Source organism: Gymnogyps californianus, chromosome 10, assembly GCF_018139145.2.
Source record: "Gymnogyps californianus isolate 813 chromosome 10, ASM1813914v2, whole genome shotgun sequence".
Lineage (NCBI taxonomy): Eukaryota > Metazoa > Chordata > Aves > Accipitriformes > Cathartidae > Gymnogyps > Gymnogyps californianus.
Genome location: NC_059480.1, coordinates 12,194,755 through 12,454,203, shown reverse-complemented (window position 1 = coordinate 12,454,203; position 259,449 = coordinate 12,194,755). Strand labels below are relative to the sequence as shown.

The 259,449-nt window shown below is 37.6% G+C and overlaps 6 protein-coding genes across 9 annotated transcripts; 4 read left to right on the top strand and 2 right to left on the bottom strand.

Annotated features, from left to right (window-relative positions):
• Window positions 1-29,164: 29,164 nt before the first annotated feature.
• On the top strand, window positions 29,165-56,472 carry PCOLCE2 (procollagen C-endopeptidase enhancer 2). The gene is made up of 9 exons (XM_050902556.1): window positions 29,165-29,253; window positions 30,310-30,418; window positions 37,992-38,247; window positions 39,957-40,081; window positions 43,184-43,320; window positions 48,129-48,283; window positions 51,998-52,081; window positions 54,158-54,325; window positions 55,915-56,472. Exons 1-9 carry the CDS (start codon window positions 29,165-29,167, stop codon window positions 56,043-56,045), a joined length of 1,254 nt encoding a protein of 417 aa, XP_050758513.1. The 3' UTR covers window positions 56,046-56,472.
• Window positions 56,473-59,442: 2,970 nt separating this feature from the next.
• TRPC1 (transient receptor potential cation channel subfamily C member 1) lies at window positions 59,443-83,478 on the bottom strand. 2 transcript variants are annotated; one of them, XM_050902559.1, is made up of 13 exons: window positions 83,297-83,478; window positions 81,313-81,467; window positions 79,984-80,085; window positions 78,914-79,116; window positions 77,351-77,482; window positions 75,849-76,044; window positions 73,822-74,158; window positions 69,841-69,980; window positions 67,593-67,736; window positions 63,322-63,497; window positions 62,961-63,162; window positions 62,211-62,405; window positions 59,443-61,365 (listed from the first exon to the last, which is right to left on the bottom strand). In XM_050902559.1, the coding sequence occupies exons 1-13, from the start codon at window positions 83,430-83,432 to the stop codon at window positions 61,138-61,140; spliced, it is 2,346 nt and encodes a 781-aa protein (XP_050758516.1). In that variant the 5' UTR covers window positions 83,433-83,478; the 3' UTR covers window positions 59,443-61,137. The 2 variants fall into 2 exon arrangements, with proteins under 2 accessions (XP_050758516.1, XP_050758517.1); XM_050902560.1 differs by lacking the exon at window positions 79,984-80,085.
• Window positions 83,479-85,912: 2,434 nt separating this feature from the next.
• On the bottom strand, window positions 85,913-111,081 carry PLS1 (plastin 1). Of its 2 annotated transcripts, none has more exons than XM_050902386.1 (15): window positions 111,012-111,081; window positions 107,414-107,577; window positions 106,011-106,140; window positions 104,157-104,289; window positions 103,172-103,253; window positions 101,662-101,827; window positions 101,424-101,566; window positions 99,827-99,922; window positions 98,079-98,274; window positions 92,923-93,001; window positions 91,647-91,761; window positions 90,766-90,899; window positions 89,718-89,841; window positions 86,882-87,006; window positions 85,913-86,391 (listed from the first exon to the last, which is right to left on the bottom strand). In XM_050902386.1, exons 1-15 carry the CDS (start codon window positions 111,079-111,081, stop codon window positions 86,256-86,258), a joined length of 1,893 nt encoding a protein of 630 aa, XP_050758343.1. In that variant the 3' UTR covers window positions 85,913-86,255. The 2 variants fall into 2 exon arrangements, with proteins under 2 accessions (XP_050758343.1, XP_050758344.1); XM_050902387.1 differs by having other exon boundaries at window positions 107,495-107,577.
• A 25,100-nt stretch (window positions 111,082-136,181) lies between these two features.
• ATR (ATR serine/threonine kinase) lies at window positions 136,182-178,771 on the top strand. The gene is made up of 46 exons (XM_050902561.1): window positions 136,182-136,240; window positions 137,166-137,257; window positions 138,622-138,765; window positions 139,348-140,237; window positions 141,261-141,418; window positions 143,135-143,361; window positions 144,196-144,348; window positions 144,497-144,695; window positions 145,302-145,561; window positions 145,969-146,159; window positions 146,269-146,369; window positions 146,695-146,866; window positions 147,549-147,716; window positions 148,607-148,801; window positions 149,145-149,330; window positions 149,802-149,894; window positions 151,339-151,469; window positions 151,665-151,808; window positions 153,044-153,137; window positions 153,903-154,028; window positions 155,536-155,742; window positions 155,960-156,073; window positions 157,011-157,126; window positions 158,037-158,157; window positions 159,061-159,198; window positions 160,331-160,538; window positions 161,003-161,181; window positions 162,078-162,242; window positions 163,450-163,541; window positions 164,145-164,236; window positions 164,641-164,818; window positions 166,071-166,247; window positions 166,643-166,802; window positions 167,351-167,530; window positions 168,929-169,071; window positions 169,493-169,590; window positions 170,717-170,949; window positions 171,733-171,867; window positions 172,463-172,663; window positions 172,980-173,123; window positions 173,885-174,035; window positions 174,896-175,052; window positions 175,184-175,337; window positions 176,265-176,416; window positions 176,669-176,774; window positions 178,183-178,771. Exons 1-46 carry the CDS (start codon window positions 136,182-136,184, stop codon window positions 178,354-178,356), a joined length of 7,758 nt encoding a protein of 2,585 aa, XP_050758518.1. The 3' UTR covers window positions 178,357-178,771.
• A 1,372-nt stretch (window positions 178,772-180,143) lies between these two features.
• XRN1 (5'-3' exoribonuclease 1) lies at window positions 180,144-217,080 on the top strand. 2 transcript variants are annotated; one of them, XM_050902264.1, is made up of 43 exons: window positions 180,144-180,218; window positions 183,229-183,461; window positions 184,808-184,905; window positions 185,271-185,380; window positions 185,466-185,576; window positions 185,817-185,899; window positions 188,094-188,181; window positions 188,297-188,465; window positions 188,681-188,748; window positions 189,774-189,908; window positions 191,214-191,277; window positions 192,052-192,157; window positions 192,514-192,603; window positions 192,760-192,916; window positions 193,265-193,384; window positions 194,411-194,580; window positions 195,412-195,532; window positions 195,632-195,730; window positions 197,447-197,550; window positions 198,057-198,188; window positions 198,920-199,082; window positions 199,537-199,650; window positions 200,128-200,226; window positions 200,390-200,505; window positions 201,381-201,527; window positions 201,895-201,984; window positions 203,011-203,146; window positions 203,884-203,940; window positions 204,635-204,767; window positions 205,893-205,962; window positions 207,139-207,364; window positions 208,049-208,150; window positions 208,862-208,957; window positions 209,192-209,306; window positions 209,825-209,889; window positions 210,291-210,401; window positions 210,777-210,902; window positions 211,223-211,379; window positions 211,707-211,885; window positions 212,094-212,207; window positions 212,289-212,412; window positions 213,425-213,573; window positions 213,775-217,080. In XM_050902264.1, exons 1-43 carry the CDS (start codon window positions 180,144-180,146, stop codon window positions 214,063-214,065), a joined length of 5,313 nt encoding a protein of 1,770 aa, XP_050758221.1. In that variant the 3' UTR covers window positions 214,066-217,080. The 2 variants fall into 2 exon arrangements, with proteins under 2 accessions (XP_050758221.1, XP_050758222.1); XM_050902265.1 differs by lacking the exons at window positions 208,049-208,150; window positions 210,291-210,401 and having other exon boundaries at window positions 189,774-189,914.
• A 6,779-nt stretch (window positions 217,081-223,859) lies between these two features.
• Window positions 223,860-250,145, top strand: GK5 (glycerol kinase 5). Its single transcript, XM_050902501.1, has 16 exons — window positions 223,860-223,991; window positions 225,220-225,313; window positions 228,417-228,492; window positions 228,915-229,008; window positions 229,989-230,120; window positions 231,689-231,764; window positions 232,441-232,502; window positions 232,591-232,664; window positions 232,998-233,058; window positions 234,211-234,337; window positions 238,111-238,215; window positions 240,122-240,207; window positions 243,131-243,234; window positions 244,599-244,658; window positions 247,533-247,666; window positions 249,000-250,145. The coding sequence occupies exons 1-16, from the start codon at window positions 223,860-223,862 to the stop codon at window positions 249,134-249,136; spliced, it is 1,554 nt and encodes a 517-aa protein (XP_050758458.1). The 3' UTR covers window positions 249,137-250,145.
• The last annotated feature ends 9,304 nt before the right edge of the window (window positions 250,146-259,449 follow it).

Sequence of the window (259,449 nt, the reverse complement as noted above, 5' to 3'; positions counted from 1 at the left end):
TGCCACTTACTAATTTCATAACAATTAGGTTTAAACTAGCTCTGTATATACATATATATTTATATATCTAGCTATATATTTATTAGCTACATATATATGTGTATATATATACACCTGAAGACACTTGTGCAATGATTACTCATAGACTTCTAATCAACTCCTGTGTGAAATTTCCTAGCAGATTATGCACTGACATTTATCTTCCTCTGTGATACTGTAACAGGCCTTTGCAGCCACATACTGGATTTTAAATGCAAACAAATCGATAGCTATCTATAGTTTCTAAGGTCTTAGAGCCTTTTCAGCCAGGGAACAATAGATTTAACAGAGAGAGGAAAAACAGCTGTGAATTATTACAGAATTACCAGTTGATGGAGAGACTCTAATTAGACAGGCAGTGAGTGGTTGGTGTAGCCACTCGGATACTAAAATAAAACAGAGGGACATGTAAAATAACTGAACCAGAAAGGGGTCAAACTAGTTTGGAGTAGGGGCAGGGGGAGAAGAAGGGCACTGCATAATGGCATGGCTCTTCCCCCAGCACGTCAGGAACATCTGTTGTCTTAAGGGTGTTGCTAAGGGGCCCCTTTATCTTCCCTGGTAATTCACCCCCAAATCAGCCCTTTGGAGTCAAAGTCAGATGCCAGACTTTCTATAAGCCCCTGCCAAGCTCGGTGGGAGTTCTGTGGATGTAAAGAGAGTAACTGATGCATGAGATCTCATTCTGGATCTTTTAAAGAATTACATGGAACTGGTCTCGTCTGCTCTTTAATTAGAGCACTCTGTCAGATTTACCATCCTACAATTAGTTGCACAATAAGGTGCTGCTGAATCTGAGTTCAGGACCTAAAACCTGGCTCTACAAGTACTGGATACTGGCACTTTCTCATCATTCCCCACCTCTTCCTATTTTGATTAGTTGTGGCTGCAGCTGGCTGTTTTGAAGTCCTCTTTCAGAAGCTTTGGGGGAGTTCAAAGACAAGGATTATGAGATATTTTCCAGAGCAGTATCTTTTCACGGCAACCCAGGTATCACCCTTCTCACACGACAAACAGCTAACTATAGATTGAACTTACTTTCTATATAAAGAGACATTTTTGTAAACTACGTGCAGATTTTAAACAGATGCATTTTGATTTTGTCTGACAGAACAAGTAACAAGTATGCAATAATATTACACAAGGGGGTTACAACTTGAAGTTCAGGTGAGAAACTACTTGTACACCCCATTTTCAAAGAGAAGCGTGGTACTTCCTTAGGAAACGCTGGTGTCATACTGCACAATAGTGTAATGGCTCTTTAACTCAGCCTCTTTGCCCCTATTGTGGAAACACATTTCTGCTTGGGTCTTTCCCATTTTCATGGACATGGCATCCAAACCCCAAGAAAGTGTTTTCAGTTCAATCCCATAGTCTTCTGTAAGACAAAGCCCCCTTTGTTTATAACAGGAATATAGGAAGGACTATAGCTAGGGCTTATGAGGTCAAATCCTTAATATGGGTCAGATCATCACAGAAACCAATAATTGATATGTCCTGTACTAATGTCAGCTTTGTGAAAATTTCCCTATGAAAGTGCATAAGCTAAAAGAAAATTACACCCCCTTCATTGTATCTTTTATCTCAACCCATTTTAACTATAATGGTTTGGATCTTTTTAGATTCTCAGTGAATGATGAGAATGGCCTAACAAAAATACGTATTCTTTGCCAGCCACAATTCTGCTAGTATATAATTTGTGGTAGGATCACATGTGGTCTCTTAAAGAGATTGGCTAGAATTTTCTGAAACAGCAGTTCCCAAACTGTGGCCTCTTGAGTTATCACTGATGGGCCATAAAAACCAGCATGGCCCTGCGTGGCTGTCTGTGTTCTGTTTTCATTTGCCAACTTGCATTAAAAGAAAATGAAAACTACATGAAGTATTTTTAATTTTACATATTTTCATTAACTTTTGTCATAAATATGGCATTGCTTTATTCAGCTGCCAATAAAGCAGAAAATGATCTGCATCACTGGGAGAGGAGGCCGGTTCACAACACTGTTACGCTTTGAAATGTGCTTTATATTGTGAAAAAAACCTGAAAACTCACAATAGAAAGCAAATGGATCAAGACCTGTAACAATGTCATCCTATGAATTTCCACAACTGCAAAAAGAGGCCAAAATCTTTGAGATGTGCTGTGTTCAAGTTAAAATAATAGAGGCATAGAAGTTAGAGCCCAATGACTCATCCAAGTTTCAAATCTAATTATGTAGAAAGGGTTTGCCTGGGAGATGCCACTAGCATGTCCAACCAGCAATTAAAAACTAAGAAAGAAATCAAAAAGGCCAGGGACAGCAAATCTCAGCACTAGAAGACAGCTCAGAAACAAGCAGCAGTAAAAGCCAAATGTAAAAAAAGGCTTTTAAAGCATACTGTATAATGAATTATATTTGTGCTTGTCAGTCACAATGTAGAGGACATCTCAAGAGGCAATGTCAAAAAAGGCTGTTGCTAACTTGTAAAAATACATTTGATATTTGCAGTGAGGCCACACAGGGTCGTCTATATATATCTCAACGACAGATAACAGTATAAAGGTTGGATTGCAACCAACTGCAATTTTACTGGAATCTTACTGCTGTTAGAAGAGTTGCCTGTGAGACCCAGTCACACTGCAGATTTGGTACCTGGCTCTGATATTAAGAATACCGCTTCATTTAAAAGTTTCTGTTGGCAAAACATTGAGGCACGTGTATGGGCCTGAGCACGTTGTGGAATTATTTGTAAATGCTGGTTGCAAGTACTGCTCTCTGAGCCACTGTAAGCAGGCTGTATGAATCAGGAGTGAATGGGTACAGGGAGATGTGATCAGATTTTAAGAGTTCTAATTAATGTATGTTTGTTCGTTTGTCTGTTTGTTTAAAATATGGCTACAAATTAAAAAGTTACAATAAGTCTGGAGAATATCTAGGGAAATGCTACCTGAGCGTCTGTGTTTATTCAGTTGAGGACATGTATGTAGATGATTGCTACATTTGCCATGTCCGATAGCCAGTCTCCGTAAATACGGACAGAACAAAACTGAGTTAAAGAGGTTAAAAGTGGAACAAGATATCTATAATTATAGTGCTTGAATTTGCTCATGTAGAAGTGAATGTCAGCATTTGTGTGGCTTGTAAGGGAGCGGGATCTCTTTCTGGTGTGAAAGCACACATGGCTGAACATCCATAAGCATGTCCAGAGCTTCGACAGGAGGTCTAACCTGCAGTCTAGATGCATAAGGACATCCTAGAAAACAAACTTTTTTGCTTAAGTACCTGTCATAATGTTTTTATTGCCTGGGTACCTGCCATAAGGTCTACACTGTGGACTCCACAGCTCATCTTTAAAACAAAAAAAGCTTTTCAGGCCTTTTGTGGTAGAATCCATGTGGGGATGGGGGATGAGGTGAGGACTAGAGCACAAGGGGATGGCCTGAAAATGCGTACGTGTCTTTCCATCTTTGGCCAACACCAACCTTCAGACTGACATACCTGTGCCAATGTGAACTGACTGTTGACGGGCTCAGTTCCCAGAGTGTTGGTGGCACGGGCAACCCCCCTTGCAATCAGCATGTGCCTAGAACTGCAGTCTACACATTGGCATATATTCCATAAGCCTAGCGTCTGGGCACTTTCGAGTAACATGTAAGCTTCAAGCTCATCTTCGTGTAATATTGATATACCTGGTCTGTAGTAATTATCCCGTATTCTGTGGCGATACACTATTTCTTCTTCTGCAGTGTATTCATTTGAATGTCACTATCCAGGACATCTGTGCAGCTCTGAGCTGCTTTGTTAGCAAGACTGGAGTCTGCAGTCTGGAAACAAAGGGAAGGGTTTCATCTGCATGCTGCACTTGTAGAAATTTAGCAGTTAAAAGTAGAAACACATTGTTTTTTGCTAAAGTGATAGTTTTGCTTAGTTGTCCAAGTGTTGTGCTTATTATTTATTTGCTGAATCCAGCTACTATGTTGGGTTTTTGTCAACAGTGCACCTGCAGAAAATGACAGTATGAAAGTTTTACTTCATGTTTAAGTAAACTCTCTGAGGCAGCACATTCATAAAGTATTATTGCACTTAACTCAGTTGATTATCATCCACATGCCTTACAGAAGCAAATCATACCTGTAGTAATTGCTCAGATTATACTGTTTTTCATTGCCTATGAGAGTAAAAATGACCAAGTGGCCGGCAACAAGCCGAGTAGTCAGGCACTCCTGGGTTCTTGTCCCTGCTTTGCCACTACCTGTTCTGTAATCTAGGGCAAGTTGTTTAAACTGTGTTCATTGTGAATGAATTTAATTCATGTAAAACACTGGAATTGTTCCAGGGTTGAATTTGACCCTCTGTGTCTCAGTTTCCACATCTGTAAGATGGGGAGAATATACCTTACCTACCTCGCAGGGTTGCTCTGAAGACTAGCTAATGTTTGTAAAGCACTTAAAAATGCAAAGACCCTCCTAGGTGCTAAGAAGAAATATTACTGAACTCCGGCAGAGAGAATGTTACATTTTTCCATAGCTCCTCATCTCGCAGGGAGAGGAACATGAACGTTTCTAGATCGTGAACTCTTGGGACAAACCCTCATCATTGCCATACTCCTAGGAGGTTCACAACCTGTGTCCTTTGGAGCTGATGGCAAAATTTCCACTGGCTTTAGGCGGGGTGCAATCAAGACCTAAGCAGTAGTAAACAGGCTGACTAAATGCTTAAGGATCAGAAGCAAAGAGAAAACACACATGAGTTAAGTACTCTTCAGAAATTCTCACTGGTGACTTGTACTGAGGGGCATTGTAATGCTGACATGAGGCCTCATTGTTCATTTAGCCATGGATTGTATTGCAGTTACCGTGAAACAATGGAGCAAGATTTCCCATCGGTGTCTGTAAGACTATGATTATGTCTCAATTGCCATTGGGAATTTCAACCTACTTCAAGCTACTTCTTATCAGAGTAAAAAGACCTTAAATAAATGAAGCTTTAAAATAAACATGTGTAATCATTTGGGAACATAAAATTATATTGATCAGACAAACAACTTTCTCTTCTCCCCTTCTGTTCCCCAAAACCAACAACATGGAGCCAATCCTATTCCTGAGCAAAAACTGAACTTGGATCTTCTTATCACATATGTGTACTCTTCCTTTGCTGTGGAGCCCTGACTAATCATCCTGCTAACCCACTCTGCCCTTCTCCTGGAAGGACTGATATAAACAGCACCACTGAGTACAGGACAATGTTTTTAAGAGCTTTTCTAACTGGCAGCAGTAGTGGAGACAAAAAAAAAAAAAAAAGGTGACAAAGACATCAAAGGGTTTGAGTGGTTCATTAAGTCAAAGCCTCTACCATTAGAAATTCACCCTATCCGAGTATATTCCTAGATTCTGTTAGACACCTGTAAGTCAGGGCTACACAACCAACACCCAAGTTACAGCTGAGACTTTACCCTCTTCTCCTCAGATGACATGCAAGATGCTGAGGAAGTGTCACACGCGCTGAAAGACACAGACCTCCATTCAAGACATTTAGTGTCTTGGAGCTGGATGTGGAATAAAGTTAAATTATTTTCACAACTTGCTTAGACAGATGCTGCTTCATTCCACTGAATTCAGTAATAAATTAATGACCAAGACAAAGGAAGCAGGCTTTTGCTCAAAGTTCCCTGTAAGGAAACACCACCAGCAGACTTCTGCTTTCAGGGCAATTGCTTCCTGGGCCATACTCAGAACATGGAGGATTCTGAAGTAGGGCTTCGCTATTTCATGTGAACGCCTTAGGATTTGTGGTTGTAGCTGGGGGTTAATAGTATGGAGAAACAGTTTATAGCAAGTCAATTCTGTCTGCTAGAGATTCAAGCATGCTTTAGTAAGAGGTATCACATTTAAGGGTCTGTGCATGCAATGAACAAAAAGTGTGAATTTTGTTTGGTTCTGTTGGGAGGGTTTGAAAATTTACTCTTTGTACACTTTTGGATGTTGACTACTGTGTATGTAATGACTATGCATTTTTAGCAAAAAAAGGTGTGAGCTATAAATAAAGTTGATTCTGAGTACATTTTTGCAGAAATGCATTTATAAAGTTTTTTCATTTCTTAATATAAATTACTGTGACACCTGCAGGATCAGAAATGTGTTGAATGTAGTTATCTTCAAACACAGATGATGTTAGCATAATTACAGGAACTTCCAGTTCTTGTATAGTGGTGTTGGTATTTCTGAAAACACTATACCACAGCAAAAGTATTGTTGTCATTTTATTGCCTTTTATGTTTTAAAGCAATAAAATAGCATCATTGCCTTTTTAGTTCTCCAATATCTATGCTAACTAAGTAATGGTAGGCATCCCTGTTGTATTAAAATTCATTAATATTTACAAGGAGATCAGTGTTCTGCCTACAGTGTTCACTGAAAAATCATGAAATTGGTAGCAACAGTTATGTCAAGAATCACAGCAAAATATTGACTGCAAAATGAAGAGGTCTATTTGACATCAAATAAAGTCTCCCATTTGGCAGGCTAGGAATGTTCCAAGTGGCAGAATATTGTTTTCAGTCCAAGTCAGGCACCAAAAAGCACTCAATGAACTGCAATTACATAAAGTATCTGCTTTAAGCCTTCTGTGTCAAAATTCAGCAGGACACGATGTATTCCAACATAATTGCAGGCACCCCCGATACTGTTATAAGGCTGAACACAATAGAAATTGTAGGATCTTCTAGTTGAGATTTGCAGAATTCCTTCAAAAGTTCTAAAATTCTTGAGAGCTCTTATTTGCAGAGTTTGTGCATCCTACTTGAAATATGGTAATGACTTCAAGTATTTGATGAGCCCAGCAAAAACATCCATTGCCACCTCAAAAACAGATGCTTCAAAAGACTACATCCTACAAATAAACAAATGCTTCAAAGGACTGCATCCTACTGTTAACATTTAAGACCTTTCATAATGTTATCAGTAGGCTCTGGATCTGACTGCTGGACATGAACATGCTAGAGGAAAACCTCACAAAACTGATGGAGCCAGTGAGGATGGCAAAATACTGAGCAGAATGGAAAGCAACAAAAGTCACTGCTAGGACAGGTAATTTATTGAGGTCAGTACCTCAGCCTTCAGCTGAGATGGCTCCATAGTTGTTCTGAAAACCAACTGGAAATCTGAAGGCAATCTACATTTTGTTACCATGACACCAGTTCTCTGACAAACGGCCCTAAAAGTCAGGACTGTATTTGTGGAGGAACAAAGGGACAGCTGATACACAGCTTTAACCTTCAGATTTTATTCTCTCGTCGTAGGATAATGTATGGTTAATAGAATCTGTGAGTGGAGATGAAACTCATTAAAAAATTAAAAAGCTGGTAAAAATGAAAAGCAAATCAGTATTAACACTAAGGCTAAATCTTGGTTTCAGTAATGAGAGCCTCTGGGGCAGATGCACTCTTCTGCATCAGAAAGCCCTCTGTTACCAGGCAGATTTCTTATCGAGTGGCAGTACACATCTGTTAGTGGGGAGCTGGAAAAAATTCTCCTGCCAGGGAGCGCAGCCTTTGGGTATATGATATATGCTTTACAGGAGAGTGACAACAACAATGTCACACAATCTTTTTGGAGAGTAAACAATCTTATAGAGTTCTGTAATTTGAGTCTCTCCTGCCCCCAAGATCTAATCCTTTTGTGTCCCTTCTGCCTGACGAACTATGAAAATAGAGTTTTCCTCAATTTTTGGTGTTAAGCATACTTCTTTTCTATTATCCTCTGTTTGCTAGGAAACATCTATTCTCTATCACTCTCCTCTGTTGTCCTGAGGAATGGGGCAATGCTACTTGTACAAGAAGAAAAACCTTAATTTTTCCCTCTTTATGTGCTGGGCTCTCTGCATCCGCAGTCCTGGGGCTATGGAATTCAATCACTGGCACACAGTAGTGTCCCAAAATCTCAGCTTTTCTTTTTAGCAGCACTTGGAAAGACAACTATGAAATGTCAATGGGGTGGATAACAAGCAGCAATATCTGAATCACCCAGAAATAATATAAATAATGAGTGAAAAGTAAACAGGTCCCTGGGACAGCTTCTTTGATACCTTTGTACACACAGGCATTCTCTCTCTTATTATCCCAAATTTAGCGAAGCTCATGAGCACATGCTCAACTTTAATATGAATATATGCTTACCTTTGTTCATTCACAAGGGTGAACTTTTCCTCGTGTTTAAGTGTGCTATAGAAGCAGAGCCCTAATGAGCAGACAGTGCCAGGGAAATGCTGCCAGCAAGAGTCTGGCACAGCAAATTCTGCCATTCAGCCTGAAGGCAGTGTCCTACCCTCCGACACCCAAGACTCACATTCCCTCCTCTGCCTTAGTCCTTTAAAGCATTCTCTTTTCAGACCATTGTCTGAAAGATTTTAATACGAAACAAAGAGCAAAACACATATGTAAAAGCTAGAAATGCACCAACTTAGTAATGAAATAAAACTGCAAATTTTCCAACTGTAGCAACTACAATAACAAAACATTGTGTCTTGTAGTCTGGTAGAAAACCATAGCTTGGAGTAAACCAGTTTGGAACAGTAATCAGACTCACTGAGCACTATAAAATACATTCGCTAGCCAACCTGGTTAAAAAGAATGTTTATTTCTGTGTTATATAGACTCCAAGATTAAACACAGAAGCCAAATGCTCTGTGCAGAATACCTTTGTCCCCAGCAACAGAGCATGTTCCTTCAATCTATAAGTATTCCACTCCAACAGAAGCATGCCATATCCTTTATTTTAAAGTTCAGATGTAGTTTGGACAATAAAAAATAAATTGACTTAACTGATTTCAGTGAAACACAGGGAATTGAGGGTACACAAGAGTGGAAAACGTGCTCAAATGCAATATTCAGGTTGTATAATTAAGATCACATAAAGTCACAGCTAACTCAGCACTCAGCAGCTGTAACACCTCAGAGGGAGTATACAGCCAGTGTGTGTTAGGATCTGCTTCTACCGAGATGATCAGTAATCCAAAGGATATAGTGAATTGATAGAATGAATGGAAAATAATACATACCTCCATTACAGTTAAGCTGTGATGAGTATATTTCCTGTATTCAGACATAAGGCTGAATTATTTACATGGTAAATGTGTTCAGACAGCAACATTTATAAAAAAGTTGGTAGTGCCCTACATACTTTGGTTGAGGTCTCCAGCTGTTACCAACAAGACATTTTAGAAGTCTTCCTTATTAAAGGAAAAAAAGGGAAAAATTAATCTCATAGAGTTGAAAAGATTTGTTGATTTTGACTTTGCTGGCAGACTTGTTACACAGATTTGCACAAAGCAAATGAACTGGTGGACTTACAAATATTACCAAGTGAAGTAATCACTGCTTTCTCTTCTGAAAGTCACAGTGACTTTCTCCAAGCAGAGTTACTGAAGACCCACAGTGAATCTGGCTGTCTCACCTTTACAGCAGTTGTGGCTTGGAGTGCAAGCCCTCGGTGCTAAGTACTCGATGCTCACCTAGCAGTATCAAATGCAGTTTATTGATGCTTTTAAATAACCCCAAGGAATGTTATTCATTAGCCAAATATGCACATATAGCTAACAAATATTTATGATTTTCAGGCTCTGGAAGTGTCATGATTTCTAGCTTCAGTGTCAGGGCAGAACTGCCAGATATGTCCCAGACATGAGTGACTTCCAGCTTATTACTCAACATTAAGGACTCTCTGTTTTAAAAGCCATTTCAAGTCACCCAATATCGCATGAATGAAACAATCTGCAACAAACAGGCTGGTAAATGAAGTCTCTGAGGTGAAAACTTCCCATGTGTACTATAATAGATTAGTGGTAGTGAGGGTCCTTTCACGAGTGATTCATGCGCTAAATTCACAAACAAGCACCAGACTCAATTCTCTTCCCTTTGTATTTTGCCTGGAAGGCACAAACAGGCTGGAGAATAATTCTGGCTGGTAAAAAGCCCTCTGACCCTACCTATTCCCTAATCACATAGCTCCAGTACTGGCACAGAGGATGCAGCAGGAATGCAGAGTGGCACAGCACGTCTCCTCTACGCTGCACTAGTCCCTATGTGGCACATAGCCCCCAGTGATCCCACCAGGGTTGCCCCCCCCCACATGAGTCAAAGCAGCCTGAGAACCAGGTAATTACAGCCCTGCCTGCCTGCTGTGCCAAGTGAACCTCAGAATAAAGAGATTCAGGCCTGCTGTTCAGAAGAAAGTTTTGCAACATTAGTCTGTGCCCAGCAGACCTGTGGAGGACACTGAGGTCAACCAGCAGGAGTTTCCTAGACAAGGTTTGGTCTTACTCAGTTTCAAGAAAACAAACCTCAATTTTCAAACTCAGCCATCGGTGCTCTGAAATCTCAGAGTTTGATTGAATTCTCATATTTCACCAGCCTGAAATGAAAAAAAAAGACAAAATAAATTATTCACATATATTGAAAAATGTCAGCTAATTCAGATTTTTTTGTTTTATCTGCCCCAGTCACTGAACAGACCTGAACAGTAGCATAGTAGTGTGTGTGAAGATCAAATGAAGTGTAGTGTAGCACAGCGTCTATTTTAAAACAAACTGGCTGCAGTGATTTTTGGAAGCTGGCCGGCACGGTGGCGGGTGTGGTGGGTCTGGTGGGCTGGCCTGGCAGTGAGGCCAGAGGCTCGGCAGCAGAGCCGCCAGGAGGAGCGCGCAGACCGCTCCCGGGGTGCAGGGATGTCCCTCCAGCAAGGCGGGTGGGAAGCTGTATGGCTCCAGCAAGGACATTTTTTCCATGGTAGCTAGCCGCTGTATTTCTCATTTGCAGCTCAGAGAGGGGCGCAGAGCAGTACTCACCAGGCGCCTCCACCCACCACCCTGTTTTCCCTGGATGCTGCACAGCCAGTGAAAGTGCTGCCCTTTGTGGCTCCCCTCCACCGGGCACCTCTACTGCCCGCAGGGCTTACTTGGAAGGGATGCCGCATCCATACAACGCTTTAAGGGAGAAGCTGGCACAGAGCGCCTGACGGTCTGGCAAAAATAATGCCTTAGAGGCAGCTGCTTGCTGATATAATCCCATATGAAAAGAAAAACTGTTTTGGAGGGGATGACGCTGCCCTCTTAGGCATTCCTGGAACTTAAACCGAGAGTGAGTCAGTCAGAGCGAGAGTATGCATCTTGCCATGTTGACTTTTTATTTAAACGTATTGACTAAAATAAGTTCATTTGTTCTGTTTCCTTTACCACATACATACCACAGCAGATAAAGATTAACATACCTATTAGACTTATATATCAGTTTAAGACTAATGTGTGCTAAACAAGCAAAGAAACAAAACAGGCAATAGGTCAAAAAAACTTCTGAAAGTATCCTCTTGTGCAGGATTTCATCCTCCAGTACCTGGAAGACTGCAATGTCGAGCATTTGAAAGTCATCAGTTCGGAAATAGCTCCATCCTGGCACAGAACTTTCTGCGAGGATTTCTCAGGACAAATTCAGGGCAAGTGAGCAGGACTGGCCCTGGTAAAGCCCAAGTTAGCCATGATGCACACATCTGGCTGGCGTGACGCCACGTCTACCCTGCCACGCTCAACCTGTCGCCTACTGGATGTGAACAGCTTTTTTATTCTGTCACTCAGTTTTCAGACTGGTCCATGTTAGTACAGCCTACCTACCATATTCCCAGCTAATGTCAAACAACGCACATATATTTCATGCTACAGTTTTCAACACCTGAAGCTTTAAAAAGTACTTTCTGAAACATTGCATTCCTCTTTTTGTCTCTGACATTGAAATGTCAATTAAAATATTATAACAGTGCTATGATTCAATCCGTGCTTGCTAGTTAACTAGCCTTTTCCCCTTCCTTCAACTGCAGAGTATATATATTGTCCCCTGCTCATAGTTTCCCACTTGAGCAGGAGCTGTTGGACTAGCTATGCTGTTTGTAAAGCAGAGCTGACACTCACCCCTCCAGCTCAGTGACAAACACAGATACTAGCTCTTGGCTTGCCATGATCTTCAGGCTCTCCTGGGGAGCTCCGACTGATTTTGACCAGCGACACTTCACTCCCAGCCAGCAGCCAAAGATCACACGGCACCTCTGAGACAGCCGTGCTTTCCTGTCCACTATTCGTCCTTCAAATAAGCCTGTTCTGCACACAGGCACAAGCCAGAGCTGCCCTGAGGCTGTCAGATGATCTGCACAGTCCTTGTTGAAGCTGGGATATGAGTGAGCCTGGTCCACTCCTTTCTCATTTAACACCAACATATGGGAAAGTGTTTTACAGTACAAGCTCCTGTGCGAGCTGCTCAATGACCCCTGCAGCTTGTGCTGGCACAAGCTGTGCAAGTCAGCAGCCTCACTGCATGGATGCAGATCTAGCATCTCATCAAAGTGTTTCCGAATTTCTTTACTATGCTATTTTCTTCCTTTCAAAAATGTTTTCCCCAGCTGTTTATTTCTTCACACTTCCTAACCCAGCTTCACTAGGTCATTACCTTCTCTTTACAAATCTGAAGCCCGAAACCATATTTCTTTAGTTCTGACTCCTTCAGGGCAATCTGAGCTCTGACAACTGCCTCAAATGTGGGTGGAAGTCCTCCAAGAAAAATCAAGGTGGAGCAGATAGCAAGACTGTTCGTGCTGTATATATGGCACTTCTCCCTGTGTCAGTGCCATACCGATGCCCTGCCTGAGTCTTGTTAACATTGTGTAGCTACGCGTACTGCTGTCATGCAGATAGGACATACAATTGACTTCCTAACTACCTGTGGCCTTTTGATAGTCTTCTCTTCCTGTCTTATACCATCAGTTGTATTAGCACTAACGAAGAGTAAATAACTCTACATCCCACCTGAGGGATGGTCAAAATGTGGCAACATGCAGTCATGCCTGTACATTCAGCTGAATCCAATAATAACATAATAATCAATTTATTCTGACATACCATTGAAAACTGAATGTACTTATTTCCTCACACAGTCTGTCTATAGGTAAAGCTTTTCTGGATGTTTCAGAGACATTATATAAACTAAGTCTACATACAATCTATCTACATACAAAATATCCTTGAGAGTGAAATTCTAGATTCTGAAGAATCTGCTTTGGTCATAGCAAGATTTATTGTCTTTTCTCATCAGATTTTGTTCTTAGGATATCAGTCATCATTTCTTTGTCAACAGATTTTGCGAATCTCAACATGACTGATAGACTTGCAAGTCTGATCAATGAGAATCTGGAGGCCTGACTTATTTTCCGATAACAACCGTAGGGATTTACTCTCGACTAAGAGTGTGAGAAATGTTCTGCAGTACAAGCCCCATCTTTTATGCTCAATGTCAAACGTAACAGGCTTCTAATAATAGAACCACCACAATCTGTCCAGCTATTCCAGCCCTGGATCTGCCACAGGAAGCATCTCATTAGATTATAGCTAATGCAGTAAACAGTGACTTAATGCAGTAAACAGTGACTCTTTCTAGTGACATGGTAAGAACAGAAAGGTTTCACATGTTGGGGAGTTTTCTCATCTACAACACTCTTCTAGAGGATTTAGCAGGGTGAGTTTCAGTGAAATATTTACAATTCCTCTTACACAAATTACCACAGCATGCACTGAACTCTGGGGTTTTCATAAGGCCCTTTATAAGTAGGGAGGACAACCATCTACAGGATATGCTGATACTAAGTCTCAAATTTCAGACCTCATTTATAATTGTGCATTCAAAGATTTTTATTTTATGATGGGAACATAATGGAAGAAATAGGAATGTAATGGGGAAATATATCTTTCCCCACATTATCCCTTACCTCAAAGAATTTTCCTGAAAATTCCCACAGTCTCTTAAATTACTTTCATGTGAATATCAAGTCTCAGAAGTATCAGTTGCTTTGGGACTAGCTGTTAAAAAAATAAAATAAAATAGTTTTAAGCTGTTGCACAGCTTTGACTACTGCAGGTAATATTCCAGACTAATTCTCTGGTCCAGCTGGCATTACAGTGCAATGTTCTCACAATGCTCATTTGAATAGTTATCATAAGCCTACATAGACCACAGATTTATGGGAGGAAAAAAAATTGATGCAGAGGTGCCAGGCTTCATGGCTCTCCGAGCTATATGCAAAACCTTCATCCCCCCATATTCTGCAGCTGCACAGCCACAGCTCTCAAAGGATCCCAGCCTCATGCTTTCTGCTGTGCAGCTCGACCATCCCAGCCTTATATCCTCTGCCACCAGGAGAGCAAGCTGAGGCAATGAGACAGGTTAAGCCCAGCATCCCGCAGCCACAGCCCACAGTCAGGAGCAGAGCTGAACAGAGTTAGGAGGTCATGACTGAACACCCAGATCAGAAACTCAAAGACAAGCAGCTACAAACCAAACCTGCAGAACTGCAGAGAGTTTTACATCCGCACCACCTGCACATCAGAGGCCTGGGCCAGGAGAGGAATTTGTTTCCTATGAGCACTTGGCCAGTGACAGCCAGTCTGAAGGATGCCTTAACCTCAGCTAGGCAGTGGCTCACTACACTCACTTCCCAAGGCCAGGTGCCCCCATCTCCTTAGCCCAAAGTCTGTTTCCTGGTCTGGGCTGGGTTTTGTGGAAGGTGCTATGGTGTACACAACAGAGCAGTGAGAGGAACAGAGAAATGCTGCTTCCTCCAAAAATACATGCATCTGCTACACTTGCTCACTGTGTTTCTGCACATATTGTAATGTTTGCAATTAGCTCTTTCCACATTTCAAATTGCAAAAGTAAAATACACTATATTCAGAATATATGTATACAGTTGTGCCTCCATTTCTTCTCTGTAACACTGGGTAAATTGTGCGCCCCTACCTCAAGGAATTTAGTAAGGCAATGGAGAGGCATTGGAGCATTTTCGAAAGACACCAGTTAGAGTTGTGTGCCAGTTTCACACTGAATTTCAATAGGAATGTGGTGCTGGAAGAATGTGTTAGCATCTAGTTTTATGACCACTGCAATTGCCTCAGTCTCTCTGGCAGAATTTGTGATTTCTTCCTAGAGAAAAGAGCCTGAGATGCTAACTTTCCCCACACAGGAAAGATGCCAGCAGATTCAGTAATCCTGCATTTCCTTGCTATGGCTTTAGAAGTATTAACATTTTTTAATTTGTTGTAATAATCTAAGTTTTGTTCATCTTTAGCCCAGAATCTGGATAGACATATTGCTATACTCTCCAAGCTGTTTTTCCTAGTCGATATATTTTCACAACACATTTTCTTTTGTCTAAATCTTAATACAGATTCTGCACCAATGTTTATTTGCTCACCTGTTATATCAGCTACATATACCAGGTTCAATGCAGTTCTTGCCACTCAGTCGTTCTCTTTCCATCTGCCAGAGCCTATGTAACATTTAATTCCTTAACTTTTGAGTATTCATCACAACATCACTTGGTGGATTCTTACATCTTGCTGACAGCTGCTTGTTCTTTCATAGTTTTTACATAGGACATATAGATGTGGAAATCTGTTCTGTCCCTTCCATCTCCGAGTTTCAAGACAGAGACTCCTCTGCTTTTACAGCAGCTTTCCTTCAAAATTTTCTTTGAAAATCTTTTAGCTGAAAACATATTTTTCAAGGTTAAAGGTCATGTATTGTTCTGCAGTCAAGAATTTCTTTCCAGATATCAGACAATGCCATGCTTTAATTATACAGTCCCCTGGAAGACCTTCCATGCTCTATGAAGTTTTTTTTGTTTTACGAAAGTCATTTTATTGGCAAAACATATGACTAACAAAAGGGATATGACTCTATGGTTACTGTAATATGAATTATTACACTGTTTACAGCTGAGCTTTAAAAACAATTTTCAGACAGCTCTGGCTTTGGTGACTAAAGCTTTAAACCTCTTAGGTTTCTTTACTCCCTTCTTAAAGCCAGAGGTGGTGAATTTCTAATTCCTGATGCCAATTTTTGTCAGGCTAGGCATAGGGGTCTGTAGGACAGAAATATAAGGTGAAAATCATTGCTTGGAAGCGCTGAGAAAAGCTCCTATTTCAAGTTCCTTGTTTTGATGTCTTAAGTAAGTAACTTCAATCAGACTTGAATAGCTCACTGCAGTAACAGTGGCTCTCTTTGCCCAGGGTAAATCTACCACGCAGCCAAATGTCACCCACGACAGGCCTCCAAAAGTTTTTGGCAATGATCCCCGTGTGCAATCGGGAGAGGGTGAACAGAGTGGGACCAGAGATGGTGTTTGTGTTATACCCTCCACTGCCTGCGTCCGATGTCCAACTGCGCAAAATCAGCACATGGAGCCTGACAGCCCAACTGGAAGCTAGCAGAGATTTGGGGGAGATTAAAGGCAGGGTGATGAACAAGGTGCCAGCACCAAGGTCCCTGGGCTTTGGGCTGGGGCGCTCAGAGGTGACTGTCCCCCCAGCTCTGGACAAAACACCCCTCTTTGCTGTGAGTGATGAGGAGCTCTTGGCACACTTCCCGTCCTGGCTTGCTACTGCTTCTCTAAAACCTCTGCATGGGAAGTTGCCTGAGGCCAAACAGAGAAGCGATGTCTGTGTCCCCTTCACCTACCTGCTAGTAGCTGTGGCACCACTTCCATAAAAGCCAGGCTGATGGATCTGATGCCTGACTTTAGCAGAGATTCACTGCTAGAAAACCCAGGCCTTCTCAACACTGTAGTCATAGGAGTTTCACACCTAGAGCAGTTATTCAGGACCAGGTTTCCCACATGCAGTGGCGGAAGAGGTGCCACAGGGACCTACCTTCTTAAAGTGCAAATCTTATCAGTATAACAACTTCCTACTAAGTGTTGCTTGGCCTATTCATCTTTTGGTCCAGATTTCATCATTTTCCTACTTTTTTATCCCATCATATATCTAATTCTGTTGTATGGTAGCCATCAGGAGAATTTTGGCTTAGGGGCCACATTATACACAAGTCAGTCATCAGTAAGACACCATCTTTGTGTCAGTAACAGTTAAGTGTCTACACGCAAAATGTCTTTCTAAGGTTCAGACTTCAGCAAAATGTACATATTGAAAAAAAATCACAGCAATGCACTGGAACTATCTATGCTTTTTGTGAGTTCTCTAATGCTAACTCATATGAACTCTAAGAAAATGTTAGAAAAGTATGTCACATATTGTCTAATTCACAAATTGAGATAAAGTGAGAGCAGTTCTCCTCAGCCTGCACGTAGCTTAAAGCTTGCTCCTTCTGTCTCAGCCCTGAATAAGAATTTGTTGCCTGAAACATTGTCTGTCTTTTTAGTGGGTCCAATGAAAACTCATCTGTGCCTAAGAACCTTGCCTTGCTTGATGTCTTCGGCAATCACACTACAAAAACATTACTGCCGGAGCTCCATACAGCCGTGACTATTCAACTGGCAGGCAGGTCTCAAGAGTTCTTTATTCCTGTCAGACACAAACCATTACAGAGCAGCATTCTCCAAGAGACAGATCTGCTTGTAGGACATATAAATACTGTTTTTCCTTCCATTGATGTCAGTAGGAGCAAGGATAGAGGTATGATGTTATGAGATGCTAAGATCTTAAAATATGCTCTGAATTATTTCTATTTTAAGAGCTGTTTTGCTTTGGAGGATGAAAGGTCTGTTCACTTAATATGAGGAACAAGGCCTGTCTCAGAGATGTGGAAGAACATCTATTCATCGAAAAGCTTAGCTATTTCAGGAATAATCTGTAAATTATTTTAAGAGTTTGTTTAAACTGTTGTTAACTAAATACCTGGCAGATTGCATTATTGTTTCTTTAGCCTTCTTCATTCCTGCAAGGAAATTTTTTGGGAGACAGGACTTGTCACTTCTCCTGTTGACACTGTTCTACTTTGTATAAATAGTTACACATTCACTGGGACTGGGACTAACACCCCCACCCTCCCCAGGAGGGTTACTGAACCACCAAACTAGAGCATTGTTTTTTCTCTCACCAGCTGGCTCCATCAATATTTAAATACATTTTACAAAGCGGGACTGTTCCAGTCAAAGGGGCTGGTGGTCAGGTCACTGCTGTGAGGCAAAAACCTAATTTGAATTAGGAGAGGAGAGGAGAGGGGAGGGGAGGGGAGGGGAGGGGAGGGGAGGGGAGGGGAGGGAGTTCCTCTCAAACACAGGTAGGAATTAAACTTAGATTTTGTGAGGTGTGCACTGACTTCTTCAGGAACACTAATACAATCTTCCCTTTCTCTGTGGCATTTACACATCAATTTATGTCATTATTTTGACAAGCACTTACATAAAAATACATTTTTAGCATTAAATGGAATAGTTTGTACCAAATTAAACTGGGTTTGGGGACTTAATTTCATTTAGAAACACAAAAAAATCATATTCAGCTCCTGGGTACTGAGATTTTCTTTCCTGTCCAAGTATTCAGTTAATTATTAGCCCAAACTATCTTAGAAAGTCTCTCCAAATAATATTTTCTTTACCAGTATGGGGTCCACAAATTCTATGCCTTCTATCTTAGTCTAATCAGAGTTCGCGCAGGTAATCTTTGCTTTCTGCTTTAAAAACTGTGAATTGTACCTGTTGTCATAGAGTGAAGGGCTTCTGTGAAAGACAGGGTAACTTGGGAATCCACAGCGTGGAAAAACTTCATTTCCCTCAACTGGAAAACATTCAGTTCATCTACTGAAGAAATATGCAAAAGCAAGGTTACTCTGATGCCCTCTTGCTGTTTTAGGTAGTGATCATAATATCTACTTCCAACTATTCCCATGGATACTGACGGGTTTATAGGAATTACTTTTAACAGTAACTCTTTCTTGCAACAATTCAGTAAGCTGTTATCTAACGGACAGCCAACCTAACATCGGACACATAGTTAAGGTCTGTTTGGTTTGACAGTTCTGTATTTCTCTTTTCTGGACTTAAAAGCTGGATATGAAAAGTCCAAAACAGAGACTGTTTGATCTCAGAATCAAATGTTTGAGTTTGTTGGTAGTTTTCGTTTGGTTTGGTGTTTGTTTTTTTTTTTTTTTTTTCAAAATTTAACAATTAATTATTAACAAACAATATAGGTTTTCTATTTTCAGTTGTGTTTTGTACACCTGTGCTTCTAATAAGTGTTGAGCTTGCATTCACATTTTGATGGTGTTTAGACCGACTTCATCCCTTCTAGGGATATGCATGACTTTAATATGGCCCATGGTTTACCAAATAGATTAATATTTTGAGGGTAATTCAAACAGCAAACTAAACCAAACCAGATAAACTGGGATTAGGAGTGGAATGGACTGCTAAACTATCCAAATTTGAATGGCAGATTTAACCTCTGATTCTCATATTAATACAAAGTATCTGAAGAATTCTGAAATGGAGTCAAATTGTCAAAATAAACTTTGAACACAATAAGGATGCAGTATGATCAAAAGTCCTGTTCAAAAAACTTTATGTTTGGATCAGACCTCTTATCATTTTTTTATAGCTGTAACCTTTTGGGTATAAGTCTTGCATTAGAGCTTGGCTGAGAATGTATGCTGGAGTCTTCTTCTACATTACAGAAAATGTAGAAGTGATACTACAGCTATAAATTCATAAATTAACAATCCAGGGCAGGTCAGAGACATAGTAGTGCTTTGGAAGATACACTGAGCTTAGGATCCACTTAGTTTAATTAGATATATTTGAATTTCACTTACATTTAAAGCAGATAATTGACTAACGGTACTTAAGAAGAGACTCCAGAGTTAATAATACCAGAAAATTATTACGGAATCTATAGAAGCACACTTTCACCTGGGTAAAAGCTGTAAACATGAGAGGGTGATAACCAAGAGACAGGCCAGCAAACTTTTTAGGCGTATTTAGGGTGGTGTCAAGGCAGAGAGAAGTGTCAGCAGAGTTTAAGAGCCTAAGAACCAAGAGCTTTGAAAACTTAGCTGGAAAGCTGAATACAGAGATGTTGTGCTGGATAGACAGTATAATAATCATGATCTATTGGTTGCACTTATAACTCAGGCTCCATATAAAACTGTTCCTCTCATTCCCTTTCAAGAATCTATATACCTAGCATTACATATCTGCACCTGTACCTATTTACAGTAAAGAATTCCTTATTTTTTGACATTGTGCAGAATAATTATTGTCAGTGCACTGCAGTACATCTGGAAATACGAGGGAATGCTGGCTCAGCATACCTCAGGCAAAGTACTGCACCTCTTAAAGAATGATAGCATACATAAAACAGGAGCACAAGAGCCTGATTAGTCTTTCATACACACTGAAAGCCAGGCATAATTTTTTTGAAGTGGAAGGAGTTACTGCAGTACAGCTCTCCAACTGTAGAACAGGTAACAATAGAAATTTAAATAAATACTTACCAATCCTTGCAAATTCTCTGATTCTCTATTCAAACATGCTATACATCCACCAGAAAACATTATGTGGTAGAGGCAGGCATTCTTGGTTCCTTTTCTGCAAGGATTAAAAAGAAACTTGACTGTAATCTCAAGAATGGGCCCAAACACCAAGCTTAGAATCTGGAATAACTTTTCTCCTCTCAAAGTACCCTTTCAACAAGTGAGTTGAAGCATTTAAACATAAAGACTCTTTCAAAACAGTTGCCTGTTCTCAACTGTCCACCTCCAAACTGAAGTTAAGTATAGTTTAGGAGCACTGAAATTAAATGACAATATTACTGACTCAGTCTGGCCTTTATTTTGTTTGGTGGATATGGGAAATTTCCTCAGAGACTGTTAAAACCAAAATAGTCTGAGGCTCTTGAAAAGATTAAAACAAGTAACTCCTGGAACACAAAAAGGATAAACTGCTGCTTGATTCTGGCCTTGCCCTTTTGATTCCTAAAGTATTAAATGACTGTTGCTGAGTTAGAACTGCATATGAGTTTCATGCAACTGTTTCCATATAACACTAAAAACACTGAAGCATTTTTATACCAAGTATATATCTAATTTCAGCCTATTATGCTGTTTCTCCAATGCTTTTCCAATGTTATGTTACTTTTGTGATACATTTTGTAAACAAAACTGCTACTTTCTGGAAGTCTCTGGACTTGGCTCCTCAAATTTCCATATAGGTTCCATCCATTTTTTATAACTTTTGGCCTTAATACTTCAGCATTTTAATGACCTATAGTATTTTGCCCATAGCAAGAAGCACTTATCTGGTGTTCAGACGTGTTGCTTTACAATACCATGCCGAGACTGATACTGACAATGACATTTCTTTACATATTAAGTAATGATGATTCTGTGAAAATCATTACCCAGCAACATAATAGATCCCAGATGTGTTTAAAAAACATAATATTAGGCTAAACTCCAAATTCTGGCCTGGAACGCATGTGTGCATCTCCCAGGGCAGTAATTCAGCGTTTAGAAAATGCAAGTGTACCATTGTAATGCACATGGCAGATAGCTGAGTTCCAGCCACCAGTGAAATAATCTGGCCCCAATTTTGCATTCCATGACCCCTGTACTCTGATGGGAAGGACGCCATAGGGACTGACTGTAATTCCCCCAGTCAGAACTGCCCAGCCCGGTACAATTTATTGTTGCACAGGAGCGGTCCTAATTTACATCAGTGGTGCAACACCCTCCTTCTTGCCAAGGACTCTACGCTCCAAAGACTGAATAAGGACAACGGGGGGCATAGCATAAACAACAAGAGGAATCCAGTAAGTCTTTTTGTATCATCAATATGATGTTGTACCTGGCAGAGAATGGCTGTATCAAGATGTTCCCTCCCAAATGCTTCAGCTCTCTCGACTTGATCTAATCTGCCTGTCGAAGAACGGGTATTTTCCCTGTTCTGGATTTTCATCTTTGAGGAAGGAAGTCCTTTAGATGTAGCCTTCCCCATTTTATCATTCAGATGTAGCTGTGGAGCTGCTCAGTTAAGTTAGGGCCTCCTATTCAAGTCAAGAAAACAAGTGCAGGAATGATTATGTCTGATGGTAATTTCCTTGTATTCTCCCATCTCTTGTTGCACAGGCTATCATATCATTTGCACATTTTGTAAAGAGTTCATTCCTCATTGTCCCCTTCCCATACAGTTTATGGTATTTGGAAGCAGATAGTGAATTTTCTTATCAGTAAAAGTAGGAAAACAGTATTTTAGTTGGCTGAACTAAAATTGCTCACAGCACTTTTCTTCCCAAGAACAGTGTTTTGCAGTAAATAAATTAGATCAAACTGTTCTCCTTTTTATGTATAGCCTTATAAATAAGAGTAGTAGAGGGAAATTCAGGAAAAGCAATGAGAGCATCGGTGTGAAATAGTTTCTCACGAGGCTTAGTTCTGATTTCCAATCTGTGTTGCCAGTAACAGTAAACTAATAATATGTGAAACTGCACCATGAGACTGAGGTCCCAGGTATCACCTGTGCAACAGCAGTATGACAGCATAACACATTTGATGCTCTTTAAAAATATCTCTATTTTTCAACTACAGCATTCAGAAGACAGAAAAAAAAGAAACTGAAGCTGGATGCCTTAATACAAACCTACTTATTTATAGAGGATGTAAAACTTTCTCTTCCTTAAACACAAGAGAATTAAAGCACACACAAAATAATAGGCAGCTTCTTTGCTCATGGTTCCAGTTTTCTTTTTGACAGCATTCTTCCCAAAAGCACACTCTAAGCCTGAAAGAGACTTCTCTGGAGCACCCTTGATGCCTTTCCCCACTTTTCTTTCTCTGCTTCTGCACGTACAGTACCTGACAAAGTCTCTCACTGCACAGTCATAACTTCTGAGTGGATTCACATGTGCTTTTACCTTACGCCTCCAGTGTCATTTGCAGTCAACTTGAAGGGAAGATGGCTGTGATCATCACCAGTTTGTTAGCATCACCCAGCGTGTCACATAACACAGCAATGACTCCACACTCTCACTCACTTTCTTCATTCAGATCAGAGCTGAGCTTAAAAGTCTCTGGTGGTGGTGGTGGTGCTTTTGGAGGGGAGAGGATGCTATTGCACTATAGATTGTTCAAAATGTCAGCTCTTTTCATTTCTCAATCTAGAAACCAGACTCTGCTCTAAGTCTCCAGAAATTTATTCATATACAGACATGAGCTAGTCTTGTCTTTATATGAGGACAATGTATCCAAGGATAATTTTTTTCTAATATATCCCTCATAAAAGTAATTCTATTTTGTATCCAGCAACAGAAAGTCTATTTTTTCCATTTTAGTGACATAATTTTCTAACTCCTCTCATATTTCCTTCCCCGAGCACAAGCATAATTAATGGTCTCATGTTTCTTTCCCGCATCTGCCAAAGCAAAGGGAACCTGCTTTGGAATTTTCTTTCATAATATTATCTACTTGAATACTTGCTGATTTAGATTACATCGAGCCTGGGATAATGACTGACTGCGTAGCTGATCTGTCTTTGCTTTTATAGCTCTGTAGATAAGAACACATTTACTGACACTTGATGATGCCCTGCCCCATGCCAGGGCTTGGAAGCCGTCCTGCAGAGACTGAAGTGCTTTGCTCCTCTCTGCCTGCTGCTGCAAGATGCAGCTGTGGGACTGCCTGAGTCACAGGTACCTGCGTGCAATTCAGGGGTTCTGCCTTTTTAATTTTATGGCCTTCTACCCTGTGGTTTATGTTCCTGTTCCTTTTATGTACTGAATATTTACCTTGGACTGATGTGTTTAAAATGCACTATTAGGGAGATAGCTCTTGTTTAAAAATATTCTTTTATAATCCATTTGTCTGATCAGTACTTCAGCAATTTCTCCACCTGCTGTGTGATACGGTCATTGTAAGTGCGTGCTCTTGGTTAATGGACCCTGGGATGCTTCACTGGAAATGCTGAAACAGTCCTTTAGGAGGCTTGTACTACGACGGAGTATCTGTTCACAACATTATGAATGTTTCAAGCATCCTGCTTGATAGTAGACATTCTGGTTAATAATTATTAGATCTCTTTGGTTACAGGAATATTTGCAATTTAGCAGTAGTTGTCCAATTTATCGTTTTTATATTATGATGAAAAACAATTCAACTAATGATAAGTCAGCACCATTCTCCTTAATATTTTCTTACGCTGGCAAATAAGCAATTGACTTCGAACAATAGGGGGTAAAGCATTTTAAAAAAGAATAATTGGATACCAGCTTGTATTCCTATAAAGAGAAGTGGCAAGTAGAAACTGATGTCAGAATTGCCCAAACTGACAAATGGAAGGAGCAGAAGGTAATTCAGAAAAGCCATACTGAAAAACTGCACCACTTTTATGATTAGTGCATCACATCTGGTCTCTCTGCTAAATGATAATATGAATTATGAAGTTTTGCAACTGTATTAAGTACGTTATTACTTGAGGTAAAGCCAGCAAAGAGACAAAAAAATAGTTAATTAAGGAATGTAAGCTCAGTTCCTAAGAAGTTCCTAAATTCCTAAGAAGGTGTGGGAATACTGTCAATACTGCATTTGCACTTGGTATCTCAGTATCAAAAGAAAGCAAGGGAGGGGGAGGTCTATGACTCATCACAGCCATTTTTTATATAAAGCCAGAAACCACATTGTCATTTGATAAATGAACTGAGTGAAGCTTGACATACAAAAAGAGAGAAGAGTGGGAATTCCAGCCTGGGGAAGGGTGGAGGCTCTGCAAGTTTTCCAGTGACAACTCTTGTGTGTTTTTTTATTTCTATAAAGTAGTGGATTCAATTAAAGGCGTAACATGGACAAATCCTTGGCTTACAGACCAAAGCAAATTTGAGAATCCTAGGAACTAGGTGGGTACATCAGTTTGTAAGAGTCATTTCAGGTGCTAGGATTATCAAGAAAATAGGGATACGTCCTCTCTATTGCCTGTTGTCCAGTGCTATTCTGAAAAGGGACAACTTGCAATTCCAGGAAATACCAAAGTTTTTTTGGAAGTGAAAATATCAAGGTTTTGGCACTTAAGACTGCATTGAGAGAGTTGGGGTTGTTTAGTCTGGAGAAGAGATGGCTCTGGGGGGACCATATTGCGGCCTTTCAATACTTAAAGGGGACTTACAAGAAAGATGAGGACAGACGTTTTAATAGGGCCTGTAGCGACAGGACAAAGGGTAACGGTTTTAAACTAAGAGAGTGTAGATTCAGACTAGATATAAGGAAGAAATTTTTTACAATGAGGGTGGTGACACACTGGGACAGGTTGCCCAGAGAGGTCGTAGATGCCCTATCTCTGGAAACATTCAAGGTCAGGTTGGACAGGGCTCTGAGAAACCTGATCTAGCTGAAGATGTCCCTGCTCATTGCCGGGGGGGTGGACAAGATGACCTTTAAAGGTCCCTTCCAACCCAAACCATTCTGTGATTCTATGATTCAAATGAAATAAAGAGCTGTTGTTGATAGCATTTACATAAATTTAAATTCAAATAATTTCACAGTGTCAGCCAAACAGGACCTGTGCAGAAACACTAAGAGCGCACTAAGAGGTCTTACATCTTTTTGTCATGGTACAAGGGATTTTGTACAGATGACTGTCCCCAGAGGAAAACAAGATTTGGCGAGAAGCCTGAAAGCTGGAGCATAAAGATTAAGAAACTAAGCGTTTAGGGAGGGGGTTCGTTTTCAGTGAGATCAGCGGGCCATTCTGGCGGCTGCAGAGCAACATCATTATTAAATTTGCCACAGGAAAGATGACAGGGATGCATGGAGGGACATGTGGAAGAGCAGGACCACCTCCACTCAATTTGCACCATCATTTACACAGTCTTTTCAAAGAACTTCTCAGTGACAGACTGTCGCACAGGGTTACATTTCAGCTAGAGGTTTCCCCTTTCCACTTCAGCAGTTGTCTCATTTTCAGGCAGACAAGGTCACACTTGCCAGACATTCATTAGGAAATTTGTCTCGTTAGCTTTGTGTACAAAATATCCTTCTTCAATGACCGATAGGGAGAAGCACCAGTATCACTAGCGTGGTCCAGGCGAGCTAGCAGCAGCCAATGGGAGAAGAGGGGTCACTCAGGCTGGGCATTTCTGCTAGACCGCTACAGGAGGCAATGTCACCCTAGGACAGCAGGCATTGTTCATAATTACTATGGCACTAGCTCTGTAGTTTAAATGTTGAATAGTTTATCACTAAAGATTCATCACTCCAAGCCTGTAGATGCCACACCTCAGGGACACATGTAACACAAAATAGTTTTTGTTCTACCTTCAAAAAGAAACTACATTAGAAAAGAAAGTTACTTGTGTTGCAAAGTCAACTGTCAAAAGTCAGACATTTTTTGTGCACATTAATACAGACTCTCTGCTTATGCAACTCCATACTATTTTTGTCACATAACTTATGCATCATTTATGCAAAGAATACATACACAAGGCAGCATAATTGAGATTGCATGAGAGACTGTAAATCTGCCATCTTTTGGTTTTGAGCTTAAAACCTTTATAGCTTAATTTATATCCATTTCCTACATACAATCCCTAACTGTGCATTTCACAGTTTTATCCTGCAAAGACAGGAACTCTAACAGATGCTGGTCGAGCAGCTTTCTGACTTCAAGAATGAAGTATCATCAATTTATGAAAGGGTTTATTTGATTTGGTTCCCTGCAACAGTAGTGGACTGGGCTTGGTGAAGAAGAAAGGTCACTCCCATTTCTGTGTTCCTAACAGACATTAATTTAGCTTAAGATTAATGTCAATGCTAACACCTTTATTTACGGGTAAGTACTTACTGGCCTTTTACTCTTCTGTTCCTTCTGCAACCATTGATGGAAACCAGCCAGACGTCTCTGGTTTAGTTAATGGGTGAATTCTCTCTAGCAACATCATTTACATTTGGTAAATATAGTGTAATTCAGATTGAGTGCCTTGTTTGTAGTCTGTAATTTAGGGTGTGCTCCTGGATAGCCAATGCCAGGGAGTGATGCTGCTGTTGTTCCCGATACAGCAAAGGTGCAGGAGCCTGGTTGCATGTGCTGTGTATGGGCACGTGGGGCTTTCCCAGCAGCCTGTTCTCTGCCTCGATTTGCTCATCAAGCCTGAGTTGTCCTTTTTCTGCACAGATCTGTAGATATTCTTGGGTGGTAATGCAGAACCTGTTATCACATTAACTGTTCAGAAGTTTAAAATTACCTTTGGAAGAGGTTAAAAGTCTGCAGCAACCACATGTAAAAGAGTCCTTGAACATGTAATCCATGGGAACTAACAGCCTTTGTTGGTGGTTTTGCACGGAGGCCAGCTCTTCAGTGGGTATAAGGCCTGAAATACTTTCTTGTTTTTAAATAGTGGGTCTTCTCTAGACTTCAAAAATGTTGACAATCAGAGAGGAGCAGCAGGGAACGCACGTGTCTGTGGTGTGAGGATTACACAGCTTTCTGTCGTATACATTGACTTCCATATCTAGCAATTTTTATTAACATTACATTATCTTCATGACCAAAACCAGTATGCCTAGTGGTAGTGGTTAAACTTTTGGGTGCCAACCAGCATCCTATTGGTCATTGAGTAAGTAAATGTCTCCTTTTTAGCTTTCTTATTTCCCATTTCTGTCACTTCAAATCAGTTGAAAACACAGCTGCAAATATTATCTCTGCTCTGACCACATTATGATCTTCTCTGTTTCCACAGCCCCCTTTTTGTGGACTGGGCTCCCTGCCCCAGCCCCTCACCAAGCCTTGCCTAGATGTGTCCTGCTCCTTCCTCCAGCCCCACTGGGGGATGTGGGGCTGCCCCTCCTCAGGGCTGCAGGCCAGGCACTTCCACCTGGCTGCCGACACGCGTGCACTCATACAAAACCTGGGCCTTTGCAAAAAACCTGTGCACACCTCAGCCTTTGCTCTCTGTTGTCTTCCATTGCCTCTGTGCACACAGGAACGCTGTTGGCACTTCTTACTTACCAGCCGTCTTGCAGGCTGCCTCCAAAGCTCTGGGACGTCCCAATAGCAGCTGCACCTCTCCCACACAAATCCTCTTGGAAATTTAGCGAGTACGGATCCAGGTTATTCTACTGCTTTCTTCATCCAGCACTGTGGAAAGGAGAGTACAGGTATTACATCTGCTAAACTGCAGCATCCACTTTCTGTTTACTCCTCAGAGCATCCTCTCTAATCCACAGCACTTCTTTAAAGCCTTGGGAGTGGGACTGCCCTTCTTTGTATTTTGTACGAATATGAATGTTAAGTGCTTAATAAATAAGCTAAAAATAAGAGAATAGGTTTATATTCTGCCTTGCGTGCAGCAGAATTTCTGTTTAGTTCCTCCAGTCTTTGCTTCAGTTGGCTGTGCTTCTTCTGCAAGAGGTGTATATGGGAAGAAGCACTTAAAGCAAGAAGAGAGGCAGGCACTTCTTAAAACAATCCTTAAAAGATAAATTATCATTTATTGACATGATAATCTGTATGTCATCATCCAACAGCACTAACAATGTGATTTCTGTAAACATTCTTTAAAATGTCAAGTTTTCTTGTGTTCAATAAGAATACTGACTTAATTTTTCATTTCTTTTCTCAGTCAAACAACTTTGGCCCAAATCCCACAAACACACAAGTATTGAGTTCATTACTGTGAGCTCTGCCACAGCCCTTTAAAGAGTATCTTTCACAGCCAGCGTGAAAAGGCTACTAAAATGGGTCAAGATTACCAACCGGTAAACAAAACGAAGCATTTTAAGTTTACTTTAGAATTTAAATAAAGAAGAAATTTTAAAGTAGCATTACTATTTTTCAAGTATTGGCGAAGCTGTACACGATTGCGCAAATTGTGACACTGAGTTCATTCATGATCAGGACAAACACCCCCACTGTGCCACCTGAGGACAGGGAGCAGGGCGTTGCAGGGGGCTGCGGGGTTTGGGGCGATCCCGGTAACGGGGGGTCGCCGCGGCTCCGTCGCTGCGCGCTCCTTCAGCCCCTGTGTGCGCAAAGTACGCGGCGCCGGGGGTGCCCCCCCGGGGCCGAGGCTGCAGCACCGCCGCCCACCTCCCCCGGGAGATACCGGGGCGGGGCTGGGCACACCCGGGGCAGGGTCCCCAGGGGAAAGGGGAAGCCGGCAGCGCCGCGCCCCACGGAGGGCGGGCGGGCGGCCCTGCCCAGCACTGCCCTGCCCCGGGGGCGGAGGGCCGCGGAAGCCTTTGCCTCCTCCCCCGGCCCCGGCGCACACGGGAGGAGCAGGCGGCAGCCGGAGGAGCGGCTCCGCGGCCCCAGCCCTGCCCCAGCCGCCGCCGCCGCCCGGAGATGCCGCCCGCCGCCCCGCGGCCGCCGCTGCCGCTGCTGCTGCCGCTCCTGCTGCTGGCGGCGGCGCGCCCCGCGGCCCCGCCGCACAGGTACCGCGCCTCCCTCCGCGCCCGCGCAGCGCACGGCTGCGTGTCCGTCCTCCCCGCCCCCCCCCCCCCCCCCCCGCAGGAGCGGTGCCCGCCGCGCGTCCGTGGGATGCGCGGACACCTCCACTGCCCCCGGGCAGCACCCGCGCGTGTTTTATTGCCCATTACTGCATCAAGGGAGGGCACGGACAGGGGCCTTTTCCACGGAAACAGGCCGCTGCGAGAGCAGCCCCATATGACATAATATGTAACATACTATCACGTAACCTTGTAATATGATATGATATAACGTAATATAATATAATGTAATATAATATCCCAATATCTGAAGCTCAGCAGGGCGTTCGCTCACCCTCGTGTCCTCAGCAGTGACGCTGTGGTTCTGCGCAGGGGGTTTTCCGGGCTCCTCGCGTGTCCCCCCGGCACGGCCCAGGGCAGCTGGAGCAGGGAGCGGACACCTCACCTGTTTAGCCCTGAACGTCCTCACAGCAGCAGAATCAGGACGTACGATTCATCACCAGACTAGAGCAGCAGGACTTGCGCGCATGGTGGATTGTGTTCCTGTGGTATAGAAAACTTCCAAAGTGACTTACTTGATTAAAATATCTACATTCAAAGCATTTCAGGGTGGAATAGAAAGGAATAAAAGTTATTTTTATTACTGTGCTGTTTTTAACTACTATTATATATGCTATAAAAAGTCATTACTAATGACTTTTTAATAATTATTTTTTCATTATAATAGCAATTTGCAATGATGTATCACACCACCACACCTTCCATCTTATGAAATAAAAAAGGAGGGAAGGATAACAGTCTGAGTAAACCCAGAATTAAGGCCCAAGTAGTTAATTTTCTCCACACCTAAGTTTGTGTGTTAAATTGCACATTCCATGTCAATAGTGAAATTAGGTAAGTAATGAAACATATGTTTAAAGTTAGCAATGTTTTTAAATATTTAAGCTGTGTTTTTAAGACAGTCTGTGCCTCTTTACTATTATACAAAGAATAAATGAAATACATTTAAAAATTAAGCACTATTTTTCCTATTATTCTCAGGCCTACATTTACATGTGGAGGAGTTGTATCTGGAGAGTCAGGGTTTATTGGGAGTGAAGGATTTCCTGGAGTCTACCCTCCAAACAGCAAATGTACTTGGAAAATCACAGTAAGAATTTTTAATATCACAAAATCAGTGCTGAAGACAATGAAGAGCTATTTGTTGTTAATGCCAGTGTTTTATATGGGATAACATATGTGCACTAATGAACTCGGTAACTCAGAGCAGCTCAATGATCTGGAGCTTTTTAGGGCTGCTGTAATGTGATAATAGTGGCTGAAATAGAACTGACCTTGTCTAATGTCAGAAGCAAATTTTCATTGACTTCCATAGATACACCTCTAATTGTTTTAAATTAACCCACTTGAAAGCAAACATCTACCCTTCCAGTCACTGCAGAAAGCAATAGTTAGTTAGATCAAGTAGATTAAAGTAAAGCTTTGAGGTGTAGATAATGAAAAGCAAAATTCGTGGGCAAGACGGCATAGAAAAAGTTTCAAACAAAACCAAAAACTTCAGACCGGTTTGCTTGTAGTGTGCTAGTAACAGTGTTCTGCCAGCCAGGACATCTGGAGTATGTCATACAGCAAGCTGACAAAGCAATAGCAAAGTGTTGTTACATTTATAAATGACCATGCGAAAGCATGTGGTACAATTGATATTTTGATGCTGAAATGAGACTGTAGGGCAGAGACATCATATTCGTGGACAGCAAATTCCATTAAACAACTAGGACTAAACACTCCAGTGCTGGATGTTTATCCACAGACTCAGAGAAAGGGATTTGAATGAATGATTACTTTTCCTCACGTTTGTACAAATTAAGCCCTCCAAAATTGCCCACCAAATTTCCTCTCCGTCTTTTAGGCACAGCTCACTAAGAACTCCTGTGACATTCAAGTCTAGAATACGGGCTTTACAGAAAAAAAGAAGTATAAGGAAGCATAAAAAAAATTAGTCTGTGTGTTGATGGGATCACTAAAGACAACTTCAGTTCAAAGACTGCATTACAGGCTAGGTGTTGGCAGCAGAATAGGATGTCACAGGATAATTGTCTCCTGCTACTATAGAGATGTTGACGCAAAGCAGGAGACATCGATCTGTTTACAGTGTTTGACTAAAACGGCTCTCGTACCAAACGAGTGATGTAATTTTAATCATTTGATCTGAAGGATACCAGTGAAGCTGCAACAGTTGCTTTCTGCACCTTTATGTTGCATTATTATTAGGGCCAAGTTAGAGGTTACCTTTAGTCTGTGACTGACTTTATCCAGAAGAGTATGATGTGAAATACAGTGTATGCTCATAAATAAACTTGCTTCCTGCTGTCAAGGGGCTGAGCTTACAGCAATTAGTGTGGCCCACCTTACAATCTGAAGAGCAGATGCAAATTGCATTTGGAATCATACACACACGCCTTAAATAAAAGAGAAAAAAAATCCAAAGTTAGTTTACCAATATAACTCAGTATTAGATCTTCAAAAGTTCAAAATTGAATCTGGAGGGAAATAAATTTTCATTATAACAGCATAAAGTTTTTACCATTAAAAAATCTGAATTACAAATGGAGGCAGCACTGAAGAAGCATTTACTGAAGCATCCCATGGATCTGCCCTTCATCATATATTGGGGGTAGAGGGAGAAGAGAACAATTGATTGTATTTAAAAAGTCCATACAGAGTGGTTTCATTGCACACTTAATGTGGCTGTTGCCAACAAGATGTGAGCGTCCAGGTTAGCCTGGACATTGTGAGAAGCGTTACCACAAAGCTGTAGCAGAGCTGTGTCTGCACGCGGGCTTTATTGACCATGGGAGGAACTCGATGGCTTCTGGCATTTCATGATCATCCTGACTCCCACTTTTCTGCGGTGCTGCCATTTACTCCTGCTCTTCGACTGCTGCATACCTATTCTCTGTAGTTCGCCCAAAGCCAGAGAAGGGCTGCACAACTGTAGTAGTCCAAGCTTTCTTGTGCCTCCACCTCATTTAACCCCTATTAGACAACATTGTTCACTAAGCCAAGTTGATTTTTTTTCCCCCATCAACTGTGTAGAAAGCCCTGTCTTTTGGATGCGCAGGAAGGATGTAGGGAAGGCAAGGACTACAAAACTTGCAAGACTAAGCCTGCACCCTCTTTAAAAAGAGGATGATTTACCAAACTGAGGGAAAGTGGTACACTCAAGAGTCTGGTTAGCCTGAATTTAAACAACAAAATCCTTTCACCAGATACTGCTGAGGCTCAGAATAGCTTGCAATAGCACCCAAATAAGAAAGCCAGTTACACTGCCAGGGAGAAATATGCTGTAGTTACTGCTAGGCTTCCGCATTTAGCATCTGATCTTAGAAGGTGACTAAGACTTTTTGCCCGTCCGTTTTAGCCAAGGGCTGTGAACACCTTCCTGAAAACACTGCCTAATGCAGGATCTGACAAGTCTGCAAGACTGGAAGAGACATTGATTCACTTTGTGTCTGGGTCACCAGAAGCATGAAGCTGTTGTTTTCTCAACTACAGGATCTCATAATCTATAGAAGAAATCCACAGAGAGGCAGAGTGACAGCTAATTCATTCTTTAGAAGAAAATAGGTTTAGAAAACGTTATGGGTAATACAGATAAAGCAATGTATCATTCAGGTATCAGCTGAAATCTTTCCAACTGGTTTGCTAAAGCTAGAAGAGTCTCTCTAACTCAATTATGGTTCTGTTATTTCAAGAGACTGGGACTTTTTCAGCTGGCTAAAGAAAACAGCTTCTCTACTCTAAGAGCTCTAAGAAGTGTTCAGCGCATGCTTGTGGTTATCTTACAACCTTGGCAGACTACCCAGCAGCTTTTAGCTGGCTTTGCTAAGAAGTCATTTGTACAGCTATTTCCTTTCCTATAGTAACGTATATAGCTTTACCTAAAATATGTCATATACATTTACTTTTAATACTCTGTAATCCTTCTTGGCCATCACCTCACATAAATGTGTCACATAGTCCAAGAATCTGGACTGCCGTCCTGTGTTTTTCTGGCAGACTATGTAGTTTCCATAAAACTTTAACAACTTTATGTGCAACAATAATACTGAAGACTGTCAGAGTTATGTAAGGTTATATTTTTATAGGTTCAGGAGCTGTGTTCCAGCAGGTTTGCTGACAATAAGCAAGGTTTGAAAAATTTACTTATCAGAGGAGTTGGGAATCTGCCCTGGGGGACTGAAATATTTTAAATCATTTTCTCTACGTTTTAAGCATTCATTTTCCCATATCATTGTGAAACTGCCCTTCCAGTAGAGAACAGATCTTTACGCATGGTTGTATTGCCAGAAAAGAAATAGCTGAACAGAATCTAGTGCCTTTGTCAGGGAGAGCAAGCTAATATGAATTTTTAAAATAATCGTTCCTTTGTGTAGATTATTTTCGAGACAAATAATCTAAACCAAGTAATTTTGAAAAAGTATGACAGTTTGGGAATCCTCCCCAGAAACTGAGAGAGGCACAATGATGAAGCAGTCTTTGTGTTCAGTCAGAACAACAGAAAAACAGCTTAACGACTTTAAGTGTAAGTGAACTTTGATTAACCTTATATGAAATACCTGCAATGAATCATAACCAAAAAAAAAATCTAGGAACCTTATTTTGTGGCGGGTTGTATATATAAAATAATCATGCCCTTTTGAAGAGGTTAATAATGTACATGGATGATTTTAGTGAATTATGCTCTAGAAAAACTCCCCCTAAAAATTCAGGGAGTGCTATTTTCCTTTAGCCTTCAATAGGAGTAAGGCATCCTTCACATGAGTTTAGTGTCATAATGTCTGATCCTAAAGAAGTTCATAGAGTTAAAATAAGAAGGGAAGCAGAGGGCAAGTATGGGTCAGCCACCCTCAGTGTGGCAAGGAGAGGCAGAAGCTAAAGTGCCTCTGTCGTTGAAAGATACCAGCTGGATGGATAAAACAGAAAAATAAGGCACACCCTGCAGGGGAAGCATCACATATTCTTCCTTTGACTCCTCCGTCTTTTTTTTTTTTTTTTTTCTTCTCCTTAAGAGCTGCAATTCCTTCCAATTCTTCCTCTGAGGTATCCCATCATCTTACTGCATCAGGCTCAGACGTGGCTCAAAGTAAACAATACTGAGTCATGCTGGCCTCTGCTTTCTCCCCTGTGTTTCTCATGGAGCAATATTTTACATGTCCTAGGATAAACATTGGCAGATTTTAGCACATCAGTTTTCAACATTTAAAAAAGGGAAATGGTAGAAATGAAAGAAAAGTATTGTTTTGCAAAGATGCCTGTATTTAGGGTGGGATTCCTTGGGAGTAGCTGCAAACTGGAGCGGCTGCTGCCAGAATGTGGAACCACCATCCTCTGTGCTCTTGAATGTCATCTGGTCAGACCACAAACTTTTAATTGATTTAACATGCTGGAACAAATTTGTTATTTTTGTGAATAATGACAAATATTATTTTAATAAGCAATGACATTATTTTATAAAGTAATGGCAGTAAGTAGTGACTGTGATTAAAGGCCCCAGTTCACACATTTCTGTAAACGATTTATCTCCCCAAATTCAGCTAAATGTGAGCAAGGATTATTCTGACAACTAAAATCTGGAGTAGGCTCCTTGTTAAACATTCATGACGACGTGGCTGAGTTTTTCCTACACATTTTCTTAAAAACTGTCATGAAACAAAACTTAGAAACTCAGTACATCTATGGGGAACAGTCTTGACCAAGATCGAGTAGACTGAACTAACAGAAGCTAGAGAGATTAAAAACTATAATGGAATATCATTAGATAATGTAGTGTAGTATAACATAGTCAGTGGTGCAGAGAGGAGAAGGAAGCATACAACACTGCACAGAATTACTTATACCATGAAACAGAAAACCCAAGACTTGAGTGGATGGTTGGCTGGCAGTTCGGAGTTTGGCTGCTTTGCCAGTGTCCTCTCCCTCTTGAGCGCGGGTCAGTCCCACGTCCTGGTTCCCTGCGCCCCACTTGGGGCAGCATGAGAGCGCAGAATACCTGGGGGTAGGACTGAGTGCCTTGAGGCTGGTGTGAGCAGAGCAGCACTGGTTCAATGTGCTCGTGGAACAAAGCTGTCAGTGAGCACCCATCAGCGTTACTGAGGGATAACCACTTGGCTAAATCTGAACGCATTTCTACAAGGACAGCCAAAAGACCTTTTCTTACCCCAGAATCAGCCACCTCTCACATTTCAACTTCCTTCTTCAAACTCTGGGAAGGAGTAGGTGTCTTCAAAGAAGCAATTCAAGCTGAGAAAGTAGGGAAAAATCTCATAAGCACTGACAAAACTATTTTATATGATAGAGCAACTTCTGCTCAACTTTCAGAAACAGTGGAAGGAAAAAGGGAAACTTCTTAAAGATAGGTAAGTTGTAGCAAAGCTGCAAGACACTGTAGCGGAAAATGTTGGACAATCTTAACTGTAGGCTCAATCTGTTTTAAAACATGATAACCTTTAAAGGTCACCTCATTTGGATCCTGTTGTACCAGTTATACAAACTTACGAATAATGAGTGTTCCACCCCAAAAGAGCATATGTTATTTTACATACATACTTCTGGAAAAAAGGCTGCTTTAATTTAACTGCCTAAATCTGATTTTATTTGACTAACTTTACAGCCAGCATTTTTTAACTGATTTGTCCAGTCACATAGAGTTTGTAGTATAACCATAAATAACATTCAGGTCTTCTGACAGGAATACCAAATTCCTTTGAGCTCTTTTTCAGTTAAAATGACCATGTCTTAATGCTTCTTAGTGATTCAGACCAGAAGACAAGTGAATGCAATAATAAGAGATTTAGTTATGAGAGCAGTGATTCAAGAAGTCTGCTTTCACAGAATATCTTACAATATGACCATGTGTCTATATTGGCCTTATGCTGACTAAATATACATGTGGGTTATTTTCTGATACCAGCTACAGGGCTTGCTCACTTCAGTAGCATGAGTTTTAAACCTAACATCTGGCTTAAAAGTTTTCCAAAATATAGTCATTGTGCTTTGGAATTTCTGGGTAAGATTAGATGAGTTTTGTGGTTTTGATGTAGTAGTAGTAGTAGCGATGTACGTCAGCACAGGGGAACTGAATGCATTTTTGAGAGAACTTTGAACTTAAAGGAAAATACGCTGAAACCAGTAACAGGAACTGCAGTGGGGCTGGTCAGCCAGTGTGTATGCGGGCCCTGGGCAGTTGAAAACAGCTTATGCAAAAGTCTGTCCTGCTGCAGGATCAGTATCAGCACTGGACATAAAGTAGTCGCATGAATGAGTAACCTTAACGTATCTACAGTGCATTTTTCAGTACATCTAGAGCTGCAGCCTGTATTAGTATCTTCTGTAGGTTAAGCGGTCACTTCCATCCATAGCACTTCCATCTATACCTGACAAGGCATTTTTAACTGTTGAAACTCACAAAATGAAAACACTGTTTGACAATTTCATATAGGAGCAGTTTAGTTGTAGTTTATCTCAAACTGGTGTTTTAAAATGAGTCACTGTTAAGGAAGGAAAAAAATCATGAACTCTTAAGTAAAGTGGCTTAAATATGAACTTACTGCAGATATATTAAGTGTGTGTTATATATTTAAGGCAGAAAATAATAGCAGTGTCTCAGTAAAATAGAACAGCTGCAATTATTTTAATAGGTAACCATTCTAACGTGCTATGAATTGAATGCAGATAATTACACTCTGCCTGTCTAGGGCCCCTCTATACTTTAAAATACTGTTTCCCTTCTTCCTGTCCTGTTACGTAGGATTGAGTGCTTTGTTAGAATAGTTTTCACTTCTCGGTATGCTGCTTATTCTCTTAAAAGCTTGCAACTCTATCCCAGGAAATGTTCTCCTCCTTGTAAACTATTATGCTCTCTTAATTTACTTCCTTCTCAGTACTCTTGCCTCTTTCGCAATGTCCACAGATGCACACATGTAAGATTTGCCCTGTCTTATGTTTCCTCAGATGTTTCAGAAAACAAAACTCTTTTCTGTATTGAGGACACCCACTAATGGTTCTTTTGAACTCTCCGTTTATAGTTTTACATATTCTTTCCAAATATAATTCTTTCACTGCAGCCTTCAAGCTAAATGTGCCCACTCCAATAACTAAATATTAGGGTTGTGCAGCATTAGCCATAAAGTTTCCAATTTTATTTATAAATCTAAGTCATGTGTCAGTAAATAAAAAAATCATTCGAACTATAAAACTTTATGACAGAAATCAGCAAGATAAGAGAGGCCATTTCATTTGCTCAAAATTGTAAATTGCTTGTTTCATATTTTTAAAAAAAAACCATATTAATCTCATCCTCCTCACCTTACTTGGTGACAGGGAGCTGCATGGCTGACTACATACTTTCAGCAGAAAATGAGAAACATGCCAAGCTGAACTGGGTGGTGATGGTATATAATCAACTATATGAGCCTGGCTAGACGGTACTGTGGATCAGGAAGAAGATAACGGCAACAGAGATGGCCAGAGCTTTGTTTTTATGATTGGTCCAATATGATTTTAAAAACCACTCTGCCTGGAGTATAGTTGACAAAAAACTTACCTGTTGAGAAGTGAGGGATATGAAAATACTCATGCAAATAGTGGGATCAGATAGATATGTGGTGTCAGTCACAATTCAAGATACATTTCTCCTCCCCTCCCTCTCTCTCTCTCTGCAGGTCCCAGAAGGAAAAGTGGTGGTTCTTTCTTTTAGATATTTAGACCTGGAAAGCGACAACTTGTGCCGATATGATTTTGTGGATATATACAATGGCCATGCCAATGGACAACGCATCGGCAGGTTCTGTGGTACTGTGAAACCAGGTGCCCTTGTATCCAACAGCAATAAAATGTTGGTGCAGATGACTTCAGATGCTAATACTGCTGGAAGTGGATTCATTGCAAAGTTTTCTGCAGCAGAACCACATGAAAGAGGTAATTAACAATTACATATGTGCTGAAGACAAATGTAACTGTACAACTCCATGGAGAGCCACGTTAATTCTTAAAAAGATGTGATGCCAGAGATATTAGGGATTGTGCTGTTCAACATATTCATTAATTATCTTGCTTAGCAAATAGCAAAGTATAACCGTTTAGCCATCGTAGCTAATCAAAGTAGTAAAAGAGGACGGCTAACTATTGTAAGAGGTGTGGAAGAACTGCACCTAGTAGCAATATGGTAATGGCTAGTCAATAAAATGGCAGATGAAATTCAATATAGATAAATGTTGCAAATAAGGGGAAAACACCCTAACTTTATGTACAGTACAACAGGCTCTGAATTGACTATTACTGCTTAGGAATGAGATCTTAGGTTTAAAATAGATAATTTATGAAAACAATAGTTCAGCATCAATCCAGTGCTCAGTAGGTATCAAAAAAGAAACAGAAACTTAACAATTTTTTGAAAAGGGAATAAAGACCAAACAACAACAACAACAAATTATGCCACTATAAATCCATAATGCATCTACATCTTGAATACTGTGTGCCATTCTGATGTTCCCATCTCAGAACAGGATGTAATAACTACCAGAAGCAATCAGAGACAACAACTATGACAGAATTAAGGAACATCTACACAAAGACCAGCTGCACAACATGGACCTCTTCATGCTGGAAAAGAGAAGGTCAAGGGGAGTGTAGGAGAGGGCTCTAAAGTCATGACCGGTACAGAGAAAGTGAACAGGGACCACAGTCACTGTCTCTTCTAATACAAAAACCAGATGAGCAAGTGGCTGCAAAGGAAAGGAGAGGGTGATTTTTCTCAGTGAGCTGTTAAGTGGTGGAGTGCTGTGCCAGGGGACATTGTGGATTGTCCATTTCTACACTGGTTTAAAAACAATTAGAAAAACATATGAAAGAAAAATTTGTTAGGTATTATTAAACATAAAGGCATTGCCTTGTGCTTGGGAAGACCATGAACTGCGAGAGGCTGGGAGGTTACAGGGAGGTGGTATTGCCCTGCCGAGTGACTCTTTTTCAAGGCTTTTGCTATTAGCATGATACCAGACTAGACAGGTTGTTGGGCAGACGCAGTGCAGGTGATGAGTAATTTATTAGCCCTTCCAGTTGTATCCCTGCATTGATAACTTCTTGAAAGATATATTAAATGACTGCGACGTGATAGAGTTAATATAATAAAGAGGGTTCATAATCATATTATAAATAAGGATTACATACCTGATGTAGCTTTGTAATTTGGGACTGGGAGGAGGAGATATGGAGGATAAAACCCCTCTCCGTCGTGGGCTCTTCACAGGCTGCAGTTTCTTCAGGAATGCCCGTCAGCCCTGGCACAGCTCCCTGACGTGCTGCGGGGATGGCTGCTCCAGCACCTGCGGCTCCTCCTCCTCCGACCCTGGTGTTTGCAGGAATGCTTCTCACTCGTTTTTTTTACCCGTCCCTTCGTCTACGTCTGGCATTTTCTGCCCTTTATTAAATATGTTTTCCCAGAGGTGCCACCAGCTGAGCTGAAGGGCTCAGCCATGTCCTGTGGTGGGCACATGGCAGAGGCGGCCGGAACCAGCCAGGACCGGCCGTCTCTCCCTCACCGAGGCCGCTGCAGTAAAACAAGTGCATTATGTGGGTTACCTGCATCCCTGTTGCACTCTGGTCAGCATGGTGCGCTGTACTTGCAGGGGATCAGTACTGTGGGGGACGACTGGAGAAGCCGTCGGGGTCCTTCCAAACGCCCAACTGGCCGGAGCGAGACTACCCAGCAGGAGTCACCTGCTCCTGGCACATTGTCGCCCCAAAGAACCAGGTAAGGCGCTGCCATCGCCCCGCTGGCGCGGCCCAGCTTCCATTACCTGCAAGGACTAATACCTCATCAACAGCCTGCTCACACAACATGCTGCCCCCATTGCACTGAAACAATAAAAATGTTACCTGGCTGAAAAGTAAAGTTGGGTATGTGCAAGGAGTGCAGGCGCACCTACGCTCCAGCGATACCTGCCTTCCTCTCATGTATTACCTGGCTCACTCCAGTAACTCCTGTGCTTTCTCAACATTGCATGTCCTCTTCTGTGCATTGATACATTCCCCTGGATTAAACTTTTTAAAGCACCTGTGACTGGTGAGGCTTTTAAAACAGATTTTTTTGAAGATGATTTTGTTAATTAACGAAACATCATGCAAATTAAGTTAGGGCAGGTGATCATCTCAGGACCATATATGATGACGACCAGTGCTAGGTTTAAGTCTAGCAACATCTGTAGCATTTTTGGTGTTGCTGCAGTTTGTTATTGAGGTACCCAGGCAGAGCTGATTGAATTTATTAAAAGCAGAAATTATTTTATTCTGCTTACAGTACAGGGAATATATTCGGATGTGGCCTGCACAGGGATTTTCAATGTACATTTCATAAAGTTTGTTTTATTTCATATTTTGAAGGCTCCATCTCATAACATGCTTGCTTAATTAGCCAGATGCCATCAGAGCATATGTTACCACTTCATTAAGACCTTAAGAGATGTGACAGCAGACCCAGAGGGCTCATTTGCCACCATTTGCCACACGTGGCAAACACAAGTGCGTTCCCTATGCTGTAGGGCTAATCTCAATCCTAGCTTCACATCTTCTGGTTGTTGCTGAGCCATCTGCTCTGTACCTTGGCAGGAAGTCTACAATGATTGAATGTTTTGGTCGCCAAGCATGTTTGGTAGGTTGCTTTTCTTAACCATGTCCAGCTTTTTAAATTCCTCTACGTGTAAAGACGACTTTCCTCTTAATCTTCTGCTTATGACTGTAATCCTCCAAACAAAAAAAGCTGCCCCAGATAAATATATTCTTCAGATCTTTCATATTTTTCCATTTACCAAGATATTTCCTCCCTTGAACTGAAGCAGTATGTCAGCTTAGTCTTTCCTGTACTCCTCTTTAATCCACATTCCTTGCTTGCTAGATACAGGTCATTTAACAATCCTATAGATAGGCAGTGATTTTTAAAACCTTATCTGTAAACTGCAGATTACGTTGGTTCTTTCCAAATATCTCTAGATAAGCCTAAAAACTTTTCCTAAGCTTGTAGAGAAGATTTAAGAAAGTATACAAGCATAAAAATAAGGGCATTATATCCTGTGCCTTTTGAAGATCCTGTGCCATAAATCTACAAGTTTCCAAATATATATTTTTCATACATTGCAATAGTGGCTGTTTGCATGCAAATGAGGCAGAATTTTGACAGTGACAAAAGCCATTTTTGAGAAAGCAGTGAATAAGCATCTCTCTTCAAGTGCATACAAAAAGCAGTTCACTCTTCCATTTGCCAAAGTTTAGGTGCCGTTGTCTCTACTTCCCTTTCACAAGCATGTGAGCAATAAAACAAGGCACTCTTTTGCTTCTAATACAAACCAATAATTACTTCATTTATTACAGAAGATGAAACAGCTTCTTGTGATGGTGAAGAGCTTCTATTTATCACGAAATACTTCTTTATTAGTGCAAAGGGCACTTATGAACAATAGTAAAGTAGATATTATAGCCTGCTGTTTTGCCTGCTATGGAAAAATCTGGCATTTCTGCTCCCAGTTGCATTACTTCTTTCTATACCATCTTTTTTGATCACAAGCGTATTAGTCAGATAGGTACTTCCATTTGAAGTGCATTTTCTCATCATGACAACAAGGTTTTTGAAACACGCCTGTTACTTATCTATCTCTGAAACCAAGTCCCCCTAGGTTACTCATACTTTATGGGAAACAAAATGATGCCTTACACATCTGAATAGTGCAAAAGCATATCCAGGCAAAACTAAGACATCAGGTGATAACAGGCTATCATTACTATGAATGTAGAACAAGATCATTTTTACTATGTCAGTAAATCAAATAAAGTGTATGCAATGTACAAATGACTCCATTTCCTTTGTACAGTTTTAAAAGATTTAGTATCATCTTTGTTTGAGACAGACCTTTAAAGAGAAATCCTGCGTATCTACAATCAACACAATTCAGTGTTGTCATTCAAGCCTCATTTGCTATTTATGGGAAGGTGATTTAAATACTGTTGTGCTTCATATAAAGAAGCAACCTAAATGCATATATTACCTGTTTCAATCATGCAGTTATGCTGTGTTTTCCTTCCTTGCTACACGCAACTGACAGAATCACACTGCAGGACTTCATTTCAGAGTAGTAAATTACATTTCTGTTTTCTTGTCCATTGTTTTTCTTTCTTAAGTAGAAAAGTCCATAAATACAACTCATATTGGAGATAATAGCATCAGTACTGGAAATACTAGAGTTACAGTAGTTCTCACTTATGACTTGTAAAACACCAACGTTTATGGAAATTGTGTATGGAAACACAGTTCCTTTAACTTCTTACTTTCTCTTGGGTTTAGTCTTACTATTTACTAATTTTCTTTCTATCAATATTCTTGTTTCTGACCTTTTTATTTCTGCATCAAGTAAACACAGCACTGGCAGCCACAGTGATTCAAACCCTGCTCTTAATGAAGTCAGTGAAATGGCTCTTACCAACTTTGCCCTTGCTTTTTCTTTAGCGTATCTTGAATGATACAATGACACTAAAAGGCCCTTTTCTGTGGTTAAAAGCAACGTTAACACCTAACACCTACTATCCTGTTTTCATTCACTCATAAAAATAACTTCATCAGAAGTTACTTGCATATATTTGAGAACAAAATGTTTTATAGAATATTAGAATCATATGTTGAACTATTTGTTGGAGAGAAGTCACGTGGATTAAAATACTTTACTCCACAATTAAGTGGATTAAGGACTTTTCCTTTATGGAAAGAAAAATCAATTAGTACCTCATCTGAAGAGGTCACTTACTATAAGAAGCACTAATAAATTCTGCATATCAGAACCTTAATGAGTTATTAACACTTTCCCTGCAGCTAATAGAGTTAAAGTTCGAGAAGTTTGATGTGGAGAGAGACAACTACTGCAGATATGACTATGTCGCAGTGTTTAATGGTGGGGAAATCAATGATGCTAAAAGAATTGGGAAGTACTGCGGAGACAGTCCACCAGCGTAAGTAACTTTCTTGAATTATGAACTTCACTACCACTATGTGTTATTTTGCTAACAGTTTTGTACCAGGCTTCTGAAAGATTTCTATTCTTTTTTAAATTAAATATGACAGTTTCTACCTCCAATTGGACTTCTAGGAGTTGCTTAGTATCTTGTCTCTCCCTAGGTTTTCCCTCTTCTCTCTCCCTCCATGACTAGCCCTGGCTCCAACCCATGTTCTGTCCTGTCTCTCAGGCCTTATTAGAGCGCTGTCTAATAACACCAATGCTAATGCTATTGATATTGGTATAATACCAATATTAATGGTAGCTGAACACTAACATCACTTAATATGTATGTTTTGATTATAGATACTTAAGTACAAGGACCCAGCTGAACTCTCTAGCCCCTTGGCTTGTTACTCACTTTATCTGCCTCATTTCCTCCTCAGCCACTTCTCTTCTGCTGGTTCCCTGGCTGCTCCTTGCATCGCTGCTCACCATCTCTTCCATCTGTGCCAAGGCACGTTCTCTCATGGCACAGACTGCTTTCCTGAACATGCTGGGTAGCACAGCAGGCTTTCACCAGCTTTGCTATCAAATTGCTGCCCCCAAACCCCCTCAACACCCTCCCCGCAACCCACAACTCACCTATCCCACAAAAAACCCATCCCCCCAAACCTTCCACCCCCCAAAACCACCCCCAACGCAGCCAACAGCACTGTATAATCAGGTCTAGCAATAGTGGATCATAATTATTCCCAAAAAAAGTGTAAAGTTTTTTGGGTGAGGCTAGTAATTTTTAGCTCTCCTTTCCCATTTTTCCTCTTCCATCAATCTTCTTAAAGCTGAGTAGCTTTAGAAGATGAAGAGGACGCATTTTGTTTCAAAAAATACAAGCTATGGAAAAAAACCCAAAAAACCCACGGAGGTGTGTGACTAGACTTACGTCTCCGAAGTGGCAGCTAGTTTGATTTCTAAGAGCAACTAACTGTGGTACAGGGGGAGGAGGTGCATGCCTCAGTCTTTCTAAGCATAACTTGCTAGACTGAGATGTACTGTGAGGTTTTTTCGTGGGTTTTTTTGGTTGGGTTTTTTAAGGTTATGTAGTACACCCTCAGGAGACAAGAGAGGAGGCATGCATTCTCTAGAACTCTTTTTAAAGAGTCTTTTTAAAGATTTTTCTTCTCCATGCAGCAGCTATGCAATAGCATAACAGTGCTAGAAATAGAGTAAGCTTAGGCCTACGGAAATTAGAAATTTGGCAGGAATTTAAATAAGGGTAGAGCTACACCTGAAATATATTAACTTCTGTTTCCTTCAGCCACCTTAGGCTTTTGGTCTTGAGTTACTTTTTTCTTTCTTTCATTTTTTTCAATTTGAACCTTTCTATGTAAAGACATTTCTTTTCAGGCTTACGTTCATTTCTTTTCATGCCTCCTTCTTGTATTGAAGTTAAAAAAGCTGCTCTATAAAAAGATACTGATAAAGAACAATCTCACCCATAAGACTCTCTGTTAAGTGTGAGGTAATTCAGGCCACTAAAATGATGCAAGCGGCTAAATTCTAGCTGTAGTTACATAATCACTTCCTTGTTTTCAGGACAAACTTCACTAGCAAAAGTAAACTATCTTTCTATATTGCCTCCAACCCAAAGGCTGTGAGATGGAGGGAGATTCTGCAAGGCAGAGTTAGTATTGAGTCCTCAAGGCAAGGAGGTGGGTTAGAAATCTTGGACATTTGCTTCCACCTCTTTCCCAAATGACATTCAGAATTTTCCCATTTTTGCCGTACGTATTCATAGCAAAGTGACTTCATACTTTATAGCTTAGAGCTTTACCCGGAAACTAAGATGAATTGTTGCCTTGCAGTGCTGTGGCACTTGGAGTGACTGCAGATGGACTGAATGGGTCTCCAAATGGGTGATATGTTTCTTTGACCTGTGTGCTGTAAGCATCTGTATGTATTAGATAACAAATCACCATCATCTGAAGCAAAAACACCCTCCCAAAAGGAATTCTATTGCAAACACTCCTCTTTCTCTAGACAGCATTAAAAAAGCAACCAGCAGATGACAGATGTTACATTGCTTAATACTTTATCACCAGGTAGACAGGTATTCCATTGATGAGCATAGCATGAGAACCTCCTTGTGACTTCGCAGATTCATCCCTTACAACTCAACTGTTACTGCAGAACAGTAAGGTATTTACCATCAAGCTACTGTAAAAAAACCCAAAAACTAACAGAATCTTGTATTAGAAACAGTTAACTAGTGATGTTGTGTACAAATACCTTCAGTTCCTGCCATAGGTGTTTTGTTGTGCACAAGCTGGATCCACAGCACTGGAGCAAATGGACTTGCTTCCTAGTTGAACAGAGTTTAAGCCAGAAGCATGATTAGAGTCTAGTTTGACTCACTCTATATGTAAGTTGTGACATTTCAGACCTTTTCCAACTGAGATAAGAACTGAACTCCACAAGATCTTGTCCTTCCCTTCGTTCTCAGAAGGCAGCAGTGACCAACACCCCTTACAGATGAGGCTGGTGGTGTCCAGTCCCTGGGACTTAGCTGCCTCTTTCCAGCTAAAACCTAGCCCAGCTGTGCAAGTACGTTTTGCACTGTCAGGATCTGGTCTTGGCTGACAGGGCAGTACAAAAGGAAGAAGTGCCAGTTAGCCCCTGAGAGGCAACCAGGAGTAGCTTCCTAAACCACCTCTCAACTGTGGCTCGGCATCTATCCCCACAGCATGTCAAAGCTGTAAATTGGTCTGCCAGACCCTAGTGGGCTTCAAAATACAGACATTTTAGTATGGATTTTGTGCAACAGGCAAATAAGGGCAGAATACTGGGCTCAGACCCAGGCCACATAGCTTAGAGATGAGATTTCCTGTTACAGAATGTTAGAAGTGTCCTGAAAGCCCATTTTAGGATAGCACTGCTTCCTAACCAGAGATCCAATATAGACCTTGAACACAGTCACTTTCCCTTGCAGAGTTGTATATAGGCAGCTTCTATATCCAGGAAAGGGGGAAAATATGGCCCTTGGGGATTTTCCACTAGCTCTGCAGAATTCTCATCATAATTTATCAGCTGGGTTCAGAAAAAACAGTAAGGACAAGACCACTGTTGTAAAAGAACCAGAAATCATGGTGTGTAAACTGAATTGTGAAGCAAGCCTTCTATAAAGAGTATTAGTTGCGTGTCTGAGACAGTAATTATGCAAGGTGGAACTCATTAACCAGCAGATACAGATAATGTAATGTGGCATTCTGTAACAGAAACAGTATACATCAGAAGTATGAGTAAAGTGGATACCTTGGACTCACCTGGTGGTTGCAGAGATGAATTCAGATCCAACTGCAGACCAGCCAGCATACAGTGTAACCATGTACCTGATTCCTAAGTACAATTACTATGATACATAAATGAATGGTATAGATAATAATCACAATTTATTAGGAGAAGTAATTACTCAAATAAACACCTGCCTCTCAGACAAAAAGCCTTTTTTAAAAAGACAGGATACACAGGTCAGATTTTTCAGGTTTGGTGTTGTAGTCCTGGTGTTCAGGAAGCAGAACAAAGCTCTCAGGCAGCTGATAATCAGTGCCCTCCTACGTCCACAGCCTGTGTCAATACTGCAGCAATAAAAGCGTAATCTAGGCAACTACCGCGGCATCTGTAAATCCACAGAATTCCAGATAACCAGGCACTTACTTTTGGTTATGTCAGATTCAGCCATCGGAGTAAAGTGATTTCTGAAACACCTGCCAAAAAACTGGGAGATCATCACAAGTTTTTACTTCAAAGGCCTGATTAAGTGTTTTGAAGAACTCCTGCTCATGAACTCTGTCAGACTTGCTGGAAAGAAACAACACAGTCATTTTAATAAAACTACATCTTAAAACCACTTTCTATTTTCGTCTCTCCTCACCAAGATTCTTTTGCCCCTATATTTATTTTTCTTCCTCTTTCCAAAAACTGTGTTTTTGCTTGAAAAATTTGTGTTACTAATTATTAATGAATATTAAGACAAGGTCTGTGGAAAGCTCAAAAGAATGAGAGAAGTGCTGCTTTGGCTAGACTTGCATTCCATACAATTTTCTCTAACACTACTCTTGAATGAAGTCTCATCGCACTACATCCACATCCAGAGGCAGTTAGTGTCACAGAAGGTACTATGCAGTTTATGAACTGAAAACAAATACACTGAACAGTGCTTGTTCATGACATTTCAAACCCTAAGAAAATAACTCCATTAGCTCTTCAAGGCCTTGGTAATGAATATCCCATCATTGACAAAAACTAAGCCCACAGAAATAATAACCCAAAACATTTTATTTTTAGTGTTTTTGTCAAAGAATTACAGAATCCAACATTGAATTCATTTTCTTAAGGCCTTCCAAATGCGTAATATGTTTTTCATTAAACAAATCTAAAAAACCCCATTTACTTAACTCTGCTACATACTGAGGATTTCTTCAATATATTTTCCCACAGTGTTCATCTAGCCCCTTCCATTGCATGGAAGCGAAGTCTGCAATGAAGTCACACAGAAGAATTTAAAGACACTCATACTGACATAATCTTCAGGAATCAGAGGTTTAGATGATTCATCAGAATGAGTTTCACACTCAAAACACCAGTGTCTGACATACCAGCAAAGAAACATGTATTTCAGTATTAGTCTGGGGGCAGATACTGCATTCAGACCAATAATTAAAGTGAAGCTTTCTCTTCTTTTTTTTGTAAGAAGAATGCTATTAATGCTTTTTGGCTTTGACATTCAAAACAATAGAAATATTTTATTTTGTTTTTCTATTTCAGGCCTATTCTGTCTGAGAGAAATGAGTTGCTTATTCAGTTTTTGTCGGATTTAAGCTTAACAGCTGATGGTTTTATTGGCCATTATAAATTTAGACCAAAAAAGTTACCCACAACTACAGTTCCACCTACTACCACAACAGTCCCTGCTACCTCAAGTAAGTTTTACTGCCTTTATTTTATTTCTTAGAAAAATAAATTATTCCAGGACAAGGAGAGGGTTATGGAAAAATGTAATAGAAAGTATATTAAAAGCTACAGTTTTATGGTTTGTTAGTATTTCAAATGTTGTGGGAATGAATTAAAATTAATATACTCAAGGGAGAATCTACTTAACATTATTAAAAGGAAATCTATCCAGGCGAGAGTTCAGTGTAACAGTAACTCACTCCAGCTGAGAGAATTTTCCTGTCTCTTCTCAATTTTTGACAGTTAACTAGCAAATTCTATAGAAGAATGGATGAGCAAAATTATTTCGTATAAGAAGTTCTAAATATTTCAGGAAATAGTTTTATTTAAAAGAACTCTTTCTTCTATACAAGTTCATATGTAAAAATCTGACCATATTTTTCTTCATATAGTTATTAAAATCAAGCAAAATTGGTATGGAAGCCACCTGAGCCCTCTTCAGATTCTGTTGACATCCTGTCAATATGACACTCTCCTAGAATTATTTTTATTTAAAAAAATTCAGGGATTGGAACTTATAAAGAAATGTGTCACACTAAAAATAAGTTTCCTTTTATATTTAAGACTAGACAGCATATATGAAAGATCAGAGGAGGATTTCTCTGAAGGTATTGCCAAAACTACCTCATTACTGAGATACTGAAGAGATAAATTCTTACAATTTCTAGAACCTGAATGTGAGGGGTTTAAGATACAGTTATAGCAGAAAACCAAATTATTTATGATGTTTTTGCAACACATAACCTGATTTGTACTTAAAACGCATCAAAAGTCAGGACAGCAATGGCCTGTCAGCAGGAAACCAAGAAGCTGTGGTGCTTAAATACTGATAATGAAAGGTATTTAAAACAGATAAAAATAAACATTATAAAAATGAAATCATAATGACCTGTAAATCATTCTGATGTGACTCCTACTCTAATAATAAATAATTCAGCTTTTCTTCACTATAAAGCACTTCTTAACGAAGTTGTTAGTTCAAACACTTGGTCTCGACTAATCCAGGCTGTCACATATCTCATGCTACATTTGTGTTCAGTGTTTTGCCATTGAGTTTTGCTCTGTGAGCTGTCTGTGTGTGCACATGCAAAAGAGGTGTACTTTACTAATTAATTCCAAATCAATTTTTATGACAACATCAGTGTTAGAAAACAAAAACAATGCAAAATCACCTGAGAGAGGACAACAGAGAGAAGGTGTTCAAAAGGACTTGTCAGGCAGACAGAAATAAGAGGTCCTTTCAATGTCTGATCAGTTATGCATGGTGTAGGCATTTCTGATCTTAAAAACAAACCAAAGCACACCAAACCTCTACAGTTTAGTTAAATTTCTGATCACTCATTTGCATTCAGAAGTGTCCAGTTCAAATAGACTTAGCTTATTATCTTGCAAATCAGACCTGTTCAAACTTGCACAGAACTCCAGGCATTAATAAAATATTTGACTTTAGCAGGCACTTTCAAGAATTACCTCAGTCTCTATGTTACATAAAAATATTAGTACTTGAAGAAATAAATAAATGCTATATAATACATTAATAAAAGTAATGAAGATTAATCCAATACATATGGTTAAGTAATTGATTTTCTTATTTCATTGGATCAAGTCATGCATTTGTCTGTTAATATGGCTCATGTAAAATGGTAGGCAACTAAACTTTTAATTCAGTTCTTCTCCAATTCATATTTTGCTAAAATACCTTAATCGTCTGTACAAACAATAGGCAGCCTCTACTGACAAATCATGGCAAAGTTAGTCACCAACCAAAATTTACTAAACTCAAAAGTAAAACTTGAAGCGCTAGCACAAAAAAAAAAAAAAACCCTGAGAGGACCAAACAAGAATATTTTGTAACGCATAATCCCAGTTTGAAATTTAGAAAAATCAGAGCACCTCAAAAAATTTTTGGCAGCTACCATACTGGCATGCACCTGTGACTCATTTACGTGCTATATTTCTTATCTTCCTACTACAGACACTGAATTGAAAGACTCAAGGAACATTAAATTCTTCGTTTTTGTTGTGCTGCATGTAGCATTGAGATAGGAGGTACTTGCCTGACCTAGGAACTGACAGTGTGAGACAGGAACACTAATTAAATGGCACGGCACCCTGCAAGCGCTAACTGTAATTTGAAACAATAATTTGAAAAATTATCATTTAGTTTAAAGTTCTAGGAGTTGAATATAGTGTATTATTTCTACATTGTATTCTACACAGAAGTCACTTTATAAAAAGCAACTCAGCATATAATTACAAATATTTTTAGAAACACACACTGGTAGGAAATAACTAAGCAGACACATCAAGGCAGCGGAAGTGATGGCAGTGGGAGTTTCACTCCCATGACCATGGGATCATGACTGTAGGACTGAGGCTACATCACGTAGAATATGACTAGATATGCCTCCATAGACATAGTAACTTGCTCTTGAGAACACTTTTCCTTGTGGGAGGCATTTAACTTTCTAAAGAGTCTCACTGAATACCAATCATGTGAAGACTGAAAAAAAAAAAAAAACCCAAACAACCCGAAATCAATGAAAAATATGGGGTCCAATTTTTAAACTTTGGATTTGAAAAGGCAAAACAATGAGTATGCAGATCTTCTAACAGTCATGTGCACAACACCGAAGACAAAGTAATTTTAATGCCATTCAGTTGAATCTCAGAAACTTGGAAAATTATAAAAAGAATCAATTCATTCAATTAAAAAGAAGTGCAAGTCTAAATTACTGATTGGAAAATTAGTTAGAAGTTCTTTTTCAGAAAGTATAGGCTGAATAAAACTTCTGCAAAATGCTCCATTCTAAAGAAAGTAAAAAAACTGAAAGATATTCTTCATAACCCTAATTTCCAAGAAAAACTAAATTAGTTATGTAGGGGTTTGGGTTTTTTTAATCTGTCTGCCTCAGCTCCATGTTTCCAGTAATTATGATGTCATTGACCAATTCCAAACAAATCTGAAGAGGACATACAAGCCTTAAAAATACTGCATCCCGCCACGTTATGTAGAAAGGGTTAGCTGAGTAAAGTACAGAGACTATTAACATCCACCCAAGGAGGAAAAAAAATACAAAGTGTATTCACTTGTTTATAAACAAAGCATTCCATTTCAGAAAGGAAATGTCAATCCCTAATATTAAATAGATACTTCAAACATTATGTTGTGTTTCAAAATGTCATCAGTAAAAAATATACAGTATTACATGTCACAAAGCTATGTGAAAAATTTAGAAAAAAAAGTCAGGAATTTGAACTCTGATCTCTTCTATCACAGTACAGTAATTTCAGATAAAAGGCCACCCCCTCCCTCTGAAGTGTTACCGTAATGCTATGATACTTTACGGGTACTACTAGGGCTATATGGCAACTGGCAACAACACTAAATAAGTTAAATATTTAAGATCACACTGCAATCAAATGTAAATTTTCTGTAACATCCCATTCTACAAGGTCACTAGAACAGACATGTAGCTGAGACACATGTGAAAAGATGATGACTGGAGGTCATGGCAGAGAAAAGGAATATTGTTATTGTGGTGTTCATCCCTTGCAATACCAGATCTAGTTAATATGTACATCAGGATTATTCATCTTTCTTCTTTTTTTTAAACATACTGCTTTGCATTTGTATCAAATACCTCATTTAAATTTCAATTTACTTTTTGCTCTTCAAAAAGTTGTGAAACCTACAGTTGCCCTGTGCCAGCAAAAGTGTAAGAGGAGCGGGACTCTCGAAAGCAATTATTGTTCAAGCAACTTCGGTAAGGAAGCAAAGTTTGTTTCTTTTTAATTATTCACTTGGCACTATGTTTTTAGACTCATAGGAATTTTACCAGGTGCAATTATGAGTTATCATTAATATATAGGCTATATTTTTACACCATCTTATGTGTGTATCTGACATTAGTATCTGTGTTTCACTCAATACATTCTTGGAGATATTCTGAAATAGACACTGCACATATGTCTGAAACAAACATTACTTTCTCAATCTGAAAAGCAAGTGACAACGTAAGACAGCCTCCTACAGGAAAGTATTGATTCAATTACTGTAGTGTCATCTCATTTGTCTGTACCCAGCCAATACACATTTTATGCTGTACCTGCTGACTATTCCACAATTCAGTTTACAGACTTCCAAAATATTTTTAAAAGAAATTAGAAGGCATGGAAGCTTACAAGCAGTGCCTTCCATACACAGACACAAATCACTCAGGAAAAATGGTGTCTGCTGTATATTTGGATGGCATTGTCACTGCTGATTTATTCAGTTATGTCTCAGAGTATTTTCCCATATTAATACTGGAAGCTTTTTTAATCCCCTATAACATGCCTAAAAATTTGATGGGACAACTTCCCCCCCCTCGCTTTTTGTTTGTTTGTTTTAGTCTCTCTCTGTCTAACTTCATAGCTAAGCCCATGAGATTTGAGAAAATCTGCTGCTTCAGGAATGTCAGGGCAGCTTTGCATCATTTTGCTAGAAAAACAGTTGAGGGCTGTGGCTGTACCCTAAAGCAGAATGGAGTCACTGCAGCATGACCCCTAACCCCTCTCGACCACCAGCCTGTTTTAATTTGCAACCAGTATAGGCTGGCCCAAGACCAAAAGAAGCAGGTAGGGGGGGAGGGGGAAAAAAAAACCCACCTCTCCTCTTACTGACCACACCTCAGCTCTTGTGGTTGATGGTAAATGACACTATATAAAACTTGTTCTTTTTCCTCTAGCATCACGGTAATAAATCACATTCTCCTCTCTCACCTTTTGTTAAATACTTGAAATTTTTCAGTCTTTTCCATGGCAGGAGTAAGAGTAAAAATATTTTGTATGCTACTGTGAATGCAAGCGTATCCTAAGATAAGAACAGAAAGTGTGCCGTTTGTAGAATATGATTTATTCTAAGTTTATTTGCTGACTTTATGAATTTAGAAAATAAGAACTATTCTTCTTTCATCATGCATTTCATTTTTATTGTTTCTAGAAATATAACTGCAATACCCAGCATTTTAACATCCACAGTTCTCTTTTAATTGAACTTGAACATTCCTATTTAATTAAAAGCTCTGGATTATTCAAGATAATGTGCAAATTTACAAACGCCTAACCCAAAATGTGGATTATGCAGATTTGTAAAATAAATCCAGCTGCACGTACTTGATAACTGAAGATCTAATTGATCCTAGGATAGAATAGCTTATCTACAAAAGGTGATCTGAGAAGAAAAAGAATTGTTAATACCATTTACCATTCTCTTTTTATAAATAAAGATGGCCTACAAGTTTATCTAGTCATCCTCGGAAAAAAAAATGATATCTTTATTTTCATACTGAGAGGTCTTTGGGAGATATGATGGTAGTACAGATATAATCTGTAGTCTAAATTTAGCTGAAATCGGCAAATTTGTATCAGTATCAGGCCTCAGACAGACCAAAATGTAGCTCCTAGGGCATTAACTATTCCCTGCTACTCATTTGAGAGTGTTAGAGAGCTGGGAATTCAGCTTTTGGCTAGAATGTTTTCAATTCAACTTCTCCACTGTTTTAAAATTAGTCGTTAAAAGTAGTATCAAATTGTACTGTTTAATTGAAATTATCAAAACCTAGAACTGGGCTTGCAAGAGACTGGTACATTCTAGAACAGTTTTATATTTGGTGCCACCAAAATTTGTCAGTAGTGAGTTATCTATTACAGGTGATACTCATATTTTTAGTAACTGTTTCCAGTATTGTTTGTTTCCTTATTATGGACTAATACACTTATTCAGTTTTTATGATGCCTCAAAATTTATGTCTAAAAAATAATAAAAATGTATCAAATGTATCAAATATCTTTTCTTCTAGTAATAACTGGAACTGTAATCACAGCAATAACACAGGCTGGCAGTCTGCATGCAACAATATCAATCATTAATGTATATAAGGAGGGAAATTTAGCAATTCAACAAGCCGGCAAGAGTATGAGTGCCAAGATTACTGTTGTGTGTAAGCAGTGTCCTCTCATCAGAAGAGGTAAGTACACAAAAATAACTGCTTTGTGTGTTTATAAAAGACAACAGTTTTGAAAACTGCTATTTGAAATATGACCACAAAAATCAGTAAAATTACAGTAATTGTTTCTATAATCAGCAACTTATAATCAATTTAAGATAAAAATAACTAGTTATCCAGGTTTATATTGCATTTTTCAGTTTTAGTCAAAGGATTAGACTCACTTAGATCAAAAGAGTTTGAATTTTTTTATTTTTTTTTAAAACCCATGTGATATAAAGTCAAGTCTGATTTGGTTCTCTCAAATGAAGCTCAGTTTGATTTTTTTTTTTTTTTTAACGTGTATGTATTTTGGAGCTAGTTTTCATACACAGTTATTTAGAAGGGAAAAACAACAGCATGCTAAGCCCAGAAGAGCAGTGTGTCACAGCAAATGACAAAAATCAACACGATTCCCTGTTGCTTCTCTCCTGTATATATTTACCTCTTTCCTGTAGAAATACTAGTAGCATTAAGCCCACTGTCTATCTGCCAACAGCCAGTATTTCTATAGCTAAAGGGCTACCTATGTGGTGTTACAGGAAATACTGAGACTATTTTTCATTGAAGTAACTAAGTAAAAAATAAAACAGTTTTCAGCTCTGCCTCCTGAGTAAACAGGTAGAACAGGAGAACACAAATGGAACCATAGCAGGAAACAGTCAAAATCATTTAATAAGCATCAAAAACCCCCTGATAACATTCAGGATACTACTGGCATTTAAGCATATTAATTCAAAGTGGGCAGTACCAAACTGAAAAATCCTTGTCAGAAACTAGCTTTTACTTTTACCTTTAGTTCTCTGGAAACTAGACATCTGTCTGGGAGACATAATAATATCCTTGGTGGAACAAATTGTCTCCTTTTAGGCAGACCGCTGGCTCCAAACCACACACTTCTGTTTCTCGTTCTAAATCTCCATGAATTATTTAATAGCCATTACTTAATATCTAAACTTTTCTGCTTATACCCGCTATAATACCACTCCTTCCAGCCTAAGGCCTTGCAAACCCCTAACCCTTCTAAGCCATAAAAATATGCAAATCCATCTGATTTCTCCAAAGCCAGGGCTTATCACACATTAAGTCCACCTTGCTTGCCTGACTGCCTCTCTATATATCTAGAAAATGTTTATGTCTTTGAGGGAGGAAAAGGGAATGAAAAGACTTAAGTGCATTATCCTACAAGCTGAGCAAATGAGAAAATATTCAAAATGAATGAGACACATTCCACTTTGAGTGTTAGTAGCTAAGTTATCCAGTGTTTATACTGCATTTCTAATGTCTTTCAGACTCATTTGACAGTCTACATTTAATGAGTATCTCCTATATATTTAATTATGTAGTAGATACTTAGCTATATATCTACTCGATTTTTACATAACTGTACTTTATTGCATAACAAGCATGGCAAAGATGGGTAAGGAAGTATATGCTTTTAGGTAGGACAGAAAAAATGTTAGAAGGCATTGGTAACAGAGTGCAAACGAATAGATACCACAGATAAAGAACTATACTTACCAAATCACGTCCCAGATTCCTGTCTTGTAATCTCATGCTCTCCTTTGTAGGTTTAAACTACATCATCATGGGCCAGGTAGAAGACGACGGTAGAGGCAAAGTCTTTCCCAACAGCTTTGTCATGAGTTTTAAGACCAAGAACTCAAAGATCCTAAATGCCTTGAAAAACAAAACATGTTAAAGCTAAACTCTACAGCTGCATTCTATCATCTCTCTTGAAAAATAATTTTCACTTAGTGTAAGTCATGAAAATACAACTGACTGTCAACACTAAGACCATGCTCACCCTTTGTTCCCTCCTATCCACCTAAGCGCACCCTGGCACAAAGTGGTATCCATTACATGTACAAGATGAGAACAGATCCTCCAAAGTCTTAAAGCCAAAGATTTGCAGCACAGCCATCTGATCTCAAACATACCAAATTCCAATTACTTGGAAGCTGTTAATTTATAATTGTCCAATTTTTTAAGGAGTTGTGTATGTAAAATAAGAATTCTAAGTGCAATATTTATAGTAACTCATTTTAACTTAGCTTTTTCTCTAAAGTTGTTTTATTACATGGATTTCTGCATTATTATCTGTGCTTAATAAAATATTTTAAGATTAAATCATACACCAACTAGTTATTCATTATGTATAAAGTGGGGCAGGCTAAACATAGAAACTCTTTTTTGATCATTTACATGCTTTTGATGGTTTGGGTGTTGCATAGTATGGCTGACACTACACTTCCTTGCTGATTAAGGGCTTGATTTTCCTTCCATTGAAGTCAGTGAATTGTTGATTTGAATAGGAACTGGATTTACTCTTCAAAGAATTAGACAACTGTAAAACAGCACCATGCTTTTCTCTACTGATGACTACAATCTAGTTAGTAAACGTCACTATTAAGTTCCATAAGGTAATTAGGGAGGAGGAACGTAGGAATTAATTTAGTGGTGGTGAAGTACACATGCAAATAGTTTAAATTTGTGTCTCTACTGTGAAAGGACGGACAATATGGCAATGCTCAGTCTGGCATCAGTGGTGTAAATAGTAGCATATCTGTCTAATTTATTTCATTCCTATATGCAAAAGGTTGAACAAGTAGCTATTTTGAGAATAAGGGAAGGAACAGACTGGAAGCAGTTAGACAATGTTATAATGTTAAGAGATCTTTGTCAGGTCTGTCTGTTGTATACAGTTACTTGTTAATCTGAAACTGAAAGGCAATAACCAAAGATGGAGGAATAGAAACAGATTTTAGGTAAAGATTAATACTGAGAAGTTGAAGAACATTTTGGTCAAAAGCAGATATGAAATACATGGTTTTCAAACCGGGTAAAACTTGAATACTAATAAAAATGACATGGATGGAACAGAATTGAAGATCCCTTTAAGTACTTGTTTTCCTTGTATATAAATACAACACCAGAGCTCTTTTGATAATCTGTAACCACTGACAGGAAACTAATGAAATACACAGTCCCTACTGGAAGTACTCATTATTTCAGTAGCGGAATGTGGATTACCATTCTTCTTCAATTATTGATTCTCATATGTGATGCCAAGAGGTACTGCCACAGTGCAACTCAGTAGCACAGCAGCGTCTGTTCCGAAGACTTAACGGGTAGCTAGGCAGGAGACAAAAGAATCAGAGCGAGGCACAAAGGTACAAAAAGGCTGTGCTGGCAGCTCACATCAAACAGCTCAGTGCTGTAACCACGCTTTACAGTAGATTGCTAGGCCTCTGCCTTACTGACTAAACCAAACAGCATTTCTCTATGGAATTGACAGCAACATTTGTTTGTAAAGCAGATGTAGTTTTGTAATTTTAAAATTTTTAAATTGTAATTTTATTTTTCCAGTATTGATTCCTATGCAGATTAAGGGGTTTTATGCACGGTGCTCCCTGCATTTCTCAGGAGCAGCCTGGGGAGAAGCAATGTGGAAATCATGCTCAGAACAGTCTTGAACTACAATAATCCATTTTTATTTATGATGACATGACCACCTGTCATGCAGCTTTTTTCAGTGAGGCAAGAAGAGTCTGGCAGCCTGCTCCTCATCTCCCAAATGGTAGGTAGGGAAAGCGCCTGCCTGCTCTTCTCAACACTCCCTTCAGACCAGTTTCTTTCCCAAATAAAACCACTGACAGCAGTAGCCCTGCAACAGGGAACAGGAGCCAGGACTTAAAGAAACACAGAGCAGTGCCAGCTTTCTCAATTAAGAATTGGTTACAAAACATATGTAACAATTACAAGTCTTTCAAAGCAGATGTAGTGACTGTAAACTTCAGACATTTAAAATTCAACCTGCAACCAACCAGAATCAAAATTATCTAACCTCAGTACAATTTCTGAAATCATTTCAACAGAAATAATAATCAAAACCATAGTTTAGCAAGAGCACAAAGTAAGGTGACTTTCAGTAATGAATGGTTTTGACCTTTCAGCTGCAAATGGAGGTAGCATGAAAATTTCCATCTCCATTTTTCATTCATCAAGGCAAAGTTAGCTCTAAGACAAAACAGACATTAACATGAAAGAAAAATGAACATTGTTCAGTAGTCTCAAAAAACCCACTTAGTCCTTTAATGACTTGCACTAAAATTTGTACAAAGAAATTCTGAATTCTATAGCCAAGTAAACTCCAACTTAGCCAAGTAAACTCCAGCTTCTCCAAACTCCTTTTTTTTTTTTTTTTTTTGACATCCCAGTTTAAGTATCACAGACGCCTAAAATTTTGTCTCCGTGCATGTCCAGAACTGTTCTGTGAGTGTGCATAAGGGAGATCTCGGAGCCCTGACATCTGCAGACTACTTCTGGAACAGCCAGTATTAAATTGCCAGATGAGAAAGCAATAGCATGTTTAATACACGTGAACTAGGAAAATCTGAATGATAAGACAAGATTGACTAAATAGTACAAAGCACTCTGTATTGATTAGTAGCCAAGTAGATAGGAAGACTGCAACAACTTTCAAACAAGGTAGAGATGCAGTGTGTCATACAACTAAGGTACTACAGAGAACAAACTTCTCTCTCTCTGGTATCTATCACTTTACAGGTATGTATTTCAGGGACAAATAAAAACTCGGGAACCCCCAGTTCCAATCCAACCCCCCCAAAAGTGCCTTGAAGTAAGACAATTCTTCCTAAGCACGTCTACACTGTAGTAGAACACAGTGCCATGTGACAATGACCAAGCTAGCTCTGAGTGACTCTGCTTAACATATCAAAAGCAATTAGAAATAGCTATATTAGCATGCTGCTTCATACAGAAACACACACCCAGCTTCCCAGAAGAACTAATCAGCGTGAGCCGAGTGCCAAGCAGCTAACAGTGCACCTGGAATCCAATCTAGCTTGTTCGGAACTAGCTCAGGTATCACTTCATGGCACCGCATGAAGCCATTTAAATGAACTTAAAGTTAACAGGATGGGTCCACAGGGGAAAAAAGGTAATAACACATTAACACCAGCTACCTTCCTTAAACTTATTATCTTAACATGACAAAGACATTACTTTCAATGTGGTACCTGATACAATGTTTCAAATATGACTAATATTAATACAACAATATTTTTCAAAGAGCTTTTATTTGTCTGCTTCCTTTCTTGGATATACGTAACATACACAGCACATAGTTTTTGTTGGTGGATTATTCAAACGTGAGATCTGAGTCCAAATACAAAAGTCAGTGATCCTCTTTGCTTTGAACACAAGAGGTTAGCTGCTTATTCACATGAAAAGCCAACACTTATCAGAATCCTTCTATACTATAAGACTTCTGGAAGCAGAGTATTAAACCCCAGTTCAGATATACATAATTCCATAGTACAGAAAATATATTACCTTTACAAGAAAGAGTTTATAAGAATTTCTTCAAAAAAGTAAACATTCATGTAAGCCTCCACTCTATCAACCTCCCAAAAACAACTGTAGTCAAAGACTACTATGGCTACCTGCGCCTTCTGGACGTAAGACCATTTTAGAAGAGCACCATCGTAACAGTAAAATTGTCAATCAAACCTTTAGCTGTCATAAATATACTTCTTTTGTAATTAAAAATACAGGAATCTCACATTTGTCAATTACAATTTGTCAACTTGAATTATATATAAGCATATAAAGCCATATAGGACCCTCTAGCACAGAAAATCCACAAAGCCCTTACTGTCCATTGCAAGCAAAGTCAAATCACATGTTTTCACAAAACATAGTATTCCTGACACAAAAAAATGTTTAGCTTGGCAACAATTGTGGTAAAAAAAAAAGGAAAAAAGAGACAAGTTTAAAAGTAGGATATGTAAAACCTGTCTAAAGCAGGCCCTCCTAAACTACATCTGTCCAATGACCAGATTCAATGTATGTTCTCACAGAAAGAAGTGTACAGTGTTTCACAGGAATTGTTCAGCATTGCAAACAATAGCACTCACATGCTCCACCTCATTTTTGTTCAATCATAGGTTTTAATAATTCAAATAATTTATCATCCAGATTTTAAAAACCCAAGAAATTAAACATTAAAAGTTCACAGGTTAGTTTTAAAATTCTGTTCCCAATCTTAACATGTATAGTAAAACGTACTTTTGAGGCACCACTAAAAAATCCAAGCAGGAATTGATTGTCTTATATATAACCATAAACATTCAAGAAATGGTTGGTCTATTTTGAGTTCAAAATTTCAATGTTCCCACGAAAGGGAAGAGTCTTGATGATGTGATTTTATAAATGTTAGTATACAGTCAATGTTAACATAGAAAACTTGGCACTAGAACTGCCTCTTTTGGAGCCATACAGTCTTCACACGCACTGTAACCTACAGTCAAACACGATTTCCAACTGTGCTGGAAATTTTCTATTATTCTATATCTGACTTTTCTATTAAAAATAAACATAGGCTGGATTTTTGTTTTAAAAAGCCTATCTTCTCCCACAACTTGAAAAACAAGTATCAAAAAGGAACAAACAGCAAAAATAGAAGAAATAAACACATTGTGCTAGTTATGAAGCTCTGACACCCGACAGCCACAGTCTGAGGAACATTAAAAAAAATCCTATATACAAATTTATATACACACTAAGATTAAGAGCTTAAGAAAATTATTATATCTGTTTTTGCATTTATTTCCACCACTTCCGCATCTAGCTGCAACTCATGCAAATGCATTTTCAAATGTATTATTGTGCAATAATCCTCTTTTCTATTTGGTCTGGCAACAGAATTAGGTCAACACTTTCACCTACAGGTATCTCAAAGTACACACTTTTCGTTTAAAAGTTAGGCCTTAGTTTCTTGGATAAAACATAGCATATTTAGAAGTTCGAAAGCCAAGCAGGTCTCTCATTTCATTTCGGAATTTTGACAAGTCTTGCCGCAGTTCATTTAGGTTTTCCACAGTTGCCTGATCCGTGCTTTGCATCTTCTGTCTCATGGAAGTCAAGTAACGGTGGACTAAGCAACACATCACCTTTTGATAATTCTCATCTCTCTTTTGCTTCAGATTTCTCCACTCCTTTAAACAAACATCACACATTTACTATAGAAAAGTGATCTTTGAGCCCTAAAGCCTGTATACAATTATACAGAGAATAAAAATGAACAAAATAACAAAGCTATTTTATAGATACATGCTGATGCACACAAATATACAATGCACATAAATTGCCAACAAAATTTAAATTAAATTATAATCTGCTGTACCAGCAAAACTGAAAATTTTTAATCTACCTGGCTTGGTAATTGTCCTATGAGCAATTAAGAGTTCCATAATCCTGAATGTTTCTCAGTGCACATTCCATAGTCTTTGAATTTAGTTCATTTAATACTATTTTTGTCAGCAAGAAGATGCAAAATTAGTATGCAAAATTACAGAGTACAATAAAGACGTTTATTTAACAACAACAAGAAAAAAAATCCCTCCCCCTAACAATGAGAGGCTCAGTGATCCTTTTTGGTTGTGTATTTTGACACTTCTGTAATATGTTTAAAACCAATCACCTTTCCCAAAGAATACTCTAACCTCACCATTTTTGAGATTAGCACATACTTCCTTGAGGTTGCTATGAGTTTTCAATCAATCAAAGCATTTTTTCCAGACTATTTCTGGGGGAATTGGGGGTTGCAGGGAAGGGGGTTGAAATTCCCCAAACGGAAAGTTAATAGAAACTTACTGAAGTAGAAATAGGTAAGACTTATTTATTTATATTTTGGATGCAACACACATTATTCTACAGTTCCTATTTATGTTAGTAGCACTCACCATGTGACAAGCAGCTTCATGCAGCAATTTGCTGATTCATTTTAGCAAGCAGCACCTTTCCAGCTCCAGAGCCTACAGCTTTCCCAACCATTTCTTACCTTTAAGCTGTTCTGACGTTTCACTTTGCCACTTGATGTATGAGAGCAGATCCATTTACTGAGACTGTTGAAAAGATAACAGATAGTCTTGGGAGAGGGAATAACATTGAAAGGTGGAGGTAGCGTGCATTTGTCATCAAAGTAGCTAAGCCAAAGCTTGGCACGAGCAAACTTCCATTCCTTATCTTCATGATTCTAAAGCATCAGAAACATTAACAGAGATCAGAAGCAAAAATATTAACAGGCTATTTCATAAGTTTTATTTTCTCATACCTGAAAAACTGACCGTTATTTAACTTCAATTATATAGTATTTTAATATATAGATTATACACTCTTTTAATAAATTTAATATACTAATATTAAATAATTAAAAACATACCTCTTGAATTCACTATATACTCTAGTGTAAATACAAAATTCAGCTATGAAGGCGTAAACTCCCTATCAAATGCCCAAGCACCACACCTTATCAAGAATAGCATCTTGACTTGAACAGCCATTGTACCAAGGAAGTCTTCAATTCCTAGAGGGCCAAAGCCTTGCACATGTTCAACATGCAAAGTACCCCTTTTATTTAGATCAAAGTAAATAAAGAGTTTCTATTTGAAGGAAAGATGCCCCTTCTGAGCTCAGAGACAGAGCTCATCCATGGAGGTCTGTAGATTAGTCTACATATCGTAGGAAGAAATTTGTATAAAATCCAAAGATACAGCTAGCAATTATTGGTAATTAATCAGAAACCACTTACTGCTATCAGCTGAAAACTTTTATGAAGCATTGCCACAAGAAGTTTAGTTAATACTATCACAACCACCACATTGTAGGTACCAACAATAACAGCACCCACAAAAGACTGTAATTCTTCACCATAGCTAAAACGTGTGACAAAGATTGCTACATGTGCCAGGGAGAATATATACCAGAACAGAGCAAAACATGTGCCAATAAACCTAAAAAAACAAGAAAAAAAAAATCTGATTAGGTAAAGCGAACACCAAAAGTGAGTTTACTTAATGTAAATACAAGTTCAGTGAAAAATTCCAGTTTTGTTTAATTACTAGCAATTAAGGGCTAGAACAATACAGCTATTTCATAGATATCAAACTCACGAATGGAATGTGTCATTGCTCTGTTGTTCACAGAAAATACCCGCACAGTCCTTTTCTTCATTTACAGTAAATCCTTTATCATAAAGTTGTGTCAATCCAATTGTGAACGAGAACAAGACAAGAAGAAACATGCCCAGAAATTTTCCAAAATCTTGTAGCATCTGCCCCATTGAAATCTGTGAAATAGATTTATTTCCAATTTTAGTAAAACATGTAGTTATTTTTGTTTGTATTCTCTCCTTCAGCCTCTAATCAACCAAAAGATATCGATTTACATTTTAAATGTTTAACTTCAATTTTAAGATGCTAAACAGACCTCAGAATCAGGAGGTACCCTCGTTCCATTTTCAGTGAAAAACTCTAGATGTTAAAAAGAAAATTTAAATAGTTTTAACATCACCTGATAAGTTCATGTCCTTCAATTAACCAGAAGCAATAGTATGTACACCTTATTCTTTATTTGTAATACAAATGGTAATAAGGAACTCACAAGTCAATAGATAAAAGCAGTACATGAAATGCATTTGAACATAAATACCATCATAGAAAGTTAAGAAAACACTTAATAAGGACGCTGAATTAATCAAAACATTTGGAATCATACTTCTTCACTAATAAAAAAGTAGTATACCAAAGCCCATCTGCAGAACACAGAATTTGCTGTATGTTTTATGTAAGATTTTAAATATACACAATGTGTAGGTATGTAAGCACATAAAAATTGAAGGGTGTAAAGTATAGAAGATATGACACTAAATTCAGATCATTAATTTCCATTTCAAAAAATCCCGTACAGAAGTTTGCAACAGTACAAATACAGCATCTTTAAAAAAATATTTTTTTTGTGCATTTTTCCAACACAGAGAAGATCCTGACTTGCTTTTGTCTTAAGTGTTAATTTTTACACAGACACAGCATAAACTGTTGACATAATTTAAATTACTCTTCCTACAAACTTCTTCAGAGAACAATATACTATTATGAAGAATGCAAATATATAAAATGGGGTCAGGTAAATCTAATCTTCTATATAAATCAGTGTGTGGAAAGCCTAATCCTATATGAATCACAATCTGTACCAAATCATAGTCCAGCATTGTATCACTGGTCAGGTGATACAATCAAATCACAAGTTTACTGGGAGATGAAGTGCCAGCTCCTGCTCCCTCCCATGCTTCTGGAAACTCACTGAGTACCCATTGCACAGCAGATTCCCTCTGATTCTTTGCACAGGTTGCCATGGTCATGGAGAATCTGCCAACTGTGGGCAGAGCTATGCAGTAATGGTATCGTTTGGTCAGAGGATGAATGTAATCCTCATTATACTGTTTCATCACATCTAACCCTTTAAAGAAAAAAACAAAAAATCCCAGCAACAAAACATTTACCCTTTACCTGACACATGGTCGCAGGCAAGAGAGAGACAAAGTAGGTGAAACAGGAATGCACAAAAAGTGCAAACCACCCAAAACTATTTCGTTTGGAATAGAGTGTAATAGCACAGCCCAAATACCAGTTGCTTTCTTCATATAGTCATGCTGTTCCTTTCTAAGTATTTAGAATTTCTAAGCATTTGAAATCTAATGATCTAATCTAGGGGAATATTATTCTATCTTCTGTTAATAATAAAAAAACACCACACACAGCCAACTTACAAATCTGCGTTAAAATACGTTTCATTAATCAGCGAGTAAAGTAACTGAATGCTTAAAAATAACTCTAATAGCCAAGAGAACATAGTAGCTGCCTTTCCCCCCACCACACTGTTGGGTTTCCATGCCATATTTGATTACCACCATTTGAACTTTGTGACCTACTTTCAGAAAATACTGTAAGAGTTGTTGCACAAGCTGTACTGGCCAACAGTAATAACATAAGCTTCAGTGTGCCACTGAATGGGGTGACTGTTGACTGTTTTTATTTACTTGGAAAATTTTGTAACATAGTCTCCTAATAAAAAACTTGTGAAAGATCTAGTACGTACACAAACATGCACATTAAACAGTGAATCTCTTTAAAATGTGGAGAGACTTCAGTGTTCAATCAATTTGCGTAACAAGCCTAATGCTTACTGCAACATCAAGACTTTAGCATTTTTTTCAAAGTATGCAAGTACTTTTCTATTTAAAAATGTATAAAAGAAAAAATATAAAAATAATTAACAGCACATAGTCACAGCTAGAGAGAAAAGGGCAAGAAGTAAAACAAACAAAACCCTGAGAGGAGAAACAGGCATCTTCCAATAATATTAATCTGGTTACAAGAACTATGAACATTCCTTTTAAAGCACTTCTTATGATGATTTTACAAAGACCAATTTAACAAGCAATTATTTTTCTTTTCAAAGGACTACTCTGTATGAAACAAAAATATTCTAAAAGATAATTATTTGTGTACTAAGATTAAGTACTCTAACTCATTAAAATGAGCTGAACCTTCAAGCTGGAGATTTTCAGCTAGATCCTAAAGCCTTGATACAAGACCTAGTGATCTGAGCCAAAATTATTTACTTCAGAACCTCCTTCGGTATAGCTCTAGTTGCAGAGCAAGAGTTAAAAAAAAATGCTGCTCCCAAATATTTATTCTGCCTTTATGCTTAATAGTGATAATGTTTCTTGCAGGATCCTTTCAGATCATCCTCTTGCCACAAAGCTCTTAAAACTAGTCCTGTTCATTAGAAGAGAGGACAAAGCATTGATTTGACCTATTAGGACAAATTCCACCAGTATAATCACTGGATGACTACCCTATTTATTCCAAGCGTCTTTTTATTCAACAGACACTTGCAAACCCAGTGATGATGCTGACAACCAGCTGTATTAACTGAATCCTATCACTACTGGGGGAAAATAAATAAATAAAGGGGAGGAGTGGGGCACGGAAATCATCAGTACAAGAAAGCAGTGACTTGTCTGATCTGATTTGTCGTCATAAATCTCCCAGGAAGTGAGGCCAGAGAAGCTCGAAGTATACCTATGCAAAGCTTTTTACAGTAAGCTATGCTTTCAATAACAGGTGCTTTAGTTTGTAAGGGCTTTTCACTGTCAAAGCAAGAAAATCAGTCAGTGCTCAGGACTCAAGCTGAACAGAAAATCCACAGAAAGAAAAAAAATGTTGCTAGTGGAGTTAAGAGGTGACTTCTACTCACAGTATTTTTTAGAAGGAAGCTTTCTTCCTCCTTTTAATCTAAAAAGGACTGAGGGCGGTAATTGCATCCTAAATGTGATGCCTTAATAATAGTCCAGGTTCCCTCCCCTACTCCCAAAGATACTAGACTTTCTGTATAGTGTCATATTGCACCCTCGGGTCCACGCAGTTTATTTGAAGTTTATCACGATGAACAGCACCAAGACTAAGATGAGAGGGTCTGTGCTTAAAAAAAGAAACCAACTAAGAAAAACACACCACATGGCATAAACTCAGTAGAAAACTCCATGTCTGCCCTCAAATCAGGAAAAGAAAATTAAATTCTTTGCACAAAACCAGGCTAAATTCCAACTTTAAGTGAAAAATTTGAATTTAGCTTAGAAACTGTTGTGGTCTCTACTGTTCCAGCATCACAACACAAGACTGTTAATGCTTCCCCCCACACCATCTCTGGATGACTGAATTAAATGTATTACATAATTAAAACGAGCTTTTAAATGTCATTATTACTCACTGGAAGGCTCCAGCAAATTCCAAGTAAGAAGAAACCTGTTCTCCCTTCTTGTAACTGGCTATAAATAGATGACTATTTCAATACTCTTGAGAGATTTGTATTTTTCAAACCCAAGCAATTTGCACAATTCAACTCAATGTGCAACTTCAGTGAGATGGCAGACATAAACAGAAAGGCTTTTGATTACTCTTCCTTGCCACACATCTCATTTATCTATCTTTTAGAGATAAGAAGTTAGGATGATCATTTGCACAGAACTTTACAGGAAGAACCTGATCCTTACAGTTTTCAAACTGCAGACACTTATGCAGGATGTTAAGCTAACAACAGATGAAAACAAAAACACAGTATAGGCACAGTTATGGGAAAAAATATTGTAAGAAAGTGAACTACACTAGGTCTTCCATTCTTTTTCTTACCTTTTTCCATCTAAATCAGTATGTTTTACATGAGAGATTAAAAAAACCAAACTTCAGTGCAATATCACTTCTTTCTACCTCTTACTTTCTGACTTTCTTATTTTAATTTCTTCTTTTTCTCTCTTCAATAAGACTCTTCATAGCAAATTAAGATCAAGTTTAATATTTTCTCAAGCAGTAATGATATTCACCTGGAGTGGTCCCAGAATAGAGCTGGTTGTGTACATGAAGAAGAGACGCAGGTAACTAAGAACATTAGCAAAAGCAAAAAGACCTTCTGCCACTAGGGTCGGATGGAACGCATCCCAGTCCTTCCTTTCAGCATAATCATGAAACTGCAATATAAAAAGGACAAACTGAGATCACTGACATTATAAATACAGAAATGCATCCATGCACCGCTCCCTCATTCTGCCTCCAAAACAGGCAATAGCATAAAAGAAATTAACATATACAATTCATGGATGGCTTACCTCTTTCAGGCATCTCACTCTTTTTAGACAAAGGCATTTTAAAAGCCATTCCAGAGCGAGCCAGAAATCAGATGATTTAAATTCAACACCTAACTCTGCCACTCACTTGCGCAGCAAACCATTTATTCCTCTGTTCTGCTTTCCCTTCTACTCTGTTTTGCATGGTTTGTTGAAACAGGGACTCGTGTACTTTATAAACATGTGCATTGTCTAGTGTAATAGGCCTCAGTCAAAAACAACATTAAAATGCTGCAAAGAAAACTAATATACACATGCAATTGCAATGTGCTGACAGCTGGTCTTAACCAGTTTTAGAAAGATTTAGAAAGACTTAGGACCTGGGGTTCCTTCAATGGCTTTTATGAATGACTACAGAGAATGGAAGTCACAAGCAAACTGTTGGTGTAAACACACCCTTAAAGTATATCCACTAGGTAATATTCAACTATTTACAGAATATCCACAGATCCCTAACTTTCGGCTTGGCTGAAAATATTCTGCATTTGTATTACCAGCTTCTGCTGTCTCAAAATGGACATTCAAAACTAAGGAACTCAAAGCTCCTTTAAAATAACTTGCCTGAAAGCGTGCTGCACAAAGATGGCAAGAAACAGGGATAAACATGTTTCTATACATTGCAATTGCATGTATACCAGTCCTTCTCCTGCAGACTCTTCCTTTATTTCTTACAGCTTCAGTGCCTACAATATGGACCTAAGATGTAAAACAAGCATTTTTATTTGGTTTTCTAAATAATTTATAAACTATGAAAATAAATTTTGCCATATAAAAGTGGCAAAAAAGCCATCATGTGCCTGTTACATAGGACAGGAGTCCTGCATCTTCAAAAAGGTTACAACTTGAATTAGTAGCAAAGGGCTCTTATCTCAGCAAAGGAACTACTTCTACAGACATGTGCCGGTTGCAAAGCAAATGGTTAGGAAGGCAGCCCAACATGGCATTCTCTTTCTATTTTTTCCAAGAAATGGAGCTTTCCTTTCCAAATGATTACCAGCCTCTGAATCAATGCAAGGATAGGGAAATGAGCCAAACACCAAGTTGGGAAGAACTGAACCAGTTTATTTCCCTCCCAACTGCCAGACAGCTGTCAACTCACAGTTTGCAATACAAAATAATGGTGCTACTGCACTGGCTTCAATTTTGCTAAAATATTCATATTCAATTGGTCTGGCAGCTTGCCATATGCTGTGCAGCTAACAACACATGCAACAGAATGGGAAAGATCATTTTCAAAACCTGTATCTTCAATCAAATCCAGATGCCTTTTCACAGACAAAAGACAAGGCTCCTCTATGGTCTCAGGGCTTTTTTCCTTACTACAAAAAAAAACCCAACCCCAAACCAAAAAACCCCCAGCAAACCAAAAACAATTAAAAAAACCCCAAACCCACCTATGACATTTGAGCATATGTAATCAAAAGCTAAATAAAAATTTCTGTAACGAAAAAAGCTTTAGGGAATCTAAACACAGAGATTACTATTAGCTTTCTGCATAGTACTGATCTATGGAATCAGGTGAACTCAAATGCAGAATCAGATGAGCTGTACAGGGAGATTTCCTGAAACGAAAATCAAGCCCTTTGGAAGACCAGCCAGTTCTTACAAGGAAGAGAGTAGGTCTGTTTGGGGTCCCTGAGTACTTGGACATATCTTGATGCATTTTCTAACTCCCATTTGCCTCATCAACTTCTCTTTCAAGCCCAAGGTGCAACAAGACCAGAGATCTTGACAACTACATGGCATATACCACATAGAACACTGAACTTGGAAGCCTAAACTGCATCCACATAGTAGGCTATTACTAATGTAGTACACTTACCTACAACATACTACAGCTAACATACCACACGTAACATATCTTCACATATTTTGCAGCAATGTACTAAAATTATATTTGCCCAGTCAGTCCCAGAGGAGCTTTGTATCTATGAAGATGGGTGCTCACCTTGTTATGGGCAACTACTTTGAGAGCAAAAGTTGCCAAATACAGGGAATTCATGACAAAACTAAGCTGATTACGGGATTCTTCTAAAAAGTCTTCTAAACCATCATACCAGAGTCTTTTAACATCTGACCACACCATTCCTGCAGGGGGAAAAAAAAAAAAAAAAAAAAAAGCCAGGAAAGTCAAGCTATTGCACTGAATAGATATACTCTTACAACTAAAGCACTTTTGACTGGCTTTTGTAAATGATATTTTAGCAAAGAGAAAGAAGTGGAGTAATCAAGTAAATTTACTAAAACCATTGCATTGGATTACAAGCATTAATCATAAGGCAACAAGATGTTTAACCTTTTCAAGCCTACTTTCCAGCTAAGAAACACATTCTCCAATAAAAAAGGGCATGAGAGGAAATGAATAGGAGAAAAATTGGACAGGAAAAGGTCATATTTAAATAAAGGTAGAGGGCTAGAATACAAATGCTTTTTCTGAATGAAAAGTATTCACCTTTTTCCAAAAGCACGATAGAAAACATTACACTGCTATATAAAGTATCAAGTATTTTTTGGAAGTGTGTTGGTATTACAAAATGTTTTTTAAGAATAATCAGCTCAGTAACTGTTACTGAAAAGATCCAAAAAGTAGAAACTTTTCCTACCCTAACTGATATTAAATAACATTAGCAGAGAAAAGAGATCATGACTTAAGACTGCAAAAATCAAAAGTTTAACTTAGAGCAACATACATTTAAATATTCAGGATTTTTATAGCAAAATGAATTTTACCATGTCTGGCTGTACGGCAAAATACAGTTGCTAAGAATTTTACTAACTGAACGCCTCTTACAGATTTGACGTTTTTATAAAACTTAAAGGACCATTAGATGAAATATAATGGCACCTTTGATTTCTATGAATAATCAGTTATTTAACGTTTTTTTGAGTACTTCAGATGCATGCTACTATATTTAGGACAAGAAGAAAAGCTGCATGTGTATAAATGGTAGTTAAAACTGTTAGACTTGGTTCAGCTTTCAGGACTTTGCAACTTCTCTAAAACTCTGGCCCAGTAAGAGCAAGATCCAGTGAAGGGGGGGGGGGGAAATCAGATACTTATGCATGACTATTTGTTCAGTCCACTTTACAGCAATGTTGGAAGTCATAATAAAAAAAGTGTGCTGTGCACAGTTTGTTAAAAGACTTATATAAATCTCTCTTCTTCCTGGTTATAAAGAAAATATTTCTAAACCAGAACCTCTGTGCCCCTCCATACGATCACCATGTATTTTACACTAAATTTGTTACAGAATCAGTAAAAGCAGTTGGAGAAGTAGAAGATGCTATAATTGCTGTTATTTACACACACAAGAACTTGAGTTCTGTTGCTTTATTTTGCTGGTGAAGACACTTGTATGATTTAAGCTCAATAACTTGGAAAAGAGAATTATTGTATTCATGATTTTGAAAGTTTCTGTAGTAGAACACAAAACTAGCTGCTAACTTTAAGTGTTAGAAATTCTGCTGTGGCCATTTTGACATTGATTTATAGAAAGTATTTTAATGAGACTACGGAAGACAATAATGTAGGTAAATCCTTGTTACTTGGCTCTTTTTATTCCAGTTCATTTTGTCCCACATTTTCTAAATACATTCTTTTCAACTTACTGAATATTTGTAAGGAAACAGTACAATATGTGATTACAAAAACAGGCATTTAAGCTATAAATGCAATTACTATTTAAAAAAATCTTAAGATTCAATAATGTGAAAAATAACCTGATTTTAATGATTTATGTTACTTATAGGTAATTTTTCAATCATATCTGAAATCCACGTTAAAATACTACGTGAAGGAAATAAAATGTTTCTATGGCCTTTCATTAAAATTTCTAAGAACACCTAACGAAACACTTTCTGCCTACATTAGATTTGATGGAACAAAAGAATTTCTAAAATTAGATATTGAATCTCAAAACAAAGGAGGAGTCTATAACACTGACTTGTACTCCACATTTGAAGCTTTCAAGCTTCTTTTAAGACCTGCATGCGTTTGTATGTGGGTACTGGGCATTTCCAAAATCTGTGTGAACTACTCAACAGTTTTAATATAGCTAAACAATGAAAGGAATCACCGTTACAAAAAAAACCCACCCTAAAGTAACAAATAAACCACCCACAACTACTTAGATAAAAACTGTAGTGTTTTCAACTATATCACTGCTTTTTAAAAGTCCAGTCAACCAGATGATACATATCTAATTACCTTACATTAAGGTATAAGTTTCCATGAATTTATCTACCACATTTTAATGTAAAAACACACATATACCAACCAACCAAAAACATGTTAAAAGGTTTTATGAATTTCCAACCAAAACAAAAGTTCATAAGTACTCAACAAAAATTATACCTGTGCTCCCTCTACTGCATCAACCAGAATTAACATGCGTCCTTTCAGGTACAGTTATAATCGGTGACAATGACATACAGAAATGGAAAGTTATAATATGGGAAAATACTTGTTTCTGTGTTTTAAAACAAGGATGAGGTAAATGCACACCTTTAATTTATTAGACTAAGATGGAGTATGCATACATACATATGCATACATAAACATACACAACATACTTTTTTGTTAAACAATATGCCAACTCTGCAACAAGTCCAAATTGTACTATTAATTACTTTTCAAATCAAGTGTTACAGAATTGGTCATGAAAGACTAAGTTGTTACTTATTGTTGATGGCAATTTTGTATATATTCAAAGTCCTCTCTCTGAGCTGAGCAGAATGCTATAAAAATTTCATATTTACAACTATGAAAGTGATTTTGCAGAACCCTAAATTTTGGCAATTGTTTAAAGTTGGATTAGTCCAACAAAAATGTACAGAATCCTCCTGCTCTATCTAGGTAGAGCATATTAAAATAGAAATGAAAACAGTGCAGGAATTGATTTTATGACTGTAACTGCATGCTTACTCCAACTATTTACAATCCAGAAAAATTACAATTAACTTGCATACAATGCACAAATACTTTTAATCTACTTTATGATTGCATAAAGATCTTAGCTAGATTTTCAAAGAAACAATAACTTTACTAGTAATATTCAGATTCTAGCGTAATTCCATACACAGACACGCAAGTAATTAAGAAGCTCAAATCATTCCTACTACTTTTTTTATAGAATTCATAGAATCATGGAATATCCTGAGTTGGAAGGGACCCACACAGATCATCAAGTGCAACTACTGACTCCACACAGGGCAACCTAAAAGTTAAACTATGTATCTAAAAGCATTGTCAAAACACTTCTGGTAAAAGAGAGCTGGAAGAAATTAAAAGTTTCGTGGATTGCTGGCTTATGAAAAAACAAAACAAGTTTGACTCACAATGATTACACCACCTACATACTAAATAATACTACCTATTAATGAAAAATTATTGGAAAAAATCTAAAGCAATATCTGAATTAATTTTACTCCTCAACTTAGCACCAAGGAAAACTAGTCGATGACAGGCTCGTATGTGGTACAAAACTATTAATCTGAGGAACACACACTTGCTTTGCCTTCAGGTTTTTTGTTGGGTTTTTTTTTGTTGTTGTTTTTTTTAAGATCAGAATTTTACAATGTCTAGGAATATACACAGCTTTTACATTAATTTGTTATTACACAACTGAACCTCACTTGCTTCTCTCTGAATGCTACCAGTCCTGAAGAAAAATTTACATTCCTCCTCTGTTAGATCCTACAACATTCTGTTTCTGATACTTCACTTTCTGTGATAACTAGAGATTGTTCTAACACTTCACATCCCTTCCTCAAAACATGTTTGGGTTTTTCTTCCTGTAACACTATCCTCCAAAGAGTAAACTTTGGTCAAGCAAGGAGTAACATGCTAATTTCATAAAAAGGTAGTACAAATCATTATCGTTCAATCAACATCAGCAATTGTCATCCAATCTACTCAAATCATACCTACCAATTAGCCATATTATCAGAAGATAGTCTATCCTCTCAAGGGCTGGTCCCATTGTATTCTTCTTATTCTCATTGTAGACAAGGGAGTACAAATTAAGTAATAGCAGAAACGTGAAATATGAAGCTCCATGAATAATAAACTTCATAAAAGGAGTGTGAATTATTCGACCTACTCGAGATTTAGGGGCTAACAAGTAACACAGGGACAGAACTGGCCAGAAAATGCCAACCGTCAAAACAGTCAAAATTTTCTTGCACGTGTGCTTGCGTCGATAGCCTGCCATCTGTCCAAACCATACAGTGTTTAGAAACTGCTGGCAGTTAGACTGAGCAACAAACTGGGGGGGGGAAGAAACAAACAAGAAATCAGTCTCATGTTTCTTAACACAGATTACTAATTTACATTATTAAAATTAATTTTCAAACTATTTGTAGTTACCAATGAACAGGAAAAGGCAAGAATATTAAGTTGAAATAATTATCTCATAAGAGAACAGAAGTGCTATGGACCCATTATGATTACAAACATCCATAATTTTAATCTCCTTCTAAAAACAGCAACTAAACATGAATTATACATACTAGACTTTTAACGGTTTTCAGGTCAAGAATGAGTTTTGATTTCTAATTATTTAGAAATCTAGCATATCAGTAACATCATACCTCAGACAGCTTATATTGTCTGTTATTATAAAATACAGTGATCTTATCTGAAGAATAAGATACTGTTATTGTAAAATACTATCCACATTGTAAAACACAACATCTTGGAAGATAAGGACTAAAGTGGCCAAGCAGTTTTGTACGTATCAGTTCTTAAAATCATTATGGCTCTACTCAGCAGGGTTAATTTTAAATCAGAGTAAGCTATGTTGTATCAGTCCCTCAAAATAAGATAACTTTGGTCTGAAGGTTATGTAGGTTATGCAAATGTAGTTTCAAATTTCAGGTACTTATTTGCATGGAGTTACAAAAGAATATATTTCACGAGAGGACGCTTTGTCATTTAATTTTAAAAATATCAACAAAAAGAACCTTGATATTATCATCACATTTTAGAAAGCATCAGAAAAAACTGTCTCTATACTAAACTTGCCAGGAATAAGAACATATTCTGCAATTACACTTTCCTCATACCACACAAAAAATGTTGTTATTGTCCAACCACTGCGGTAAAAAACAAGCTATGCTCAAAACCAGAACAACATCTGAAATACTTCAGTATGCTTGTTCAATGCATACCAGAAATGTGTAATGCTGGTTCTAGGACATTCCATAACTATGGCTTATGACTTTTAAACACTATGTATTTCAACAGTTTCATAAAACAGTTTAAGCCTAGATACATAGAACAGACAGAATTATAATGCCTTCTGCAAATGCTAACTGAAAATGGATTTTGCACGGAAAGGAAACTTTCTCTCTGTCCCTGGTCCTTGTACTAGAATCCCACAAATAGCCATTTGCCTTCTAGTACAGCAAAACTAGAGTTACAATTTGTCAAGGGATGAAGACAACAATGACCTCCTGCATGACATAAACTCCATACTGATGGCATAAAAAGGCCCTACTATTCTGGAACAGAGGCGCTATTCAGTTATACCAGCATAGGTCTAACGTAATTCTGAACAGCACAGATGAGGCCTGAGCCAAAGCTGAACAGTTAATGACAAGTGAGAAGATGATAAATCATGTATGGCACCTAAGGTTCCATGCTTCCCTAAGCAAGGATTTAATGAGGATCTGAACAAATAATTACCATTACCAGAGCTGTTCATTAAAGAGCTGTAGTCTATAATCCGATACAGAAAATACTACATTCTTCTCCATAGTAAATACTGAAGAAATACTCTGTATCTTGCAGTATCATTTCCCTGTTTCACATTCAGATGCTCTGTCTATTACTATCTCTTCTATAACTCTTGCAAATTTATTTCCACTTCTATGTCTAGAGGCAGAACAATAAATTAAATTAATTACTAGCCAAATATGATATGGAAAGCCTATCAAACCACTGCAAAGACAAACCTCTTTTTGATTATACTTGATTGCAAGTTTTAAGCGACTTAAGTTCATCCTCTCTTCCAACAATCCTCGCTTGTCTACGTGTTCATCGCTAGATGTGTGATTCAGGATAACTTCCAGCTCCCGTGAATTCCGTGCTTGTGCAAGCAAATCTTTAGCAAAGGTTTTGCACTGTTGAGCTAGCTCCTCGTAATCATTTCTGAAAGACACAGGAACAGTACATACTATTACACTGCTCACGTATTTTACATTAAATGATTGACTAACCATTTTTGGTTGGGATTGTATCTTATGCTAAGACAAATTAAAAAAAAAAACCAAACCAACAGTCATATGTCAAGATCCAAGCATTCTGAAGACAACTCTGAGTAGGTTTCGTCACACAACATGACAATTACACTTCAGTTTAGTTTGCAACTCCACTAGACAGAGAAAAACTGAGAAACAGACTTACAGCATACAAATTCTTATCTTATAAGTTCCATATAAAGAGTTAAAGCTTAGAATTATTTCCAGGACATGAGAAAGCGTAGTAGTCACAAAATATGACACTGGTAATTCATCATTTGGACTTTCTACTTGGAAGGGAAGTTGTTTTGGGTTTTGCTTTATTCCTGTCATCTGACAATTAAAGCATATTCACTGAATACTATTTATTAATATAGTAAACGCAAGAAAAGAAATGACACTATTTGCTTGCCTCACCTGGCACACAGCCCATTTCAGTGCCAAGTTGTATCACAAAAATGCAACAGTTGAACTCTTATTAAGAAAGACAATCAGCTATAAAAACAGAAAATTAATATGTTGTTTAGGAAAGTAAAATTTTACCCCATATGAACATTTGCTTTCACGTTCTCATAAAAAATACATGCTTTTGTGCTGGTAAGTTTCAAAATGGTAGAAATCTGCGTAGTTTAAACATAAAATTATACTGAGCATTTGTTCATTAAACAGGGCATTTTCAGCATGAAATCTTCTACATACATATGCACGTTATATATATACACACACACACACGCTGTTCAGAGTCTTATAATATAAGGAGCAAAATTAAGTAACAATACCCGAAACAACTCCCAACATGAGTCAGGTCAGTATAAACAAGATGTTGCATACTTCTACCCTGATGTAGGGGGGAAAAAAAAAAAAAGTGCAGAGTACTAATGAGATATTGATACGATTAATAGGTGTGTGATCTTGAAATAAGTCAGCATTTAGCATAATTTCTATTTATTTTTCCAGAGTAGAGCTGAAATTTGAACAGTTGGTGCAACTATATACATTGAACTGTCTACACCTAAAAGGATTTAAAGTAATTAAACTGTCAAAATTACTGTTAATGAAGCATAAATTATATTATGTAACTTGTTATTATGTCTAATTATCAGTTTAAACACTCCAAGTACAAAAAATTAAGAATAAACCTTTTCTAATGCATACACATTTCTATACATGTAATTTCATAAAAGTCTTAAAAGTTGGTTTGTGTTTTCAATTCCTACCTGAATTCAACCTCAACAAGGCTTAATTCTTTCAAGTCTGCACTAAGTTCAAAAGCTCGCAGGATCGGATCCTCCTCTGTCAACATGATTAAAGCAGGACTGGCCAAACACCGATAAATGTCAAGACGAAACCTGCAACAAAAGAACAGCAAGCAAAATGAAGATGTTTCATTTGATCAGCAGTTTCAAATCAGAACTTAATCCAAAAGTTTGCATAAAACAGTCAGCTGAAAGACAAAACAATTGGGTTTCTTAAAATCAGACACTACGAGCATTAAGTGTGATATGTCATGGAAGACATTGTACTTCACATACTTAGAATCCCTATTACTCTAAGTATCAAAAATCGTCCAAACTGGTTCCCTCTTCTTTTCCTCACTACTTCAACTGTTATCAGTACATCAGTAGAAGGCCATCAGTTAAGGTAACAGTATTGGTAAATTTTTGTCATTTTAAGTGTTATACAGTAGCTCTTACAGTTCTTCAAGTGGAAATAAGAGAGGGAAATAAAGCGTTTAAGGCAGTCTTCTATTTTAACAAACTAAATTAAAAACAGTGGGGAGCTTTAACGTGCAATACAAAAAAAATCAGGGAAAGCGTGTGAAGGGATGTTTTCCTCTTGCAAAACTAGTGACTCATGAACACTGAAACAAAGTCTGTTATCTGTTCTAGTTTAAACTAAGAGTTGTTATCTCAAATGTTTCCACTGTTTGTTTGCTTGGGATACCCTGACACCTTTTCTCATACTGAAGTTAATGACATGGGGTATCAGATGGATGTTGCCATTACAGGTACCAGAATGTGGCCTGTAGTAGCTGAATACCAATAACAATTATCCTTTCACTTCCCTTATTTTTTTAGTCATTTGGATACATACTGAAGTAATTATGTAATAATTAGTTGTACATTGTAATTGCAGTCCACTTATGATCTTTGAGCTCTGTGATTTTTCACCCCAACTCTCACATATTAAATTGTATTCAACCCTCAAATATGTTGTCAAGTTAACCAGAAAAATACTAAGATCGGTAAATCCCTCTCCTCATTTGAACTTTTATTAAAAAGCTTTCTGCTTTCAAAAATACTGAAGAAAAAAAAAGAAAAAAATTGTATTTAGTTTACATTCATCAATCCATGCTATATAAACACTTTTAGAAACAGGATACAGAATTATCCACCTCCTCATTCTGGCTCAAAAAAACCCAAGTATTAACTAACTTAAGAAAAATTTTATTTGCATAGTTCCTATGCTCTCAAGCCAAAGACAGGTAGAATGTTTGTGACACAACTGGTAGAAAGGAAAGGCACTTAGCTTAATACGCACGGTGACTAAGAGTATAAAACCAAAATGAAAAAAAAGCCACCACCTCCCACCAGCCTTTTCAAGCACAACGCATCCCCGAGAACTACCATCTCTCACAATAAAGGCTACAATATATTAAAGGAATCTACTCATAAACCTCACCTTAAAGAGAAAAAGGAAATACAATTAATCTGACCCAAGCAATACCAGAGAATTAAGACAAGGTTTTTTTAATATTGTCTATGACTGGTAAGTCTTACCTGGAATGTCGTAGACTATCTTTTTTGTTCTTTGCAGTACACAGTGTGCATTCACAGCCTACAGCATGAGGCTTGGGTAATGATATATCTTGCTTTAACAGCATGGTGAGAATTTCATAGTTGTTACGATGAGCAGCTAAAATGACAGGTGCCACATCCATGGTTGTCGAGTACTCTGGGTTCTGAATGCGTTCCATTAGTTTCTGGAACAAAATGTAGGAAGTATCTAAATTTATTACATACAGCTCTACTACACTGTTCACATGTAAGGGTTTTTTTGACTGTTCAACAATGATTCTCTCCTTCAAAATATTTTCCTATGTTTCACAATAGGAAAATAAGGAAAAATTTGTAACAGCATTCAAACATCTCAGATAAATACTGGAAAAAGAAAAATGGACACAGAAACGTTTCTGGTTTATTTACATAGAAAACCTGACAGTGCCTACTTTCTCCAATATACATGCACGATATTAAAAAGTGTATTTTGCTCTAGTTTGAGGAAAAATTATTATGAGTATATTTACTAAGTGCAGAAAAAGTATCCTGACTGTACCATACTCTGTTACACAACATCTTATTCCTTCCCTTCCTCCACCTCTACTTGTAAACTTTTAAAAGTTCTTTGATACTTGAGCATTGACAAGGTAAGTTTCAACTGATTAATTTCAAGGTGAAGACTTTATGTTTATAGACCTGCTTACAAAATCTATGAAGCTTCATTACATGAATATACCCATTATAGGTCAAGGCTGGTAATTACCTTGTAAACAGTCCACAAGAAAAGATTTATAACCACTCTATTTTTTTTCTCTTGTGGACTAACTAGGCATCTATTAGCATTTGGCACGTATAAAGCCACTGCATTCCTTAGGCGGTAAAGCGAAATAATGTATCCTATCCTTTAAGACAAAAGAGGCTATAAAAACAATCCCTAATGTCCAGATTCTACCACCTTAGAGATGCAGAATTTCATTTAAGAACATTGTTTTCGATACTACGGTTACCCAGAATGCAAGAGCACAGCCCCCCACTCCTCGACCAAAAATCAAGGAATAATAACACTCAACTACAATGGTTGGTCTGGAGGATCTTTTTGGTCGGTGATTAAGTAGAATGTCAACAGCTCCCACCACTTCCGAGTCAATAGCCACCAAAAGTGCATCCGATGACTAATGAAAGAAAACAAGTCATATGTGAAAACACCATTAACTTAAACAGCATAAAGAGTCAATCTGAAGCCAAATTGCATTTTTTTTTCTAAATTTAAAGTACTGAAACGATGTTCTGTATTATCACCACGTATATGATTAGGATACAAATTCAGGTAGTCATTCCAGGAGTTAGCATAGCATTACTGACAATTTGTTTCATTGCACAAACAGCGGAAGAACCAATTGTAGAAATTACTTTCCAGCAAAGACGATGCAGGATACTTGCAAAAAATCAAGTTCTAATGGACAGTTTACCAGGTTATTAAAAATGTTAAAAGCAAGTGTCTGCATAACACAAGTCAGGTATATGGGATACTTCAGCCCCACATTCGTAGTTCTGTGGTAAAGCTAGGAACATAAGCTTTTTTTTCTGGGCTGGTAACTTCTGAAACTTCTCAGCTGAGCTAAGCAGCTTTTCATTTTCCCTACAGTTGATATTATTCTTTTTAATTCACTTGAGAAAATTCAAATTTTTACTTTAAAAATAAAAGACACAGCTTTTATCACCACCACTAAAAAGGAGATCCAGGGAAGGGAACGCTTAGTGTTTTTTTCCCGTCCAATATCAAACAACCTAACAAGATACTACTTTTCCCTGTCTTACATACTTAAGCCGTCACAGCTACAACTCTCCAGTAGCAGCAGAGATGTTGCATATAGTTAAGGAAGTATTGTTGGTATGAAACTGCCTCTGCCATCAAGCACAGATCACGTTTAACAAGAAAGCATTGCAGAAACACATGCTTGCCTTAACTTAAAATAATCTAATATAACTGTTTTTCAACTGTGCTACCATTTAAAAAGTTATACTCCACAGCCAAAGAGATCTCTGCATTCTACACTTTTTAATATGATGCACTCTGACTACATACTCTTTATTTTGCTTGAAGATAATATATACATTATCTCTGCAGCAGGAATAACATTTAAAATAAAATTCAGACTTGTTAATGTCTTGAAATGTTACTATGCATTTGCCATGCCAATAAAATCCCACTAGAAATGTACATTAGTGAGAAGAAAACACTTTCACAATTGCTAAGTGGAAAAAGAACCGAACTGCCTATAAAGACAGACTCTATTTCCTTCCAAATTCTGACAGATTAACAGAGAAGATATATAAAGAGTAGAATACACAGATCAATGACTATACTGAAAATTTTCAATAACTTATGTGTTGTATACCTGGCAGCCATAATCCAAAAGAAGCTGGAGTATGTCCAAGTTTTCATTTTCAATGGTTATGGTAACAGCATTTCGTCCAAGCACATCCACACAATTTATGTTCATTTCGCCCGAGCCATTTTCCTCTAAGAGTTTCTTAACCATGTAATAGTCACCTGCACAAGTAACATATGAATGTCACTTAGTTTTGTTATAAAGCACTAAAAGCATGTGAACGTTATAAGTAGCAGCTACCATCAAACAAGACAACATTCCATAGCTGACAATAGACATCGAATATATCAGACAATTAAGAAGTCAAGGTAAATAAGCATCCTCTCATCAGGGAGGAAACTAAAGATATTTCAGGAGGTCTCTTTCAGGAAAGCACTAAGACATGTACTTTAATCCACCCCTTTAGTTACAGTCCTAAAAACAAACACACTCAAAACCATGGGTACTTTTCAGAACTGGGGCAATAGCTCATACATAATCTGTGAAACACAGGAAACATCAAGTTCAACTACATCAGAGAAGGCTTCTCCATTCAAAAGAGCCATAGGCTCAGAGGAGCACTCTCTACAATGCTACAAACAGGTTTTCATCTTCCTTGAGCAGAAGCCACATTAGTCTTCTCTGTAACACTCCAATTTTAGCGTATTTATCATGAAAGCAGGTGTGATATGATGCTGCAATGTTACAAAATTCAAGTTATGAGCAAGTAAAGCTAACTACAGTAAGATGTACATAAGCTGCACTTTCCTATTTGACAGAAGTACAGACACACTAGGCTGCCCTGTTTAGTATTATTCTGTTTAATTGATTCTTCTTGCCAAAGATAAAAGCTTTGAATTATTTTTGTCTCTAGGGTAACAAATTATTTTGCAACATAGAAGACCATGACAAAGTCAGACCTTAGTGCAGAATGCTTACAGAAGCATACATAGAATACTTCTGTGTACAGCAGAATATGTACAGAGTCTGCAAGACTACTAAACCAGCTGTTATACAGACAATTATTTTTTTTACATTTTTCGTTGTGCCTCCTTTTAGCTCCCTGAGCCTCTGTTTATACTTAGGGAGAAAGCTGTGGCTCAGTCTGATCTTCAGGATAGACAACACCAGCAGAACGGCTGCAGGCAGTCCAGCTGTCGAACAGCAAGGCATCCCACCACAGAGAGCAGCAGAACAAACATCCTAAGCCTGCTAGCTAACGTCACTGCAGAAATACTCCTAGGGTTGTGAACTCATCTAAACACGCGACCAGCAGACAGCTCTGCATATAAACACACCAGCTTCTACAACCATGCTTAGGTCCTAAAGTACACATAACCATTCAGCACACGATTAAAAGCCTATCTCAGAGTCCAACATTTTGGACATGTTAAGATCAGTTTAAGACTGTGTTTCTGCTCAAGTGTAATTAAATTTATGCTTAAAGTAGCATATTTTAGAAAGGAAAATCTCTTCCCATCCACCACCATGGGTGCAAATCACAAGAAACCAGTCTCACGCATTCTGGGGATGTCTAGATAAGCCCCCAATTCTATAAGAACTATATACTCACAGACTCTTTAACAGCGAGTGCAGCAAATATCCTATGAACTCCTCTGACACAAACCGAACTCCCTCACAAACACAGAAGGAGCTGCCCCAGCGCCTCCCTTCCCGCGGTGCCCGCTGGTACCGGGGATAGCGGGAGGCGGCGGGGCCGGAGCAGGGCGGCCTCGCCGCGGGGCGCCGCCTGAGTCGGGCGCTGAGGCGAGGCCAGACGCCGCGGTGCCCTCCAGCAGCAGCCCCGCAGCGGGGCACGGCGAGGACCCGCCACCCCCCCGCTGCGAGGCGCGGGCACTCGCAGGATTGACCTCCAGCCCCCGCCCAAACCGCCGGGGCCGGGCCGCTACCGCCGGGCGGAGGCGGGCTCGGGCCCTCGGAGCGAGCGGCCGAGGCCTTCGCTCCTCGAGGGCGCGGCGGGCCGGGCCAGGCCGCGCAGCGGGGCCGGTACCTTTGTCACAGGCCAGCAGGAAGAGCTTCTCGTCCAGGGTGGTCTCCTCCTTCACCTGCCGCACGTCCTTCAGCGCCAGCAGCTTGTTCGGCGAGGCCGAGGCGGACGGGTCCGCGCTCTGGTACAAGGCGGCCATGGCGCCGGCTCCGCCAGGCCCATCAGAGCGCGGGCGGGGCGGTGGCGCGGCGCGGCGCGAACCCCGGTGCCCGCTGCCACCCCGGGGGGAGCGGGGCGCCAATCCCCGGCGCTGTCAGCCCCGCGGGCGGGCAGGGCAGGGCAGGGCAGGGCAGGGCGGAGGGCGACCGCTCCCCGCCGCACTGCGCAGGCTCCAATGGCGGCGTCCCCCCTGCAAGGGGCAGCGGGAGGTGGGCGGGGAGGAGCGCGGCTGGGGGCTGCGGCCGCCGGCCGGCCGACGGGGCACCTCTGTCACAGCCGCCGCCCCGTCTTCCTCTCCGCCCGCGGCTCCCCTTCCCTCCCGACAGCATTTAGGGGTCGGGGTCGGCCAGGGATGGGGCCCGCGCCCGTCAGGAGCTGTGAGGAGGATTTCGCGGGCTTCCTTCAAGGGAGCTCGTCTCACCGCACGGTGCGGCATCGAGAACACACACCGCAGCACGTCACCCGCATCTCACTACTGATTGTCCCCATTTCTGCCCTTTCCCTTAAAACTGTTTTTCTCCCAGCAGCTACATAACTGCGGCCCTGCTCACCCCCGCATCAGGCTGTACAGCCCCATGACCGCTGCAGGAGGCACCTGCTTAGGGCACAAATTAGTGTCATTTTCCTCTTCTGTGATTACTTGTAGAAATTGTATCTATTTGTTTTCCCTTTTCATATTAAAATTGTGCCATTTTGTCCTTAAACTTGAAAAAGACATTTATACGTTATGTAAGCTACCAGACACAAACTAATTTTTTGTACATCACTCTACTATGATATAGAAGAACTTGCCGCTTATTTCCTTAGTGTATGTTTGCAGCATGTAGAGGCACAGAACCAGAGTTAATAGCTTTATTAACTTTAGCTGAGGTATAAGGATTAACATAAACTGAAAGCCTGACTCCCTGTTTTTTGAATCTCCTTTAGAAAAATCTTGTTTGGTTAACACTTGCACTCTTTAAAACAAACATTATTCTGAGAAGACAATTCGTTTCAGATGGTGTTAGCCATCATTTATCCTTCAACATGTAGCTCTTATTTAGCTTGTATGTCAAACTTTTATACTGAGAAGCATGAGATGATTGCCTTTGAAAACCCATTTCAATTTGATAAAGCCACATAATTGTAGCAAATTTTTTCCTAAAGGGAACAAAACACTACAGCAATAGTTTACACAACAGGAAATATTGACCCTTCCAGAGTAAGTTGCCAACTGCCTGGGCAGGTAAATACAGTACTTTAGAATTGCATATCCCAAGAAGAGATCATTTATTCTTGCAGAATAGAGATTAACTAAGCCTCAACTGAGGACTTTGCCCTGATCAGGCAGAGAACTCAAATTCTATACAACAACTCGGTCACCGTTTGGAACTGGGAATAGAAACCAGGTAACTATCAAATATTAATAATTTACATTTATTAATAATTTATTCTTGTCCAGACAATACAAACCAGTAAACAGGGACAAATGGATCTAAATCCAAGCACTTAATTATCTCAACTCCCAGTATCCCCTTATATAATAGAAACTAAATGGATGCATCTTCTTTCTGTTAATACGTACTGAAGCTGTAAAGCTTAGTCCAACTGTTCACTCATCATGATTCTTGGGTTTTGCCACACTTAGCTCCTGAAACAGTCCTAAGAAAGTAGCAGCTTCATACTTTAAAAAACAAACAAACACACACCCCCCAAACCACTTCTATTTTTATTTAGTTTTCTTTCTTTCTTACTGTTTGGCTTCTGGTAACAACTTTATTAAACATCTACCTCCAGAATGTCTGGTGAAAATTTACAGCTGCAGAGAAAGGAGTACAAATACTTTAAAATTAGTAAGAAAATAATTATGGACTTCATCTCATCCAGACAGTGCACCAGTCTTTCTAGACAAAACCTCTGCACACGATATACACTTGAGGAATATCAAAGGAGTAATCTATAAGGAAATGCAATACATTAGTGTGAAACCCCAAACTGGACTAGCCCAGCTCTTTATTATTTTCTTATACAATGTTATGAAAAATTTTTAAAAAATCAGATGTTTAGTCCAACTGCAAAAGCTAATGCATATGCAGACCTAATAATGACATGATTACATTTCTGCTTACTGTTTGCTGTTTTTTCTTAAGACACAGACTGTAAAAGGTCCTGCTCAGTAACAGAACAAAACTACTACATATATTTAAAGATTATTCCCACAAAAAAAATTTCATCAGCTTTATCAATATTCATTAGTTTCCAGACATTATCATAGGCCTTCACTTGCTCTCACTAAAGTCAATGACAAGACTCTCATTGGCTTCAACAGGAGTTAAGCTCTCAAAGAATAAGGCAAGGATGATAACTTCTGTGCAGTTAGGGGTAATATAACAGGATTGGAATGCACCTTGAGACTTGTATGACTACATGTAAGTAACACCCACAAAAAAAAAAAAAAAAAATCAAACAATGTTTCACAATAGGTCCTGAAATAACATATGTAAAATGATGCAGATTCTTACAATGCTATGGAAACTAATACAAATGAAGCTTGATAAATACGGTGTGGGTTTTTTTAAAGCAATACAAATCTGTGATGTTAATTTGGTAATGAACATGCTCTGAAAACAATATTACCCATAAATAACCAATGTGTTATGAAACTGAATAAAATTTTAACTAATATAAACACATTATTAAAACATAATTAATGAGTATATTTGTGCATACAAATTTTCTCGTTTTATACTAAGCTTCAGAACTCTGTAAACTGTGAGGCATTCATCGTGCTTAACATGGCAGAAACTTGTATTACATGTCTTCATTATTTTATTTTGTTCAGTCCTCTTCCCATCAAACATGCAAACACTGTCATGACCATTTTTGGCTTCACTTCAACCAGATCATCTGGGAGAGCATATATACGAGCACCAATTTTTCGAGCAACTGAAATGGCATATCTTGGAAAACAAGAGAAAATAAATACTGTTATTTTCCTTGCATCTACTAGTGTGCCAAGATTCACAACAACAGATTTTAATACGCCTGTATTAAGGATACACCTGTTCAGTCAGTACTTACACTCTACGAGAAAATGGACATTATTGTGAAGAAAGCATGTATTAGCAATTGTATTGGCAGACGTTTTGCTACCTGTTATCAAAGCATTTATTTTTGTCAAAACCAATATGGGTTATGGCAGGCTATTAATAAACCAATTGCAGTGCAGTGGTGGTAGGTCATAACAGCCCTGAATTTGAGTTCGTATTTTAAATATGCTAGGAAAATAGCTCTAGAATATTAGAATTTATAATATATTCTATTTGAAACAAATCAACTAATATTAATGTAATCTCTCTCTGTTAACAAATCAGTACATCATTCATTACACCATGAATTCATGCATTGCCTGCACTTTAGGAAAATACAAAGCATTCACTTAAAACTTACTTAGCATTATTCAATTTGTCTTGGTAAGAAAGATCTTCTCTCTTGACCATTTCTGGACGAACTGCTTTTGGTGCAATGGCATCTATTAAATCTAGGACAGGTAAACTAGTGCTAATTGATTTGTCCTAAAAGAAAAGACTCAAAAAGATTAGTATAAAGAATTTGCTTTGATTATTCTGTCTTCACAATGCGAAAAACCCTACAGCACATCTTACATACCTATTGAAAGACAGCAGCATGTTCTGTTAATTTATTGTGTGAAGGTTCCCCCCCCCCCCATCAGGTCTAATGTTCTTTTCCGCAATCAAAATAAGGTTCACACTCAGTGTTGATATTATTATTACACAAATGGTTTAAATTTGTTTAATGAAAGAAACTCCCCCCCTTTCCTAAGGAAGGAAGGGAACTTTGAAAGAAGTCCAAGCACCAGACTTTCAAGACAACAAAAAGGTATTTACATTCCCCAACTAATTTTATTTTTCTCCTTTTCTTGTAATGGAACTATTTTTTGCAGTAGTTTATGGCTCACTCTTTTTATAATGTTTCAACTCAGATGGTATTCTGAGCTAGTACAAGCAGTCTGTGTTTTGTATTTAATACACGGACATGTGTTTTCTTCTATTCTTAAAACAGCAAGTGCTATTGCTGCGATTGTTTCTTCCCAACTGTTAGGGCAGGTAAGCAGCTGATGATATCAAACCAACGGTCAGCAGACAGTGCCAGTGAGGCTGGCTCTGTTCCTGCAGGGGCTCAGCACATAAGCCATGTGACGTGGCTGCCTTCGCCAGCAGGTCAGAACTATGATTTCAAATTCAGTGAAGTCCCATAGAGCCAGCACATTAATTATACATTTAAAAATAGTAATATAAATCTGCTTGAAGACATTGAATGCATGGAGTATCTCCCCAAGACCATAAGCCAAAACCCACACCTTTGTCATTTTTATTGTTTGAACTAATGGCAATTCAATAGAACTTTGCTTTCGTAGTCCACAATAAATATCAGGGACCTCTGCTTTCTCTGCTACACAATCTGCTTGCTGCAGTAATCCCAAAATACAGACAAAAATTCAAATTGTGAAAGACAATATATACGTGAATGTTGTCAAAAATCAGTAGTAAAAACAGGTATACTGAATAACGTCACTTTACATCAGTAGCTCCTTATCTTTATTGGTCTACCATCAGTTGAATTACCTTAAAAACACAATCAATGCCCCCCCAAAGCCACAGGCATACCAAAAGCAAGATGTTGGGAGAGATTCTCTTCGTACTTTCAACTTATTTATATCACCATTATTACAATTTATGTAGAAATAAGAGAAGCAGCAATCCCTTTTAAGATGAAGACCTAAGTTACCTTCTAAAGTAAAAATGAAATATTTTGTTCTATAAAATTATTTGATATTACCTTTTGCCTAATGCTTACCTAATTCAATTTCATAACACAGTGAGCTCTCAAATATTTAACTTGCTAGGTTCTTATGTTCCTGTTGTGAACCACAGACATAACTGTTTCAGAGTATACAATGAACCTGTATAAGAATGTTATATTTGCATGCAAGTGCAATTATTAATCTACCATTTCTAAAGAATGAGATTCACACAGCATGTCACACCTGACATACATATGACTTCTTTCGTGTTTGTCCTGGTTTCGGCTAGGACAGAGTTAATTTTCTTCCTAGTAGCTGGTATAGTGCTGTGTTTTGGATTTAGTAGGAAAATAATGTCGATAACACACTGATGTTTTCAGTTGTTGCTAAGTAGTGTTCATACTAAGTCAAGGATTTTTCAGCTTCTCATGCCCAGCCAGCAAGAAGGCTGGAGGGGCACAAGAAGCTGGGAGGGGACACAGCCAGGACAGCTGACCCAAACTGGCCAAAGGGGTATTCCATACCATATGACATCATGCCCAGTATATAAACTGGGGGAGTTGGCTGGGAGGGGCAGATGGCAGCTTGGGAACTAACTGGGCATCAGTCAGCGAGTGGTGAGCAGTTGCATTGTGCATCACTTGTTTTGTATAGCCTAATTCTTTTAGTATTACTGTTGTCATATTATTACTATCATTATCATTGTTTTTCATTCCTTTCTGTCCTATTAAACTGTCTTTATCTCAACGCACGAGGTCTCCCCCCCGCCCTGATTCTCTCCCCCATCCCACTGGGTGGGGGGGAGTGAGCAAGCGGCTGCGTGGTGCTTAGTTGCCAGCTGGGGTTAAACTACGACAGTGTTTAACACTTTAAAAATGTGAAAGGAAAGCTTCCTTTATCAATTTGTTCCTATTTGCTGAATGGGAAAAGCTCCTGTTTTGTACAGGTCTGCTGCATATCAGCAGTGCCAACGAAGACAAAAGATGCCACTGGTTATCTTGGGCTCCCTCTCCTGGCTCTGTCACTCATCAGTACATCTTTTTGACCAGCTGTTATTAAAAATGGTGATTCCCCTACCCCCCCAGTATTTCCAAAATTGTTCTTCATGTTTGTACAAGCATGAGAGTGCCTATATCCAAAAATCTGGAAGATATAAGACATACCATGCCCAAACATTGGTAACTTCAGACAGAAGCCCCTTTGAATGTTTAGCCTTTTTGTTGTTGTTGGGGGCTTTTTGTTTTGTTTTGAATCTTACAGCAGCAATTATAATTTTTTTGTTTCTTATTAATAGACTTTTAAAATACTTTTGAAGATTCACAGACTGTCAGAAATATTTCCTTATACAATTATGCTAGCTGATGGGAGAGCCATTGTTAAAGCCAAATTGTGAACAGATCAGATTAAAAATCCCAGATCTGATTATATGTGGAAAGAAGAAAAGTAAATGAATTTGATTACCTTGAAACTTGTAATTGAAGTTTTCTTATTTGCCTTTGCAAGTGTCTGATTCACCCACTTAATAATAATTTCATCATTTACTTTTTCCCCCTCTCCAAGGTCTGATAGTACGTTCAAAGTATACCTTTAATAAAGAAAACAAGAGTCTGAGTTAAAGTGAGTGGTAGAACTCAACTCTGATAACAGTACAAAGGTACAAGCAAAAGTAAAATATTACTTCAGCACAGTAACAATGCCAAGTACTCATCTTCATAAGGTACCCTTACCTTATAAACTATTTAGTACTTCAAATAACTTTTTCGGTTGTTGCAAGAATAAAATAACATCCCAAAACTCGTACTATTCACCGTTACATCTTCTTCATATATTTTACTCAGCACATCGTAACTAATTGTACTTTACAAGCTTAAATGGCTCCCTACCTCCAAGTCACCTTGAAAACTGAATTGCAACAGTCTGAGAAACAAAAAGCATCGAGTGTTTTGGTGTAGGTGTAAGAAACTTAACTTGTGGAAAATATTTGCAATAAAATACTCCTTATTGAAATATATTTATAATATATTATTTTCCTGCCTAGTGCACTAGCAAGATTTTGATTTTATGATAGTTACATTACTATAGCTGTGATGGCCTAAAAATTTCTTCCCATTTTAACTTCTATAGCATACATCACCTCTTCCTATTTATCTTTCTTCTTTGATTTTACAAATATTTAAATTAGTCTCTACTTACAGAAAGATACATTGAATCAACATGAAAGAAGTTGTACTCTTACTTGCTGCAGGATTTATAATTTTAATCACAGTTTTTAGTATAAGGTGTTAATTGTCTCTATAAATGGATGCGTACACATAAACACTACTGTGGTTTCAATCACTACACAGTATGTAAAACTACAAAAAATGTATAAAAGTTTATTTTAGAGAAGAGGGATACTTAGAGATGGCACTCGCAAATACCTGTTGGGTGAACTGAACACTAGCTTTAATATACACATGTGCACAGATACATATATATACACATCTATCATATACTGCGTCTAACTTACCTTCTCATCAGCTGCCATACCAAAGCCAAAGTCAGAGTGGGATTACCCTCATTTAGATCGTGTCCAGCAATACCAACCAGTGAGAATTTGGCTTTTGTCTTCCCAAGTTCTACTGCATAATTGCAATTCTCAATCTAAAAATAAATGTTGTGTGCAAATAATGAAAACACCTTAATATTTCTATAATACAGACCTATAATCTATATGGATTTTGAATTACTTTGGCTTACTGTTACCTATGGTGAGATTTGGAGCTAGAGGAAGATTTCTAGCCTTTCTACACTGTGATTAAAATAACACAGTTTTTACTATAAATGCAAGTATGCAAGATTCCAATGATAATCTTTTTTCACACTTGAGAAAACCAACTTCACGTCCACTAAAGTCAATGAATTAATATATACTTACTTCAAAACTGAATTGGGAAAAATATTGAAATGTGTTGTTATTAAACACAGTAATTTTTTTTCCTCTCCATTTCTGGCTTCATAATGATCGCAAAACTAACTGAAAGCTTGGATTCTGCAAGTCTTGCACAAATTCTCCTGGCAGCATATAAAACTGCTCTGTGAGGAAACACCTCACAATATAAGAGCATCAGGCAATGATAGCTGTGTCAGGCCTGAAACTTTTACTTATATACCCTCATTAGACCCTAAATTAAATACTGCCAAAAGGTGTCCACATTTAGAAACTAAAATGATATATGCTATAACTGCTATCTATTCCTTGGGATAATATCTGGAAGATTTCCCCCCCCCCCCCCCCTTTTTTTTTTCCAGGACTGTCTCAATAGCACACAAATCCAGACAATCCAGATTATTACAAGCAGCACAATGAAAGACAGTGAAACTGGACTGTATTACAGAGTATCTACCCACCTTTTTCATATTACCACCGAGTAATGGATAAGGAGGTTTGTTGACATGGTTCCAGTCAACCGGCACACGAGTCATATCATACAATTGGAAGATTATTAAAGCATCAGAGAGGTCACTAAATGAGAATAAAACAATGTTTTTAAGTACAAAAGCTCATATTCACAATAAAAATGTTAAGTACTTGAGAGTTCTCAAAGTGTTATTAACTTGCTGAAAAATTCCAGTCACATAAATAAAAATCTGTGTCGTTCTGTGGAGAAACTGGTCTATAGCCTATTGCTTGATTTCTGCAATTATTTACATTAAATTTTATGTTTAACTTCATTATTTTCACAAATCTCAGTGAAGTAAGCACAGCCACTGGTTTTACCAACTTTAAATAACTGCTTTCATAGGATAGGCATAGCTAAAACATCTAGCTAGATTTTTCATTTATTGATCTAGTTTTAGTTTCCTCAGGACTTTCCAAAATGTTAAATACTCATGCTTTATCTGCACCTACAGATGTATTTTGCTAAAGAATAATCAAAATCAATATACTTATCTTGTGAAAAAAGAAAATTAGGAAAAGTATTATTTTCCCATTATAAATTGCATTCTTGATAATCCCCTTCAGCTACTTGCTAAATGAAATTCTCCACGTTAAGCTATCTACAGGTAGTATCACTTTACAGAGGTCAGAAAACAGAAACAATGAAGCATAACAGCAAGTATACATGCAAGCAGATGTTCCCAGTTGCTCCCTATATCCCATCTTTTATTGATAGGATTTGAATCAACTGCTGGCACAATTTGAAAGTGATCAGAAGCATCTAAAAAGCATGCTAAGCAGCCCTTCGTTTTGAGGGAATACCATACTGCAGAGATTCTTACAGTCTACTCAGCAGACATCTATCCTCTCTTACAGTTTAGAATTACATTACTGTTTTAATAGATTTGCAGTCATTTCATCTGTCATGAGATAAAATAAAAATCATGCATTATAAAACACAATTATCTCGACTTTTTAAAAAACATAATTCAAAGTGCAAGCGAGTGATGGGAGCACATCAAAACTTTTTAGGTTTTCTAGTATTTCTAGATCATGAGTAGAGTATCTGAGTCAGATACTGCTTAATGCGGTTCTACAGACCAGTTTTGAAGTTCCTATCACACTGTGTGGAAACCTGGAAATCACTGTTCCCATAGAAATACAACTTCCCTTTCTTCTTCCCGTCTTCCTTCTTCCCCTGTCATCCAAGAGAAATCAAATAATTGTTTTTAAAAAAAGCCTTACCTGTATAAATGATTAACATATGGGCTTACACCCAGTGAATTCATCCAGTTTCTGAAAGTCCTTTCTTCCTTACTTTCTCCTATGGTGACAAATATAATTCTACATAAATTATTGGAGAAAACACTTTAATAAGCAATGTTTAAATGATTCTCATAGCCCTTCCCCCCAGCCCCCCCCAAATGAGTTCATCCTTTCCCTAACAGTAGTCTTTACTGGCCAATAAGTCGAAGCAATCCTATCAAATTCAGAGTCCCTCAGTTCTGGGCACAAGGCCAGAGGCACTACAGGGAGTACTATTAGACTACATTTTTCTGTGTAAATACAATTTGACAAGATACAGAAATAGACAGTTTGTTGATTATATTTTAGATAATTAATATATCATGGAGAAAATCGTGATTATTAATAATTTCTTAAAACCAAGATCAGTGGAAATTGCATTCAACAGTATCTTTAAATCTGTTTGAAATAGCATATTTTTATTTCAAGTTGGTACTAACACACTTATTGCAATTGCATCAAACTCCAGAAACTATAGCTCCACTTCCCTTCCCACAGAAGTTCCCAGTATTAATTTGTGAAGGTCCTCCCCAAAGCAACAGACGTCACTTTTTTAGTTCTTAGCAAGGCAGTATTGTATTCGTTAAATTTGTGAAGTTATTTATACTGCCAAGGGGGCTAGTTATTCTTGCAGTTTTAACTAGCAACTCTGCTTATGAGAAATGCAGAAAATTCAGCAGAAAAACACCCACCCTTCACTTTCCTTAGATTGGTTTTATCTATTGTAATCATGAGTTCCTAAACTAACGTTCTTTCTCTATAAAGTTTGCAGTAATACATTAATTTTCTACATACAACATTACCTAAATTTTAACAATGTATCTGTGCCAATTGCATGTGAGTCAGTGCTGCATAAGCTGTTTTCTCTTACATCAAAGAAGAGCATTTAAGAAAATATTTAGCCTGAATATGTGAGCTTGGAATAACGTAATCACTTTGTTCCCCTGGGCTGATAATCCACAGTTAAGAAAACAGAAAGGACATTTCTGTTTTCCCCCAAACAACGAAAGAACAGATGTCTTAGGACTGAAACATGTAAAAATCTGACTAAGATTTTTCTTTGCTTTTTTTGTTTTTTCCTTAGAGGATAATGGTACCAAGTTTGTCTATGAGGTTTATGTAGCGTGACAACTGTCTCATTTGGTACTGCAGTTCTATGTTGACTACAGAACAATGAATGTTTTTGCAAAATGAAGCTACTGTACAAACAGATATTTATCATTAGACTAGAAAGAAAACCTCTTTAATATTAATTTTTCCATGAAATAGACCTAGTCATAACATCGATTTTTAGATAGAGGTTACAATTTTAATCTAGGTCTCTTCTCCTTTTATACAAAAAGCTCTGGGCTTCAAAATATATTTATTAAAAAAAAATTCAGAAATTTCAGCTGTAATTGACATTTTCCAAACAGCACAAATTTTATTTAAAAAGTTTCAGCCAGCTTACCAGTTATTTTCCTTTCCAATTATGAAATAGATTATATTCATCCTACTGATATATTTTCTTTCTAAATTATGAGGTCTTTCATATGCAATTCAAACTAGTATTTGTTTCAAAGATTTACTTGTAAAAATTACCAGAGTCACTGATTAATACATGCTGAAACAAAGAAAAATACTATTCTGCAAGGTCTTCAAGCAGTCACCTTTGTTTCACATATTTCTTCCCACAACAAAATTTAAAAGGTAACAATCACATTTTATGACAAAGTTATTAAAAATATCATTTTCCCATAAAAAAAGATACAATCAAAATACAAGCATGATATATAATTTAAGTTTATAAAGAGTAAGTTCAGAGGTTATAGTATTTTGAAGCTTTTTTTTCTTTTTTGAAGTTTTTAGGCTGAGCTTTGAGTTGGTTTGCAATACCTAAAATACTGACTGCAAAGTGCTTTTAGGAACACTTGTCCATTGCAAAGACAGTAACAAGATTATTTAATGAACTCTTACTAAACAAAGCATAGCTACAAAACCAGATACTCAGCAACTGCACTCAGACTGAGAATTTTAAGATGCATGCTTAACACTGTCAAAAGAATCTAAAGACACGAAACAGGAGCAAGAGCATGCAAGTTGGGCAGCACCCTTTTGGATAACGGGAATCCAGGAACTAAACCCAGCATACTATATTTAATATGCCACTCTAAACAAATCCCTTTATCATGCAGCACATAAGCGTTCATAAGTTTTCCAGATGGCTGAGAACTGACCAATTTTTTCTCTCTATTCTTTTATTCAAAATATACCTTGTGATCCTATCAGGAGCATATCTTCTGCTGAGTGGTGCAGCAGATAGCCAAAATCATTGGAAAACTGCAGAAAGGGGGCAGAGCTACACAAAAGAGAGAGGAGCAAATTTGGTAGTATCCTTTATATTTATCGCCATCTCTTTCTTTGAGATCATTATATTATGGAACTGAGTGGGGAGTAGCCATAGGGATGGGGTCAAGAATCCAAAGGGCTCCAAATATTTACGATTCTCTCTGAAAGACAACAGAGCTCAAGATGCAATTTGCACCCTAAGTTCAGCTGGCCTGAGTGGGAGTAGTTAACCCTCTCGTGGTAACAGCCTTGAAGGCTGCCAGTGGACTAAGCAACAGCAGCAGAGGACATCTACACTGGAGGAAACGTGGGTGGACGGAAGTCCCTCCTCTTCCTCCCTGCCAAGAACTCAGCTTTCTGTGTGACTTAGACTCCGAACTCTGCTGCCTTCCCCACAAGTGAGAGATTCCTCAGAGCAACAGCAACATTCAGTTAAAGGTTGTGCATTGACGGAGGTCAGGACTCCCCTCTCCATCCCCACATAATATCAAATGTTCATTTTGCTATGTCAGTATACCTGAGGGATATGCTCTCTGGATACAAGTGCACATCACCAGACTTTTTTAAGTATTATCAGAGCAGATGTCAATTTATGCACAGCTTTTATTGCCTTAAACCAAAGAGAACAGCCACATCATACTCTTTGGGTGGAACAGTCACTGAAAAGATGGAATTTATGCAGGAAAAGGAAGACTTTCGGAAAGCTCTACTCACCCACACATGCCTAGAGCTTTACATCTTGGTTCATGGAAAGCCCCTACTGGTTAAACCCACAGAAAGAACTATACGGCATTTGACTTACTGCAAGTCCTGCCCTCATTTTATATGCATCATGTTAGACTTGTAGGGGTTTTTTCCTTCTCTTTTACTTATGACGGCATATTAAAGTAATAGAAAAATACAAGAACAATGCAAAAATCAACCAGAAAAGGACGGAGATGATTAAAACACTAGGGGGAAAAAAAAAAAAAAAAAAAAAGAAAAATTGCAGAATAAGCACTTTCATGGAGTACAGAAAAGTACTAAATACAGTACCTACATTAGGAGGGGTCAAGTCTGCATTTCATGAAGCAAAATAGGAAAGCATTATAAATTATGAGTCAGATTTAAACAGACAATCTATGACAAAACTATAAAGAAATGAATATCTTATATTTTATATCACTACCTTGAGAAAATATCAGTAAAAACACAGGATTTTACGGAAAAAACCAAATTAACAGAAAAACACATTAACAACATCATCTTCTGGCTGAAATAACTATTTTGGTGGTTTAGATCTACATGACACCACAGGAGATATTATTTGGAGGCAAAGGAGAGTCGTCTACTTGCCTTAGAACAGATAACATTGGCATGATTATCCATCTCTAAAATATATACTATAAACAGTAAGTTAAATTTGGCCAGTATTTATCATTACAAAATCGTAATTAGCATTCAGGTAATTGTAACTCTTTACAAATGTTTTAGCTCAGACTTTGATCTAAATTATTTGATCTAAATATTTTAGGAAAGTTCAGAAAGTAGTTCAGCTGTTTTTTGCCATGCCAATGAAAACTCTTCTAAATTTGACCAAGTTTTCAGTATTTCGAATCACACCTGCAACTTCATGTTCAGAACAGAGAAGCTGAACTAAACATATTCCACCTCCACACAGCTCCTGTAGACATTTCCAAGAGCATACATTTCTAACAGAACTGCAGCAGAGAAAGAACAGGCCTTTCCTTCAATCATTTGTCCTGGACAGCAGGGACTGCAGTGACTAGGGATATCACAGCTGAAAAGGGAAGACTACCTCCTGTGCTCTGATACCTCTACCACAGCTGGCACCCAGCTGAAACTAGGAGAGCAGGAAGCCTGAAACAGGAATGGTGTGAGGGATACAAGATTTGTGACATAGGGATGCAGCAGAGCAGACAAATTATGAAAAAAAGAGGAGCAAAGGAAGATGGACTCACCTAGATGGAAAGGAAACCTGATAGGAACAGTAAGAGGAAGGCAGGAGTAGGCAGTGCAGAGGAATGTGTGAACATTGCTGATGATTCTCCCGAGTGCGGCACCCCTGATTCTCACCATTCCTTTGAGATCAGTGAATAACTGTGAAATACACTGGCAGGAGCCATTTCATTATCCTAGATTAGCTGGTCCACAGAAAGGGTAACAGCCAAAGATTGCTACCAATTATCCCTTTATCTCTAACATTAGGGATCTGAACCGTACAGTTAAAAGTCCAAACTTGCTGATATGCTAGGATCTATATAGGTTGCTGATGCAATAGATTAATATAGGTTGCTGATACAGAAGCCTTTTTTTAATGTTTCCTGTTTTAAAAGGCAACAAACTAATACATACACACACATATATGTAAACACAATATGTGAAAAGTACTTTAAAAGACTATTACAGTTGCATAGTATAGTACTGCCAATTAGGGAAAGCTAGAATTTGTGCATCAGCTAAAATATAAACAGTATGGAAAGAAGCACAGGAAACTGGAAAGGGAGTAAGAGGACAGTTTTTGCTCCTGCAAATGAATGATAGAAGGTTATTCAGGAATAGCCTTTGGTCAGGCTAACACAAGTGAACACTATTCACAGTAACAGGGACTTCTACTAAGGCTTATATTGAAAGCTAGTGAGAAAGCTCTATATGCTGGTGTTAACACAGGCACCATCACACAGGGATCCTCTATCACAGCCTAGAAGGAACACTTAAATAGAAATCACTGATATTCTTGTCTCCTGTATGCTTAGTAAGTTGAGTACCTTCTAATAAATTGAGATCGTAAGATGAATTGTCAGGCTTGTGTAGGGCTGGATATGTGTTAAAGAGATTTGCAACAAAAGCCAAATTCAGTTTAGGGTTGCCTGCAACCACATCAGCTGGAGTTACAAACTGTCTGCAGCCCAATTTATCTGCCTGTTGGAGCATGTATTCAGCCCTCCTCAAGTCATTTTTATCCTAAAATAAAAAAAAAAAATTAATTTGTAATGAATACTAGCATGTTTCCATTCTTTACTGAATATTCAGTTTGGCAAATCTTTAAATGACCCGTGTGAGTTCCTCCCTCATTCCCCCAATGCCTGAGCTACCTCTTATAGCCCATAACAATTCCCCTCTTCCCATCTTCCTTCCACTTTCTTTCTGTCCTTCACTTCCGTGGCTGCCTGCGCAGCATTCCTCATGAATCACAGCAACAGCAGTAGCAGCCAGAGGTGTAGTGGTTATATTTCAGTTTCCAGGCCATTGATTCCCACACTGCATATTCTGCTATATGTGCCAAAGGTTCACCATCACTGCTTTAAACTGATACTCTCAAGCATAGTAATTACAGATGATGCCCAAAACCCTCAGTAAGACTTTGAATGCTTCAGAATGTGATAATCTACTACCTTGCTTTCCTTTTAATATTTTTGCCTCTGAATCGTCTTAAGTTGGTAACCTATGTGTTGTTTATTTGTCTTTATTATTAATCTACATAGAATAAATCAGTGTTCAAAACCATGTAGCATATACTTTTTGTCTCTAATCTTCACAACACTAAGAGTTACTATTTACAGGGAAATGAGTTAGTAGTTGAATTTGTTAGAATTGAATAAGTCAGTAATTCAGCGTTGGTACACTCAACCAGAAACTTGCTCTAGAACAAGTTGTTACATGTTATTGATACTGGTTTATAACCCATTACAGATAATGCTCATATGAACTGTAGGAAATTACATGGAAAAAATGAACTACTATCCTTTCTCACTCCCCCAAAAAAACTCCAAAAGCAAACAAAAAAAAACCCAGAGCTCTCCTCACGAAGGAGTTTAAGAGAACTAAAGCTTGTAAGCAAACATAATTTTACATGTGGGTTTTCATTATTATAATGAATAACGAGATTTTACTTAAGATTCTGATTGATATATAGATATCTATATCTCAGGCAGGCAGTTCAATTTTGTATCAAATGCATTCTCAGAATAATCCTTCCAACGAGCATTATGTAGCAGCAATAAAAGTGTTTTCACATCTACCTAGGCTGGTTTTAGACCCTTTATCCCTTTACAACTTAAAGCTTGATGGATGCCACGCTTTCCTTTCCTGCTGGTTATTGGAAGGGCTCACATGTTATTTCCAAATGCTATTTGGTTTGAGGAACGATCACAAGGTTTGTGAAGTCTACTCTTTTTCCTTGTCTGAATTCTAGAAGAGCAGAACTGAGCAGGACATTGTAATATTCATGTTGGAGGACCCAACTGAAAATAAAAAACAGTTAGACACTACTCCAAGTAAAACATAGCTCCAAATTTTAGACTACAGGATGCATTATCCTGTTTCAGCAGTGCCCTGGAACTTTACTCAAGTTTTTACCCACTGAAGCTTTTGTGACACTGAGGAATCTGACTGAGCTTTTGTATGCTTTACAAAACAAAAGAGGATTCTGGGACAGCATTGTAACCAGGATGTTAGATACATACACAGAGGTCTCAGATAATTCCAGTCTATTTTTACGTTTCTGGATACTTACATGAAATCCTGAGAAGTCAATTTTAATGGGCAATTCATCAAGGTCATCTCCCTTGGGTGCAATCTGATTTAACAGATGGTAGTATGCTCTTGAATCCTAAAACAAGCAGTGTAATAATAATAAAAAAAAAAGAGCAAGTATGTAGCCTTTCATAGCCATTTTCTGCTTTTATAGTCCAATTCAAAAGCCATAGAAGTCAAAAATATGGCACCCTAATTTCAGTGAATATGGATGAGGTCATACAGCCGTTTTACTACACTATTTCACATAGAACTTATTTAGCCAGATGACAGAGAAAAGGAATGTCTGCTAATTATTCTGGACAATGTTAAATTTATTCTGCTGGATATGAACTAGACAGCTGTAATTAAGATATTTAAGGCAAATTTATATCGGTTACCCACAAAAAAAAAAACCCAACATAGATCTTCTTTTCAGTGTTGGTATTTTATTCCTTCACTTTTCAAATAGACTGTTTTATAAAAATTGCTCTTTCTTAATCAACGAGGTAATTGGAATTAAAAATGGAGAGCCAAGCGGTTCTTTTAGAGTGAATCTATAGTGACAAAAATTATATTTATTTGATGCAGTTTTCAGTATGCTTCTGGGTTTTTTTTCCCCCACTAAGAAACCAGGAAAATAAAACAAAAACCTACTAGTTTGAGAAGTATGGAATACTTCTCTTAAATAGCATGTAATATTTTCACCATAGTAGCAGTTTTCATATAAAACCCTAGTTAAAGGTTTGCTTTAATAATGGCCTTCTTGGTGGCATTTGAAAAGATGTAACTAGCAATTAACGACATGGTTTTCTTCAATGAAAAGAGGTCTTATCACCTTAGGGAATCTTCCTCCTTTGCTTTTAGTTTTAAAAAGTTGGGTTTTTCTCTCTTCAACTGGACTTACTACAATACTCTGCATACCTTCTGCAGAATGACTGAAGAGAGAAGAATTATGCAGATCTGCCATCTGCCCCAAGGAACCAGCATGCCTTTCAGTCCCCTTGTGTCAGTAAATTGGCACACCAGCAAAGCACAGTGATTGAGGGGGGCTGCTCTCTCCTTAGATCAAGAATCAGTAGCTGCTCCAGACAGCCCTCTGAATAACTGTTCTTTCCTCAAGAGGTTTCCTACTCTTCTGTAGAATGCTAGGTATGAAGGGCAACCACCATTAGCAAATATGCACCAGGAGGAAATTTAAAGCCATACACCCCTTCTTTAAAACAACAAAAGAAAGAAAAGATGGGTTTCTCTGCAGACCCAGGAGCAGGGAAGGATGGACAGGAAAAAAGGTAGTGCAAATTGTCCTAAATAACTCTAATAACATTAGAACTCTAATCTTAGAACATTAGAACTTCCCTGAATACGAGCTTGTTGAAAATTTTCGCTTTGCACTGTGATGTGATAATACGTTATGAGCAACTGAATAGGATATGAGAGATCAAAAAATGCTCTTTCAGTGTTGAAAAATGCAGGATGAACCTATAGCTAGAAAAAGCAGATGACTACTATTTTTCTAAATACTTCTGATCTCACTCAGTTGTTTCTATGCATAGCGTGTTTAAATACCATTATCTGACAGAGCGATAACTACATACCTTAATGTCTTGGCTGAAGTTACTGATTTTCTGCCACCCCGCATTGGCCAGATGGTAGTTCACCCAGCGTAGCAAGAGCTCTTCTGGGGAAAGCTTCATTAACTGATCTAGTTCTTCCCCTTCATTTAGCAAGGCAATAAGAGCTAAAAGCAAGTTTGAAAGAAAGCTGAAATCATTGCTATTGTGGCCTCAGTTAATTCCAAATTGCCGACGTTGCTATACCTGGCCTTACTCTTACCTTCGTTTCTGGAGATCTCAATATCGGCAAAAAGACCAACTTTAATGATCTGCCACAAGAGTCCTAATACCAAGTGTGGTTTTCCTTCTTGCAAATCTTGTGATCCAATATTGACAACCGTACAGCCAATAGCAGATGCTGAGTTCAGAGCCAGGTTTAGGTTTTCCTATTTGAAATATCATTGTTTAACAAATTTATGAGATTGTAATTTTTAGTAAATTTGTTCATATTAAATTTTGTAAGTTTCAGAAGTTATAAGAAATAATGCATTAGTTCAATGGTTCGCAGTGGAAAAATGCACTCTGGAGATTTTTTGTGAACCACCACATATCTTATCAAAATTTAATGGAAAACATTATTGACAGTGTTTAATATGGACCCACCAAAAAATCATGGACCACCTTCTGCAGCTTGGATCACTGAGAAATACTCTAATCTAAGTATTTTTTGTAATTCATAAGTATCACATACACAAATTAAACAATATTGCTCAAAATATCAGGGGCTTGATCCTGTGGAAAAATGTGCTCATATGGAATTCTGCCCTGTGCAGGAGGCTACTGACATCACTGTCATCCCATCTTGGATCTTATACAGGCCAACACATTTATTCAAGCAACTGTTACATTGTAACTGAGCAGACAGCATAAGAAAATCATGGCAATTCAACATCCGACACTGAAAGTAAAGCTAGTGATTGTCACAGATGAAACATCCCAAGAAAAAATACCTGGCAGCTCTCGTAAATATTACTCTCTATTTTCTTGTGTCGTATTTTAACTATCTACAGAGACAACATAAACACATGTAGTATCATCTTTGCTGACACATCTTCTTTAAATAAGTAGAGATCACAAAACCCACTTGGAGGATTTAGAACATGGTATGTTTTAACTTTTCATATTTTAATGTCACAGCCTGAAATGAAAAGTCTGCCAATTAACTGAGGTTTTTTAAACAGGATTTTTTTTTTTCTTCCTCATTAGGCTGGTAACTTATGGATCTACTTCCCTCTTCCAGACTTGTTTTCTTATATCCAAACTAAGGTCTTAAAAACTGTTTCTCTCAAATATTTTCATGACTTCATACACAATTAAAAATAGAGCTTCTCGTCTTCTGTCCAAGCCGTTCTCCACTACTGAAAAGATGCATCATCCTACCATACAGTATACAGCCATGCAGACACTTTCTGCATTGCTAAAATACGACCTGAACATCCACTCAGAAGTCTAAAATTACTTTCTTCAGATACTTAGTAAAGCAAAATGAGAATAGTGAATAGGGAAAGAACTAAGGAAAGCATGAAAAAAACCCAAGTTTTCCTGTAAATCATCTAAGAAACAGGAGAATTCAGCAGAGTCTGTTAGAAAATACAATTTCATGCTTTGACATTTTTTTAATACATAGGACTTTTTTTTTTCTCCACCAGGAGAACTGTCATTAAAACAAAGCTATAGAAAAATATTTTACTTTTTCATTTGTGGCAAGTTCCTATCTGTGCAGTACTTACAGAAACAGTGAAAGGAGTGAGTTTCTTCTTATTAATAGCCCTTTCATCAATTGTATCTGGTTGTGAAAAGTTGATCATTTTGCTAAGGAAGAAAAGTCAGCGTTTATTCAAACTTCCATTTCTCAGAAAATACATTATTTGATTATAAACTCCTAACACTTTAAACTAGCTGTAAATATTTCTGACAAGATTAAAAAAAGACCACCTCATCCTCTAAATCTCCTCTCCGTGTTAAAGAATTGCACATTCATCCAGAAACCCTCAGATAATATGTAATTATAAGAAACTTGAGCAATTGGGTTTTATACTTAAGTAACAGAGCATGTCTGTGCTGTCAAAAAAAGTTCTTGAGAAGATTAAAACTGTAAAGTCAGTTAAATAGTCTCTAGTGAAAATCTTTGTAATATAATCAATATATTTCTGCACTGCGTTTCTATAGTATCTTGCATCTACAAGGATCTCAAAGACTAATTCACCATACCATGGTGTATGAATAAGTACTATTAGTCTACTTCAACTAACTAGAAAGTTACAGCAAACTAAAGTTAACGGACCTACAATATGCTCTCTGTTTTGCCATGGATTTAATTCCAATTTCTGTTCCTCCCATCCTATGATTTAGTAACTACATTTAGTAACTTTTAAAAATATTTGAAATAGCAAAGTATTCTAATTATTTCAGCTAATGAATATATGAACTGTGTAATTATCTCCTTTATAAACAGCCTGCACATATCTGATGTGTATAATTATGGGTCTGAAGTGGAAACTCACTTCTATAATATATGCACAGACTCACATAAAAAATTTGCTAAAAATAACATTTCTATGGGCAAACAGGTTTTCTCCATCTTACACATTGGTTGAAATATTTAAGAGTGGAGTCTTGAAGTTAAAGCCTGTCAGAATTTTTCCAGTTCATGTCACTGATCAGCATTTAACCTTTAAGATTAATTTCTTTTTTTCCTCACAGCCCTGGACTCACCAAAGAAGGATGCCATCTGCAAGGGATTTAAAAAGACTGGCATCTGATGGGTTCATAGGTAGGAGGTGCTTACAGTCTGGGTCATCTTGTAAAGCTTTATTTATCCAATTAACAAAAGCAACTTTTTCTTCCTCTGAAAAGAAAAACAGCATTAAAATAATCTATTATCATTTCCATGAACACATACTATTAAACATCAGACTTGGGTCAAAGAGGTTCATCTGCAACAAAACCCCTTAGTTTCACAGGGGCCAGTTATGGAAAGAATCAGATCAGTGGGAAAGAACAAAAAATGGCAAGTACAGATTGCTCTTTCTCCTACTGCACCCTCTAAACATCTGGTGATTTTTCTGAAGGACAACATAAAAATCATAGTGACATAATGGGGAAGGTATTATCATGGCGGACTTCAAATTCAGTTTCTCAGCAATTACAACGAAAAGAGGGAAATTTGTGATCTGAAATATGCAACATCTCAATCTATACACCCTTGTTTTAAAATGCAGCATTTCATTCTGCCTTCTACTAAGACTTCACAGACTTGCAGTACTTTTCAGACTATCATCTGGATTACTGTGCTGTATTTAGCTTTGAGAAACTTAAAAAGTTTAGTACCTCAGTTTTAAATTCTCTTTCATATTTAGTGCAGAATTTATTACTATGTATCTAAGAATGCTTATTGGGACAACAGTCAATCAAGTATCAGTACCCAGGCAGTACAGGTGGTATTCACCTCACTTACCTCAAGAAGCATACAAGACAGGTACCTACACCTGACTCATTACACTTCTTTCATTGTCAGTGGGAAGAAACGTGAAATTCTAGTGCACACTTCATCTCACCATAAACTAGATGGCTGATGAGGCCAGGTTAGTTGAATTGCACTCTAGTGGGGCCAGTTTCTCTCCACCAAAAATGAAAGGGAGTCTAAACAATTAGCTCTGATGGTGTCCTCCCTACAGGCATCCTTTGAGATGGAATATGTCCCCTGCTTTGGAGATATACCAAGTGCAGCTGGTGCTATAAGGATAATACTGAGAGAGAGGCTATCACCACCTTTAGCTAACTGAAGTGAATCTTCCTCACATATAGAGTCTTAACACACTTCTGGAACCACAGCAACACCCAGACTCGAGTCAATCAAAAAAGTTGCAATATTGCTTATTGAATATGATCCTGGAAGGTGGTTAACATTCTGACCAGGAGCTCCAACACAATTAGGCACAATTACCAACTTAAATGACATGCAGCAGGGGAAGGTAGAAAGAAACAGAGATCAAATATTAAAAGCAACTTCTCAAGTATGAGATAGGCTATGCAAAAATCATATGGGAGTGAACAATTCTGTAATGGCACAGAGACAGCTGAGGAGGCCCTTCCATCAAGGAAGGATATGTGGTTTTTGGTTTGGGTTTTTTTTGTTTGGGGTTTGTTGGTTTTTTTTTCATTTTAGTTAACACTGTGGAAATGAAAATGGGGATTCATTTTTACCTGAATATAGGAATAAGAGTAGATTAGCACGTAATGAAGCCAAAAACTTGACTAGCATTACTAGAAGTACGTCAAAGGGGCCATTTATTTTTTCCCCCACATGCTGTCAGTGCTTGTTTTCATTTTTTGCTCTCACAAAGATGTCTAACTTACCTCCAAGTACAGCATGAAACTAGCAACAACTGAACAGCCCATATTTTAATAAACTACCACCCACACTTATCTTGTCCATCTCTACATGCTTTCTCTGCGTTAATCTGCTTTCAACAGCAACATTTTCCAGCTGTTTTTTTCTTCGTCTGCAGTGCAAATTTGAAGAGTCTTCCTCCATGCAAAATTTACTCACGTTTAATTATTTCTTACCTGAATAAGAGTGCTGTGTTCCCTCACTAGATATTGCTGATGTTCCTCCAATTGCTGTAATACCTTGCTTTTTGTTTATTGATTTTCGGAAAGATTTGCTAACATCTTTGCTTTTCAATTCCTGAATTATCTGGAATAAAAAAATAGAGAGCATTTTGTGATTGATCATACCTTCAAAAAACTAAGTGTTAACTCATGCAAGTACTCTAGAGTCATTAGTTAACCTAACTACCTTTCTTTGGTATTTACATTGACTTCTGTTCTGAAAAAAATAAATTTACTGTATAGGTAAAACTAGTTTAAATCCCTTCATGAAACTTGCATACTGGATATCTAATATATTATTTCTCAGTGAGTACCTCAAGAGCTACCTTTATTAAGCCATGCTATCTAAAAAAGTAGACATTCAACAATCTACACGATTTTTCCACAGGTATTTTGGTAAAGAAAACAACTAAAGATACACACATTTTCAATGACTCTAGCATATTTCTTCCACTTACTTCATCATATGCTTTACAGTAAAAGGTTACTACACGACAGTTACGCACGCCCTTAAGCAAGCTGATACCATTTTCCACCTGCCTGCAATGTAAACCACATCGGATATGTGGATATCTAGGACATACTGATACGTCCTAGATTTGCCTAAATACTGTAGATGTCTCAAAACTGACAATGAAGTATAAGTAACAGATACAGTTCAATAACTGGATGCAAATATTTGCATCTCACCTATGAACCACTGCAAATTAGAACCTTGGAAAGAAAGATCAATAACTAGTTCAACAAGCAACCTGCTGCAATTAGCAGCAGTACTCTAAATTCAAAGCAAAACCTAATCATCCCCAAACCCACACACAAACCAACAGCCTGAAAGGTTGTTGTTTCTCTTAAATAAAGCACACTAGCGAGTGATCCACATTAAAAAGTCTAAACCTTTCAAATTTGTTCACTAAAAGTGAAAAATTGTACCTCACTCCCAGTAAAAAATAGCCTTTAGTATAGAGATTAAACATAGTAGCGCAAACATTAGTTTATCACTAAGAGAATTCAGATGCTGATATTTAATGATCTACTCTTTTTGTCAGGGCAAGGGCTGACCCAATAGTTCCTAAAATATGTAGTCCATCCCCTCATCTTTGAGGAAATAGAAAGGAGGACTGATTGAAACTGCTGTTCTCACATGCTGCCCAAATGAGATCTACTAAATTAAATGGGAGAGTGAAATATAATGACTGGAAAATAATTATATAGGATATTGTAAATTGTCACAGAAAACTTTCCCATTCTCAAAATATTAGTTATTTCTATCAAAATAGTACTTAGTTGTACCACTTAATTCAGTTTTCTATCCTAGTTCTCAACAGATATCAGAGAAACATCCAAAGGGAATGCCTTACAGAGACAAATTCTTCAAAGTTGATTCTCCCGTCCTTGTTGCTATCTGTCACTGCAATGATTTTTTCTACAATCTCCCGGACTTTGTAACCAGGCAAGGGCAGACTTGCTTCTTTAAACAGGTCTTGAAGCTCATAATCACTGACATACCCGCTGTTGTCAATATCTGCAAAATGAAAGCACAAGTTGTTTTTATACTTATGTAAAGAACCAAGTATAGTAACTGTTAAGAATAAATAAAGTGTAAGAAATACAGTTCTACGAGACGAGTAATTCTTCTTCTGACATAGATAAGTAAGCATGAAGGAATACCTGTGGATTAGAGGCACAACCAGCTAGGAGTTGGGCCATCTTGTTATGTATTTTCTCAGGAACTATCTTACAATCACAAAGCACAGCTATAACAAGATGGCAAATTTGTAAATAGCAAAGTTTAAGCTTTTTTTAAGACTCCCAATAAAATTCTCTGTAAACCTTCAAGTGAAAGGGAGATCAATTATTATATTCTTGCTGTCGATACTATACCATTTGCAATCAGTAAACTCAAATCTGATGCAAGTTGTTATTAGAAGAGCACACTTACACAAGAAAAACTACTTACACGAGAACTTTGCCTAACTCTGCATTCTGTTTCTTATCCTAGTATCTGATAGATGTTTTCTGTTCTTCAAAACTTTTGATGTGGTTAGGCTTATGTGTGAAGAATAAATCTGGGATGATCTGTATCTGTTTATGAAAGGTGACCTTCCTTAATCTATTAACTACCTCTGTTGGGAGCAGTTTGTACTGCCACCTTCACTTCCACTTGGCTCCCAAGACCACGTGTCTGGAATGTCCAGGTACAGCAAAGTATCAGAATACTTTTTTCAACAAGAGGTATGGTATAGCTCCACAATTGTGGAAAGAAATGAATGGCTGTATCACATAAAAATGAACTAAGAAAAATTTAGTATAATTTGTGTTACTCATGATGAATAATGAAGCAGCACAGAAGTAGTAATAAAAATACCCTTTGTACTTCCACCTTAGGCCAATCTGTGTGCAGAAAGATGTCTTGAATTCTTGTCTTAGTATAATAAAGCATAATTTTACAAACCTATAATATGTTTTTATCCAATGTAATGCATAAATGAATCCAACACATTAACTGTTCCTTTTTTTTAATATCTATGCATATTTCCATATATGTGTATACACATATCTATACAAGCAGAATTTGAGAATGTCCATTAAAGTAGCCTTACCTGTACCTGTAGTGCAATGTCTATGCAATGGAGAGAAGTACTTTTAAAAGCAGAAAAACTATAGTCCATACACAGTATAGATGAAGCTCAATCAAATACAAGAAATCATTCAGCATAACTAGTGCTGGGTATAATGCCTATCATTTTATATATTTAATGCTAATATTTTCCATGTTTGACAACAATTTTCAGTCTCTTTCATGATCATATTAAAGCTCTTGAAAAATATGAATTAATAGTATTTTCCCAGTTCTACAAATGATGCATCTAAGGTAAGTAATGTAAGAGAACATCACAAGTAACACAATGAGTCAGAAACAGAATCAAGATGATGTGGCCACTTTTCTGATTTGTCAAGGTGCTCCCACTTTTGGTTTTTTTGTTTACTAGTTGAAAGACCTCTCTTCATATTGTCTCTAGTATCAGAACTCAGCCGATAATACCAGAGTGGATGAATATGCATCACATTACAGAAGGGCAAGCAGAGAAACACGCTTTCATCTCTAGCCATAATTGATTGCTATACAGTAATTTCCCTGTAATCCATACTACACTGTGTAGCTTCTGCACAGCTTCATAAGAAGGCCACATTTCACTGCTGACAAAAGGCTAAAAACACTTGTTAAAAATATCTCTTTTGGTGTTTTCGATACTACCAACAATTCACAAATACTACACAGACAAACTTTATGTCTACATCTGTATTAATCCATCCACTGTCTGGCTTGCAGACATGTAACAACACACGTAACAACAGGGATGGTCTAAAAAGCAGAGGACATGCTCATGAGCTCACTCAGATTACCAGCTATTTTATTTCTCTAGGTTGACCTTTCACTGAGGGTAAGTTTCCATGATGACAAGCAAAGAGTTAAATACATGCCTTTTCTCTCAGTTTACCAATATAGCTGCAAGCAATTTATCCATAAAGACACTGGAAATGTAAAAATGAAAAAAGAAAAAAGTTAACGATGCCTAATTCTTGTATTTTACAGAAAGCACAATACAGTGAGGAAGAAAACGCTTTTCAGTGAGTAGGAGCAGTACAGACAATTCTTAGAGCAGAAATGTGAAAACTTGCAGGAAGGAAAGGAAGAAAAAGAAGGACCGCAGATGGTGAAAACCAAACAAATAGAAAAGCTGTCAGGTAACACCAGTGAGTAGCTACCTATCCTAACACCTCCCAGTAGATTGATACATGCATACAGTGCTCTTTTCTTTGGTCTGTCTTTCCAGCTCCTGCAAGCTATAGACTTCTTGAGCTACAGACTACATCAAGATGATTGTTTAATAGCAACTCATTAATTACCTTCCATGGATGTATCTTATTCCTTTAGCATTTCTACTCTTTTTTGGTCTCAACAACATCCTGAGTCAACGGGTTCATGGTTTTATTATTTGTCATGAAGAAAAGTTAATACTTTTTATTTTAAGCTTTCTGACTCTTTACTGGGCATTACGTGATACCTGTATTGACGGAAACTGAGTAATTCCCTTTTCACCTTTTCCATACTACTCATGGTCTTGCAGATCTCTAACGTACAGCTTCCCAATAGTCTCTTTACCAAGCTAGAGACTCCTAATATTTAAGACTTCTTGCCTAAAGCGACCCTGTTCCCCCATTATGAATGATTACAAATATGTTTGTTTGATTTGCTGAGCTGCAGAGTTACACATCACCTCCTCAGAACTGCAGCAAATAAGAAATAAGGCAGACATGAACATTAACATTCACAACAGTATTGCAATCTGGAAATAAAGGTTAGTCGCTATATAATTTCTCACTCTGTTTACTCTCTGATTAATCTGCAAACATCCTGTGAAGAATACAAAATTGTACAGTTATTTATTAACATCTGCTAGCTACAAAAGCAAGATCAAAGAATCTCCAAGTTTAACTTATTTAAAATGTAAAATCCGATCCAATAAATGAAAAATTACTAGTTCACCAAAGCATGCAAGTAAAGCAAAAACAGCGTCAGTAATCTAACATGAAAATATATTTAACAACTGAAGTTTAATAAATTTTTTTTTTTTTTTAGATTTAAGGAGTTCAAAAAACTGAAATTGGAGACCTATCACGCTGCATATACAATGGCACAAATACTGCAATTGCCCAGCAAGAAAATGTATCTGTTTTCATTGCTGAAGTTGAGAGAAATGAATAAACACACATAGTTTCAGTGAAAAGAACGGGTTTTATGTAAACATTCTTATTTTCTTAGATATTACTGGCAACATAGAAGGAAAACATGACTCTATCAAAACAAAGTGATCCCTAAAGATTTCTTCCACAAATCCTACACGGCTTTGCAATGTTAATGGCATCCTTATTATTTTCTAATTTAAAACATACCTATTTTACTGAATGCTTCTCTTAGTTCTTCAAGCTCTTCACGAGAGATAGTAGTTATGTTGTTTTCCATCTCTGGACAGCAAGAAGTGTCGTCCTCAATTGCTTATACCTAATAATAATAAACAGGAAATATATAATGCTTTAATTCCAAGCACTTACTAATACAAGTTACTGATCTTTTCAATACAAGGTACCAGACCTGAATGATATTTCCAGGCCTGGCACACATAAAACATTACAAACAACACTTTAAAGTCCATCAAACGCCTAGCAATTCTTTTCACTGTAATAGCAACTGAGAATTCACAATAGCAGCACTGTTTTCATACGCTTGATGTTTTCATTTGCATAGAATAAGCACTGACCAACAATCTACCTCCATTGCTTCAGTGGTTTTCCAACATTAAAATCATCAACTTACATTTCAACAAACAATTTTTAGAAAAATTAATTTCTTAGTGCAATGCAGTATCATTGCCAATTAGTTGTTAGTGCTAGGATCTAGTCCTGCAAAGCAATGAGCACTCCAACATTTGCACAGTAGTAAACCTCAGTGGGACACGTTCAAAGTACCTGCTTACAATCAGTAGGTGAACACTGATGAGCCTTTCCACAGCTGCTGCAGAAGTTACCACCTCCTGACCTTTACTCCACTCTTCTGAGAAACCTGTTGTCTCATAACACTGTCAAAGAGCCTAATAAAGGCTTTAACGGAGCACAAAGATTGGAGTCTCAATGTGCATCTACTTTCTCTACCCAACTCCATAAAAAAGCAAAACAAAACTGAAGGCACCTTTGCAAGGGTTGATAAACCCCCATGACAGATCCTTGCCCATTTCCTCTTACCAAAGCTTTACTACAACAGGATGATTCAGACCCTTGTTAGTAAGTACAAGTTTGTAAAGAAGTCACACACAATTGTCTCAACACACAAGCTTATATCTGCATCTGCCATTTTCCACTGTGTACATGCCATTGGCACACACAAAGCCAGCCTATGGCAGCACCCATCTGCGTGTGCTAAGCTCTGAGCAGCACTTGGCTGTAGAGAGCACAGCGTGCTACAGGTGGTGCTGTGCCTACCATAAAGTAAAAGTCTTGTCTTTGCTTTTACTTTGTAAGCCAAAAGTGGCAAAAAATCCACCTTACATAAGTATTTTCATCAAAGTTGTCCTATATTTGTGTATGTTTTCCCTTCTGGTTTAGTGTTTTTGCTTTAGAGCAAGAAAAATATTCCTGTAATGGCCAGGTCATTATTTGCTCACAAGAATTATATTCAGATCTACTATATGCAGCTGCTTCTCCCTCAAAAATCGTGCGTATCAACAGAACTGTACTGTTACCCACTGGACAACACACTGGAAGGGGAAACCTGAACTCAACAATTGGTTTTACCATGGACCTGCTGGATGCCCTTAGGCAAGACTGTACCTTTGTTTCCCACCTTTTTATGTCCTGACTAATTAGGTCACAAACTTTCCTGGTGCAGGGACTGCCCCATAACTAGATGGTTGCACAATGCCTGCAACAAAAGGATCCCTCTGAAGTCTGCTGTAAGACTGTAATAATGGAATCAGAATTTGGTTCAGAATAAAAGAGATTAAACATTATCACTCTGAATTTCTGTTAGAAAACAATTTCTTCCCCATTCTAGCTGTGTCAGTTTTCTTTCAATCCTTGACAACCCGACAATGAGAAAAAATACAAATGAAGCAATTGCACAGGTCACCAGCACGAGAGAAGAGGCAGGAGAGCACTACATCAGCTGCAGTTTGCCGGGGAATCATGCCAAGAAGTCAGACAGATTTCCTGGAGGTTTACTAAGGAGTGCCCAAGGAGTGCATACAATACCACTGATGTGAGCTATGCCTACTCTACTGTGGAAATAGTTCTAATACAAAATAAATTAGCTGTGGTCAGCCACAGACAGGCGTAACATTGCCTCACTACATTAATGACTGAAGTGTCTCCTGATTTCAGAATTATAAGCGGTGACATCACTGCTGGAGGTTATTTCACTGAGAAAGATATCACACTTCTGTATTAATGATGTCAAAGCCCGACATATTCTGCAACTGGGTAGAACATTTGTTTATCACAAATTGGCTCTCCCTGCCTACCTATGAAAGGAGACCAAATGAGAAGTACAGCACAACCTGTTAGTTTGCATGGCGTTCACAGGTTGCCCCACTTTGCTTGAAGAGCGAAGAGCACAAGGTCACCCTTCCTTTCTCATGTAGCTACCTCCAGTTACACAGAAAGTGGGGATTCCCACTGTATCCAATGCCTAAGGCTGTCAATATTCTAATGTCCTCATATTTACACAGTATCTTTCAGGAGAAAAAGGAGATATGATACAACTTGTCAAAAAAAAACCCAAAACAAAAAAACCCCATCTGGATTAAAAATTGACTTGCAAATACTAAATTGTTAAAAAACACAGTTATTCAACATATTTGGATACTATGTTGGAAAGCATGCTGCTGGATGGAGATTCAGGTAGCCAGAAATTAAAACTTGACCAGGATATTGGGACTGATAATTTTACTCAAACCTACCACCAATCCAAAGCTATGTATTATGGCATTCCTCCTCATATTATTTTGCCTTTTGTTGAACCCAGAATGATATACTTTTCATCATTTATATTCATATTCTACATAAATAAGAGTTATTAAATGAAAAAAATCAGCTTTTTAGAGTTCTTTCTTAACTGTAACTATGCACACTTTTAGATTGCTAGGCAGTTTTCAACAGGATGGTTTTGATTCCCTCAACAGTATTTTCATAAATGCGAAGTAAGTTTTTACCTTTGATTTTCTCATGCAAGAGGCAATGGGACAATCTTTTTGCTACTGTTTTTAGTGCTGGTAAGAGAACTCTATGGGAGAGAGAATAAACTATCCTATACTATGAAGCACTCACTAAGAATTCTTGATCTGTTTGTAATGAAAAAAATACTCTGCAGGAAAGGCTGGAAAGGTCTCTAGAGCTAAAAAAGAAATGCTGAACAAGGTATCCTACATGTAGCTAAACCTGTATGCATAATGCAATGCTCATGAGCTAGCAACGAGTAGCTCCCAACTTTTTTCAAAATACTATTTTTAAATAAACAAAGTAACTATTTGTTCAAAATACTATAAAATACTGTGACTTTGTTTTAAAGAATATTTCTTGCACTTTTTGGGTTTTTTTTGTTGTTTGTTTGTTTTTTTTTTTAAACTTTGGGCTTTATGTTTTGATGTTTGTGCTTATCTAAAACCATCAGAGTTAGATATTTCCTTCAAAAAGAAAATGACTTGGGAGTTAAGATTCTCATGTAACAAACTTCAACTGGGGGTCAGGGTTTTAAGGAAAACAAATAACATGAGATGTGGTGAAACTTTCTAAGATAGCAACTGTATTGCCAGACCATTCAAGGAAATACAAGAAAATTTTTGTCAAGAGTATGTGACTACTGTCTCAAAGTACACAAGTAAAAATATTTATTTGGGTCCTACCTGCAGCATAAGCATTTCTTTATCTACACTTATACTGCTGTGTAAGAGAGAAAAAACAAGTCATGTGCACTATGTAACTGATTCTCATCTGAGCAAATATTTCTGCTTCTTTTAAGGCAGTAGTTTACTTTTCTTCCACGATGGTATATAAAGTTTCCATAGTAATCTAGTTTTCTTCCACGATGCTATATAAAAAGAGTTCTTAAACAACGGTGGGTTATTTTAATGAGATCTTGTCTACTTTACTCGGGTTAGTATTTTCTGTGTCTTCACTGGGACTGTTCCTGTGGGTCACACAGGATATGGCCTTGAGTGTGGGTGGCAAGTTAAGTCTTTTTCCTTCATGTCACTCGTTCTTATTTAAGTACTAAAATCCTACTCATCCATTTTGCTAAGCTTACTAGCGGCATGTACCAGTCTTCATACTCAAAAGCAAAAAACATTTAAAATATATATTCAGAAAAAATGACCTTACACACAGATGTTTCTGGAAGTGCAAGTACCTTGACTGGAAACCTGATGTGGCAATTAAAAATAAAGAAATAATGACCTATGGAAAAATTAGGGAAAAAAATTAAACATTTAAATCCAAATTACTAAGGAAATTTAAAGGACTCTGAAGCTGCAAAAAAACAGAAGACAGTCCTCTGAAATACAGAAACAGCATGTCAAAGCATAAGTGAAATAGTTAGCCATGCAGGTGCAAAAGACAACACCACTTCTGTCATACTGTTAATATTTTTAACTATTTACCATTACCATGAGTCAGATTTTATCAAAAACAATTTCTGCAAAGCTGCAATTAATTTCACTCTTCCCCTTTTATGATTCATAATTTAGATTTTCCATCATATTCTATTTCAGAAAATAGCAATCTTTGATTTCCAAAGATGTTGATTATTTGAGTAAGACAGTAGAAACATCTGTTCTTGAATGAAGCAGATAAATAAAGCTAATACCTCTGCTCTAAAGAGAGTCTTAAATACCCTATTATATAATTACAGGGTAAATTAGCTGGTCAATTAAATGGCAGAAGTGCTGCAATCATGGTTCTGGCATTCAGGAGAGATCTAGTTTGAGCAGAGACAACACCTAAACTAGTCAGACATTTCAGACAATTTCAGTATAGAAACTGGGACCTTCTATCTAAGCTAATAAATACCTTGCACATGCAGGTTTATCACCACCCAAGATGACTCAGACCACAGGCAATTCTGATAAGATTTAACATTAAGCCTCCAAAGGTACATGTCTATTAGAACTACAACTACCTGCTGAAAGAATGAGTCGTTTACAGAGAACACATTTCTCTGTACTCTGGTAGTGTTCATATGACACTTAGATTTTCTGTAGTCTATGCTTATATTAAACCATCTCCTGCTGCCCCAGGACAGGGTAGGTACAAACACTGTTTTTATGCTGAGAAAGTGCCCTTGATCCTCTTTTCAGTCCTTGCCAATATGCTTAACATGAACTGACAATATTCATCTATCCCTAGCCTGCCTTCTACGCCTGGGAAGCTTTTTGTATCTAAAAGACAATTCACTGGAGTCTCCTGGAAATGTTCCACATCCACCATTAATACAGATACAAACCACTGTTGATACCATCGTGTTATTTCTTTGTGTGCAGAGGAGTATCTGTGGCTGAGCGACCACGAAGGATAAAGTGAGTAGGCCAAACAGCAGTTCCTGCTGCTTTTTTGACCTGTTATCAAAGCCGTCAGAAAAAACAGAGCAGTTAATTGGCAATCAGGCCCAACAGTTTTCTCCATCCCTGCAGGCAACTGGCAATTTCTTTTCCAGCTTTTCATTTCAAATTCTATTTGCCTTATTTCCACGCACAGCTGCTTCTGCAATGACAATGGACATTACAAATGCTGACTCAAGAGCTTATTTTCTTTTGTTGCTGTTCTTTTTGTCTGGCATTAGGGACACACCTCCTCTGTCCCTGGTGCAAATACCACTCTATTGCTGCATCATCCTTAAATCTGTTGTTTCTAATGACAGCCAAGCTAGCATAATTTGCAAATACAGGTTGTGCTTTTATGTCAATAACCAGCTGGTTATTAGTATGTACTATCTACAATTACAAAACATGAAAATTCTGCTTCTCTTATTGGGCTTTGAATCAAACTGCTATAGATTTTAATGCAAAAAAACCCCCCACAAAAGTCATAGTTTAACCTGTAGCATTCCTGTGTTAGTTTTTCTGGGATTCTTTAAGCCAGTGTGGTGGGAACAGGGTATTTCATGCACCGTTAGTCTCTCAAGTTCTCGCCAGATTAAACTAGGAGTTCTATCCTGTCTCATTGAGAAAAGAATGCATTATAAGGTATAAGACATACAAAAGGAACTTTAAAACAAGGATATGCATCAGATGTTCCCTTTAGTCAGTAAGGAGAGAAGAGAATATGCTGCTATATTTTAACTGAGGAAATGCTAATTAAACATTAGTGAAAAGACTTGCATATAATAAAAATTTGAGCAATGGAACTAACTGCCACTGTTATACAGAAAGTTAGCTTTATATGAATACACACACAGAGATTTCTGATGTCTTTTCAAGAAGATAAAACTGCCCAAGTTTTTGTTTGCTCTGTTTGTTTTTTGGTTTTGGTTTTTTTCCCCAGCTTAGATTGAAAGATCTTTTTACTTATGCTAAGATTATTCTTGACCCTCAAATATAAAGACGATTAGGGGCCAACTAAATCAATCCTATAACAATGTGAAAGGACAAATTATTTTAGGTGTTTCACTGGTGGTCTGTAATAAAACAGCAGTGGAGATTAACTTTTTATTTTCCTGTGGTAAGACTTTTAATCTTTATGACAAAATGAATAATCAATAGGGTTTAGTGACTTTATAATTTTTTAATTATTATAGTTTACACTGGTATAGGATACAGAAAGATAGCTTATCTTTCCCATATCAGTGAAAAAGCTGCAGGAGGCATCAACACGAGAGAAATACACTTCATGTTATCCAAAGTGAAAGAAGTCTTGATTGCAGAATATAGTCACAGAATCATAGAATACCAGGTCGGAAGGGACCTCAAGGATCACCTGGTCCAACCTTTCTTGACAAAAGCACGGTCTAGACAAGATGGCCCAGCACCCTGTCCAGCCGAATCTTAAAAGTGCCCAATGTTGGGGAATCCACCACTTCCCTGGGGAGATTATTCCAATGGCAGATTGTTCTCATTGTGAAAAACTTTCCTCGTGTCCAATGGGAATCTCCCCAGGAGTAACTTGTACCCATCACCCCTTGTCTTTTCCATGTGACTCCTTGGAAAAAGGGAGTCTCCATCTTCTTTGTAGGCACCCTTTAAATATTGGAACATTGTAATAAGGTCTCACCTAAGCCTTCTTTTCTCAAGGCTGAACAAACCTAGTTCTCTCAGCCTTTCCTCATATGGCAGGCTTCCCAGTCCTTTGACCATCTTTGTGGCCCTTCTCTGGACCCTCTCCAGCCTGTCCACATCTTTTTTGTATAGCAGGGACCAAAACTGAACACAGTATTCCAGGTGTGGCCAGTCCTCTAAACATAAAAAGAAAGAATCCAATACACCTGTAGAAGGATGAGCACTGGGTCCTATAAAGAAAGAATATACAAAAATAGATCCACTGCTAATGCAGCAAAGAGGATGCTTGTAAACCTTTAAAACAGGAGAGCACTGAAAGGTCAAAGTAATTAGCTATATAAATACATATACCTGTACACATAAAAAAATAAAAAAGATACTGCAACTGCTGAAGCACATTGCTAATTTTTGAAAGAAGAGGCAGGGTATAATTATGGTATCAGGTACAGTTATTAACAGAGTAGTATGAAGTGGAAAGTTCTTTAAATATCATACAGTCAGTCTGAAGCTTCACTACCTGAAAGAGTAAGAGAGTGTGTTTCTCAGCCTAGGCTTATAAACATGGCTGGATACATTTATGACCATCAAAAGTATTTAATGACTAGAAGTTAGAGGATAACAACAAAGAAATGTTATGCTTCAACACATAAACTGATAATCCATGGATTTTTCCCTCAGTCTTCTATGTACAGCATTACACAGTGAACAAGGTACAATTTAAGAGGGAAAAATTGGTATTTTTTTTAAATTTCTTCCAAAACTGTATGCACTGTTCTTTGCTAGAGGGAAAACTATCAAACCAGCCAGAGTGATAAATATTGTGCCCATGAAATATGTATCTTCTGTAAGGAGGACTAGAAGATTTACATTGAAGTTAATTATTCACTCTATAGGAATTTATTCAACATAGTACAGTAACTCTGGTGAATAATAAAATCGACATTTTCCACTATGCCTTTAAGATAAACATGGGAGATTCAAGAATAAACAGTAAAACAATAAGCTGAGATATCTAACTGTTAAGCTGATCATGGGCCTGATCTGACTTCACTTACTACGGTATAAGTACAGAATAATTTCATGAGGCTTAAGTTAGGATGAAGAGCAATTCTATTATAAAGCAGATACATGTTTACTTCAGAAAGATACCTTTTCATCCAAACAAGATGCCTCCAGCTTCCTTTGGCTGTTGAGTATACAGAATAGCCATGCAAATTCATCAACAGTATCAGTTTCATGTAGTTTCCTTCACATGCATCTTTCAAGAGGATCTGAGACTGCCTGTGCTTTGTATTGTTGCATTCAGCACTCCGAATAAAAAACATCAATGGAAACCTTACCTATGCCAGAAGGACCACTTCTAGGAAGGTAATTTTGAAAAAAATGCTAATGCATGCAGAGTTCATAGAAGTACCTTTCCTGAAACATTCGGCAAACCTAACCTGTTTACAGTTTAGCTACACCAACACATCGGGCTGAATTTGCCTAAACTGATTATCTCAGACCATGTGTGACCTGTTCTGGTTTGGTTAATCAGTTATTTTTAAGAGTTCTGCAAGTTCCACCTGCCTCCAGCACAGGGCTAGGAGTGTTTTATCCCCTGTTCTGGAACAAGGATGTGAAATCTGTCTACCCCATATCCACAGGCAAAGCGATGCCTGCTCATACAACATTAACCCAGATGTTGCCTGATTTATAAAACTCTCAAAATTCCTGCTTGAATCTGTTGTGTCAACGATTCTTTGAGGCTGTACTCTTCCATTTCATTTGCACTAAGCATGTTGTAGTCTAGAATAGCAGGTAGTATGCAAGAATTTACCTCTGCAATTGCTCCTTGCAGCTGCCAAGAGAAGGCACTGCACCTTCCCCTCCAGTTCCAAAGACCAAGGGGAAAGCAAGGAAGTGAACTCCAGTCTTCCAGGTCCCACAACAGATTACAGGCCACTGCTCCACTTCTCATCTCATTTGCTTTAATACAACAAGCTGTGGTATTAATGAGCACATCATCAAGAGCAAATCTGAAATAGTGACATTCTCTGTGAAACTGGGATGCTGAAGTGATACAAGTCAATACCACTAGCCCTGCAGAGCTGTGTGCACGAGTTACTGCTTTCTAACTGTATTTTCTGATGTTTATACAGTCATTCATAACACACTAGTTGTAGTTAGATCACTTTTGCAAGTAACACAGAACAGCAAGGAAGTTAAATTTGTGTATTTCTGCAATACAGTGCATCCTGAGCTCCCTACCAGTTAGCAAACCATTTCCAGATGAAAAATATATGCACAAAGCTGCTTCCATGCAACAAGCAGGTTTTCTTTAGGACTTGAGAATACCAGGCAAATCACTATTGGAAATACAGAAACAAGATTTTTCTCATAGGTCTTTTGATGAGAGACAACACTTCTGTTTTTCAGAATACAAAATCAGATTGTCTGCAAAAACAATATACGCCTTAACCTGAAGCAAAATCATTCCAGTTTTGAGATGTGCTTTACGTTTTACTTGCTGAAAACTTCAAGATTAAGTATTCTGAACTACCTGCATATTTTATGTAATTTAAATAAAACATATTAGCTTTCCAATAAACTGGGGAGTACAGAATCAAAGTATACAATATAAAATACTAAACAGTTGTGCCATAATAAGCAACAAATTAAGGGACACAAAAATAAAGTTTCCCTACAGAATCTCTAACATGGTTAAATTCAAAGAACTCTGATCCAAAGTAAAGGCTGGATACAGTGAATCTGCTAAAGTGGCACTTGTTCTCAGTTTTATTATGCACAACCTTTGCCTTGGTCGAAGTTCAATAACAGCATGCACATGGTATCCAAGCTCTGTCAAGAGAAGTGCAAACACATAAGGAAAATGAAAGCATAGTAGGAATTTGAATACACTCAAACCATAAATCTTAATTACCTTTTATACTATCTCAACATCTTTCATGATCAATTTCAAATATTTTAAATATTTGTTTCATTCCCCAACAACATAAATATTTAATCAGGAAAAAGAACACAAGAGGCATAAGGACTTAATGTTTAACATAAACATACCAACTATCCACTAATAAGAGACCGTTTCCACTAAAAAGTGTTTTCAGAACTCCTTGCGAATAAAAGAAGCTTATGTTCTCATGGAAATGAAATAGAATAAACAAGAATAGAGTTGCTACAATCTACAGTAGAAAAGGATGGTCCTATTATGCCCTTTAAAGAAGTCTGAGCCTACTACTTGCAGGCAAACAGTTTGGAGACAGAGCTAAAGGTAAACAAGTTTAAATGCCTGGATGACTTCATAAGCTAGGAAGATGTGCCACCAACATATAGCAATTCAGCTCTGAAACACCCTAATCAAGCCTTACGCTTGGTCTAAAGGAGATCAGTTACTTTTGCATTCAGGTACAGAACATCTTCCAGAGGCTTACAATGCACCTTATCAGATACTACCACAGCAAAGGTACCAGAGTTATTAAGGACTAGTTTTTCAGTTGTATTCCAGCAAATTCAACTGGAGTCAGCTGAATTTGTGGATTTTCAGCATCTCTAATAATCATGCCATACATAAACTAGTGAAAAACTTTAGAAACAAATAACTCAAGTACAATGCAACTGCAATGATATTCCTTCCGAGAGAGAGAGAAGCAGCTCTTGTTTAGTGCTGCTACAGAAATGCAAGGGTTAGTGTAAACAGAAAGGTTCCTCAAGGTCTCAGTTCCATAGTTCATTACTGTGATGTGTGCTCCCCACCCCCCAACTTGACCTTTATTTCCTGCTGAAGTGATAGGCAACAGTGGCAGTCGTAATGGATGTGTCCGGTCACGTGGATTCTGGTGAGACAAGTAACAACACAATAGCCAAGGGCTAATTTGAGCCATGCGCCCGCCTAACCACAGTGCTGGTCAACTCAAGCCAAATTTGGAAGAAACTAACATCTGTACTCAGTATGTAAATATGACAAGTCAATTATCTTACTCCGTAAATAGTGGACAGCCCAGAGCCCATTGAGCTCTCCTGTACGGCAGTAGGCTGCACACCCTGAGTAGGGAAGCCTCTCAAGGTTACTCCTTGAGGTTGAGAGAATCCTTGTCGCGTCAGATACTTGGAAAGTGAATTGGGAATGAGAGCGCTGAAACTTTGAAATCTTAGCTAAAAGTGATATAAAGGATTGAGTGCACACATATAATCCTTTAGACATAAACTGTTGACAAAGTCTGGGACTAAGTCTGGATCCAGCTGCACCTAAACTCCCCTCTGAGGAGGAGTTTAGAATGCAAGAGGGTCCTTTCTGAACCTCATGACTCAAAGGGAGGGTGTCCCTGACAGTTTTGTCTGACCCTGTCCTCTATGCAGTAAATAATCAAGTGTACCTTGCCATTGAATCTTGTTAAACCACTGTCACATTAACTGTGAAACTTTGTTAAATACGAGTCAAGTGCGTCACTCCATCCATGACAATTACACGCCCAGAAAGTCATAGACATATTTGCTAACATTTTGATTTTACAATAAGAAACTCTTGCAACCAGCAATAAAACCTGCATGCCGTTAATGGCACACAAGGACAGGAAAGAATAGGCAAAAACAGGAAGAGGGGGACTACGGAATTCCATTGGGAGGCACGAGATCATGCAGAAGACCTTCCCTTTGTTGAGCAAACCCTAGAACAAGTGTCTCCTCTAGCCTATTAGAAAATGTACATTTGTGGAAACCACCAGGGTTGTAATGCATGTGATCTTTGCGGGTGTGGTACTAATCTTCCCAATGTAAATCATCTTAGAGTTGCTTGAGCTTCCACCATACTGTCCAGAGTCTAGAATATTTTTTACCTTTTACTGATACAGTTAAAACTAGTGCTCACTAAGGAAATTCACAAGGCCTGGTATAAAACTCATGAAACTTGCAGCCCATTTCTGAGCGCTGTGTGGCTTACACTTGAGAGACCCATTTTCACCTCTGTGCTTCAGATATATAACATAGTTACAATCAGGTCTGCTTCTATTCACAATTAAAGTCACATGTATTTGCAATGAAAAATTTTATTCGCATTCAGCATTAACGTGTTTTCCTTAGCTCAAGAACACTACCGAGCCTGCCCACTATAACTAAAAAGAACAATGGTAACAGAAGTGAAGCAACCCCATCATCTCATCTTTTTATCCAAGAATCTGAAGTTGGGTTTTTGTATATAAATTAAATATTTAAAGGCACTGTTCTGAAAGCAAAAATCTTGCTTTTCCATTTTACACATGGCAATGTCTGTATTCAAGTAATCCATGATTGCAGAGCTACATTCAAATTAATTAGCAAGGTATTAACCATTAGGATGGGGCTCAGGACAGATTAAGGTGACTTGGTGGAAGAAACTTCTTTACAAGTGTAAACACCATAATGTTTACACTGGTCCAGGAAGCATTTGACTGAGCCTTGAACAGAAACCAAATTTGTCTTTCTTTCAACAAGTTCAATCAACTTAATATACTGTTTCATTTTATATGACCTTTTCTTATCTCCTCTCACCAGCAGTATCATTTGCCCTCTGGATGGATCATCTGATATTCTCCAAAAATCAGTTTATTATACTGAAACCTATGTCCATGCTGCCTAGTCATTAGGCTTCCCTGTACACAAGTGTGCTAGACCCTACTTCCTGGAGAACTTCTGCAAGCTCCCATCAAGTACCTCTTCTGCTTTTCCTATTCTACATGGCTACCCTTGCCTCACTGACCTTGTCCCCGTATCCACCATCTTTACCCATACGAATGTCTTTGCTTGCATATCACTTCTGAATACATCCACCTGGTGACCAGGCAAATGCACTGTCTCTGGAAGGCCAGAGTTGGCAAGGATCATGCTTTCCAATTAGCAGTGAAAGCTGGGGCCTCAGATGCTGCCACCAAAGGCAAGAAAAAAATACAGGCTGAACTAACACCACAGCCACCATAGCACAGGGTGCCAAACCCAGAAATTGTGGCAAGATGAATGCCTACTAAGGTCAAAGCATCATAGCAGTTTTACTATGCAAATGCATGTTAGATGGAAAGAGTCTATCATTAACATATAGAAAATTTTATGAGAAACTAGGGAACAGTGTGTCATAAACCCCATTTGATTACCAGTCACTGCTCTGAAGAATAGAATTAAACGTTTAAGTCCAAACTTGGTTTCTCTGTGACATTTCATTAAAGCAAACCACACTAAAATATAAATGGAAAGGCTACACTATAAAAGCAAGTTCATTCAGGCACTCCATCCTCAAGTAATTCTTTTGTGCCTAGGCTGACATTACATATCAAGTTTACAACAGCAAAAGGGAGCGAGTTAAAAGACACACCAGCAAATGATACTTAATCTCTTTCTTTCTCTGTCTAGGTTTATGCACATACAGCTTTTGTTAGCATGCAACTACAATGACAAATAAAAATTGCATTATTTTTATGGGAAATTCCCATATAAATATTCTCCGATATATATCTTAATTAGCGAAAAAATCCTGAAATTTTTTTTGAAACATTTGCATCAATAAGAATTGTGTCTGCACACACAGCAAAACTCATGCTCAGAGCTCATGATGTGTTGACAGGACCCTCATTTGACACAGGGGCTTTCTGGGTGTTCCAGTACTCTGCAAATAAGATTCACAACTTGGGGGTTATGCTTAAATTATTCTTGTACTTCTTTATTAAACTATAGCACTGCTAGTTAATTACTAAACAGAAAAGGTAAGCAGAAGCAATAGTCAGGACCCTAACTTTTCAAAAACAATCACAAGTCAGACCCTAACCAACTAAAAAAAAAAAAAGAAGTGTCAAAGGGTTTTAAAATTATTCAGGTAGAATGACATCTGTCTTCTGTTTTCAGATATTTCACGTCTTTCTCAGATTAACTTTTCAAGCTTTTCTCTGTAACTGGGAGGAGTAGAAAGTTGTTCTAAAATTAAACAGACCCTCACATAATTTCTCAACTCCACAAACGAAGACTTTTGAGAGCATCTTCAATTTTCATTGAAAACTCAGTCAAATTATGAGAACTGATGATATTGTGGAAGTCATTGACTCACCATCTTCTGGTCTGCCTCTAAGTTACAATTTAAATAGTACGTTTCTAGAAGTGATAGTGCTATTAAAGTCAAGTAGTTGCAATGTTATCGCCACCTCAGTATTTGCAGTAAGGAAACAAAAGTAATCAGAAACATCAAAATACAACAAATAGCACAGCTTTTCACTATCTACCAGCTTCTAGCACAGCAATTGTTACTACCAATTTCACAGCCAAAATTCTGCTGCTGCTATTAGCAAATTAGTTTCACATTACAAACTTCACAGTTTTTCAGTTTGCTGGATTTTGCATTCCATCTACTACAATCAAAGTGTACTCACCTTCAACTGTTTAATCTGTTACAATATCACTGATGTTTTTACAGTATCTTTTGCAAGGCTGTCAGTTTTTGTCCCAAGCCTCTATTTCTTCCAGATTCGGTGCCGCTTGAGAGGTAGGACATCCTGTACTCTGTGTTCTTTGCTAAGGAATTTATCCTTCTATGGCACTCAACTTCAGAAAAGTATCTTTTTCTTAAGCCAACTGCAACATTATGAACCATTTTTCTCTTCTCCAAGCATGAAAATTACATTTAGTTAGCACGTAACTTAAAAAGCAAAACTGTGAACAATGCTATCAGTGAACAAACAGCCTAAGAGGCAGAAGAGGAGGGAGATCTTAACACAGCGCAACTGCAACACTCCAGAAAACCACTGCCTTTATCTTTCCATGTGCCTGCTCTCTGGTAGTCTGGAGTAGGAAACCTCAGCTTGCTACAAATACCAAAACTCCAGCAGAGTGCCACAGGCTAACTCTTTCTAATGAACTTAGTTTTAAGGTCACCCCAGAAGTTAATCATATGAAGATCATTAAGAGTAACAATAGAAATGCACATTAATTCTCCTCTCAGCAATTCAATTTACATCCACATATTCTTCATATTCTAGCTAATTGCAATTACTAAATAGTACCAAATAGATGTGTGTTGCCGGAGTATTTTTCAGTTTTCATTAATTATCAGATAGCAGTATGGCCTTCTGTCACCTGCTAATTCCTCATTCAACTCTACATGGTTCAAAAGATTATTAGGAGATTAGACTGATCAGCTACTATACTACAAGCAAGCCAGGATTTTCTGTCATGGAAAATTCATAGGTTATTTTTGTTTTTCTTTTTTCATTGGTCAAGCTGGAGGAAAAAGGAGGGTCTTCTACAATACAAGGCAAAAGCAGCTAGCAGCATTTCAAAACCATCCAGTCTCTGCAGAGTCCATGGACACATAAATGCTACCCATTTGCCAGTTCATAGCCTTAAGGAGCTATGTTTGCTAAAGTGTTGAGGATAAAAGGAGCACATTAGTAAATCTGAGTAACTAAAACTAAATAGAGTATTGTTTGTAGCTTCTAAACTAGAAGACTATCTGGGGCACACATGAAGTTCATTTGCTGGTACTATAGTTCTTAATAATTAGGCCAGAAGAAAACATCTACGGTTGTTGTTGCCAACTGTAATTTTTAATCATATTTTGAAGAGGAAAAAAAAAATTTCTGAGTAAATTCTTTGTAACTAAATTATTCAAAATCTCAGCCTGAGGACTCATATGATTAGGAGATAGCTTTCATTTAAGAATATAAAGTTGTTTCTGATGCTTAGGTAAAAACTTTACCATCTTTCTTACAAACCAGAAATCAAAATTAAAAAAACTTTACAATAATCTTGGGTTTAGACAATTTTTTTTTTTTTTTTTAAATAGTTTGAGCTGGCAACATGAGCAGACATCCCTAAGCGTTTAAATCACGCATTGCAACTACGCCAAAAAAAAAAAATCACAAGTTTAAAAAAAAATTTTTGTCTAAATATAAAATATAGCCAGGCACTTCTACTAAAACAATAAATATCTAACATTTTATTCATCTGCTGCAAAACAGTGCATAAAGATGTGCACAATTTTATTAACTAGAAATTTTGTTTCTTTTTCTCAAGTATCATAAAAACATTCCTCTTACAAAATAGTGCTAGGCTAGTAACAACCCTTACAAATCTAAAAGTGATAGTTTAAAAAAATTACTTTTTGCTTTAAAATTAATGACCTGAAGTCCCATAAAGTGAGAAAGATACGCTTATACAGTTATCTACAGTCTAGTAACTATAGGGCACAATACTTACTACACAGAAAATCCTATAAGCTGGTCAGGCAGATTACCTTTGTAAGGAGTCTTTTTGCTCAGTTAGACATGAATTCTGAGTATTCTTACATTTAATATGTATTTACATTTGCTTTGTGTTAGCCATTTTAAAATGTCCCACAGTAATGTGACAACTGTTGCTCTCATAGCCTGCAGTAAATGCTACAGTCTTCCAAAATTGCCAGATAACAGTCCAAGGTCTGTCCAAACCATGGCACTTTCGAAGTAAAATATTAATATTTCTTACACTGCTTGTAAGTCATAACACTTGTTAGGACTTTGAGAGCAGATTTTCACATGTTCAGCAAATGAAATATGTAGCTAAAAACTGCCTCTGATGATAAAATGATCAGATAAATCAGCTTGTTGATAAATCTGCTCTTTTACCAGGGCAAAACATGTCTCTGGAGGAGATCTTACAAGATACACAGTTTATTTCACATAATATTTTAACTAAATAAGCAAACATTTTGGATTTTAAGTTACCTACAAGTCTGCACCAAGGGGCTCATCCTCCTCCCACTGACCTTCACAAAACCTGAATAACCCTGTCACGTTGTTTACTGTCACTTTACACAGTGACAATTCATGAAAAATAACTCATATTTCCAACTCTCCAAAATTAATGCTCTTGAGCATTAAACAGTAATCTATATTTAAATCCCTATTTTCAAATTTCTAAACATGGCACAGAAATATTTATTGTGCTATTACTATCAATTAGCAAGCCAACACTATGCTTACCTTCCATACTCTCATTCAAATATGAAAGACAAGCTTTCCCACTATTACTGGTCTATCTCCCTCTGGTTGAGGAGTCCAGCTAAAAGCAATACAACTGAAGTGCCATCTTAATGAAGCACTTCTAGGTAGGCACAGAGACTATAGTAGCACCCAGTTACACATCCAACATACACTTATTTTGTTGACAAGGACTGATATGGATTAATCCTATTGAGTTTAAATGCCTTGATCTTAATTTACTTAGTAAAAAGCAGAATGGTAGCTTAAAGAATAAACTATATGGCAGAAGAGTTTGTTCCATAGACTAACCACCACAAAAAATGTTTCAGGAGGAAAAGCATGCAGAAGTTTTGGAATGCAACAGAAATATGTCCTTCTATTACTATAGATTATTTCATAATTTCTGCTTTCCCCAAGGCAGTCAGTCTATCAGACAGAACTTTATTAAAAAGCCCAGCATGGCTGACCCAGTAGCTGTCTTTCACCACAACAGTAGGGCTGCCATTTTAGGGTGCAAGCCACCTTATGAAAACAAACATAACACAGTGCCAGAAGGAGGGATTTGCTCTGGCATGACAAACAACTGGTCTCATGTTGCTGTCAAGCCTCTCTTGGGAGCAGCTTTGGTAGGACGTGACCAAACCACCTTGCCCATGCTGAAGCCACCAACTGGTAGGTTTGAGTCTCAGGCAGAATGGACGGTCTCAAAGATTTTTGGAAATTTTGGGGACTGTACACATTAGTTTTGATTTTTTTTTTTTTAAATCTCTATCAAAAAAAAAAAGATTGCATTCCCTTTTAATACCATCTTTATGCAAAAGCTCAATCACCTTGACACATATAGCATTACCAAACTGCAAGAGGCAACTGAAATTTTGCCAGGCTTAATTTTATTAGAATGGCTAAAAAAAAAGTTGGAGTAATTCCCATATACACAATGGAAACTTCCACTTTGCAATGGCATACCCACATGTACATTTTAGTTAATGCTGATAAAGTTGCATTTTACTTTATTCAAAACATTACAGAGTTCCCAACACTGTGGCTTACAGGGGATATATATTTTCCATGTATGTTTAGCAACACGTATCTGGAGACACATAGTAATAGCAGAATACTGAAATCCCTTTGGAAAGATCAAAGATACATAAATATCAATGATTAAGATGAACAAGATATCAGCTTTTAGAAGAATTTGTCCAATAGGCCGTGAACTAGTGAAGTAGTTATCTGTGGATACAACTGTAAGCACATGATAACACTCTTTTAAATCAATCGAATTATCGATAAGATCTAAATTTATTTCTATGCTATAGCATTTTGCTGATTTGGGATGTGAAAAATATTCTGCCCATACAATTAAGTGGCTGATATAGGTGTTGACAAGTAAAGCAAAATATATCTTTATATTCAATTATGAATTGTTTTCTCACTGAATACATTGTGTTACCTAAGGGAAAAAAAAAAAAGATTCAGAATCAAGTCCTGATGCCAGCTGTATCACTGGCAAAATCCACACGAGTTTCAATTAAATATATCTTGATTCTATAAATTAAGCTTGGAAGGACTAGAAACATCGCAGAAGTAAAATAGCTCAATGGAAAAGAATTTCATACTACTTTATATTGACCTACCTTTAGGAAATCAAAGAACAGAATCTAGTTTCCCTTTGTCATAAGGGGATAAACTAGTGCAAAGAGAAATGGTAGGACACATGGAAACAACATAGGAGAAAGGGAGACGTGGAGCTAGAAGAGGAGCTTGATAAATCAGCAGGACAAAAACATTCCAAACTATAAAAATTTTGGAAAATAGAAACCTATCAGGGAACATCTGGTTTGAAGAGAAACAGCTAGCTCCTGAAGCTCACAGTGAGACAAATCCTTTAAATTAACATTCAGGTAAATATAATCTTGCTGATAACATACGGCCTAATATTTCAGCTTTCCTACATGTCAATGTTTTTAATCAGTCCATTCTACCAATGATTATTAACAAGATGAAAGGATGAATACACTAAGTGAATTAAAGTGGGTAATACTGGATCCAGCATTAATTTTTTTTGCTAGTGCCTATTATTATTAAGGGAACATCTGCAAGAGAGCCCTGAAAGCGGGTTGATAATCCTTTTCCTACCAAAAGCATGCATGTAGAAGCACACAATCTGCTTTATCCATAATTTATTTCTGAGGCTTAGCAATACCAGTCTCACTGATGAGCTATTGTGATGTACTACCTTTATTCTCCTTGGACACCTGTATGTAATAGCAGTAACTAAGTACACACCTTCACATAAAAATCTAGAAATTCATCAAGTAATTTACATTTAGAAGTACCAAAACAAATAATTATGTATATAATAAGGTCATGACTGACATTTAGTATTTCCTACATGTGACCAGCTGAATCAAAACTGAAATCATGTAATTAGTAATTTTATCACAAACATAATACACTGGAGAATAGAGAAGTCACCCTGTTTCATTTTGCAGCCCTTTCTTAAAAGTGTAGCAACAGTGATGCTTAAAAACCCCTTCATAAAGTGGGATTACATGACTGTAACGCAGAACTGGTTCGATCAGTAACCTGGAACTCCTGATCCATATTGATCTGACTAACGCCAGTTGTTTGGTTTCATTGTTAATATCCCTTTGAATATCACAACATGACCACTAGTCAACTGTTTGCTCAGTGAATGTCAAGCCTGAAACGAGCTAGTGAGACACCACCTTACACAGAAGATCTTAAAACCTAGGTTTTAGATTGAAAAGTGTTTGCAGTTGCTTAGCTAGGTATCTTTTCCCAGCGCTACATTTACAAGTTATTGTTTCCTTATTGTCTGGCACAGTACAGTGGAGCCTTCTCCAGTAATAATTCTGTTTGCTAGGATCAGATCCTTTTACTTACTAGTACTCCTGTTCTACATTTATTTAATCCATTTACGTAGACCTAATGATTTTTGGAGTTTTTATGGCAACAGTTATCATGGATGTGTGAAGTACTTCACACATCATGGTGAATGCTATGAAAATATTTAATTAATTACTGAAATAAGAAGGGTGGGAACTAAACATTACATACAGACTTTACATGAACTGTTAAATGTAAGGGTACAATCGTTTTAGTTCAAGTATTTCCATATTACATGCTGTTAAGGTAATGTCTATTCCATTGATACAATCCTCACAGAGTAGTGAAAGCTCCAAGTACTGGGAAAATACTCACCAAGGAACATATGCTCCTCCAAAAGGTAATGAATACTGTTCCAACATATATAGGTTTAATTTATTTGACTTCTAAAAAAAGAGGGTAAAAGGACAAAAACCGTTAATCCCCTTTCTCCCTCCTCCATTATGTTGGTTTCTACAGTAAGCCATGCAATGGGGAAAGCTGACATTTAGCAGAACTTTTATCAATATTCCCATGCATAAGACTTTATTCTAGTCTTAATCAGTATGGAACACAGAACCAGATGGAAAATTATTTCTCCTCACATTAAATCTCTCTCCAAAACCAACTATTTTCCACTATGAAAATTGTAGCTACTACACTTATTCAGATTTTCATTGAAGAAATTTTATTAAAAGAAGAACCTATGTGATTAGAAACAGCCAGAATTTTCAAATGTAGTTTAAATGACATTTTAAATTAAATTACTGCACAATTTTCTCCTAGCATGACTAGTACAGAGTTTTGCACTTTATTAAGGGATATTTAAGCATCACTGTTGCTATGAGTTTAAAAAAAAAAAAAAAAAGAGTAATTTCCAGAGCCAATTAAACCGTGGAAAAATTTCTCCCACAAAATCATTATGACAGTTACATTCTTTAGTTCTGCATTTTTTTTTTATTTTTAAAATCAGCATTTAAGATTCTCCAAATTTTGCCTTAGGGAACTAGATTCCAGGCATCTAACAACTCTCACTCAAAAATTATCAACTCAAAAAGTCTTGATGTTATAACACTGATCCTGGTAGTAAACACATTTCTGTGAGTTTCCTCCACAGCTACTAGCCTCAAGAATAATACTTTTCTAGAAATACTGGAAAGCAAGAAACAAGTAAGAAAAAGATATATACAGGCAACTATTTTTTGCTTATCTACAGCTACTACTATTAAAAATAAGTCATTGCTGCTATATAAATAATAACACCAGGTTCCTAAAGAATGTATAATCTAACATGCTATCTCTCCAAATTACTCAAATGTTTAATTTTACATCACCAATAGTCTTATGTAGGCAGCTTTATTCATATTAAAAACGTGGATAAATGCTTGCAGGACTAGGACCTGTCTAGATTACATATAGAAATAAAAGACATGAGAAAAGCAGATTTTAATGTTATACATTTTCTTTCCTCACTTTTTTTCCTCTTTTACCTGTTAGTTTTTGCTTAGTAGTTGGATGCACATACTCTGCTTTTACTTTTCTGACTTGCCTGTTGTCCTTACCACCATTTACTGTTTCAATTTTTCTTTTTTTTTTTCCCCCCCAAACCATCAAACCAATATTCAGGATGAGATATAATTTTAATCTGTGCTCCTTCACTCCAGCCAAGTTGACTAAGCAACAGGGTCATAGATAAAAACAGAGCATGCCGGAATACATGTTTTTATGGTGTACAGGAACAATGCAATGCGTTCAAAGGTCAGGCAACTACTCTGACAATCACTTTCATGACTATATATGGAAATTAGTCTTCAAGTAATCATACAGACTATTGGGTGTTCTTACAGCAACCATGCAAATGATAAGCCATAAGCACACCTTGATATAACATGAAACTACTTAGTACAGTTCAGAGGACCTCCATGTACCATCTTGGCTGCATTTCCTCTGACCACCATATCAGCCTGTATAATGTTCATATTTCACAGTTCATGAAGGCATCAAGGAATACACATGTGCATTTAAAAGGTTTAGTATAATCGCCTGTGTCTACCTGCAAGAGACAGCTGAGATTTAGCTGCAGTCACGCTAACCACATGGGGGAACATCTCACATTCATCCACAGAGTGGACGAGCCCCAAGAAGAACAGTAATTCTACCTCAGAATTAAACAACAACAGAGGGAATAAAAGTATAATCAACATACTCTTGTGCTCTGGGACCTGCTGGTCCAAGGCAAAGTCACTCAGTGTCTTCAAATAAGTACATTGACCTGCAGAGGCATGTGGTAAAGAAGCAACGAAAGCCAAAGAAGATAGAGGCCTGGGTGTGGTAGATTCATGCAACCACACAGCGACAGGACTGCCCAAGTGGGAAAAAGGGGCGGGAAAAGAGGAACGTCAGCTTCGGCAGAAATCTTGGTAGTGCCACATACACTGGATTTGATACTTTGCTCCATCTATCTGCATGAACTTCCCCCTGAGTTCTGCAAGCTGAGAGCTCTGCACACCTGAGATTCGTTTCATCAATATGAATGCTGCATTGGAAGAGAAAATACAGAATGGTCTCAAGGTACACTATTTTCATTAGTAATTAGTCACTCTCTCCAGCTGGATGATAATACACCTGCTCCTCCTCCTGAGGGTCAAGAGACATAAAAGTATAAAATAATGGGATAAGGAAGAAACAAAGAGATGAATTAAGAGTTTATTGAGCTGCTTATCGTGTGTTCAAGAAAAGCAAGGAACAAAGTCAGGTGTTTCAGTTGGTGTTTCTTTGGAGGGTTTGGAGAGCGTTAGGTTTTGTGAGAGCCCATAAAAAATGTTTTTATGGGGAGCATCTAGAAGACTTCTTACATCCTCACAGCACAATGAAGTTGTTATTATGGGCAGTCTTATGTAGAATCTTATAAGGCCATGGCAGTAGGAGGAACTTGATAATATGGTCAGAAGGCAGTAGACGGGGCTTTGCAATCAGGAAGAAAAGAAAGTCTCCTAACTTCACTCCCCGTGAAGAATGGGGAGCAGGAGATCTCTTTTTAGTGAATGGCTATAAGTACTTACTACAAAAAAAAAAAAACCCTGAATTTGCTTGGTAAATGCTTAAAGAAACTGCACCACAAATTTATATAGCATTCTACCTATGACAAATGAAAGCACTTCTACAATACCTATATTAATATGATCTCACTGTTGACTCAGGAGACTTCCAGGCAAAGGCACTTTTTTTTTTTTATTAAGCACTTTGTGTGCCCCACTTATGCTTTACCAACAACAACAACAAAAAATCACCCTATGATTAAATAAATTTATCACATTTCTTAGGATTGAAAGCTTAAGAATAATATAGCCTGCTCAAACTCTCCTAAGATGCCAACAGATATCCTATCTTTCTAAAGTTTCTCAGGGATGACATGGGAATTTTAACTCTACATCAAATAAGCAAGTAGTGCAATTTACAGCTTTCTTAGTGTGACTGTTGTCTCAGTCTTGGAAGTTTACACTCAGAATGTTGTTTTCACAATAAACAGATTTTTTAATTGATATTGTGTAGAAAATTGTGTTCAGAATAACCCTGATAACAAAACCCAGACATACTCAGTCTTCCTGGACTATTAAAGTTCTACTTAACAAAACATGTAAAGCTACATGGTTTCTGCTTTCTCTCCAGGAATGACTCTTGAAAGGTATTTTATAAAGTTAGCTGGTATAAAACACTGCAATAGGTGTTGAAAAACAAACTAAGATAAAACCCAGTTATGTTTTGTAAAGTTTCTCAAAGTATTCCAGGTCCTTCCCATGTTAGCAACCTTCGAAAGGTCAGCAGAATTTTTACTGAAACGGCATATGTATATTTTGCAGGATAAAAATAACCATCTATGAATGAAAAATTAGTAATGGGTTCCCCAAAAGCATCTATCTGAAATGAATCAGTAACTGAAATACACACATGCACCTCCCTCCCGCAATGCCACTTCGTGGACTGTTTTACATGCAAGAGACATAGCCCTAGCACAGTGGAAACAGGCAACAGAATTACAAGCCTCCGAGAGGATTTCAGTTCAGCCCAGAAACAATGCTAAGACAAAGTTCATAAAAAACGCAGAAAGAGCTATACCTCCTAATTAGAAAAACAAAGCTCAGACTTCTACTTCCCTTCACCTACTCTCCCTGCTATTCCTATCTACACATAACTGCCCTTATTTTATCCTTTCATACTCTGAAGTCTTGCAAACTTGCTACATAGGTAGGGCCCACACACACGGTCGTAAGCTTACATTCACCAGCACGTCCCAGGACCACTACTAAAACACACCTTCCGCTCTGGTGTAAGGCAGCACTTAACTCTCCACACACTATATGATGTTTAAGTAGCCTTTCAGGTTTTTCCTCAAAACCTTTCATACTTGATGCATTTAAATGCACGCACTCACTCCCTCAAAGGAACATGAACAGAAAGCAATATACGCTAAAAGTAAAAAAAAAATATTAATAATAACAGCACTATTTTAAATATTGTTTAACTACACTCCTCACAGCTACCTATAGGGAGGAGCGCTGAGCCAGTGGGCGCCGAGCCCCCACACCTGCCAGAATGCGCCCCCCCGCCAGCTAAGCGAGCGGAGCTCGCCCCTTCCACCCCCTTCCCCCCGGACACGGTGAAGGAGTGACACCGAGAACCGGCCACTGGCGTCGGTCGGTCGGTCGGTCGGTCGGTCGGTCCGTCCCTACCTGCCTGCCTGCCTGCCCGCCCGCCGCCGGCTGCCGCCTCCCGCAATGCCACGGCGCCCGCCGGGGCCCGCCGCCACCTGCTGCCGGCGGGGCGGGGCGAGCGGACGGGCAGCGGCGGCGGCCAATGGCAGGGCGGCCGGCGGCAAGGGCGGGCCGAGGCGGGTGTCGCTCGGGGCTGTTCTCTGCGGTCCGAAGGACTCGTCTGACCCCTGACAGAGTTGAAGGCCGCTAAGTCTGGGGCTGCAGTCTGCCTGCGGGGCGGCAGGACGCCGGGGCACCCTGAGGAGACTGCCGCCATGGTCGGCCCGGGGGGACAGCGAGCGGTAGGGAGCGCTCTAGCCGCAGCCCGTGCTCCGCCGATGCGCCCGTCGTGGCCCGGCTCCGGCTGGCGCTCCCGGCAGCCCCTCAGTGCCCGTGCCGGGAGACGGCCGCGGCTCGGCGGGGTGCGCTCGGCCCCTGCTCGGTTGTTACCTGTCTGTGCACTGCACCGCGGAGGAGAGCCCCGCCGGGGCAGCGAGGTCCCCGTGGGAGGCCATTAGAAACCGAGCACTGAGCCGCCGTGACCGCTCTATCGTCTGGTGACGAAGCAGTTAAACTTCGGCAGCGCCGCGGAGGAGCGCAGCCGCCCGTTCGACAGCGGAGGAGGTTTGGGTCCTGCCGGACGCCGTCACGCAGTTCCCGCCTCGGCGGCGCGCGGATTGTTTCAAAGCGGGAGCCATGGCCGAGCAGGGCCTGGAGATGGCCTCCATGATCCCGGCGCTGCGGGAGCTGGCCAGGTAGGACAGACCCGGCCTCCGCCTCATAGGGTAGTGGGGGGAAGGGGATTGTGCTGTGCTGTGCTGTGCTGTGCTGTGGTGAAGCGCGCCCGGCCTTGGCATCAGTGTGTGGCGTGGGGAGGTAGAAAAGTAGGTTCCTTCCCCAGCGCTGCGCGAGGTCTCCTGGGGCTGGGGCTGCGCCCTCCCTTCATCCTGGTCGCCTTCTCCCATCACCTGCCTGCGGTGCTCCCTCCCTCACGGGTGGTGCTGGTAGAACCTGATGGGAGAGGCGTGTTGGCCTGCATAGCACCCAGCGTCCTGGAGACTTTCGTTGTGTTTGTAGTGTGGTTTCACTGAGAATTAAACGACCTTGAAAATGTTTGGCTCTAAAGTTTCAGTGGGAGCATCAAGACTGCAGGTTTGTTTTGTGGTGGGTAGCTAGTTGATGTGGAGGTACAGTTGAATGTTGAAGATTTGACCTGACGAGCTAGCTGCCATCTTAGTCACCTGAGCAGTTGCTATTGACACCTCTTACCCAGGGTATTGGTAGCTAATCAGTTGAATAATTTTGGTTAATTCCAAAAGTAAAATAGGGTTCTTAATTTTATTTTTTTCTGCACCAAAGCTGGTTTGTTGCTTGGTAGTAGCATGCGGATAAATCCCTTAGTCTGCCAGATGTGGATTTAATGTATATCAAACATAATTGCATCACAAAATTAAATGATCTTCAGCACTTCATAAAACTTTGTACTTCTGAAGAATAAGGAGAAAGAGGAACAGGCAATACGCTGGTCACTAAAGCAAGAAATCAATTTGTATTTCTTTTTGAAGACTTCTAGAAGAAAAAAAAAATCAGTGTTTAACATTGTGTTGTTGAGAGAGACTTCAAATAATTATTTTGTATTTTAAAATGGATAATGTCAAAATAATGTACTTTTAATTTTAGTGCAGGTCCAGAAGAATACAATACAGTTGTGCAGAAACCAAGACAAATACTCTGCCAGTTCATTGACAGAATTCTTACAGATGTAGATGTTGGTAAGTATTACATCCCTATCTTTTAAAATTATTATCTGCTTTATGCTTTAAGTACTTCCTGCCAAAAAAAAGTTACAACTCTCATTTCAACAAAGATTTAGTAGTTGAATGCAATACCATTTATGACTTATTTTTTAATAACTTCCATGATGAAGTATTTGCTATTATGATGTGAAATAACTTTAAGTAAAAAAAAAAAAAAGGAGAGGGAAATGCAGTGTAGGGTTCTATGAACATAAATGCTCGCAACATTGAAAATCAGGAGTATCATGTAATGTGATTGTTCATTGAGTAATATAGCTTGCAAGTCTTAATACTCACAGGGTCTTTCAGAATTGAAATACTTTGATGTAAACAGCTTTATTTTTAATTTTAGAATTCTAACAAAGCCTTATTTTAGTACTCCTTAAATCATGTTAAGGTTCCAATTATTACAGTACTTCAAAAACATTTTTGTAATTATGAAATACATATACTACAAAATTATCATTTGTAGTTATCTGTACATTTGCATCAAGGAGAATCACAGTAAGGGCAACTTACTGTTTCCAGGGTATAATTTCATGTAGCTGTCTCAGTAAGATGGATATTTGTCTAGTGAATTGATCAATTTAAGTGTCATATCCATGTTACTCTATAGATGACGTGTTCGTTAATTCTCTTATAGTCCTGAAAGGGGAGGCAGTAAAAATAAAAACAAAAAGCCAATCTGCTTTAGATACTGCTTTTGAATACATAAGTGTTGTATTTTATCATTATCATGTAACTTTTCTGGTTAATTGCTATCTGAATCTGAGATAGTTTTCTTCTTGTGCTAACTAACCGTTTGGATAAACCTGATGTGATTCAGGTACCTGTTTCAGTAGAGCTATACAGCAGCATTAGATACGTTTAGTATTTTGCTAAACTTTCTGATTCAGTAAGCTGAACTTACCATTTAAAAACTTTCTTGGAGATTTAGAACAATTCTTAGAGGTTTTTTCCTACCGAGATCATAAACCTAGGGAAAATTGTGTGATTAAAAATTAAAATGTTAACTATTTGCTATTCTTCACTCATCAAACAGTTGGATATAATACTAACTAAATGTTAATGCATGTAGTGTTAATGAATAATATTTAAGCTGAGTAATTTATATTTTTCTTCATACAGTTTGGTGTCACATAGAGGGTTTACAGTATGCACAAAATCATCTTCGTGGATTAATAAAACACACTCCCAATTGATAATTATACAGGTTTAATACCATATCATAGTATTTCATATAAAAATTTTCTTCTTTCTCTTTAGGTGTGAACAAAATTTGTCAAGTTGATTTATTGCAATGCTAATTCAGAAATGTGTCTCCTTTTTTTTTTTTAAAGTTGCTTTGGAACTGATTAAGAAATCAGATTCACAGCCAAGTTCTGTAATGTTGCTTGATTTTATTCAACATATCATGAAGTCTTCCCCGCTTATGTTTGTGAATGTGGATGGAAATCAGGAGGAAACCGAATGCAGTTGCATTGGTGAGTTTGTTGAAAATGTTTATGTTGAAACTTGGCATTTTCAGGATTTAAATTTTCTGACAATGAGATCATACAAAAGAACAAAAATGGGAAAAAGGCAGATCCGTAAGTTCAGCATTACATATTTATAAATAAGTGAATATTATGGTAGACTTTTAATATTGTGAATTGATTTGCACTTGTGATAATGGAAATTTATCAGGACAGAGTTTGATGTTATTCGTTACCATTGCTTAGTGATATTACCCGGTTCATGTTGATGAGATATGCTGTACACATATTCATTGTCTGAGGGTTTTTTTGACAGAGGAAAACATCTGGAACCACCCAGTGTAAAATGTCTGTCTTGCCCCCCCCGCCCCCCCCCATGTGTGTCCCCCCCTTCCCTCTTTTTTAATAAGATCTGCTGAAGAAATGTCCCAGTGAAGGCTCTCTGTTTACTAAGTCTACATGCATTTATCTCAAGGAGTTTTCTTCTGTTTTACTGATGAGCAACCTGCTCTCAAGAAGGTGCTCATAATAGGAGGTTTTGGTTTTTATCTTAATAATTTTCTGTTTGCTGTTTCTTTTTTATTGTCCTAGAATTTAGTAACTGGATCATAACAAGGCTTCTCCGAATTGCTGCAACTCCAAACTGCAACACGTTGCACAAGAACATTTGTGACGTCATTTGCTCTTTACTTTTTCTGTTTAAAATGAAGAGTTGCTCCATTTTTGAAGTACTAACAAAAGACTTGCTACAGCTTTTGCAAGACTTAATCTTCCTGCATGAAAGAGATGCACAAAAGCATCTCTGGGGAGATGGACTGGTCTGGCCAGTGACTGTGAAGAGATTTTCAAGCAGTACTGGTGACAAAGTGGGATATTTAAGATTGGCACCATTACAGCTGATGGGTATGTCCAATGTAGAATGTTTGGAAGTTATATTGATGTCTATTCTGACAGATATTGTTGCAGATGTGTTTTTTGTACGACAAGATATTATTCTCTGGGGGATAGGCTGCTCCCTGTTGGAGTATGGCAGTCCAAAAGTTAAAGCTTTGGTAGTGAAGTTTTTGGTAAAATTAATTCATTTAGGAGGACCTCCGGAACAGCTGGCCAGTGTTTTCTTCACAGTCTTTTTTGGAATTCTACAGTCAGCAGTTGAAATGGATACTGAAGAATCAGAACTCTTTGGAGAACCACTCTTACTGTTGGTGAGGACATTGTTGCCTTTTGAAGCAGATTCTTACAAAAATATTGAACCTGTCTACTTGAATATGCTACTAGAGAAGCTCTGTGCATTGTTTGAAAGTGATGTGTTTAGGTGTCTTCAGTCTGAAAAGCTGAAAGCTGCTTTTTGCCATATACTGCAATATTTTCTGGAGTTTGTTCCCACTGGCTATGAATCTGCCTTACAAGTAAGAAAAGTCCATATCGGTACCATATGCGGAATTTTTGTGAATGTGCTTGGAACTCAGGAAGAGCAAGAGGTAGGTTAATTTTAAAAACTGTATTTATCGTGTGAATAGATCATGTACAAAAACCTACATCTGTGCAAAGAAGAAGATCTAGGAAATACTATTTTTAGTTGCATAACTAGATTGGTACTGCTTGTTTCTCAACTGTTTCACATATTTGTACAGGTCAGAGTTCTTCAATGAGTTGGATGTAGCTGGACCCTGTGTTTTTTAGATGTATTAAACTATTGAGAAGCTATGCAGGCACAAGGGTCTGTCTGTAATCATAGTATAAAATGGGGGTAAGGCACAGAGTATGCTCATATAAGGGCAGCTTTACAAGTAATTTCCTTTCATCTGAGCGGCTCTTACTTTCTCACCATATGCTTTTAGTCACATTTGTTGGGGACAGGCAGACAGAAAGGTTTGAATTAAAATAGAATCATAGAATGGTTTGGGTTGGAAGGGACCTTTAAAGGTCATCTAGTCCACACCCCCTGCAATGAGCAGGGACATCTTCGACTAGATCAGGTTTCTCAGAGCCCTGTCCAACCTGACCTTGAATGTTTCCAGAGATAGGGCATCTACGACCTCTCTGGGCAACCTGTCCCAGTGTGTCACCACCCTCATTGTAAAAAATTTCTTCCTTATGTCCAACCTAAATCTACCCTCTTTTAGTTTAAAACCATAATGAGGTGTTAATAATGAGGTGTTGGTATGCTGAGTGTTCCCCCTACCCCGTACACCCACATGCGTATCGTATCTATTGTCTCTTAAACTTCGTGTGTCTATCTTGATGGCTTTGATAGCAAGGTATTGTGGCAAGAACTGAGAAACGGCTGTACAAGCTGCATTCTCTGGTAGGAACACAGGAATCTTCATTGCTTATGAGAGCTTTCATCTTGTAATTAAGATTTTTGAACATAAAGGTTTTTAAGAACTTTGTTACCATGATATTTTGAAATTTTATATTTTAAGTCAGAAACAATAATATCATGTCTTTGAGAAGGAAGGCATAGCATACATCATGGTACCTCTGTTGTTTGTCCATCTCAGTATCTGGTGAGTCCGCTTTATTCAGCATTAAAAACACAAACAGAAGAACTCTTTCAAGAACTTCATCAGAACCGGCTAGATACTTCTGATACTGATGGATGGAGCAGCAGCAGTGATGAAGTTCCAGAGAAAAGACGACGACTAAGCCTACCAACAAAGCATCCAAAGAAATCACCTACACCAGTAATGTATGACACTTAGTCAATAACTACTTTTATGGTAATTTGGCTAGTGAATAATAACAAATGACAACTTTTTTGAGGCAGTTTCTTCATAACAGCCACATTGAAAGATCTTCTGGGAAAAGATCTAAATGATATTTTGAAGGATCAGAACCTACAGATTATTTTTAAGCCAAACTTTAGTTAAAGAGACTGTATTTTTAATATGTTCAATGCAAATTATTTTCATTTTTACACACTGAAACCAGAAAAGCTGAGAGAATACATACAGAATGACAGAATCATGTATATGGCTATGCTGTCGCACTGGATGTGCTTAAAGCAGGTCTAGTTAAGTCAGGTTGTTCTCAGATGAACAAAGCCAGTTCTCTCAGCCTCTGCTTGTGCTGTGCTTCAGCTCCCTGCTCATCTTGGACTTGCTCCAGCATGTTGATCTCTTTCTTGTAGTTGGGCAATCAAAACTGGCTCCAGCATGCTGTACTCCAGGTGTGGGCTCGTGATCAGCCTTCACTCTTGATAATACAGCCCAGTATGTAGCTAACCTTCTTTGCAACAAGGTCACACTGCTCTTATATTCAACTTTTCCACAAGTCCACTGGGTCATTTTCTCCAGAGCAGCTTGCTAGCCAGTCAGCTCTCAGCCTGTTCTGTTGCACAGGGGTTTTTGTGCCAGTTGCAGCACTTTTCATATCTGTCTGTTGACTTTCATGAGGTTCTTGTCAGCCTGGTTTTCCAGCCAGTTGAGGTCCTCTGAATAAGCAGCTCTCCTTTTATCCACAGAGCTACCTGTCTCATTGTAGAAAGGAATCAAGTTAGTCTGGCATGATTTGCCCTTGGTAAATATTTGCTGGCTGTTCCCAGTCACCTTCTTGTCCCTTATGTGGCTAGAAATGAGTTCAAGGAAGACTTTTTCCATAACATTTGCAGGGTCTGAGATTAGGCTGGCAGGCCTATAGTTCCTTGGATCCTCTTTTTTTGCCTTTCTTGAAGGTGGGTGTAACATTTGCCTTTTTATAGTCATCAGGAATCCCCCTGGTCTCCATGACCTTCCAAGGATTGCAGAGTTATACCTTTATAGCCTTTCAGATAAGTCTGATTTGCATCATGCTTAACTCCAGAGTATCTTATTCTCCTGAAGAGCACGTTTAAGCTAAAGCTTCATTTGGTATTTTCCTAATCCTGTATCCAACATAGATTAGCTCTGTTTTTGCTATGATGATTTATGTTTTCTGGAAAAGCGTATGTGTTGGAAAATAATTAATATGGTCAAATTACAGACTTAGTCCTGTAAACATGAAATTGAAGAGCACTCTATGGAATGCCATCACAAAGAAAGCTGCATCCTTAATATTTATCCTTGAGAAAGAAATTCTGACAGCGGATATTCTTCAGACTGTAGAAGGGATCGCTGTAATTCTGCAACTAGCTGCTTTGTGCATAGTTCACTGTTCTCCCCCAACAAATTCTACCAGGTAAAGGTACCAAGGTGAAACTGTGAGACCAATAGTTTCTTGTAACTGTTGTTATGATTTGTGTAGATTACTTTAATGCTTGTCCATGTATCAGGACAAGTATTGGATAAGTCCTGTATGTTTTGAAGTAGTACATTTTCATAGTAACTTTGCTTACAAGCAATACAATATTAAATGTTTATAGTCTTTTGCATTGATCATATGATTTCCATTTTAACAGTATAGATCATAAAGTAACTCATCTGTGTGACTCTAACACATATAAGAATACTCCGAGCTCCTCAGATTCAGTGGTGAATATACAGTTCACATGGATTTCCTCTGATTTTATCACAAGAGTAGTGAAAGTCTGCAGAAACCTGTTAGAGGCTGCTACGCAGATTGTTAACCTGGAACAAGTGATTGACAGAATAGTGAAAATCTTTGATGCTTTGCTGTATGCACAAGGTGAGAAATCCTTTAAACTAGTGTGTCTTTTATTGCATTTGTAAATTAGGAATGCATCTGACTAAATTGGTCTGTTGTGGTAGAGGTACTGAAATGATAGATCTTGTGTTAGAACTCCAATTCCTGTACAAAAAAGGTTAAATAAGAAAAAAAGAGCCGCCTTCTCTGTTTAGAGAGCTTCCTTTGCATTTGTTTTTGAACATGATTTACTAGTCTTTGTCTGTACTTCTATTGATTTTTATCCGAACAAGAGACTACATGGGGATAGTGAATACGTGTAAGAAAGAAACGAACCTTTAGCAGTTTTCTTTTTAAAACACAGAGGCAGCATGCCTTCCTATCTCTGTTTCACTCAAAGATTTCAAAGCTTCTGACCAGCTTCAGCAAATGTGGCATGCAGGAAATGTGCCGAAAGTATTAAGTACTTGCATGTTTTTTTTAAAAGTAGCTAGTAGGATGGAGGACAAACTCTACTAAGACTAAAGTGTTATTATGAGTTCAGCTTGCTAGCCATCCCAAAGTCCACCTGAGAGTCGTCATGCAAATCCAGAGATACCGAAGTTGTATTCATTCTGCTGCTCATGTATTACATGCTGTCAACTGTTTAATGAAATTTTTAGATTATTTTGATGTAGCTCTCCATCATTTATTATTATGTGTCTAAGATGTAGGATATCAACAGGTGGGAATAGTGATACTAATCTTTGTTGATAGAAAAAATAATATTTTGTAGCAAATTAAGAACATAAAATGTGCATCTGTTTTATAAACTATAAAGAGCTGTAAAAGTATCAGTTTTTTTGTTGTTTTGTTTTGTTTTGTTTTTCCCCCTAGTGAAAATTCCACTGAGTGATCAGGTTGTTGATAACTTATGTGGATTGCTGTCTCTGCCCTGGATTTACAGCCATCCTGATGATTCTTCTTTTAAGCCATCTGCTTTTGGGTTTGATCCTCTAGTTTTGAGTCAAAAAACTGCACAGAGTTTCTGTAAGTATGTTAAAGTATATATAACCTAATATCTCTCTGGAATGATTGTTCTAAAGTAAAATTATTTTATTTGCCCTCTTATGATGATTGATGATATTAAAAGTTTAAATCAAGTAATTATCTGCTTTATTTTGTTTTTTCTCTTTAGCACCCCAAACTCAGTCACACTGTGTGTTCCTTCTGTCTCTCTTCCCAAGAAACATTCATCTGGATTGGAGAAAATCCATTTATCATTGGGCACTAAAAAGTCCCCATGAAGTAATTCGGGCTACTTGTGTTAAAGGATTCTCTCTCCTGCTTCATCCACCAAGTGTGCAGTCCTGCAGTATGATTCCTAAAGCTCTTTTGTATGTATTAATGCTGCTTTTCTGTCTTCATGCAAGAAAAAAAAGGACAAATAAGAAATGTAATATAAGCACAAAAATAAATATTTCTTTCATCCAGAATTTGCTAGATCTCAATTTCAGAAATCGTAAGATATCAACAGGATAGGTGTAAGTAATGATGTCTGTATGATAGAACGGTGTTTGCTTACCATGTCAGTATACAAGTTACTTCACTAGTTGAAGACCCCATTTCTAATTAACAAATTTAAACTAAGGAGGGGAAAGGAGATATCTTTGTCAGTTAAATATATGTGATATATGTCCATATGTCTCTTAAAATCTTTCCAATTTCTCTGCCTTTTCTATATACGTCTTGGTGTCTTCTGTCCTATTGTGTCTAGTCTTCAGTTTCTTTATAACATGCCAGACTCACCGTGCCCAGTGCTACTTCAAACATTTAATAGAACTTGAGGGTAATCTGAAAAGGAAAAAGATAATTTAGTGAGACAGATCCTTAAATTGTCCCAATAGTACTTTCAGTATAGTTAGAGAATTCAGACAATGTAGAAATACAAATTTCTAGGTAAGTGATCTATTAAAATGGTTTCATTTTTGTTTCCATTTCAGAAATCAAATCAAAGACGAGTCTGAGCTAGTCAAGGAGGCTTGTGCTGCTATAGTTGGGAAATTATCTTGCTGTCTTTCTGGTACATTCAGTGTACGACCTTCCTTAGCAGACTCTGCTATTAAGCATGTCACTTGCGGTATTTTATGTAGCAGCCTTACTGTGACTTCTGCTCATGAAAAAACTTGTTCTGTGCAAGCCTGCGTTTTCAAGCCATTTCTTATTCTCCTCGAGAACAAAGTATCCAGTTCAGTAAAGCTAAGTATGTGACTTTACCTTTATTAACATTTTGCACTTCTGTATTGAGGTACTCAGTCACTACTTCTCTGCCTTTCTCCATTCCTTTTTTTCTATATTTTTTTTTTTATAGCTATAATGGTGCTTGAAAATGTATTTCAGTTGATATCACTGCTAATGTTTGATGTTGTCATTGATATTCTTTTTAAAATACCTTGGCTTAATTTTGGTCTATGGATATATCTAGAAATGTAATACTTCATAAAATCTGAATTTTAAATAGTTTGTCTGGTTTGACAATATTTACTCTTTTGATTAAAGAATACAGTGTGTTTTATGGCTTACTTGCATCACGGTTTTGTGCACTTCAATAGATTTTTAAAAAGCATTAAAAATATGTTTTCCTTTCCTCCTCCAACCCATGCCGCCTAGCATTTATAGAAAATATACCTCATCTTTGCAAACATCTGGATTTTAACACTGATGAGTCCAGTGTGAAGATTCTTGTTGGGTCTTTATTAAATCTAATGGAAGATCCAGACAAAGATGTAAGAGTGGCTTTCAGTGACTGCATAAAGAACATACTAGAATCCTTAGACTCTGAAGAAGGATTCATAAAAGAGGTGAATTCATATTTATTTTTGGTTGTTTTTCCTAACTTACTGTGGTTTTTGTTTTACCAATGTCAAACACTCTAAAATTTTTGTTTTGTTTTGTTTTCATGTGTTCCAGCTGTTTGTTTCAAGAATGAAAGAAGCCTATACAAATGCCAAAATATCAAGAAATACTGAGCTTAAAGATACCTTGATTCTCACAACAGGAGATATTGGAAGGTATTTTTGATAGTATCTTGAAAATTGCAAAGTAGTGTCAGTTTGTGATGCAAAGGAACTTTTTTGTTCAAGTGTAAATGTAAGATTAAATTACTTATTTCAAGGTCAGCCTTTGTCCAGAGTCCTTTGCAACTGTACTGAGCTGTTGATTCATGTGGAATATTCCTCATTTTTTTTCTGCCCTGTCATAGGAAGTACAGATAAGCTATGCAAATACAATGATGAGTCATTTTGCATTATGGTAATTATATATTCTTAAGTCATTTTATTAATGCAACGATTCTTTTTTCCTTTTTAATTCTTTTTCTTCTGCTTACTTTGTAAGAGCATCAAAAGGAGATTTGGTACCATTTGCCCTCTTGCATTTGTTACACTGTTTGTTGTCCAAGTCAGCTTCTGTGGCTGGAGCAGCATACACAGAAATTCGATCCCTGGCGGCAGCTAAGTCCATAAAACTGCAAGCCTTTTTCAGTCAGTACAAGAAGCCTATCTGTCAGGTAAAAAGAAAAGAGTTGTTGGTTTAGAAAGGCATATGTTTGGGTTCGTTTTGTGTATTTTGAAAATGGTATTAAAGGTAAAAATTACAGTATTTTACAAGGTGAAATCTCATAGGACAAGAGATGATTTAAAAAAAACAAAAACCAAAAAACCTCCACAAACATTCAGGAAGGAATGGGAAATCTTTGACTTTGTCATGATCTTCTCCCCTCAACAGTATTGCTTTTGTTTTTTATTCCCTAGATGCTGTCATCCTGAAATAGAGGAACTAATACAGTTTCTTGCATTGTGTGGTACCATGGCCACAAGACGCTATGATTTAAAATTGGAATTGAAGTCAACGTTTTACAGGCATAACACTGACATGACTGATTTGTTCTTTTTTTATACCCATTACCTAAAGACGGAAGTTCTGTTTAAAAGAAAATTATCAAAAGCAGACTTTTCTTATTTTGAATATTTTTTTAATAATGCAATGTCTGAATCCAGGGTTGCAAAATTGAATGTAGTTATTAAGTGGATGATAATCCAGTTCTATCGCAAAGTAATAATCATAGATCTATGTGCAATTCATGAGAAAGAAAAACAGATGCGTAGAAAAAGGAGCGAAACTCTTGTGTTTTATTTTTAGGGAGTGAAAAAGGGGAAAATAATACTAAATCGATATTTCTTCATGCTTAGTTTCTAGTGGAATCCCTGCACTCCAGCCAGATGGCAGTATTGAGTGCTCCATGCCAGGGTAATGAGCTACAGAAACAGACAGCTGCTCACCAGAGAGAAATGGCTCTGGACATGTTATCTGAGATCGCCAATGTATTTGATTTTCCAGATCTAAATCGCTTTCTCTCAGTAAGTTGATCAGTTTTTACTTTTTACTTTTGATTTTATTTGTGTGTGTGTGTGTATGTGTTTGTGGATTTCTGTTTTAGTCCACAATTTTTCTGTGAACGTCACAGATCTGAATTTTTTTTTCTCTAGTTGCTGTTTGTTATAATATAAAATATTTTGGGATTGCTGCAACTGGGAGCTCCAGAGGAGCAGTTTTATCAAGGAGTCACAGTGATGGCTACAGTGCTAATTCAAGTATGACAGATGATGAACTAACTAAGGTCTAGAGTACTCATTGGGTGTATCTATATTAATGATTTAGTGCACTTGGAGGGATTCTTTGTAAGGCCTGATTTTTGCATGGTGTCTGCTTTCTTGTTTCAAATTAAGAAAGCTATTGTTCTGTGGATAGATCTCTTCTTGATCTGGTTAGATATCTGTTTTACTTGAAGCCTAAGTAGCTTCATACTCGTATTTTGGTTGTTGGTAGATGGGAAATGCACAACTGTTAAGTAAGCAGTGTTCTAGTTGACTGGTAGGTTGGAGGAGTGTTGCTGTGTGTGGGTGTGTTGGGTTTTTTTGTTGTGGGTTTTTTTTGTTGGTTTTTTTTGTTTGTTTTTAAGATTTCCTTTTGTGGAGAATCTGGATGGACACAAAAAATGCTGGCTCACTTTTTGTTTGCATGTTTCTCAGTATTGATTAGATGAAGCACCTCCTTAAGTAATTCTTTTTATTTTATATGCATTTTTACTAGGTATTTCCATCTTCTTTATTCATACCTATAGTCATACGTATGACTAGAGATGTGTGGTGTTGTACTGACACAAATGGAACAAAGCTGAACCCTGGGGTTTTGGAGGGTTTGTTTGTTTGTTTGTTTTTTCCATTAAGTGTTGTTCTTAATTTACCAGCGGATCCTACAAGTTTTGCTTCCTGACCTTGCAGCCAAGGCTAGTCCTGCAGCTTCCACGCTTATTCGAACCATAGCAAAACAGTTGAATGTAAACCGAAGAGAGATTTTAATCAATAACTTCAAATACATCTTCTCTCATTTGGTCTGTTCCTGCTCCAAGGATGAGCTTGAGCGGGCACTTCATTACCTCAAGGTAAATTGGCATTTACTCTATTATACATGCAGATCAGGAGCAACAGTTGATGAATAGTGAGCTTTCTGCTTTACTTAAGGTACTGCAAAGCATAGGTGGGGAAATTGTATATGCAGAAGTTTTGTTCTTCTTGTTGTTTATAGTCTGTTCCGTTGGCTCTGAGGAACTGTAGTAAGATATTTGCAAACTTAAAAACTCGGTTTATCTAACATTGAGCTGATTGGAAGCTTTTTCTTTGATTTCTATGGTAAATCAACCAGAGTCCAATGCCTCCTGTCTTTCCATGTGCTAGTTTCATTGTGATGAAATGAAGACTTGGTTTCTGTTTGCTATTTGATTATAGAATGAGACTGAGATAGAACTGGGCAGCTTGCTGAGACAGGACTACCAGGGACTGCATAATGAATTATTGCTGCGTATAGGAGAACACTATCAACAAGTCTTCAATGGTTTGTCAATATTGGCTTCATTTGCATCTCATGATGATCCCTATCAGGGACCCAGAGAAATAACATCATCTGAACAAATGGTAAGGACATCAAAATATTCATGTTCAGTTTTGTTCAATGATTTTTTTCTCCAGTCTGAGAGTGAAGACAATTTAACATTCTCTGAACATCACTTATTTGAGGAAAAAGTGGAGGAAAGGCTGGCATTTCATATTAAGTGTTCCTGTAATAGGGAGATACATATCAACTATGCATAAAAAAAACCTAACCAAAGAACCTCCCAAACAAACAAATACCCCGCCAGCCTCCACCCCCACCCCCCCTCCCCAAACCCCATAAATCCTACCAAACAAAAAACCCCACAGCCTAATAGGGATGTCTTTCATTAACACTGATACTTCTTAAGGAGCAGTGTATGTATTTGGGATTCTTCTCATTTGTCTTTCAGAATTAGCATTTCATACTTGCTTTTTAATTTCTTAAGCTTAGGAATGTGTTAATAGTAAGATTATTATGGTTTTTTACTTTTTCTTTCTTTTTCCCCTCCCCAGGCTGATTATCTGCAACCTAAATTGCTTGGTATCTTGGCTTTTTTTAACATGCAGTTACTGAGCTCCAGTGTTGGCATTGAGGATAAAAAAATGGTGCGTAAATTTAATTTAAATAAGCAAGGGCTATTTTAATATTTCAGATGTACTTATGTGATTGTGCAACTGTCACTGAAGTCTCAAAGATACTAAGGTTCCAACATGATTCTTGAAAACTGATGGGTAGGACTTCTGTGTAAGCTCAAAAGTTTTTGTTTTGTTTCTTTAATGGTCAGCTAATGTACATATTTCAGTCAGACATGGTATATGTAATAAGTCAGTCAACCAGTAATTATAGAGGAGGAATCCAAGTGTATGTTTTATATGTGTGAAAGAAACAAAGTGGAGGATGAGGGAATATGGGAGAAAACTGGAGTTACTGCAGGGAACAGGGTTATAAGGACACCAAAGGGCAAAGCTAAAGAAAATAAGATGCAAATCCAAGCGAAACTGGGCTTTATTGGGTTTGTTTCTCACAGAACAGCTCCTTTTAGCTTTACAGTAGAGAGCATTTAGAGAAATTAGAGCTCACAACTTGAGACAAAGTCTGAAAATTCTGCTCTGCTGAGGCAGTGCTTCTAACCCCAAGACAGGCCTTTTAGTCACCTCACAGAGGTAGTGCAGATTATTTCTGTAGGGAATTTTTCAGTGCTATAACCTTTACATGGATGCACTGCATTTTCTCTGATGTTTTTTCAAGCTTTTTCCTTGTCAGATATTCACGTTGAGATGCTCTCATTTTCATAGCCCCATGTCTTCACGCTTTCTGAATTTCTTCATTTTTATAGCATTTCTTCTGCTGCACCTGCTCTTGTTTCTATCTTTTCTTGTTCTGTTTTTTGTTCTTGGTGAGTTTCCCCTTCCATGACCTTTCCACAAGCTCAAGTTTCTTCCTGTGTTACTGATCTGTCATGCTGGGCGTCGTACTACCTTGTTTGGTACAGTGTTACTGTGACTGAAATATCTCCTGCTTTTTCTGCATCTCGGTATTTCTCTTCTGTCTTTCATTAGTCCCATTGACAACTGAGGTTTTACCTGTTCCCTGAAGCTTACCAATCACTTCTGCCAGAAGTTGTATGTCGGTTCTGTTGTTGGTGTTTTGTTGTTTTGTTTTGTTTCTTTTTTTAAATGCAAGCGTGTTTCTTTTCTCTGTATTTCCAAAACCTGCTCTTTTCAGCTTCTAAAACTTTGGACATATAGTCAATCATGTCTTATAACAGCCTTCTATCACCATTAACTCCTTTGGTGTCCACAGTTCTTCCCTCATCAGTCTGTCAACAGCCTAAATAACAACTTTTTTGTTACATTACTGTCATTACAGATTCCCTTTCATTCTCTTTTCCTCTAACCCCCGAATTCTTTCTTGAAACATCAAACTGAATTTGATGTCTTATAGAGTATGATTTCTGAAGCCAGGGTAGCCTGGTTTTACTAGAAAATACGGCTTGTATATGTTTTACTGAGTATCTAATACACTAAAATGACTTTTCTCTATGTCTAGGCTTTAAACAGTCTTATGTCTTTAATGAAGCTCATGGGTCCCAAACACATCAGTTCAGTAAGAGTGAAGATGATGACTACGCTGAGAACAGCTCTAAGATACAAGGACGACTTTCCAGAACTGTGTTGCAGGTGAACTGATAGTGTACCAAAACAGTGACATACCTGCTATTTCTGTCCTTGAATACACTGTTTTGTTTTGTTCTAGACAATAATCTAAACCACAGAGCTGAAATAACTTAAAATGCTTCTCATGACTCACCTAAAATGTCTTTATGCAGAGAAGAATCATTGATTACTATTGTTTTGTTGTCCTTTCTTGTTTAGAGCCTGGGATTGTTTTGTTCGAAGTCTGGACCATTCATACCTTGGCTCCTTGCTTAGTCATGTGATAGTAGCGTTATTGCCCCTTATACATATCCAACCAAAGGAAACTACAGCAGTATTTTACTTTCTCATAGTTGAGAACAGGTACTGTACAAATATATTCAGTTATATGGATTAAATCCTGTAATAGGAATGAGAATAACCCTAAATTAAAGTCGTCCAGTACTGAGATGAGAAAACTTGTTTTTCTGCAAAATAGTATGCTGTTCTATAAAATTCCCACTTCTCTAAATTGCAATGAGATTTTGAAATTTGACAGGTGATAGCCTCACCTGAAAACGTGTTTTTATATTGTCCTTATAAAAATATATGACGCTATGGCCAAGTTACAACCCATTCAGACACTTATCCCTGCCAGGTTTTCTGATTCTGCGTTTTTTCTGCTGGTACAGAAAATGACTTCCCTCTACAGGGCATGCAGACAGAAAAACAGTGATTGCTAACATTTGCTCTAAGGTAGAGAGAAGTGTACAGAGTTGGAAATAGGGAGGAAATGAGGTCTTTATTTGTTTCCTTCAATAATTAGAGTTATAATTATGAAGTGCACAGAATTTTATGTTGAGTAAGATTTCATACATCCTCTTCACAAGTGGTCACACCAACTCGAAATAAAATCAAAGTCTAATACAAAAGACTTAAACTTTTGTGACTTAACCTTTTTGAAGACAATGTTGAGTTTTAATTATTTTTCATCTTATGTTTTGTAGCTTAAAATTATGATTTTTTTTTTTTTTTAAGAATGGTGATAGTTTATATCTAGATTACTTTTGTTGGGTTTTCATTTTTCTTGCACTGTATCATACCAACAGTATTCAAAATAAAAGGTGACAATAGGAGTAATAAGGCTCTTGTAGAAGTCCATAGTAGCAAAATTGAAAGAGATTCCTTCGTGTTAGGAACACAGAATTCTTTTTTTGGTTGTGTATTTTCTTTTCTTATGAGAAAAACTGGAACTGGATTCACATCAAATGGGATTATTCTCACACTTTGGCCAGTGTCCAAAATAAGGAGAGCCAATCCTGGTAGAGATGAATGGCAACTTGGAAAGCTTTGGAAAGAACTGCCTTTAAGAGAGAAAGTAATTTAAAGTATAGAGGAGAAATACCTGTGGATTAGTTGAGTAACAAGAGAAACAAATTGTTTAATATGTATACTTAATTAGATAAAAAACCTCATGGCATTTACTTTTTTTCTGCTTTTCAAGCCTTTGTTCTTCTAGTCATTACATTTCATTGCTTTCTTTTGATGGGTTTTTAAGATTTTTCTGATCCAACTAATGTTTGCTATGTTCTTTGCAATATTTTTTTTGTAACTATTAGGGATGCAGTACGAGACTTTTTACATGAAATATATTTTCTGCCTGACCTTCCAGAACTAAAAGAAATTCAGGTCGTGCTTCAGGAATACAGAAAGGTACAGCTTCTTTTATTTATTTGTTTATTTTTAATGCATCAAATAAATTCATGACAAGTGAGGAAAACATGTAAAGTTTATTGTTAAGTGGAAATAGTATTTATCTGCCTCCACAACAAAACAGAATTTGCATATTGCATGAATACTTTGAAGCAGGTTCTGATTCTCCTTTAGGAGTAAAATATGTTCATGTTTAACATGCTTGTTTCTGTAGCATCTCCTGAACACTGACTTTTCATCTTTTTGAGATTAAAGAGATATAAGATTAAAAGTCAGCAGTATTAGCTATGGCAATGATTGTGTTGCAAGAGAAGCTACTTTTAATTTGATCCCTCTTCTGTATTCTCTTGAAAGGTAACAAAGGTTGTCTATTTTTAGGAGTACTTTATGGTCTATTTCTTTTGCTTGCCCTCAGAATGCTTGGGTAATAGATGGGAAGTAACAGATATTCAGCGGGAATGAGGTAACAACAGTAAAAATTAATTTGATTTTAGATAATGAGGTACTCAAAGCAAAGCATTTTCTTCTGATTTTAATAATTTTTATTTACACCATCATTATATTTACACAGAAGTGTAAATATAGCACCTTTTTGAGAAAAACATTTTAAAAAATAGACAGCAAGACAGTGATATATGGATATAGGCGAGAATGTAGGCAGAAGGGTAGTTGTTTGTATGTGTTCTCACTTGTGTTCTTTGAGATGCTGCTTAACTGTGTTCCTGTTATACTTAACTTGAACTTCTTATGTCACGTCTTGTTCAGGAATCCTCCAAAAGCACCGACTTGCAGACAACACTGCAGCTGTCTATGAGAGCTATTCAGCATGAGAATGTGGATGTTCGTATGCATGCACTTACCAGCCTGAAAGAAACATTATATAGAAATCAGGTATAGAAAACCTCCTTCAAGTAACATCTGGACCAACAATCTACTGTTACTGGGTGTTCACATGACCTGTGTTGTTCTCCTCAATTTATTAAGCTAGCTGTTTCTTAATATAATGGGGAGAAGGGATTCTTTTTCATCTTGTCTCCTTGTAAGAGGACTTTCAAATCCTCCAAATCTGTGTGTGATGCTGATTCAGCAAGGCTAGTGGTACATTTCTTATCTTTTTTTCAGCTCTGAGGAAAGGTGTATCTAAGAAGTCCATTTCAGCAATCTATTGTGTGGGCTTGTTCTCTGTTAGAGCATGTATGGCTTTTGCATCAGGAGACTAATACATTAAAGCCAGCATTTTTTGTGTCTGAGTTTAATATCTGAGAGAATTAAGATGTATGTGACCACCTCACACCTTTAATTTTTTTCTCTTCCTTCTTTGCCTTCCACCCCCAAAAATTTGAATCCATTGACCATATTCAAATACATTTTGTAGCCATGTACAAGTTGAAGATACTGCTTTACAAATCTGTGTGATTATTAGCTCAGAGGGGTGTATGTGACCTATTAAAAAAAAAAACAAACAAAAAACCAAAACCAAACAACCAAAAAACCAACTGTCCCCTTAGTAGCTATAAGACTGTGGGACACTCTTCAGTCAGAAATTAAAAAAAAATCCTAGCTAAAAGAACAATCAATCATTGTGTATATTCCTGGCCAATCAGTAATTCTTGCAGCTCAGGTCAGCAAAGTCTTGCCATGTCTTGCTTAGTTAGAAGTCTAGCAAAATAATGGAGGCAAATCAAACTTAATTAGTTCCACAGCTTGTCAAACTATTTGCTCTGTTATGTTGGCTGTGGTTTCAGTTTTCATTAAACATAGCAATGCAAACATTTCACATTATTAAGAGAAAATTTTTTTCTGTATTTGGACTAAATGTGGAACTGGGGAATAAAAGCTGGGCCAAGATGAAAAAGAAAGGACATCCAATTAAAATGATGGGCATTGATTAAAGGACTTGAAACCCTGGGCTTTGTAGGACTGAGAGTGAAGAAATGGCCAACAAATGGGAAATAATAAGGATACAAATGGCAGTGAAACCAGAAGGTATGACAACAGCTGCATGAAAGAAATTGGGAGGAAGTATCAGAATACATGAAGAAAAGGGACAGATAAGTGAAAAAGATCATGTAGAAAAGAAACGTTCTTGGTAAGACAAGGAAAGAAAATGCAGTTAGTAGAGAGGTGTATGATGATGAAATACAATATTGGCCATGACAGCATTATTAATTGAGGCCCAAATCCCTCATTCTTAATCATTTGTTTAGTCCTTCCTAGGGTAACAAGCAATTTGGGGCGAATGGGCTATAGTTACAAAATGACAGTATTTGCATCACTAACCTAAAGTCATGGATAAATGAAATACGAAGTAAGAGTGAGTTACAGATGGAAAATTGCTGAGATTATTTACCATAAACATGGTTGTAGAATAACTCATCTTTATTTTTCAACTTCCTAGGAAAAATTGATAAAGTATGTAACAGACAGTGAAACTGTGGAGCCAGTTATCTCCCAGTTGGTGACTGTACTTCTAATCGGCTGCCAGGATGCAAATTCTCAAGCCCGACTACTTTGTGGGGAATGTTTAGGTGAACTGGGAGCCATAGATCCCGGCAGGCTCGATTTTTCAACAAGTGAAACTCAAGGAAAACATTTTACGTTTGTGGTAAGAAGTGTTGCTGTAGTGTTTTGTTTAGCATTAAGGGTTTTTTAAAAGTACTTGGGAGCAGGGAACCTCTTATCTTTAGACCCTTTGAAAATCTATATTTGCTTTCTCATCTAAAACAGTTTAGAGTCAGGATTCAAAGTGATTATTTAGAGATTAAAGATACAGCTATTACCCTGTTAGTTTTAATAAAACTGGCGTTCTGTTTGTGATTGAGGCTGGTGTGGAGGATCCAAATTTTGCCTATGGATTATTAATGGAACTGACCAGAGCGTTCCTTGCTTATGCTGATAATGTTCGTGCTCAGGATTCTGCAGCATATGCGATTCAGGTAAGATACATGGTTAGATCCTATTTTTTCTTCATAAATTATTTTCTATCACTCTGAACTTAGAATTATGCAATATAAATGTACATTTTGAAGTACATGTTTAAGTATCTGAAACTTCATCCTATACAGCTTTAAATTACAAGGTAAAAGGTTATTCAGGTTAGTGATTTTTTTTTTTTATTTTATTTTTTAAACTCCTCAGTGCTCACTTAGAACTCTGGGGAGTTATCAAATAAAAGAAGATTTGTTTGCTTTTGTGTCACAATATTTTAGGAGAGATCTGATGTTTCAGAGGTAACTAACAGTCCATACATAGTGATTCAAGGAGTAATCCTGAGACTGACTTAGAAATGGTGCAGGTTCCATAGGCAGAAATGAAAAGCAGTAAGTATTCCTAAGAGGGTTTCTGCTTACACTTTTAAGAAGCAACTGAAAGGGAGCCTACCCTTATTTTCAGACTCTAGTCTTTTGTGCTAGTTTGCCAACTCCAAGCTGATGTGGTGTGGGTTTTTTTGTGTGTGTTTTTTTTTGTTGTTGTTGTTTAATGTAATTGTGAAACCTTCAGGACAATTCTTTGCTCCAGGAGAAGGTAAGTGGCCCCATGTAGTCAGTGGAATAAGAAAATTTTATGAGCTTGTGCACAAGGAAGAATCAGACTAACTTCTAGTCCTGGTTTATTGACAGATGTGAAGAATATGAGATAATGTGGTCTAAACACCAACTGGAGAATCTGGGGAATCAATAGTTAGCTGAAATCAACACTGCCTAGTAATAGGGGATTAACAATGTTGGATGAAAGTTCTGCAGTTATAATTTCTGAATTAAGCATTCTCTAACTTCTATCTCATTACTTCTGTATATACACCAGTTCTTGTTACTACTGTGGTCATGAAATATTTTCAGTGCTAACTTGGTCATGTAAACCATGCCTTTTCAGGAGTTATTGTCTATCTATGACTGTAGAGAGACAAACACTGACTGCCCAGGCTCCAGGCTTTGGAGGAGGTTTCCTGAGCACGTGCAGGAGATCTTGGAACCTCACTTAAACACACGGTATATGACAACTTAAGCAGTTTCTTTTCATAACAGCTTTAAAAACGTTTTTTTTTCTCCAGGCTAGCAATAACTTCATTTGGTTTTGTGATTGTCACTCTTCTGTGAAGAGTGATATGTGTATATACAAAATTCAAATATGATCTTTCTACGTAACGCTGTATTAGCAATTCCTTGAATGTAATTCTCTAAATCAAACAAGCAAAATTCTGAGCTCATACTTTGCCCAGATCTGCGTGTTTGTCCCTAGAGCATTATCTTATATGATGTTTTGAAGCTTTTGTTTCTGTTTTCTTTCCTCTGTACAAATTCTCACTAGGATTTGAGTTTGTACTCAAATCCATTAATATCCCTTTACTGCTACCCTTTATAGAAGTAGGAGGAGCTCATTGGGTTTTAATTTGACTTTTCATTTTGTGGAATTAATGATAAAAAAAGTGAAGAACTTCAAATGATGTATGCACCTTATTTTGAAATAATCAACGTTTCCTTTCTATTTCCTCATGAAGACAGTCATGCTTATCTGTGATAAGTCTTACCTTTTTAGAAAACAAACTTTTTGGCATTTATTTGCTTTCATGTATGTTCTGGGTTTTTCCTGTCAAAAAGATGGTACTCAAATATTTGTCAAACGGCATTTCTTAAAATTGATTTGAACAGCACTTTGAAGTATACTTAAAAATTCTGGTAACATGTTAGGTTGTTTGTATTTCATGTTTCAGTTTAAGAAGCTCTAGAATAAAAGATGTTGACTACTGAAAGTATTTTCTCAATTCTTTTTTAAAAGATTCACAAGGTGAAAACTAATATGATTCCAGTTAGGGAACTTCATAATTAACAATGTGCTATTGTTTTTTATTATATTGAATAAAAAAGTTGGTTTTATTAAATGGCTATTTTAAAATTACAGGTACAAGAGTTATCAAAAGGCTGTAAATTGGTCTAAGATGAAGCAGCCAATTTACTTAAGCAAATTAGGTGATAATTTTGCAGAATGGTCGGCAACTTGGGCAGGTTATCTTATAACAAAGGTAAGAGAATAAATCTGCTCTCTATATTGGTATATACCACACAGTTCTTGAACCACATTTTGGTTTCTGAAAGTCAGGGATGGATGGGGGAATATGCCTAGTCGCTATAGGCCTATTAAAGCACATACCGACTTCTTGCATCATCAGGGTAACCATGCACCTTCCCTTCCCCAGCATCGTTACGTCTTGGCTACGCTTGACGGGTAGTGTCAAAGCCAAAAGTCCAGGAAGTTTACCCTTGTCCAGAGACTCTTGTATAGCTGAAGGCACTGACAAATGCTTCTGAAAAGTGTCTGAAATGCTTCTGGAAAACCTCAAATTTACCTTCGCAGTTTTTGAAAGTTTTCTTTCATTTCCCCATAGCTCCACAGTCTCAGCACATAAAAAGTAGTCTCTTTCTTCCTTTCCTTTCCCCTTTCCGACATGTGACTCACTGAAAATTTCACTTCTAAATCAACCACTTTAAGAAGTTAATTTAATCACAATAGCTCAGTAGCTACTGTCCTCTTTCTATTTCAGACAGAGAAGAATTGAATGTCTTCATGATTTCCTACTTTTTGCAGGCTTTTAAGGGCAGAAGAGAGGCTGAGTGCAGTAGTAGACTCTTCGGCCTTAAGTTTTTTTCTATGGCCAGTGCAAGTTCACAGTGGTGTAGAAAACATGGAAAAGTAGCAATGCTTGCCTGTCTTTTTGTGGTATCAGCAACTGATACATGTAATAGCAGCTGCCATCTGGCATCCCTGTTGCAGGTTTAAGTCTGATGAACCTTCTGTAGGAGACAAGTATCTTAAAATTATTTGATGGAATAGAATTTGTATTTGTCAACAAAAAGAAACCTATTAATTGTTCAGGCATTTACACTTTTGTAATGATGCTTTTCCTGCAAATAATATTTTTCTATAGGTGCGACATGATCTTGCCAGAAAAGTTTTCGATTGCTGCAGTATTATGATGAAGAATGACTATAAAGTGACAATTTATCTGCTTCCACACATCCTTGTCTATGTTTTGTTGGGATGCAGTCAAGAGGATCAACAAGAGGTGAGATGTATAAGATGGTGGAGTCCTTCATAGGAATGTTCAGGAGCTGTTCTTCCTAAGAGCTGTTCAGCTCTGCAGAATTACTGTAGACCTACATGAACAAATTGTATAGGTGTTAAACTCCTTTTCCTGTATTAATAATACAAATTTTCTGCCGGGGTTTTGAATATACTCATACAAGTTTGTGTTGAACTGCTTTTCTATGGATTTCCATCTATTTCTTCAGTAGGGCCTAGGACAAGATATTATGCAGTTAGTTATTACTGCAGTAACATCAAGAGCTGGAGCGGTACAAAGAGGAAAAGAGTGCAACGCAAATAAGGAATAAATTGAACTTGTATACTTCCAAGAATTCAGACCCATATTTTTTTCTCTCCCTTGCATACACTTACAGTTTAAGTGGAAACACTATTTAGCTACCAGATTCATGCAGAGCAGGATTCATAGATGTCTTGTAGCAAAGCAGGGATAGGAGAGAAAAGAGTCATCCAGTCTTCTTTCCTTCAGTTTGCTTTAGCAGAAGTTGGAGACTGAAAAATATAATTTGCATTCTATTAATTTTAAATTTCACAGCTAAGGTATCTGTGTTTAAACATTGTGGGTGTGTAGAGGTGTGTGATGATTTTTCTTGTGTGGACAAGTACATCCACAATAAGCATCTGTTATGTGTGTTAACTCAAATTCTGTCGACTAAAACAAACAGGAAGTAGGTCTTTCAGCATGGTATTTACTTAAATACAAGCAAAAAGGAGATCTGTGATCTGGTAGCTAGTAGGTAACTTGATTCTTATCAAACCTTGAAGTATTGTATTTGCAGCAGAAGTGCAGTAGCATTCATTGTGTCTTGAAACCTAAAATTCCGGTAATCGTGATGGTTATTCTGAATCCAAGGGTTTGCTTTTCAAAAGCTTTCTGCCTGTATGGAATCTGCTGACAACAACTGCTGCTTGGCTTGCTATTTCTTCCTCTTAAGATTGTGGGACAAACAGAGCTTGCAAATAAGCCCAGTATCATTAAAATACACAATTAAAATATCTAGTATTTTAGTTTGATTTTTGTGTTAATTGCTGTTTCCTACTATTTTGATGCCTGTATGGCACTTCTGTCTTTTATCATATTAATGTTTGTGTAGGTTTATGTGGAGATTATGGCTGTTCTGAAACACGATGACCAGTCTACCAGGAGACTTGAAGACAGTGCATCTGATCTAAGTCAGCTGAGCACGCAGACAGTGTTCTCCATGCTTGATCATCTAACGCAGTGGGCTAGACATAAGTTTCAAATACTTATTGCTGAGAAAAATACTGGCAAGTCTAGCAAAGACAGAGGTGATCTAAGAAGTGAGTGATGCTTATTTTATTTAAAGTGGCATTTGCATTCTTCAAATAAGTATTTAAATTTGCCACTTCACGTTATGACCATTTAAGAATGCAATATTACTATATTAGTCTGCTTTATGATTTCTTACTGTCATATTGTGATTTCCACCCCCTTCCACCCCAAATCCATTGTTTTGAATGCCTATTGTAAGAAATAAAGATTCAAAATTAAAAAATGTTAATTTCTTGGTAGTTTTCTAAAGGTTCGGTTTAACCTATTCTATGCTGTCTTGCAAGATGTAGGAAGTTCACCAGGACTGTTTTAAATAAATTATTTTTAGCAGAAGAGAAAAATGTGTTCTTAAATTAATCAGATTATCTCACTAAATTATGAAATTAATTAACTGACTTTTGATGCATAAGGTAATTCTTATAAATGAAACCTCAATGGACAGACTTTTTAAAATTGTCTTTTTTTTCTATAGCATCAAGTGAGGATTATGGAGAATATCAAAATGTGACACGTTTTCTAGACCTCATACCTCAGGATACACTAGCTGTGGCTTCCTTTCGCTCTAAGGCTTACACAAGGGCTGTGATGCACTTTGAATCATTCATCACAGAGAAGAAACAAAATATTCAGGAACATCTTGGGTTTCTTCAGGTTCTGAAGTTCTTTTTGGTTTTTGTTTGTTTTATTTTAAAATGAAAATAGACATCGATGAATAAAGCTTTGTCAAATTCTTTGAGATGGGAAGAACAAAAGATGTAGCAGGCTCTTGCCATTGGGATACATATGTTTAGTGGTCTGTCTTTCAGCAATATTTAGTACTTCCCCTTGCTTGGCATGCTTCTTATATGAAAAGGAGGGAGTAGCTTTCTAGTGTGTAATAAAAGATTGTAAAATCCTGAAAATAGTTAAATGTGGTTTTGTTGAAAGTATAGCATTTATTGCTTTTAGTTAACTCTGTGCCTTTTGTCAGAGAAAACACAGCCAACTATAATAACAAAAAAATAAAAAGCCAAAACACATTTGAAGGAAAGCTAAGTGGCTTATTCTAAAGTAGAGAAAGAACTAATGCTAAGGGTGTTGAAAACGATTTAAATTATTTTCAAGAAGTATTTTAACCTGTGGGATGAGCCTGTTTGTGGTTCCTTATGGTTTATATTCCTCAGCAACATTTCAAATTTGAAAAACTTAGTATGTTGCTTTTCTACCTTAAGTAATCTGCAGCTTCATATTATACAACTTTATCACGTAATAATAGGATATTTATTTTGCCCTTTATATAGATTGTTTCAGGTAACTTGATGTGTTATTCTTTCTATAGTATGAGATCATGAGTATTACAGTATGCTAAGCAAAACTAGGGCTCAACTTGGGAAGTAGCCCAGCAAAACTGACGTTTTCCATGAAAGCTTAATGCCAGGAAATCCTACAGAGTAGTTTGTTCTCCATTTTCAACAGGATGCGTGATTCTGAGCATGTTATATGTAAAATATCTCCTTGTTGTCTTAGAGTTGTTTTTAATGTCCGTTTCTAATTCTGTTTGAATAAAGAAATTGTATGCTGCTATGCATGAGCCCGATGGAGTAGCTGGGGTGAGTGCAATTCGGAAAGCAGAACCATCTCTCAAAGAACAAATCCTTGAACATGAAAGTATCGGCTTGTTAAGAGATGCAACAGCCTGTTATGATAGGGCTATCCAACTGGAACCTGATCAGGTAAAGACAAGACAATTTTTTTTTTTTTTAATATATATATAATTATTATTTTTTTAATCTTCTTAACTAACACAAGACTAAGCCAAAAATGCCTCTTCAGAATATTTAAGTAAAACGGGAACATAAGAGTTTACTGTGGCAGTTGCTGAATAATTATTGCTATTGGAAGTGTCTTATGAACTGAAAAAAATCTCTTATTGGGTTTATACTGTAATTTGCAGGCTTGGGTTAATAGTTGGATGTTTATGCCCAGGTTTTTGCTAGGACAGCTTACCAATTAAAGTTCAGCCTTTGCTTGGGAAGGCCTGGAATTGGATTGCTTAAGTATCAATCTGTACTGGTACATACCAAGAGAACTATTAAAGCAAGTTACCACAGGTTTTATTCAAAGTAATTCTGACTTACTATTTTTGATTATTGACTTCCAGGGAAAATGTTCATAATATAAGAGCAATTGGAAATTGATTAAAAAAACCTTACAATTATTTGTGTTCCATTCCCCTTTCCTTTATTTGGAACATATAAGTATAAGGTACTGTAAAACTGAGCAGTACTGGAGAACCATCATGCTTTTCATATGCCAAAGTGAATATACAGAGATGTGATGATAAATGCAAAAAGAAAATTGAAGACCTGTATTACCCTTTCTGTATTTGAAATAATCTTCTAATGGAAATTGGTAAAAAGTTTCCTAGGGTAGTGTATCCCTATGGTTCTTGCACTTCCCTATGAAGCAGGGGTTATCTAGCACAGCTGATAACAGGTATAGTAAATAAAGTGTTTTGGTGGCCCTACTTCATTCCCAGAGTATGGAAAACATTTTTATGAAGAGTGAAATTGCTTTGGGTTTTGGAGTTATTTCCTTCCTGTGACTTTTTTCTTCTTGTTATTGTTCATTTCTTTAAATCAAATTTTTATTCACAACTCTGATATGGTTATTAAATAAATTAACATCAAACTATATTTGTGGTGAGGTGCTTTTCAAAAATTGCCTATGGTGATTTAAATCCTTTGGTAATCATAGACTTTTTAAATTTTGAATGTTCATTTAGCTTTATGGTGCAATTGGTTATGCCTTTTCATATTATAAAAAGCATCCAGATGGATATATTACCTCCTTCAGACTGCCATGAATTTCATTAATGTTTGTGTGTGGTTTTTTTCATTTGTTTTGGGTTTTTTTCTTTTTCTTTTCCTCTGTTTCTAGATTATTCATTATCATGGTGTAGTGAAGTCCATGTTAGGCCTTGGTCAGTTATCTACTGTAATTACTCAAGTCAATGGAGTGCTTGCAAACAGGTACTGTAAGCATCTAATACAATGTTTATTTGAGTGATCTGAAGCTCTTGTGTTACACCTGTGTCTCAGTAGCCATTTTTGCGCATTATCAAGCATTTGAGGCTTATCAAGCATATCCAATTAGCAATGTGAAGCTAGAAAACTTTAAGTGCTTTGCCTATAAATTATTTATTTCAAGTCTTCCAGAAATGTTAGTACTTCTTGTCTGCACTATGTGCAGTGTTGATATGTGCTTTAATTTGTTAAATAGAATCTTTCGTTCATTGTCTTGCATGTTACTGGTTCCATAGCTATTCTGTAGCCTAATAGGATAAATGGATTGGAAGATGGTAATTTTTAAAATGTGCCATAGAAGTTAAATAAGCTACTTGGAAAATGAATTTGTGGGATCATGTTGTATTGCTATTATTTGTTATCAATGCATATCCTTTGGTTTTATTGAATTTTATTAGAAGCAAGCTTATCTTGCTTCTTTTCAAGTAAGAGAAGTTTTATATAAAGAATATTTGCTAATATAACGTAGGACTAATATGCTGAGGTGGGAAAGGGGGGGGGAAACTGAGTTCAGCACAAACTTTTATTGCCTTCATTTTCTTTTAATAGGTCTGAATGGATTTCTGAATTGAACACTTACAGAGTGGAAGCAGCCTGGAAACTGTCACGATGGGATTTACTGGAAAATTATTTGGCTTCAGGTAAGTTATCATGATATCAAAATATGAGTACGTACTTGCATTTCTGAACAAGTGTATGTTTTAGTCTAATCATCTTGAATCAAGGGGCAGCTATTGTAATTTTTTAGTCTTGGGTTTTACTGGGGGAGGGTTGGTTCTGACAGTCGTCTAGATTTTGTAAATGTATTTGATTGTAAAATGTATAGTCTTTGAGTAGAAATTTCAAGCGAGTGTAAGGCCAAATTTCTTCTGGGTTTGTTTGGGGGGATGGATTGTGGGGTGGAATTATACAGTATTTCTAAAATTCAATTAATTAGTTCTGAGAAAAAGTTATTTTTCCAGTAGTATGTTAAGACAAATTAGCATGTTCAGATTAACCTGCTTAAAGAAACAGAGTTTGAGAGGGTTTTTTTTCCTCCCCAAAGATGTGAAGTCCACGACTTGGAGTGTCAGACTAGGACATTTATTGTTATCAGCCAAGAAGAAAAATGAAGCAGCTTTTTATGAAACACTCAAGGTTGTTCGAGCAGAACAGATTGTACCCCTTTCAGCAGCAAGCTTTGAAAGAGGATCCTATCAGCGAGGATATGAACACATCATCAGGTTTCTGATTTTCATGTAACTATTTTCAAATCCAGAAATCGCATAATCAAGTATGCAGCAGCAAGAATTCTCCATTTCCACCATAAATGGTACTGACGTGCATTTTCTGTCACCGCTTTTTTTTTTTTTTTTTTTTTAATACTCACCCAACTGGAAACCTTTGATTAATTGGGAATTCATATTTATCACCCACTAAAAATATTCACAGTAAAACTGTTGGGTATAGTCTTTCAAAATCAGCAAGCAAGTTTATGTAAACAGCAGGTAATAAAAATCAACAATTTAATTCCATGCTTGAAGTAGTACATATAGGCCAGTAACTCCATTAACTTAACTCCATCAACTTAAGAGCATGGCTTTTAATCTGTATGGTGGCCTAAAAGCACTCCCCTCTTTTATCAACAAAGAGCAGTAAGAATTGAAACCCCATCCCTTTCAGCAGTTTTACTTTTTCTTTTTTAATAGATTTTGAAGTTGGCTGTAGTAGACTAAAAAGTGAGTAGCCTTTTTAATGAAAAAGGCTTAATATTTCCTCAGCACTGTAAATGGATCCTTATGGCAAGATATTGCATGAAACTAGCCAGCTGAAGTATATATTTCTTAATTACCAACAAAAACTAGAATTAAGTAATTTTTGCAGTATTATTTTATTTAGGAAATGGAGTTTGAGTATTGAGAAAGAAGTGTTTCAAAATAATTTGATTTAGCTGTTGATCTGGGCTACTTGGAAGCCTTCAAACAGTCACTGTTTCTCTGTCAGATATACCCACTACGCTTAGACTCTGCCAATGAGAACTTAGGCAAGCTCTCAGCTTTGCAGTGACAGCTAATAATAATATTTTTAAATAAATGGAATAACTTTATTGTAAAAGAGGTGTTTAAGTAACAGATAGTATATTGCCTCTAAAATGGTATTTGTTGAAAATATCAGACTTTTTGAAGAATTATTGCTAAAAGTAATGGATAGAAATACTCTTTCTAAAGATTGACTTTCTCTCCAAGTGATCTTCATTGTCTCTGTGTTCAGGAGCCTGGCAAAGGAATAGTGAGAAAATAACTAATCAGTTTACAAATCCTTGACTTTCTGTGTTTGGTTTTGCTGCATTTTTCCTTTTAAAAGAAGTCCTACTTTTTGAAATGACTTACATGGCCAGCTTTTAGAAAGAAAATGGCAGAAGCTTTGTAAAACTTGCATATATCTCAAACAGCAACCAATCTTCAACAATTTTTTGCCTTTATTTTGCTAACGCAGGTTGCATATGCTGTGTGAGTTGGAACATAGTATTGGGCCAATGTTTCAGCAACCTGATGGTGACCACAGTAGAGATTCCCTGAATTGGTGTGCTCGTATTGAAATGACCCAAAACTCTTACAGAGCAAAAGAACCCATTTTAGCACTGAGAAGGGCTTTGCTTAGTCTCAGTAAAAGGTGAGAACATGACTATTTCTTGTCTGTCTATGTTGTATTCTCAGTAATATTCTGGGTTTCCACATGCGTGTTAGAAGAGAGAGGATAAAACTCTCTGGAAATTTATGTTGTAGACAAAAGCAGTCCTCTCCAATATTACGTACCTTCAAAACAGAAGGGAAAAATGGTGTCTATAGGAAAGATAAGGGAGAAACAGGGGGAAACAGTATTTGTTTCTAGTCCTAGATGGAAAAAAGGTGAAACAGATGTATTACAAATAATTTTAAATTATCACTATGTAGTATATAGCTTATTGGGAAATTTTATTTGTGTTTCAGCATATTGTGATATTTACTTCAGATTGTAAAGTAGCATTCATGACTGAAATTTTTCATTTTCTGCAAAAATATCTGCAGCCAGGATTACAGTGAGCTTGTTGGTCAGTGTTGGCTCCAGAGCGCTAGAGTTGCGAGAAAAGCTGGTCATCATCAGACTGCGTATAATGCTCTTCTGAATGCTGGGGAATCTACGCTCTCAGAACTTTATATAGAAAGAGCAAAGTGGCTCTGGTCCAAGGTAAAGAAAATAAAAATGGAACTTACTTTCTTACATGCAAGAAAATAATCTTTTTAGTTTTCTTCAAGAAAAAAGGCACACAATCAGTATACGTAAAACAAAATATGTCAACTGGGACTATCAGCACATTCTGATTGCAGTTGAGTCATGGGAAGTTTTTACCTCCAGCTGCTAGTCAGCCCTCTTCTGTATCCATTGACTTTTCTGGCAGCTATGTATAAAAGTGGTGGATTACCTGCCTCTGCCAAAGCAGCCCAGGCAAATTTAAATTATCTTAATAGTAGACCTTTCATTAATTTGTATCCTTTTAACTAATAGAGGTAGGCAGCAAACATGGGAGCAATTATTGTAGTAAACCTAAAGGGACAACAATGCTGAGATAACAAGGGAATATAAGAAGCATTTGAAGTCAGTAATATTCAGTTACCACAGCCAGAACGGTCTAGAACACACTTAGAGACATAGCTTTGCCTTAATAACAACTGTAAGGTGAAAGTTTTACATCTCTCTTATTTAAAGTGTATAAAATGTTTTCCTCTTTCCCTTAGGGTGAGGTTCATCAAGCACTCATTGTTCTCCAGAAGGGGGTTGAGTTGTGTTTCCCTGAAAATAAAACACCGTGCAATAGCAAAAATCAGCTCATCCATGGTCGGGCAATGCTGCTAGTGGGCAGATTTATGGAAGAAACTGCTAACTTTGAAAGCAATGCAGTTATGAAAAAGTATAAGGTAATTTGGTATACTAGGGTTAACAAGACAGTAGTTTTGAAGAATAATAATATATCCCTAAAGTAAGCTATTGTTATGCTCCTGATGATGTCAACCAAGGATAACATCAATGGGATTAAATGGTGTATCAATGTGTACGAGGGAAGTAGTTCTTGAAAAGATTTAACTATCTGAATTAGCTTTAATGTAACATGTCAATACAGGGAAGTCTACGGTTCCCAATGGTGGGAGCTAAGAATACGTAATGTAACTCTTTTAAAGTGAAAAACAAATTACAGGAGCATGGCTTTTTTCTAACGCATGCACAAATTAGAATTCCTCACTAAAATGTCAGCTACTCTAAATAGATGGTGAGATAACTTGATGACACATCGCACTACTCTTCAGTGTTACTTCTCTCTCTGGTAGTGACTTATAACTGTGCTTTAAGTATGCTTGCAGTCTCTGAAGAACTAGGAAAAGGGGCAAGTGGTATGTTTTTCTTCAACAACACAGCACTACACTGCTTCATGTTGCTATGCCAGTGAAATACTGTTTTGACATTGATTAATATTGCCTGCTAAACCAGTAGTAGATGCAGATCTTTATGCTTCCTTAAAAGTAGTATATCTCCTATCCAAGTTTTGGCATTTGATACTGTTAATACTTACTGCTGTCTTACTAATTAAAATACTTCTGTAACAGTCATTTAGAGAAAAATCTAATGGATGTATCAAATCAAATGAAGGTTGAAATAATGGAAACTAATGACATTTTGGTGGATTATATTAAAATACTAATGCTTAGAATTCTCTGCTGTCTAAATATTGGCACTGGAAACAAGCCAGTGTTAGAGAATGGATGTGCCACTTGCTAAGTTTTTTCTTTTCTCATATATGTCACACAATTTTTTGTTTTTCTTTTAAACATCATGGTTTAGAAGGAAAACAGAAATGTGAAAAACATAGAATCACAGAATCATTTAGGTTGGAATGGACCTTTAAGATCATCGAGTTGGACTGTTAATATCCTGCTGTTTCACTTTTCAAAAAACTAAAAGAAACCCTGTATTGAGTTTATCAGGATCAGGAACTTGATTATAATATTTTTAATGAAACGATAATCTTTCCTAGTTGAGGAATCCTCTATCGTCCTGTCTTGAATTATCTTGCTGTCTCCAAATCCAAAAGCTATTTTAAGAACAGACTTCTAGTTTGTACAGGCATTTATCTTGGGGCAAAAGTACAATTTTTGGAGTTACAAAGTTACAGTTAGTACTTTTTTGGACGTACTTTGCACAAAGGTAACTGATACAAGATTCTTGTTTCTTGAGAATCTTTTTTTATTATTGTTTTATTTTTTTATTTTAAATTTAGCATCCTCTCAAAAGTAATTATCTCTTCTTTTATTTTGTTGCAGGATGTTACGATTTTCTTGCCAGAATGGGAAGATGGACATTTTTATCTTGCTAAATACTATGATAAATTAATGCCGATGGTAACTGACAACAAGATGGAAAAACAAGGAGATCTGATTAGATACATAGTTCATCATTTTGGGAGGTTAGACCCTAGGGGAACTTTGCTTAGTTTCTATAGAAGGATGACTATTATACTGAAAAAAACATTTTATAGGAATATATATTCTTTCAACAGTTCAGACTGATTCAAATTTTTCTGCAGTATTGTAAAACAAAATACTGCATGCTTCCTTTTTGTTTTCATACCTAATTAATTTTACTTCTGCCTTCTGACTAAGCAATTGTCTGTCTTGTGTAAGACAGTTAATTATTTCATCTGCAGTTTTGATTAATAAAAACAAAACCTTTGTGTATTAGTAAGCTTTAGTTGTTGCAGATGCATTAAAATGCTGAACATAAATTTCTGAAGTCCAGAATGGAATGTGAAACAATTAAGGGTGTAAAATTTGTAATGCTTCTAATATATATCATTAACATGCTGGGATTTAAACACGTAATCACAGGTCTCTACAGTATGGAAACCAGTTCATCTATCAGTCAATGCCAAGAATGCTATCTTTATGGCTGGACTTCGGAGCAAAAGCATATGAATGTGATAAAGGTAGAACATTTTTTCCCAGTACATACTTCCTGTGTCATACGTTTGAATATATGATTGAAAGAGCGGTGAAGTAGATTTACAGTTCTTTGTTTAGACATTACCTGAGATTATATGGAAACAAGAAAGTACTATTATTCTTTTAAATTACAGGATGTTAATATGCAGGAGAGTATTAATTATTTTAATTAAACCCTCCAGAACTTTTTTAAAAATACATAATGAGATAGCATTGTTCCTCAGGTAACTTAAGTTGATAAACAGATTTAGGGAAAATCCTTGCATGTCACCTGTCACCTCCTCTAAGTTGCCTCATGAGTAATGACTAGTGGGTTTGTATACACTAGCTACAGTAAAGTGTTAGGCTTTGGGGCTTTTTTCCGATTTGTCTTAGTTCCAGTTGTTGAAGGAATTCTACTGAAATTTAAATGAGGGGGAAAAAAATCCTGTAGGCAGCATCAAGGCATGTGAAACTACTACCGTAGATGCATTTTGGGTGGGAGATTTTTGTACAGATGAAAATTGCAAACATTGCCTGCAGGTCTGGAGTGAAGCAGACAGTTGTGGCTCCTTGATCTTGACCTGGTTCTGTACACTTAGGTCAACTAAATTTGGCTGCAGGCACATCAGATGCTGCTTTCTGTGTTGTTGATGTGCTACTCATGCTGGGCCCTCAGGGGCAGGGGTGGAGATAGGAGCAGATGTGCTGATTTCATCCCTTGTAAAGACTTTCTTCATTTCCTCTCCACCAAAAAACATTGGAATCCTTTTACTGGGGAAATAAATGGAGTGGTTTTGGTTTGTTCTATGCCATTGCCATCACTTTAGAGGAGTAATAGATGTTTTATTTTAAGAGTGTAAGGAGAGCTTTTCTGATATTATCTGTTCCACGTTCCTGTTGTCTGTGCTTGTTTATTTCCTGTTATTCTGGTTAGTTAAATAGCATATGTATTAAGTAATTGTATGCTATGTTAAAAAGAACTTTACGGTAAGAGCTTTTCCTTTTCCTTGAGTTTTTTTGGCTTATGAAAGTTACCAACAAAATATGTTTCTGTAGGCTTGATTTAAATGACTTTACACTTCCAATGGGAAAAAAAGGAACATAATCTTGTCCTCTTGTGTTTTTCAGCTGGTCGTTCAGAACGTGTTCAAATGAAAAATGATTTAGCTAAAATAAATAAGGTGATTACAGAGCACACGAATCACCTGGCACCTTACCAATTTCTGACAGCCTTTTCTCAGTTAATCTCCCGAATCTGCCATTCTCATGATGAAGTCTTTGCAGTTCTGATGGTGATTGTTGCTAAAGTGTTTTTAGCCTATCCACAGCAAGCAATGTGGATGATGACTGCTGTGTCCAAGGTACCTTGATAAGTATAGCTACACCTTTATTAAGTTTGTAAAACTGTTTTCATCAGAGAGAAATGTGAATATAACCTATTTTACTTTAAGATGATAAGAAAGAATTGAGAATTTCAGTTGCTGTGAAACAGTGTTGTGGAACAGGGTATTAATGCTATTACTGCAAAAGATTTTATTGCAGTCTAAAGTTCAGATATTACAGTTTAAATGTTCCAAATTAGAATGCTAACACACGTCCTGACTTGTATGATGTATTAGGAAAGGAAATTTGAATAACAAATAGCTGATGAATTGGGTAGTTATGGACAACAGATTTTGTTGGTTTTAGTAATTGTAATAGTACTTCCAGTTTTATAATTAAATAATCAACTCTGTGCCTTGATTAAAATGAGATCGATATACCACTTAATCCTGATACTTACCTGGTATTGAGGTCATTCCAAAGCAAATTGGAAAGCATGGTGCATACTGTTTCTTTAAGGCTGGTGAAATAACATTCAGGATACACTGGCGTATTCTTGAGTATTGGCCTTTATGTTGTAGAACTCCCAAGAATGGTTTCAGAAAGTAATAACGCCCCCCACACACATCCCCCCCCCCAACCATGCCACTTTAATACTTGTTGAGGTGCCAAATATCAGCTGGAGAACATCCTTCTCAAGATATTAAATATGACAAGCAATAAGTAGAGAAAATAATATATTAATTACTGGGGGGGGGGGGTAGGATTTTTTAATTGATTTGACTGTTGTTTAATAAATTTTAACTTTCCTCTGTTTTCAGTCCTCGTACCCTACGCGTGTCAATAGATGTAAGGAAATTCTAAACAAAGCTATTCACATGAAGGAATCTTTAGGAAAATTTATTGGAGATGCAACACGCCTTACAGATAAGCTATTAGAACTATGCAACAAACCGGTATTTACAAAAATAAACAAATTAATGCATGTAATAGGATTATTAAAAAATGTTATACAAAAGCTTCTTCTGATTGCTTTCATTAGCCAATTCGTTACACTACTGCAATTTAACAGAAACTACACTAACTTGTAAAAGATTTTTTTTTTAACGTAATAAAAATATTCAAAAAAAGTAGAAAATAGCTCTAAATTGAGCACATTGTAAAATATTTCAGTACATAATGGTACATTTCACAGTGCATGAGCTTTACATTGTTTTGTGCTTTCATGTATGATTCTTGCCCGCTAACTTTCACAGAGCTTTACTATAAAAATAGGCTGGTTGTGTTTTCATGAACAAATGAACTTGATAATAAAGGTAAAACTAAATAAATTCTTTCATTATTCTGTATTTACGTTCAGACTGAAAAATACATGTGCCATAAAGGCCAGATATATTTACTTTTGACCACTCCCATTTAATTTGAAATGTAATTTGCCATTTTTCTTATTACCATAAGCATTTATTATTCTATTCATTAGTTAATGTGAAATAGCAGTAACATTTTAAGTGTATATTGTTAACTTTTGAACAATTTTTTTTTTTCCCCAAGGTTGATGGAAACAGCTCAACATTAAGCATGAATATTCATTTCAAAACACTTAAGAGATTAGTAGAAGAGCACACATTTAGTGAAATTCTCATTCCCTTACAATCTGTAATGATACCAACTCTTCCTTCAATTCCTGGTACACATGCTAACCATGACCCTTTTCCTGGATGCTGGGCCTACATTGCAGGCTTTGATGATACGGTAAGCCTCTAGTTGGCACCTCATTTTAAGCTTCATGTTAAACAAATGTAGCTGCAAATATATCTTCGTTCCCTAGAAACAGAGGAGTGAGTAGGAAACTTCATAATTACTTTCTTGGAAACTGAGTGGCTTCTGTCATAACAACCTGAGACAGATATGGCCTCTTCGTACATAGATAAAGTTTTGGCCTGAGGTTAATATGCTGTAGCACCATGGAAGTGCTAACGTGATTGGTTGCAGTGGTTTATTACAGTTAGACACTTTATTTTGTATGATCTGATACAGGTGTTGATAAAGAACTTATTTTTTTCCTTAGGTGGAAATTCTTGCCTCACTGCAAAAGCCAAAAAAGATCAGCTTAAAAGGTTCAGATGGGAAATCTTACATTATGATGTGTAAGCCAAAAGATGATCTAAGAAAAGACTGTCGTCTCATGGAATTCAACTCCCTTATTAATAAGGTTTGATGAGTTAGACATTCAGATGCATTATACTTATTGACCAGAACAAAATGCTGAACTATCTAACAAAAAAAACAACTTACCTTGAGATAAAGCTTACTGGAAGAAAAGTAAACTATTGCAAAATATATTATTTCAGCAGAAATCAATAGCAATTGATAATGTATAACTTCTTATGGACTTGTGAAAACAGTAACAAAATAGAACATTTTGCCAAAACAATTGCTTATTCCGGCAAAAATATACAGGAAAGGTTATTTACAGTAAATAAATAACTGCAAACTTTCTGCTGTCATGCTTCGTATTTCTTATTCAGGATTTTCTAATATTTTTAAATGAGAAATAGGTAAATTTGTCTTTCCATACTAAAAGCGTTGCCATAATTCTTATTTTAGTTATATTTTGCTTCTCGGCAATATGCTTAAGGTTAAGGTACATGTTTTCCATGAGGTTAAAGCAAATGATAACATCTCTTGAAACACTAAAACACTTATTTCAAATACTGCTTTTAAGGGATTTAAGCCATGTACAAGTTATGCAGTTTGAACTATTTTATTGAAAAATTCTCTTTTTAATTTACTGTGGAGAACAGATGAGCATTTTGCTTGCATTTGACCTACTGCAGACAGTGAAGCTTAGAACTTTAAATTCTGGATCGTGTGAGTGGAAAATAGGTAGATATAGATAGAATGGTTATTGTTATTGATAAATTTTGATCCTATCTATGTTATCTGTTAATCTTATTTTTCTTTTGTGAATAGTGCTTAAGAAAAGATGCAGAGTCCCGTAGGCGAGAACTCCATATTCGAACCTACGCAGTTATTCCATTAAATGATGAATGTGGCATAATTGAATGGGTGAACAATACTGCTGGTTTAAGAAATATCCTGATAAAACTTTATAAGGAGAAAGGTAAAGAAATATAGTGATATTTTATTTTGGTTTTTTAAAGGGCTTGTATCTTAATTAGTAAATGAGACAAACAGCAAGGATCAGACTAAATTCTAGGAAGATGCAGTCACATGTGTTTTTAACTATCTGCAATATATTATTATTCATATATGTGATAGACTTTTACTCTTAAATGGAAGAGAATTGGTGCTTGCAATAAACAAGTTCCTTTTGAGAACGGAGAACACAATCATCTTAATACATTCTTTTATACAATGTTGTAAATCATTTCAGCAGCAGTGCGAGCTGAATAATAGAAAAGACTGTGGACTGTTTCTTTAGATTTGATCTGTTGTTTTTCATTTCTGTTGCGTGTGTGAGATAATTAAGATAATTTATAAATGAATCAAGGTTGAAGGTACAGCAACTTTCTGGGGACAAGATCAGATTTCTTTTGAATTTCTTGTTAACAAAACAACTTTCTGGTCAGTGCAATAAAATTTTGGGGGAAAATTTCACACATTATCTGTATGTATGCAGACATCTGGGAGTTTGGAACTCCAAACATCTCAGCTGGATATAATGAATGGCTTTGTGAGGGTGAGGTTTTTTTGTGTATGTGTGTTCCCCACACGCCATCCCATGGCGATTGGTAAAACTGGTGGCTTGTTTGCCAGATCTTCTCTTTCAGTTAACATTATGATTTTTTCTTTACTCTCCAGTACCCCACTACCAACATGTTCTATGGGTTATTTTTCATTTGTTCATTTATTTCAGCTTTATGGAGATGTTTATCTTCCCTAAAGTACCATATTGTAATAGTATATATAATGCTTTATATTTGGGGATTTCTTTTGCCTGATTGAGGAGGTCTATTACAGGTATCTATATGACCGGAAAAGAATTGCGTCAGCATATGCTTCCCAAGTCAGCACCTTTGTCTGAAAAGCTGAAAATGTTCAAAGAAGTCCTTCTGCCTCGTCATCCTCCTCTCTTTCATGAATGGTTTCTTAGAACATTTCCTGATCCTACTTCATGGTGAGTGACTAGGATTGGGCTAGCTCAAGAATATCTGCTTTGTGTATTTCACTAAACATTAATGATACTACTGAATAAAGACAGATAACCCAAGGAAGTGACTTAGACATATCTGATTCTTATTTCCACAGGTACAATAGTAGGTCAGCCTATTGTCGTTCTGTTGCAGTTATGTCGATGGTAGGTTACATACTTGGTCTAGGAGACCGTCATGGTGAAAACATCCTGTTTGATTCTTTGACTGGTGAATGTGTGCATGTGGATTTCAACTGCCTTTTCAATAAGGTGAGAAATGCCACTTGCTGAACTTGCACTTTATTTTACTTGCAAGTTATAAATTTCTACTGTCTTGGGTTTTTTCCACTTTTTTTACTCTAACATATCTGTTGTGTTCTCTCTCTCACTTTTGTTTCTTATTTATACCAAACAAACAGTCTGGGATATGTAAAGAGTATGTGATGTTCTGTATGCTGCATTAATGAAAGCCAGCTTTTTGATTTAGCCAATATCAGATGAGCTGATGTGGATACACCGAAATAGCCCAAATTTTAGAGCGTTTGTATTTTGTGGCTCTCCTCTCTCCACTACCACCCTCCAAACAGAGCTATAATTACTACATTCAGAATTCTGCTGCTGTTTCTTTGTTTTTCTCTCACAAATTCAGCACAAAAATTCCAATGGTTCTGTAAAAATAAACAGCAGAAATTGTGGCCAGAGTAGGTTTTGGAGTTTTGGTGTTTCTGTTGAAAGATGCTTTTGGTGTGGGACATGTGCTCTTTTTAATTCAGATAAGTGAGGCAGAGATACTGTTATTATTTTCTCCTACTTTCTTTTTAGTAAGCCTGAATTGCCCTACATAACCCTTAATTAAAAAAAAGAATTGTTTTTAAACCACTTGCATATTATAAAAGAAAAGTTAGTATTTTGCATGAGACTACAGAGCAGCAATATATATTTAGAACAAAATTTTATACCCTGTATTAGTGTATTAAAATAGGGAAAAAGAAGTTATTTGGACATTGGTGTCCTTTATTCACTGCAATTTCCCTTTAACAGCTGAGAAGGACTGTGATCTGAGCAAACATCTCTTGTCAGCTAGGAAACTGCCACTGACAAAGATGGGGAAAAAAACCTAAAAACAATGCAAATGTTACCCTTTATTTTAATAATGCTTAAAACGCTTAGGGCATACCCTTTTTTATCAATGTAAAGGGAGAAACTTTTGAAGTTCCGGAAATCGTTCCTTTTCGTCTCACTCACAACATGGTTAATGGAATGGGCCCAATGGGAACAGAAGGTCTCTTCCGAAGAGCTTGTGAAGTCACAATGAGGCTTATGCGTGATCAAAGGGAGCCTCTAATGAGGTACGGCAACTGGTTTTGCTACAAACTCTGAAAAAGCTGTCTGTACTCTAAACATCTGAAACAGTAACTGTTGGTGAATGTGTCAGTTCCAGCATATGCCTATCATGCAGCTCAGTCTTACCATGACATGCAGTTAAATATAAAACAATATAAATATTCAGCACTAACTTTAGACTTCTGTCAGTGTTCTTGTTTTGAAAATTAAATGTATTATATGTATCTTATCCTTTTTTTTATTTTTAATTTATTTAGTGTCTTAAAGACTTTTCTCCATGATCCTCTTGTGGAATGGAGTAAACCTGTTAAAGGGAATACAAAAGCACAGGTGAACGAAACTGGAGAAGTTGTCAATGAAAAGGTTAGTTTAAAACAAGCATAGCATCAGGTATTCAAATGTCAAATGTCCATTATGGTTGCAAGTTGCATATTTTCTAATTGAAACCTTAACTGTCTTGTTTTTTCTTTCATTTAAAAATCCCTCTGGTTGTTTCTTCTTGATTATCTCTGTGTTCATAATTTTTATCTATAAAGAGACTATTTTTATTGATAGAAAATGTAATTTATCTACTAAAGAACCAAACAAAATAGAGCCTATAATTCTCTTACTAGTGTTACTAAATCATGGACAACATCAACAGAAGCAATAGGATAGGAGAGGCTCTTGCTACCCCTCACTCTGACTGTTGCACAGTCCTCCAGATTTACAGTGGTGGTAACATCTGGAGTCCTTTCCATGCATATTTTTGTGCTTTTCATGAGTGGATGTTTATTATTGAATAAATACATTTCTTGTTACGTGTCAAGGAATACTTGGTTAAAATTAGGATTACGTATGTACTGTTTCTTTTGTACATGCTGATAAATACTATATTGTTCATCCAAAATACAGCTTGCACAACCTGTAATATTTATTCTCTTTCCCCTTTGCAAAAATTCTGATTTGTCTCTTTTTGCTTTAAAAGGAATATTTAGTGAAAATAAATATATCTGATAGCAGATAAAATTTAGGGAGCACTGATAAACACTGCAACTAAGATAAGGACAAACTGCAGTACTGAAGCTATATTACAACAAAGAACTTAACTGATCTATTTGAGCACAGAAAATCTCCTGGTCTTCAAACAATTACTAACCAGGCTGTGTCTACATAACGTTTCTTTTAGTTACAGGACCACCCACACAGTTGTATGTGTTAACTTTTTTCTGGATAGGTGCCAATGTTATGCTTGAGCTTTAAAAGAAAATGTGTGAGTATAATTGGTATGAACTAGCTACTCCAGTGGGCCTCAGAACAGCTCATTTTGAGTTGCTCAGCACAACCTGTTATTAGACTTCTTCATTTTCAGTTGCTCATAATTTTGGCCTAAATTTTCCAGACTAGGTATCTTCTTTAATTTTATCCAGAGTTCCAAGAAAAAAGCTGGGAAAAATTTTGCATTTATTTGAAAGTAATTGTATGAATTAAAGCATTCTAACATTTTCAAAGACATTTGCATAGCTTTTTCAGTCTTCTCTGGTAAACTTTATCTGTAAAAACATAAGGCAAAAGTTACAACTTGACCAATAATCTATCCATTTTAAAGAATGATTTTAAAAAGTGAGTATCCTTTATTTTCAAAGTAACTGGTGTAGACATCTGGGTTTTGTATTAAATTAGCATACAGATTTCAAACGCATCCTAATAAATCCTTTTTCAGTTTAAAAAGTGGAAGTTCATGGATAGTAGCAATATTCTTTTTTTTTTTTTCCTTTTTCTTTGTTTCCAGGCCAAAACCCACGTCCTTGATATAGAACAACGGCTGCAAGGTGTCATTAAGACTAGAAACAGAATAAAAGGATTACCCTTATCTATTGAAGGGCATGTTCATTACCTTATTCAAGAAGCAAGTGATGACAACCTGCTCTGCCAGATGTATATGGGCTGGGCTCCATATATGTGAAACTTGTTCACTTTGGAATGATACTATTCACGAGTGATGTAGCTGTAATATTCTTGAGAAGGTATTAATCAGTGCTAACTGGTTACTTCTGTTGATTTCTGATTGTAAGCAGCAGAACAGTCTTATGATCAATCTGAAATCTATGTAAAATATACAATACGCTTGCAAGTATGTTTTGAATACACTTGCAGATCTGTAAGGTATTACGACTTATGTTTTGTATACATATAGAAGGCAGTACATAGGAACTGCTGAAAAATTAGACTGTGCAAGTCTCTGCAAGTTTGTTACTCTATGAAAAATGTGTACAATGTTGAAAGAATGCACTCTATAAAGTACTGTATATTTTTGTAAAGATTTTTCTCATTCAGCTTACTTGTAGATTAGAAAATCTGACATTAAAGTTTTATACTGATACGATGTAAAGTGCTTCTTTCAGCTTTTTCTACTCATAGTTCAGAAGGGCTTCCTAAAAATAATTAGTATTTCTTTTCAGCAGTAGACCTTGAATTTTTGTTTCCTTTGACTTTCTTCCATATGGCCTGGCTATGTCTAGAAAAGCATTTGGGATCTTAAATCTTACCATGAAGAAACTGGTAAAGTGTTGCAGTGTTCTGCAACTGTTTCCTTAGCCCTTGCCTGCTGTGCTAAGAAACCCTCGTGAAGGAAATGACACAAAGCTGTGAGTTAGAGGACCCTGGCAGTATGGCTATAACAAGAGTGCAGCATGCAGGGCATAGTATCTGTGACTTTAACATCCATTCAGGCTCCTGAGAGTTCTGGACAGGCCCTCCCTTGTGAAAAGTGTGGCTATAGTGAGTGTTTTTCAGACTCCATTTCAGAAAAAGTGTTTTGGCATGGACAAGATTAGACTAAATATGTTCAGAAGGCATATGCTAACTTACAGTAATGCTTGCTTCTCTATGCATCCAAACTGTAGGGGAATGAGGGGGGAGATAGGGGAAAATTGTACTCTTTTACTCTGCAATAGGATATCATTAGAATTTTTGTACAGTATTTTTGTTTCTCTTGTTCTGAGACAAACAATGCCATTAGTTTTTGATCACAGTTTTAGTTCAGTTGAACTCCAGACACTTCGGAGCGTAAATTTAAATAATGGGTTTACAACTGGTTATAGTGGTTTTGTTTCTCAGGGGAACTAGCAAGTACTCTTCTCTAAGTGTTGTCCCTGTCTCATAAATCTGATCATTTTTCCAAGTAAGATCTTCAGCACCTACTATGATCTTTTCTGTTGTGGTGTGTGAGAGCGCTGGGGTTACGTTACCTTTCACAGGCTTTATTGTTATACCAGAGAGTGAAGAGAACCTTACAGCGAACTGTTGCACCAGGTACCGCTAAGGGAGTTGGTGAGTCCCATCGCACAGGGACTAGATCTGCTACCCACAGCCGGCCGGGCCTGAGGGCACTGAGGCGCGTCGTGGGAGCTCTTGTGTGGGCTGGTAGGGGAAGGGGCGAGAGGCGATGCTGTTTAATATGAAGGGCGGATGGCGCTCTCCCGGGGGCCCGGACGGGGGAGAGAAGCGGCCGGGACGGCGGTGACGCGTCAGGGCTGGGGACGCCGCTGAAGAGCATAAGCCGCCAGCCCCGCCCCGCGCCAGCAGCGCCGCTCTGTCCGCCGCTCTCTATGGTCGGCGCGGGTCGCTCTGCGCGGCGCTCTATGGTGCGGGCGGCCCGGCTGTCAGTACGGCGCGCCGGAAGGAAGGCGGAGCGCGGCCCGGGGTTGTTTGGGTCCGGCGGGGCTGTGAGGGCGGCGGGGAGCGGTGGCCATGGGGGTCCCCAAGTTCTACCGGTGGATCTCGGAGCGGTACCCCTGCCTCAGCCAGGTGCTGAAGGAGCATCAGGTGAGCTGGGAGCGGAGCGCCGCTGCCTGCTAAGGGCCCGTTCCCGCTCCGCGCCGGGGCGGAGGAGGGGGGTCCTGACTGGCCCCTCGGCGGGGCGAGGGAGCGGGCCTGGTCCCTGGCCGGGCTTGCCTGGGCCGGGCTTGCGGGGCTGAGCCGGAGCCGAGGCCGGGTCGGCGCAGGGCGGGCGGCTGCGCCTACGGCCGCGCCTCGGCGAGACCCGCAGCTCGAAGCGGCCGAAAGTCGCGGGATGGCGGCGTGCGGTCGGTGGGAAGCGGGTGAGGCTGTCGGAGCTCCCCTGAAAGCCTGCATATCCGACCCGAGGTCGCCGTTAGCGCACAGCAGTGCCGGGAGCCTGCTGCTGGAGGTCAGCGGCGCAGATACTTGAACTTCTCCTTACGTGCAAGCAGTGTTTTCAGAAGCACCCGAACCGAAACCACGCCGTTCCTCGAGGAAATGCCTAGCCGGGAGCGTTTCCCCGCAGCGTGGCGGTGTCCGGCTCCCTACGGCCGGGCTCTCTCCTTTCCCTTTTGTTTCCCCGGCGGCCGCGCTCCCCCCCAGCCCGTCTGAAACTCCGCGGTGCTCCCTCGGCACCTGGCGGCCCTTCACCCCCCTCGGGTGGCAGAAGGTCGGAGTTTCCTCATTACTAGGCTCAGAAAAGTTACTGCTGCTGACGACGAATGGCACAGTAATGACGAGGGACAGGTTTTACAGCTCTGCTGCGTTTCCTTGTTGTTGCATGCGTCGGACAGTTTGTATTAATAGCAAAAACGAGAAGTATGTTGAAGCCTGAAAAAGGAAAGCAGCAAATAATGCTTTTAGCAGTCAGGCAAAAAAGTCTTGTGTTCAGAGAAATCACGTTTGGTACCTGTTAGACACAAGCTCTTAACTTTTCATTTTCAACTGGCGGATGTGGTTTTATAGTCTGAATAAGGATGTTCTGAGATGAGTTGGGTGATGATTGAAGGCATGTTTGAGTGTTAATACATTTTTGCTAAACAGCGCTTTAAAAGATTAAATAGCTGTTGTATCAACGTATCTAAGATGTGCTGCTCAAGTGATTCCAGACCTGGATGTTTGACCCTTCCTTCTAGTTTCAAAGCAGTTTTCAAAGCTTAGGTCTTTGCTTATGATTTGTTGGATTTCACTGTAGTGTCTTATGCTGTCTGTGTAGCAAGGCAGCAGCAGCGTATGCTGGCTTTTCAGCTGTTTTGTTAAAAGCCTGGGCTGCTCGCTGAAACTGGTGGCAGCTTTAAACTTCTGCTGAAGAACTGTGGCAAGCTGAGGAGTCAGCATGTCTGCTGTAACCAGGGGAATAGCAGCAGGGGGTCGTACCCATAATGCTTTCTGAAGGAGGCTGTTAGAGCCCTTAAGATAAAGAGAAAGCACAACTCAACCTTAAGTATGCTAATGTCATTCTCTCGTTAGTCTTTCTAAAGACTAGATGATGTTGTTAGCTTATGCGGAATGCTTATTCTGTATAAGAGAGAGAAGAAAATGTCTAGATTGTTATCTGTGATGTTAAGCTTCAACAGTAGCATGTATCCTCATTCTTCCTTTTCTCTGCCAGACCACTTGAATATACAGACTGACACATACTAGCATCTAGATTAGGATTTTTGTTTGCTATTATACAAAATACTACCTAGAATAAAAAGCAATTCCTACATAAACCACATCATTATTTTTAAATCGTATTATAGCTGTGCTTCTTAAAAGGTCATCTGTTTTCCATATATATGTTGTTTCCATATAAAAGCTTTAGTTTTCATCTCTTTAGAATGCTACCTGTGCAACGTCCCGCTCTCTTTGTATCTGAAAGTGGTGCATGTGTGGACGATGTAGTGTTTGAGCATGTTGAGAGCAGTTTGGTTACTGAACTTAACTGTACTGGAGATCATTATGCACAACAGAAGACTAGTTATTGCAGGTGACTGGAGATCCTTCCTGATCCTGCCTCTTGTTTCTTCTCTTTGTAATTCCTGTTTCTGAAACAGAGTTATGTTTCTCTTGTGTCTGGATGATAAATACAAGTCCAACAATGTGCCTTTCAAAATTATGTAAAGATATGTCAGCAGCAATACTACAGAAAATCACGAAAAGTTAGTAGTGCCTTTTTCCAGTTGTAACGACAGGAGGATTTTTATGAACAGTCATATTGGTGGATTAAAGAATAGATTTGGTTTTTGCAAATTGCTCTTGTGCATGTTTGGTGGTTTTTGGTAACAAAAAAGTAGGTAGTGGCCCCTTTGCTTCATATGTTTAACAGTGTTTGTGCTCTATATGTTGCTTGTGTACATTCAGGGGAGGGTTTTTTCCCTTTATAAGAAAGTTGGACTGCTACAGATAAGGCTGTTAGAAGAACAGAGAACTAGACAGAAAAAAACACATTTGGAAAGGATGGGAAAGAAATTGATGTTATTAATAACTCTACTGCTTTTGGTGGTAATTGCCACTCTCTAGACTCACAGGTGGCTCTTAGCATAGCTAAAGAGGCAGCATGCAGTGGTCATGGTAGGAACTGGTTAACGGGGGAGAGCTCTTAAGCTGGCTTTGCTTTTGAAATACTGTTGGAAACAGCATACTCAGTTTTGTAGTTTTTATTGTTTATAGTGCAGCTATGCAAGATTGAATCAGTGAAATGTATGGGGTTATAAAAAAACCCAAAATTATCTTTTCATGAAAAGTGTGATTTTTATTTGCTTTTCCCTTATACAATGTAGAAGATTGGCCAAGCACAGGGGACAGAAGTCCTGAGGTACCAGAAACAGTCAGGATAGGACAGGAATCTGTTCAGGTGACTTTCTTCACTGGGAAGATCAGAATAACGGATTGCAAGTACAGACAAACCTGTAACTGGTCAAGATATTCTTAGCCCATTGGCATGCAGTAGGTTCAGGGAGGTCTTCCCACCTCAGCTGGTTCCCGGAGTTCATCACTCTCAGTGGTGCCTTGGGCAGTGATTGCATTGCTTCAGCTGTCACCAAATGGGTCCTAACTGTGGCTTTTGTAGATTCCAGAATTTGACAACTTATACCTGGACATGAATGGCATTATACATCAGTGTTCGCATCCAAATGATGATGATGTTCACTTCAGAATCTCAGAAGATAAGATTTTTGCTGATATTTTTCACTATTTGGAAGTACTGTTTCGCATTATTAAACCAAGGAAGGTTTTCTTCATGGCAGTTGATGGAGTAGCTCCAAGAGCAAAAATGAATCAGCAGCGTGGGAGACGTTTTAGGTGAGAATATTTGTTCTTGCTCTGTCTTTAGGATGGTAAACACTTTAAAAAAAACATTGACTTAAATGTATACCATGAAAAGTAAAATATATTATAAGTGGCCATGCCTTTGACAGTAGCTTTACTTTTTAGTTAAATGAGAGTAACTACCCATAAAATATTCATACTGAAAATCAGGATTCCAAAAAGGAAAGTTTGCTTGTTACTTAGGTATTTCTCTTGTGTATAGGGGACTTGGGGGTGGGGGGAGCTTTTTTTCTATGAAATTTTCTGTGAAATAAATCTGCAGTGGAGCTCTTACAGATGTCTCCAATGGCTTCGTAACTTGTGAGAGTCTTTGGTATTTGTGCATGCTAATTCTAAATACACCTTTTTGGTAACTATAATGGAATGTTCTTTGACAGTTATAGAAGAAATGAAGTTTCTAATGAAATTCTGTTTTCCTGTTGGTACCAGTTAGCGATCTAGCTCAAATACAGAGCTGCAAATAGATTTCAGTGTTAAGAATTATATTAATGTTCTGGGAGATGTGGAAGCTTTTTTGAAGACTCCTGTAAGGAAAGCAAGCCAGTGGTCAGACAGTACAGGGATGGTGAGTGAAATGTGACAGGAACAAACTGGGGGAAAGGGACAAGAGAAAATATTTTCAAGCTACTGGGTTTTTTTTCTGGTTTTGGTTTTTGGGTTTGTTTGTTTGTTTGTTTTGGGGTTTTTTTTTAAGGAAAAAAGGAGGTTGAGAGGAAGAAGAGATTAAGGAAGAGTTCTAAATAGAAAATTGGAGCGGAATTGAGAGAAGGACAAAAATCTAAGACATCGGTGGCTTCTCTGTTTCTGGTTCAAAAGTGTTTATGAAATCCTTGGCCAAGAAAGGCTAGGATGATGTTTGTTTGTTTGTTTCTCCATTACTAGTGATGATAAATTGTTAGTTCACCCCTCCTACCCCTGTGGTATTCCAGACTTGCTGCTTTGTTTAACTACATCACCATTATTGTTCTGTGATAGTATTTTCAGATGTTTAGATCCCAAGTATTCCTACTGTTTCAACGTTAATTTGCTTTCATTGTGATCAGCCATTGAATGATCACCTTGGTAATCTAAATATTAACTGTATCTGAGTAATGACAGATTATCATCATTACTAGGGGGAAAAAAGCTATTTTTAAGCCTTGCAGTTGTATCAGAAACAACTTCAAACTCTATTCAGGAGTTAAATTTCTCTCCCTTTTTTTTTAAACACTCTTTAAAAATCAACTATATGTATTTTGTCAGTAAAGCTGTACTTAGGATATTAACACTTGAATAAGATTCTTTCTCTACTCCCTCTCTCCAACCCTGTTTTGTTTTAGATCAGCAAAAGAGGCAGAGGACAAAATAAAAAAGGCATTAGAAAAGGGAGAAACTCTCCCTACAGAAGCCAGATTTGACTCCAACTGTATTACACCAGGTAAGTAAATTTGTTAATTATTTACATTTAAGTGTTTAGATTTATGTTTTTGCATCTATATTTTGGCACTATTTTCCTATCCTACAGCATTTTTTTTTAAATTAGAGGACAGAATTGATAAAGGCTCAAGTAAGTTGGAAACACAAGTTTTAATAACTTTTAGTAGGGTTGGAATATTGTCTTGTTCTAAAAATTTTTTAGATTGCTATGGAAAAGATGAAACCTCTTAGGGAAAAAAAACAGCTGTCCCCTTCCTCTCTTGCGAAGTTTTTACTTGTTTTTTTTCATTAATACTTTTGATATGTAAATGCAATTTTGAATGACTAGTGAAAAGCTTTGTGTTTAACTTAGATTTCTGTTTTCAGGAACTGAATTCATGGCCAGATTGCATGAGCATCTTAAATATTTTGTAAATATGAAGATTTCCACAGACAAATCCTGGCAAGGAGTAACAGTCTACTTATCAGGCCATGAGGTCATTGTGTTTCATTAATATTTTATTTTAAATGAGTTTTTATTTTATAGAAAAATACTGATGAATTTGGGTTTTTTTTGTACAGACTCCAGGGGAAGGTGAGCATAAAATTATGGAGTTCATCAGATCAGAAAAAGCAAAGCCCCATCATGATCCAAACACGAGACACTGTCTCTATGGCTTAGATGCTGACTTGGTATGTGCAATTAATATAATACAAACAACAGAAGTTTATAAAGTGTGTATGTCTTTGATGTCTTCCTAGGCGCATAGGGTTCTAAAATGTTATTAAACAAGCACGTAATTTTGTATTCCTGCAAACTTTTGAATTTGTAATGAAACAGAACAGCAAAATTTCATTATACTGCTCGAATCTTGAGTAACAGTTTTAAAAAAAATAATGAAGTAAGACCTTTCTAATATCTTTTTGTAATAGATTATGCTGGGATTAACAAGTCATGAGGCACACTTTGCGCTTTTAAGAGAAGAAGTCAGATTTGGTGGTAAAAAGTCTCAAAGGTGAACTTATTTAACTTTACTCTTATTTTATATATGATGAAATTAAATCCAAAATATACTGGGTCACTAAAACAGTTTTTTTTATTGATTGCTTACTAAATTAATAAAATCTTAGTTTATTTTTGTGTTCAAAAGTACATGAAATTAGAGAAATCAACTTGTTAAATTGTGCATTTGAATTAGTTTACGTGAGAAAATGTATGCTGTCAGGACAGCTGATAAAAAAAATTCTTAGAGCTTTGGTGTGTTGTGCTTATTTCTTCATATTATGAACGGAGCAGCCCAGGCTGTACTGACGTTGTTTCCATAATTGTCTTGTGCAGATATTGACTTTTTACAATGTATTTATAACTCTGAGGTTTTGTGCATGTAAGTAAATTACTAGAATAATTACTAAAATAAACTCTCTTGAAGTGGCTGACTGGATGCTCTTATTCTGGATTTGCCCATTTGAACTAACTTGTTCATATAATCAGTCAGAAAAAGGTGATTTGTTCCAGAACTGTGCATGTACATGGAGCTATTCCGAAGTAATAGAAAAATTAATTTCATAACTGTTACTGCAGCTAGATTCCTTCTTTGAAGGACCTTAAGGATATATTTGGTGGATATAGGGAGAAGGTAGGAGGGACAGAGAGAAATACGCTTCTTTGATACAAAAAGGATTTTGGATAATACAGTGATCAGTCATACAAATAGTTAGATAAACGCATCATTTTTGCTAATAAACAAATGGGTTTTTTTGCCAAGGACAATATGATAAACATCAGAAATAAGTATTCTTTTCATAGTCTTCTACTACTCATTCTGTTGAGAGTGTTGGCATGTAACATTGTAATGTTTTTAAAAGACCTCAAGTCTAAACAAAGAAAAATGTTGGTTTTCCCTTTTTTAAAAATAAGTGTGACGACCTTTTGAGGGATTAATTAAATAAAGTATGAAATCAAAAGGCCAGGTGTCTCTCCCCCTGCCCCCCCCAGCGTTGTTCCATATTTGGCTCGTGTTGTAGTTTCTGGATAATATTGCTCATTACAGGAATTTACTACTGGAAGCTACAGGAATTGCCTTCTGTCAATATTGTCACTTTTATGAGTACTTACAGTTGGAAATTTGAAAATGCTAAAAATACATATAAATTAATATCTGTCAGCAATTTCTTGATTGAGAAAAATTATTTGTTTTATCAGATTTTCAAGTCCAGTGCAATGAAGAATAAGGGCCAAAATGTCTCTAGAGTCTTAGAACATCAACCTGGATTTGCCAATATGAAAATTACATTTTTAAAAGTGACAGAATTGGGTCTGAAGTTCTGTGCGGCCAAGTGTAGCTCCAAGTTCGTCTTAGTAGTCTTCATATAAGCTTGTGTATCACACACATCTTCCTCAGAGGATTTTGGCCAAAATCTGCTATGTATGTGTGAATACACAGACGTTTATGCTGGTTTGTCATTGGAGGTGGTCCCAGCTAGTTATGATATCTACAAGGTGAAATAGTCCTTTACAAATTTAAAATACATCAGTCTTGAGCTCGTTAATCTTTTGGTGTAGGTATTAACTGATTTTGGCCTAACATTGGCTTAGGTATTAAGTAATTTTAGTGAAGAGAGGAAAAGAAGGCAGAATATATGTTGACTAATTTATGCCATAAACAAACAGTAGGTTTGTCATTTTTTTGGTGCTGTGTTGAAGCCACTAGATAATACATATGGAGCATATTTTCAAGTTGAGCATATTCTTGTCTTACAAGAAGCATTTCAAATGACTGCAAATGTAACACACCCAGTTTAGACATGAATCTGTGTACTCTGTATGTACTCAGACTAGTTCTAAAATACCTTAAAATTTATTGGGTTTGGTGCAAAGTTATGTTAGGTTGTCCCTTTTTTGAACAATGGGATAATTACTTAGGAAATAGTTAATGCAACATAGAACTCCACAAAGCTGCCCTGCTTTCTTGAAGCTAGCTGTTTTCCATACAGTGAAGTCACATCTGCTCTTTAGAAGATTCTACTGCAAAATTTTATAGACTCAAACCAGATGAATCCTAAAATAGATTCAAAGAAATGTTTATACGTTATTTCTTCTGCAAAGATATAATCCTAGTAAGATTACTTGGTTTTAGGTAACCTTGGACTTATTAAATATTCATGTTGAAAGTGTGTTTATAAATAATGAATGTTTTGAATAATTTACAGAGCGTGTGCACCAGAGGAAACCACGTTTCATTTACTGCACTTATCACTGATGAGAGAGTATATTGATTATGAATTTTCACCAGTAAAAGTAAGTTCTAATGGAGCTGTGATTGAAAAAATGTGTGAGGTCTTTCTATGCAAACATGATAATAAAAACTGTACTCCTGTGGTTTTTTTTCTTTTTTTCCCTTTTTTCCCCACAGGACAAGATTTCCTTTGAATATGATATTGAAAGGATAATAGATGATTGGATCTTAATGGGTTTCCTTGTAGGAAATGATTTTATTCCTCATCTACCTCATTTACATATTAATCATGATGCACTGCCGCTACTTTATAGAACATACATGGCTATCTTGCCAGACCTGGGAGGTAAGAACACTAAGTTCAGTTGTGGAAAGTACAAACGTTAACATTCCTGCATTAATATTTATTGACCTTTTTAGCCATGTTAGAAAGTTTAGCATTTATTGTATTTTCTGTAGACAGCCAGCAAGATTGCATTCTATTATCTATGGGGCATTTGAATTGAAATTTTGAAATTGTTAAATTGTTAATTTAAAAAACATACTTTATTTTCCCATTAGGTTACATAAATGAAAATGGGCATCTGAATTTAAAACGCTTTGAGAGATATCTCACAAGATTGTCAGATGTAAGTAACTTCGAAATTGCACTGTATAGAACAGTATAGTCTGTTGAATATAACCTCAATATAGTGCCCTAAAATACACCATGCTGTAGTTTTAATGAACTGTTAAATGATTGTGTTTTACAAGTGGTTCAGTCAGCTGTTTTATAATTTAACTGATGGGATCCAATCAGTTGTTGTCTGATCTTATCGTAACGTAAGAGGAAAAAGATTGAATCATGTGATCTATGCTTTAGCCAGCATCTTTTACTGCAAGTCAAATGAGGATTCACCAGTAGAATCACGGTCCTCAATTCTCACTGAATAATGAGTGGCAGTACTGGGCAAAGCGTGCTGCGGGCAGCAATATTCTTTGCTTCCCCTGCTGGTCCGTTTCTTGTGGGGTAGGCTATATCTGAAGATCTTGGAGAGCAATATTTTTTGCAAGTTTTTTATGAAGATGACTGGTAAAGAGCAATGAAGCATTAGTATCTCTGAGGCAGGCATCAGCATTCTTCATGAACTAACTGGCATACAGGAGGCAATCCTGTTAAGTGGCACTGCAGTAATCCATCCTAGAGATGAGAAAAGGTATAGGCCATATAGAAATAGAAAGGTGTCAGCCTTCTGCTGAACTTGGAAGGAGGAAGTTCATCTGCTGTCCCTGCTTCAGCCCTGTCTTCTGATTCTTGGGTAGAGCTATGAAAGTGTTGGGTGTGTGGCACAAGACTGTATTACCCAGACCTTATATATGTCTACTACTTCTAGAGTTGATAGTGAAGTGTGGAAGTTATCTCACTCTTTTTGTTACCCATTGCTGCCTTACTGAAAGAAAACAAAATATGGCTTGGGTATATGTTATATATTGCTAAGAAAAAAGATTTTTATTGTTAATCTATTAGTTTAGTTGTAGCTCTAGGGTAAAATGTTTATGTACGAATGACTGTAGATGTAATCTAGTGCATGTACTAAAAAGACATTGTTAATTTAGCACTCTAAATTTGGCGTCCTTCAAATATTTCTAAACTTACTTTAATCTTTCTGCACAGTTTGATCGTGAACACTTCAGTGAAGTCTTTGTAGACCTAAAATGGTTTGAAAGTAAAGTAGGCAATAAATACCTCAACGAGGCAGCTGGTATTGCAGCAGAGGAAGCCAGAAAAAATAAACAAAAGAAACAAAAGGTTAGTGTTTTACATGTGCAGTGTTGGAAATAAGAATGTTACTTTTTGCAAATCAATAATTTGATCTTAGACAAATGGCATAAACCTCTGTTTTGAGACTTCTTGAGATCAGAAAAGATAGTAAAATGTAACATTTGAGGAACTGCCTGTATGCATTGCTGATTGTGAGTAATGAAATGGTTAAGTCAAGGTCAGGTTCTCATGATTTTTGAAATCTTGTAAACCCATAACTTAATGCTTTATGTTAACTTACCTGTTCCTCAACAGCAGCAAAACTTACTTCTGGGTGAGTTATGGTCAAACTTGCTATGCTTTATAATTTTACTTTTCAATGCATAGCCTGCTGGAAGTTTTATAGATTTCAGATACGCTGATAGATCATTCATGCATGTCTTGGTATTTGACAATGAATAGATAAATAGCAATTTCATTAGCGTGAGCTATCTCAGATTGGTTATTAAACTTGCAATTCTAGATATAACTAATTAATAAGGAACAGCACCTTTCTCTGTATCTTGACTCTGCTACACTGTTATGTTCCTCACCACCACCTCCATTGACTAGCCTTCAATACATGCCTTCAGCAGAGTGTAGAGTAGCAGCAGGAAATTCCTTCAAGTTTAGTCTGTCACTGTATATCGTTATCCTGTTCTTTAGTGCAGTTTGTGGTTTGTAAGAGCAAGATGTTAGCTCTTCCTTTAATAAGGTATGCTTTATTTGTGGTTGTTTTCTTATTTGCCACAGAAGTTTGGAGCAGCTGTATAGTATTAGCTAGCCATCTTGACTGATCCTTTGAAGGGCAGTGACAGTCAGGAGCTTGCATATCTCAGGTACAGGGGAAGAGGGCCAACTTAATGATTCTGCTTATTGAAAGCTACTCAGTGCTGACAGTGTGTAGTGTGACAGGGAAGTGAATGTTTGGCTTGTTTGACTCTCTAAAACACAATTTCTTGTATCCTTACTTCCCACAAAAGTAATGTGAACTCTTAAAAATTTACTGATGAAAAATTTGACTGCATACTGGTGCTGTAGCACAATGCATGATGTAGGTAAAAATGCTTAAATGCGTACTGCACAGTTTTGGAAACAGTTGTATTTTGGAAAACAAATATTCAGCTATTTTTTAAAGGTAGCTGAGAATTTATTTGAGACTGCTCACAAGAGAAGGAAATGTAGTGGGTTTTATACTACATAATATTTATACATCTTGATTATAGCGTTTTGAGTTGCAGATTATATGGTTGTAAATGAGGTATGTGCATATTATTCTCTATCTTTACTTTATCTCAAATATTAAATTAATAGGCTCAGGAAAATTCTATATGCTTGGCTGCTTTAGAAAAAAATGAAGGTGAAGTGACCCCTAAAAGTAAGTGCAAATAATTTTTCCATATACATATAACAAAAAAACTTGTTAATTGGTGTATAGATTTGGATGATCTGTAAGAATTTCATGTCAGAGATTACCTTAATCTAAATGAAAGAGTAGTCAGCTATTGGGAAATGGAACTGCACATCACTGGCTTATGGTGAGAGGGAGTGCGGCTCAAGCTTTTGAAGTGCTTCTTACCTGACCAGTATCTCCATGATGAATTAAAGGAATGAATAAGCAAATCTTCAACAACATTATGTTTTTGCTAATTGTATGCCTGGGTATTTTGTTATACAGGTGGGGACAAATGAACAGATTTTTACATGGCTTTGGGCTTTTGGTTGTGTTGATTATGTTTTTAAACCTATTCCACTTGTAGACAATGTCTTTTGCTCAGGTTTTGAAATTTGATGTCAAAAATGTATAAATACTACTCCATGATATAAGATGATGTTGCTGAAAAAAGATTGAATTTTAAAATTTATTTTAATGTTTTCTTAAATTATTTTCTGATGGCTTATATTCTCTTCTCTGTTCTTGTAATTGGGCTACAACACGGGTTGCCTGTCTTTAAAGGAAAAAAAAAAAGTTCCAGACTTTCTCTGGGTAAAGATGTTTTTTGATTGTTTCATGTTACTTCCAGTGCAAGGAAGGTATGAGCACCTATAACTGTGAATTGAGTAATAAAGTTAAGTCAAAACTGAATATCTTCAAACCTTATTGTAGTAGAGAAGTGAACATTAATCCTTTTTTTCATGACTGCTTTTTCAGCTGTGTTGGAAGATGAACCAGAAGATGATGATCTGTTTGAAACTGAGTTTAGGCAATACAAAAGAACTTACTACATGACTAAAATGGGTGTAGAAGTAGTTTCTGAGTAAGTGTATGCTTTTTCTTTTTTTTCCTTTTTTCTTTAAACACCAAAGACAAGTCTTTGCATATGTCTAATACAAGACAGAATATCCATCCATGTTGAAAGCAGAGAACACATGGCAGTGTACTGCAGCGGTGATGCTTTTGGCTAATGCAAGAAGAGCTGCAAGTCAAGTTTTCTGTAACAAGTGTTTGAGGACCAGAGAGAAAAAATCCATTAGTATTAAATGAATCTAGAGAACTATGGTCTTATTGGGTTCCCAAAATACTCTGTCTTCATTCCTATGTGCAAGGTGCTAAGTAATTTTTATATACCAGTGAAAATGAGAAAAACTAAGTATCTTTCTTTTTTCTTTTAAGTGACTTCTTGGCTGATCAAGCTGAATGTTACGTCCAGGCAATACAATGGATTTTGCATTATTATTACCATGGAGTTCAATCATGGAGCTGGTAAGAAAAATCGTCAAATGAGAAATTGCTTAAAGATCGAGTGATATTTCACCTTGTATGCTGGGAACATTTAATGTAGTTCTCTTTGTTTCTGATCTGTGAAAGCTGCTGTGCTATAATTAAGTCAAGTAACTTAAGAAATTTTTTTGCCTGCAGGTATTATCCTTATCATTATGCACCTTATCTGTCAGATATTCGCAACATCGGTGAATTCAAAATCAAATTTGAACTGGGAAAACCTTTCATGCCATTTGAACAGCTGCTTGCTGTACTTCCAGCAGCTAGCAAAGATCTGCTACCTAAATGCTACCAGGTAGGATGTAGAATTAAATTGCATTTATCTATCACTTACTGGTTGTCTGGTTTATTTTGAAGTAACTCTTTTCTTGATATTTTTGCATATCCCCTTAGTTATATTCTACCTCTAAATTTTAGGTATACGGTTAAATACTTCTTACTATTCTTAGTACATTGTAAAGTTAGTAATAAATACAAAATTTTGCATTTGCTAAGCAATTTCAGGCTAGGACAGTTAAATGATAAATGTTGAATTCCTGTTCAGCCTTGAATTGGTTTTAATACCAGCCTTCCTCTATCTCTTCCTAGAATTAATGCTAAATTGTCTCTGATATTGTTTAATTCCTCTGTTGTATTTTCCTAGCATTTGATGATTAGTCAAGACTCTCCTATTATAGAATATTATCCACCAGATTTTAAAACTGACCTAAATGGAAAACAGCAAGAATGGGAAGCTGTAGTATTAATCCCGTTTATTGATGAGGTAAGTTCTTTCAAGGTCTGCTGTGTATAAAAGCTTCATAACAAATCTGCTAAACTTCTTAATTAATCAAGTTAGACATGCAATTAAATGGAAGTTTAAATTAGCACTTGATAAGACCACAGAAAAATATAGATGTTTGCTGCCTGGAGAGTAAGGTTAGATTAAGTTACCACAAGGAAAGTTAGCTTCAAGTGGCAGAAGTCTTAAGTAAGGGATGTGGACTTCTTGTTATTTGTTCATGTTTTTAATCAGCTATTCAAATACTTAGTTTCAGATTCTTTGAAAAAAAAGTTCTGTTCCTATATACATATAAAAATACAGCATGTCTGTAGGTAAAATAAAAGAAACACTTAAACCCTAGTCTTTTTACAGAAAATCTCTTCACATGAACACCAGTAATGGGTAGAAGACTTTAAGTACAAAACAAACAGCAAAACATTAACAGAGAGGAATAAAATAGTAACATTTTTCTTTTGCATATAGGATAACAGTATTATATACATTGTTGTAATATCTTTTATCAGATTAAATTTGAGCTCATCAAAGAGTGGATGAAAATAAAAGTGCAGATTAGATGTTAAGATATATACAGGTGGTGGTGTGTGCCTATCAACTGTTTCCATAGCTCGCAGTGAAAGGTTGACAGGGCTTAGTGTTCTCCCAAAAGACAACAGTTGCTACTTGAATGACCGATAAGGTTTTGAAACTTTTTCAGTAGTTATTTTGCGGAATCTTATGATAACATCTAAAATCTTTTTAATATTTCTTTGTATGTTAAATGTAAAAGGCAAAATATGGCTAGCCTTTGGAAACATATTTGCAGAAAGGTAATCTTTATTCTCCAAAGCCATTCCATTATAATTGTCCTATTTTTATCAGAGAGCTGGGACATGAGGAAGGGTGAGGCTGCAATTAGAAAATTAATACTTTAACCAGAAAAGTGCAGGTATCGACTTTCCCAATGTAGATGTTTCCGTGCTAATTTTTGTTGGCAGTTTGACGTACGCTAATTTCTCTAAAATTTAGAAACGACTGCTGCAGGCCATGGAATCCTGTAATAAGTGCCTAAAAGAAGAGGAGAAACGAAGAAATACTCACAGTGCTTGCTTAATGTACTGGTATGACAAAGATGCAGAGTTCCAGTACATGTCACCATGGCCGGAGAAATTCCCTGCAATAGAAAGATGTCATACGAGGTAACACTGGCGTAACTATTTTAGAGTAGACTAAAAGTAGTTAGAATACTTTTATTAGCATTTTAACCAAAGCTTGTATATGCCAATATATACACTGAAAAACGTAAAATGTTGAATTAGATGTTACTTGTTGTGGATGGCACAGTAAAAGTATTTGTCCCTTTTCTTCAAATGTTACTTTGCAAAACAAATGAACCAATGCTAAGTTGGCAAGAACACTCTAGAGAATTACTGAACTTTGTATGACACAGAGGATGAAAGACTGGTACAAATATCTGATAATAGTGATGATTTATCAGCACACTAATTCCAGACCATCTGTACAAAAATGTAAGCGTTTGGATCCAGGGCAGAGTGTTGAACACAAGTGTGTTTTTCACTTTCCTCTCACTGAAAGTAGCCAGCTTTATTTAACGCAGGCTGAGGTTTCAAGATTAAATGGAAACATAACCTTAATAGCAGTCAAAGCGAAATAGGGGAGGAATGCCTGTTGCAGGATTACACTCAGGGAAGAATGAATAGTTGTGAAGATGAGTGATACCATATGGAAACATTGCTGGTTTAGAATTTGACAATAATAATGAATTACAATAGTGAGATTGGGACATACCGTGGCTTGAAGTTTTGTCTTTTTCTTAATGAGTAGTCTCTTTGCAGCAATAGCATGGGTTTTTATAGTCCTTCGTATAGATTCCAAGTGGCTTAAATTAATTGCCACCTTACAGGAAAGTCAAAGGGTTTGTCAAGTAATGAGTGTTTGAATGAGTAATGAGAGTTTCTAGAGCCAAAGGTCAATCTGTATGAGCAAACATTGTGCAACTTGTTTTTTAGGTATAAAACAATACCTTTGGATGCTTGGCACGTAGAAATAACCCACAATAAGATAACCAAAATCAACAAGAGTGCATTATATTTTTGTGGATTTCCTACTTTAAAGCACATTAAACATAAGGTAAAAGATTTCTCTCTTCTGACGTTTTCAATTGTATTTAATGGATAACTATGTAGAAGATCAAGTAAGTTTCATGTGCTGTTTTGTTTTGTTTCTCAGTTCTATCTTAGAAAAAGTGGCATACAGGTGTTCCAGCAAAGCAGCCATGGAGAGAACATGATGTTAGAAATCATAGCTGATGAGAACTCAAAAGAACAGGTAAGCATTCAGCTCCTAACAAAAACAAACAAACAAACAAAAAAACACAGACAAAAAAACTTGTCATAAAAAGACTGAATTTGTTAAATAGTCAGATTTGAAATGTTGGTTGTTTATGTATTCTCAGTAGTGTGTTATAGGAGAAAACCATTTATAGAGTAGTACTGAAAAAGTTTAAAAAAATTTTGAAACCCAAGCATTTCTTAAAAAAGAATAGTTAAATATATTGAATAGTTAATTTAAAAGAATACCTTTAGATTTTTTTAAAGCTTTATTTAACTAGTAATGCTTGATTTCAAAATGAGCTTTATGTGTAAGTTGTTAAAATTTGATTAATAGAAGGGAAGGTGAAATATGACTGTATGCTCAAGGCCATAGAATTAATTGCTGGAGTAAGAACTCTGGAGTTCTTAGCTCCCAGTCCAAAGTTGAGACCATTAGGCAGTAGTATTCTCAGTATATATTTTGAAAACATCAGCTGAATCAGTTCACTGAAAACATCAACAGTATTAGTTCACACTGAAAGCTTTTGTTGACTATTGGAGTCAATAATAAAAATTAAAGTTCGTTAGGATTAAAATGCTAAATCTGTGTGGGGAACAGTCTAGGATTTTGGGAATCTGCTGAAAGATTTAAATTTGTCCTGACTTCAGAATGTTAAATTTCAGTCTCCTTAGTTGAGTTTCTGGCATTTCTTTGTGGTAGCCATCAGATGTTCTCAGGTAAGGAATTGGTGAGACTCACTCCTGACTAATTAATAGTTGGAAATGGTATAAATGCAAGGAAGCAGAGTCTCCAGACCAGTGCCCCTTGTCTTTTGTGTAGCTAAGTATATAGACGCTTTTTTAATCAGTCCCTTTTCATCAACAAAGCAGACTTAACCTCCCACTTAAATGAGACTGTTTGATAGAGGAATTAGAGGAAAGAGTTGATGCAGAGACATTAAGAAGCAAAATATTTTTTCTAAATCCTTTAAAGGCCAACTCTATTTCATAATTAAAAATACCAGGTAGCAAAAGACAAATCCAGGAAAAGAAAAAAGTTTGAGATGGATAAATAAATAAATAAATAAAACCAGGAAAGGAGAGAGGAGGAAAACAACAAGATAGGATTTTACAGTAGAGAGATAGGGAGAGTGAATATTCAAGATATGTGGCAAAGAGAATTAAATAAGCCAAAATATTATATTAAAAAATAGCAGAAACTCATTGGAAAAATGGAACATAATGTGAGACTAAAATTACAGATGCTAGCAAAGTCCTGGACATAAGTGCTGTTTCTTTATTTCAGTGAGATACAAAAGTAAAATCTATGGTACAAAATATTTCACTAATCTCAAATTGTCAGTTTGATTATTGTGTCCCAGAGACACAAATAGTTCTGAGTGATTTAACAAAAACAGTACATCGTAAGACTATACTAGAAATGTAAATCAACCCAGGTCTTACAGCTAACATATGCTACATGTAAAGAGCCATACTTGGAATACGATACTTTGTCCTAAAAAATGAAATGTGATTCTCCCATTTCTAATGAGAGATTATGTAATATTTATCAAAATAAATTTAATAAGCTCAAATGAGCTTTTTATTCTGCAAGAAAACCTGTTCTTTAACTAGAATAGTTTTTTATTGCAAAAACAGTTTGAAAATATTTTAACAAAAATCTTTTAATATGTTAAACAATTAGTAATAGTAACTTCTGGGTTTTTTTCAGATGGTAGAAAATGTTGCCAGTTTGGTACTTGGAAAGCGTGTTTTTGTTAACTGGCCACACCTTGAAGAAGCCAGAGTTGTTGCTGTGTCAGATGGAGAAACTAAGTAAGAGACATTTTCATAGATAGTTGTTTGTCATCTTTTTTGTTTTGTTCAAAATAAGTTTCTTAGGCTGTACAAAAGTTTTGGTTTTACTGTAATATTTGCTAACAGCAAATTAGTCCAGATGTATCAAAGGCTGCTTGGTGGAAGAACCTTTGTTTAACATTGTTCTGAGGTTTGGTTAGCTCTGTAGAAGTCTAGTCCTTCAGTATTTTGCTATAGATGTAGAAGTTTGGGAGAGCTCATTCTTAACTTTGAGGGGAAAAATGCATACACAGAATAATGTAAAAGAGAACATTTCTATACAATCTTCCTTTCAGCACATGCACTGGTATTATTTATAAAAAATATGCTGTGTGGCCTGTTGTGGAAAGGGTAGAGAAAACGATGCTGCAAGTTTTCCATGTCCTTAACAAGTAATTTCTAACTATTTTAAGTTTTGCTCACAATAGGTTATGGCTAGATTAATCTCATTTGGTTAAGTTCATACCTGTCATAATATTCTCAAGGTTTTATTTGGAAGAACCACATGGCACTCAGAAGCTTTACGTGGGAAATGCAGTGCCCCCAACTAAAGTGGCATACGTTGGAGATAAGGAACAAAGCATGTGGTTAAAAGAAGTTCAAGGCATTTCAGAGCAGTAAGTAACTTTGAAAATTAAAGTGTAACTTTGAGTTTTATAGCTTAGCTATGTTTTGTTGCTGTATTACAGACCTAAGTAGCAGAGAAGAGCTGCTGCATACTTGATGATAAAAGTTAATGAGTCTGCTGGAGTTTAAAAAAACAATATAAAGGAGCTTATGTTGAAATTTCAGAATATACGGAGTTAGTCCCTAGGTATTTGGTTAGATGGTGTTACAAAAGAGTTCTCAAATAAATGAATTTCAGTATTTACCCTCCCACTCAATTTTCTGTTCTATTCTTAGTAATCTTCAGTTGTAGGAAGTATATAGAATGGAGTCATACAGTATCGAGTTACAATTTCAATAGCTTAGCATTGTTAAATTTGAATACAGCTCTTGCTCTTCTAGAGTGTGGGTGCCCAGTGCAACACAACTGAGTTACAGTAGCTTGCCATTTTATTATCTGTCATTTGAGTTAACTGTCTTAAATACCCCTAACCCTTCCCACTGTAAAGGTAAAATGTGTTTAAATTAACACACTTAGCTATGTAGTGATGGCTGTGCAAAAATAATAAGCAATTGGTTAAGCTGTTTATTCTGGGTATTTTTTATAGAACAGGAAGCAAACTATTAGAATCCTTTTGTTAAGAGGTTTTTTGGTTTTTTTTCCCTCCCAAGAAATTAATCCCACCCTCTTGGTTCAGTTCTGTTTATTGTGATCAAACTAAATGTTCTGCTTTGTATTCAGCTACCAGAGAAGAAAAGGAATAATTATTCATGAAACATCAATAGTTGTATATGCTCAGTTACTCACTGGTAATAGATATCAAATAAACCAAAATGGAGAAGTTTATTTGGAGAAGCAGTGGTCAAAACAAGTTCTTCCTTTTGTTTACCAAACTGTTGTCAAGGTAAATAGACAAGTTCAATTTTCTTGCACGTAGCTCCTCACTCCATTGGGATGGGGGTGCATGCGGGGGTGCATTGCTCCTTTAAAACAAAAGAATGAACAAAAATAAGCATCTTTAATGTAATTTATTGTATAACAAAACATAAAGTGCTTAGGCAAGTATTTTGTCACAAAATTTGGGACCCTGTTGCACAGTTTAGAGATATTACTGAAAAAATGGCTTTTGTCACCTTTTTACTGATGATATTTTGAATGAAGTACAGTAGTGGTGCTCTACAAGGTAGCACAGTTGCTGGTGTAACAGCATTTAATATAGCATTAATTTCTTTGCCTTTGATGAATTATTTCAGGCTCTGATAATGTTTTAGAATAAGCATCTATTTATATGAACTTCTTAATTATTCTACTGGAACTGAATTATATTTAACATTATCAATTTTGTCATTTTCATGTAGGATATCAAAGCCTTTGACTCTTGTTTTTCAAACATCAAAACTTTGGATGACTTGTTTCCTCCTGGAAGTACAGCCTTTATGCTGGGATCTCCTTACTACGGCTGCATGGGAGAAGTTAGTTCCAATAATTTCTTCCCCCCCGCCCCGATTTCTTTATTTGCAAGCCTAAAATAATCTAAGATGCTGTGTGGCAGTAGTGGTCACTTACTAGCTAAAATTTTAAATCAAAGATTCCCTGATGGTTTAGTCAGAGGAGGAGGGGGGGGTTCTGCTTTCCCTATCACTGTTGCTGGCATAACGGGAAAAAGGTAGCATAGCTTGAATGCAGGATTATTTTTATTAATTATTTGGGATAATTTGCAATACATAGAGTTCCCATTTTGGACCATTTTCAGTCATGGATTCCTTTGATTTAATGCTGTTTGATTGCCCCTACGAGGAAGCAGTGTACAGGTCAAGGCAAGATGATGAATCCCAAAGCATCTCTGTTCCTGCTGCAGCAAAATTGTTGATAAAGTAAACTACGAGGTCTAGTATCCAAAGACTTCTGTTTTTAAATAACATTTTTAATGTGTTGTGTTTCTCTCCAAGGTTCAGGATTCACGTGATGTGATCACAGAAGGTAGAATTCGTGTAGTTTTCAATATTCCATGTGAACCCCAGCTTGATCCTTTAATACAGAACCAGCATGTAAGTGTTTCTGGTTTTCTAGTAAAAGCTTAAACAACGTGTCAAATATATTTTGCAATGGTAAATGTCTTTAAGGGATGCTTCCATATTATTCATTTGCCCTTTGTATAAAAATCCTTATCCTTTGGGAATTGCCAATATTTTTTGTTTGTTTGTTTTAAAGAAATATTCTGTGAAATACAATCCTGCATATATTTTGGCCAGTCGTCTTGGAGTAAGTGGATATCTTGTCTCCAGATTTACAGGGAGTATCTTTATTGGAAGAGGATCAAAGAAAAAGTAGGTTCTCTTTGTGATTTTTGACTGTAGAGAAGCCTCTAAATTCTAATACAACTCTACAGAATTTCTGCTATGTTTAAGTGCTGTTCTTATCAAGTGTGTAACTGTTTTGTGATGTGAAGCTTTCTTTAAAGTATATTTGCTGTAAACTAAATTCATATGCCGTGTTTTTCTCTCCTATCATAAACTTCTTTTTAATTTTTGTTTACTGGAGAGTTGTCTGTTGGCTTTAGTATCGTAGAAGGACATAAATTGACTTTCCTGGTTGTCTCTCTGCATAATTGAAGCAGGAGTTCGAACTGACTTTGCCACACTGAGAATAAAAAGTGGAATTGGGATCCAAGTTCATTGTACTTATCATTACTGCTAGTATAACAGGGTAATAATTGTACCTGTAATTTTTTTTGAGAACTAGTTAAGACTAAAACTGCTTAAAATATATAAGGGAGGCAATCCCTATAGTTCTCTGAATGTCAGAATTGTGGTTTCCTAGAACAGCTGACTAAAGAAGTGGTTGATGCATGAGCATCTTCTTGTGATTTAACGTGTACATTTGTTCCCCACTGATTGTTTGGCATCCTTCTACATCTTGGTAAATGCCAGGTAGATTGTGGTTGCTTAGATCTCAATTAAGGAAGAAGGGTAAAATATTCCCCACCCTCCTTTGCAATAAGGTGTGGGCATGCATGTGGACAGCTACCGTAGCACAGCTTATGTCCTGTAACATTTACAGCTGTTGCAATGCTAACAAGTAAACAATACAATGAATTTAATTTTTCTGTGGTTTAAGGCTGAGGATGTATGTTTGTGTTTTTTAATGTAGGTACACACACACATATATTATTGCAAGTTAATAAACTTTTTCTTATTTCCAGTCCTCATGGAGATCACAAAGCAAATGTGGGGCTAAACCTGAAGTTCAATAAGAAAAATGAAGAAGTTCCTGGCTATACTAAGAAAGTTGGAAATGAATGGATGTATTCTTCTGCAGTAGAACAACTACTTGCTGAGTATTTAGAAAGGTAAATATTGGATATGAACTTCATCCAAATTATCCACCTTCATATCAGTCTTTGGATTTTGGCCTCTGGACACAGATCTTCTAAGAACTGATGAGTTTGCTTTTGGAGATTGCTTGATGGGATTTCTTTTATTCCAATATTCTCTTTCCAGCAGTCTCTCCTTCCAAGGAGAAGCATATCTTGGGATAGAGTAATTTTTTCAGCAGCTTACCGTTGACAAATGAACAGTATGACACTAAATTAAGTAAAAAATAATCCATCTGGGCTCCAGAAATTTTGAAGCCTGTGAAAGTTTGTTTTGATGAGGCTTTTTTGTGGTCTATGCTGATGTGAAACTAAATTTGTCTTCCATTTATTAATTTTTTAGGGTCCCTGAACTATTTAATTATATAGCCAAGAATAGCCAGGAAGATATCTTCTATGAAGATGACATTTGGCCTGGAGAGGATGAGAATGGGTAAGCCATCGTTCTCCTTCCCCCACCGCCCGAATAAATAGAATAAAGGCTGACAACATTGTGAAATTGGTGGTGATCGTATAGTGGCTGCTATGTAACTGAAACCTTGCTGTTCCTTGAGCAGCATGATTGTTCAGTGATGACTGTGAAAAAATTAGCAGAATGTTGTACATTCCAGTTGTGGAGTCCAAGTCTCTGTCAGACTCCTATCTCAAGTCCAATAAATGAGAAATCTAATTTTCGATGGCTGCTTCATAATTCTTGCTTTTAAAGTAACCTTCAGTAAGCATACTTATGAATAGTCACAAAGTCACCAAAAGATCGTTTTTGGAAAATAAGCAGTAATGATTTTAATTGTTTAAGATCACTTTGAATTTGAAAAATAACATGTACAGAATTTCAAGTACTTCACACATTTTTAGTATACATTCAGTCAGTTTCATGGGAGAGAAGGAGCAGCCTTGGTTCCAGATACAGTACAGTAACATTACAAAGGTTTTATTATTAGCTAGTAAGCCCTATTCATGGGCTCGAGTTGGTAAATCTGCATGATGCTGCACTCCGTAGGACTCTTACCAGGCGGATATACTATTGTGGGACTCTTCTGTTATAAGAATCTCAGGCTTCTGCCCCATTTTACCAGAAAGGCACACCCTGAAGTTCTTTGTTACTGGGTTGTGAGAAACAGCTGGTCACAGAACCTTTAATCACAGCTGAACGTGGTTAGTTGGATACAAACATCATTTACTGAAAACTTCTAAATAATTTCATTTTTTAATTTTTTGCTGAGACAAAACTTCAGGTTATAGTTTTGAAACAGTATTGCGTGATTCAGTTAGATTTTTTGGTTTTTGTTTTTTTTAAACCCCTATTGTAAACTCATACAGAACTCTTAAATGCTGGTACTTTATAAATGTATACAAGCACTGTGCCTATACATAATGCTTGTCTGATTAGATCAGGGAACGTGGTAAAATGCTTAGTTTATGCAGGGAAAAGTTTTAATTCATGTCGGTTTTTATTTAGAGCTGAGAAAGTCCAAGAAATTGTTGCCTGGTTAAAGGCACATCCTGTGTCTGCTTTGTCTCGCTCATCTTGTGACTTGCAAATTTTGGATGCAGCCATTGTTGAGAAAATTGAAGAAGAAATAGAGAAATGCAAGGTACGCAGCTTGACATCGTTGTGAGCAGGGGTGAACCAAAAAGCAGCTGCTCATTATTTTCCCAAGTTCTTGAATTAGAATAAGATGATTGAAGATTACTTGTCATTCCAAAGCAAAAGAATACAGAATGTAATGTAAGATCTGAATTTGTAACGTGAATTGTCCCAGAAATTCAGAAGAGCTCATTATTAATCTTTTTAATTGACTCACTCTTTTTGAGGCGATTCAGCGGCATTGGGCCATACTCTGAACTCTGCCTTTTGGTCATTTCAGAAAGGAGCAGGTGTCAGTATATATTTTGAACTACTGAAGTGCTGTTTCAAAGTGCAATCCCAGCTGTTCTTCCCTTGCAGTTTCTCTTTGGTCTGAGGAAAATTAGAAAGTTGTTTTCTGAAGGCCACAAATCAAAAAAGGGGCCAAGAAAATTACTAAAGCAAAAGCTGAAGGCAAAGCCACATGAAATAATGGGCTGATTTCCTTGAAATTACTTGCAAGGACATGTAAATAAAATTGGTGTGAATTCTGGAATTAGCCAAACAATGCAAAAGCTTTGGTAAGAAATCAGTCATGTTTTAAAAACTGGACTTAGTCATCCTGAAGGCTTCATGAAAGCTGTGTACCTTTATCTAAAGGAAACAAAAGAATTCTACGTTATCTTTTCAGGTGTTTTGTTGTACCTGAAATCCAGTGTTGGTTCCTACACTAGTTTGTAATGACCTTCTGTTCCTTTCCTTTAGCAGAGAAAGAGCAACAAGAAGGTGCGAGTAACTGTGAAACCTCATTTGCTATACAGAGTAAGTGATATGAAGAGGTTTTGGTTTCTGTTTAAAGTTAAGTTGTCCAGATCATATTTATTTTACCTAAGCTTACCAACTTTCAGAGAATGGAATTTTATGACAGTATTGATGGAAGAAAAAGTTTTATGATGCCTTCTAGAAAATCAATTTGAGAACGGTAGTCTGCCTCTAAAATGAGAGAATTTCTACTAACTACAAACTCCATCATGTATTATACTGACTTTCAGTTCTTTTCTACCTTCTGTCCTTCATGCTTCTACAGTTCTTATTGGCTGTATAATGAAGGCAAAATAAAATGTACTTCCCATTTGTCTCTTCTTCCCTGTTTTCTTTTTGTTCAGTTCTTGACATAGGACCAACTGCTCATCTTGCCTGGTATTTCACAGATACCTGTGTTACTGATACAGGCAGGTTACACTTGATGGTTTTATTTTGTCTAAATTGATCCCCTTGGTCTGCTTTGGATCATGTACAGCACTGCTGTTTCTCAGGCAGAAGCAGTGAGTGAGAGTTGCAAGAAAAAAAATCAAAGTTTGCTTTGTGTCTGGGGAGGGAAGATTCTATGTTTTTAAACAATTTTTTTTTTTAGAAAGTTTGCTTTACAGTGTGTTTCAGATATTGTTATAAATGCATTTTTATTGTAATCCCTATTTTTTTGCAAACATTAACGCAATATTTTGGTTATTGGCAGCCATTAGAACAACAGAATGGGGTTGTTCCAGATCGAGATGCAGAGTATAGGCTGTTTGACCGTGTTGTCAATGTGAGAGAGAACTTTTCCGTTCCAGTTGGTCTTCGAGGTACCATTATAGGAATTAAAGGAGGTAATATTTTCTCATAATTGTATCATTATAGCTATATAACAGCTCAGCTAGTGATGTGAAAGCAGGCTTCAGGAAAGTGTTTTCTATAATGGCTGTGAATGCACAGAAATTTCTCACCTATGAAGCATATGCAACTTAAAGCCACTAATGACATATTTACTGTTCTGAATTAAACCTACAGATATTCTGTTTTAATTTCATGTGTTACACAGCTGTACTTTGAATAAGAAATTACTTACCCTTTGTTCCTTCTTAATATGAAGAAGGCAGAGAGATCAATGAGAGAGAATACAGGCTGCAAAAAAGGAACAAAATGAAGTTATGGGAAGATATGGGCAAAGTTAAGAGTAGTAGAGATAAAAACAAGTATTAGCCTTAATACGTACATTGAACATAAAATTTTATCAAAAATTATTTGTCTCAAATTGTTTTATTTGGAATTTGGTTTTTACTCTGTGATACTCCATTTCTGTTAAATGGCATCTTCTTTGACAAGAAGATTATCCATAAATCTATTTCAGGTAAACAAAAGGATTTACCGAATCACATTGGGTGTAGCAGTTTGAGATCTAATAATAGAAATTGTTTTCTTACCTGGCATTTAAGTAGTTGCTTTCTCATTCAGTTTGCATCCAACAGAATCTTGAATAGACTAGACTTGAGTGCGGCTTTTTTAAAGAGGTATTCTTCTCTCCATAATGATTATATACTAGTATAATTTTAAAGGAGTATTAGTCTGTGCAAGAAGGTAATGTTAAAGGCTGTTGGTTTCTGACTGCCTGAATGTAAAGATGGCTTGCATCTCTTCTTTTTGGCAGTTTCTCACAACTGTGACATACTGCTATAAATTGCAGTTCTATTAATGCAGGTTCATAAGTTGTTATGCATGGTACATTTCTGTTGAAAGTATATCTAGAAGGGCAGCCATATATGACTTTGAGAAGCATTTCCAAATTGCTGTTAATGAAATCACTCATTTAAGAAATAAGGATTTTTTTGTTGCTAATTAGTTAGTTTTTTGTCTTTTCATTATTTATTGCATAACTAATATAGATATTTACATAATTTAGATGAAAACAGCTACTGTTATACATTTAGGATGACATTTTACTTTGTTTTCTATAGCCAGTAGAGAAACAGATGCACTCTTTGAAGTTTTGTTTGATGAAGAATTCCTTGGAGGCCTAACGATAAGGTTTGTGCAGGGGGTTTCATAGTCATTTCATGCTATCTGTATAGATGGCATGAAATTGTTGCCTTTGGTTTGGTTGAGTATTTTTAATGCTTCTTTTTAAAATTTTGTTTCTCAACAGTGTTGGTCAGTTTTTGTTTCTTCTGTCTTTCTTCTTTCTCTTTGAATAGGGATAATTTTTATGAAGCATGTTATATTTTGGAAATGCTCTTTAGGCTTTTTTGCGTATTTAGAAGCTTCTGATTTGTAGAAAGCAAATATGAACCAGCAGAATAAAGCACTAAATCCAAATGTGTTTCTAAAACAAATATGTAGAAAACAGGTTATTATCAGTAGGTCTTTAACATATAGATTAAAAAATAGTCAGTAATCATCTGTTCCTCTGAAGGAGGGACTCTGAACTATCAATAATTGATACTGAGGCACTAAATTCTAACCACCATTAAAAACCTAAACTGTTCTTCAGGAGGTGGAGGCATGGTTAATGCTTTTGTTTTATTTTAAACAGTGTGATAACTCTTTTATATTTAAGTAAGCCGGTAAACTTCTAAGTGCACTGATTTACCCAGCAGGCTTCATTTTACTGTTGTTCTTAGATAAATTAAGTCTTTTATGACAGAAATTAGAGGAGATTCTTACCTATTCCCTATGTCCAGCAAGCATAACACAATGCTATCCCTTGCAAGAGCATGTCCTGTAACACAGATAATTTTCAGTATTTAGAATCATAAAGGAAGATATAAAACTGACTAAATGCTGCTTAACTTCAATTTATAATTCCGCTACTGGCTTCAGTTTTCACCTCAGAAAAAGAAAAGAATATTGTTTCCTGGTTCGTAATTTTTTACAGAAATATTTACTACAGAACTATGCTATAACAATTCACTCATCTTTACAATTTCTTTGGGCTCAGCACTGAAAGGTACAATATAGACTCAGAGTAGCAGTAATTACTGTTGTTTTCTGGTTTTGACAGCCAGAGGCCAAAGGGGAGCACAATGGGATTAACATTGTGTGTAATGGTACTAGTTTTCAATATTGGATACAGTTTTCAGCCTCTGCTGTTCAAACTTGAATCATTATCTTTTGGCATAGAGGCAACAGTGTTGTTAAATCAGATATATTGAAATGTCAACAATTAAACTGCATGAAACAACTATGTAATTCATTTTTCTTAAGGTGCTCACCTGCCAGAGGTTATCGTCTGCCATCAAGTGCCTTAATTAACCTGTCTCATGGTAGTCGGTCAGAAATGGGAAATCAAAAACTGACGGCCATAGTTAAACCTCAGCCAGCTGTGAATAACTACAATTCATATGCATCTGATCTGTCATCTGTATGCTTGCAAAAAGTGCATCTGGGAGGCCTCAACCATTCTCCTCGTTCCCTTTTTGTTCCTACTCAAGTATGATTTTTCTTTCATTTATACAAAAATGTTTTTCCCTAGAAGCTGAATTATGACCATGGTTGTTATCTTCATTGATACAAACTAAATTTAATTTTTATGTCAGTATATTAGAAGTAGGATAATCCTTATCTTGGAGAAATGAGTTAATCCAATAATGAAAGGGACCAAAAGTTCCTTATTGACAGTTATTTCGCTTTGAGTAGCTCCAGTTGCATTTCCAAGAGACAAATATTTATTTCAGAGCAGTGACTCCACATTTGGTGTCAACAAATAATTTGTTTGGGCAGAGATGCAATTATTTCCTTAAAGCTCTGTTCCAAGTAATGCTCTCTGTAGGCCAAGTTTGTCCGTGCTCAGAAAGAGAAGACATGATTTCCTTGTCAATTTTGCTTCTTGGTTATGATTTACTTTGTTTGAAAATACAGTAAAGGAGGAAAAATTACAGATGAATTGGGGTTCTCACTGGTTTAATTAAACTTTATTTTTTAATAAGTGACTTCTTTAAAGAAAATTAGCTTAATAGGTAACTTCATGTTGCTCTAGGTATGTTTGAGAAGAATTGTCTCATGTTTTCTAAGTCTATACAAGAAAAACTACTTTCCGAAAGAAAATTTAAGGCAATGAAACACTTCTGTGGTTTTTTTTGTTTTTGTTTTTGTTTTTTTCCTCTCAATGATTTAGCAACTGAATGGAAGACAGCATTACAATCTCAGGGCTGAAAATCAGGGCAACTCTAACTCACCCCAGAAAGGATCATTTCTGAGTGGCAATCAGAAGAATAAAGTGAGTATTCTGATTAATTTAGTATTGGACCCAAACGTCTCAATATTTATTTTGGCCCCCTATTTAGAGTGGGTGTCCTTTTCTCATGATTAACAGATAGCTTTGTTTTAGTATATCAGATGTTTTAGTCCAGATACAGACTGGAGCAGAACTTGTCCCAGTTCTTGAATGAGTTTTATATCCTGTCTTATCCTTGTTTAGATTCTAGATTTTCAAAAGTTCTTTTTTACGTAGCTGGGCTTCAGTTCTGTGGTAACATACCTGTAATGTTATGAAGCAATTGAGCCTGATTGATAAGGCCTTACAAAATAAGACATTAATAATAAAATCTAAGAATACTGCCAATATGAGAGCATGCTTTTGAAACCGTTTTGAATTATTATCTGAGTTTAATTATACTCGGTGATCTTTCTTATGTTGGTAACTTCAGTTAATAAAAACAAAAACAATCTCAAAACAAACTAAGCTCATTTCAGTTTAATAGTGATTCTTAGGAAAAGTTGTTATGTAAATACAACCCACCACAATAGCCTATTCCATAAATTAAATACCTGCAAGTTCTACTAATGTCAGTATGAAAATTTCTGTCATCTGAGCACTGTTAAACTTGGACCTTACGATTTTCAGAATGTCTTGGTATATGATTAGCTGTTCAAAAGTTGAGTTTATAGCTGCTGAGTTTGTTGGGGCTGTTGTTTCTTATTTTGTCAGGCACAGAGTAAGCAAGATGATGAATTCTGCAGCATATGGCAATCATTGCAGAGTTCTGGAAAGTCTCACCACATTCAGCAAAACATGCATGAGAAGGTTAGTATATAAACTTTAAACAGATCTCTGGGTTCAAAATATGAAGGTACTTAATTTTATACATCCATTCATTACATCAGAAAACTTTCTAGTTAATGTTACAAATAAATTCTCTGGATGAAAGTATTGTTACACAGGGTATGCATAGCTCTGGAAAGAGGTAATCATACGGGACGACTACGTAAATGATAGATACATAATTTTCTGGTTAAGGTTTGATGTTTGAAATCCTAGGGTGCAGTTCTACCTCAGGAAATCAAGCTGGGAACTGGCAATCAGTTCTATAAGCCAGGATTCAATGACAGCAGCTTTAAAGGTCAGCAAAGAAAACAGGAGCCATATAAAAAATGTAAGTACTATAATTAGAAACTTTGTTTAGAAGAACTACTGGCTTTGTCATCTTCATTGAAATGCCTATTGAATTTTTGTAGTTAGCAACAGAAAATACTTCATTATATAAACACTACATTGCACTTTTTATTGTCAAATAAGGTCCCTGGTGTGCATATTAGGTTATTCCACACTTAATCCTGAACCTTTTAATCAAGCTGTCCTGTGTTATGTTGGCTTGCCACCCATCTGATATAAAAAGAAAACAAAAAAAACCCCCACAACTTGGCTTTGAAAATTTGCTTGTGATCATATATGTAGAATATAAAATTAGATGTATTATTGCATAGACTTCATTTTATTTTATCCTACAAGAAAAACATACACCAAATGACCTATAAAGTATGAATTAAACATTTGATGCAACCATTCAAATTAATGCAACTCTGTGTACTTGTATGGAGTTACTAATTTTTTTGAGTCTTGATTATCATTATGGTTTTTAAGAGCATTTCAAAAGAATGCATTCTTTTGTAGTTAAAGAAGATTCCAAAGTTACAAGAGGTGAAAGTCAGCCACTGAATAAAATATCAAACAAACAGGTAATTTCTTCTGTACTGAGTAATGTATTCTTTTCTTTTCATTTTACCCCGATCTGATTCATCATTTTACAGATTTCTCTTTAGCTGGTATCTTAGTTGATTCTTTTACTATACAAATCTTATTTCGGAGATTTTTTTTTTTCTCTAGAGATTTTATAGACAGAAAATGAGACAAAGTGTGTAAGATGTATAAAGATGATACCAAATGATTTTCCCATTCCACTCAGACTCTAAAAGCTATGCTGTAATGGGAAAACACAAATGCTAGGTTTTCAGTAAGCTGAAATGCTCTAAGAATATTAGCTTGTGAAAGCTATTTGCAGATGCATTTCTAACATGATTGTGTTATAATAAGTAATGGAGTATTAGTATTCAATAATAAATGCTGCAGTTTATTTCAGAATTTTGCAGGTGTGAATAAGTACAATGTCAAGCTTTTGAAGAGGAATGAAAGTCCCAACATGCCTGTAATTCAGAAGGCTGCAGTTGATGGTCCCTGTACAGGTGGAAAGGTAGGATTGAGATACTTGATTTTCTTGTGTTCTTTGAATAACTTCAAGTTCCAGTCCATTTTGTTCCAGTTATTCCTGGTCACTTGTGTGCAAATTTATGTTTATAACAGATACAAGACAAACCTTTATAACCTTGATCATTCTTTAAATCAATTCTCTATTGGTCAATACTTGCATCTTTCTAGTATGCAAAACTTGATGTAGTCTCTGGATATCTGTTCACGCTCTGAGAAGATAGGACTGTGATCTGCCCAAGCTAAGAGGAAAAAATCCTGAATAAGCATAAAATTAATCTCAAACTTATATACCCTTCCTCTTGCATCTGCTTATAATATACTAAGTTGATGTACCTTTTTTTTTTTAATTTGTTTTAAGAAGGACAATGAACTTGAAAGCCTTCTAGCTTCTTTGAAAATTTCCAAAGAAAATGAAGTGCAGACTTATTCCAAGGAAGCAAGAGCTACAAATGAAGAACATCTGTCACCACAATCATTTGCTATGGTCTGTATACTGCAGGATGCATTACATTGCAATTTAGCATCTGCTATCTTAGCATCAATGATTCTATTTAAAGAAACTCCATGAAACCACATACTGCCTTTGTAAACATATTGATGAGCTTTTAATTAGCTATTCTCAAAGAAAATTAGCGAACACATTTGTTTATGCTAAGATGCTGTTATCTGTGCTTTGATAAAATGTAACTGATAGGGAAACAAAAATTCAGATTTTGTTACCAATTGTGATATTCAGAGTTAAGTAAAAAGGTAGTGTTACCTGAATGCCATCATGTCCCTGAATGGTTTATTTTATTTTTAAAGAAAGGAACACAGATGCTCAAAGAGATTTTGAAGATAGATGGCTCTGACCTGGAAACAAGGAATGAAGTGAAATCCCAAGTTAATGATGTTCCTGCTCCCCCTAGTAGACAGGATTGCCATGGAGCTGCTTTGCAATATAGACAAACAAAAAAAATGGGTATGTTTAGACATCAGCTCATAGTTCAGAGCTTCACCTTGTAGTGACATTTTAGAACATAGCTAACAGTATAGTACTGATTTTCAAAATATAGTAATAAAATGTCCATCTTTTTCAGTTCTACTTCTTTATTCAGATCTAAAAATCTCTTTATATATAGTCTCCTGTTTTTTGTTAATCAGATATGAAAATACCAGAAAAAATCGAATATGTTTTTTTTCTGCTAATAACAAAGTTGCTATCCTTTCAGTGCAGGAAATGTTTGTGATACAGCTGCGCTTTTTTTTTTTCTTTTTTCTTTTTTCTTTTTTTTTTTTCTTTTGTCAGCTGCTTATATGAACAAGCCTCATAGCACTGGAGGCCCTCAGAACACGCCAGCACTGGAAACTGGAGGTCACCCTTTCGCTTGTCCACAGCCTGCACTGTCTACTGTTTCTGAACTTTCTCGTATTTGTTCTCTTGTTGGAATGTCGCAACCAGATTTCTCTTTCCTAAAAACACCACAGGTAAAAAGGTTTTTCTGCAAAAGTTAAAAGTTCTCAACTTTGTTTCAACTGTCCTATATTAAACGTTTGGACTGAGCACTGAAATCTATCTAAAAATAAACCTTAGCTCCTTTTGTTGCCTTTTTTCAAAACAAATCATCTGTTTCTATCTCACAGTTTGTTTGTCAGCAATACAAATTCCCTCAAAAATCTTATCTCATTTTTCTAGACCATGACAGTTTGTCACATAAAATTATCAAATGGTTTGTTGGTTCATGGACCGCAGTGTCATTCTGAAGCTGAAGCAAAGGAGAAAGCTGCACTTTTTGCTTTACAGCGTTTGGTGAGGATGCAAAGAATCTTTTAAAATCTTTGTCTCTATTACATTGTGTCTGTTCGTAATCCTCTGTTTCCTTTTTCATAGAGTTCTATAGGAGTAAACTTCCCTTTGCCTCCACCTCTGCCTCCACCAGCATTTCCAAATTATCAGCCACTGGGAGTTCCTGTACCACCTGGATCTATTCCTCCAGTATTTGCACAACCCCCTGGTAAGTATTTGACTAGTACACGTTTCAAATATCGTCATGATATCTTGTAATTGTAATAGTTCTTTATATGAAAATGAATGCCTTCCAGAAAGCCCCATTTTTGGTCTTTATGTATGTAGTTGTATGTCTGAACTGCTCTGAAAACAGTTCGTGAACATCTTCTCATCAATATGTAAATGAATTCAATAAAAGAATCGCGTCTCTCCCAATTATTTCTTTTCCTCAAGAATGTATTTGTCCATTCAGTCTTAGTTGTTTTTTTGGTTTGGTTTTTTCCCTTCAAAACAACAGTAATTAATTCAAAGCTGATAGTCTCAGTCCAGAATTCATAAAAAATTTCTCCCTTGATTTTCTACACGGATTTCACCACCACCCCCCGTATAGTTAATGGTTATCCATGCATTAGTGTTTTTATGTGTTTATAACCAACTTTCACTGAAGTGCTGCATCACAATCCTGTTGTACACTGGCAGACATTAGCATGGTAAGTAACCCCCCCCAAATTGCTAAAAATCCTGGTGGTGTTTCTGGTTCCTGTTTATTTTGTATTCTACTAAAGCCTACATTCACAGCTAATAATTAATGAGTGAGCACCATTGTAGCATCCAAGTAACCCATACAGCAGCTGCTACATCTCTTTTCCCCAGGGTTTCTATATTGTTGACTTGTTTCAAAAGGATGGCCTAAACTTGCAACCTTCTACTAATATAGTTCACTCAGCTAAGTATGCAAAGATCTTAAGTTATGTGCGCTCTGAAATGCAGATGTCATGACTTAGTGCTCTCAACTGTGCTGTCATCTAGGTGTAGTTCTGTAAAAGCAGAACTGTTTGTTTGGGATTTTTTTGATAATAAATAAATACTTACTATTTTCAAGTAAATATGAAGAATATGAGGCTTTATTGGAAAGAGAAACACCATGCAGACAAATGTAGTTGGGGTACTTGTGGGGTCTTGGGGAGTTAGTATCCTCTTTTTGAGGAAAGAGAGCTAAAAGTTACTTATTTTCACAGCTAATATAATGCCTCCGTCTCACATGTTTGGTCCAGTGTCCTGGGGAACTCCAGTGCCTAAACATTATTATCCTGGCTCCTATCCAGGAAATGTGTCTCTTGCAGGAACTATACCAGTTGGTTCTCACAACCAGTTTATACCTCTGCAGGTAAGATTGGCAGGTTTGTCTTAATATTCTATTTTTGTAAAAAATGTGCCTACAATGATGAATGCAACAACACCCCCACTGTGAAGTACTATTTAGTATTAGAAAATTATTGTAAAAAATTGTGTGCATGTTTTCTAAAAGTGGAATATTTGCAGTTTTTTGAGAATGCATTCTGTTAAATAATATTTATTTAATTTAAAGGTAACTAAAAAAAGGGCTGCTAGCAAGAAAAACTTTGAGCTCAAGGAGTTTCAGAGTTCCCCTCAAGCTGCACCACTAAAGAATGAACAGCCAGTGTCTTCTGACCACATTCAGCAAGATAGTTCTTCAGCTCCTTTAAAATCTCCTCAAGCTGCTCAATCCACTGTTTCATTTCAAGACAATGTGGCTACTCCAAGCGTTCCTCATAACAAATCAACACCAAACACTTCCAGCAAGCGAAAGCCAAGAAAGCTGGCTGTCAATTTTGGCGCACCAAAATCTTCAGAATAAATATGGTAGCTAGGTGTATTTTATCTTTAACTCTTCCCCCACTGTTATGTTCTATCATTTAAAAAAATCAGAAAGCTCTATTAAAAAGACCAGCCACTTTAAGTATAATATAGAATGAAATACATTTTATTTGCTATGATTTTCAGGTTGTTATGAAAACTATAAAAATTATGTTAAAACTTAATTATTTTGACTTAAATTAGCGAAAGCCAGGAAATGCTGAGTTAAGGTTACCATGCCATCCATTGTGCCTAGGTTTCTAAACAATGGCTTACAGACTATACCGGGTAAGCAGCAATAACAGTGGCAACCTTAATTCAGAATTGCCGTGCTTTTGAGGAGGGATATGGAGCAGTAATAAGTTGGGCATCTAACATTGCTTAGTATGACATTTTGTATTCTAGTTTATTTTTAAATAGTGTAATAAGACAGAAAGGAAAAATTATTCAAATGCAGCTTTTATATTGGCTCTCCAGGTCCTTCTGAGGTGAATCAGTGTAACTAAAACCTAAGTACAGTGGAACTGCCAAATTCGCTTTAACTATGAACTGCTAGGTTTTATACCAGAGGGCAGCAACTTTACAACTTTCAGAATGTAGGTATTATTGTATCTCTAGTATTAGAGTGGCTAAAAGTGGTTGTTGATGCAGAATCTGTTCCAGGAGATGTATTTTTTTATTCAATATGTCCTATAAATTAATTTGCAACGTAGAGACCTCTTTGGTAAAGTTTGTTTAATTTTTTTTAATCTAGCAGCATTATGAATTTCATTGTTTTCTGATGATAAAATAACATAGATATCTACTACAGATCTGCATAGCTTCCTAAAATGCTAGTGATATCCTGATTTTTTTCTAAATTATAAAAATGGCCAGAGTTTAAAGATGTCGATTTGTGTAGTATGGCTGTCAAAGTTACGTTTACTTAGAGTCCATTTCTCCCTCTAATAGTCTGTGCCCTGAAACCTTCTCTATGGTAGGTTATTTTTTGTTGCTAGTGACTTTTAATATTTATTTTTCAGTTTTGTGATAGAAGTTCTGTGTAGCAAAATTAAATTATCAGAAACTGTTACTATTGGTTCCATAAGAATATTCAGACAAAAAGTTGACTTGTATTTTTGGAGGGAGCTATGTTGTAAAAGAAGTAACTCCATCGTTCTTAGTTCATATAGGAGAAAAAGAAGGCTCAAAGGTCCCTGTACTATTTTTAACCCACATGTACTGTTCTTACTGACATTAAGAAATCTTTAGTCTAAGAGAAAATTTGAAGCCTCAGTTGGTGCTGTTCACTGACGTTGATTAAATTTCATTTTTCTTCTTTATTCTCATCTGTTCCAGAAAAAATACTTTTCTTTAAGGCCCAGGAAGCTTAGAAATAAAGCATACTTTAGTGATTCATTTTGTTGCCTCCAAACAGGTTTCATGTTGGATCTGCAAGTCTGTAGACTTTCTTTCAGTTCCCCTACCTTGTTCTTTGCCTCCATGTCTTGGTGTAGTACCAAGTTTCACATTGTTACTATGTTATAGGATCTTTTTATATTGATTTCTCCCAAACAGTTGTTGCCTCAGCAGTATTTGTAGAATACCAGCAAGCCCTATAAAAAGGATCACAGAGGTAAAAACAAGGTTAAGAAATTTTATTTCATTTTACTTAGTATCACAAACCTTGTAGAATAGTCTATATACAGTCTTAAAGTACATCGATTTTGTTGTTCTCTTTATAGCCATCTAGTCTCAAGAGGGTTTGAAGCCATATTCCATAAAGGAGAAGTTGTACGTTTTGGTGATTTATTGTCATTAGCAACACGAGACTGACACGATGCTGACAAGCCAGTATTTTAGAAGTGTTTATGTGAAATTTAGTTATGAAACACAGATGTTAGTCCCCCATATCCTATATGAATTATCTGATCATCAGAGAAAACAGATCTGTTTAGAAGTTCCTGTGATGGAGATGAGACTAAGTTAGATTCTTGCATCGCAGAATTTTGACATATCTGGATAGCCAATTTATGCAGATTTTTTAGAAACAAAGTTATGAAGGACACTATACTCAACACTGGTAAACACAGCAATTTTTATTATTAATTACTTCAGACTAAGACTTCCTCTCCTTCTTAAAGTAGAATTGCTATATTTAGTATATATAGCTGGTTAAACACTTTATTCTGTAGCTGCTGCATATTGTATTAGTCCCTGGTTTTTAGTTTATATATTCTATGATACTGACTGCCTGGTGCCCAGTTAATTACAGTTTTACATGTCCTGGTAGATGTGACATCTGCATTGACCTATAATATGTCCCCTGTGATTTCAGTTTTATATTTCAACAAGGTGATTATGTTTAATTCATACAGATATAAATTTAAGCATTTGTTTTTCTCATAGATATAAAGTATTTTGTAAGCACTGGAGTTTTTCATTAGATCTTATACAGAGCAGTATTTTACTAAAAATCCAAAAGGGAAGACTTTTATGTGCGCATTTTTGTAGTTTCTGATTTTTTTAAAATAACTTTTCATTGTTTATCTGCCAAGTGAAATGTTTTAAATTTGCATATGAATGGATACAGAATGTATTTTTTGTGCTGTTTAGTGTTAAGTGTGCATTTGCAGATTTTTAGCATGTAGTTGCACAAAGGACTGTGCAAAGATATTTTAAAATATGAATATATGATACACTGAAGGAAAAACATAAAAGTTAAATGCTATATAAAACTTTAATGCAATAGAATAATTTTATAAATTGTGTCTGTGTCTGCTTGGATTAAATATTGAAACAAGAAACATTACTTACTTTCACTGTTTTATTTCCAAATACTGTATGGGAACTTCTATATGCTCCAAATCAAAATTTTAAGATATAAATTAAATCTTATGAAGCCCAATTTCTGTGATTCTCAGAAGCAGGAACTGCCCACCTCTGAGCTGTTTGTTGATGGTTTTTAACTACTACTCAGTTAAAGACATGAAGTTTGTTAAAAGGGCTGTTGGTCACTTTGCAATTAAAAGCATTTAACTAGATACTGATCTTCCAAAATTTCTTTGGCCTCTGTCACCCATTAGATTTAAAAAAAAAAAAAAAAAAAAAAAGTTATAGAAAAGGCACTAAGATTACTTTCCAGCAAGTTCAGTCCTGGTGGTTCTTAACAAGGTGCAAAACCAGCTGATGGCTGAAAAATAGGAGGAGCCATGGGTACCTGGAAATATTTGACACCTTTTTTCTGTACCTGGAGCGAGACATGTGCTGAGGTTTTTGCTAGAGTAGAGAATAGTTACCTTATTTGTAACAAGGCTTCTGAATGAAGCATAATGACAAACTGCACTAAAACCAGTGTAATGTGTTTGAATTTCTCGAAGAGACAAATGGCAAGTTACATTTCATAATTAGATTTCATCATCTCCAATAATAGCAGTTTTTTTAAATTCAGAATTGCCAAATTAATGTTACTAGATTTTACCCTTATTTTAGAGAGGGTAAATAAACTTCTTCACCTTTGTATTGTGTATATATACCATGTGCTGAGTTTTGTTCTCTTTGACCGGTTATCTCTAAGATTATGTTAAAACTCTACTTGTTCCCTTTTAAAGCATAATGAACGCCGTAGTCACGCCAGTTAATTCTTAGTATCTTCGGTTGTGAGTTATGAACTTTGTTAGGATCTGTCTTTTGCTAACTGCAGTCCTAGATTTTCATGTAGAGGGACGTTATTTTCCTTCTCGTAGATTATTGCATGAATTAGCTTGTTTAAAGCAACTAGCCTAAAGAATGGAGTACACTTAACATGACCAGCTGCTGCAACTTTGTGTAACAATATTCTGTACAGAACAGCAGTCTGGTTGGTATATACATTCAGGTCGTATTACTCAACATAAAGATACCAAGATACAATCTTGCATTTCTTAAACTATCTTCAAATTATTAGTCAATGGACTTTTAAGTACTGCAGTTATCCTGCATGGCAAGTTCTGCCTCGTTACTTTTCCTATTTCAATATATAGCACTAAAGAAAATTAAAACAAATTAAGTAAAGGGATAACTTTAAAATATATCAGTTTGTGCGTAATAAATCTTGCATGGACACTCCCATTAAAAAATTGACTTGTGTTCAATTTAGTTTAGTTCATCTGAACTACTATATAGATGACCACTGAGAGTGAGGAATCTCAAAGAAAGAATGGTTACTTACAGTAAGGGATTTTTTTATTCTTTTTATTTGAGATGTGATCTCCATATGTATTCCATAATCAGCTTTCCTTACTACTGAGAGACAGTTATGTTCTTCTCTTTCTGTCTCTGGAAAGGGGACACAGTGACACCAAGGGCATAAGGGCAGTCTGAATACACACTCTTGGCCAAAAGAATCCAAATTCAGGTGCATGAGGACCCATGAATATTGAGACTGTAACTGATATATATTTTGAAGAATCGGATATTATGAGGTAAGTAGCTGTTGTTTATTAACAAAAGAATCAGTGGTTCCAACAACAGTTCCTTATTGCTGGCAATCTTTAACGGGGTGTTTACTCTTATTTTTCTGTAATTTACAAATTTCCTGTTTCATTTCTGCTTTGAAAGACAATACAAATCAAAGAGAACAGAAGGAGTCACAGTGCCATCAAGTGCAAACAGTAAACCTGATTCCTGTTACTTGAAAGGACAGAGAAAGCATTTTTCATTAAAACTTACTATCTTTTCTGGTAAAACTTGGTCAGTAAGCGTTACTGCATCAGCATTGCCTTATGAAAGTTGATAATCACCCTTAGTCCTGTATTTTGCGTAATTGCAAGAAAGACAAAGGCTGGGTATCAAAAGCCAAAATGTAATTTCTGTGCAAGTAACAATAGCAACAAAATTCAAATTTGGCAACTTTTAGCATGTTGAGGGTATGGGGTGAAGCAAGAACTCTGATTCCAGTGCAAGTAAGTGATCTATTTCAGAGTAACCTATGCATGTTTTAGATTTAGCGCTAATTTGGGATAGAATGTGACATTTACTATTAGCTCCCGATGTTTCTTCCAGTACGTATTTCTTTGGAACAACTGAAACGCTTTGTCAGTCATTGAAACTTAACTCAGCAGGGTAAACGGAGAGCAGTATAGGCTGCTGGAACCCCCAAGTTTACTGAGATGAGTAAACTATATTTTTATATAAAAAACCTAAAATATAAAGGTATAAAAAAACTTTTTTATACCTAAAACCTATATTGAGATGGTTTGTTGTTCTTCTAGATTTTTCTGTGTTTAAATTTTTTCCTTTTCCTTCCCCTTGCTTTTGTTTTTAATTCCCTCCCCCCCTCCCCTTTTTTGTTTTTAAAGTGTCTGGGTCTTACTGAAACAATAGTTCTTAAGTGCTTTTTCATTCCTTTAGCCTCTAATATATCCATTCTCTTGTTCTTCTACTTAAGCTTCATTGGTGGCCATTTTCCTCTATTTTTAGATTTTTTTTTTTTTTTTCCCCTGTGAATTTCCAGACTTTGAAATCAATGTTCTTTTAAAGAGTTGTTCAGCCCTGGATTTTCTAGGTACAAATGACCATTCATCACATGTGTATATACACACACATATATATCTACAGATATGGGACTCTATCTCAAAGCTGTTCATAGTTCTGTCATTTTTAGTCCACATCATAATTCCTTAAGAGACATCCAGAGGATGATGGACATTATCTCATATACACACATTGCACATCTCCAAATGTAGGTATTACTTAGGATGGGTTAAAAGCATGGGCAAATAATGAAACTTTAACAGAATAAGTACACCAGTTTTCACTTCATTTGCTTTAGTAGAGAAATTCTTGGCTTAAAACTTGATTGTCCTAAAGTCCACCTCATTCTCTGTCAAAGGTTACTTCTGTTGCAGAGCTGGCAGAAAGTAAGGACTGCTTGTGCCTCAGGCTCAAGGCAAAACCTCATGTATGTGGGCAGTTTTGATATGCAATTCTCTAGTGAAAATGCTGGCTTAACCAGTCTCTTACTACTTGTTCCCACTGGATCGTGCCAAACTGTATCGCCACATTATGAACCATATCAAGGAGTTAATCTGATTGAAACTCTTTCCCCCATGTTATTTTTCAGCCTGATAGTTCGCCGTGGAGCCACATGAACAGCTGTGTTGGTACAACAGTTCACAGTGTGAGGGTGGGATGATTTAGCAAGAGTGGAACTGCTTAAGAAACATCCCATCGCTGCCTAAAACTCCAATCACCCACGAAGCTAACATGCTAGATTAACTCATGTCATTGTATGTGGTTCTGTCTGTTGACTTCAAGGAGAGTGGTAAATTCTGGCAGGAGTACAGGAGGAACTGCTGAGAATGGTTATATGGTAAATTATTGCAGCAAAATTTGCCAGAAGGTCATCGCTTTCATTTTGGGCCATCTCTTAAGTTTCCAGGCAAGGTTTAATGAATGATGTATGTGGGCTGCACCAACCAATGGAGCAACAGAAATTAGTGGGCTCTTTCTTATTTAAACGCAAACTGACTGAGGACCCTGAAATCAATGCTTTCATAATGTTAAAACTTGTTAAAATGGTAGAGCTAAGGAAGTGGGTAAAATGGTAAATAAGAGTTTGATGAGGCTGTAGAAGGGTAGATGCGTCTTGACAAAATACAGCTAAGGAATGGAAATTAAAGAAAAAAACATGCATTACAAGTTTTGGGTCTTGCTGTCCTAGATTCCAGTAGCTGGAATCCTGTTAGCACTGCCAGTGGCAAGTTTGAATCATACTGGAAGCCTGGGGTGAGCAAAGAGGCTCCTATGTTATCAGTCGCACAACAGAAATGCACCTGAGAATACCTTTATTTAAAAGAAAAAATAAGTTACCTATTCCAAATACAGTTTAATTAATAATTTGGAAATTTTAATTAATAATCTGGTCCTAGAAAATGTCAAGATCATGTTTTCTTTCTAGTAATTAGGTCTGCTGGATCTGTAGTACTCCCATCTCTCAAGGCCTATTTTAACCTGGATAACGGGCAAGACCCTCTTGCTTGGCATCCTCTAAAGTGTACTTGTTGCTGACTGAAACATGCTAGGCATGATGACACTGCTTACAAATATTCGATATAAATTACTCATGGTGGGGATTTTGCCATTGCTGCCAGCGATGGAGGATCTTCTTGTCCCTGATGTTCTGCCATTTGGTTGGTTTTACTTAATAACTCTTTCCTTTGCTACAGCATTGGAGAGGTCCCTGGAGTGCCTTCACTCCTTCCTTTGGTTTGATATTCCAGTGAAAGATAAGACCAGTCACGCTTTCCAGAGACCAAAGAAACTGAGGATTTCAGCAGAGAAGATGCAGAAATACGGGACATAGCTGCTGCAGTAATTGGTACGTGACCCCAGGTGTGTGAATTCTCTGTCTTCTGAACAGTGGAAATGGCACCTGCATGCTCTCACGCAAACAGGAGGACCAGGGTGGTAGTAGAGGTTACGCAGGCCTGTTGTCAGCATTGCAGTGCAGTATAAGAGGAGGGTGTCTGTATATCTTCACTTCAAATTGAATGTTTCTTGTCTGTACTAAGGTGAACTTGGGGCTTCTACCCATGTTGGCGATAAGATTTTTCTCCAAGGGTGACAGAGGTTTTGGATAGACAAAGAGTGCCTGTGTGAGAATGATATTATTTATGACAAAATAAGAAGCTAATGCCAGAGAAGTCATGTATGGACAAGCTATGCATGTCTGAAAACCCATTGCCTCCTTTATTGCATTGTTTTTATCACATTGCAAACAGAACAATAACATAAAATTGTATTTCATAAGCCTCATAAATTGAGCAATTCTAATACAAGCTACATAACAGATTACGTGTGGACTGCAATTACGCAAGTTGGTTCACGTTATCTTTTTCCAACATATATATGGTGTTCCTTTTCAAGATGCATCTACGTTCTTATTAACATATTAAACAGAGTTTAAGATTTGCATTAAGAAATCTGCTCATGGTCACTTCCATGCAATACAGTGAATCAGAGGGGTATGTATTTGTTACATTAAGAGCTTGTAAAAGAAAAAAGTGATCTGCACCTTCATTTTCTTTTTGAAGTTTTGCTTCATCTTGCAGTGAGACGGGCCCCACTTGTACTGATACTGTAAAACCATGAAGGATGTCTGGATGCATTTTCCCAATTTTACTTAAGGCTTCCTAGTCTTTGAATGTTTGGAGAGGTTTAGCCTTTTATACCAGTTACACATGTTGAATCTTATTTAGGGAGCTTTCTTCAGGAATTCTAAATCATTATTATTTACTGAAACTAACAGAATAATTAAATTAGTTTGAAGAAAAATAGTCTTAATCAGATATGAAGCACTTGATACCTTTCTCTGACATACATCTATTAGCTGTATGTCAAGAGATTATAACTTGTCGAGTTATAGTCAAAGAGAATATAAAAGTCAAAGAGATGATGACTTTTTAACGAGTCGTTCCTTAGGGAGGGGAGGTAAAGCAGCCATTCCTTGGCTTTCTCTTTCACGTGCCTTCAGTTCCCCGTGATCCGAACCTTTGCCCCAGTGACCTCTGCGACTGCCTGGGTGAGGTGGGGAGCCTCTCCTTATGTGGCTTTCACTGTCGTTAGTATTCCTGGCTTAAAGATCCAATAACATCAGACTGTTATCCCACATAATATCCTTCTGTTGTTCATAGTGCAACTTTTTGTAAGGGGGGCCAAACAGAAGTGCAAGGGGAAAATATTTTCTATGTATTTTTTGCTTTTGCTTTTCCTGCTCTAATTAAATGAGGAGTTAAAACTAATTGACTAATTCTTCTAATTAAATTGGGGTTAAAACTAAATTCTACTGATACTAGTGTGGGGTTGACCATCCTGAATTCTATTGCTTAACTGTGAGAATATTTCTGGTTGTTCCTGTTTAAAAACCACCACCCCATGTAAGGGCAATACGGGAACATTTCTGTCACCAACTCAGTGCCAACACTAGTTTTAAGCGTGGTTCCCTCTATAAAGGAAAGTGATGGCATAAGAGAATTGCTGCAGATGAAGACTTTGTATAATTACATATAATTTGTTCGCTGATGCTCACTACCTTCAGTGACAAATCCCAGGAGCAACCCTACCTAGTTGTTTACCGAACACCTGCTCCTAGCTGACATTTTTCCATGTGGTACAGCTGTAGCGAGGAGTTGGGCTTAGGCAGTATGTTCACTTAAGAGTCAGCACCGTGAGGAAATATTCCAGTGGTGCACGCTGAATTCTGTCTTTTAGAAACCCTTTAACACTTGGTGTTTAATTAAAAGCCTTTTACGTGCATTTGGTAAATTCATATAGAAACTGCACAGACTAAATACGGGGTTTTGTTTGGGTGGTTTTGCTCTGCATGTGGGATCCCGGTGCCGAGGGCCTGGCCACGCTGAGAAGGTGCCGTCGCTGCCGGGAAACCTGCCTCCCCGCTCCCCCCCACCACCCCCGTGAGGGAGGCGCCTGGCGCGCAGGTGCCGCCGCCCCCGCCAGACCCGGCGGCCGGGAGCCGCGCCGCCCGGCCGTCCTCCCCGCGGCGGCCCAGCGCTGGTCTCTGCCGCCGGGCCGGGCCCGCGGCTCGGCCGCGGCCTGCGGAGGCCGCCCCGAGGCCCGCCCCGGCGGCGGCGGGCGCCACCTGCCAGCCCGGCGGCATCGCCGTGGCGCGACCCGCCTCCCGCCGCCGCCGCCGCCGCTGTCCCCGCGCCCATAGGCCGGCCGGCTGCCCGCCCAGCGGCGGGGCGGCGGTTTTCTGGCGGGCGGCGGCCGCCCGGCCGCACTCCGCGATCCCTGCGCGGCGGGCCGCGGCCGGCGATGCCGTGCGGGCAGCAGGAGAGCGGCGCCGCCTCCGCGCGGTACGTGGTGGGGGTGGACGTGGGCAGCACGGTGATGAAGTGCCACGTCTATGACCGGGCGGCCGCGGTCAGAGGCTCCAGCTGCCGGAAGGTGAATGCGCGGCGGGGAGGGCAGCGGCGGGCGCGCTGCGGGGCGGCGCCGTCACCTCGCCGCCGGGCCGAGCGGTGCGGGCCGCCCTTCCCCGGGCGAGGGCAGCCTGAGGCGGCGTTTGCCTCAGGAGCCGTCGCCGGAGGCGGGCGCCTGCGGGCGGGCCCGAACGTGCCTGCTCTCCCCCGAGTGCTGGGCGGTTTTGGCCTGCGGGTCTCCGGGTCCCTCACCCGTGCGGGGTCCCGGGGGGCGGCGGGTTGCCCAGGCGGGGCGCGGGTCGGGGCTCGGCATGGGAAGCGTTCACAGGCGCTCACGCAGCTTGTCTTTTCCCAGTGCGCGGGCATCCCCTGAGCCGGGTCGGATGGAGACGGCTTCCCGAGGGCCCTGACACCAGCCTGGGTGAAAGGAAACCCCCAGCCCGGTTGGGAGCCCCGCGGGGATACCACCATTGCACTCGCCCCGTTTATCTCTCGGCGTTTGCTCCCGCCCACCTTTTCCTGTTGCCTTTGCTTTAGTTGCTTATCGACTAATCCCTCTCCAAACAAAACGACTTTTGTTGGTAGGGCGTAGTTGAGACTCACGTAGGACTTGTATTTACACACGTCCCACTATGTAACAGTGCTGTGTAAAAAAGTGTTAACTTTGGAACACGAATTTCAGGCTGCTTTTGGTTTGCATGGTTCTTGATTTGGGGATCACGATGATCTCCAGAATTAACTTTTTTATTTTTAGCTATTGCAATGAAAAGATTGCAGCGAGGAGAAGTATAAGAAATCTGATGGATTTTCAGAGATGGAAGGGGATGTTCTCAGTGGAGCCGACCCACCCTCTTGCTGGAAGCCCACCTGGTGGGTGATCTCTGGCCTGCTGTGCCGCGCTGCTAGTGAGCTGCTCAGAGGCATCAATGTCCGAGTTCAGCAGTGGGGCCAAAAGGCTCTCTGAGAAACCTGGTTTCCAGTTGGGAGCCCTGAAAGGGGTTTACAGGCTCCCCAGTTCCTGGGGGTTTGGGCTTCTTTATTCCCTCTGAACAGAGGAGGTCTTCTAGAGATCATACACCCATGTTCAAGCATGTTTTAGAAGTGACAAACACTGTTGTTTCTCCTCTTGCAGTAGATTCAGAAAATTAAGAACAAAAAAAAGCAAAACCAAATGTATTTGCACAAACTTCCATGAGAATGCTGGTTTCTGTGAACTAGGGATGGTAACAATGCTGTGTGTCTTTCGTGAACAGATGGAATCGCTTCATCCTCGTCCTGGCTGGGTTGAATTAGATCCTGAAGTGCTGTGGAGTCAGTTTGTTGGTGTAATAAAAGAGGCTGTACAAGGTAATGGCTTATAAAGTTTGAGAAGTTAATTAATTATTCATCAAAATTAATGAAGTTAGTTAATTAGATAATAAGATTGATTATTTTTAAACAGTACTGAAAATTCATCACTAAGCACAGGCCTATAACATGCTTTAAGGCCTGTTCAATCATTACGTAAAATAGGGCACTTCAATTACTTTTTTTCTTTCAGTGGGGCCAGATTAGGATTGAAGTAGAACCAGCAGTAGTGTGCATACTCGATTTACATGTCAGTGACGGCACTGTGTTCCTCCAGCTTTTTGTATATGTATCCTTCCCCAGTGTCTGTCTGTCTTCCTCCAGATGCCTCTGTACGAACAGAGTAGGCTTGTTTCCCCTTCCGATTCCCCATTATTCTACTGTCACTTTGTGTGTGCGAATGTGAGTGTATGAGAGAATGAAAGCAGGATGCTGCACAGTTGTGCTCGCTTGATTACAACCTGATATTCCCGCTTTTCCCATTCAAGCTACAAACAGTTCTTACCATCCGATTTCTGTATTATTGTTCTTTTCTATGTGTACTTTAGCCTAAAATTTCCTAGTACTCCATGCACTAAACACACACAACTCCCTTTTCTGCCAAACTTCTGATGGTTCCCCCCCCCCCCCCCCCCTCCTTTTTTGGATGCTGCTCTAACCATGTGCTTACTCTCCACAGCTCCCACAGCTTTCCCATTATACCAGCTTCAGTGTTCTGCGATCCAGCATGGATCACCTTCTGTGCCATGCTAATGCTGTAGACCTGTCAACTGCACCCCAGCTCGCTTTCTCACAGTGCCCCAGCCTCCTTGTCATGTGTGTGTGCATCATACTGTTTCATTCAGTGCCTAAAGTTCTTCCTGTTCAGCCCCTCTTGCAGTTTGGTCTCCAAGTGTTGCTCTGCCTCCAAGCCTGGCTCAAGGCAAAACTGCTCTTGTCTCTTGCTTTGGAAGGCAGCCCAGGGGACAGGGAAAGTAACCATTACCAGGTGTAAGCTGCAGCTGATTATTTTGGGCGCTTGGTCTGTTTTCTCAGCAGCCACAACTGTTCTGTCACAATAATAGCAATGCTACCTCAACCCCTGAAGAGCTTACTAGCTTCCTCCACTCCCATTCTGTGGGGCAAATCAGGAAGTAAGATTTTTCAGCTAGTTTTTAAAAGGGAAGCTTTTCTTGTGGCCAGGCTGTGTGTGCTGTTGGTAAGTCATTTTTAAGTGGTTGTGTAACATAAGCGAGCATAAGCCTACACTGCTGTCAAAAGAAGCAGTCCCACCCTCCTTTTTACAGGGTTGTTTCAAGTCCAGAGGAGTTTCCCAAGTCAAATCACTGTGTGGGTGTTTATGCCAGCAGAGCTTCACAAATGTTTGTGCCAGCGCAAGGGAGGGGGTGGTACAGGGGCAGGAATGGCTGACTGGAAGCAGAAAGAAGGCATAGGAGCACTTGAGTTTACAGGGCATGTGGAGCTAGAACGTGTGATTCCATGTGTGAGTGGATGAGCTGATGTAGTTCAGTACTACCTAAAGGTGGAAACTGCTGGCTGGCTGCATGGTCCCAGCCCTCTCTCTCACTCCGATACTGGTTCAACCCTTCCAGGAGACAGCTTAGCTGAAAAATATCCATGTTTGCCTTCCGTTTTGTTTTTCTCTTTAATGGAAGTTAGCCCTACTCACGTAGGGGTCTAGAGAGCATGATAGTTGACACAGGGAAAGTGGTGGGAACGTGCAGGTTGTGGAGATGGGAGGGAGTAACGCATGCCACTAATCCGTAGTGAGCTGCGGTAGAACTGGTATGGCTTTGCCTTCAGTTTATACCCAGCCGCTACTGAAAAAGAAATACTGCTGTTCTCAAGCCACCCACTCCCAGGTCGTCCTCCTGTACACTCCTGCTACCAGTAGCACTTGTGCAGGCACTTGGAGCAGGTAGCCTTGCGAAATCACTGATTTAATTTTCAGCTGATTGGGGGCCTTAATACCACTGCCTGCATGAATGCAAGGACCAGTATAAGGGCAGATGCTGAAGCACATGTAGAGGTCGGCAGAGCAAGATATTCACTTTCTCTGTGAAACCCCTTCTGTAATTGTTACTCAGGAGGCTGTTGGTTGTAGAGTCTGCAGTATATGCTTATGCAAATGAGTAACTTTGCACATGAAAGTTAACGTAAGAACATGTATGAGCAGGACATACTTAACCTGTGATGCGTTCAAGTAGCGGGATTGAGAGCCCTTCAGAGTAACAGTACTTCGGACAAAATAGGTAGTCTGTCATTTAAGTGGAATTTCTTAATGTATATTTTTTTCACATAATTTTGCTTCTGGAAGTATGCATGGAGGTATTTGGGAAGCTGACCAGAGCTGCTTTGAAAATAGCTGTGGACATATTTAATTATTTACAGTTATATATATTAGAAAAAATATTCTGTAACAGTTATTTGAAGGTAAGGTTTAACAGCAAAATTGATGTATATGCAAATGTACATTTTTAAACTTCTGAATTCGAAGTATACTTTGTTGCTTTCAGTGATACATGGTTTAAGCAAATTTGTTCATATGAATTTTGAAAGTTTGCTTAAGAAATATTTAAGGTGAGACATCATTATCGAAGTGATGTAAAAAATCATGGCACATTGACATTAATCTCTTTACTGCCTACGGAATAAATCTAGTTTTGTTTCTTTATGGAATTTCTTTCCATAAGTTTGTAAAGGTACTTCTTCTGTTTGTGCTTTCATTCACAATCATCCATGTGAAATGCACATTTTAATTGATCATATAGGCATATATAACCTGCCTGCCTGTCTCTGGGATTGTTCAAGTAAAGTATCAACAGGCCTTTGGAACAGGTGGAAAGGGTCAGTGTGCCACAACCGCTTTTGTAAAATACATAGGTTTATTTACCTGCTTTGGAATCAGTTGTCTGACTCAGAGTTCTCTAATATTTCACTGTTCTAGCAACTTAGTTGGGCAGTCTGTAGAGATTTATATTCTCTTAAATTATTAATTTCACAAGTATTCCATAGGTTTTACAGTTATATTGGAAAAGTTGTATTTTTGTTTGTTTCTTCAAATAAATGCTTTTTTTGTGTGTGGTTTGTTTTTGGTTTTTAGGTGCAGGACTTCACATGAGGCAAATTGCTGGTCTTGGCATCTCAACGCAGAGAGGAACTTTCATTACATGGCACAAGTATGTATATTGTGTGTTGTTTAAAATGAATTTGTATTCAGAATGGATGTAGAAGTGTTGAACTCGGTCAAGTCACAACCTGAACGCAACAAATGTCAGTCACTCATGTTCTCTTGTGTTTGAACAGCCACACCTTACAGCAGTTCAGAACGTTTTATAAGTGTATGTCCTTTTTGTTTTGTTCTTAGTACTTTGGAAGAGATGAATACATATGTATTTTTTAATTCTGGTCAGAAGTCTCACGCTCAGAATGTCTGTGTGCCTCTTACTAATTCCTCAAATCCACCAGGAGGATATGCACTTACTTTAGGAATTGACCTAGTGTCAAGTGTCCTGATTGGAAATGGTGAATTATGTTGAATTTTTTTGGGCAGTGTATGTTCTGTAGTTTTAAATGGAAATGTTCAAATGCTGTTTTTCAGGAGGACAGGGAAACCTTTTCATAATTTCATAAGTTGGCAAGACTTAAGGAGTGCTGAACTTGTGAATTCCTGGAATAAGTCCCTTCTGCTGAAGGTAAAACTGTGCTAAGCTATATACTGCTTGGACATACTAGAACTGTTTCATTTTTATGAAGAGTAACGACAATATATGAAATGCTGCAGGTGTCCTGTTAACATGTTAATATGACGTGCTGTGGCCTAAAAACGTTTAACTGAGCAAGATTAGCATGGAAGCTAGTACCAAGAAAAAATGCAGTACTGATAGCCTGACAGTAATTAATTATGGGAAAAGATACCTGCAGGGCTAGCGTGCATTTTGTTACTTTTTAGTCTCTTTGGTGTATTAAAATGTTTCATGTTAACTGCTACAGCATAATTTCTGGATGTAGGTAGTTCTTGGTTGGCAGTGGTTTGGGTTTTTTGTTTGTTGGGTTTGTTTTGGTTTTTTTTAATGTACTCTTTGCTCAGATTACCTATAGAAGGTACATTTTTATGCTGCTCATGGCTCGTGCTTCATACCTTTAGGAGAGAAAGATTTGCTCTAAGGGAAAAACCTAAAGTTACTTTTCCTGTAAGTGGAAACTAACTAGCACACTCACAGTAAGAAGTTAAATTTTTGGTTTTGCCACTATTTCTTTTGTGAATGAAAACTTGATTAATGATAAAATTTTGGTTAATCTATTAAAACATGATTGAGCCTGTCTACTGTAGGAGAACTTTCACTGGAATAACAGTATGTAACACTGTCAACCACATTATGCATTGTGCTCATCTAGGTGACCTGTCTGCATAATGCAGAGCACTCTCTGTCAGTGTCCCAGCAGAAGTCAGTAAAACAGACTCGCTTAGTGCAGCTGCTCTTTTCTGTGATATTTGTTGCGGGAAGGCTATCTGTTGAAATCCTATGTAAGGATTCTCTAACAGAATTTTAGCTTTCTGAATCTAATCTCATGTCAGCAGCTTTCATCTGTGTTGTCATCCTTTAAAGATAATTGATCAGAAACCTTTAAAGGGAGAGATTAAAAATTAAGTAACTGTTTTCTTTTGGAACAGGTAATCCATGTTATTTTTACAGTGCTTCATTTCTTAACTGGGAATGATCGATATTTGGTACCAAGTTTTCTTACTTTTTCAACACAACAAACTTCTATGAAGTTGTCATGGGTTTTTAAAAACATACATGAGGTAAGCTGGAAAGGGAAAAATAATAGCTTTCTTAAGTCATAATAATGGCTAGTGACTTACGTTGGTTGTAACCTCTTCAGTTTTGTCTTGCTTATTCTTTTCCTCAGAAGAACCACAATGAAAGACTTTTATCTGTGTTAGTGTTCAAAGCCTGTCTACCTAAATATCTACTCATGTTTATACAACTTTTTCCTCTGATTCTGGAAATGTATAGTAGTAAAAAGTTCTCCATGCATGAGAAACATAATCAAATCACCTTATTTCACTTGATATAATTATACAATTAGTAATTGTACTTTGTTTTAAAGTTGTTTGCACTCTAGTTTTGCATGACAATTGTATGTATTTTCAACTGGCACTCTTATCTTTCCACTCTGCATTATTCCGGTGTTTACAGTTTCGCAAATAATATCGTACTGGACAATCAAACACTGCAATTTATTTTGCATTTTGTTTTAGTGTAAATTGGAAAATAAAAATAAAATAAATTGCGCTGGAATAATCTAATGGACTAATGAACACTCAGCTATTTGTTGCTGTATTCTTTGTTCTAATCCTTACCATTTTCCTTGTTTCTTCCTATTGTATTTATAACTTTAGTCATCTTATTTTCTATGTTAATTTTCAAGTTATTTTTGAAGAAAATGGTTATCATCCATTTTCTACCTTGTGTAAAGAAACCCCGAAATCTTTTGAGTTTTGTCTGGTATTTTCTGTCACAAAACTAACTATTGAGAAGGTCAAGTATAATTTTTTACTGGCATGTTTTGGTTGGACCTGTTGAAAATGTGAGGTGTGAATTTGGAGGATTATAGAATTGAAAGTTATGCAGCTGCTGAGTTTTCAGTGTGCGATGAACATTCTCCCACATTTTGTCAGGCACTGATACTTAAAATGTGACTATCAAACCAAGAAGCTCAAAAATTCATGGCTCTTAATTACAGAGAATAATGTATTCAGTCATGTTTTGAGTGAATTAGTTTGTATGTTCTTTTTATGAATTCTGTAGTTGTACACATTATGAGTTAGTAGAAATTAGATGAAACCTGAATTTCCCATTTTAAAGGGGAAGAAGATCCCAAGGAAAATAACATTTTGAACTCTTTACAGACATCATAAACCAGAAAACAATGGTTCTGTCTTTATTGTTGTCAAGCACATACTTTAAAATACACATTTTTTCTATTTCTGTTTATTTTTTATTTAAGTGCTGTATGCAGGACCTTGTTTTCTTTATTCACCACTCCTTCACCGCTGTTATAATTGTGACTATAGAATTTCCCTTTTTAAGGCTCTGATACCACTACAGTAGAAGATTAATTGCTTTTCTTTCCTTAGCAGCAACTGTAAGAAACTGTGCTTATTCTCTGTTAGGAGCATGAACTGTAGGATAATATTACTTCTATAGCCAGCTTGCCCTTTTTAGAAGAAAAATTGGCGATCAGAGACTTACTTTCTGGGGACGTTATCATTAACCATGAAGAAAATGAGAAAAGGAATCAGGAAATAAGTCCCTCTTTATTGTACCCAGTTGTAAATACTTTTTTTGTATGTGTATTTGTTCCCAGGCTGAAGAAGCTGCCAAAAAAAATAACTGCTGCTTTGGAACAGTTGACACGTGGTTACTGTATAGATTGACTAAAGGTGAATGTTACAGTTCCTCTTAAATATTAATAAAACATACTGGAATCTAAGTAATGATGTTCATGACAGTCATTGATATATCCTAAAATTCAAATACTTTTTTCACAATTTGTGCTTTTTTTATAATTGATGAATACTGTAATATATTTACTGTTTAAAAAAAAAAAATCTTCTGAATTAATTGTTCTTTGGGCCTGCCTGGAAGGGTAGTCAGAAAGGGAAATAATTATTCAGTGTAATCAACCTTTTAAGCATTTAAGATTTAAAGAGGACTACCAGAACTAATTGGCCTTGATTGAAGAAAAGTGCCTGTGAAAGCAAAAGAACAAAGAATTGTTACAAATGTGGAAAAATTCAAAGTTTCTGTCCTGAGGGCTGATGCCTGAGCAATTGGATAGATTACGATGGACAGTGATGCAGTCAATGTGGTACATGTTGTCAAAAGTACAGTCTCTATTCTAGCCAGTTTCATGAGGGTAAAATAAGGTAATTAATATATACGCATTATAGTGAGTGGCAGGTAAAGTTTGTGTGCTCATTGTATCATTATGACTTTGCCTATAGACACTCAGTTTATATTTCATGGGAGCCACTGAGAAGTTTAAAGAAAAAGTATATTTAAAATGACTCTAATACTTGGATATCTAAAATCTTACTTTTTTTTTTTTTATGGTAGGTTCTGTGTATGCTACAGATTACTCAAATGCCAGTGCTACAGGCGTTTTTGAACCCTTTACGGTATGTGCTGTGCCGAAAAAATGTTGTTGCTATTTATTGTGCTTCTGAGAGAGTTGCTGACATTTTTGCTTTTTCCATATTATTTCAGAAATGTTGGAACCCCACTTTGTGTAATTTACTTTCCATTCCAATGTCTATTTATCCGCCGGTGAAAGACACAAGGTAACTATAAAGGCATATTCAAAAGAATATGATAACTGTTAAATTAATTGCCTTTAGAAAAATACTACATAATCTGCACAAAGTAATACATAGATACACCCAAAAAAACCTAAATTATTTTTATATGCAGATGTACTTTTTTAACACTACATCCAAAACTTGGTTTTTACTATCAGTATTTCTTGAAGTGATAGTTTTAATGCTTTCTTTAAAATAAACTGGTAGCATTACCTTTCATATGTGATGTAGACTCAGGCCTTATATATCTAGATTTCATTTTAACAAAAAGGTCAATTTAGTGTTGTGATGTTTCTCCATAATGTTTGTTTTAAGCTTCAACTTCGGATCAGCTGACTCTGAAATATTTGGGGTACCTATTCCAATAATGGCAGTGGTGAGTGAAAATATTTTCTTAAATCTGTATATTTGTACCTATATTCTTTTTATCTAGCTTTGATTTAATACTCGCTTGTTTAGTAAGTATTCTCTATTCCTTCTCTATGACTTCACTACAGTAGAATTGGTTGTTGAATTTTTCTCCAAAAACTCAGTTTACAACCTTAGGGGGAAAGGAGGAGAGGAACGGGAAGGGATTTCTAGAGGTTGAGGTCCATTAAAGTTAGATGACCAAATGATTAAGCACTGAATGTAGGAGTTAACAGAGTTGGGTTCTGCTCTAAGCTCTGGTAATGTGTCTCTCTCTGGCTTAAAATCAGTTGTTCTGTATAAAGTTGTACAATGGGATCCATTCTGGCTTGACTTCAGTAAGACTCTACACAAATGTAAGAGTATTAATAGATCCACTTGTGGTACCTTTTATTTCTTTCTTTCGCTAAAAATAAATGGCGAATAACATATTCTTGCCTCAGTAGTTAGGATTTGGATAAGAAAAACCCATTATTTTTGTGAAGTGATGACTTGTAGAACAATCTGCTTGAATTGAGCTAAATGAAAAAAATGTCACCTAGCTAACATGAATTTCTCCTGCTGTTTTTAAAGAATTGTAGACTCAATTTATCTGTAAATTTATGTTTGTGCCTTGGTGAAACAGTAAGTAAATACATTTAATAACCATCATCGTTGAAAAATGGAGCATGGAATAATTTGGTACAGGAGAGGTAGCAGGGAAAAAGGAAGGGGAGACCTCAAAACTTCAACTTTCTATTTGGGGGAAGAGGAATTCAAGCCAAACTACTCAGTTCTGCTCCCTGGGATAGCAAATGCCCCATTTATCCTTGTCAAACACTAAAACATAAAATATTTCTTTTGTTTCCATAACATATTTTTCAGTGTTGCAAGCAATACTACCGGCATTCACGTTGTGTTCAAACCTGATGTAATTTGATTCTAGTGATAAATCTGACTGTTGGAATGGCCTGCAAATGCTTAAGAAATTGTGTATGAGTCCTCTCTTAATGCTCAATTCCTTTCTGAACGGTTATTTGTATTCAGAACTCTGAAGTGTTTGCAATGATATTTTAAAATCCAGCAGCGTTGTAGATTGGTAGCTGGTAGCTAACTTGTACTGTTTTTGTTGGTATGGCAGGTAGCTGATCAGCAGTCAGCTATGTTTGGAGAATGCTGCTTTCACCCAGGAGATGTTAAACTGACAATGGGTACAGGTGGTTTCTGGAATGTGAATACTGGAGAGCGTCTCTTTGCGTCACGGAGAGGTAAGATAGTGAAATTTTGGTTTTAGAGTATTTCACGTTACTTGACAGCTGTTAATGATGAGGGTACAAAAAGGGATAAAATAGGGCTATGATTTTCCTTTTGTCTTTAGCTGTAGAAAAACAGCTTGAAAGTGTTCTCGGAACAGAAGACTGTGGAAATTTTTCATTAAAAGTGTAGATCTTGGTTATCTTGAAATATGCTTCTCAAGAAGCGAATTTAAGTAACATCACTAGTAATTGTGTCTGCTATCTGCATCCCTCCTTTTTTTTTTTTTTCTTCACCTGTTCTTCTTGATAGCAGTATTATACAGTACAGGAATAGAGAAAAAGGGGATTGGTCCTCTGACTTCTCACATCAAAATGTTCCAGTGGATTGCTGTAAGTTCCTCCTCTTGAGCCCTTATGCTTTGAAGTACCTGCAGTGAGATAATGCAGGATTAGCAATTATTAGTTTTCTTTTAAAATACTAGAAATGGGCCCCCCAATGTGTTTCTAGTGTTTAAAACTTTGTCGTTCTGAACATCTGTGGTCTGTGAAGCTTGTTAATTTGTCATAGATGGCTATTTGTCAAGAGACTAACAGATGATACTGAAGTAAATTTGCCTGCACAGTCTCTGTCTGTCTGTCTTATTTTTAAAGAGTTACTAATTTTGGGAAGCCTACAATTTAAAATGGGAGGGGTGGGGCTGGAGAGGAGGACAGCAGTGTGGTAAGGAGACTTTCACCAGCTAAAGTCTGGAAGGACCTTGGCAAATACATGAGATGTGTCAGAACTGAATAGCATAGACATTGAATTCCCTATGAATGCAAATGCTTCTTAGGCTAATTGATGATGTCATTATGATGATACTTTTACTTAGGAAATCATATGTATGTAGTCTGTGGAAATAGCAAAAACATGCTGTAAGGTTTTTCCATTTTGTTTCCCTTTAAGAAAATATTTAGCTATTGTCATCTGATAGGAGTCAAAATCTTTAAAGCAGTGCTGTGAAACTTTTACTGCTTTAGACTGTTATTTCTGTTAAAATTATTTTCCCTACGTTCTTTAGCTGTCATGTGGTATGGTTGGTAGGACAAGTTAAGTACCTAGCTTTCTCAGTGCCCTGGGCATGAAATGTAATGTGTTCAATCTTTAAAGTTGACATATGTATTTAAGACTGCAAGATGAATCCCTACAGCATCCTTGTGCCAGCTATTCATTAGCTGCTGTTCTAGTTTCTGGTCTACATTTAGTTGCTATATATGTGTCCTAGTTTCAGCTGGGATAGAGTTAATTCTCTTCCTAGTAGCTGGTACAGTACAGTGTTTTGGATTTAGTAGGAAAATAATGTTGATAACACACTGATGTTTTTAGTTGTTGCTAAGTAGTGTTCATACTAAGTCAAGGATTTTTCAGCTTCTCATGCCCAGCCAGCAAGAAGGCTGGAGGGGCACAAGAAGCTGGGAGGGGACACAGCCAGGACAGCTGACCCAAATTGGCAAAAGGGATATTCCATACCATATGATGTCATGCCCAGTATATAGACTGGGGGTAGTTGGCTGGGAGGGGCGGATCACTGCTCAGGAACTAACTGGGCATCAGTCGGTGAGTGGTAAACAATTGCATTGTGTATTCTAATTCTTTCAGTATTATTATTGTCATTTTATTATTATTATCATCATTATTTTCCTTCCTTTCTGTCCTATTAAACTGTCTTTATCTCAACCCACGAGTTGGGGTTTTTTTAATATGACAGTTTAAAAAAAAAAAACAACAAACATTCCTTCAAGAACAGTACTTCTCACAATTCAATGATGGAAGCATGTTGTATAGATTTAAAATCTATCTCTCCGGCAGTCTGATAGTTCTTAGTAACTCTGGTCATGCCAAGTGTCATGTTGATCTGTTCCCTAGAGCTAGATTATCTTACGCTACTAGAGACTCTGGTGTGAGCATCTTTAGGAAGGCAACCTGGTGGACTTCTCTGTCCCTAATTAGCTGTCGTCCTCTAGGACTTCTGGCTCAATGAATTGTTTGGTCTTGCTTCTTTGCAGCTTCACCTTTGGTAGAAAATAAAGATTGTAAGGGAGACCTGCACCAATGATCTGGAGATAGGTATATCACTTTTTCCTTTCAAGAAACAAATACAAGCTTTATTCTAAATAGATGCTGCTGATTGTTTTCCATTGTAAGGACCAGAGTGCCTCCAGCACTAACCAAGTTTCTGCAATTGCACTATTACTACTATGCCACTCGTTTCGACACAGGCAAGCAAACTGGAGATGGTTCTTTGAGGCACGTTTGTGTATCAGCAAAGTCACCTTGAGAAAGCAGAGAGAATCCCTAGATCCTTCTGATGGTTTTCTGGTCCTTTAGTTACTGGGACTCCTTTACCTTTGTTGCATTACACATGCTCTCTGACTCCTGAGCAGGGTCCCATAAAGTCTGTGTGCTTTCTTCACTCCAACAGTTACCATAGTTGGGTTGGGTGAAGTTTTTATTGCAGTGGCCACTGAATGCTTAGGTTCTTGTCGAGTGACCTGAAAAACCATTTGTCCAGCTGCAGTGCTGGAGAACATCTGCTGTTCAGCTAGATAACAAAGTCTTTTTGCTTTAGCATTAAAATCAGTACTCTGCAGGACTTTTGTGCTATGTTCTTACTAATACAGATATCAAACAAGAAGGTCTTTATGTTCACACTGACTATTTTAAGTAGCATGCCTCTCTTTTCTTTGTTAAGGTTTCAACATATCTGTGGGGGAGCAAAGGGGAGAACAAATTGTCAGGTTTATCCTCAGTATTGGCTGTTTATTTCTAATGTAATAGTACCTTCAAGTAGACAGCTCTTTGAAAGATGCTGTACTGTGTTTTCAAATAAACTAATAGTGTTTGCCCTATGTATTTCTGCCTTTCTTCTGAGAGAAAAGGAAAAAAACCATTTCAAAGTCATTGAATTTTTTTGAGTCACTGCAAAGCCAAAACTATTTGGTGGAAATCATAACTTCCTGCAGATCCCATCGTGTAAACCACAGAAGTGCTAATCTTTTGTAGTTATAGACAAAGTATGTCACCCAATATTTTTAATGAGTTTGGGTGTTTCTTTTGTTGTTTATATTAGGCAAACATACAGGTAAAATGCTATAGTTAACTGGCAGGAGCCTCTGTTGGGGACAAGGATGGGCAAATTGTGAAACTTGTTTTCTTTTTTGCTTTCTATGTGAGGAAGCATTGCATATTGAAAAAGGAATAAAAAAGTATATCACTTTCATCCTCTTCTATGAATAAGATCTATGTTATAAGTTTGTGTTGCTTTTTTTTTGTGTATATGTCTGGTTTAGTGTTTGTGCTTCCCATCTGAAAGCCCAGCCTTCATGTTTTATGTTTTGGGGAAGTAAATTCTGACTTTTTAGAAACCATTGGGGAAAACATTGATAAATTTTTAAGTATATGCAATCTTTTATCATATAAAAAAAAAGTAAGTGCAGATAGCTCTTCTCTTTAGCTTAAAGAGGGTTTTTTTGTAATTTGATAGTGATTTTTTTTTTTTTTAGGTTAACTTTGGTTTAACAAACTGTTGTTCAAGTCTCTTGTAATCTCATCACTGAATTTTTAAACAATACGTTTAACCTCTATCAGTGACCTTTTTTTTTTTAGCTTGAATTATCAAAGGAATTGAATAAAAACTATTTTTTTTTATTTTAGTTGGGTTTATTGTGGGGGTGCTTCTATATGTTTTTCTGGAAACATTTAATTTAACTAGGTGTTTTGTTTTGTTTCATGGAACATAATTAAGGTCTGTATCCATTGATTGGTTGGAAGATTGGGGAAGAAGTTGTTTACTTAACTGAAGGCTGTATGTCAGACATTGGCACTGCCATAGAATGGGCTCAGGATATAAGTAAGTAGTTCTTTAATTTTATAGAGGGTAAAATATATTACTACTTAAGAAACTGTTTTATGGGGTTATAGTTGTGTTACTGGGCTTGCTTTTATTATCCATAATTGAAGAAACTAGCCTACATGTTATGGACAGTGGAAAATGCATGGTTTCATTAGTAGGTTCTCTGCTGAGTGTGTTTACGGCAGGGAGTTTGGTTTGCACAATCATCTCCTCTTCAGACTCTGCCTCTCAGACTCTCTGACCTATGTAGGCTTTTATTTTCCTGAAACATTTTACTCCTCACTTGCTTTCTCTTGAGCATGACAGACTTCCTGATGCCTTTTTTTGTTTTTTTTTTAACCTGGTATCCAGACTTGAATAGAAATGGTGTAAAGGTGACCTGTCTAAAGTTAGATGTGTGCTGTTTTACAGTATTTGGACTTGAATTTTTGGTTGAAGAGAAGCACAGAAATTGAGTACTGATTATGTCTAGGTAGCATGATTGTAAATGCGGTATTCCACAAACACTTGCTGTAATGCTTTTGAGAGATCTCTAGCTGTACATGTCAGAATTAATAACAGGTTTGAGTTATATGAAAATAATGTGAAGAAGCCATTTCATTTAATGGGAGAAGATTTTTATTTTCTGGAAATATGATTGCAGAGAAGCAGAATTCAGAAACTTTTATCAGCTTTATGAATAAAGAGAAGGGTAAAACTTTTGCTCTACAGAACGAATTGGGCCAAAACACAAGGTAAGCTAATGGCCTCAGTAAGGATGGTGAGGCTCAACATGGATGAAGATGAGACATGTAACAGTGGTAAAGGTTTGGAAATAGGACTTTCTGCAGCAAGACAAACTTAGTTTAATGGGCTTCTTTTAGTGGGATCAGATCACTTCTAAGAATTTTGAAAAAGTAGTATGTGGAATTTCAAGGTGAAGTCAATCTTACTTAATTTTTTCATTTTCTGTCCTGGCATAGAGGTACTATATATAGTTCAGTAACAGCAAATACAACAAAAAGGAAAAGATGTGATTTAGTCTGCGCACAATAGAATCCAAAGCTTTCAAACAAATTTATGAAGGTTACAAAGGTAAATTGAAACTCCTGGTAAGTTACCAAGATGGGCTTTTCAAAGATAAATTGAGTTAAATTAACCTAATTTATCTTTGATAGGAGAATTTACTTTTTAGCTAAGAAAAAACAATAGCTCTCATTTACAGGAGACCTCTAGTCTTCTGTAAAAACATGTTATGTGGCCACATAAGGACATTATTAGTTATAACTACAGAAGATGGGTGTTTATACAATAATTGCATGTGGTGAAGAACAAGCTAAAGAGGGATGTCTGTAGAGTTGTGAAAGGAGACATCTGGCTAGACAGAGAGTAAAAGTAGTGTCTATCAAAGAGGTGATACTAGGACCTACCTTATTTGTATTTATGTGTCAGTTACTTGTAAAAATGTTAAGGGTGCTGATAAAATATGATGGATATTAAGGACTTTCTCTGTAGTCATTTGGTGCTTGGGCTGACAATAACAACATCTTTGGGGGGGGAAAACATGGTTTATGTTTTGCAAATCTAGGTTTTTAGCATACTTAGGGTGCCATTGTTAGCATTCTCAATTCCCATTTATGTCTATTTGGAAAGCTAATGACCTCTTACAGAATGTGAAGATTAAAAGGCTATAGGATAACAGATATGAGAGGATCCTTTTGAGTTTAGTCGTCATCTGAATAGGTTTGGTTTTTTTTAATGTGACTGATGGACATGAAATACAGGAGAAGTGATTGTTTCCCTTAGAACATGTAGTTTGAGCTATTACAAAAGGAAATAGTCTAACTCTAGATTTTTGTCTCTTAGTAATATATGAAGAAATTGAAGTAAATAATAAGAGTATATGACTTACATGTCCTTACAGATCTCTTCACCAATGTAGATGAAACAGCAAAAATGGCACGGAGTATTGTTGATTCTCAAGGCGTTTGTTTTGTTCCAGGTTTTCAGGTAAAATTAATAATAAAATTGAGAATATATTTTTAATAACTCAGTTAAAATTTTAACTTTTCCATGTTTAAATATAGTAATTTACATCTTATCACAGTATTTATTCTGTATACTCAGGTTCTAATTGTTTGTCCCTCACCACAACGTATGAAGATCATTGACATATCAGAATGCTTAAACACCACCACCCCATGAGAAAAACCCTACGAAATAGGAAAATTACTTCCATTTTGCAGATGGAGACCTGAGGGACAGATGAACTAAATTACTTGCCCACAGTAACTCAGGCAGTGCCTGCAGAGACAGAAACCGATCCCATAGCTTTTCTGCCTCATGCAGAGCCTTCATTGAGACAATACTTCTAAGTACTGTTCTAAAATAATTCATTTTATTCTGCCTCTTTTCACGATGTAGGTTGCAATTCATCAGAATATTTAAAGGTACTTAAATATGAGCAAGATTGCAAGTCCTGGTGTTATGAAAAGCAAAAATAGTAATATTTAGACACTTCTGGGAATGATCAAACTGGGTATGGTAGACTTTTCTGTTAGAAGTCTTAGTAATTCAGTAATTCATTGGTTTGAATGTATACCAGCTCATCTCTCCTTGTGTTCCTAAATGTTTTTTTGGTTTGGGGTTTTTGTTGGGTTTTTTTGTTTTTTTGATCTTCATTGGTCTACCATACTCAGTTTGATCACTCCCAGGACTAGTGTTTTTTTCTAAAGAAACTCAACATCTTTAACGTTACCTTTGTGTAAATCCTGTATGTTAATGGAACAAGGCAAAGAAAAATTCATTTCTTCTACAAGTAGCCCAGCTACCTTCTCTCAAACAGCCACCCTAATCACTAGATTTATTTTTAGGGGTATAGAGCTTGATTATGCTAAGATGCTTCCATTTAGCATTTACTGTGAGTAATTGTGCTATGAATAAGCAAGTGTTGAGCCATGCCAAATTCCAATATTTGCAGACAGGAATCCTGAGGTAGACAAATGTTAGTCTGAATCTTTTTTGAACCTTTAATTCTATTAATATTCAAGTTCTAGAGATGTTGGTAAAACTTCCTGTTTGTTCGGTTTTTTGTTTGCTTTGTGGGTTTTTCTCCCCCTTGCTTTCTTGACACTGTCTCCAGAAGGAACTCCAGCTAGCTTCTTGGTAAACGTTGATTCAGCCTCTTTTTCCCTAATTCCAATATTCCCAGTCCAAATTTAGAAGCTGTACTTAGAAAACTGAATGGATTTCTCTTTAACTGTGACATCTAGTAACCACTAATAGTAACCACCAATGTGGATTTCTTTGCCTTTTAAAAGCCCTGCTTATTCCAGTGGACTGTGCTTAGCTAGTAGACTCACAGTAACAGAATCTGTATCAGTTTAGAAACTGTGTGGGTTAGATGTCATGAAAAGAGACATGAACAGAGTTGAATACTTCTGGGACTGTAATGTGTTTAGCTTCACTGGCTAGATGCTAACACAAATTGATTCTATTATAATGTTTCTTAGACCTCAGAATGATAGTGGTTAGGGAGGGTTCTTACAAAGCATTTCCTACACAGAGTAAAATGTTTCTCTACTCATCCATATGAAGGCAATAAGAACAAATTTGTTTCTTAGTGGATTCTACTGCTGTGGTGCAGCGCACTGAGAGGAGCATCATTGTGAAAGTGTATTTGAAATTAAGTGAATATGTGCATTTTTCCTTTTACTCATTCTGCTAGAAACAGGGATTTCCAGGCTTAATTTGCTGTGGTTAATAGTAACAGCAAAAACTTAGGACTCTTCATTGGGGTGTATACATATATATGCCCCGCTACTTTTTTCTTTTTTGTAATGATTGATGCTTTCAGGATACCCTTATGTAGAATATGAGTCTATGCTCTTTAGTTTATTATCTTGTATATGAAAATCTGTAAACTTGGAAGCCATGAATCCTTATGCTACTGGTCTGGACAAGTGGTTCCATTCTTAGAATGGGAAGGGTACTTGTATATGGAAAAAAATAATATTTTCTTTGACTTTAATGCAGAAGTTTCTTCTATTTAGGAACTTTTGCAAACTGCCAGTTTTCCTTTTGGCTGTGTGTACCTATCCATACGTAATTTTTAATTTTTTTTTTAACATATGATAGCATTTTCTTAACTTTATGAATATATGTGTGTATGTATTTTACCAGAAGTTGGAATTTCATGCTTATAAATGTTGTCATAGTTGATATTTAGCCCAATACAACTGGAAAGGATTGTTTCAATTTAAAAATTATTGTCTACAGTGAAATTAAGATTTAACATTGTCACAAACCAGGTACGGACCAGCAAACTAATATGTTGTGATAAATTTCATCAGAGGAGTGGGGAGGAGATTCATCAATCGATCCTCTAGTTCTCCTGCAAAAAAAAAGACAACTTAGTGACCATTAGAATTTTAGTTGGACGCCATTTATCAGTGTCACTGAAAACAGGCTGTAGTATGAACTAAAAAAAGTATTACCATCCTTTTCAGTGTTACTTTTAAAAGTCAATTAATCTTTCTTTCAGCAGTTCAGGAGTGTTTTTAAAAAAAATAAAGAAAAAGGGGGGGGTGGGTGTTAAATCTTGCTAGAGAACAACAATATCAGTGTGCCCTGCCCTAGATACTTGAAGTGTACACTATATGTATTTTAAAGAGAAGTCATACAGGTTAGTGTTATTTAGTATGTCAAATTTGCAAGAAGTCACTTAAACCTTTTGCCGTTGAAAGAAGCTATTTAAACTGTTCACTGGGTTAGCTAAAATAACACTACATACCTCTTACATCTTGTTTTCAATTTTCTTCTTTCACTATGCTGCCTGTAATTGTCGTAAGTTATTTTTTTCTTACTATTTGACTCCTTTCTCAAAAGCCTACAAATACAATTCACTGAACTCATGGTGAAATCTTTCCTGCAGGTGTCTGTGAATGACCCATATTTATGTGCCTCTTTCATGGGGCTGAAACCTGCCACTACCAGAAACCATCTTGTACGGGCTATACTGGAATCTGTAGCTTTCAGGTACTGTTTGCTTAATTATCTTGCTTATATTTTCTTATGTTTGCTTTTATTTTGATCAGCAGTGTTAAATGGATACGTGGACTGCTGCAGTTTGTAAAATATAAATCATAGTAATCCATTACTGTTACACTGAAAAGGAGTTTTAGCTGCTTCCCTGTTTTTTTCTTTAACACTTTACAAATAAACTCATGTATATTTATTAGTTCAGAGTTTTTGTTATTAAGTAACCATATAGAGCTTCTTAAATTATATCGTCTTCTGCATGTTCTAAAAATGTTTTCTGTTTAAAGTTTGTCCTTACTCTCCTGACAGTGTTTTGTCAGAAGCTGTAGCCCGCTCCGGCTGTGTTTAAAGTATCCCTGAAGCTGGAAGTTTTATATTAACTCTAGCTAAAGTTTGAAATGTTGGTGTTTTATAAAACACAGTAATAGGCATCTTAAACATCTTTAAAGATGTGAACGGACAACAACTTCCAGATCTAACTGTGCAAGGTTAAAGATATTATTGCTAGTCACTGATGGTATCACATCAGTAGCTCACTGTGGAACAGATTGGTTCTGCCTTGCAAAGCCACCCAGCATGCATCAAACTGAAGTTGAATATGGTTTGAGCCTGGCTCACGCTGCACTGTGGCCAATTAGGGAGCACTGATAGGATTCCTTCCATCTAGTCACCAGCTCTGCTTTGGGCATAATCACCTCCTGCAAAGAGGCAAAAAGGATGTCTGGAGGAAGGTAACATTCTGAATTGCTGCAACTGTTTCTAATGCACTTTTTTTCTGCGCTGCAAGAGGAACATGAGATGCAGTAATTCCTGAACTGAAGCATGGGTCTCTTGAAAACAGGGATGTTAAGAATCTCATCTCATTCAAATATCTAACTAGAAAGGGGTAGAGAGCCTTTGTGTTTAGATTTTCTCCCATTAAATGAAGTGGCTTCAGAACAAGTCAAACTTACAGCCTTCAGATGTTCCCTTTAAAGAACAGCTGGATAAACTCCGATTAACACTGTCAGCCTACTTTCCTCACTCTAAACCACTTGTTACATCAGCAGTTGCATCTTGTCTGCAGAAACCTATCAGCAATTTCAGGTGGGAAAAATGTACCTTCTACAGTGACTTGCTATAGAATGGGCCATGATTTAGCCATACTTGTGCCTTCATAATGATGTACAACAAAGACCGGGTTTAGTCTTTTTTTTTATTTTTATTTTTTATTTATGCCTTCTGGAAACTTGTTAGCTATTGCAGCAGTTCTGACACAACTGAGGCATTTTTTGCCTTGTATTTTATTTTCTGACTATGTAGATACTGGTAACACTTTATGGAATATATAATGCTTAATTCAACTAAATATTTTTTTAAAGAAACAAACAGCTTTATGATATCATTGTGAAGAAGGTACGCATTCCTCTTCAAGCTATTCGGTAAGTTCTGTGTAACTTTTAAATTTGATATATGGGAATTTGATTTTTAAATAGGTGTGAACTTTATTATGCATTTTATCTTACTGTAAAAATTCTGCTGCTGAGAAATAGATGATTACCAAGTCAAACATTAATGTAACTTAAGTGGCAGTAGAGTCTACCCACAGAAGGGTTGGTTCTTAATTAAACTATTGGCATTGGTGATTGTCAGTAGGTGAGTAATGAATTGTTCTAATTATTAAAAAAAAAAAAGGCAAATTCATATTTTCAGGTAGCACTAGAGTGTATATAGCAAAGCTTGCCACAAAGGTCATTCTACCCTTTATTACCATTCTTTCATACTGAAATTTTTTGTGCTGGGTCTCTCACAGACTGAATATTTTTTGAAGATGTCAGTTGAAACTGGATCAATTTGTGAGGGAAAGAGGGAGAATATTTTTACAATTCAATTGTTAAGACATTGGTTTTGCTTCAATCTTTGAAGTAGCAAAGCAAATGTAGTGGGGTAACCGTGATCCCTAGAATATGCTTTTCACAACGTCTTGGAAAAACCTAGCTGAATTATGCGTTGCTGGAAAACTACCTTGCACATTTCGGTAGGTACTTCGTTTGAACACACCAGTTGTCTTAGAGCCTCAAGCCCTCTCATGCTGAGAAAGCTCTCCAGAATTTCTCCTTCTGGCAGCCAGGGGTCATCGTGATATCACCGTCAAGAACAGAGAGGAGACTGTTCCTGTCCCTCTTGTGGCTTTTTTCCTGATACCCATGCAAAGGAAGAAGTAGACTGGCAGGCATGTAGACAGTTGAGAAATCAGACTTTTGAGTAGTGGAAGAAAAGTGAAAGTACAAAGTGGGGGGAGGTAAAAGTTTCTGTCTTCCGTCACATACTGGGACAGAGTAGGCAAAGATGAAGGAACAGCCAGGCTTGGGGTTTTAATGAAGAGGAAAAGATGAAAAGTATTGGAATTTTTGATTCCTTAGGAAGCTTTTTTACATAGAAAATTGCATCCAAAATTTGAGAAGTCATATTAAGACTGCAAACTGAAAAGTGGGACGTGTGGAAGTACTGCCTAGGGAACATTAGAATTCTGATCCCATTTACATTGTAATGTAAACTTTAAATTGTATGATCATGTTATGTTTTATTCATTAATATAAAAATGCTGTTTTGTATAGTGACTGTAATAGTTAACTATGATCAGTAGCAATTCAGCTTGTGGATTAAGTATTGGAAGATAATGAGATACATTTAATGGGTTTTTCAGTAGGGTTGTAAACTGCTCTCCCATCCTTTTGTCCACACATCTTTAGTATCTATCCATTACCTTTGATTTTTTTTCATCGTTGTTGTTTTTATCCCATAAATATGTTCATTCCCTTTTCAGCTATTGTCCTGTATCCCTCGTTTCTTCCCAGTCCCTGGCTCCTACAAGCTCCTACAAAGTCATCATTTTCATTAGTCCTCTACATTCCTATTACTTCTCTTTGCTTGTCTCAACACTAGCAAGGAAAGCACAGAGAAGGAACCCTCGGTTTTAGTCCTCATGTCCTATGTTGTAGCAGTCTGCGGCAGCCTTTACAAGGATGATCCTGGTGGTCCCTGGAGTCCTGGAATGTCACCTATTTACTTGTTCTGTGAAACAGCACATCCCTGGTCAAATGGCATATAGGAACTTTGAGCTGGAAGATGTACTGTACAGATTGAATTTTCAAAGTATCTAGCAGCAAAATTTAGCTACATGTGAAACTGAGTATTTGGAAATTTTCTTTCTTTTTTCCCCCTTGTAGCTTGAATAAAATGGATGTCTTATTTTTGCAGAAGAAGGAAGATGCATGTCACTGGTATTAAGAAAGTGACTTCGCCAGTTAAAGGTTTTTATGCCATAGTCTAGAGGTGGTAACCCTGCTTAACTGTATGTACAAACAAGCAAAACCCTGTAACATCACCAATCAGGCAGTGTCTCCTGATTTTACTTTCAGAAGCAGTCAAAACATTTATACAAAAGTTTTCTGAGGCATCCCATAGTATAGAAGATTTCAGCTGGCATATTTGAATTGAAGATTTCTAAGCAACTATTAAGTTTCATTACCCAACACTTTCTATAGTAATAAAGAGTAGATGCCTTTACTGCACCACATTTGATAGAACAACAGCTCCATACCTGGCTGGTATTGGAGTCCAACAGCATAACGAACCAATCTATGGCAATTCAAAGATTGCTTTTTGTTATAGTTATTTTTTGTTTGCAAGAGTGATTACTTTGCACCACTAGTAATCGCTCTCAGATGATTAAAGATCAGCATTGATAAGTTTATCTTATCATAGAACTTATGATTCTAGTTTTCACCATTAAAAGGGTCTCTGACATGATGCAGTTAGGAAAATAGATAGATGGAAGCCTCATTCTCATCTTCCTCATAAAAAGAAGCAACTGTGAAGGCATTTTAGCTAACTAGTACAAAGATTTGGTAGTAATGAAAAAAGTACTTTTCCAGATCTGAGAACACTTGAAAGGGTTTATTTAACGTAATGGTTTTGACTATTGTCGTGTTGTGGTGATAACTATGTAAAGGTTCTGTTATAAACTCTAACATTTTGACCAGGATGATGTATAGTTTTAGAAGACAGAGCTTTCAAAGCTTTTGCTAATGTGTCTGTCCTGTGTCCCTGTCTGTCTACCATTCCTCCTCCAGTTTATAGGCATTCTTTTTTTTTCTAGGCACCTTGTGCTGGCCTCTAAATTTGCCCATAAAATGGAAATGCATTTGTGCATGAGTGACAAGAAGATTCCGGAAGTTGGTTTCTTAAATGTTGGCAATAAGCATTTGAACTAAACACATTTTTTTTAACTTCTTCTTTCCCTCTCCCTGTAGAGCTGATGGAGGTGTCAGTAATAATAGCTTTGTCATGCAGATGACTTCAGATTTAATTAATAAGAAAATAGAAAAACCTGCAAATGCAGACATGTCTAGTCTTGGTGCAGCTTTTCTAGCAGGCCTTGCTTCAGGTATGTATACATTTAAAGGGATTTTGTTTTTCCCTTCATAGTGCATGTTTGTATATATGGAGAAAAAAAAATCAGACAAAACCAGGGCATAATTTCAAATAATTGTAAAAACTCCCCAAAGGAATCCTTTAGCCATTTTTGTGGGAATCCAAGGTAAGTAGTGTTTATGTTTCTCTGTATAGTGCTTTGTACCCATGTACTGGTATTTGATGGACCAAAGAAACAGATGATAACGTCATACATAAACCGAATCAAGGACCTTATTTGTGTTTCTAACACAATGTCCCAATTTGCTGAGCAGTTGTAGTTGTATGCTTGTTTAGTGTTACATAAATGGTGACAGTGAGTTTAATGTGAAAAGTATCTGTATATATGTTTGTAAGATTCATTTACATTTCGAAGGATATACTACTGGAGAAGAAAGAGGTGAACCCTATATTTTCTTGCCTGCCTCTTTCTTGACCCAGACACTCTGCATCCCTTCCCATATTCGCACTGCCTGGAGCAGTGCTCGGTTGGGATAGATCACATGACAAGGAAGCTGCTGTGCTTATGTGCAGCTGTGTCATTCCTGCTGAAGCTGTCCTGTCACCTGTGAACCGAGTCTTTATTCTTTAAGGTTTTCACAGAAATAAACACAATGGAAGTACAAAATAAATTATTAACAGGAAAAAAAAAATCCAGCTCTACTCACTAATTGTTTTACATGATTAACCAGACTTAAAACTACAAACTGTCAGTGGTTTTGCTTAATATCCACCTACAAAATAAATTTCCATTAACTTCACTAAATTGCTTTGATATGTAAATAACAACTGGAAGATAAAAACTATATGCTCAGGTAAGACATTCAGTAATTAAAACTGTAAGAAAGCTGCAGCCCTTGACAGACAAGAAAGATTCAATAACATAAATTAATCTGAATATGTAACACCAGCTGTTTTCTACCATTTACGCAATTTTTAAGAGAGCAGGAAAGCAACTAGTGCTAAGTCTTGGTTTCTATGGCCCTTCTTCATTGAGAGGGACCTGCAGCCGAAAGCACAGTGTGGATGAAACCTAAGGGAACTTCAGTGTACCAGAGCTGTTCCTTGGAAACCATCCCAGTTAAGCAGATGTGCTGCTGTCAGGATTCCAAACAAGTGGATGCTATTGGAAAGGAGTTTCACAATGTTAAAAATATGCTTCCCTCTGAGAAAGTTGTTGGTTGAGTAAAGAAAAGCTGTCATGATTTCTTATTGTGTTTCTGCTTTGGATCTCTTGGAAATAAATTAAAACAACTCAAAAATAACATACTTGCAGTTGAGCTTGAGAATGAACTTTCTGTTTATAGGATTTTGGACTGACAAAGAACAACTAAAGAAGCTGAGGCGAATAGAAGCGGTTTTTGAGCCCCAGAAGGACTCAGAGGAATACAAACCTGCTATGGATACCTGGCTACAAGCAATGAAATGCTCCCTGCACTGGTAGAAATTGGGATTTTAATTATAGAAGAATTAAAATGTTTTAATTCATATTTATAAAATCTTGACATTAACAGGACAGTAAAAACTGTAACTGAAAATTGTGACGGTACTTCAGTTACCCCCCTGCTGCTAGATTACTTACCACACCATAATGAACCTTCACATCATCCCTATGACAGCTGTAGTCCAGCTGCAGCATTTGTGTCCCTTCAGTGACCTCTTTTGTGGGTGCTCCAGCTGCTTGAGTCCTACCATGGACTAGAGATGGGGAGTTTTTTCCTATGATGGGTTTTCTACCGAGGAACTCGCCTCCCTTTGGATCTTTAAAATCTTTGGTATGTTAATCATCAAGGAAGGGTAAAAGGCACATATACTTCCCTAGGCATTTCTAAGAAACGTAAAATGATTGTTGGGGGATGGGTTGTGATGAACTTGATTGTGTACAAAGGTATTTTCTTACTAGTAGCCTGTTACCACCTTTTTTTTGACTTTCTAAGGAAGCATTTGACCCAGTTCTGGGATGACGTTTTTGTGCACTAAATCAAGATGAAATACAAAAGTAAATAGGCTTTCAGTAATCCATTAAAAAAAAAAAAAAATCTAGGAGTTTTGTAGCTGATGGTTCCTCTCCAGCTTGTAGCTCAATTTTTTTAAAATTTTATAAAGACCAAAAGCTATATTATCTGGCATGGCTAATACAAATACATTAAAAGTAGTTACAGGTATGCTATCTAACTTGTAAAAATCTGTAACATTAGTATTTTCAAGCCCATTGTTAAATCCTATTATTATTAGCTAAAAGGGAGTCAAAAGTCTATTTTTGAAGCTATGAATTACTTTTTTTTTTTTTTTTAAAGAAATGTATAGTTAATTATTTTTATGTATTTATCACTAAAATTACTATAATTTTCTCAGGAGTATGTGTAAATCAGTTTCAAAAATGTAAAATTATTAAACATTTTCATTTCAGAATAATATCAAATTCAAGCTGTGGGTGATTGTGTTCCACAGACACTGAGACAATAAATGTTTATAGATTTAACATTATTGAAGAGGGCCGAAGAACTGTCATTCACTTTTTCTTGTGCTGAAACATGGAAGGTCAAATCATACACCTTTCCCTCAAGTTTCTTTTACAGTCATCTACCATGAGTTGGAGCATCTACTCTAGCTGTGTTCTTCTTCAAACTAGATCTCATTTGCATGTCACCCTTAGCTTAATGTACCATTTTTCTTATTCTTCTGTTACTTTCTGTCCTTCAACCTGTGCTACATCTTGGCACATTTTTTTTTTTCTCTGGGTATCCTTCAAGTTGCAGAGACCATTCTCTCCTGAACCTACTCTAATGAGAATCCTGAACTGAGGTCCAGAAACAGGTCTCTTTGCTGATTTCTAGTAATATGGCAGACTGTACAATCTATATGGTTGATCTCTTTTTGGACCATAAAATACGGCTGTCCAGGTGCCAAGACTCTAATATGAAGCCCATTGATGAGGTTCCTTCCACTCCTCCTTTTGCTGTAAGGTAAAAACCTGTAGTTAGAGGATATGTGGAACACTTGCTTTGCTTCAGCACCGGTGTTCAGCTTGTGATTTTCTCTGTCATCTCAACTTCACTGCTAAAGAAAACGCTCATTGGCAAGAAGGTTCTACTAAGCCAAACAGAAAGGCTTTCAGTCTGGCATTTTGAGCAGAAGTTTGTGCCTCAGTTGCTGGTATTCTACACTTTGTTCTCACTGAAGGAGTTTAGTTTCATCAAAGTCTGCCTAGGGATAATGCCCACCTATTACCCTCTTGACGAAGGCTCCTTGACTTATGTTCGCTTAATAGTTTTGTGGTTTTGCTGGGCTTGATTAGGGTTCCCACAGTGTTCCCAGATGGAGCTCTAATGGGAGCTGAATCTGATTCTGTTCAAATCACTTCGCTGAAGGTAACTCAGCTAGCCATGTGCCTTGTACTGCACGTTTACACGGTGGTGGTTTTCATCCTGGCCATAGCACAGCTAGAAAGATAGAAGATACCCAAGATATTATGTAGTCCTCTTGCTCTAGGTAGTGTCCTAGAGGACCTATTCCGGATAACTATTTACCACTGTCACTGTTTAATTTGAAGCAGGAAATTTAACCTGTTTCGCTAGCCTCAAATCTACAGGAGAGAAACTTCGCTGCAGATTAAGGATGCGAAAAGGCCTTAGTGTATTCACCACCCGAGCCTTTCAAATGATCTGCAAAGTTGTATGTTCTATTGTGGAAAGGTTCAAAGTAGTAAGTCTCTGAAACAAATGGGGTGTCTTTAAATCTACTAAGATGGAGCAGCCTTTGGAAGTTAGAGCATCTGCCACAGCTTGTGATGCGTAGTTGCCCAAAGACTGAACAGACTAACAGACATCTTGAAGACATTTGATTACTGATCACTAAGCCTCTTTTGCTTATCTGTTACAAGAAAAATTGATTTTATCTTCCCAGGAAATTTTTAATGTGCTGATATCTTGAAAGTGGTACCTGTTAATTGATAATGAATTTGAAATGAGTTTTAAGCAATTAGATATACTTTTACAGGCGCTTTCCTGTCTCAGTTTTTGCTACACAGAAGGGCATTAAGGCCACTGTAGAACCTCACTCATACTAACTTTCATTTAAAATATGACAGCTTTTTCTGCTGCCCTTTTTACTTATATTTAGATTTTTGCCTCGGGGGTGATTTTCATCAGTTTGAAAAGTAGTATCGAGTTTTACATTTGCTATCAGCTGAGTTTGATAGTAGAGGTAACAATACAAAAATTATAAATATTAACTGGTTTGTAGTTTTATCATTTGAAGAGATACACCGTGTTTAGACTGTGAATGTTTTACTTGGGATTGGATAGTAATGCACCTCATCAGGCATGTGAAGATTGGAAATTCAGTTGAGACGTGTTAATGATCTCTGGGCATCCTGCCTTCATAGATACATGTGGTGCTGATGGTAGATAATTTCATCCCAGTTCAGCAGTTTTATCATTCATAATGACGTATAGTCCTATTATGTACGTGGGGACTACATGGCATGAAAAATCCCTCTAATGTTGGAGTGATCTCACTGCTATTGGATTAATTATTGCATGTCAAGAGAAAGGGCAGATAAAATAGTCTTCAGATAGTTGAAAATACTGAGCAAGCATCATATGAGTTTTCTTACATAACTAAGAAAAGAATCAAGTCAGCTATGTTTAAAATCTCACTGTAATGAACTTTGCCAAGATTTGTGAGTACTGTTTTGTTTTAAGCGGTGTTTTCTTCTCTCCTATAACAGCTAACTTTATGTAAAATTAATTCAGTCGCTCTCATCCGTTTTGGGCAAGAGCATTTATACTTGCTCTCCTGTCAGAAGAAAGTAAAAAAGGAAAATACTGAGTTGCTGTTTCAGCCTGCTAGCTTCTTTTTGGTATAATCTCTGTAGCAAGATCCTTCAACTAGTCCCACTATTTCCAGGATCAGGGCACAGAACAGAGGCTCACCAGTTGAACAGCAGCCTTGTGGAAAAAAGGTAAGAACCATTTCTTGCCAGTGGGCCATAGTATAGAGGGGCTTTTGTGCTCTTACTGGTCTAAGCCAAAAAGTACAGACAAAGTCGTGATCCCCTTTTCAAACAAACAGGTCGGTCAGTACTGCAGGTTGAGTCGGGGAATATGGTAGCGCTCTGACCCATGAGTTCAGCAGCATTTTAGTTTGAGGTTTTATAGGGAGTGGGGGCAAGTTCAGCAGGAGAAAAGAGGTGGGGGGGCTGTGTTGGGTTACTGTTTGTATAGGTTATCACAGCAAGGGTTGTGAGCTGGCAAGAAAGCAATGAAACTAGCAAACACTGAAAAGTAATGTGTTGTGAAAGGGGAAGGTGGGGGATCTAAAAGGGACCTGACCAGCCAGAGGGAGCAAGATGCTGTTCTAAGGCTGGGAGACCACTGACCGTTTCTGGAGGGAGACATGAAAACTTCTCGCAGTGCAGGTTTTACTGTAAGTAGCTGGTAAACCCGTGCCTTGGCATGTCTAAACAATTCCAAGATGTTTTTCAATGCAGCCTCATTCCAGGATGAAGTCTGGGATTTCTGTAAGTTCTGAAAGACTGTGTATTGGTTTAGAATGTTACAGCAGTAGCATACTTACCCTCATGCAAACTGATCATTGTTTCAGCAGCTTCAAACTCAACAGTGTATATATATAGGCATCTCATTCTGCAGTTTGCTGTTGAAAGCAAATGCAAACTACAGCAGTGACCTTTCTTCTGTTTCCTTTCCTTAATGGTTAAAATGCTTATTTTTCATGTTCTTTATCAGTTATAGTGTCTGGCTTCAGTTCATCAGTGCTTCTTGCAGAAAAGTAAATAAACCAACAAACTAAAAAGAGATATTTGAAGCATAAGTGTCTTTATTGAGGTTGGGTTTGAGTTCAAGTATTTGTTTAGCTCAGGTAACTTACTGAATAGTGCAATAAACCAGCCAACCTGGTTTGCTTCTGTTCTGCTTCCTTTTCTAAGGCAGCGCATGCCTTCTGCGCTTCTGTCAGGGCATGCTTCAGTTGCCTTTATGTTAGCTGTTGTGGTTGTACCTGTTAGAGGGGTCTCCAAGAGAATACACAATAGTTTGCCTTTTTTTTTTTTAATGCTTTCATGAAGGTATCTTGCGTAACACTGCAAATATTGATAAAGGTCTTGTTGCATGTGATGAAAGTATTTTATAGAGGATGAAAAGAAACTAAACCCACAAAGTCAGCAAATTCCTGGGCACATGCTAGATTTTCCGTTGTGAACTATCCCACTGAAGTAAATATACAGTTCTTGCTTGCTAATGTTTTCCTTAGTCCTTCGTTTAAGAACTCTATTTTACAGGCTGAACACCTGTTTTTTTGATGTTTCTTCCCTTTTTAGTAAAGAGGATAGGATCAAATACGTCTTTCTAGATCATTTAATGTTGTCTGTAAAGAAGAAAGACACAAGTTTAACATGTTTGGTCTACTCTGTGTATGGCCTAGAGGTTTCTAAAACAGAGTTTCTGCATCCACATAAACCTTGTTTTGCTCAGCTTGCTCAGTGGCATTAAGGTGAATTTGTTACAGAAATTTGAAAAATGGGTTACTGCATGCCTTGGATGTGTGCCTAGCTGTACAGGAGACAGACTTTAACAAACGTTGCATCGTTGCTTTGAATGGACTAGTGCCGATGTTATTTTTTTACTGCCAGCAGTGTTTTCTATTCATATTCTCTCTGTAAGAACGCTTAATCCTGCTTTGTTGAAATCAGTTTTTAAAAAAGGAAATGTTGAAAGCAAATACTTCTTAAGGCTTTAACAATGGGCCCCGCAACTACAGCTCGGAATCAGCCTCTCGGGGCAAAGTTTCCTCCGAGGAGCGGCTGTTCAGAAGTTACTCCGCGGCGGGGCAGAGATGCGAGGGAGCGCTGCGGAGAAGCGTGCAGTGCGCGGTAACTGCTCACCAGTAACATCATCTCTTTGTTTGCCAAGAGATCCTTTGTTTCACAGGAAGGAAGTTACGGAGCTGTTGCAGGGCACGTTAAAAAAGGAAACCATGTCCGAGGGTTGCCGAATACCGTCCCGGTCGCCACCGCCACGCCGAGGCCCCTCGGCTCGTTTCCGCAGCCGGGTGCCCCGCGCCAGGGGAGGGATGTTCGTTCACCTGAGGCGGCCAAGCCCGCGGCGGGGCTGAACTTTGCACCCCCAGGACACAACCACGCCACCTCCTCTCAGATAAGCAGAACGGAACCCGGCAAGGTCTATGTCTGCAGACACTGCGGCGCCGTTCAATGTATATAAATACAAATATATATATATACTTCATAGCGACCTGCAGCGCCCCGCCTCAGGAGGGCAGGTGCGGCCGGCTGGAGCTGTCAGCGAGCGCGAACCTGGGCGCCGCTGAGGGCAGGTGCGGCCGGCTGGAGCTGTCAGCGAGCGCGAACCCGCGCAGAGCGGCCGGCCCCGGCTCCTAGCCCGCACCGGGCCGCCGCCGCGGCCCTTCCTCCCCTCCGCCCGCCCGGCTGACGGCAGCCGCAGCGCGCCGCCCGCCGCCCCGGCGCCGTGAGGGGAGGCGGCGGCCCCGGCTCTCGGCCGGCCACGCCCTTCCGCCCCGCCCCCCTCGCCGTCGCCCCGTAGATTGGCGGGTGGCGTGTGTACACACACGGGATCGAGCCAATAGCGCGGGGAGGGCGCCTGACCTCACGCGGCGCGGCGGCCAATGGGCGCACCCGCTTGCCAGACGCCGCCAAGCTTGTGCGGGGGAGAAGGACCCGGGCAGAGCACGGCGCGGCGGCGGAGCGAGGCGGCGAGTGGGGCCGGGCGCGGCGGGGGGGTGGGGGGGGAGGCGGCGGCGGCCGAGCTGGAGGCCCTGCGAGCGCTCGCGCCGCCACGCGCCGGGGCTCGCGGGCTGGCTCTGGTGGGCTCCCGTCTCCGGGGCCTCCTCGCGAGCGGCGGGTGCGCGGCGCCGGCCCGGCCGAGAGGCGTCGTCGGCGCGCGGGGCCGGGCGGAGCGGCTGGCTCCCTGCCGCGGCGCCTGGTAAGGGACCGTCGCCGTCTCGTCGCCTCAGCGCCGCTGTCTAGGCCCGGCGCGCGCTACCGCCTTCCCTCCCCCTCTTCCCTCGCCGCCGCCGGGCCTGCGGGTGAGCGGGGAGCTGGGGGGGGGGGGGGGCGGGACGGGGACACACGACCGTGAGGGAGGGGCAGCGCCTTTCTTCCCGGAGGGCCGGGGCGCCGCTTCCCCCGCCCCGCGCCCCGCGGCGTTTAACGGCCGCCGCCCCCCCGCGCCGTCTGGCGGCTCGGTCCCGTCGCCGCCCCCCGCCCTCGCCGTGCCGTACGCGGGCCGGGCGGGGGAGGCGGTGGCGGCGGCGGGCGCCTCCCGCGCCCCGGGAGGGAGGCGAGCCGGTGCCTGACACCTGCGGGCGGCCGCGGGGCGGCGGCGAGCCCGGCTGGCGGGTGACAGCCGCCCTGCGCGCGGCCGGGTCACCCTCTCCTCCATTGTGGGGAGCGCGCTGAGAGCGGCGGGCCTGGGCCGGCGCCGCGGCGTGTGTGCGCGGCCGCGGGGCGAGCGGGGCGGCCCTGGCTGGCTGCCGCGGTGGGGCCGGGGGCTGGGGGCGTCACCGGCCCCCGCCCTGGGGAGTTACAGTTCGAAAAGGGACCAGCGAAGCTCGTGGCTGTGCGAAGTATAGCTTGAACTTCATAGCGGGGTTGCTCTGACTCACGGATTTTATCGGGAGAGGGTTAGTCTGACAGCAACAACAACAACAAAACTTAATTGAATGCCTCTTCCTGCGCCCTCTGAGTTACAGGCCTTCCTTGACTTTCAGCTGTAAAGGGTTTAACGGCAGAGGTGAATCCAAATATAAATACCGTCTTTTGGAGTTGAGAATACAAACAATAGGAGGAAAATACGGAATAAGCAAACTTCCTTGAAATGTGGAAGAAAACCGCATCTGAGAGCGTGCTCCCTCATTGAGTAAAGGGATGATGCTGAGCTATATATCAGAGCTTGTGCTGTTTTCCTCTATAGAAAGGACTTTGGGTTTCATTTTCTCTGTAAATTTTTGAAATGACAGAGAAAGTGAGTGGTTTAAATTGATATGATTTAACATACTGTGTTAAAACTAAATCGGTTAGTTTTCATAATTTGGAAATCAGTTTCATTACTCTTCATTAACACTTTCAACAGCTGATAGATTTTTTTTTTTCCAGCTACTGTCACTGATGTAGCTTAATTATGCTGGCAGAAAACAGCAAAACATTGGAAGTTTTGTGATGCTGTAACTAATTGCAACTTGATATAATCTTTGATTAAAAAATAATTTTATGCTAGTATAAATTGATGCTATTAAAAGAGAAATGAATAAATTTTTCTCCATTTCTTTTCTCTTCCCAAATTAACTTTAGTTCATTTATTATATCCTGTCTTATACAAAAAATGTATGATTTGTATGCATGGGGCAAAGACTCATGACAGATGACCAGTGTTATAGAACAAATGCAGAACTGTATTTCACAGCCCATATTTGTGCCAATGCTATGTGTACTCAAAGATGTTTTGTACATAGTGAAGTACTGAATTTCAGGAACTTCCATTCAAAATAGCATATAGGGTGCTAACTACAGCACTTTGAAGAAACATGAAAGAGTAAGGAGAAGTTTGCATTATAGAAAAGAGGAGAGGTGGTCATAAGAGGAAAAAAAGGATGAATTCTTTTCCTTTGAAAACTTTCTTGTTGTGGAGTGAGTCTAGTGCCTCTAGAAGAGGAAGGAGTAATAGGTCAAATGATTTAGTTCTATACTAATGAAAAAACTGAAAATTATTAAATATTAGCAAGATTGTCTCATGGGTGAATTTAAGAGTGATCTTATTTCACTGTCAAATTACTGGGCTTTCTTTTAACCATTTCCTGTTTGTACAGAAATCACTGTTGTAACACAACAAAAACAAGCCATTTGACTTGTACTATATTGATGTAATTAACTTTACAGAAAACATACACCACTGATACGAATGCTCTTTATTGCTGCAGAGGGTTCTGACTGGCAGCCTCACTATACAAAGTGATAAGGTACAGTTTTCAATACAGCATCTTGACAGCAGCTCTCCAATGTGAAGGGGATAGGCCAAACAATTCAGCTGGGCAAAAGGCACAGTGCTGTTTTGCGAGGGATGTCAGGAGAATTCTTTATTTTCATCTGTTCTTGTAGATGTTGGACACTACTATAGGGGCCTCTTCTGCATCTGGACATACATCCTGGACAGTTGTGAGCACCCTCACGGTGAAGATCTTTCAGTGGGCTTGGCTAAAAGTGTTGTTACAGGTTTAGCGAAAAAATAGGAACCAAAGTTATAAATTCTTGAAGGGGATAGAAATTTGGAATGTTATTTGTTTTCAGTGTGCAGACCTCTTCACTGTGCCTACAGGAAAGTTTAGTGCACATCTCTAAAAGTAATAGAAGAATAGCGACCTGATATGGTTAGGGGAGGGAAGCTGCAGCCCATACTGTGTAGATAGTCATATTTAAACTTCTGCATCCTAATGTGGAGCAGAATGAGTTCTTTAGTTATAGCTAGTCTAATTCAGTTCTTGGAATTGCATTTCTTCCAATGTGCTGCCTTAAAATAGTATACTTAGGGTTGTCTTTAATAAGCGACAATTTTTTAAATTGTTTGCTTTTTCTGCATACTTTTTGGTGTAATAATTAAGAATTTCTCCTCTACCTTTCTGATTACATTCACAGGACACAACTGCTAATGAATCAACAGTGAATCTTAAAATAGGGAAAATAAACTGTCTAGTCCAGTGCAAAGAAATACACTTGTGGAGTTCTTGTGTGCAAAGCCAAGAAGCCGTTGGAATCAGACAGGTTTTGTCTTAAAATTTTAGGTATTCAGTGGAAAACAGTCCAAATGTCTTGGTGTGGTAATAGTACACATACTACGTCAAAGGTGATAGTATAAATGCCTGTTGTGGGATCTGAAAAAGTAGGTATATGCTAGGAAATATTGTAAAAAGGTGCAGGTGTGGTAGGGAGTGGCAGTTCTATAACAACTTCCTGTTTTGATTCTTTGTGTGTTTTTTGTAACATCCAGTATTAGAATGAAATTAATTCTTTTTTTTCCCCCTGTTATTTGATTTGTAGACTACCGCTCTTTTGCAAGAAGGTGAAGCAGTAGTAAGTGATCTTACTCTTACAGTTTCATTAAAGGAACTTTTTTACTACTTTGCCTGATTTCCTGTGTACAGTGATAGTTTCCAATAAAGGTCTTTACAGACTGTTCAAGTTTACTTTTATACTTTCCAATATTAATAGCATAAAAATCAGTCTAAGCAAATCAAACTGCATGCCTATGATAGTTCAGTTTGCAAGACTACTATATATTATAATATATGCTAATAATGTGTATACTAATATATCCTAATATATGCATTAGTAGAATCTGTAACAAAAGCACAGCTTTCTAGAATATCATATTTGTAGTGAAATACAGAATAGTAATTAAATGAAAAGGGGTGACATTTGGAAATAACTTCTCCTAGATCTAGCTATTCACTTAGTACTGTTGGAAGAAACTTTGTCTTTCAGAACACAGCTTGCAAAATCCGCATCCTGCTGAAGCCACTTTTGAGAATATTTGTCTTTACTGAAACCTATAGAAAGTTTTAGATTTTTGCAGCACTAACATGGTGATAAAATAATGCTTTAGCCAGCTCACATTTAGTATTGGCTGTCACAATAGAGACTGAAACTAAGCTGGAAAAAGATTAGCATTTGTTTTTGTTAGCATGCTTGGTTGTGAACTGCAGCAATTC

Bases quoted from the DNA above. Each gene is read 5' to 3' on its own strand.
- PCOLCE2 (XM_050902556.1), top strand. From the start codon at position 29,165: ATGCCGCCCGCCGCCCCGCGGCCGCCGCTGCCGCTGCTGCTGCCGCTC. The intron at 43,321-48,128 runs GTAAGTAACTTT...TTTCTATTTCAG, and splicing joins TGCGGAGACAGTCCACCAGC to GCCTATTCTGTCTGAGAGAA. The intron at 52,082-54,157 runs GTAAGGAAGCAA...CTTTTCTTCTAG, and splicing joins TTATTGTTCAAGCAACTTCG to TAATAACTGGAACTGTAATC.
- TRPC1 (XM_050902559.1), bottom strand. From the start codon at position 83,432: ATGGCCGCCTTGTACCAGAGCGCGGACCCGTCCGCCTCGGCCTCGCCG. The intron at 67,737-69,840 runs GTGAGCACCCAT...TTTATATTGCAG, and splicing joins AAGTAGTTGCCCATAACAAG to TTTCATGATTATGCTGAAAG. The intron at 62,406-62,960 runs GTAAGTGGTTTC...CTGATGCTTTAG, and splicing joins AAAGTTTTCAGCTGATAGCA to AATCATGAAGATAAGGAATG.
- PLS1 (XM_050902386.1), bottom strand. From the start codon at position 111,081: ATGGAAAACAACATAACTACTATCTCTCGTGAAGAGCTTGAAGAACTA. The intron at 103,254-104,156 runs GTGAGTCCAGGG...TTTCTTCCTTAG, and splicing joins GCAGATGGCATCCTTCTTTG to CAAAATGATCAACTTTTCAC. The intron at 99,923-101,423 runs GTATGTAGTTAT...TGCTTGTTTTAG, and splicing joins ACTTCAGCCAAGACATTAAG to GATTCAAGAGCATACTACCA.
- ATR (XM_050902561.1), top strand. From the start codon at position 136,182: ATGGCCGAGCAGGGCCTGGAGATGGCCTCCATGATCCCGGCGCTGCGG. The intron at 141,419-143,134 runs GCATCCAAAGAA...CCATTTTAACAG, and splicing joins CGACTAAGCCTACCAACAAA to TATAGATCATAAAGTAACTC. The intron at 154,029-155,535 runs GTATAGAAAACC...TCAACTTCCTAG, and splicing joins AAACATTATATAGAAATCAG to GAAAAATTGATAAAGTATGT.
- XRN1 (XM_050902264.1), top strand. From the start codon at position 180,144: ATGGGGGTCCCCAAGTTCTACCGGTGGATCTCGGAGCGGTACCCCTGC. The intron at 189,909-191,213 runs GTTAGTGTTTTA...TTAAATTAATAG, and splicing joins ATAAACAAAAGAAACAAAAG to GCTCAGGAAAATTCTATATG. The intron at 204,768-205,892 runs GTAATATTTTCT...TGTTTTCTATAG, and splicing joins CATTATAGGAATTAAAGGAG to CCAGTAGAGAAACAGATGCA.
- GK5 (XM_050902501.1), top strand. From the start codon at position 223,860: ATGCCGTGCGGGCAGCAGGAGAGCGGCGCCGCCTCCGCGCGGTACGTG. The intron at 232,503-232,590 runs GTATGTGCTGTG...ATATTATTTCAG, and splicing joins GCGTTTTTGAACCCTTTACG to AAATGTTGGAACCCCACTTT. The intron at 247,667-248,999 runs GTATGTATACAT...TTCTGTTTATAG, and splicing joins TCTAGCAGGCCTTGCTTCAG to GATTTTGGACTGACAAAGAA.